This window comes from Podarcis melisellensis (assembly GCF_964234715.1).
Source record: "Podarcis melisellensis genome assembly, chromosome: 10".
Taxonomy (NCBI): domain Eukaryota; kingdom Metazoa; phylum Chordata; class Lepidosauria; order Squamata; family Lacertidae; genus Podarcis; species Podarcis melisellensis.
Genome location: NC_138542.1, coordinates 43,005,847 through 43,287,110, shown reverse-complemented (window position 1 = coordinate 43,287,110; position 281,264 = coordinate 43,005,847). Strand labels below are relative to the sequence as shown.

At 42.7% G+C, this 281,264-nt stretch overlaps 11 protein-coding genes and 1 long non-coding RNA gene across 45 annotated transcripts; 6 read left to right on the top strand and 6 right to left on the bottom strand.

The window, feature by feature from the left end:
• The first annotated feature begins 727 nt into the window (after positions 1-727).
• Positions 728-5,638, top strand: LOC309379450. The gene is made up of 2 exons (XR_014172496.1): positions 728-860; positions 5,294-5,638. It is a non-coding gene; the product is annotated as an uncharacterized lncRNA (long non-coding RNA).
• Positions 4,168-24,033, bottom strand: ERP27 (endoplasmic reticulum protein 27). Of its 4 annotated transcripts, XM_081928606.1 has the most exons (7): positions 23,695-24,030; positions 23,331-23,431; positions 19,851-19,988; positions 12,629-12,745; positions 9,472-9,597; positions 6,623-6,820; positions 4,168-4,804 (listed from the first exon to the last, which is right to left on the bottom strand). In XM_081928606.1, exons 1-7 carry the CDS (start codon positions 23,837-23,839, stop codon positions 4,757-4,759), a joined length of 873 nt encoding a protein of 290 aa, XP_081784732.1. In that variant the 5' UTR covers positions 23,840-24,030; the 3' UTR covers positions 4,168-4,756. The 4 variants fall into 4 exon arrangements, with proteins under 4 accessions (XP_081784732.1, XP_081784731.1, XP_081784733.1 ...); XM_081928605.1 differs by lacking the exon at positions 4,168-4,804 and having other exon boundaries at positions 5,782-6,820; positions 23,695-24,033; XM_081928607.1 differs by lacking the exons at positions 4,168-4,804; positions 19,851-19,988 and having other exon boundaries at positions 5,782-6,820; positions 23,695-24,033.
• Positions 24,034-25,031: 998 nt separating this feature from the next.
• ARHGDIB (Rho GDP dissociation inhibitor beta) lies at positions 25,032-43,574 on the bottom strand. 2 transcript variants are annotated; one of them, XM_081928612.1, is made up of 6 exons: positions 43,410-43,574; positions 31,748-32,008; positions 29,584-29,667; positions 27,848-27,924; positions 26,235-26,298; positions 25,032-25,755 (listed from the first exon to the last, which is right to left on the bottom strand). In XM_081928612.1, exons 2-6 carry the CDS (start codon positions 31,923-31,925, stop codon positions 25,556-25,558), a joined length of 603 nt encoding a protein of 200 aa, XP_081784738.1. In that variant the 5' UTR covers positions 31,926-32,008; positions 43,410-43,574; the 3' UTR covers positions 25,032-25,555. The 2 variants fall into 2 exon arrangements, with proteins under 2 accessions (XP_081784738.1, XP_081784737.1); XM_081928611.1 differs by having other exon boundaries at positions 31,748-32,011; positions 43,410-43,573.
• A 330-nt stretch (positions 43,575-43,904) lies between these two features.
• PDE6H (phosphodiesterase 6H) lies at positions 43,905-66,519 on the top strand. 9 transcript variants are annotated; one of them, XM_081928628.1, is made up of 6 exons: positions 43,905-44,180; positions 45,982-46,109; positions 56,911-56,933; positions 64,271-64,451; positions 65,977-66,017; positions 66,143-66,519. In XM_081928628.1, exons 4-6 carry the CDS (start codon positions 64,309-64,311, stop codon positions 66,217-66,219), a joined length of 261 nt encoding a protein of 86 aa, XP_081784754.1. In that variant the 5' UTR covers positions 43,905-44,180; positions 45,982-46,109; positions 56,911-56,933; positions 64,271-64,308; the 3' UTR covers positions 66,220-66,519. The 9 variants fall into 9 exon arrangements, with proteins under 9 accessions (XP_081784754.1, XP_081784752.1, XP_081784756.1 ...); XM_081928626.1 differs by lacking the exon at positions 43,905-44,180 and having other exon boundaries at positions 45,186-46,109; XM_081928630.1 differs by lacking the exons at positions 43,905-44,180; positions 45,982-46,109; positions 56,911-56,933 and adding exons at positions 54,808-55,044; positions 56,352-56,519.
• A 9,349-nt stretch (positions 66,520-75,868) lies between these two features.
• On the top strand, positions 75,869-108,431 carry AGBL3 (AGBL carboxypeptidase 3). 4 transcript variants are annotated; one of them, XM_081928572.1, is made up of 24 exons: positions 75,869-76,071; positions 78,941-79,045; positions 79,861-79,921; positions 80,954-81,139; positions 84,835-84,942; positions 86,419-86,566; positions 87,301-88,083; positions 90,595-90,760; positions 91,207-91,333; positions 92,607-92,707; positions 92,850-92,929; positions 93,096-93,144; positions 95,062-95,160; positions 95,526-95,594; positions 96,241-96,354; positions 97,736-97,861; positions 99,527-99,620; positions 102,543-102,614; positions 102,957-103,133; positions 103,750-103,780; positions 104,780-104,991; positions 105,464-105,719; positions 107,911-108,086; positions 108,184-108,431. In XM_081928572.1, the coding sequence occupies exons 2-24, from the start codon at positions 78,980-78,982 to the stop codon at positions 108,189-108,191; spliced, it is 3,309 nt and encodes a 1,102-aa protein (XP_081784698.1). In that variant the 5' UTR covers positions 75,869-76,071; positions 78,941-78,979; the 3' UTR covers positions 108,192-108,431. The 4 variants fall into 4 exon arrangements, with proteins under 4 accessions (XP_081784698.1, XP_081784697.1, XP_081784699.1 ...); XM_081928571.1 differs by having other exon boundaries at positions 107,911-108,431; XM_081928573.1 differs by lacking the exons at positions 75,869-76,071; positions 78,941-79,045; positions 79,861-79,921 and having other exon boundaries at positions 81,067-81,087; positions 107,911-108,431.
• A 2,637-nt stretch (positions 108,432-111,068) lies between these two features.
• Positions 111,069-118,991, top strand: TMEM140 (transmembrane protein 140). 2 transcript variants are annotated; one of them, XM_081928613.1, is made up of 3 exons: positions 111,069-111,114; positions 114,315-114,405; positions 117,066-118,991. In XM_081928613.1, exon 3 carries the CDS (start codon positions 117,075-117,077, stop codon positions 117,675-117,677), a length of 603 nt encoding a protein of 200 aa, XP_081784739.1. In that variant the 5' UTR covers positions 111,069-111,114; positions 114,315-114,405; positions 117,066-117,074; the 3' UTR covers positions 117,678-118,991. The 2 variants fall into 2 exon arrangements, with proteins under 2 accessions (XP_081784739.1, XP_081784740.1); XM_081928614.1 differs by lacking the exon at positions 111,069-111,114 and adding an exon at positions 112,268-112,318 and having other exon boundaries at positions 114,315-114,403; positions 117,065-118,991.
• Positions 118,992-119,023: 32 nt separating this feature from the next.
• Positions 119,024-123,539, bottom strand: CYREN (cell cycle regulator of NHEJ). The gene is made up of 4 exons (XM_081928622.1): positions 123,380-123,539; positions 121,369-121,493; positions 120,297-120,363; positions 119,024-119,454 (listed from the first exon to the last, which is right to left on the bottom strand). Exons 2-4 carry the CDS (start codon positions 121,485-121,487, stop codon positions 119,215-119,217), a joined length of 426 nt encoding a protein of 141 aa, XP_081784748.1. The 5' UTR covers positions 121,488-121,493; positions 123,380-123,539; the 3' UTR covers positions 119,024-119,214.
• Positions 123,540-124,479: 940 nt separating this feature from the next.
• Positions 124,480-141,126, bottom strand: WDR91 (WD repeat domain 91). Of its 2 annotated transcripts, none has more exons than XM_081928577.1 (15): positions 140,968-141,126; positions 137,950-138,129; positions 137,506-137,712; positions 136,321-136,404; positions 135,755-135,891; positions 134,867-135,035; positions 133,877-134,035; positions 131,849-132,048; positions 131,379-131,529; positions 130,578-130,672; positions 129,527-129,695; positions 128,316-128,424; positions 127,396-127,508; positions 126,768-126,965; positions 124,480-125,090 (listed from the first exon to the last, which is right to left on the bottom strand). In XM_081928577.1, the coding sequence occupies exons 1-15, from the start codon at positions 141,088-141,090 to the stop codon at positions 124,926-124,928; spliced, it is 2,259 nt and encodes a 752-aa protein (XP_081784703.1). In that variant the 5' UTR covers positions 141,091-141,126; the 3' UTR covers positions 124,480-124,925. The 2 variants fall into 2 exon arrangements, with proteins under 2 accessions (XP_081784703.1, XP_081784704.1); XM_081928578.1 differs by having other exon boundaries at positions 137,950-138,125; positions 140,968-141,096.
• Positions 141,127-141,315: 189 nt separating this feature from the next.
• On the top strand, positions 141,316-160,804 carry STRA8 (stimulated by retinoic acid 8). Of its 6 annotated transcripts, XM_081928592.1 has the most exons (10): positions 142,974-142,990; positions 143,843-143,923; positions 145,570-145,767; positions 146,276-146,351; positions 147,650-147,734; positions 148,220-148,378; positions 150,492-150,774; positions 154,164-154,240; positions 155,810-155,921; positions 160,511-160,804. In XM_081928592.1, the coding sequence occupies exons 3-10, from the start codon at positions 145,576-145,578 to the stop codon at positions 160,583-160,585; spliced, it is 1,059 nt and encodes a 352-aa protein (XP_081784718.1). In that variant the 5' UTR covers positions 142,974-142,990; positions 143,843-143,923; positions 145,570-145,575; the 3' UTR covers positions 160,586-160,804. The 6 variants fall into 6 exon arrangements, with proteins under 6 accessions (XP_081784721.1, XP_081784716.1, XP_081784717.1 ...); XM_081928595.1 differs by lacking the exons at positions 142,974-142,990; positions 143,843-143,923 and adding an exon at positions 141,316-141,413; XM_081928590.1 differs by lacking the exons at positions 142,974-142,990; positions 143,843-143,923 and adding an exon at positions 142,436-142,539.
• A 1,141-nt stretch (positions 160,805-161,945) lies between these two features.
• On the bottom strand, positions 161,946-204,835 carry LOC309379430 (solute carrier family 23 member 1-like). 3 transcript variants are annotated; one of them, XM_081928579.1, is made up of 13 exons: positions 204,717-204,835; positions 193,071-193,149; positions 189,963-190,115; positions 187,529-187,686; positions 178,023-178,182; positions 176,699-176,880; positions 175,469-175,589; positions 174,961-175,117; positions 173,493-173,746; positions 171,831-171,995; positions 169,499-169,607; positions 168,012-168,107; positions 161,946-165,081 (listed from the first exon to the last, which is right to left on the bottom strand). In XM_081928579.1, the coding sequence occupies exons 2-13, from the start codon at positions 193,125-193,127 to the stop codon at positions 164,816-164,818; spliced, it is 1,878 nt and encodes a 625-aa protein (XP_081784705.1). In that variant the 5' UTR covers positions 193,128-193,149; positions 204,717-204,835; the 3' UTR covers positions 161,946-164,815. The 3 variants fall into 3 exon arrangements, with proteins under 3 accessions (XP_081784705.1, XP_081784706.1, XP_081784707.1); XM_081928580.1 differs by having other exon boundaries at positions 193,071-193,146; XM_081928581.1 differs by lacking the exon at positions 204,717-204,835 and adding an exon at positions 204,604-204,621.
• Positions 204,836-210,296: 5,461 nt separating this feature from the next.
• Positions 210,297-221,332, top strand: LOC309379437 (uncharacterized protein). Of its 2 annotated transcripts, XM_081928603.1 has the most exons (5): positions 210,297-210,669; positions 213,088-213,276; positions 213,508-213,664; positions 218,467-218,649; positions 220,706-221,332. In XM_081928603.1, the coding sequence occupies exons 1-5, from the start codon at positions 210,492-210,494 to the stop codon at positions 220,959-220,961; spliced, it is 963 nt and encodes a 320-aa protein (XP_081784729.1). In that variant the 5' UTR covers positions 210,297-210,491; the 3' UTR covers positions 220,962-221,332. The 2 variants fall into 2 exon arrangements, with proteins under 2 accessions (XP_081784729.1, XP_081784730.1); XM_081928604.1 differs by lacking the exon at positions 218,467-218,649.
• A 4,287-nt stretch (positions 221,333-225,619) lies between these two features.
• CNOT4 (CCR4-NOT transcription complex subunit 4) lies at positions 225,620-280,143 on the bottom strand. Of its 9 annotated transcripts, none has more exons than XM_081929105.1 (13): positions 279,892-280,143; positions 262,798-263,056; positions 260,220-260,417; positions 258,408-258,494; positions 257,008-257,109; positions 256,629-256,754; positions 255,049-255,182; positions 252,019-252,174; positions 247,428-247,485; positions 246,915-247,164; positions 245,416-245,913; positions 227,690-227,902; positions 225,620-225,870 (listed from the first exon to the last, which is right to left on the bottom strand). In XM_081929105.1, the coding sequence occupies exons 2-13, from the start codon at positions 262,969-262,971 to the stop codon at positions 225,857-225,859; spliced, it is 2,010 nt and encodes a 669-aa protein (XP_081785231.1). In that variant the 5' UTR covers positions 262,972-263,056; positions 279,892-280,143; the 3' UTR covers positions 225,620-225,856. The 9 variants fall into 9 exon arrangements, with proteins under 9 accessions (XP_081785231.1, XP_081785226.1, XP_081785227.1 ...); XM_081929100.1 differs by having other exon boundaries at positions 225,620-226,983; positions 279,892-280,142; XM_081929101.1 differs by having other exon boundaries at positions 225,620-226,983; positions 255,058-255,182; positions 279,892-280,142.
• Between the last annotated feature and the right edge of the window lie 1,121 nt (positions 280,144-281,264).

Below are 281,264 nucleotides of genomic sequence, written 5' to 3'. Positions count from 1 at the left end.
CACTACTGCTTACCAGGAGTCGCTACTGCTTACTGCCTACCAGGAGGAGGGTGAGGATCAAGGTGGTTTGGTGCAAGAGCACCAGCAGAGTCACTGCAAGACTCCTATTAGCTCGTATGACCTGCGCCACTCCCCTGACACTTGCCCTTCCCTTTAAGCAGCAGTCATTCACCTGCCAGAAAGTACCTCTACCCCACTCCGCTGTCCACTACTGGATGTCATGAGACCCATGGAGACATTGCAGAAAGGGTAGTCAGATGAGGATGAGGAATGGGAAGAACACAGGGAATTGGAGGAGGCCGACCCAAGGGAAGATCCTAGCAAGTTGAGGGATGAGCACTTAGGACTGCATAGGAGATTGACCCAGGGGTGGTCCTAGTAGATTGGGAGGTGGTGATCTGGATTCAGGGGGTCTAGTGGCCTAGCAGAAGAACAGCCTGCCTCTATGGTACTGGACACCCTATGCACCTCATCCCTCAAGGAAGACACCCAGGAATACGTCTGACAGGGAGCCAGCTATGTCACCTCCACTTTTGTCTCCAAAGAAGGAAGGGAACAGAGCTGGTTCAAGCAAAGCTTGCATGTCGTGCCTGTGTGAATAGCTGTGCACACCCCACTCTCAGAGGGAGCATGTCAAGTGTTGGACCAATAGCTTAGTTGCACCTAGTCATGTATCATAGTACTCTGTCATGCCTTACCTGTGTGTAACCTGTATACCCATGGTGGAATGTTGTACTGAATTCATCAATAGAACTTTCAAAACCTCCAGACGTGACAACAGTTCAAGTTCCGAGTTCAAGGGCAAGAGACAGGACACTGGCTGGGACCAATGGGATTTGGATCCAAACAACATTTGAAAAGTAAAAGATTTCCTAGCCTTGGTATAAAAGAATTACAAGTGTGTGACAATTAAGTATTTAAGGCAAGGCCCTCCTACAAAGTTAATATGTTCTGAAGCCTAATTTCCCAAAAAGAGATTTGCCTATGAAACCATTACATTTGACCATATGCTGAGATCGTAGGAAATGTCTTGTGACACTTGGTCATATGATATGAACATCCTCTTGCTCTGAGGATCTTTGGACACCCAGCAGTCAGTGGAAACAGTACAGGACAAACAGAAATGTATGGATTTTGCCAATAGGACTGATAAAGGTAGGGCACTGGTTTTGATAATTTTTCTCTTTGCAGGTGGAATGATGGAAAGGTTCCTTTCAATTGGGGAATATTCACAATGTCTGGATAATTATAAGTTCAGATAAATAGGAGTGGTGATGATGACATGAAGTTCTATGGATGTGAAGGTCAAACTGAAATGATGAGATCAGAAGAAAGGATTGAAGAAGATTGGAAGAAATTCAAGACTTACTTACAGAAATATTGTGATTTAGTGGAATGTTAAGAAGGATGCTTGGTTATAAATAATTGGCCATCACTAAAATAGATCAGGAATTGATGATAAGAGAGATTAAGACAAACAAATTTGCAGGAGAATTATTTTATTGTATTTAAGTAAGTGGCTACAGATTTGGAAATAAGATGATAATTTGCTTGACAAAAACTTATTAATGATGTAAGTGGGAGCGGGAGACGTGAGGAAGTTCAAGGATATCATGAAATTTTGTTAAAACAAAGTAATAATGTTTACTATCACTGTATTCTTTTTTCTAAAAACTCTAATAAATATTTATTTAAAAAAATGAAATGATGAGATCAGATTCATTAGGCAATACAGATCAGGAAGGTTGAGTTGAGAGTTTGTGTTTACCATGTTCAGTGGAGGCAGGACCAATGGAGAACTTAACCCAAGAAGAGCCCAGATAGATCATCCCAAAGGCCCATCTGGTCCAGCATCCTATTCTCACAGTGGCCAACCAGATCCTTGAGAAGCCTGCATTCAGGGCATGAACGCAACAGCACTCCCCCCACCCCCCAATGAGTCCCAGCAACTGTCATTGACATTGGAGAAGGTGCATATCTTATCTGCCATGAACTTTTCTTATTCCTTCTTAAAGAAATCCAAGTTGGCTGCCTTTGCTACTTGCTGTACTAGCAAATTCCAGTTCAACTACTGTATGTGCTCTGTGAAGAAGTGATTCCTAACCAGTCACTTCTGTGCAGCAATGATCCCTCTATCCATTCTAGGCAGTAGGAGAGCAGATGTAGGGTTTTGTGTCTGTAGGCGTGCCTGCAATACGTTCCTGGGTGTTGTTGTTGTTTACAAGTTGGCGATTTGCGTGTGTGTGTTTTTGCACTGCCAGTTCCCAGCACAGTAGAACCCAGAGCTTTAACCGTGTGCCAATTCCACTCATGCCGTTGTGCCAAGATCCCATAGTAGGGCTGTTCAGCTTTGCAGCTCTGGTGTTGACTCAGTGCAATTCAGAGTGGAAAATGAAATCCTGAGATGAGAAGAATTAGCAAGGGACAAAGAGAGGCACCCAAGAACTTGCAAGTGGCCTTATAAGTTGCAACAAGAGGCTGTTTTAGAGGATAGAGATCCTTTGACTCAGCACTGTGGGCCATGCAAGTCCACCTCATTCCCTTGGCTGTTGTGTCCTGCTGCTGCTGCCACCACCACACATTGCTGCTAGTAACTCCACTTTCAGAGATGGAGGCGGCTGAGCAGGGATTAGGATAACAAGAGTGGCCTTTTACTCCTAGCTTTGCCCTTGGGGACAGGGGGTGTTCTGTGGTTTCTCTGCTCTGCAGTACTTAGCAGTTCCCCTCAAGTCAAATGCCTTCCTGAGAGACAACGTGGCAACTGTTCACATGGCAGCAGCAATCTGTCAGGGTTAGAAAGGGTATGCCAAGAGCGAAGCGAGAGAGCTCTCTGCCACATCTTGGATGCAGCAATACTCTTCATCTGTAGCAGCCTTCCTCCTCCCCACTCTTCAGCAGTCTGACTCAGCAAGCACTTCAGTTAAAGCCAGTCAGCTATAACCTGCCCCCACACTACATTTTTACAATTCTGTTGTAAAGTGAGCCCCTTGCAGATTACCTTTTCGCTGGAGACTCTGACAGGATGCATTTTATATACCCTTGCTGAAGAAAAACAGAATCTTAAGTACTGAATTGGACCAAGCAGCTCTTTTTGTTCCCTATAATACTGTTGTGAGGTTTGGACAGGAGGCGGTCAGCCTGCATGATGCCAGAATCCCTTGTAATCCTGGAATCCTAGGTCCAGCAAGGGCTAAAATCTAATGTAGGATTCCATTGTTGAATTAGCCAAGGATTCTCATTACTATTTACGTGAGTACTGTATAGTCCTTAGTATGACAAGCGAAGTTTCTCCGTGTCAGAGGGCAAATGGATGGGCCCTTCTTCCTCACCTTGCTGGTAGTGAGAAAGACAAAAACCTCTTGTGTGAGAGAGAGCTGGAAGGAGGTTGCTGGCAGAAACCAGAGATTGATTTCTGCTTGATTTCTGCTTGAATCCAGGGCTGTGACTATGGGAGAAGCAAGAGCCCCTTGGAGTGTTAATGCTGTGATACCCTGCATCGTAGGCTCAGGTTATATATATGTGTAAATAAACCATATATCATAAAGACACTACAGTCTCCGCTGTCCCTCTTTCCAAGGAAACCAAGCCCTGAACCCCCTAGATTTCCACACTGCTTGGAGATTGGGGTGGCAGACAAGACTTAATGCAACTCTCACCTAACAGCTGCCATCCCACCTGGCTTCCTGAACTGTTTCTATGCCAGCTGGTTGTTATAAGAACCGTAACTTTCAAGACCTGGAGGCTGAGCTTGCTTTTTTCCCATCCTGTTTTCTTTGGGGATCTTTATAAAGCTGCTCCAGGAGGCACTTCAGCTAAAGAGTGCTTTAAAGAAACAACCAAATAATTAAATACATCCAGGTTCAGGCCTCAAAGCTGTACTGCTGTAAGATTTACCTTCAAGTGGCTATTAAAAGATCCTGGAGAGGAGCTGTCTCATGCCTTAATCATGGGTCTTTCTTGACACACACACCCCAGTTTTGATGCAACATTTTCCCAGGTGGGACTCTTCAGACACCCTTTTATTGCACTTTCATGATCATATGTGCTCATGATGCTAATGGGAAGCTCACACATGAGCTATGACTACTGTTTGCGCCTGCAAAAGTTTGGTCACGTTGCTTATTCCCAGTCTGTGCATATCCTGTAACCTCCTGTTGGAATCCCATATTTATTATACCACAAACGTTTTTTTTATTTTTGTTCCACTTTTGTTGCACTATAACCCCTCCAGACAGCAATAATGTGGCAGCGTAGGGAAAGCATTGCAGAAGAAACTAAAATAGAATAAACCCACCACTAACGTGGCATTGCAATGTCAAGAGCCAACTACCTGGCAGCCTGTCCAAAGCTAGCAGATCCCAGCAGCCCTTAATCTCATTGTTTGCAAAACAGGGCAGAGCTTGAATTACCAAAGAACAAAAGTGAAAAGATGGAGCTGGTAAAGTAGGAAAGGCAATGGGCAGACCCAGACTATACCTTTAAAGCATATTCAATGCACATGTAAAGCACATGACTTCGCCCAAATAACCCTACAGTTCCCATATATCTCTGGTGAAAGCCAGAGGTATAGTGTGGGTCTGGCCAATGTGAGCATTATGGGAGAATCGAGGAAGTATTGAACTCGGCTGACATGGTCTGGCACATTTCTGTTGTGTGACTGTTGGTTGCTGCTGATTATCCCCCAACTCCCCAGGACAAGAGTATGCGCAGAACTACAGCAGGAATTAGGTTGTGGCTAGAGGCTGTTGGAACAGAGTCAGAGTTCCTCTTTGAAGATCTTATCCTCTGGCTTAGAGTTTTCTTTCTGAAATAAAGCAGAACAAAAGGAACCACGTCAACATAATAATTTTTAGTGGAAAGATGAACTGGGAGTGGAGACACTCGAGATCCTGAAAGAGCACTTGGTGTCTCTCGCTGTGCATAGAACCATAGAATTATAGAGTTACCCAGAGAGCCATCTAATCCAAGCCCCTGCAATGCAGGAATCATTTGCCCAACATGGGGCTCCAACCCACAAGCCTGAGATCAAGAGTGTCATCCTCTACCAACTGAGCCACATTAATATGGGGGCTAATCTCTTATACCATTTTAGTTTTCCTACCATCACTCATACAAGACCTCTGAAGGCAGGAAATCTCTGTTGCATATATATATTCTGCTGTAATTGTATAATTTTTTATTGTATCGCTGTATTTACCTGTTATCTGCTGGTTACTGTAGGAAATCTGGAATGCATATGCCTATAATAGTATACATATAATGAATATTTAATGTGATTTTTTTCATTTTTTAGCCGAACAAGGAGGTAGGGGACTCGCTTCGCATCAAGATTAAAGAGCAAGACAGGAATTAGGAGGGGGGAAATCTGTGCAGATAAACTTGGCACCGAGATATTCTGAAGATCCATTCCCTAGTGGATCTCTTCTGTCTCCACAACAGCAGCAGGCCCCATAATTCCTAAGGTTTCCTTTTTAAGGAAATGAGGCAGAGTTGCTTTTGCCAGTTCCCAAACTTTCCCCCATCATCTGGAGTCCCTGACTCTTGCATGTATATTCCACCACAATTCCCCAGTTTTCCATGAGTCCAAAACCTCCTTACCCAAATCCTGGAAAAACAAAAATAAAGCAATGGAACTAAACATTTCCATTGCGGGGGGCGGGGGGGAGAGGAGAGAAATCAAGCTGTGTAGCCAGAGGAGAAAACGTACAAACTGAATGTAATTGTTCACATTTGTTCTATTTGCATAATTTATTCGAATCCTATAATTTCAGATTTAAGAAATTATTTTTAGCACAGATCTCTAAATCTTTTGAGACTGCACAGCTTTTCAGAAGGAGAAATTATTCTACTTCCATTATAGACTGAGCTACACAGAGATAGTTACTACATGGACACTTTTTCTTAGGGAAGTGATAGAGAAGATTTCACAAGCACCCAAGGGGACGTGTATTGTGACTCTGAACTGGCTCAGGGGAAGCTATGGATGGTTATGCTTGATCACTGTTGCAATAGCACCCACTAATAATTCAGAACTATGTTGATAGATGGGGATGCACATGGTACCTGTTATGCCAGAAATGATCTACATTATTTAGGATGAGTTAAATGCATCTTTGCATTTAGACTGCATTATTTTAAAAACAGGCACTGGGAGGGCTGACAGTTATCAGAATCTCACCTGGTAGGGATGAGTGGGTTTAACCCTTTCCTCTCCTGGTGTAGCCCTGATGAAAATAGTCCCTTAGTAGCTGTTATTTACATTGGAAGGAAATCCTCCATAGACACCAATAAGAGACCTTAGCATTCCAGCAAAGTGTTAAACACCTCCATCACCACCAGTGGCTGCCTTGATAATCATCAATCCTCTCTGTCCCCCATTGACTGATATTTGCTTTTTTAAAAAAAAAAAGTGTAAAGATACACTTAATATCACATCTAATTTGGTCCTCTGTTTATTATTTAGGTGCAAAAGCATTGCTCTGAAGCACTACCAACTGTGTCAGGTATAAAACTAGACATTAGATTGAAGTGGAAAAGTGAGTACAACATTTCCAGGGTGTGGGGTTGATAATGGAGCAGAAAGCTGTGATTGGTCAGCCCAGTTGTCATCCTGTGCACTCACCAATTCATTTCTCTGTAAGAAACCATTGCAAAAACCCCTGACAGTCTCCAGGGAGATTTCATCCACGGACAGCACCTCCTGCTCCTCATCTGGAGTGTGGAATGCAGCCAGTGCAGGCAGCTGAGACTTCTTCAGGTGAAAATAAGACATAACCCTGTCATTGCCCTTTGCACGGACGTCCACTGAGATAAAAAGAATCTTCAAGGAGGCAATAGAAAAGGCGTAGAGATATTTTAGAATGCTCACACAGTCAAATGAATGTCATCACACAGATTATGAGAGCTCAGAGGAGCTCCAGTAACCTAGATATTTGCAAAATGTTGGCCTACGGGCCAGATCTCACCCCCAAACCATGTTTTGTGGCCCATCAGACACACAGCAGTAACATCATGGAGCTGGGCTAGACATGGGGATTCAAACCTCACCAGTCAACCCAGTGGCAGGAAGTGGAGGAAATCACATCCTCTCTGCTTTTCAGATCTGAAGAGCAGAGAGGGCAGGTAACACTGGGGGTTCCGGTCTGGCCAGAGGGGTTTAGACCTTTCTGTGAAGCACCACAGTGAAGGGAATACCATTGTGTGAATCTGTAGTCAGAATCAGCTTTGGGTACTATGCACCTTGACTTGAGGAATGGAATGTGTGTATGTGTGTGTTGATGTTTTGCCTTGAGCAGCAAAATGGGCCAGCCTTGCAGTCTCTTCTAACTGAAAATAGCAAACCTGAATTAGCAGAGGGGACAGAGGAATGGGAGGCAAGGCCAATTGACAAGGGAGGTCTGGGCAATCAAAAGTGGGGAATGACCATCCTTAGGGGTTCCTCCAGACATCCTTTTTATGCGGCATTTCTTATGATCTGTGCTCATGATAGTATCATCTGCAAAAAGAAAAAGTATAGAGTGGCCCTCTATCACTTCCCATCCCAAAGTCATGCGTTTCCATCTACCTTTACTCACATAGAAAAGATAAATGCTTCTGTGTCACCCTATTCTGTTCTTCATTTAAATCTCCATCAGGAATTTCCCCCACCTCTACCTGGAGAAGCCAGAGACTGAATCTGAGACCCTGTGCATGCAAAGCATTTGCTCAATCTCTGAGCTTCCCCACATTTGTATTTTGTATGCAAATAATAATAATAGACGGGAAAGCATGGCTTGGGGGGAGGGTATGGGATGGGGAGAGTGACTCAGAGCTGTGTGTTCCCCATGTTGGATTCTAGCTAGACTATGTGGACCAGACAGTTATGAAGCTCTGTCTTTAATATGGGTTCCGCATAATAGCGCCATGGACTTTAGGCAAAGATTGTTGGACCTGCTCCTGCCCAAACACCAGCCTTTGATCCTGCATGTCTCAGAAGTCTTTTCACCTATTAAAACAACATTTGTGTAGAAGATGTTTGGAACTGAAAAGCTGGGGGAAAGAATTCACATGAGATCACCTACAGGTTTCTGAAGCCCCTGGTGTTTAGGTCAGTAATATAAACAGAAGCAACAAAGAAACCTCTACGACATTATAAGCTCTGAAATTCTGACTCAGTGTCCTCAGCGCAGTTCACCTGGCAAGTCCGAGGGAGGGCTGTGCTGCCATTTGAAGAAACCTCTTCAGGCATATGGAATATTCAGAGACATCAGGAGGTGGCCAATGGAACAGCAGCAGCAGTGCCATTGGCCACTCCAAGTTCTTTTCCAGAGTTGAACTGTGACTCAGATATATAATAAAAATGGAAGCTGGCCATCAGCGAAGGAAATGGATCCCAAAAGTCTTTTAAAATGCATAGCATCTCTACTTTAGCAAGTGACTACTAGTATTAAACCAGAAGTTCCCCAATGAGTTTTCATGTATTCTACAAAGTTATTTTCTAATCTCATATCTCCATGACTGTTCTCCTGGGCTACATCCACACCAGACATTAAAAGCACTCTTATACCACTTGGCTTCCTCCAAAGCACCCTGGGAACTGCAATTTGTTAAGGTTACTGAGAATTGTAAAGAAACAGGTTCCTATTCCCTCCACAGAGCTGCATTTCCCAGCGTTCCCTGGGAAGAGGGACTGATTGTTAAACCACTCTGGGAATTGTAATTCTGTGTGGGGAATATGGGTTTCCTAACAACTCTTGGCACACTTAAGAAATTACAATCCCCAGGATGCTTTGGGAGAAGCCAAGACTGTTAAAGTGGTATAATAGTGCTTTAAAGGTATAGATGTGGCCCTGATCTCCTGTTGCCACTGTCCATTCCCTTGCTGCCACCTCTGGGCTCAGTTGGCATAATTTCCTGCGCTGGGGGCCGGGGAGAACAAAGTGTGTGAAGTTATTTCCTTCTCCTTCTCCTTTTCATTGCTCACCTGCTGCTACTGGGGAGTGAGTCCTAGCAAGTGCCTGTTGATGCCAACAACTGATGTCAACCCCAGCAGCATAGCTAGCTGCTCGAGTGCCTGGTGCGGGGGGGGGGGGTGTCCTGTAGCCAGGGGTGGGGCAAGCTGCCCATGGGGCCAGACGTGCCTCTCCGATGCTTGGAGCCTCTCTGCCGCTTCCCCCTCAGCTGTAGGATGGCTGAGGGAGAAGCAGTAGGCAGAGGTAAGTCCCATGCTGCCATTTCAGGCAGCATGGAACCTGCAGGTGCCTAAGCCACCACATCACTCCTAAAAAGTTTTGTGAGCCCAATTTTTTATTTTTAAACTCATTTTGTCACCCACCTGGTGATGACACACAGTGTGGACCGCACCCCTCGCACCCCTTCCTCCGCCACTGGTCAACCCCGCTTTAGACTGTGGTGTGCCCAAGTATAAATTACTGCTTCTGTCTGGAAGGATAAAAAAACAACAACCTTGCACCCAAGTCACATCAGACTTACCTTCCCTTGGAAGAGAACTGCTGCTTCACGATACTTGTCCATCATCTCCGCATGCTTTGGGGATGACTTGTCAGTGAACAAGAGAAGGTGGGTCTGAATGGTACTATTAAAGATACCTACTGCAGTCTGTCAATATATCAGAGATGGAGAAATAGGTTGATTAGGGAATGTGAGATCTGAGGCACTCTTGGAGCACCAAGCCCTAAAACCTAGAACACTGAAAACGTAAGGCTAGCCCTCAGAATCATGACAATGCTCCCTCGAGTTCGTATCCAAATAACAGAGGAGAATGCAATGGATCCAAAGCAGAGAGGCAAAGAGCAGAGGTGATTTAGATTTCAGGATAAAGTAGAGCTGGACTGAGGTGGTGCAGTTGAATCTGCGCAAAGTTCAGGCAAGGCCAGCTAAGATGGTTAGTAAGCTAGGTGTTACTTGATTTGTCAGAACATTGATCAATTTTGCTCTGATTAATCTATTTATCAACCCTCAACTGTTTTCCTCTTTGTGTCTGCACATTGTATTTGTTAAACTGACAAAAAAAACAAAAACCCACAAATTAGAAGAATTCAAAGGTGTGCTCTTTTTAGAAATGCTGGATTTAGAAATAGGCCAATAGATGCCTGAATTCAAGCAAAAGAAGAGGCCTCTCAACACCTTCTTCGAACAGCAAACAGGTGGATAAGTCAGTACAGGACTGTGCTATTGGCTGCAGCCCACCCCCAGCCCTCAATGGCTGCATACTGAGCTTGACATCCGCAAAAGGGAAACATAGGCAATTGGTAAGCATTTGTTATACCATGAACAATTTCTAAGGTCAAGCCACATTAACCAACATCCTCCTTTCCTATTTTTGACTTCTCCTATTTATGTTTTGTTTGTATGTTATTATAATCATTGAAAACAGTAATAAAACTTCTCTCTCTCTCTCTCTCTCTCTCTGTGTGTGTGTGTGTGTGTGTGTGTTTTAAGAGTTGCTTGTAAGAGAATATGTTTCAGGTGAGGATTTGGAAACTCAATATTTTCTCAAAAACACAAATCCAGGACCCAAATTGATGGTGGAATTAAAGATTTAGTTCCTAAGGGGTGTGTGTGCCTTTTGTTGCATTTGTGTTGTTGTTTAACCTGTAAGAATAAATCAATTAAACATTATTTTTTAAGAAAGTCAATATTTTTAAAAAAGACAAAAGCTTGATATTTTAAATCAAGGTCCTCTCCAGATGGAGGATGGTGATGGTTGCTGTGTATCCTGCAACAGGATATTGACCTTGACACAATAACAGTGGTGGATTTATCCTCATTTTGTTTGTTTTGAGATGCATCCCCTATGCTACCACATTATTGCTGTCCAAGTGGTCATATCACAAGAGAAGCCAGACAAAAATACACCGGAACATTTGTGGTATTAAAAATTATGAGATTTTGGCAGGAAATTAAGGGGTGTGGAAGTGAAGCAAGGTTACCACCCTAAAACTTTTGCAAGCACAAACAGTATTGAAAGTAGGGACAGCCCTGTTATTAGCCTCATGAGCATAGAACAAGAATATATCGAGGGCGGGGACTTGTTTGCTTGCTTGCTCGTTTGCATTTGACAAAGTTGATTCTCTACAGTTCACATTTGAGATTGCAGATCCCAGTTGTCCTTTTAATGTTCATCAGTCTTATGTCTTTGTGTTTGCCCAAAAGGTTGCTGGCTACCCTGCCCAACACAGCTTTTAAGATCTTCAGCTCAGTCCATTACCTCTTTAACGGAGAGGATGCCCAACTAAGTTCAGCGGGACTTACTCCCAGCATGCGAGAATGCAGCCTTCATTGCTCCATTTCCATGTATTTTCTTTACCACTCTGCATGTACACTTTTTAATCACCATGAAATTCTATATTTCCTATTTTAAAAAAACCATATGTGAGTCTTTATTCTGAACGTGATATATACCACCATTTGGCTTAAGCTGCTTCTCTGAGTCAGACTGCAAACCTTAAGAAGTGAAGGATGGAAAATCCTGTGGAAGTGTTACCACTGCAATGGTAACCAAGAACACACACACACACACACACACACACAAGTATACCTTTCTGATGCTATCATTCCCATTTAGAAAAACATAGCAGAAGCCTGGAAAACATTTCAGCACCGATCTGAACTGTGTTTGAAAGCCACAAGTCCAAGCAGACTGGATGCTAACAACATGGAAAGTAGACCTGGAACTCTCCATATATCACTGGGAATGACTGAGCTGCACACACTAGCCCTCTGTGAAGAGCCTCAAGTCACCTGGCACTGCCAATGGGCTCTTCGCATAGTTTCCCGTCGGCGGATAATTTGTCATCTGACTTTTTCCTTCCCCTTGCACTTTCCCCCCACCCTTCTCCCACAAGCCAAACAAGGGCCTTGGACACCCTACAGCTGACCTGCCGCCTCCCTGTGCGCTACACCCACCCACAGGGAGATTGGCAGGATGGGGGGTGGGGGGTGAGAGAGGCTCTGTGTCAATAAAAAGAAGGAAAGTGTGTGTGTGTGTGTGTGTGTGTGTGTGTGTGTGTGTGTTCCAGAATTCTGACCAGAAAAGGTCAGAGAGTGCATTTCTCGAAGAGCCTTCCAGCTCAAGAGCAGTGGGATTTGGAGCATTGTGGGAGGTCCAGCGTACTAGGCCCTGCGTCAAGCTCCCCGCTCGGTTTCTCAGTTCGCAGAAGACGGGAAGGTTGAAGGAGCAGCAGGTAGGAAATGCAAGGAAAGCTTAGGGAGAGAAACATCAGAACGTAAGGAAAGCCTGCTGGGTCAAGCCAATGGCCCACCCAGTCCAGCATCCTCTTCTCACACTAGACAGCCAGATGCCTGTAGGAAACCTGCAAGCAGGACCCAAGCAAAAGAGCCCTCTTCCCTCCTGTGGTTTCCAGCAACTGGTATTCTGAACCATTGCTGCCTCTAACTGTGGAGTCAGAGCATAGCAACCATGGCTAGTAGCCATCGATAGCCATGGATTTGTCCATTCGTCTTTTAAAGCCACCCAAGTTGGTGGCCATCCCTGCCACTATTCAATTAACTCATTCTGGGGTCAAGAAAGGGGCAGTAATTTCATGGGTTTGTTCTCTCCAAAGTGAACTCGGTATTCGAATGCCTAGGTATAACTCCAGCACGATCTAGAGACGTCCTTTCTTACCATAGGGTTGTACTCGGTTACCCAGCGGAGTTCATTGATCCGAACAAAGCGACTCAGCTTGGTGGCATCAATTCCGCTGCTGTCTTTGATTTCCAGGTCTTGCCGCTTGTTATCCACCTGAAGCGAAGCAAATAGCCTCACCGTTGTCACTCTGCCTCAGACACTGCCCCTTAAAACACTTGCAAAATCAACGTCCTGTGTCCTGGGAGGCAGGAAAGCCAACAGGGTCTCTGGCATAGCTGTCAACTTTTCCCTTTTCTTGCAAGGAATCCTATTCAGAATAAGGGAATTTCCCTTTTTTTAAAAAAAGGGAAATGTTGACAGCTATGGTCTCTGGGCCCAGTAAATTATTTGTATGATGCACCCAAACCTGCCCAGGATGCGGTCCTTAGCCAGATTATGGAAGTTCTATGACGTCAGCCCCCCCCCCCAAGTATTCATCTGTATGGTTAATCTCCATGCAACCCAGCTGTGAGGCAGCAATACATTATCTTTCCACTCCCACAAACACTCAGTATGCCTTCCTGTGTATGGTTCACTTTTGGCTTAAGATTTTCATGAGGACTATCCTACTGATTTATCCCAGAGCCTCGAATAAACTTTTTAATTTGCTCTTTCGCCATAAGCTGAAGGGTATGATAGAAACATTTTAAAAATAAAATCAGATGTGGCTGTTATCAGTTGCATTAAATTGCCCTAGACATTAGCGATACGGGGATTAGCAAGCAAACATTTGTGGGACCTTTGGAAAAGGGATCTTAAACCAACCTAAATCTCTTCCTTTTTTGAAAATATTTGCCTGCTCACTTCATTACTTCTAAACCTAATAAACACTGGCACAGGCATGTATGGATTTCCTGGAAACATTGTGCAAGCAAGAATCCTCTCCAATAAATAGAGGAATTTTTCCAGCAGATCAAGAAAAGAAAATATTCAGGCTCCACAAATACCGTTTTTTTGGAAAAGATTCTTTGACATCTTCCTGGATCTATCTTCCTGATGGACCTCTTAATAGGCCGGCAGGCAGGAAACAAAAACTCAACAAGAAATCCCAGAGGGGTAATAAGGTGTTCAATTAATGTATGGGCCCAGCAAGGCAAAGCTGAATCCTTGTGATTATTTTTTAAAAGAATATTATGGATGAGATATATGGAAAGATATATGGATAGAAATCGTATACTGTCATACGCCATAAATGGAGTTGTCCTTTCCAGAAACAGGTCTACCAACATAGTCCTCTTTTGCTTTTCCCTAAGCTAGTTCTTGACTCTAGTGCATTACACCACAGCTGAGAGGACTGAGGGCTGAGTCTTCTCTCACAAGCTTGGAAGGAAAACAAGAGCAGCTCCATGGAAAGTAAAGAGTGTTAGACTGGCACTAAACTAAAGTGAGCCAGAGTACATAAACCTTTGGGATGGTTCCAAGGACCACCAGAGTCAGTGGAAAGCGTCTTCATTGGGGGTTGGAATAGACTGCAGACTACTGCAAGAACATTGATCAAGTCTAATGCTTTACATTTCTCCCCTGGTCTAGAAAAAAATTGTGTGTCTGTGTTTGTGTGTGTGTTTTCTGTTGACATACCTACAAACATATATACACCCACATACACTGGGTGGTGTGACCCATCCAATCCCACTGGATTGGGCCAGGGCTCAAGAGTCATGTTATTTTTATTGCAAAAATGATGGTATCTCAAGCTGAAGTTCTTGGAAGACAGGCAAAGTGCATAAAGGTTGGGGGGGTTAAAACAGGCTCTAACACAGGTACATGCATAGAAACAGTTATTTATGAAGGGAACCAGGGATGTGTGTCTGTGGTGGTTGTTTTTTAATGGCACAGTGTTTTTGAGCAAGTGCAGAGTACCTTTCCCTTTGAAAGTAGAAGCTGTTGGGATGTTTTTAAAAAGTCAATGGAAAGATGAATTTGTCATTCACAGAACCATAGGGACTGTCAAAGTGGCACCAAATTCACCCCATGCCAAAGAGAACCCTGGAAAAAACAGGGGAGGAAATGCAAATAGGTTGCACAGGCAGAAAAAGTAAACCTATCGAAATAACTCCAGTGCAGGGCAGATTTTACCTATGTTTCCTGGGAAATTAAGTCTGTTCTTCCATTAAGGGTGTGAAATGTGACAGAAGTTTGACAATCCCTGTTCTACTCTTATCACAATGCATGAGGCTTGTCTCACTGAAAGCAATAGGCCTTTGAATCAGGGCCAGAGCCATAAACTGCTTGTATGAGTTTGATTGGAGTACAGTAGCCATGTCTACCCAGAATTAGGTCCTTCTGCACTGAATGACATTTACTCCCAGGCAAGCGAGGAGGGATTGCAACTTAAGGCCGCAGTGCTATCCAACCTTTTCTGGGAATAAGTCCCATTGAACACAGCTGGACTTGTTTTAATGAAGCAATAATTGTTTGATTAATTACAGTCATATTCATTTTCTTATGCATTTTTTCACAATTCTACAGATATTTTGTTCCGGACTCCTGCCTCAGTTCCCCACACCTCTTTTCACTTCTTCCAAATTTATTCAAGGGAAGGCAGGCTGAGAGGGAACTATATAAATTCTTCAACTTTTTTGCAAGATGATTGGCAAAGCTGTATATCTACCCTGTCAACCTAGTTTAATTTTAGCTGCATCTATTTGTTTATCTCATGTTAAGGACAAACATGAATCTAGAAGGGTGTATTTAGGTTGTCGGTCTTCCATAATCAAATGATGATGTTTATTTCCCTCACAGTACAGATCTTTGAAGAGTCTTTGGAAGAGGAACATTATGACCAATGGAAACAGGCCAGTGAAATCTGGTTTGCATTTGTAACACCTGTTGAAATTACATACAAAGTTAATGGTGAGTCATCCTAACAAACTTGCCACATTTCATTGTACTTCATAAATTTGGGAGTGAAGGTGAGAGTATTCCATTCCAAATAGGTTACCAGCTGCCTCTAACTTGCACAACATTTTAAAATCCCAGATGAAGGCATAACCAAGTTACCTTGCCCAGCTGTGAGGAATAAGGCCACCATTATACAGTGGTACCTCGGGTTAAGAACTTAATTCGTTCTGGAGGTCTGTTCTTAACCTGAAACTGTTCTTAACCTGAGGTACCACTTTAGCTAATGGGGCCTCCCGCTGCTGCTGTGCAATTTCTATTCTTATCCTGAAGCAAAGTTCTTCACCCAAGGTACTATTTCTGGGTTAGCGGAGTCTGTAACCTGAAGAGTCTGTAACCTGAAGCGTCTGTAACCCGAGGTACCACTGTAATTGGGGTAAAGGGCTTTTTAGAGACTTGCTGCTGTTTATAGAGACTTGCCTCCCTAATAAAGAAAAAGATTGGAGTGACCCATAGTCAACTTCCAATACTAAATTGGAAGCTACAACTAACCCATCGCTCTACTCCTACCTCTAGATATGGCAAGCATCTATGCCTGCAGCAACCAAGTTCTCTTCAGCACTGGAAGCGCTAACCTGCTCTGCCCCAGGATTCGGACCCCACCCCACACAGCACACACAGCCCAGCAAGCCGCCTCCTTCCCTGATGGCTTCTGGGCTGACAAAAGACCACAACAAACCAGGATGCTACCTAGCCAAGGAAGCTGCTCCCAATATGCCTACGCAAAGTAAGCTGAAGGATTTCCTGTGCACTGCTATGAACTGCAATGTCAGGTTACCAACGGGGGCTGTGTTTGTACACCCCCTCCTGTTCCTTCTCTGGCTTCTGCCAGTAAGTAAATGAGAGCATTGTTAGCTTTGCCACCTCTCCCACAGAGAGGGGAGTGGCGGGGGATACCTTCCTGACCACAGCTCATTTACTAGTGTGATTTGAATTTTGCTGTCTAGCCCTTTTGAAAGTCCCTACTGGTAAAGACTGAAGAGAGTTAGAAATCAGCAGCAAAGCTCTGCCAGGCTGGCCTAGTGGCAGGAAGGGCAAGTAGCAGAGGGAGGATGAAGAGAGCATAGGCAGCCAGGTGAGAGAGAGAGAGAGAGCCAGCCTAGAAGGTAACACTACTTGATCTGTCCCTGCCTTGGGCATTTGTTCAGGGGGGAAATGGACTTGCCATGAAGGGCCAACATAAAGCAAAAGTAAGAGTGTGCTAACTGATGGGAGTCAAGCAGTAACACTTGCAATATTTTACCAGAACTGGGCTGCAGCAGCAATAGACAGAAAGGCAAGCTATTCTTCATTCGCGGATTCCTCCTTAAGTAACTGCTTAGACTCATGGACCCCCAAGGGTCATCTAGTCCCAACCTCCTGAAATGCAGGAATCTCAGCTGAAGCATCCATGGCGGATGACCATCCAACCTCTGCTTAAAAACCTTCAAGGAAGGAGAGTCCGCAACCTCCCGAGGGAGACCATCCTTTCTGTAGCATGTTTACCAAACCTCAACAGCAGCAGCCTTCTTGAATAATGCTACTTCAGCTTGCAGGAAGGAGAATACTTGTTTGAATGCAACACCAACAGCACAAGAACCTAAGACGAACCTTCTGGATCAGGCCAGTGGCCCATCTAGTCCCTCAGCTTGCTCTCACAGTGGCCGCATTGTTAAGTTGCCTGTGGGAAACCAGCAAGCAGGATTCGAGCGCAAGAGTACTCTTCTGTCCTGTGCATCTCCAGCAACTAGTACAGTATTCAGAAGCATTGCTGCCTCCAGTCATGGCTTGTAGCCTTCGACAGCCATCTCCTCCATGAATTTGTCTAATCCTCATTAAAAGAAGCCATCCAATTGGGAGCTAGTTCCATAGTTTAACCATCAATAGAAAGCTACCATATCAGAGAAAGGGATGCATGTCCATTTTCTATGTGCAGGGTTTAAAAAAAGATATTCAGACATAATTTTATTTCACTTCACCACCACCCATAGACTTAATGGCTTACTCCAGGAAGTCCTGTACATTTTAATTAGTCTGATCCAGCTGATTCCCCTAATGGACATCATGCCCAGGAGTCACTTCCTGCTGCTCTTTTATTTGTCCCGCAGGTTCAAGTTAAACATACGTTCGATAGCGGTGGGACAGTAGCACACGATGGACTGTAGCCTGTCCCATGAGAGATGGAAGGGAGGTGAGCGCACCAGCTAATCATGGGTAGGCAAACCAAAGCCCGGAGGCCGGATCCGGCCCACTCGCCTTCTGAATCCGGCCCACGGATGGTCTGGGAATCAGCGTGTTTTTACATAAGCAGAATGTGTCCTTTTATTTAAAATGCATCTCTGGGTTATTTGTGGGGCATAGGAATTCGTTCATTCCCCCCCAAAAAAAAAATATATATATAGTCTGGGCCCCCACAAGGTTTGAGGGACAGTGGACCAGCCCCCTGCTGAAAAAGTTTGCTGATCCCTAAGCTAACTTATTCCCTCTGAGGGTCTTCATCATTATGGCTACCTCTCATGCATAGCCCCAATCTGGTGTCAGTCGGGGGGTTCTCAGAGGACAAATCAGACACACCACTGGCCAAGGGTCTGGAGGAGCAAGAAGGGTCCTTTGAAATGAACAATGGGCTGAAGAACCATTGTAACTGTCATAGGAGGAGCCACCACCATCTAGTCCTCAAGAACACTTGGGGTTTTCAAGGTCCAGGGCTTAGGGGGCTGAATGGCAGCAACGTAGCCTGTATCTACAGATCCAGATCCGCCATGTGGCTAGTAAGGGGTCTCCTTCTAAGTAAGCAATGTCTGGAACACCTTCACTATTAGCAGCTGTGCTTAGGATGTGGTCTAGCAGGTCAGGTTTCCCTTTGGGGCTTTCCAGATGCTGGAAACAACACAGGACTTTGGCTCTTTGTTATTTCCTTTGCGGTGTTGTATCTCGCCTGAACTCTCTGTGATATTGATCTTGGACTGTTGTCTTGCCTTGGGATCATGTTTTGGTTCCGAGACTGATTTTCTGGGGTTTGTTTGGACTGCTCTGCATCTGCAGCCCTGCCCTTGCTGGTGAGGGTTTTTTTTGCTAACATACCTGCTGAGATTGGGACCCTAGCCCTAGACCCAGAGGGCATCCATAGGAGCACGACTTAAAAATAAATACGGTAAATCCTGGATGCTTTTACTCTAAAACAGCCATTTAATCTATTATTTATTTACCTATGGTTTTGCATGGCAATAATTGAAACAGTTATTGCAATGATATTTTCGGGGTAGGGGAGAATTCTAGTAGTTGACTGAAGGAGCAATTAGGATAGGAAAACAGGGGGAAATGTATCCATCAAAAAACCTAGCCTAGACTGATTGGCTGTGTCCAGACAGGGGTGTTATCTTGCACAACATGTTGCTTAGATCTGATTTTTCCATGTAAGGGTGTCCATAGACAAGCTGTTTACATTTTCTGCCTCTGATTCCTAAACCAATCACCCATATCCACACTATGCGGCTCCACTGATCTCTTGATCCAAAGAAATCAAACTCCGCTTAAGTTCTGCACCCCTGGACCTTCTCACTGCACAGGAAAGTAAGATGCATGTGACCGTTCAATCTTAGAACAGCAAGGCAGTGGTCAAGTGTTATGTAGAGGTTCTAGTAATTGCCACAGGGCAGCTGACATGAATTTGTTTTTAATGAGACAGTCATACGTGTCTTGCCAAAGTCTACAAGTCTATGGTTACTGGGCATATGTTAATCAGGATTGCAAGCCTTTGATCTTCATTTTAGCAAAGTTGTAGCTGAACTAAAGTCCTTCCAAAATATTCCATTGGCCTTTAAAAGCAAAAGAGGAGGGGGTTGTTCTCTTCATGCTTTGTATGTAGAGCATACAGATTTCATGGGCCAGCATTCCTACCTAGCGCATTCCAGGTCTTTTTTGTTGCTCTTGGAAAGACGTAGCCTCTCCTTCTGAGAGACTGTCGTAGGAAGAGAACCCAGTTAACACACCAAGTTACAGCAGCACCTGAATCAGCGAAGGCTTCTTCATTGCGGTGAATAGAGCCCTGTTCACCAACGTTAGTATGACTTAGCCACCCTCCACCTGCCTGCCTTCTTACTTATAAGCAGGGGGTTAGAATTGCTTATCAGCTTCCTCCTCCTTGCCTCAGTGTTGCTTGTTGTAGAACCCAGTAAAGAGGTTAAAGACTGGAATCAGTTGGCTTGGCCTGTCCTTTGTTATGGCGCCACCTGCTGTTGGCCTCCCTGCCTTCTACCCTACCAGTTCCAATGGACATCAGCCACCACTGACCTGTTTTCTGGAAGCAGCAGAACTACAAGCAAAAAAAAAAAAAACCTACCATACGGAAGAGGGAGATGGTGTTTGTTGTGACATTATAATGGGAAAGAACATTAGAGGAGGTGCAGAGCCCAAACGGTACATCTTGCATATCTTGTGCCATTTTAAGGAATGCTGAAAGTTCTGGTCGCTCTGGATCCTGAAAAGGAGAGGGGAAGAAAGAGAATGAAAAAAATAATGGGGGGGCCCACAATCCTACGCCACAAATTTATATCGCTTATAAACCCAGTTTTAAGTGGAAAGGTTTCCCCAAAGAGTCCTGGAAACTGGGGAAGGTGGTGGAAATTATCCACGAGGAGGCACTCTGCACATCTCATTGAACCTTTGGGGTGGGTAGGGAATAAATATTTTTTGCATTCACCCCAATTTCTGAGTGGTGAGAGTCAAGGGGTTCTGGCACATAACCTGAGATTGGCTTCCATGGAGGCCTCAAGCCGCAGCTTTGAGTTCAGCACAGAACAAGACAAGCCTCTGTGTCTCCAACTCCCAGCATCAGCCAAAAACTCACACCCAGTCCTCCTCCTTTGGCTTATTGTTCTCCTTCCTATGATGATGGCATCCGTGTAAGATGGGAAGTCTTGCCTATTAGTCTGTGTGGCAACAGAGCTCACTCTTTGGACATGCAAATGGAAGTACTTAACTGGCCAGCTGAAGCCATTACCTTAACAAAGGAACTTCTTTGGCTGATTCAACAGGTTTCTTCTTATAGATTCTAAGCTAATAAATACAGGATCACAAGTTGGAGGGGGCCCATGAGTAGTCATCCAGACCACCCTATAAAACTATCAAAGTCATTTCAGTCTATAGTGTAGCTGTATCCTTAAAGAGGTAGAATGAGAGGAAAAGAGAAAGGTGGAGGATATGGGGGTGTGTGGAGAAAAATAGAGCAGGAAAATGTACTAAATAAAGACTAAGAAAGCAGCTCTGTAGGCAGAAATCTCTGCCTCTGATTTTATTCAGGGCTTTGGCTTTCCACTGCGATTTAAGTGAAGGATGATGACATCTAGCGGCTGCTTGTAGTTGTGCAGGTTAATAATAATAATAATAATAATAATTTTATTATATATACCCCACCCATCTGGCTGGCTTTCCCCAGTCACTCTGGGTGGCTCCCAACAGAACACTAAAAAGAGACTAAAACTTCAAACATTAAAAACTTTCCTAAACAGGTTTCTCTAGCGGCCGTTATACTGCATGAGTCAGTATTCCATGACAAGGATTACTGGACATCCCTCAATAAATGAATATTCTGGATGACCTTCCAGACTGGTCACCTGTTGCATTTAAAAGAGAATGAGCAATACATTCCTGCTACCATGGCTGCAATTATAAACCAGATGCAACTAAAGCCACGAGGCTCCTTAAATAGAGCAGGGTGCTTGACTTTCCTTTGTGCTCTGTTGAACCTTAGGCCCCGAAACTGTAGACAGCACTTCCTCACTGGGAGATACCACCTGTTTTTCTGTCCTTTGGAGCCAATACAGCAATCTTTATCTACTCATTGAGATTCTAACACTGTTTCATGGGTACTTAAAGAGTAGGCATTAAAACACATTAAATCTCTCTCTGCCACCATCAAAAAAGGATGTCAAGGTGTTAGTGAACCACACATAGCTGTTTTTTTTCTGACCCATTCCGTCCCAACCCTCCTTGCATCTTTAGACAGACTCTCAATATAAAACGAGGTAGCGCTCAGAGACTGGAAATGCACAACTTAACAAATATTTTAAGATAATTTTGCTCTGCATCCTTTCTACATCTCACATAACAGTGACAGTTGGCCCTTTAAAACGTCTATTTCCTGAAACTGTCTTCAATCAAGTTAAAATTCTCAGAGATCGAAACTGAGATTGAAGCAAAGTTTACAGCTAATGTGGTTCAATTGGGGAAAAGAAGTTGGGTTGAAAATAACAGGGGTGGAAGAGAGAGACCTCATATTAAACAAAGGCCTCTTCATCATTTTATTATTATTGTTGAGCAGCTGGTTCTAGAGCGGAAGCAGAAGCCTGGACTGAAAACACATCAGTAAGTTCAAACTGAGGAAGAAAGTGCTTTCGAGTATTCAGTGATTAATCAACTGGGCTTTAGCTGGACGAACCAAATTCCAAGCCTTTGAAAACTTGGCTTCACATTTGTACAGTGTGTTTATAGAGCCAGTGATATTTTTAACAATAGCAGTGCAATGTTCTGTTGAAGTACAGCACAATGTTTAGTAAGTCCATTGAACTATTGCTAGGATTGTTGTTTGTCCTACTTTAGAGAGAACAGTCCTCCATTTGAAGGAGACTTCTATTTGTACACATTTTATTTGAGTCTTGGCAGTGGTTTGTTTTGCGGGGACTCTTCTGGCACTGAAGCAGCACCAGCATCAATGCTGATTTCCGGTGCAATCGCGCCAATTTCCGGTGAGATCATGCAATGCTTGGAGAGTAAGCTCACACTGGAAATTGGCACAATCCCACCAGAAATCAGTGGCAAAAGCAGCAGGACAATTGGTGCAGGGCAAGTGGCAGCACTTCTTGCTGTGGCAAAACAGGAAACGCCACCCCTGTTTGGCAGTGACATTCCTCCCATTAGCACTGGACAACTGCCATTTTTAATTTCCCACAATGCTCCAGTGTCAATATATCAGGTGTTCTATAGCATGCGGGGGGGGGATATAGTAGTAGTAGCTTGTAGCTGCCTGGTGAGGAGGAGCCATGACAAACATTGATCCTTACTGGGTCATTTGGGCCCTGGAAGCTGCCAGAGGATTTCAAGTACTGATGCTGGCCATAAATGTGAGAAATGGCCTTCAGAAAACACACCGAGAACTGAGAAGGGAGAAAACTATGTACTCAAGATTATTTTGCGATCAATATGCTGTGGTCTAAACCACAGAGCCTAGGGCTTGCAGATTAGAAGGTTAGCAGTTCGAATCCCCGTGACGGGGTGAGCTCCCATTGCTCGGTCCCAGCTCCTGCCCACCTAGCAGTTCAAAAGCACGTCAAGTGCAAGTAAATAAATAAATAGGTACCACTCCGGCAGGAAGGTAAACGGCGTTTCCGTGCGCTGCTCTGGTTCGCCAGAAGTGGCTTAGTCATGCTGGCCACATGACCCGGAAGCTGTCTGCAGACAAATGCCAGCTCCCTCGGCCTATAGAGCGAGTGCGCAACCCCAGGGTTGTCCGTGACTGGACCTAACGGTCAGGGGTACCTTTACCTTTATGCTTTTGGAACTTGGATTGTGTGCTCACATAACAGCCACAATCTCCTTCTTGAACCAGGCAGCATTAAGGTGTTATATTGTCCTCCTATAACACTATCACTGCTCACAAAAGTCCAATTACTTATGCTGACAAAATTTTAACAACCAGAGATGGGAGCAACTATTTTTTACATGGTCCTCCACATAATACAGGGTTGTAAGGAGGTTGTGCTAGAGTGCCCAGCATGAAAGGCCTGTCTAGTTTGTTTACAGCCACAGAGTCATCTCAACAAACCTGGAAGAATCCAACGACAACCACCTCTGCTGCACTGACAAATGCGGCCGCAGCTGCAACATCCTCCAACTGTACTGGTTTTCTCGCTTCTTCAGGGGTACCTAAGAAGTGGAGGAAGATATAGCCAGCCTCTTTTCACAGCCACGTGAATGCACACACTGTACCCAACCCCTCCTTGAATGTTTTTATCAGATTTCACAGACAGAAGCGATGAGCCTTCATGGCTGCCTTCAGAACGCTTCCCACATTCTCACTTGGGAGTAGTAGTTCCTCAGCTAGAATGGCTGCTTCAATCCCTCCTACTCTATGTGCCAATCCCCACAGCCTCACCACCTCTTTGGAATTCAAGCCATTCCTCCCTTACCTTTGGGTGCTGGCTCCTTTTCAGCACATCCCAACACGAAGACACAACTGAGAAGGGACGTAAGGAACCACTGCTGCAAGAGAGAGGTTTTCATTGCCTTGCCTCGTTTCTCTCCTTGCCACGAGCCCTGCTTCGAGCCAGACATCGGAAAGGGGACTTGCCATCTGTCCCCGAATCTGATGTGGCAACACCTAAAGCTGTGGGAGTGAAACACCTGGGAATGTTCAGGTCTGTTATTTCCCAAGATAAGAGACTTCAGGGACAGGAGGCTCCCGGAGGATTCCTTTTGCAAGTGTTCTGTTCCTCATTTTGTTGGCAATAGGACTCCCTTTTTCATAGTGGTCTAGGCCAGTGTTTTTCAACCTTTTTTTGGCAAAGGCACACTTGTTTCATGAAAAAAATCACGAGGCACACCACCATTAGAAAATGTTAAAAAATTTAACTCTGTGCCTATATTGACTATATATAAAGTAATTCTCTTGAATAGGAATCAAATAATCACAAAGAAAATATTTTATAATTACTTTATTATGAAATAGTAAGTAAACAGAAATATGAAAAATTATAAAATACTTTATTTTAAAATCTTTCGAATTTTTCAATTTTTCCCACGGCACACCAGGCAACATCTCGCGGCACACTAGTGTGCCGCGGAACAGTGGTTGAAAAACACTGGTCTAGGCACAGCGAAGATAACAAAGAAAGACCTTATTTATTATAATCAGTGCCTTGTCTCCCACTTATTCTGCAACCAGGGCACTCTAGGGTTGTCAGTGCTTGGCCCCAAACCATTTTTAATTGAGCTTCATTCAGTTAAAGGCATCTCAGTAGTTTAATTTAATGTGTTTACTTGATTAAATCAGCATGAATATTGTATACGAATGGAAACAACAGTTTTGAGGGGAAAGTCATTATTTATGTTATTATTCTATGATTCTATGATTATGTGCTCTTAAATACTGCTTAAATACTGCTTGCCTAATCTCAGAAGAGGTATGCATCCCCTCCATGTGAGGGAGGAGGAATGCCTCTTCTGAGATGATGCAGATAGATGACAGGTGTCCTCCCTTCTTAGAACAGTATCTCATAAACACCATGCCCTCTGGACAAGGATTAGGTCATATCTATGTTCCATGCGGCACCTTGCGGAGTGTAAGCACTCAATAAATATGCTTCAGTAAAAGGGAGGGAGAAACCCTAAGTCAAACAATACCGACTCACGAAAGTATTTGGATCTATTTTAAAAATTCATTGTAGATCTGAATATGTTTGACATTCTGCATGTGCAAAGGACGGAACAAATCCATTTACTATATGAAACACGAGACACTCGGAAGCAAAGGACAAAACTGGCTTTATTTTCAAAGACACAGACATTTTCACAGGCCAGGGCAGGAACTGTGTCTCCTGCTACTCTCAAAGGCAAGTTTTCCACATACAATAAACAAGCTTAAGTTAGATAGAATCCACTCATAGGCAAGTATGTTTCCAGTGAATACAGACTGCAAGGAAACTAGCCTAACTGCCATAGATCTTTAAATGGGGACAACCTAGATAGCAATTGTGTTGGGTTAGTATCTGTGCGTCTTCCTAGCAAAGGCACTTCAAGGACTGATCCTATGCAAGCAGAGAGGATGATTTGTCCCAGTTTTAATTCCTTGTGGTTTATTTTTCAGCGCAGGAGAGACAGAGTCTGTCCCAAGGCCTGTGTTAAAACAGAATTTCTTGTGACAGTAAAAGGGCCAGGTTGGGGGGGGGGGTGTTGGAGGAAGCGTGGCATGCAGGAGCCAGAGACTGGCACACCTGGAGAACAGTGCAAGAGGCAAGAGGAAGCAAAGGGGGAGGAGAAACGAGGTGGAGCTCATTCTGTCCACTCCTTCTTAATGGCCAAGTTCCACTCCCAGGTGAGATGGTCGTGCTTGTCGTCGTCGGTGAAGAAGGACTTGTTGCGGTAGTTTCCTCGAGCCATCATGCCTTTAGGTGCCTCCTCGAGAGGTGTAATGAATTCGTATTCCTCCGGCCGTGGCCCATAGCTGCCCACCATGAATGTCACTTTGTCCACTAGGAGAGAACAGCCCACAAGAAAGTCATCAGAGGCAGGGCACAAACACAGGCTGCTGAGAGACAGCCACACAAGCAGCTCAGCTCTGCAGTTTCTCTGCTGCATCAGCCTATAGTGAGGGAGTCCTGTGTACACTGCTGCTGCTCTGCAACCATGCAGAGAAAATAGCCCAGAAAGGATATTAATGCTCTTTCCATAAACTAGGTTGCCTCCAAACTGGCAGCATTTTGTGGGAGGGATCCAAGGGCATATCCAAACTTTGTTTATGCATTTAGTTTTGATCAAAGCCATCTGTTGCCCTAACACAACAAATTCAGCTTTTTTTAAAAAATGGAATGTTTGCAGTTTGGAAAGTGATGGGGAATACATGGGAAAGTGAGTGGGATTAGGTGAGCTGGAGCAGTAGAGGAGAACAGTATGCAGGGAGGTGGGGAGAAGCTTTGCTAAGGAAGAAGAAAAATAGCTCATTTTTACTTACCTTTCACCCCTGTCCGGTAAGTGTGCTGCACATATTTCAAGCCAGATACAATTTCTCTATTTACCTGCAAGATAAAAGCATCATCATTCAAGATTCTGCTGCCCCTTTTGCCTTGGTAATAAGACTTTTATTCCACGTTTCCCTCCTTGTTTCCTCTTTGCTTGTGCCACGTTTTGCCATCCCTCACCCTTTTTGGCTGTTGGGAGATGGCATGGAGGAATAAAGCTCACCCTACTCAATTTCAGAGGGCCTCCTCATAAGCAGCTGAAAGAGGTGCTTGCCAATAATGAAACTCCTTTACATGAGAAGTTTACTCTAGGCCAGCGCAGGGATCAAGCTGAGAAACTAATAGCTTTTATTACATTTTAGAATGCTAAATTTGGTGTAATTTTTTCAGATAAACTCACTCACATTTAGTAACGGGTTTGCAAATGCAATTTAATTATATGTCATCATATAAATTAACCAATTACTTGTTTTTTCAGATACCACACAAATCTATCCCCCCCCCCCCCGCACACTTGATTTGCTGCTTTTCGATAGGCTGTTTAAGCAGTGCTTTAAAAAAATAAATGTTTAGGGGTACTCTCATTTTCCTACTCATATTGAAATACTGCCCTCAATGAGGCCAAACTTAGATACACAAAATGTTTAGGGGTATGTGTACCCCTGCGTCCCCCCAGAAAAAAGCACTGAGTTTAAGCCTTTCTCCAAGTGCACCTTCAAGTCAGTTTTGCACAAGTGTAAAATTCTCTGTGAAGTACAACAATATCACAGTAATGAGATTTGAAAAAAGGGTGATTTTATGAAAGCGGTAAACATTGTAAAAAACCTTTCTGAAAAGACAACTATTGAAACATTTATATGTTGTACTTCTGGTGGGGAGCACCACTCTGGTTGATCTGCAACATTTACCATTCCAATAAAATACATTAAAGAATAACAATATAAACTAAATAAACTACCATATTTTTCGCTCTATAAGACGCACTTTTTTCCTCCAAAAAAGTAAGGAGAAATGTCTGTGCATCTTATGGAGCGAATGTGTGGTCAATTGCTGGCTCCCTTTCTGGCCCCGCCCCCCTTGCCCAGGCCTCCATTGTTGAATGTTCTGCAGACGGAGGCTGTTTGTTTCCCCAGCGACTGGCTGATCAGATTATCTGTCTGGAAACTGTAGAAACAGCTCCCTTTCCTTTCTTAAAGAAGCTTCAGAACTGTGAGTTGAACCCCATAAAAACAGGATTTTTTTTCCCTTTGCAAAGTAAGCTCAACAACTTTGAGCTGATCCTCAAAAAACCAGGGCTTTCCCCCTTTCCTCCTCTAAAAACTAGGTGTGTCTTATGGTTAGGTGTGTCTTATGGAGCAAAAAATACGGTACCAGTCCCAGCAGTGGGGTTTAGGAATGCAAGAGCCTGCATTGTGGAAAGCCATTTTGGCCTGTACAGCACAATATACCCTTTTAATTTAGCAGTGCCTTTGCTATTTAGACTGTCAGGGTTTGAAACATGTGAACCTACAACCCAATACACAGGTTTGCATTGCACCAGGCATCAGCAGGGGGCAGAACCCAGCACTAGACACCCACAGAAAACACAAGTAGAAGAGTGACTCACTTTGAAGTGGATCTTGGCGCAATATTCAGATCCTTCCTTTATTACAAATGTCTGTTTCTTGAGAGCTTCCAGGTCCCCTGAGAGGGGTCAGGGAGAGAAGAGAGACACCCAGTTAATCTTGTGAAGAAGACAAGACACAAGAGAACACATTTACCCATAAACTGTTCTAACTATAGTATGTTGAAGGACTGTGGTACATGTGGACATTTAAACATCTGCCCTTCAAATATGCATCGATTTCACACAAGGTAAACTGGAGTATGTTTGTTGAAGGCATATACATGTTTTAAACAAATACATTAAAACTAAAAGAGCATTCTCCAAAGAATCCTGGGAGGTGTTTGAAGAGGCACTGCGACATCTTTGATTGAGATCTTGAACATTCCCCTACACAGACAGTTGTTGAGGTTCCCTAAACAAAGCTATTCGAGTTGTTTACGTTGCGTAGATAACAGTCTTAACATGCCTGCGATACCTATACTTTATGGTTGCGAATAGGGTTGTGGATGTATTCCTGAACCATAAAGGTGCCTGTGTACTTGTGTGTTTGTGTATATGAGCACATTTTCTGTCAGTCCCATGAACTGGGGGCGGGGGGGCTAGGCACAACTCCTTGGGAGATTCTCTTGTGCAAAGAGCCACTGACACTGAGGGGGTTTGTGCAAGGGGTGAAGCTGTTGCTAGGTGGGTTTGAGAGGAGCCTAGGCGCTCGCACAAAACAGGCTGTATAATGTTGAGATAATCAAGAAACCGTTTGTGGTATTGCCTCCCCAGAGATTTCAGCTGAAGAGGAAGCATCCTAGCTCTGCCGAGCCCCAACTTCCTCTCTCAGATAAGAAGTCCATATAAGGCGAAGCGTGACTCTCTCACACTGGTGTGAAGCAGACTGCTGATTTAGTCTGCAAAAAGGACTGATGCTCTAGTCTGTGCCAGCAAAAAGGGCTTGGCAAGAACTATTCTGTGTACACTTCATAGCACTCTGGGAAAAGTTTCTATGATCCACTTACAGAGATGTGTCACTTTGTTGTTGTTTTTTTAAGCACCCTCAAATTCTTTTGCTTTAAAAAAAACAACACTTAATGTGTGCAAAAGGAATAAAGCACCTGGGATATCAGAGTGCCCAGTTCAAGTCTCACCTAACCTGAAAACTCACTAAGCAAGGGTGGGGAACCTCTGCCCCGTGGGCCAATCCTGGCCCCCCCAGGGGTTCCAATTTGGCCCATGAAGCCGTTTTCCCCAATCAACACCCACCTGCCAACCAGCTGGTGTCCCTTGTTGTATCAGCCCTCAACCATTTTTTTTCTCTCTCCCTTCCCCACTCAAGACCTGAATTTTCTTTTTGCAATGACAACAGAATGAAAACAAAACTAAGTAAGATACAGAATGGGAGGAAGGGTGCCATGGCTGGTCAGCCCTCCCCAACTATCAGATCAAAAGTTTGAAGGGGGTAAGAGGGCAATAACCGAATAATGCATAATCTGCATAGATCAGCTGAGGAGCAGCATGTCATGTGAGTGTGTCTGCATGAATGTGAAAGTGCAGGGTGGTCACACTAACTACCAGGGTGTGATCCCTGGAGGGTTAGGAAAGGATGAATGTGGCCTAGGGGACAAAAAACAAACAAACCCTAAACATTTTGTGAATCTATGAGCCGGAAAATAAGAGTACCCCTAAACATTTTTTTAAGGAAAAAAAGCACTGGCCTTTTGCAGTGAAAGGAAGAGAATTTCACCTACCAGTGAGGTCCATGGTAATTGGCCCTGGAGCACTGTTACAAACCAGGGTGAGCCGAGTGACGGTCACATTGGCAACTGTAGGGTCTGTGGGAACAGGAAAGGTATGTAAGTCAGCGTTAAGGAAACAAGGTCCTATGCCTTTGTTGCTCAAAGACAGCATCAGTCACTCTGTAGAAAAGAGCCTTGTGAGGCAGCTAGTGCCCCCACCCCCACTCCCCATTCCTTCCTTAATTTTTGACCTAGCACTCCAAACAACATCAGGCAGCTGGATCTAGCTACTCTTCCTTTATCACAACGCCCCTTGGATAGCATTGCTGTGGGGCACTGTGAGACCCAGCTGTCCAGCATGACTTGGCATGACCCCACCATAGCCAGGTAAGACCAGGGGGGCTCACTAGCAGAGGAGGGGCCCCCCACAAAGGACACATTGCCCAGGGTCCACTCGAACATGTGTCCAGCGCTGCCCAAAATTCTCAGACAAAATCACTTTTTAAAAATGCTGGTTTTAATGCATGTGTTTGCTTTAAATGTAAGTTGCTTTGAGTTGCTGCTGGAAAAAAGAACCCCACTAATAAATTTAATGAATACTACTACTACTACTACTAATAATGATGATGATAAAGGCATTCCAGGATTAGAAACATGTGATGCAGCTATACACTTCATGCCACAAAGTGTTATCTGCATGCTGAAATACCCTCCTGCTCTTCTTTTAATGAGAGCGTATTCAATCGCATAACCGCACGATTCCTGTTCCTGCCAGCTTAAAAGTGCTACAGTCACGCTTGAGCACTGCCATTTGATTCTGCCGATTGTACAAACTGTTCCTCTCCTCCCCGCACTAGTAGATATGCTTAGGATTGCAATCTAACAACTGAGCACATACCTGGCTCCCTTCTCTGCTCGACGAGAACAATCCCACATCCCCACATAATTCTTGTGAGTCCCTCCCAATATGTTCAACCACACATTCGTGAAGGCCCCAACTGAGAGCAGCTAAGCATGAATTCACTCAGTTGGGTATTTACTGCGTACATGTTACAGGCAAGTACCGAATGCCTCCTAAAACTGTGGCATTGGAAGCACTGATACACTGTGTAGCAGGTGCTGAGGGGATCCCACCTAGAGCTATTAACCCTGACTGACAGCAGATCTCCAGGATCATGAGCAGAAAGCTGTGTTTACACTATTCATTTAAAGCACATCCCACTCCCCCCAAAGAAGGAATCTTGGGAGCTGTAGTTTAAGGGTGCTGGGAATCATAGCTCTCTACAGGGTAAAACACAGGATTCTTTTTTTTCCCCTGGCTCTGTGCTTTAAATGTATGGTGTGTACACAGCTGGAGTTTCTCTCAGCACCGCTAGGTATGATCCTTTTGGTCGCAAGTGCTCATAACTCTGAGCTTCAAAACTAGGTATCCCTCGTCAAAGATAGAAATGTATTTGAATGCTGAAAATAGAACCCAAATCTTTCTGTAAGCAACCCACACAAAATAATCTTTTTTTTATAGCAAACCAACATAATTTATTTCCCCATATTCAAGACTTATTCACATTCTCTCATCCATAACAATGCTAGTCTTGCTACATAATGCAAAATCAGCTCTTTCCCTATTCTGAAAGGTGTCCTGCTGCATCAGGGTTGGGGAACCTTCAGCCCACAGGCCAGTCTCGGCCTGCCAGGGGAGTCCAATTTGGCCCAGCTGGCCATTTGCCCCAAACCCAAGCCACCTGCCCAGCAGCTGATGTAACTGCTGACATCAAGTGATGAGCGGGAGCACAGGATTTAACCCTGCACCAGCTGCATCATCCTGGAACAGGAAAGTGAAGCCTAGGCAGCAGGCTTTAATCTCCACTCATCAAATAATGAGAAATCAGAACCATTAACAGTGCAAGATTGAGGACTTAAAAGCAAAGCGGGGGGGGGGGGAGGGGTTGAGATCCACAAAGGTTTTTGCAAGCCTCCACCCATTACCCTTTTAAGATCAGAGCAAACCAAATTTGACAATCATGTGACATCATAATGGCATCACATGATTGCCATGTGGGAAGCCCCTCCCACTATCAATTTTGGCCCATGAGGTCAGGCCTGTGGAGCGAAAAAGGTTCCCCACCCCTGTGCCACAGGACCAATCCCGTTCCCACCGAGGTCTCTTGAGCCATACCTGCCACAACAGGTCCATCCCCCAGCAGGGACTTCTTGTACTTTGCAAGGCTCTCGTCGTCCTTGTCCAGCTCCTGCAGTTCCTGAAGCGTCTTCTGAGGTGGGGGCTTATAGTTCAATTTGCTATCTAGCTCATCATCGTCATCTTCCACATGCACCTCGGGGTCTTTCTCAGTCATGGTCGTCTGGCCTCGGAAGAGGAAGCCGCAAGTGAGTGTAAAAGCACAATGCTGGTGGGGCTCCTAAGTCCTTAGCTGGGCTTCTGCTGCAATAAAGAGCAAAGGTAAAGGTAAATGGACCCCTGACCTTTAGGCCCAGTCGTGGCCGACTCTGGGGATGCAGCGCTCATCTCGCTTTATTGGCCAAGGGAGCCGGCATACAGCTTCCGGGTCATGTGGCCAGCATGACTAAGCCACTTCTGGCGAACCAGAGCAGCGAACGGAAACGCCGTTTACCTTCCCGCCAGAGCTGTACCTATTTATCTACTTGCACTTTGATGTGCTTTCAAACTACTAGGTTGGCAAGAAAGGTAGAGCCATCTAAATGCTTTTGTAAGCACAAGTATCACTGACATTTTTTCTGGTATTCAAAATTAAGATTCTGTTGCGTCTAGACATTCAACAGCTGTACTGCAGTCAATTCTATACAAAGAGATGTGAACAACAGCCGGACTGCTGGCGCCTGAACGCTGCTAGTCCTGTCAAACCAACAGGAACCTACCTAGCAAAATATTATTTGTGCAGCATCTCCTAACCCCAGATATTCAGCACAGAAAGTATACAAACACACAAGATGTCACTCCAGTCCCTATCAGTTACCTCCATCAATGTAATGGTTGGGGGCAAGCCCAACAAGCGAGGGCAAGCCGGCCCCCTTAACAACCATTAATATTACTGCCTCCTGTGAACTTATCTAATAGTGTGATTAGCAACTGTAAAATATATGTATTATTTATTTATTTTTAAATAAACCAAACCAAGTCTCACTTGGTTCTTTGGGCACCAAACAATAAAAGTTATAAAAATAAAACCATCTGCTGACAGTCTGCATCTAGGCCAGGTTCTGAGGCAGTGGGCAAAGATTTTTTTTTTTCCTACCTAGAGAGAAATCCACAGCCATCTCAGTAAGATATTCTAATGGGCAGCTCTCTCTCGAATATTATATAGGAGAAAAACGTATCTGGGCACATATAAAGCATATAATACATACACACATGCACATACACACAAACACACTTCCCTCTTCCTCTAGCCAACTGGAATCACAGAAACTAATGCAGAAACAGAACCTGGCACTGATTTTATAGCACTTGGCATATTATGGTTTCTACACATTTCCATTAGTGGAACCTCAAAATACCCATTGCAACTTGTGAACACTGGTCAGTTTTGAGGTGGCGAGATTCCCCTGCACTTTTAGCATATCTTCAATCCAAGAATTTAGTTTCAAGGTGGCTGAAAACCTTATTCCAGTTTTCAGATACACCTGGTTGCTGGGACCATCCACAGGGAATCAATACAATTCTGGGATTCTCTTCTGTGTTGCTCATTGAACTGATTTATAGGGCTGATCATTGAAACTGGATTCAAAACGTTTTTGACCTATATATAGGTCTGGAACTGATTTAAGCAGAAAAATCTGCTAAGCGCACATAGCCTCACCCTCTTCTGAGTAACAAGACACCTCACACAGCTCCAGCGGCGACCTGGCAAACCCCACCAGGAGCCGCCTTTGCAGAACAAATGCCTTCACGGCACATTGACACGGCACCACACACAGCGTCTGAGCAACACAGCAACTGAGATCCACTGCAGCCTTGATCAATTCCGCTACAATCAAAATCAATCAAATATGCCATGCAGCAAATTATAGGGCTTTGCCTCAGTTAAGGACAGGCTAGAGATGGCGTTCAGAAAGAAAAGAAAGGAATGAGGGGGAAATACCTGGATGGAGCTCATAACACAAGCTTTGAAAAAAATAAATGAAGAATGCCGATGAATCCAGCTGCAAATATCGTGTAGTTTCTTGACTGCACAACAGTTAAAATAGCTGTTGTCTGCGCTATGACCAGGTCCCTTTTCCTGTGCAAGAAGGAAGCATGTGGTTTGTTCCTATGACAACACATGCCCTGGCTGCAGACTCCTACTAGCAGCAGCAGCCGTTAAGCACTGAAACTTCTCCAAAAGAGGAGGAAGTAAGAAAGGCTGAAATCAGCACGCTGCATTCTCAGCAGCGGCTGAAACTGGCACTCCCTTTGCAATGCCAGAAGAACACGTCTCCTCTTGTGGTTTGAGGTCAAGAGGCAAAGACAGAGGAACAGCGAGAGGGTTCATGAGTGCCCAAGATGGGCAGATCTGGAACACCTCTGTGATGGACAGCACAAGAGAGGGGAGGGGGCAGAGGAAAGAAGCATGTGGGTGGAGTGGTAAATTTTGAAGTGCAGGAGCTCACCATGACAGCTGCCACAGCCCCACCTCCAAAATGCAGGAAAGATAGATAGATAAATAGGTTACATATTATATACCCACCCTCACACAAATGCAGGGCAATGAGCAGAAGTGCCTAGAATAAAACCCGGTTTCTCGGGATGCAAAATCAGTGCTGCTTACTTATAACTCCGTAGGTTCAACTCGTAAAGCACACTGAGCTTCAACAACGGATCCCCAGCCAGCTGAAATGAACCCAGTGAACTGAATGGATGATTTGAACCAAGGTCTCCCTAATTCTAATCTAATAGCTACATCACACTAGCCATGCCTTCTGAAACTGTATTAACGGCATGTTGGTGAGTAGAATAGGATCTGATCTTGAAAGAGACACAATCCTACACAGTCCTTTGATTGTATAATAAATGCAGGGTTTTTAAACCATTTGCAGCTGACACTCCAGCTGTCTACCCAGATTGCCTATCAATCCCAGAGAGATTACATTTTATGTAGGTAGATGGGAACTGTTCTATACTATAAGATCATTGGTCCACCTAGCTTAGTACTGTCTACACTGACTGGCAGCTGTCTCTTTGTGGCTCAGTTCCACTCCACATGCCCTTTTCAGCGCTCTTTTAATACTGTTTCTGCTTGTAAATTTTGGGGTGGTCATATTGCTTTGTCACGAATCAGTGCATGCCCTGTAACATCTGAAGGAAATTTTGATACCAGAAATGTTCTGGATTTTGGTTTTTTGTCCCATTTTTGTTGCATCACAGTGCAAGAGTGCCCTCCAGGTGGCAAGAATGCTATAATACTGCATGGACAGTCCAGTAGGAATCCAACACTAATACAGTGGTACCTCTGGTTGCGAATGGGATCTGTTCCGGAGGCCCGTTCACAACCTGAAAAGAACACAACCCGTGTCTGTGCATGTGCAGGTTGCAATTCGCTGCTTCTGTGCATGCGTGTGATGTCATTTTGTGTGTCCGCGCATGCGCGAGTGGCAAAACCCAGAAGTAACCCTTTCCGTTACTTCTGGGTCTCCGCGGAACGCAACCTGAAGCAAACTTAACATGAGCAAACATAACATACTTTATTATTGCATCAATGACATGCTGCAAAATATACCTGCAAAAAAAGAACCAGTCTGGAAGGGCCCAAAAATCCCTTCTCCTTTTAAAATTTTATGTCATTTTTCTTCTGTTGCTTTTATCCAAATCATTGGACTGTAATTTTTTTGTTTTTTAGTAATCCATGAAAGGCCTCCATTCTGCCCCATCCAAACCCCTTCTAGTATGGTAGGCTGGGAGCTTAGAATGCTCAGTTACCTCCCATGTGCTGTGTCCAAAAAGATGGGAACTAAGTCTTCCCTAGGGATATGGAACCTGCGCCCCTCCTGATGTTGTTCAACAACAACAGCCACCCCTGACCTTTAGCCATGCTGATTTCTGGAAGGCCACTGGCTCCCCATTCCTGAACTGCACACACTGTGCCTATGTACACACACTATACCTTTAAATTGCATTCAAAGCACATTCTTTTTCTCAAAGAATTCTGGGCACTGTAGTTTGCTAAGGAATGGTGGGAAATGTGCTACCGAGAGGCATAAACTACAATTTCCAGAATTCTCTGAGAGAAAGAATGTGCTTTTAAGGTTTATAGTGTGTATACCTGTGGCTTTTAAAATTACATGTGATAAATACATCATTCCTAACCAGACTTTTTTAATCCAAAAAAGGAGAGGTGCCAAATATACTTAGCCAGCAGCAAAACAAGACTGCATGTGCTACCGGGAAGACAGAGATAAGAGTAGTTTATAAGCTTCATTCAGACAAATAAGCTGCAATGTGGTGGACTACAGAAATTGAAATCTTGCTGAGGCTGTTCTTTGTGGGCAAGACATGTGCCGCCTCTCAGCTTTGCAATGCAAATAATTCCAGCACATCACCACAAGCTTCCAAAAACCCCAGTCTGCTGTGCCATGATGCCCAAGCCCAGTGGCCACACACAGCTTCCCACGTGGACCTCAAGCAGTTCTGGATGTCAAGAGGCAGCTGCTTAAATGCAAATCAAACCTTGAGATATATTTGCATGAATGGGAAAGCAGAACTATCAAACTATAAGACTACAGTAAATTGCACGTAACAAAGGCACATTTCCATCAAATAAAGAACCAGTAACCACACACACAAAAAGAAAAGGCGTACACAATGATGCCATCAGGGCAGGACTTTGGGGCAGAAGTCCAGGGCCCCAATCGTCAGAAGGTGCAGCAGGCCTGCCATACCACACCTTCAAGTAATACACTTTGCCATCTACAAGGGCCACTGACTCCAGAGTCTAAGATTACACAACTGCATCACTTGAGCATTCAAAGATGCACCAAAATATGGGTACTCAAATTACTGTGTAATGCAGAGAATATAGCTATGATGAGTTGAAATGCATTTTATAAATCAGTATAAATCCGCCCTTCCCAGTTCAGAAATGCATGTGCCCAAAAGCACCGAAACAAAAGGCCACACACACACAAAGAGAAATATCTGCTTGAAAGAAGAAGTGAGAGAGAAAGAAGAGAAGGTTAAATGCAGAAGCTCAATAGATAGACTTCAGCAAAGGGGTGCATTAGAGAGATGAAAAGGGAGAAAAGGAGAGTGAAGACACACCAGGCACTCCCTCCGTAAGTGCTCCTTGTACAAGTCGGGTTTGCTTCTCTGTGCCTTTTCCTGGGAAGCAGTTTATCACAGCCCTCTCCAATTCATGGAGACTGGCAATTGCAGCGCCTCTTGTTCAATCTCTCAACCACCTCCGCTCCTATTTTTAAACGTGTAATAATACAGGGATGCAACAAGAAGTGAAATGGGGACCACAACCTCTTACAAAAAAATAAATAAATAGAGGGGGGATTAAGTGCCTCGCCCCAAAGACAGCCCTGCTGTCTGCTCTTGCTACATACAGGAAAAAGCCAGGTGTAATCTACCGTATCTCCACTCAATAACACAAATTTCTACATCTCCATGGTGGGACCTGGACAAAGCATGACTTGAAGGTGGACTCTACATCCGTGACACTCATCCATTTTGCTATACTTTCCCCCACTAACTAGAGCTTGGTCGCAGAGATTGTGCATTGTTATGTCTATGGCAGATCCATCTAGACTAGGATTCCTCTGGACCAAGCCTGGAATAGTCCACCCCAGGACTTAAGAGAGAATTCTGGAAGGATGAACACCAATCTGTATGCAACTGTGAAAAAGGAAAGGACCATAAAATAACCATCTTCTTTTAATAACCCATAGCCTCAGCCCAGCTGCTTATTTCTAAGAGACCCACGCCTCTGAACTCAACATGTGTATCAGTCACTTAGCCTAGCAATGAAACCACCCACAGGAGCCTTCGAAAAATCTTTTAACTGGTTGCATGGTAAAGCCAGCTTGGGGCAGGAGTCCAGCACCAGACGAAACTCATTTCCATTTCTGAATTCTGTAGAAAAATAGATGGCCTGCCATCAAAAAGGTTCCCTGCACCAAACTGCTCTCCAACAAATTTACATATGCATTTAGTATGACAAGTGAGAAATGACAAGTGAGATTCCTTTTCCCACCATTACTGAACTTTAAAGTCGAGGCAGTTTAATTACATAACACTTACTGGTAAGAGGGCAATACAATCATACCTTGGATCCCGAATGCCCTGGAACTCAGAAGTGATTGTTCCAGTTTGTGAACGTTCTTTTGGAACCCAAACGTCCGACGGGACTTCTGCGGCTTCTGATTGGCTGCAGAAAGCTCCTGCAGCCAACCAGAAGCCACGATTTGGTTTTCAAACATTTTGGAAGTCGAACGGACTTCCGTATGAGATTCCGTTTGACTTCCAAGGTACGACTGTACACTGAAAAGCTCTTGTTTTCTCCCTAGCTAGATTTCCTCCTTTGACTATGAGCTCCTTTAAGAGTGTGAGGGTCATATGCTGCCCTTCCCCGTGCACATTGGTTTGCCTGTCTGCAGGGAGATGGGACTGTACATGCGCAACACTGTCATAATCTAATGAATGGAATATTAAACTTGAATCATGGGATATCTGGGGTCAAATCCTTAGTCATGAGTGTAAGATGTGATCCTGGGCAACTTACTCTTGTCATGGTTGCAGTTCCCTTTTTGCAGAGCTGCCAACTGCACCTCTTACCAGAAGATGCTACTGATAAATGTTTTTTCCTAATCTCAGTTCTTGTTGAAGTTCACCAGGAAGTCAATGCCAAGATCAGATTGACTGCATTTATTTATATTTTTAAGGGAAACCGCTGCTTCTGACTGCAGTATTCCGGCAGACTCTGCATGTGTGGCAACCCTACTAGTTCGATACCCTTCTGAGCAAGCACTACAATTGGAAGTATGCCTGTGTGTGAAATACTAACATTGATCTCTCTCAGAGGCTTGATGTACAAGCAGAAAACAAAGCCTGGAAAGCCTTTTTAATGTGCTGCATTGCACACTGTGACAGAGCTTTTGTGAATCAGGTTCTTCACAGGCCATGGCGGAATCATGACTTTTGATTGAATAATGTTAGTTTCAGCCACATTGTGTGGGGAGGGTTACAGACCATGACAACAAACAACAAGAAAGAATTAAAGCATTGCATACTATAAATATATTTAAATCAGTGTTACTCCAATCTAACTAGCTAAATCATCCTAGTGATTGTAGTCTGGCATAGATGCTAATAATTTCTTGTTAGAGCACAAACACCCTGGGCACCTCTACAGAACTACAGCTCCCATGAGTCTAGGGAGAAGGGGATGACTATCAAACCACTTCCGCTGTGAAATAAATGAATACATCAAAAACTGAAAAGCACTAAATACCAAATATCACATCATGAAAACCCAAACAATTCACAGAACAAACCCAGTTTCAAAGAATGAATATGCTTTCATAGCAGTACCATATTTTTCGCCCTATAGGACACACTTTTTTCCCTCCAAAAATGAAGGGGAAATGTGTGTGCGTCCTATGGGGCGAATGCAGGCTTTTGCTGAAGCCTGGAGAGCGAGAGGCATCGGTGCGCACCGACCCCTCTCACTCTCCAGGCTTCAGGAAGCTATCCGCAAACCTTGCAAGCCCGGCAGGAGTTCCCGCGGGCTCGCAAGGCTTGCGGGCAGCAGCCTGCAGCCCGAAGCACGGGGCGCCCTCCAGAGGATGCCCCGTGCTTCGCGCAGGTATCTGCAAGCCTTGCGAGCCCGCGGGAGTTGCCGGCGGGCTCGCAAGGCTTGCGGATAGCAGCCTGTTCTGGGGCTGGGGTCGGGGGAAACTCGGGCTTCCCCCACCTCAGCCCCGCGGCTGGGCGGGGAAATAATTTTTTTTTATTCATTTCGCCCCCAAAAAACAAGGTGCGTCCTATGGGCCAGTGCGCCCTATAGGGCGGAAAATACGGTATATGGTCTGCAAGAATTAATACTGTGTCAGATAATTTGGGTACATATTTGGTTGATTTGTAGCTACCTGAAAGTCCGAATTCAGTTAATTGCTTCCTTCAGGCACCACCAGCTATAGAAGCAGGAAGTATTAGTTCAATATACCAGTATAGGTTCCACCTTGAATTCCAGGTTTCCAGTTGACAAATCATTTCAGGAACAGCAATTTCCAGATTCAGCATACTCAAATTACCCTACTACATTTACTCTGTTCCTTCAGCTCCACCTCAACTAGGAGTTACGATAAGAAGACAAATGGTTCCTTTCCAAACAGCACTGCTGTGGCACATGATGACCATCTACTAACATGAATTTGGACTGCTGACACCTCAATAGAACAGGAAAGACTTTCTAGTGGAAAGAGGAATGAAGGGGAGGATGCACAGCATAGCATAGATTCCAAAGGTCCATTGCACATCAGAGAAGATTAAAAACAGCAACAGTCTAAAGAAAGCAGGTAGAGCCCAGATAGTCTCAGGAGAAGAATAGAAGCCTGGGGCTAACAAACAGTGCTTTTAATGTGGGACGTTACAAAAATATACGTACATGCCACAAACATGGGCTCATGTAGCTTCGAGGGCTTCTGTAGAAAGGATCCATGTAGCTTACTGTCTGCCTTCTCTTTTTCTAACAAAAATGGCCTTTAAAAAAACCAAAGCAAGCAAAAATAAAGATTGCTCTCTCCCTCCCTGTCTGCTTGCCTCACCAGTTATTTCACTCTCAGTATCTACTGCCCATCTCCTATAGCTCTTCTTTGTTGACACCCTAGATTTCAAATTGTTTCCATAGTACCGCAGGACTTCAGCATTTCCAGAGAAGAAACAAAAGCATTAGAATTCCTGGGCTGTTGCTATAAAAAGCAAGCACCAGTTTTAAGAGCAGGAAGAAGGTTTAAGCGATCACTACGAGTAGCAATTTCTCAGAAGGAAGGAAATTTCTGTACTCCCTTAAGTCAGATATCCAGATTAAAGAAGCAGCACTGGGGCACAAGAAAAACTGGTACAAAAAGTCCTCGTTACTCTTTTCTTTGCTGTATAATTGGTTGTTCTATGGGCAAAGAAGTAGGTCCCTGCTGTGCTGCTGCACCCCTTTGCTATTTCATTTGTCAGTTGTAAGTATCCATAAGGCAATTACTGCATTCATCCTAAAAGCATAGCAGCTGAAGTAAGTACAACTACCCACCACATCCCATTTTACAGGTGGAGTAAGTATATCAGAAAGGGAAGGTGCAAACACAGCATGAAGAGTTTTCTCAGTCTCTAATAACTTCCATCCCCTTGTTCTACATACTCACAGTTGCTAACATAGAGACTTAAATTTCCAATTTATCCAAACCCATATGTTAAATAGGATTGCCAAGGCTATTTGTTTGCTTCCTGGTGGGGATCTGGGGCCTTTTAACAGCTGCAATTCGGGAGGTAAAGCCTTCCTTTACATGCAGATAGAGAGGGATAGAGGAGGCTTCACTTGCTGGATTTCTGCCTGTCGTGCAGTTGTTAAAGGCAAAGCAGAGAAAAGACCCATCATGGTGGAAATACACTTTTGCTGCTTTCACCACCCTGACTGTGACCACACAAGATGGCGGAAAGGAAGAGGTAATCTTGAAAATGCAAGGTATTCACATAAGACAGTTGCCTGAAGGTGGTTTCCAGTTATCCTAGCATAAACCGCTGTTCTGTGAATGGGGGAAGAGCCAGGCTGTAGGTCCAGCAAATCAACAGATTATATGTAAGGTGGGATAGGACAGGGAGCATCCTATGCAAACCAACTTTAGCAGAAAGTACAGCATAAAGTAACTTAATCTTCCAATCCAGAGGCTCTGAGGTTACCCCAGCTCACTAAACGGCAGGAGGAAGAGCCTTCTTGGATCAGCAGTAGCTTTGCTAATTTTAAAGGGGAAGGGGTATTACCATAAGGAAAGGGGTATTACCATAAGGAAAGCAAACAGGGTTTAGGAGCTCAGTCTTTCCGCGACTCAGGAAGTGATTTCTCTGTGGAAGTTCGTACCTTCTGCAGGCCAAGTATTAAGCAAGAAGGGGGTCCTGTGCAGAAACTAGCAATGCACTGGGGACAGGATGAGCCAAATTAATTATCTGAAACCATCTAATGGTTCTGAACTACGACAATTCAGGCCCAATAAGGGTATCAAGAGGGAAAATTTCGGACTCATCTGGAGCTAAGACACTGGCTGGTGGGCACATGTTTTCCATGCTGGGTTTGGAGAACACCCTTGACTTGATTATTTGAAAAGGGTTGCACATCTTAGGAGTTTCAGAGCTCCTTGAAGGTGATTGAAGGCAACAAGAGCATATTTCTCTGTTGTTCAATGTGCACTGGTTGCCAATTTCATTTCTGTAAACAATTCAAAATGCTACTTGTTATCTATAAAGCCCTAAATGGGCATTAGGACCAGGTTTTTTGGCACATTGTGGTTGCCACTGGAGGCCTTGCTCTATGTTCTATTGCCTTTAGGGGCTCATCCAGATAAGAAGTAAGACAGGGCCTTTTCAGCTGAGGCACCCCATGATGAAACTCATTCACTCCTCTCCCAAGATCTTGTTGGCCTTTGGGCGAGGTTTTTTTTTTAATTAAAAAAACTTGTTTAGTCTTTAGTTTGAACTACTTCCATACTCTCATTGGGGGCCCAATCTAGCTAGAGGAAAGATTAATGATTTTTTAATCTAAGTACATGTATTTCTAATCAAAGAATAAAGCTATATGCTGTCTTTCCTGCCTATGCAATGGTAACCTCTGTGTTTTAGTAATGGAGTAAGGAACACAGAAAGAACCCTAGGAAAGATTTTCTCAGTGAGCGTAGAACCTATACACCTGTTCTTGTGTAACTGAGCAGGCTCAAAACTTCCCTTGTTGCTTCCAGATGACCTGTTTATTGATAAGGCATCCTGATCGGTTTGAAGAAGACAACATTGGCTACCTAATGAGCAATCTTTCCAACCTGTTTCCAGGGAGGTTAGGTCAAAGCAAAAAGTTACCCGACTTTCCCACCCTTTTCCTTTCTGGCCTTTTGCGGAAGTAGGTTTTGTTGTGCAAGATCTTCCAAGCCACTATCAATGTGCAACCTCAATTTGCCAGTAACTGAATCCCACCCCCCCAAAAAAATGCCTTTCTGGAAGCCCCAACCTGACTAAAACTCAACGCCATTAAAAAAAAAAAAAAGACAGACACCCTTATTCTTTACAGCAGCAACTGTCTGAATTCACACAGGAAGCCCGTGGAGGAAGAAGCAAGTCAAGCAGCGACTCTCGCCTTTCCTTAAGGAGTCCCTGAGCCGCTGGGCCCCGCGCTCCTTAAAATATGCAGCGACCCAAATCTAAAAATAATGAAATGTGCATCCAGGCCTCCAGAGTTCATGTGAATGACGGGCGAGCTCTGGCACAGGAAGTGGGGTGGAATTTTCCACGGAGAAATGCACCAAGGCGACAAACGTCCCTCAGCCTCGCCTGCCCGAACTCGGCCACCCCCGGGCAGGTTTCCCGAGGGGCAGAATCCGGAGGGGCGCTTCTCGCCACGTTTCCCAAGCGGACCCCTTCCTCCGCCCCCGGGACACGGCCTGCGCGCCCTGCTGCATTGCAGAGCAAGGCGCGCTTCTTCCCCTTTGGGCGCGGGAGCCGAGCTCCGCTCTCCCGGCCGCCTTTTCCCGGTTGTGGATTAAGTCTCCCGGAGGAGGCTGGGAGCGCGGGCAAAGCAAGCGGGTGGGTGGGTGTCCCTCCGCCCGCCCCCCTGCGAGAAGGCGGACTCACGTACCGGCGGCGGCGAGGGGCGTCTCTGTCCGGAGCTCTGCGCTCAGCTTCGAGCTTGGGCAGTTTAAAAAAGCAGGAAGGAAGTCGGTGAAAAAATAAGAATTTTTTTTTTTTTTTTAAACCCGACTCTTAGAGGAAGCCCCGGGCTGCGGTGTCGCTGCTTTTCCTGCCGTGCACGAAGCCTGTCTCTCTCTCTCTCCCTCTCTTTAGGGCGAAAAAAGCATCCTCGCCCACAGAGGAGATGCGTGTGAATTCCTGAAGTGCCCCTGCAGACAGAATGGATTCATTCAGGCATTGCTGGGCTGCGGTGCGGGGCGCATACCTGGGTTTCTGTAGGAAACATGCAGCTCTGTTCGGACGAGGCTTTCTGAAAGTGATATCTCTTGGCTGGGATGTTACTTGACTTTTAGTGCTCGGGCGCGGCTGGTTTTTAGGGAGAGGGTCCACAAAAATATAGGTTTTCCTTTTTGCACTTAAAAACATAGGTTTTCCTTTTTGCACTTAAAAAAATAAGTATGCATGTTTCATTTTGTGCACGTTGCCCGGTAAATTCCTCTGTTAGGTATTGTAACTCACATCAAGAAGATTATTGGGGGCGGGAGAGGGAGAGAAATAGAGATACCTAGATATATAGATATACACACACTGGATTTTCTGTTTGATCTTCACACTCCAGAAGCTTGTCTTGCAAAAGGGGTGGGCAGCCTTCAGCATTGTTGGATCTGCTCCCCCCCCCCGCCCCACAAGAATCCCAAAAGCTGCACACTGAAGCCAGGTGTGAAAGACATACCTTGCCTATTTACCCGAAGACGGTACAATTGGAATGGGTAGCCTCTGAGCACGTTTTGCCCCATATAACTTGCTTCCAGTAGCGGAATACAGGATGTAACACTGGCCAACAATTTGAGTGGTTTTGAAAGAGGATTGGACAGATTCGTGGAGGCTGCGTATACTTAAAGCACATTAAAAGCATTTACCCTTTACAGCGCTACAATTCCCAGCACCCTTAACAAACTACAGTTCCCAAGAGGTGGAGGGGATATGCTTTAAATGTAAGGGGTGCATGCAGCCAAAGGCTACCAATGGCTACTTGATATGTTTTGTGTTCTTCCTTTGCTGTCCGGCAGTGTGCCTCTGAATAGCAGAGTGGGGACAGTGTTGTTCTGCTCAGGTCCTGCTTTCAGGCTTCCCATAGGCATCTGGTTGGCAACTATGAGACCAGAATGCTAAACGTGATGGGCCTGCAATCCAGCCAGACTCCTCTTTTGCTTTTTCACACAGTTCCATTCCTGATGATGATTACAACAGCCTAATACACAGTGCTTTTTTCTGGGGGTACGCATACCCCTAAACATTTTGCGAATCTTTGTACTTTTGTCCATTCTACTGTATTTATTTCTCCCAAGCTGAACTATAAAATGGTGATTTTCTTGAGTCAAAAAAGCACTGCTAATACAGATGGGAACGGTAATATTGTAGTTTCTGTTGTTGAACAATTGGGAACCAAACACCCTTGCTGATCTACTGCAAAGTAAATCTGCAAGTTGAACCTGATCTACTTCTGCCTACCCCTGAGCTAGATGATTTTTACTACTTCCTGGTTCGTATTTCATCAGAGTACCACTTAGCTCCTGGTTCCTGCACAGAAGCACTGCATGCACGCAATTTTTTTGTTATGAAGAAATGTTGATTTCAGTATCACAGGAGAAGAGGGAAAGAATTAATGAAAGAAACCCCTGAGAAATGCATCCTAACTATGGGCATGACCCAGCCACATATAACGTTAAGCACTATTAAGTTTCACTTGGACATATGTGAGCATGTGCTTAACTCTGCCAGTGAGATCAGTGAACCTTATAAATGCTTAATTTTGGCTGATCAAATCTTGAAAAAGCATTCAGACACTGGAAGAAGCTGCCTAGGCTAGGGAATGATGAAGCAGGCATCTGTGGGGGTTGGTGTGCAGTCTGATCCTATTTATTTCAGTAGGTCTTACTCACAAGTAAACTTGCAGGGGATTACATCCAGCTTGTTTTGTTTCTATTTGTTCTCTCACCACTACAACATCTAGTCATTGGTCATTAAGGCTCCGTAAGGAAAACATTCTAAAACTATTAATACTTCTTTTACACAAATCCACTGACAGGCTTTATGCCTTAATTCAAAGTGCATTACAGATAACTGAGCAGCTCTAAAATACATTGAATGTTGTTCATTTCTGTAGCTGTCATCAGCTGAGCTAAAATATTACACTGTACCATAAGTACTGCTCTGGGTAAAGAGAGAGAAAATGAGATGAAAATCAGTAGCCAGAAAATGAACATGAGCTGGAAGAAATGGGTGCATGTTAGCTGGTTGCCAGAAGATAAACATATCACATGTGTGCATAGTGCATTACAAACAAAATGTATGATAGGTCTCTGCCCCAAAGGGCTTGCAATCTAAAACAGACACAGAAAACAACAGTGGAAGGGGTGGCAATGGAGGCATGGGCGTGCAAAGAAAGAAATATGTGGTACTGTGTGCTTAATAGGATTTATCCGACATTATGTTTGCATGTCATTCCATCCCCAAAGAATAAGGTGATTTAAGTGAAAAACCTCTATACTGTACGTACACAGGGGAAAGAACCCATTCTGTTTGTGACAGAAAATTTCTTCAGGCACGCAAGTACCACCCTTCAAAGTCCTGCAATATTTTACAGGTAAGACATTTCTTTTCTTGATTCCAAATAAAAATTTCATAGTTGGAAACCATTTTTTAAAGGATGACTTTTAATGGGCATTTGAGAAGGTTCAAATAGCGACTTAGTAATAAATAAGGATTTGCTCATTCCCAATGGAATTGGCTTATTTTTTCCTTTCAACAACTCTCCTTCTCTCTTGGCCATATTCCTTGGTGTTTTGAAATTCTTGTAAGTTTCAAAATGTTTGCCATGCAGCACTGCAGGTGGGGAGCAGCTATTAATGAAATTGTACTTGTGTCCTGCATCTGGTTGGCCACTGTGAACAGAATGCTAGATTAAATGGACATTGAACTGATCCAGTTGGGCTCTTACTAGGTTCCTATGTTTTTTAAAAACATGTCTAACAGTTCCTTGGATTACAGAACTAGTTGTGCAGTTATTTGGATTGCATCCACTATATAGAAAACCAAAACACCATTCATGGGATTCAGAACATTCACACTTCCCTAATGTTTGAAAGTTAAAGAGTTACTCTTGGCTACATTTGAAACCATTTAAGTTTTCATGTGCTATATTTAGAAATCTTGCTTTGATTTTAATTGCAATTTGTTACTGTATAACAAATAAACTCTCGGTCATTAAGGCTCAAATTGTTTCCAGGGAGGAACTTGGTGGAATGTAGTAACAACACTTCCTCTATAACCTTCTTCCTGTTTGCCAACTGTAAGAGTAAGAATGTCTATTAGGCAATTTCTTCTATGAGCTAGCTTCTAGATTAGAACATGGGTAGGCAAACTAAGGGGGCCAGATCCAGCCCAATCGCCTTCTAAATCCGGCCCACCGGCGGTCCAGGAATCAGCATGTTTTTACATGAGTAGAATGTGTCCTTTTATTTAAAATGCATCTCTGGGTTATTAGTGGGGCCTGCCTGGTGTTTTTACATGAGTAGAATGTGTGCTTTTATTTAAAATGCATCTCTGAGTTATTTGTGGGGCATAGGAATCCGTTCATTTCCCCCCAAAAAATATAGTCCGCCCCCCCCACAAGGTCTGAGGAACAGTGGACTGGCCCCCTGCTGACCCCTGTGTTAGAAACTGCAGATTCAGTTCTCTAATCCATACATTTCAGAACTTGCTGTTATATTCTGAGATTTAGCAAATGCTGTAACAGCCATGTTTTGTTTGTAAACCGAGAGGATCACCTTTCCTCAAGATGTATCCAAGTTGTAAGAGAAAATCCACTGAAATCAATAGACTTGACTAATTTAAGCCCATTGATTTCATTGGGTCTACTCCAAGTATGACTTAGCCTGCAGTCCTTGCCAGATCTACTCAGAAGTCAGTTCCTTTGAATTCAGTGTGACTTACTCCCAAGTAGGTGGGGTAAAGATTGCAGTCTCAGTTGGAATCAATCCAGCAAGCCTTGTTTACCTAGCAGTTTAGCTGTTATTGTATAAGAATTCTTGGAAGGCAGCTTGAACCTTGCTCCCCTGCAGATTCCTAAAGTGAAGCTGGTGTTACAAAGTATGAACGGTAGACACACCCTTCCATAATTGTGTAAAACACCGTAAGGACCCGATTTCCATGCATTACGTGATTTTTTTTATGGGAGCAGGAACAATTGCCATCTAAAATATGGAGCCTCTCCTTTTCAATTACACACAGATTCCAACTATAGTTGTGTTTAAATTACTGCATGATGAAAGGAGAGGCCACATTCCAAATGTGAGGAAAATTACTAAAATAAGATGTACAGCCTGTCAATATGGTCAGAATGTCTACATTCTCCGTAATGTGGCAGGTTACAGGTATATCGGCTGGATAGGGTATGTGGTTGATGTGTGCATAAAGAGAATATGTGTGCCAAATTATAGGACAGGGTGCTGGTATGGTGCAGTCAGTAGCATGCTCGACTGAAACAGAGAGTTATGAGTTTAAAATTCCCTCTACTAGCTATGAAGCTCATTGGATGGCCTTATGTCAGTAATAGGATACAGGAAGTTTCCAAATACCATTTGCCCATATAGCTCAGTGTTCTTCAACCATGGGTCTCCAGATGTTGGACTGCAACTCCCCTCATCCCCCAACCATCATAGCCAATCGGATGGTGGGAGTCAGACAGCATCTGGGGACCCAAGGCTGAAGAATGCTGATATAGTTCCATATTTTCTACACTGACTGGCAGCGGCTCTCCAGGATTTTTGAAAGGAATCTTTTCCAGCTCTACCCCAAGATCTGTTGCCTGCAAAGCAGGAGATCTGTTGTTGAGCTATGGCCTTTAATCCTAAACCTAAACAATCTCACAGATTTGTTGTGAGGTTAAGAGAGTGGTGGGGATCAGGAGAGAACCACTCTTACCATTATTTTAAAAATGTATATCCCACTGCATCTTGTGAAGATGCAACCCATGGTGGCTAACAATGTACGTGAATGGTGCCTGGAGCTAATTGGAGTAATAGTGGGAAAAGAAAGTAATAAACCAGAATAAGCCCTGGAGGGTAGGACTTGAACCAATGGATTCAAGTTACAAAAAAGGAGATTCTGACTAAACATCAGAAAGACCTTTTCGACCATAAGAGCTGCTTGAGAGTGGGAAGTTGTGGACTCTCCTTCCTTGGAGGTTTCTAAGCAGAGGTTGGATGGCCATCTGTCATGGATGCTTTAGCTGAGATTCCTGCATTTCAGTGAGTTAGATTAGATGGCCCTCATGGTTCCTTCCAGTGCTATAGTTACATGATTAAATTGCATTATAGGCCCACTGTATCAGGTGTCTGGCAAAGTGGGGACAGCCATCCACAATACTACAAAGGAAAAGGTATGTATTATGGGTATTGAGTGTTGCTGCTGATTGCAACTAGTACCTGAATGACATGTAAAGCTCTCAGGAGGCTTTGCACAGGTAGGAAGCGGGGCTTGTCTTGTTAACATACATGACAGTCCATCACTCCTCCACCATTTAGAAGATGGGGAGGTTTAATGCCTTATTAATCCGCTTACAGGCCAGCTAATCGCCTAGCTCCTGTCCCTAGCTTAAAGGTGAGAAAAGTAAGACACGTGGGCAAGTGCTGCTCCTGCTCCTTGCTGACTGATTGTGGCGCTGAGGCAATGATGCTTCAAGAAACATATGTGTTCAGGTTGGGGAGTGGAAAGGACTATGATGGAGGGAGACAAGGAGACTCATTCTCTCCTTCAATCCTTCTGTCTGCAATATTCCCCTCTCTTCCTACTGCCGTGTGAAAACCCTGTCAGTTCTCCATATTAGACCAAAGATTTGAAAAGAGATGTTTAAAAATGATGCATCATGAAATCTTTTAGATTTATAATTGCAGTAAGGAATACATATTTTCTTCAATGTTTGTGGGAAATAATACAACACATCTTGGTGCTGGTGTCTTTTAAAAAAGCAGCTAGGACCCAGATGAGGAATTCCAACTCCCATCAGCCTGTAAAGTTTGGAAAGCTCTCTTTGTTTCATGATTCTGAAAAAGCCACTGCAGCAAGCAGGATATTTAATTAAAGATGTTAGTGCGCCTCACTAATCCCCTTGGCTCCCTAAGGAAAGTATTGCTTCTAGAAAGGCTGAAATTTCAAGTTTAGAAATACATATTCTATAATTATAATTATAATAATATTCTATGTGCTATATCCAGGTTTTAGAATCACAACTGGATGTGAAAAGTGCATAAGTAAATTATACAGAAGTGCAGAACCTCTTTGTAGATAATAGATGTTAAGAGGCCTTGTGTCCATATACACATTTATATATTTTATGTAAAGTTAAATATTACAGATTTCAAAATTCAGTTCAACTTCTTGACTTTAATTTTTGGACTTAAAAATGTATTCATTTTATTTATTTAAAAGATTCATTAACAACCCTTCATAAAAAGATTCCAGGATGGTATACAAAAAATGTAAATAAACACGAAAGTGCACAATGCATATAAATAATATTTGAAACCGCTACATTAACATGAAACAAAAACAAGTTAAAATCTGAACGACTAAAGAGCATTGTAGAACAATCTGAAATCACTTAAAATACCCAGACAAATAGCAAAGTCTTCAATGGGTGCATAGCTAGGATCTGAGTATAATGCTAGTTATATGTACCTGGAAGTAAATCCCCATTGACATAAGCAGTGATTACTTCTGAGTAAACAAAAAAAGCCTCATTCTTCAGCAACTGAAGTACTATAGTGCCAAAGTACTAAAACAATTTGAAATATGGTGCATGTTTCCCTGAGAAATTTGCCTCTAGAGCCAGTGGACTAACACGCAGTTTTCTGCTGCTCCAGAGAAGCGGACACGGAGCAATGGATCCAAACTACAAGAAAGAAGATTCCACCTAAACATTAGGAAGAACTTCCTGACAGTAAGAGCTGTTTGACAGTGGAATTTGCTGCCAAGGAGTGTGGTGGAGTCTCCTTCTTTGGAGGTCTTTAAGCAGAGGCTTGACAACCATATGTCAGGAGTGCTCTGATGGTGTTTCCTGCTTGGCAGAGGGTTGGACTCGATGGCCCTTGTCGTCTCTTCCAACTCTATGATTCTGTTCTATGATTCTATGCAGTACAGGTGTTTCAAATGTAATTCCATAGTTGTAACTGGTCAGCTGATCAGCTGGAAAGATCCTCCAAAAGAAGCAAGGTGTGAGACTGCTCCAGCTGCAATCCTCTGCACATTTTAGCCCATTGAACATAGAGAATCATAGAACTGGAAAGGACACCAAGGGTCATCTAGTCCAACCCTCAATGATGCAGGAATAAGGAATACCTAAATAGCATAGCAGGAATTCTGAGAAAACATGCACAGGATTTTGCTGCATGAGAGTAAAAGCAAGCTAAGATTAGGGCTCTGTTGTGCTGCAGAAAATCTGCCTGAATGTCCTCTGGAAGGTCAGGATGTCACACAATACATACTTTTTAATAATTACTCTTTCCAGGGAAATGGCAAAATTCCTGTAAGTGAGCACAGAGTAAAGAACAAGTGCACTTTGAAACTGAACATCCGGTCCCAGTCCTGCAGCTAATTATATACACAGCAAAACACTGGCACTCTTATAATCTCATAAATCTCTTTGAACACTGTGTTAATAACTAGTTGCCTGCCCCATAGGGCCTTATTGATTTTTCAGCTCCTTTTATTAGATTGCAAATCTCTGGGCAGGAGCATGCTATATAATTTTACCCTTCCTACACGAGTTGCAGCAAAGCCAGTTATACACCTCGGCACTAAATTGTCCAGGGTCGTCGAAACAAAAGCAGATTGTGGAGACCTCTCCAAGTTGAGTGAACAGATGGCAAAATGTAGGAGCACCGGCTTCTATTATATGGCCGAGATGTAGGCACCTGCACAATGGTAAGAGTAGTCGCATCCCATGTTCCACCTCCTTTTTCCTTTACCCTGTTCACCCCCAGGTGGATGCCTGAAATGGAATATGACCCTGGAGGTGAAAAGTGTTCATCACTCCTGCTTTGCTCCAGCATAATTCAAAAAGTTCAAAACTTGTTACAGTGGTACCTCAGGTTACATACGCTTCAGGTTACAGACTCCACTAACCCAGAAATAGTACCTCTGGTTAAGAACTTTGCTTCAGGATGAGAACAGAAATTGTGCTCCGGTGGCGCATCAGCAGCAGGAGGCCCCATTAGCTAAAGTGGTGCTTCAGGTTAAGAACAGTTTCAGGTTAAGAACGGACCTCTGGAACGAATTAAGTACTTAACCCGAGGTACCACTGTATTAACTACAGTTGGCGGCCATTTTGCACAGGGATTGCGAATGTCGGCGGAGCAGACATAACCCCGCCCTGCCCGTTTACACCCCTGTTCTGAGCCCTTCCAGGTCCAAAATGACCTGTGCATTGGTGGTTGCACATCAATTGGACACACGGAAAATGATTACCTCCTCTAGTGTGTCACCAACTCAGGTGCTTTTTGCTGCCGGGGGGGGGGTGAGTTTCTGGAGTGGGAAAGGGATAAAGGACACTGCTCCAAACATGGGTATTTTATACTTATATACAAGGGCATCAAATTTTGCTGGTATCACACTGGAAAACGTAAGAATGGGAGATATGTAAATGTTGCCATATGGGTTTTCTTAGAGGTAGGAAAGTATATATTTTGTAGTTAAGGTTACTAAAAAAATTCTAGTGGGACACGCCAGGCAAAGTACACAAGTATACAGCTACACACAAGCCATGGACTCTGTGTTGGATCCCTCTGGTTTCCATATGGAAAACAAGCTTAAGTTATCATTTTGGAAGACTGAATTAAAGTGAAAACAAGGTTTAAATGGAGTACTCATTTTGAAAGGGTATGGTGTTTCTCAGCAGAACTGAGGTGAAAGCTGTCTGTTTTCAACAATAAAATTGGCAAGGCAGTCTTAACTGCATGCTCTGACTCAGGACCAAACAAGCTGAGATGTAGGAGAAGATCCATAATCCAATTTCCCAGCAGTGTATCTGAAGTTTAAAAGCAGCTGCAGCACTTGTTCCCACATTTAGGGGAGAGATAATAAGAGTTCATGAATCATCAGTAATGCTGAGAAAGAGTAGTTGGAAAGATTTTTTTTTCTTCCTCTCTCACAATATTGGTACCTTTGGTCACAGCCACCCAGCAAAAGTTATCTGCGATAGGGTCAGGAAAGAAAAGGGAATTGTCCCCCATCCCCTTTAGAATTCACTATCTGAAGAGGTAATGACGGCCAAAGTTTAAACGGATCTCAAACCTGATTAAGCAAATCAATGGACAATCATTCTGTCAACGGCCGTTCACCATGACAGCTAAATGGAATCTTTATGTAATTATCAGGTGCTGGAAGTAAACAATACGAGACATTTGTAATCTTCATATCCTGCTTAAGAGCTTCCAAATGTGTGTGGCTTGTTGATTTTGGAACAGAATGGTGGACTGGAGCAAGGTTGGGAAACTGTGGTCCTCCCATATGTTGTTGGGCTGCAACTCCCATTATCCCTGAGCATTGGCCATCCTGGATGGAACTGATGGGAATTTTTAATGGAAGTTGATGGAAGCACCACACTGGTGAAGGCTGTGTTACAGTAGTTTTATTTACCATTCTCCTTCATTTCTGGTGTTGTTTATTATTATAGATAACGAAGCGTTTTAATTAAAGATTGGAAGAAGCAAAAATGCTATAACAGATGGCTATGGCAAAACCAACAATTAGCAGAGGGAACATCTAGTTCTTCCAGCCTTTCCATGACATATAGTACAGCTTACCCCATGATGTGATGTCACAACGTACCAAGTTTCCCCATCCCCTCCCAGCAGTCATCAGTTATTCAGAGCAGGGATGGGGGAACCAATCATATCACAATACAAGCCAACAGGGCCGACTCAATACATTTTGGCACCTGAAGTGAACCACAAGATGTTGCCCCCGCCACCAGGGAAGAAGGATTGAGTGAAGAGCTACATCAGGCGCAAAGGGGCAATCAAATCAACTTTCCCGAAAGGTTGGAATGGGAATCAAAGGCCATTGTGAGAGGGAAAGGGAGCCACTCTGAATCATGCTGGGTGCAGAGCCTAGGTAAATGGTAAAGGTAAATGACCCCTGGATGGTTAAGTCCTGTCAAAGGCGACTATAGGGTTGCGGCGCTCATCTCTCTTTCAGGCCAAGGGAAAGTTTGTCTACAGACAACTTTCCAGGTTATGTGGCCAGCATGACTAAACCACTTCTGGCTCAACGAAACACTGTGACTGAAGGCAGAGCTCACGGAAACGCCATTTACCTTCCCACCTATTTATCTACTTGCACTGGTGTGCTTTCAAACTGCTAGGTTGGCAGGAGCTGGGACAGAGCAATGGGAGCTTGCTCCATCATGGGGATTCGAACCGTCGACCTTCTGATTAGCAAGCCCAAGAGGGTTATATGCAACTGCAAAAGTTGCGAGGTGTGGGCATACCGCATCATTTCCAATTGGTTCATGTCCTGTAGCTTCTTGCTGAAATCTTGTAACTTTTTATGCCACAAATGCTCCTGGATTCATGTTGTCCGACTTTTGTTACGCTATAGTGCAAGTGTGCCCCCCACCTGATGCCAATAATTCAGTTACCGTATTTTTCGCCCCATAGGACGCACTGCCCTATAGGACGCACCTAGGTTTTGGAGAGAAAAATAAAGAAAAATAATTTATTTCCCCCCCAGGCACGGGGCTGGCGTGGAGGAAGCCCGAGCTTCCCCCGACCCCAGTCCCCAGAACAGCCTGCTATCCGCAAGCCTAGGGAGGCTTGGCGCCGGGCTCCGGAGGGTTGCGCAGAGCTTCCTGAAGCCTGTATTCGCCCCATAGGACACACCCACATTTCCCCTTCATTTTTGGAGGGGGAAAAGTGCGTCCTATAGGGCGAAAAATACGGTACATTGGGGAAGCATTGCAGAACAACTAATAAAGCAGAATAGTGTGTGGGCTATCCAGTATTAATTTACCAATAATGCACAATTATTGTATCAATTACCGTATATGTTGTAGAATACACTCGCCAAAACACAACACCCACCGGGGTGCCAAGTTGAATAAAATATTGGGGGGGGCAGGTAAGCCCCGCTTTGCATAATCGATTAGAAGACGTCAGGGGTGGGGAGAAAAACAAATGAAAATCCATCTCTTTGCTCTGCCCTTTGGCAGTTAAGACAGGATGTTTTGTGGGACTTGCCTCTATTGCTCAATTTGTTCTGTTCCGGCTGGAGCAGTTTAAACTTGTTTTTAAAACCGTGACTGTTCTGTCTGTCTTTGTGTTTGTGTGTTCTGTTGTTGTAGCCAGCCTTGCGGTGAAAAGGTGGGTAAGGAATCTCATAAAGAAATAAGGAAATGGTAAAAGAGGCCCTAAGCCGTGAGGCATGTTAAAAAGAGAGGAGAGAGCAAGTACCGCATAAAAAGGGGACAGTGGGAAGAAGCAACCCTTTGCGTGGCTGCCGAGACAGATGGAAACTCAGAGGTGAGCAGACATGTGGGTGGAGTAGCGGCGGCAGATGCAACAAGCCAGCTGCTGAATCTGTGCATGGTTCCTCCAGCTGGCTGCAGCCAACACTTATCATGTCATGTGCAACATGAATAATCTCAAGGTCCCAGGCACTGTGCGGAAGAGATTTCATCCCTGAGGGATGTGTGTGTGTATATGTATTGGCATTCACACACAAAAGGAAGGCACATGGCCTCACAAACTACAGTCTCTTTTCTCTAGAATTGTCTTTTAAAAAAATTAATGTGTCCTGCTCATGTGCCTTTAATAGCAACCTAACACAAGGGTGGGGGCAGACTGCTGTTTTATCACGGGTGCATTCTGCAACCTGTTATTGACTGTCTACACTTCCACTTGTCTTATGCCTAGAAAGCTTTCTATGCACAGGTTTGAGTGATTTTCTGTTTGCCCCCCTGCTTTCCATACTCTTTAGCGCTGAATTGGAGCAAGCATCAATCCGCAGAAAACCCTATTGATGTTTGCTGCTATTCGGCAGTAAAGATTTTCATGGGGGGAAGTGGTGGGACAAGCAGAAGTCTGGATGAGCCCACAATTACCGTATAGTGCATTAGTGGTGGGTTTCTTCTGCATCATTAGTTGTTCTGTGGTGATTCCACAACACTACCACGGTAATGCTGTCTAGTGGGGCTACAGCGCAACAAAAGGAGGATAAAAGAAACCCAAAACGTTTGTGTTATAAAAAGTTACAGGACTTCAGCAGGAAGTTACAGGATATGCACTGATTGGGAATGAAGCAGTGTGACTGCCCCCAAACGTTTTCAGGTGCAAGCAGTATTGAAAGTGGGATTGTATGTGACCACCCCAATAGCATCATGAGCAGAAATAATCATGAATGTGCAATAAAAAGGACATGGGGGGGACACACACAGAAATGTAGCTGTTGGAGCCCCTTCAGACATCCTTATCGTTGTGCACTCATCATGATTTGTACTCGTGATGCTGTCAAGGTGGTCATAGGCAATCCTACTTCATACACCTCTGTGGGGAATTCCACAAATCAAGGCCTGCCACTACAGACTGCGTCCATTGGGCCATAGAACACCCTGCTGGCGTTCTGGTGGGATCGCCCCATTTGATCTACGTCAAGGGGAGATCCCTGCACCCAGGATCAACCCTGAAGGAATAATCAATCAGCAAGCAGTCAGGTTGATTTAGGATGTATACCCAGTGCCTATGCCAAAATCTACTACATCTGTAATCAATGAAGTTGTGGCCAATTTTAATCCCAGATTATTGTTTTGTCATCATTTTTGCTTTTGCAGAACCTCCACCCGGGTTACCGGACCAGTGTGCTTGGACATAGAAAAGCCCTCTCCTAAAATGTCATAATCTGCACTTCTGAGGGTGGTGAAGCACCTCTCGTGACCTTAACACCTGAGAGCATCTGTAGTGATGGATGAGGTCTTTCAGATATTCAGGACCTAAGTTGTGTAAGGCTTTAAAGACCAATACGAGCACCTTGAACTGGGCCCATAAAACAAACTGAAAACTAATTATTGTAGTTACTGCTACCAAGTACACAGGCACACTTCTCAGACTTGGAGCCACATGTTATTATGTAACTGGAAGATATTAGACAGAAAATGTACAGTGAATACTATCAAACAGGAGAAGTGTGAGTCTCTCTAAAGGATCTTAACAATCTGGTGTTGAATTGAAAAGTACCCCTTTTGTTGTTTTGTTCCTAATCATTTGGCCCAGGGCTTCCCCTATTCTGGCACTGTTGAAAAAGCTTTAATTTCATACAATAGCTTCTGCATCTATGTGAGAGCCTCCCCCTATGTATCTGACTCCCCCTTGTATTTTCTTTACTTTTTTCAGATAAAGTGAGAATTTCAGGGCAGGTGAGAAATGTCCAGTCGGTGCCAGACAATCTCATCCCCTTCCTCTGAGGAATGTTTTCTCGTGCTTGTAGTATTTTAATACAGCTCCCCCAAAATGCACTCTAAAGTAAATCTGGGATCAACACTCTCAGAAACATGTCCACTCCTCCTCCTCTGAGGCATGACACATTGTCATTGGTGCCATTTGACAGTGAAGTCACCTGGTGGATTAGGACACCCTGGAGTATTTCTGGAGGGTGCTTTGCCTTTCAGAGAGATTTTTCTCATCAAGCGGGTGGGAAATAACTTCATGGTTTCCAAGAGGAGCTCACAACACTGTAAGTTTTCATTTATTAAAAAAAAATCTGCATCTTGTAGACAGGAAAGCAGGGAAGAAAGAAAGGAGTTCTTGTGGACTGTGCTTTGAAATTAGAAAAAAGCATGGATTGAAACCCAGGAGGACTTGTTTAAACTTCCATTTTCTTTTATCTTTTTTTAATCTGGAGGACTCTTAACACCAGCAGTAAAGGTTATATAATTTGCCTTATGATTATGTGACTTTTTCAAGATGAATGCAATAAATCTTTCATTGGACTCAGTGTAAATAGGTAGTCAGTTGACATCCAGGCAAGTTTTATTTTGCTAGTCACTTTTACCATAGTATTTTTCTTGGTAGCGTTTTGGCTTACCCGTTGGCAGTTGCAAACTTCATGGGACTCTAGTCTTAGCTGAGTTGACTTACAGAATTGTCTGAAGTGGTTGGGGAAATGTAATTAAAGAGCTGATTTATCAAGGGTGCATGGTGGGTGTCCGATGTGGTCTCTGAAGGACTTTAAAGTGTTGATGCCTTGAGATTATATCAGGAAGATGGAAGGGTCGTAAAGGCTGAAGTTGGAGCAGGGTTTCACCTGATTCATAAAATATTCAACCAATTACAAGGAGCCGCCAACATTTCTTCCTCCACAATATGATGTCTGCTGCCTGTACATTCTTATTATCAGCAAGCTAGTGGCTGGGAAAAGATGTGTAGTGAAAATGTATGGTGATTGCATTTAGACATTGAGAGAGAGAGAGAGAGAGAGAGAGAGAGAGAGAGAGAGAGAGAGAGAGAGAGAGAGAGAGAGATTCCCCCTTTTAAAGCATTTCTCCTTTGGCTTCAGAAGAATAAAATATCTGGTCATCAGCAGATGTTGGAAATAACTGATTTTGGGCAATCAGTCTCCCACAAAAACCAAACTGGAATAGCATGATTTCTCAATACAACCATAATTATGTCTGAATCTCGATTAAGAAGATTCTAGGTAGCAAATGGCTAGAGTGATATCACAGGTGCAATACTTATGAATGGCTTCTTTTGGAGCTCCTGCCTACTAGTGTGTACATGCTTCCTATTTACTCTGCATCCATTGCACCCCCACTGCTAGCTTAGGAAGCTGTGTTCACCCGACATTAGCCACAATCTATATTTATCTCGTATTGATCCTGTCATTTCTTGTGGAACGCTGCATTTTTATGTGCTTATCCCCAAACCAGCTTCAATATAAATTGAGAAAAAGAATGGCTTAGCTGTGTTCTAATGCAGTGATGGATCCACAGCCTACCATTCTGAGGACAACCACGGGACACACAAAGGGCTCAGTGTATGGTGAATTTTGGATTGCACTTAAAAGTACACCAGCTTTGAGTAGTTAGTGATACTTGGTCTTCCCATGGCCCAGCGTGTGATATTCTTGCCAGACATGGAGCTGGGATATGAGATGTTTCCAGGGTGATAAATCAAAAGGGATCAGAACAGCCCACGCAGAGTTTTGTATCTGGCCCTGCTGTAAAGAACATCAGCCAGAGAATCTATTTTGCCTTTCCTAAAGGATCAGAGATAAATGCCGTGAAAGGGAGGGATTAGGAAGAAGCAATTTGCCATTTGTGCACAAGCCCTCCTACAAGACGTTCACAAAGGGAGGAGGGGGAAGATTAACCTGGATACCAACCCGGAGGTGGGTTGCCATCTGACAGCATCAGGATAAGAGCATTACCGTGGACAAGATTGCATTAGGTAAAATTAACCATCTGACGACGTACGCAATGTCTTTACACAATGGATTAACTCCTTGACTGAAATAGGGACCTGCCAGAGCCAATTAGAAAGCGCCGAGTTTGAAGTGAAGGTTGGAGGAAAAAAGGACACGCAATTGCACAGCACTTTTCAAGGCATATTTCACTGCTGACACCTGCACTGGTTCGCTCATCCCAGGACTGTTTTTCCAATAACAACAGGCAATATTAGTGGCGGAATTGCTGTCTTACATTAACTGAGAGGTAAGTTCCCAAGGGATCTAAAGGAGTCCTTGAAAGGCATCAATCCAAAAGTTGAAGCGTGAATCGAGGGGTTCAGTCGCGGGCACTTGATACAGGACAGTGATGGTGGAAACCCAGGATCAATGGCTTGGGATGAAGAAATCGGCTGTAACGTTGTGTGCTACCCAACTTGATGAATTCTACAGAGAAACTTACTCAGTAGCTCTGAAGGGCATTGGTGGAGAATGGAGTGGGGCATTTCTGTCATTGGTGGGAAAGGATTGCTAGCCCCTTTTCCCCGCTGGTCTGTTATTGACAGCAGGTAAAAGAAGTGGACCGTTGTATTTTTTTTCCTGACTAGATGAGATGCATGCATTGGTGACAGGGTGGTGGTGAAGAAATAGGAAGGATCGTTTGTGGCCACTGCTAGATCCCCTTTCTCTCTATTCCTTTTAATATTGAGCCGGGTGAGAACTCAGTTTACAGTAACTCCCCTTGACTACAGGCAGCACATCTCTTTGCCAGTTACAGTACCCTTGTTCTGAAATGGAAGCAACATTTTATGAATCCTTGAGGTGGTACCGTCCTTCCCCTTTGCTTTCTAAAAGGAGAAGCAGAGAAACTGGGGACAATCTGTTTGGAAATAGCATTAGGAACCTAGGAAGCTCCCTCCTAACAAGTCAGACCATTGGTCCAGCTAGCACAGAGCCATCTACTTACGGAATGGCAGGGAGGCTCTTGCATCCCAGACACAGCTCTCTCTGAGCCCTATAGATGCCGGGGATTGAATCTGGGACCTTCTGCATGCAGAGCAGGTTCCCTGCCACTAGGCTCCAGCCCTTCCCCATTGCTTTATGATTCCTTTCTATACCTCACAAGACTACAATCCCCAGCTCCCTTAACAAGCTACATCTTCCAGGGTTCTTTGGGGATCTTATATGCTGTATATGCACAGTGTGTACATGCATACATGGACATGGTCTTGCTGTGTGCATCTTAATGCCTTTCTAAATTTGTGCGTTCAAGTCTCTTTCCCTGAAAATTTCCTGATGTTTCGTTCACTCAGGGATACATCCCACATTTTCAATGAAACCCAGTCCAAGCTTCTCAAGAGCATCCTGTGAGCTGTTTATTTAAATAGGTTTTCCAGCCAAATGTTCCTCTTGCTGGAATTGTTTACCACAATGACTGTTAAAGTATGTAATTTGTAACCATGGATGTAGTTTGGGCATATGCAATCTCTGAAAGCAGCAGGATCAGTATACAGCATGAAAACCCTAAGAACAGAGTGGTTTCCCTCCCCCCAGCACTTTGTCACTTCTTTAAAGAACACACACACACACACACACACACACACTTGTCCTTAAGATGCTACAGGTCTGTTCGTGCTAATGCAAACTGGCAGAGGTCCATTGGCTTCAGCAAAGAATCTGATCCCAGAATGGGATTTGGCTGTGCCCCAAATTTCCTTGATCAAATTGTTTAGACTTTCCTCTTGAACTTCCTAGCTCTCAAAAAATGGAAATAAAACATTTTTCCTAACTCAACACAACATAAAGAAAGTCTAGGAGCTTACTGGAAAACATGCCAGTTGGTTTAATGTACTACACCTAGCACAGCAATCCCACGCAGAAAACCACCATCAGTTCTGAGAAGCTTACTCCAGAGTAAGAGTGAGTCCCATTGAACTGAATTGGACTTACTCCCAAGTAAACATACTTAGGAATGAGCAGCTAGTCATTAGCTATGTCCAAATTCATAATGTAACTCCTAATATGGCTTGCAGGTCTATGGTGATAGAAGACATGAACTGAAATTATTTGCAGATTTGTCACTTTGGTCTGATCACAGCATTTGGCTGAACCACGAGCAACTACAAATCTTCCAATGTTAAATATTTATCGACTATACAACATACATTAAAGTGGCATGAAAAGAAGCAGATAGTTCGTTTGTGAAGTTATTACAAGTTGCTCCTCTTGAGCAATGCGATTGCTGAAGCGTCTTTGGAATCTCATAAACAAGCTGCGTATAATTATTAGCAACAACGAACCATAATACATTTGTTAAGCAATTCTGTCTCATTCTTCATTTCAAGAGCAGATCCCAGCCTTTTACATACAGTACATTGTTGGAATAAAAAGTCTTAGCCACCATTTCAGAAATGTTTTTGAGGGCAAGCTGTACCCTGCTCTTTGTTCTTCAGGTAATAGTTGTTTTCTTTGTGAAAATTCTACCTGCATGTTTTTATAGGCTAGAGACATAAAAATATCCCACTGCTGTGGAGAGAGATATGAGGAGATATTAGCAGGCTGCGCCAAGGAGATGCAGTATGGTGCTCTGACATAAAGAGATTAAGCACCAGCTCTTATGTCTGGGCTAATTTTGTCCTCTGACATCAGGGATCAGCCTGAGAACAAGCCATGAGAAAAGTCGAGAATGGGAGTTGCATAATGCTTATGCGGAGGAGAAGGGACAAACATGTGACTTCACATGTGTGTGTGAGGGACAAAGAAGAAAGGACGAAACCTTTTCCTTTGGCACTTAGGCATAGAGGCCATTTTGACTGGGAAGGTGGCTTTGGCCTAATGGACAATGAAAGCATTCAAATAACTGGTTTTTGGTTTTGGCAGTGTGTGAGCTACGGTGGACAAAATTTCTCCGGTTTTTTAGCCCCAAGCTTCCCAATTTTCCTAACTTAAGTTCTGTTTTCCATATTTCTCCATCCGTTTACAGCAGGCATCCCCAAACTCAGCCCTCAGTCCCATGTTTTTGGGACTACAACTCCCATCATCCCTAGCTAACAGGAGCAGTGGTCAGGGATGATGGGAATTGTAGTCCCAAAACATCTGGAGGGCCGAGTTTGGGGATGCCTGGTTTACAGTGTATGCAGTTATTTATTTATTTTGCCTCATGAATTTCAGTGTGCCTTTCTCACAAAATAAGACATTTTGGTATGCAGTTTTGTCTGTGGTGCATATTTTTTTGCAAACCATTTCCCAAAGATATGCAGCTTTGTACATGTTATTTGGTTGGAGAAACTTCACTGAGAAATTAGGAGAAGCGAGAATGTCGAAGGACAGCTGCATTTTAGTTTGCATATTGTTTCAGGAAGTGTTGATTCAAACTGAATTCCTTCTGCCTCCATTGTGTTGAGACAAACCCCACAGATGTCAAAGCAGTGGACCTGCTACTTCAGCCAACAGAAAGTCCTTTTTGTCAAAATTGGTACATTGGTTCACAACCAACGGGTAGGAAGTCATAAGCGGACATCACCTTAGCCATTTTTTGTCTTGTTTAGGGTTTTAAAAGAAAATATGAAAGATTGGATGAAGGGACCAGATGTGAAGCACTCCTTCTCCCTTAGGAGATGTATAGAAGATGAAATGTCAGCAGTGGAATCTTAATCCACCCTTGCATGAAAAGCTGCCCATTGCAAAATACCGCTTTCTTTCAGCTGCTAAAATTCAGAAGCCCTGCCCTTTTTTGCCCCATTTTTGGTCACTCTAGTTCTCAGAAAGGAGCAGGCAGAAGAAGGGGCTAAGGGGGTTCTGGGATGAAAAAGTTGAAGACTTTAGCTTCAGTCTAGCATATGGAGGTCCAAATCCTATTTCAGCAGTATGTTCACCAGGCTGCCTTGCATGAGCTGAGAACAGTGGCAGACCTACATTTTTTGGGTCCTGGAGGTGAACTGTCATGGGGGCCCCTTCGCAACCAGCAACGAGTTCTGGCTAACCAATGCTATCTTCTTCAAATGGGTTGTTTCATGACAGATCACCACACTTTTACAACATCTGTGGTACTGACTCTAAAACTTCGGGATTGTTGAAATATATACTATACAACAAAAAAATTAATCTGAGTCGTGCGACTCAAATTGGGTGTATTAGACCCCAAAATTTTAATCAATGTGGACTAAAGCTGCTTCTGGGGCCCCTCTGTGTTCAGGGGCCCTGAAGTCTAATCTTTATTAGTTTCATAGTAGATCTGCCCTGGCTTAAAGATTGGATATACACAGGCAAACACACACACACACACACACACACACACACACACACATACATACATACATACAACTTCCATCGTTGCTGACCTTTGACTATCCCGGCTGGTGCTGATGGAAGTTAGAGTCCTAACAACATCAAGGGGCTGAACGGTTCCCCTTTCCCGCTATGTAGGAACACTAGAGCACACTTCTAGCAATCAGTATGGCAAAAAGCATCAAGCGTTTGGGCTGCTGTAACTGCAAGTGCTAGGCACAGAAGTAAATAAGGGAGGAACATAAGCAATTGCCTTCTATCAAGTCAGATTATTTGCCCATCTACCCCTATATTGTTTTCTCTGTGTGGCAACAGGTCTCCAGGATCTCAAGTAGGGGTTTTCACATCACTTATTATCAGCTGCTGCTTCTTTTACTGGATATTAAACATGGGATCTTCTGCATGCAAACCGTATGTTTTATCACTGAGCCATGTTTCCCCCCCACAAATGATGGCTCCTAATCTTTCAGCTGGCCACTTAATGCAGCTGAATGGGCAGGTGTAAGGTTTTTCTCTGTGCTATGAAAATCTCCTGCACATCACACTGACATTCCCGCCCACCCTCCAGCCAACCAGTCCCTGATCAGTTAACAACAATGGTCTTAATGCCAAACTTCAATATCAGCTCAAATCTCATAACAATTTACTGAACACGGAGTCATGGGGGGGGCAATTTGTGTAGTATGCAAACATACCTCCATTGTTGCCTGATGAGCAAAAATGGAAGGGCCAGATCCCACTGTATAAATGGCTCCATTATTATTATTTTTAAAGTAGCAGTTTGTGCTTAAATCCCAGTCACTTTACATGAGCTCAGATGCATAGGTTTTGCTGTGATTTTGAAAAACACTGTAGCGCCGGAAAGAGTTATATGGTTGTAGACAGCATAACCAGACTGAACTGAGGGCAGGGCTCCTACCGCTTTAAAGTAGGGGTCTAGGTTTTCCAACTCTAATGACAACAAGGGTTGTAAATTGTAAGTACCCCTCTTTTTTTCATTAACTGTGTTTATTTGTGTTCCAGAGATCTGAAGCAGGAGAGTGCCTCACAGGAGGTGAAGAATGACTGAGAACGCAGCAGCACCTGCCACCCTCAATGCTACAGAGACAACTGGACCTACCACGCCTCGCAAGGGGCCTCCCAAGTTCAAGCAACGGCAGACACGGCAGTTCAAGAGCAAGCCCCCCAAAAAAGGAGTAAAAGGGTAAGAGTAGGAATTCAGAAGCCAAAGCCTTCATTCACTCACAAATGGGCTTTTAAGATTCTGCATTACCAAACTGCAACTATTAGGGCATCACCCCTACTGTAACTACATACGTGTAACTGGGCAGGGGGCAGGCCTTATTTATTCCTCTTTTACCACTGCCTCCATTTCCCTCTTCCTTCCTTGGTTGTTTCCCTTGCGTCAATATCTAGATTGTAAGCCCCTTGTGATAGCGGCCTCTTTTCTCATTCTGAATAACGCATCATGTGCATAAAGGCTGAGGAACCTTTGTCCTTCCTGAACTACAACTCCCATCAGCCCTTACCCAATGATCAAGAGTGATGGGAGTTGTAGTACAACAGCTTACTGGAGGGCCACACTTTCCCCATTCCCGATGTTAATGAATGATGGTACAGTATGTTGTGCTTCAGGCCATAGACTGAGGTGTGGCAGGTATCTTGACTTAACCTGCATAATGCTATAGTCCTAAACATAAATATTGGGGAATAAGCCCCATTGAACACAGTGGTACTTACCCATGAATAAACGTATGTAGGACTGCATTATAAATGGAGCTGGGCTCTGTAGTTGTTTGTAATGGTCTTGTCTTGGTTAGATCATGCAAGGAGACAGAGGACAGAGGAAAGGCCTTATGGGGATAGCTTGATATGGTTTATACTATAGGACCTTTGCTAATGGGTCCTATCAGGGTATTTTACAATGGAAAATACATGAGTGATGGACTGGGGTGATATTGATGTTAAGGTGCTGGAGCAATGGGGAGGAGTCCTGGGCATACAGCAACATTACAGTTGATTCCATTATATGGCCTTAGGTTTCACACTGATATACTTTTCATATGTTGTGGCCGTCTAGTTTCGGAATCTATCTTGCTAGTTAAATACAGTCTATTTTATGGTGGGATGGCAAATCCGTTGCCCTCCAGATGTATCTAAGCCAGGGTACACTTCCTGTTCTTGGCTTTCTTATGAGACAGCATGATGAGATGGTTTAGCATAGATTTGATGGCCTGCTGATGAGCAGAAGCTCTGTGACTATATGCTTAGGGAGCAACGGTACAAGCATGTTATCACCCATATTTCCTAGGATATTGTTTCTCTATTTTGGTTTGACTTGGTTCTCTTCTGTGTGAATAGATGCCCCTGCGTGGCAAGCCAACATTGGAATCAGCATGAGTGACATGAGTGAGAGGCTCAAAACTCTCTGAAAATTGCAGGGTTTTTTGTGCCTCTTTGTAAGGAACAAATTGATCATATTTAAAGATATTTGTCCCATCTGTTTGTACATAGTAATGCTTAGAAGCCAAACAAGACCAAGCCAAATGCAGGAGCTTGCTAATGGTGGAGAGAATATCCAGGCAGTACAACTTGATCTTGCAGCAGAAAGCAAACACAAAATCAGCTGTTCCTTTGCATGTTCTCTTTGATTAGGAAATATATATATATTAATAAATACACAAACATATGGTTGCAACTCAAACTTTCTTCTGTTGCTTTTTCCATAGTTTTGGAGATGATATCCCAGGAATGGAGGGCCTTGGAACAGGTAATTAATAGGCAATATTGCTCTATTATTCCCTGTGCTATTTTCCTCCACCACAAGCCATCTTAAATGAGCTTTTCCATCTTGATCTATGTAGGCATAATAAGCTTTCTCTCTCTTTCTTGCAGATATTACAGTGATTTGCCCTTGGGAAGCTTTCAGCCATCTGGAGCTTCACGAGTTGGCACAGTTTGGAATCATCTAATCTACCAGAATCCCTGCTTTTGACCGGAGCTCTGAAACAGTCTATCACCTGTGATACTTATTTCCACTCCTTCTTCAAAAATTCTGACATTTAACAAAACAGATGGCTTTGTGGGGTCAGTTTTGAGCAACTTTCTTCTTAGATTTACTTTGCAAGAAAGGGTGTTAAAAATATATCCAACTGGCTCATCAGCTAAGAAGTTGGAAAGGTTCTAAATGTTTTCTTGTAAAATATATTGTGTTCTTTTTCTCCCTAAACTTCTCTTTCTATGTACCATCTAGGATTTATCTGTATATATACCTTACCTATATGTTTTCATCTCATCTTGGATAAGTTATGAGTCTGTGTGCTTGCATATGCAATCCTAGAAGTCTTTGAAGTTTCACTCATTGTTCAAATCTGCTCCCACGGCTCTCCTGCGCATCCATGAAAATGATCACAAGCTTTGAATTGCATTCCCACATAATGAATATCCAAAACGATGTGTAGGGATGTTTCCAAACATTCCATAACCATAAGCAGGATACCCAGAGAGTTGCAAAAATAATTTCCCATTGTGCCAGGAAAAGACTTTGGAGCCTGCTAAGTTGCATAGGCAGTAACACCACAGAAGCCATAAAAAGCAAGGGCTTGATAACACTGTAGACATTTTCTTAATTACAGGTTTATCAATGTAGATGTTAGATTCCTGTTGCTCTAATAAAAGTTCCCGTTGCTCTAAGAAAAGTACATTAAAAACATGGTATTTATATCCTATCACACTTTTTCATTCTTCTTGAGTAAAGTCTTAGTGACATCAGTTGCAGAGATTTCCTTTTCTTGCTCTGTCCAAGCTGAAAAGCACTCTCGTTTATTATTGTCACATGGTTGAGGTATGGCAAAGTCTCCCAAGCAGAGGTGGCTGGTGCCCAATTGGACTCTTAGGGTAGAAGGCAGGGAAGCCAATGATAGGCAAGAACAAGAGCCAATGACAGGCGAAGTCAACTAATTCTAGTTTTGTCACCACCCTCCTCTGTGCTGACTTCTACAAGGTCAAAACTGAGACTATGGAGGAGGAAGCTTATAGCCAGGAATAACTCCTGGACTAGTTTTAACTAAGAAGGCAGGAAGATGGGAGGCTGCCTGAGAGCAGACTAAGGTTGAGGGGGCAATGCCCTATTTGCCCTAATGGACCAGCCACCGCGGCTCCCAAGTGAAGATTGAGCTTCTAATAAAGCTGTACCTGGCTCCAGAAATTTCATTTACACATGGCTGTATACCTCATGGGTCGATTTAGATGGCAAGTTTTAGTTAGGAAAAGTAACAGCCTTCTTTGTAATATCCAGCCCAGTTGTCTTTTGTGGTGTCTGACTGCAGGATAAGATGAATTTTCATTTGAAACCAAGGTTGTGTATACACTCCCATTTGCCCTTCACCCAGGGTCCTCCCACCACTGCTTTAGGAAGTGGTGTCCATATGGTGTTGGCAACAATCCATATCTATCCTGAATCTGTCTTGTTGCTGCTTACAAAATTCTGCATTTTGATGCATTTCCCCCCAAAACCATCTTCAATCCAAACTGAGAGAAAAAAATGACTTAGCTGTGTTTTAAGCTGGCAATATATACACAGCCTGACTTATCATCGAAATCTAGGCACCAAATCACATAACTTACCTCTAAAAGCTGCTTCATAAATTAGATACTATCTGCATGAGTGTACTTTATTTTAGAGGAGAACTCTATATACACCCCATGATTTGCAAGTGCTGCTCAAGAATCTGTTTTACCACATGCATACAGCATAACATAGAAGCTTGCATGATTCTCAAAATAAATGTCAATGGTGTCTCCCTACCCAGCCTTACACCTATGTATACCCAAATCAGGAATACACCCTATATGAAGCCGCTATGCTGCCACAACTTAATGGAGATCCTGATAGACTCATGTGACTATAGGACATGCATTTGTAGGTAGCAGAATGATTCATTTTTGTAGCTTTCCACACCACTCCTGCCTTGCGGTCTTACAGCCCCAGGTGATGGTGGCAATGATTATTTACTATCCTGTCTGTATTCATTCAGCCCATTTGGAATGGCTGTAGAAAACTCTAGGCTGAAGTTTTACCCCTATTTAATCCAAGTTAATAGTGAGGTCAATGGATTAAGTGATTTATACTGTTTGATATTCAGAATGGAGGATGTTACTTCATAAACATTATTCATCTGAGCTCCACTCACCATCTCCTACTATTGGGAAACTTATTTTTCCCCATATGCTGCTGCTTTTGACTTGTACTGCTTAGATTTGTGTAGTATGATCTCTATGAGCCCGCATTTTTACTTGAAAGCATCAGTTTGTGTGTATAGTGTGATGAACTCAGAACAACACACTCACTGGCCACAGTGGCGTGATGATAGTGTTGCACGCCAGCCCAATTTCTGAGCGGTGCAAGATTCCAGGGGTTCCAGGCGCTTACCCAGGGTTTGTGTTTCCTTTTGGAAATGAGGCACACTGGAGATTGTGGTGTCTTTATGATATATGGTTTATATTCAGATCTATACAGACTGAGTCTACAATGGAGGGGTTCACAGCATCAACACCCCAAAAGGGTCTTGTTTCTCCCATAACCGCTGCCTTGGAGTCAAACAGAAATCAAACATCATGATCTCTGACCAGTTTGATGCTTTTCTTCTAGGTTACATCACACACACACTCTACTCTAAACTCTGACTCTGTCTGTTGAGGCAGGGGGCACTAGCCATTAGCTGTCTCGCACCAAGCCCCTTAATCCCTCTTAATGGCTCATCACCCAGGCTGTCACCTCATGAGAAGGTAACTGGCTTGATCCAGGGATCCAGGGATTAATGGGGGGGGGGGTCTGGCACCCACAAACCTATAACACCATCAAAGCTTTGAAGCTCAAATGTAAGCCTCACCTCTTCTGCCTAAAGGGAAAATTATTAGGAAGCTAGCAACAGTGCTGATTCTAGAAGGTAGAGGTTAGCTATATAAATAGGAAAGGTATTATGCAGCATGCACTTCTGAGAAAGAATAGGATTTGTTCAATTATCACCGATTCTAATGAAGGACATAGTAATAACAATTTCATGCAGAGTTGCAGCTTGTCGCAACCTGGTGCACTCCGGATGTTGCTGGACCTGCTGACTGGGCCTGATGGGAGTTGCAGTCCAAGCAGCATCTTTGAGCACCAGAAGTTGGGGAAAGCTTTTAACAACATCTTGATTCTGCATATGCTTGAGATCTTCACAGTAATTTTATTTAGGTTTTAAAAAGTGACTTCTTATTTTGTCTTCAGCTGTATTCTGCCTGATCTAGTTTCCTTCTCTCTCTCTCTCAAACATATTACATTTGCAGGTTTAGGATTACTGTCAAAAATTCCTTTTCCTAATTTAGCACTCAGACAATAATCTGATTCGGGCATCTAGCACAGCTCAGAGCACATTTCCCCTGGGACCATACTACTTCCGATTCCAGGTAGGAGGGGTCACATTCTTTAGTGTTCTTCAGTGTTAAAAAATACTCTTGTGTACGAGGAATCTAGTATCTACTGTACATTTGATTTTGCTTTAGGGTTAACAAGTGGGATTTGTGCAGCACACTGTTGCAGTGTGGAAGTACCCCTGTTTAGATTTCTGCTTACTCCATTCCATACCCTCTGAGCATGTTCAGTTCTCCTTGGACTGTTCTGGAGACCCCTCCCACCAGCTTCCACCCCCCCCCAAAAAAAGTTCTGTTAATCTTGGAACTGGCATCTATTTCTTGTGCATGAAAGATACTGTTTTGACTGCATGACAACTGGCAGCCAGAGAAATGAGTTTGCTGTTGGTATGTATGACTAATAAATATTAATGCAGTGCCAGTTAAAACATGTTTCATAATTCCAGATTATTACATTCGCTTGCATTGGCCTAAATTGGGGTATTCTGCCTACCAATGTTTCCTGACTGAAACATTTATTTATTGGTTGGGATTGTTGGAACTGTATCTTTGTCCATTGCTTTTTTGTACAACAAAGAAAACCCATGTATTTTGAAAAATCACCACTACGTTTTATTATACATCGCAACCATACAGGAACATATATATATTTATGTGTGTGTTTATATACATAAGATTATAAACACAGGGAAACATATGCTTCCTAGGAGCTTTTCTTGAGATTCCTGCCTTCTGCAATGCTAATCATCAAAACTGAAAGGTAACATTTTACATATAAAAATATTAATAAATGTCCAACTGTCATAGTACATATTTCCCAACATATGTATGTCCTCGTTCTTTTACTATAAAATATGAAAATGCAATAAAAATTGTTTTAAACATACGTGGGTATTGCTTGGATTTGATTATTCTTAAAGCTTACTCTAATTGCATGTTCCTCTGCTTTAACTTCCTCCTTTGGGATGGCAGGGGTGGAGTGGGGAGGGGCTAAATATAGGCTTACATATTGTTGTGGTTTCAGTATGTACCTTCAATCCTGTCATTTGCCCCTTCTGCCCTTGCTTCCAATGAGGGTTGGATCTAGACAAATCAATAAAGCATTTCAGGAAAATGCGTTGTGAACTTCAAAGTGGGGAGAACTCCACAGTGCCATCTGGTGTCACAGTGTTATCATGCATATAAAACACTTTTTTCTTTACTAATGTATCTGAGGTCTCCTGGGTTGTGTGCACATTAGGGTGGGTCACTGTTTCAGTGTGTGCATTTCTGTACTTTTGTCCATGCATGAACACATGCAATGTTATGCCTCCCAAATCAACCTGCATCCACACTGTGTGTTGTTGTTCCCTTCCCTCAGTTAGTACTTTCCTGCTCTCTGGAAATTGAAGATCCATAATGAGCATGCATGCACATATTTATGTGTGTGTACACACCTCTTTCTAAAAAAAATGTGGAAGTATTTTTGCAATTAAACATTTTCAATTAACCAGATTCACGCAAAACAGCAGCCTTTTTTAAAAAAAATAGATTGCTGTTTCCATTTCCAAGAGAGTGGAGGAGAGGCCTTCTTTGTCTCAGGATCTCAGATCAAGTACTGTAACTGAAAATTGGTCACTTCTCTATAAGCTGTATAATCAACAGGATGGATCATTCCCCCCCCCCCTGCCACTCCACGCCTTTGCTAAGCGGGTGTCTGCAGCTGCTCTCACTTGCTTTTAGAAAGCTATGCTGGCTGGATCACTTGAGCTGCTGGAGCTAAATCTAGCTGAAAAGTGAACACACACATTTCCTTTAATACAATATTTTGAATATACCAGATTTGCATAAAAGGCCAGCAACAAATTTAAAGAATATGTATGTTTGGAGTTATTTCCTTGCTTGAAAGGGTGTTTCTTTTCCTCTCTATTCCTTGCCTCTTGTATCTGCTAGGGCAATTTTTATTTTTAATACAGCTGTTTTTTGTGGAAGAGCAAATCTGCACAAAACAGCTGTTTCAAAGTTAGGCTTTTTTAAAACTGCAAACACGGCCTCAGCAACAACTGGTAGAAAAAGGTAGGTTGTATGGAACCTTTCCTTTGGGCTGATGGAAAAAGAATGGAAGTAGGAGGGCTGGGATTTTCAGTGGGATGACACTGGTTGGGGAGGAGGGTTTAACTCTCCCTCCTCACATTGTGTAGTTCTGATGCCACAGATGCTGTTCAGACAACAAAGTGCACATCAGTTGGGCCTTTAGGAATGTTTCTCTGCTATGGAATTCCTGAAGTTTGATGCAATCCAATTACTTTCAACAAGGTAAAATTTACAAGGAGCTTGGATGCAAACTCTGAAAATACAAAGGTTTGCAGGCTCATTTTAACACTGAGTGGGGAAGGGTAGGTTACCGGGGGGAGGACCCTCTAGATACTCCTTCCTCCACCAACAAAAACAACAATACTGCAAGTGATCCATTGTATGGCAACTATTACATTGCTAAATATGTAGCCTTGGGACTCAGCTACATTAGTAAAGAAAAAGCGTTTTATATGCGTTGTAACTGTGACACCAGATGGCAATGAGGAGTCCCATCTTTCGCCAACATGATTTCCCATAATAAAGTTTACAACACATTTTCTTGAAACACTTCTTTGATGTGTCTAGATCCAGCCTTGTACAGCTGTGGTCACATGCAACCCTGGCCCTACTCTTTGGCTATTATCTGGAAAGACCCCTTGACTTCAAAACTTGCTAGAAACAATGATCTATTGGTTCTAAAAGGAAGGCGCACTGTGTCATTACCCCAGGCTCTCCATACAGACAAATGATCACAAATGGTGATCATTTGTCATAGCTTTTACAGTAATTTCCTCTCTGTCTGTTACCATCCTATGTCTAGCCCGCTTCATTATCTTCATAATCACAGCTTTGCCACATATGCATGAAATCAGCTTCTGGTTTCCCACATTCCCAACAATGAAGCTAGATCTTAGCTAGATGGTGGATGATTAAAAAGGTAAAGGGATCCCTGACCATTAGGTCCAGTCGTGACCGACTCTGGGGTTGCGGCGCTCATCTCGCTTTATTGGCTGAGGGAGCCGGTGTACAGCTTCCAGGTCATGTGGCCAGCATGACTAAGCCGCTTCTGGCGAACCAGAGCAGCGCACAGAAATGCTGTTTACCTTCCCGCCGGAGCGGTACCTATTTATCTACTTGCACTTTGACGTGCTTTCGAACTGCTAGGTTGGCAGGAGCAGGGACCGAGCAACGAGAGCTCACCCCATCGCGGGGATGATCGGCAAGTCCTAGGCTCTGTGGTGATTTGATACCCACAAAAATAACTATACATTTAAACATTTAAATGGTCTACCTCCAGCCTCTACATCACTAACAGCTTACCCACCCTACCCCCATGGATATTTACTCAAGAATTAAGTCTCAGTTTAATCAGGATTAGTCCCATGTAAGCGTGTTTAGGATTGCAGGCCTTGAGTCCCAAAGAGTGAGTGGCCAAGTTGTCTTATCCACCAACAAACATGCCCATTTTCTTTTGTGAATGGGTGGCAGATTGCAAGTTCAGTAGAAGCAAAGTACAAGTGTTCCAGGCAGGAAAGAGGGTAATGTTGCAATACAGTAGCAAGTTCTCTGGAGTGCATTATGTCATTACCATAACTGTATCACTATGGGCACCACAAGTGCTAAGATAAATGATTTATGAGACACCCTCCCACGATTTGTCTATTTTACACGATCCATCTTTGGATACATGCTGAAGTGCTCTAACAGTGCATGCAAAAAAGTAACAGTATGAACTGGCCTTTTCTGAGGCATCAGTGGAAACAGCAATATCTGACACAGAGTCTAAAACTGCCAATCCAAATCTTGAATTATATAAAGCTCCAGAGGAGGAATGACTCAGAGCTTCTGGGCAGTCACAGGAGAAATAATTATGTTTACATGATGAACCAAACTGGGACTTGGAATGTTATTCTTTGTATGTCATATTATCTGTGCTGACCTGGGTGCTCCATGGGAAATGGATGCGTTTTAACAGCACAACATAAACTGAATGCTAAGCCCGGGTTCACTAAAATATCCATTGAGCACCTCAGCTCAGCTCCATATCACTGACCCTAAAGAATGGCTGCTGCACTATACTGTTTCACATCTCCCATATGTCACAAGGCTAGACCCATGGGAGGGAAGCTAGGTGGATTTCTTTCCTTCTGAATTTCATAGTCTGGATCATTTTGTGCTTGTTGCTGGCTTGCACAAGGACGTATTGTGAGCTCCCCATGAGACAAAGTCTTTGAAAATAAGAACATCCAGGAAGAAGCATTCATATGATTATTAGTAATAGTAGCATTCACTCATAGATTTATACCGCAGAAAAGGTAAGTTTATCATTTAAGTAATGTTTTTTCCTCATATGATTCAGACATCCCGTTTACTTTTTAAAACTCATAAGCACTAAATCCTTCATTGCTTTTTTCCATAACGTTTTCACTAATACCAGGTTTTAAACAACACAATCCCCAAAGAGTGGCAGCTTATTAAGAGAATTTTAAATTGCATTTTGAATTTCCTTACTTTGGAGATACATTTATTAGAAGGGCTACTTCTGTCTCTTACCATGTTAACAGCTATGAAAAATGCTAGATCTGTAAAAGTTTTAGATGTAAAATGATCCAGCAAGGAACAACAGACTTCCTAAACATCTTTACACATAGATGCTTCAATGATCAATCAAAATGACTTTTAGCTTTTGTGCATTATTTCAAATCCTTTTTAAATGAGAATTTCCCATCTGGACATGGAAGATGGAATATTAGCCTTGCTTCACAGTAGACGCACCTATTCCTACACTTTCCCACTTCTCATTATTTTAAAAAACAGGTGGCTAGATGTTTGCTCCTGCACATGACGGGTCCAAAACAAAGCTTCCGAAATAAACAAAATATATACAGTAATCCTGTCACTTGTTTCCTTTTATCTATTCTTTGTTGTTACTGCCCTTTCTTAATCTTGCTTTCTCATTCTTTCTTAACTGTTAGTGCTTTGTTATTGTTCCAGTTCACAAAGGACTTTGTTTAATCATGTTGTCCCCACTTTGGCAGCACCAATGAGTCACAGAACAAAATGAGTGGTCTTTAAAAATATTTCCGTTCCTACATCTCCAGTGCCTTGTGCCTGCGTTTCCTTGACTCAGAAGAAATATCAATGCACCTCAAATATCTACGCAAAGTGGTTGCCTTGTTTTCAGGCAAGACCTTGAGCACCTAGAATAATTAGGTGATTTCCACCACCACCATCCCTGCTGTGATGGTGTAATACTGAGGGGAAACCTCCTCTGTTGAATATATATACCCAGCTGAATTTATTATGTTGATTTTGCTTGGCAATTATTTAAATATCCTTAGTAAATATCTTTATTAGCCTGTTGCTTTTTCCTAGGTGGGCACAGTAAGTTGGGAAAATTTCCTCTCTTGGAATGCATCCCTTTGTGTTGGGATTTTAGAATAAAGAAACTTGGCAACACTCCCAGATGGCAAGTATACTTGCTTCCCTGATTTTTTAAAAAATCTTTTTTTATTGGTTTTACAAATACAAAATACAAATAAACAAAGAATAAAAAAGTATATAAAGAGATTATCCGAATCTCCAGACTTCCGCCCCATTGCCTCCATGGGGTCTCATTTTAAACATCTACTACTGCATATTCATCCATACTCCAATTTTTATATCGAACCGTATTATCCATCGTAATTTTTACACTACAAGTGAAATCAAAATCCTGCCTTTGTTTCCATCTGCTTACAGTGACCTCCTAAATAACTTATAATTTTTTCCCATTCTTTTATTTTAAAAATTGTCCTCTGGGTTTCTGAGTTTTCCAGTCAGCTTTGCCATCTCGGCATAGTCCATAGTGCTTGACATTTCATCCATTCCCTTGTGAGGTTCCTGCACCTTGAACGAAAGGGGGAGAAATCCAACAGGTGGGGCTTTTCCGCAGAGCTGGCGGAACCTCACCTGTTGAGTTTCTTCCACTCACACGACCGTGATAGGAACGGGGAGGCTGTCAGATAGCAGATCTAAATAGAGGGAGGGGATGGTGGGACCAGCAGCCACGGAGGAGCTGCTCTCGGCGGCGGGGAGAACGGGGGACCGGCCACAGTTCCACCCAGGAACGGAGCGGTTCGCGGTTGCCGTGGCAACGTCTTTTCTCGGCCTCCTCCGCTCGGAGCAGCAGCCCCGCCGCCATCACTGGCCCGAAGAGGCTGCCGAGGCCACGCCCTCGCTGCGCTTTGACTTGGCGGCTGGGCTTTTCCGCCAAGGGCGGGGTTGAGGTTTAGCCATGCGGGGTTAGGGACTTCCCGGCTCCTCCCCACCCCACCCCCGAACCCGGGAATCAGCATTCACACGTTCATTCAAAGGTGAGGGAGGAGCGGGCATGAATGGTGTGCGGGCAACGGAAGGGCGCCTGTGGCACTGAAAGGCGGGTAGGCAGAAATGGGGGGGACCAGGTGCAGCTCTCCAGGAACGTGGGAATAGGTGCCTCTTGGCTCCTGACACGTATGTTTGTGACCTTTACCGAGCCTTGTTGCTCTGGCGGGGGCTGGTGTTTATAATGGGATAGGTGCTCCTCATACCCACCGTTTGTTTGTTTTTTTTTTTTATTCTCTTTTGCAGCGACCACATGACGTCGTTGGCATCAAAATGCTAGCCTGTGATTCTTTCCCATTTAATCCAGGCCTCCTTTTTTTCCCCGGAGGAAAATCCTGCACGTCCTTTGTTTTTAAACAACTGGTTGCCAACCTATTTGCCATACCTCAATGACCCATTTTCAGTGTTAAGCCCTCTGGAAGTGCCCAAGCTTGGTAGTTCAGGGTAAACTCAGTGGTGCAGTGAAATAATTTTAGTTTCTGGCTATAATGGTGGGGGGGGGGGCGGAGTTGATAAAGTGTATTATTACTTTACTAACTTCAAAATATGCTTATCCAGTACAGTACTGCTGTATTTGGGGGCGCTTCTCATTCTGTTAAATAGTGCCCTGGAATTAACTCCCCGGATGATACCACTGGGCAAACCTTTGCACTGGGGCTGGAGGTGGGGAAAACATTCCAGGGGCCACAGTCACTTTCCAAGGGCCATATGCAAGTGATTGGTGGGGCCAGAGGCCTTTTCTGTCATCCATCCAGACAGGCAAAAATGCTGAGGTTGTAAAGCGGGGCCTGGGGAGAGTTTATAGACCTGGAGGGCAGTATTGGCCCCTGGGTCTATAGTTCCCAAACACGGCTTTGTGTATGTGTTCGTGTGCACATTGTTGCATTTGGGGTATTGGAGATGCTTACATAGTGCATTTGAGGCAAGGTCCAGCTTTCTACCATGCACGGGACTTGTAGTATGCCAGTTTGCCTCCATGCATTCCTCCTTAACTGAAAACAACTGTTGAACCTTGATAAATGTCTGGAATAGCATTTTAATGGAAATGCTGACCGTGTCTTACAGCCTGAGGGCTGAGAAAAACTGTGATTGCTTAGGTTCTTCCTAGAATATGCCTTTCATTCCAGAATATTTCTTTTCTACAGTACAGTACTCTGAAATAAAGGCCAAAACTCTAGAAGTGTCCCTCACTTTGAAATTTTGAGTGGTACCTGGTTGTAGCTGAATAATTTAAGTGGTACCTGGTTGTAGCTGAATACATAATAAGTGCACAGAATGAGTGTGGGCTGAAACTGTCATCCTTGTCAAATGTGACCTTTATTGGCAACACTATTGATTTACTTTTGCCTAGCAAAACAAGAAAGTGTTTGTGGTGCTACTTGACTGCTTATTGGCAGATTAAGAGCAACATAGGTTCTTGCTGTCTGTTAATGTTTCTTTTCTTTCTTCCCATCCTTTGTTTTTACAGTTGTTATGATTTCCTCAAGTGGGTTCTGGGGATCGGAAATTGTTTCCCATTTTTTAATAGCCCTGTCTTACACAGACAGGGTACAAGGAGAGGCAAGCTTTATTGCCCCTTTTCATTCTGGCAGGGAGGCTGTGAAGATGATACATCTCAGCAAAATGTTTGATTTTCAAAGTGATACATTTCCTACATTACTGAGGAAAATAAATCTTAACACACAGCAAAACCACATACTGTGTTGTCCATAATCTGCCAGAAACAGAGAAGGTAGCATCAGACAGATACTATTGTTTTGCAGAAATAGATCAATAGGTATTGTCAATAATCAGCTCAAGAGTAGAATCAGTTAACAACTAGAATTCAAAACTTATGGAGGAGTAATTCACTGTATCTTCATAGCATGTTACAATGCTTTTGGCACACGCTGACAAAAAATTATGTTGCTTCATCAGTAATGGCCCAATGCTGGCCACATGACCTGGAAGCTGTACGCCGGCCACATGACCCAGAAGCTGTATGCCGGCTCCCTCAGCCAATAAAGCGAGATGAGCGCCGCAACGCCAGAGTCGGTCACGACTGGACCTAATGGTCAGGGGTCCCTTTACCTTTACCTTTAAACTATTGGTTGGCTTTGGTGGAAGAGACTTAACACATTTATCCCTCTGGGAATTAGAAGCTGTTTATCTGTATCAATGGCTACCCACAGTTATTTTTTGGGAATCTGCAGAAAAGATTAAATGGGAGAATGAAGATTTCAGAATCAAAGTCCCGATTATAATAATTCCAAAGCAATCAGCAGCATCTTCTATGTGGAACATTGCTCTTGAGTCTGCTTATTTTTGGCTGCCTGCAGCAACATTATGACTGACAATGGAGACAACTACCTCACTATATGGGTTGATCAAGGATAAACTTCGCCAGGAAGATGTATAGTAGCGATGTTTTCATCAACTTCTCATAATCTGTGTAGTTGGTGGGCAGCCATGCTCAGGGGCTCTTGTGCCATCCAAGAAGGCCCGAGACTGTTGTTTTTGATACACATCCTACATAGCATCAAAAAGCAAGGGCAAATTATAATTGTAACTGTGCATAGCGAAATTATAATAAACAGATAATCTGGAGATTTATGCTTTGTTCAGTTATAAACCTATTAGGTGATACATAGGGCAGTAATAGAACTCACACATCCTATGCTTAAAATGGAAAAATGCCTCTGAGCTGGAAAAGTATTATTTCATTATATAATAAATACTAGTTAGTCAAAATGATTGGTGCTATGAAACACCTAAAAAACCCACAGGATTCTGGGGTCCTAATGCCTCCTTTTTGTTTGTGTCAAGAGCTGTAGTCAAAGTTGCCATAGAGTTCACAGTTGATTTTTATGTGTTTTACAGTCTGTGGAGGAAAAATAAAAGGCCTGGTTTCAGGAGATTATGTCCGAAGACTCAGATAAGGACAAGCAGCACATAGAACAAATAACCAGTGATGATTACAATTCGGTATGCTCAGTCTTCAGTTTTATACATTATTCTAGAATATAATGTAAAAGAAAATTTAGTTTGCCATCCCTGAATGGGAATATCCATGCCAGAGGAAACATGGTCTAGCTGGTGTGCTGTGGTGGTTAGAGTGTTGGACCAAGGAGCCTAGGGTTCGAATTCCGATGTAGCCATGGGTGGCCTTGGGCCAGTCATTGTTTCTCAACCTAATGTACCTCACAGTGTTGTTGTGAAAATAAAATAGAGAGAAGGGAAACCATGTACTTCATTCCAAGTATTGATTTTCACCACTGACTACTTTGGAGCATTTATAATCATTCTGGCCCTATTAATCCTCTCACATGTTTCCAAATTCACAGCAGGATATTATGCAATGAGCAGTTAACATAATTCATTGGACTCATGCACAACAGATTCAGCAGAAGTTTAGAAGTCTATACAGTCTTTGGGGGTGGGGGGAAACCAACTCATTTATCTGACTTACAAGGGAGGTATTACTTACATCTTTGCTCACAATCCAACAATTCTTGCTATACTGTTTATTAAACTGTTTATTTAAGGTCTCTAATGGTGTGTCTATTTTTCATATTTTAAAGCCTGCAATCTGTTCTCTTTCATGATGATACCCCCTTGGTTTTATTTGCACTGTAGTACAAAGTTAGCAAAAATAAATTCAATTATTTCTTTATTTAGAATCATAATGGTCACTGTTATTGAGTGCACAGTGTCCCATTTCAGATATTTTTGTCCACTTTCCGTGTGCAAGAAACACGTGACCTTACTTTCTGTTGTATTTTTCTGTGTTTTTTTTTTAGGACGAAGATCCCTTTAACCCATTTTTAACAGAAGATCTTGAGCGGTGTGCCTTTTATGCAGGTCTGAATATCGTTGTTCATTGTCAAACTAGTGAATTTAAATGCATTTGGGTAGAGAAGAATTAGTGGCTAGGTGGAACACAGCAAAGTTCTAGCATGCAGTGTTGCAAAAAAAAAGTCTAAATAAATCATGTTTAGTGTCAGACATGAGGATAACTCGCTGTCAAAATCTAGTAGTGGTATAATATTAATATTCATATGTGGTAATAATCTTTTTGTGATCTGTACAGGCGACTCCCCACTTATGCAGTGAAATGTGCATAAGTGGAAGCCCCCTGGAGAGTCTTCATGGCTTGCGATGAGACCCTCCCCAGAGCCTGAAGAGGGCGTCATCTTTGGGCTCTGGGGAAGGTCTCCTCATGAGCCAGGAAGTCTTTCCAGTTCTTTCCACACTGCTATGTTGCTGGCGCTGCGTGTGTGCAAGTAGATCACATACAAGTGGGGAATTGTCTGTGATGTGATGATGGCATGAGAAGAGTTCCTTGAAACTGGAGGCATAAAGTAGCCACCCTAAAAAGGGTATGTGCTAATAGAAATGAAGAAATAATAGCACTTGCAAAACAGAACAAAACCACACACCCAAGTATTTTGAAAGCAAATTCTGCATTTTCTTCCTTAAAGAAATTTGATAAGGGAGCCCTGGACCTGTTTATAAATTACTATAAAAACACAGTTGCTACTTTTGCAATGTTGTGTTCTTATACAGATTGATATTTTGTTGTTTTTAATGCCCAGCAGCTGCAAATGAACTTTGTGTTTTAATGATCTTGTTATTTTATAGCTTATTTGTGGTTATTTGTTTATGCTTGCTTTATTGTAGCTTCTTCATGTTCTATAAGATAGAAGCCCTGGGCTCCTTTTGGAGGAAAAGCAATTCATATATACAGTAAAAAAATAAATACAGTACAGGAATGATGTCAGATAGGCAGATGAGATTATTCTTTTCAATTGTATCAGACAACTTGGCTGTCTAATTTAAGTTATCCAAGGCAAAACGAGTCAATGCCTTCTCCCCCCCCCCCCAATCTTATAGATTCTTTTTATGATCAACTTTTGCCACGGACCACACAGATTTTATTGGAATATAACTCGGGGAAATGGGTGCCACGGCTTCGTGAACCACGAGATTTATATGGCCTGTCTCCTGCAGCTGGACACCTGAATCTAGTACGCTGGCCCCATGAGTATGAAGTTATCAGAGAGAAAATTAAGCATATTGGTAAATGATATTAAAAGTGTGTTATGATGTGATAGTGTTTAAAACAACTAGTTATTAAAACAATATTTTCCTAAATTATAATTTCTATAGCAAAGCATTTTATAATCATTGCTGCAGTCAGTTAAAATTTTGAAAACCTTATATTGAAGAAAGTGTGGAATACATACAGTATTACTTTGAATGTTAAAAATAAAGGACGACTGAACCTAAATAGCCTCATAAATAAATGTGCCCTTAACTTTCATATAAATACTGTAAAGCCACCACCCCCTTAATTAACAGTATCATTCCACCCTTTAGTTTCATTAGTTGAATGAGAATAGGATTGAGACTACATGCATAGGATCCAACTGTAATGTTTAATAATAGAAGAGCCCTGATGGTTCAGACCAAAGATATATCTAGTTCAGCATCCTGTTTCCACTGGATAGTTGCCAATAAAGTCTGCAGTGCAATAACATTTGACTTCAAAACTTATTTACGATTTCCCTTTTTTATATAAATTGCCTACTTTTTAAAGAAAAGTCAACAGGGTCAACCCTCTTCAGAACACTTGTGGGTTATTTAATACGTCAACAAAATAAGCTAAGCTAGAAGGTCTACTGTTATTCAGAAGTTACTGAAATGCAAGTGTGGGATGTATAACAAATGCAAAAGGAGATGTAGAACCGGAGGAGCACATGGCTAAAAACATGAAGAGCAAAAATTAAATACATTGGAAGCAAGAAATCAGATAGGAGTCAGTATGTTGAATGACAGGAGAGTTTAAAGGTAGGAGAATACATAGATTTCACAGCAGCAGAATGAAGCCGGTGCATCCGACTTCGAATGAAATATGTAGGGCACAGATCAGTGTTTCTGAGCTTTTTCAGGAAAATGTCTGAGGAACTGAGGCAGATAGTGATCATAAGATATTAAGTTATAGGCCTTATTTGCACATTAAAAAAAAATTATCAAATCCCCAGTTCTGCATGGTACCCCTCCATGAGTTTCTCAAGAACTCAAACGTGAAAATGCTGAGCTTTTAACAAAAGTAAGTTACTCAACCCTAAATTGACCTCAATACCAGCCCAGCCTTTATTCTTGTTTTAAAGATAAGTAACAAAAGCTGGGGAATTGTTATGACAATAACTTAATCTGATATTATGTTTTCAATTCCACTTGGTTTTCCAATTGGAAAGTAGTGGTTATTTTTATAAGTGCATTATGATACAACTGGATTATTTGTGTAATAGGAATTATGCTTTGAGTTGAACCTTACTCTGTCATAGAAATAATCCGTGGAGATCAGTTGTCTTCAAAATCATGTACTTATGTAGCTGATAACAGAGGGCCCTTCAAAATCTTAATTAAGTCACTATTTGTAATCATGGATGGATACCATGTTGTTGTTCGTTGCCCCTTTCAGCTCAATTTCTAAATAACTTTAGCGCCTATACTTTATTATCACAAGGTTGCATTAGCCAAAGGATTCTGTCATTTACCAGATAAGTTAAAATGTGTATAAATATGCCAGCAACTAATATAAAGCTGAGGCTCCCAAAACTATAAATATTATTTTGTACTCAGATCAAATTTTAGCTCTTTGGCACCATATTTTCCAACTGTAAAGTAGAAACCAAATGTAATTTTAATATAAGCTGACATCTGTTAACTCTCAGCAACAGGATCAGATTCCTGTTTGTTTATAATCCAACATGTGAAGTTTTTTTAACTTAAGGCATAAGTATTAACTTAAAGCATTGGTATTTCCACAATAAGACAATTTTGAATGACTGCTACAAAATGAAAATGAAATGTTATCATAAAGATACAGAGATAGTCTTAAGAAATTAAGGTCTATCACATATGAAAAGATAATGGTGAGGCTTCATACATTTCAGTGGGGATTTCAAGTTGAATCATTTTTGTGCAAGTTTTTTTCTTGTTCCAAAGTTTGTGGTCTGATACTGACACCTTCTGGAAAAAGCATCCTTCTGCTCTTGAAAAATAATTTCATGAGGAAATGCTTGAAAAACCTTGGAGGTATTCATAGAACATAATGAATCTGTGAACTAGATCAGAGTAATCTGTACTTGTGACATGAAGAGTGTATAGTTCTTATTCTTGAATTATGTTTCCTTTAATGTGAACAAAATGATCCTTTCTTAGTTCAGGGCCTCCTAAAGGTACATTCTACTAAAGCAAAGTATAATATCTATACAGCACACACACACACCCAACTACAGTATATAACGATAGTATCTGGGATTTAAAGAAATGCACTTGACCAGCCAGTCACGTACACCAGTGGTTGTTTTAAGTGGTTGTTTTCATTAAAGAATGAGGTCAATTCTTTGTAAAGCATCCTGAAGATGAATGGTGATTTTATTATTAATAATAAGCATGTATACATATTAATATACAACAATGTGTTTACACAATAATGTGTCTGTGAGAGGGGAATTATTGGTTTGTAAATGTTTTTGTTTTATTATGTATTTTGTGTTCTCATTTTGTATTTTTATGTTATGAACTACCCTATGATAGGGACACGGGTGGCGCTGTGGGTTAAACCACAGAGCCTAGGGCTTGCCGATCAGAAGGTTAGTGGTTCGAATCCCCGCGACAGGGTGAGCTCCCATTGCTCGGTCCCTGCTCCTGCCAACCTAGCAGTTCGAAAGCACGTCAAGTGCAAGTAGATAAATAGGTACCGCTCCGGCGGGAAGGTAAATGGCGTTTCCGTGCGCTGCTCTGGTTCGCCAGAAGCTGCTTAGTCATGCTGGCCACATGACCCGGAAGCTGTATGCCTGCTCCCTTGGCCAATAAAGCGAGATGAGCGCCGCAACCCCAGACCAGAGTCGGCCACGACTGGATCTAATGGTCAGGGGTTCCTTTACCTTTACCTTTACCTTACCCTATGATCTTCGGATGAAGGGCAGTATAATAAACAACAACAAGAAGAAGTATGCATGCACAGGAAAGCTCATACCAATAACAAACTTGTCTCTAAGATGCTACTGGAAGATTTTTTTTTTATTCTGTTTTGACTATGGCAGACCAACACGGCTACCTACGTATAACCAGAAATATAGCAGATGTTTTGTTTCACATTTTCATCACAAGAGTGCCCATTGCCAAAGGGAGATGCTAATGTTCAGTTTTTAAGTTGTCTTGTGAGCTATCTCTTTGGCAGTGAGGAACTCTTGTAGTAACAACAGCAAATGTAAACTTGTACGCATTGCTTCTTTGGATCACAGCCACTATGTTGACAACATACATGCATCTGCTATACAAATTATGTATAAGATGTAATAGAGAACAAGGAGCTGTCCAGATTTCAGTGGTGCAGGGTAATGATTTGGTTGTAGATATGGCTGAAGGTTCTTCTCATAGGCTACAAATGAATCTTGTTAACTTCTGGGGTGTCCATCTCTTTTGTTTTATCAAGAGTCTACTATATTGTCCATGGCATTTACATCTTGATCATGAAAGAGGAGATGACAGACTATCAGCATTTCCATTTAAAAAATAGATTAAATGTATCTTATCAATAGTAGCCAGCCACAAAAGGGATTTTTCCTTACTGTTTCCTTACTGTTTAACAATGCATAAATATAAAGCTAATTTCATGATTTTTAGTTGCATGACACGCAATGATTGTTTTGAATTAACAGCTATAATTAAATATTAATTTATTTGTTTTGTTTTTCCAGAGTGGGTTCCCCCTCAGCCGGAGCCACTATACAGTCCAACATGTCTGGAGACTGAGCCTCTTTGCACAGACCCCGGAGAGGGTGCTGTGGTGTATCTAGCAGATGGAGGTCTGAGCACATTTCATTACTGAGTGCATAATACTTGAAGCATAACCATGTTTGTGATATTAAATGGTTTTCAATAGAAAAAGATACATAGTACTATCTTAGAAGTAACTGAAAAAGAGAAACTGGAGAGCAAAAGACCTAGATCTACATTTTTTAAAAAAGTTGCAAGTATTTATTTAGAATACAAACACCACTCAAAATGCACATGTGTTGAAATATAATGGCAGACAGTGGTTGTTACTGAACAATTAACAGGCTGTTATCCTAAAGATAATGTCATGGGCAACTAGTTGCATATACTTTCTGGAGGCCCTTGATGACAGAAGGCTCATTCTGTATGTATAAGAAACTTAGTTTTCCATCTGGTGCTACACTGAGCATCAAAATGAAGATTCAAATACACAGTTAAGTGTGAATGTTCATTTGTTTTAAGCTACACACATGTATAGTCTGCAGCTGCATGCAGATCTGGTTTTTTGAATGGGGGAGATTAACATGGGAGCAAGTCCTACTGAATTCAGCAGAATTCATGTTCATTGACGTAATGAGTGTAACTGTCCTCGCTCCGGCCCTCAATTCTGGATTCCAGAAATCCCGAAAGCTTTATTAAATTGTTCCATACACAATCTCTGCATCAGCTCAAGATACAGGTTACAAGGTTAAAAGGCACATCAGCAGAGTCTAGGATACATGGCTAGATATAAGTGAAGACATTGTTCCAACACATGTTGTGCACCTTCCACTCCGGAGCTCATAATGCATATAGTTTCCCTCCCAAGGAAGAAGACTGAGCTTGCAGGTATGTGGTCCTGTGGGGATGGATCTGTTTGCACTTGTACTGTCAGTGGCATGCTCTTGACAATGGAACTTGAGTCCAGGCCTGCAATCTGGTTGGCTCCATTCATTGACTGGCCAGCTCCTCTATTACTGTGGGAACCTTAACTCTCAGAAAGCAGGTTAGGGTTCCCTATCCCCTTCTGGAACATCTGATAGCCCCAGGTCAGCGTCGCCCTCCACATCATTGCTTGAGCTTTTCCCAACCCCTTTCTCAGCCTTTTCATCTGACCGATTACCACCCCATCCCACTTGGTGGCATGGGGCCCGTGACAGTAGCTGATATTTTGAGGCAAAAATGTTACGCATATGCAAGTTAATGTAAGCATTAAGAAAGCACTGCAGGATTGAACAAAGGCAGTGACACTTGCTTAAAGGGATGCTATATACGGAGGCTGTATTCAGATGCTGGATATATAAACCCAATAGCTACCATTTTAAACAGCTGTCTATATGATGCTGAATGCTTCTTGACCAAGTTTTAGTTTTGAAATTCCTAAGGGAAATCAGGCAATTCTGCAGTGGCACTAGGACACCACCAAGTGGGTAGTCTCTGAGTGTTCTCTCCCTTCTTGCACAGAATATTTTTCTAATCGTAATTCACAACTGAATAATAATTGTATATTTTGCTTCTCTCACTAGCTGATAAAGAGTCCAGCTTTATGTATTCTCGATTAGGGGGGAGCTTCCCCTCAAAGCAGGTGCTTCCTCAATCATGGGATGACTGGGACAATACTTTGATCTTTGAAGCACGATTTGAAAGTGGCAATCTGCAAAAGGTGGTCAAAATGTAGGTTGCTCACCATTTCCCTTTGATTTGCAGGAGTAGTTGCTGGTTTCTGTCTGCATTTGTTCTGGCATTAAAGGGTGATATCCAACTAAGTAATTACTTGAGGTAGTCGCATTGAAATCAGTAGGTTGACGACTTAGACTGAGTATGGCTATCACCTGTACTCTTGTTTTGGCAGACCTGGATTAATAGCTTAGAAAACTTGAAATGCAGATATCCATATACACTTGCAGGAATGTTTGTATTGGCTTATTAGAATCCCAGAATCACACAAAGAGGACTAATTTCTGACCACTCAGCACTTGTACAAAATATAGACAGGACCACAAAAACACTCCAAATGTGTGAATTGGTATGTAATCATATGTGAATCAAAATAAAGCAGTAAGATAAAACAGCTAATGAACATAATTGTAAAATACAATATATACTGAAAAGACATAAGAGAATATAACTTAACTGCTCATTCAAGACATCTGAGAATTTGATCTAAGCCCACCATAAAGATCATGTGGACTATTGTTAAAATACAAATATGTGCATGAACAAGTTCCTTACAAGTTTATTATAGGCAACAAAATCTACAAACAATTTTTTGTGAAAGAAATTTGGGTTTAAAAAGATACATTTGAAATAAGAGAGATAAAGGAGCATGATATATCATGTTTCATAACTGCCTGAATGCCCAACAGTATATTATATACTAAAATACTTTTCTCCTTTTCCCATGCCAGTAGTGATTTTGAGTACCAGCTGACACTACGCACTGATCTCTACACAAATAAGCACACCCAGTGGTACTACTTCCAGGTCACCAACACCCAAGCAGGAATGCCCTACCGTTTCACCATTGTCAACTTCACCAAGCCAACAAGTTTGTATAATCGTGGTATGCGTCCGTTGCTGTATTCAGAAGCAGAAGCAAAGATCCACAAGGTGGGGTGGCAAAGGACAGGAGATGAAATCAAGTATTATAAAAACAATCTTGGCCAAGGTGGGCGCCAGTATTTTTCCCTGACATGGACGTTCCAGTTCCCGCATGATAGAGACACCTGCTATTTTGCCCACTGCTATCCTTACACTTACAGTAACCTGCAAGACTACCTAGCAACCGTTGCTAGCGACCCAAGGCGGTCCAAGTTCTGCAAGATCCGCATCTTGTGCCATTCCCTGGCTAGGAACATAGTCTATGTTCTAACCATCACTAACCCCTTGCAAGATTTTCAGGAGGAAAAACGCAAGGCAGCGGTGATTTTGACTGCCAGGGTGCACCCAGGTGAAACAAATAGTTCCTGGGTGATGAAGGGCTTTCTGGATTACATTCTGGGGGATTCAAAGAATGCCCAGTGGCTTCGGGACACTTTTGTTTTTAAGGTGGTACCAATGCTGAATCCAGATGGTGTGATTGTAGGCAATTACCGCTGCTCTTTAGCAGGCAGGGACTTAAACCGCAACTATAAATCGGATCTCAAGGAATCATTCCCTCCCATCTGGTGTACCCGCAGCATGATCAAAAGGTAAAAAGGTAACACCATCCCTCTTCTGTGTACAGTATCACCACTCTTTGTTCATTATTATACCAAAATTAATTAATACATAATGTGTATTCATCTTGTTGCATGGAACTTATTTTTTGTTCAAATTTTGTTGAAATTTTAGGTACCGTATTTTTCGCCCTATAGGACACACTTTTCCCCCCTCCAAAAATGAAGTGGAAATCTGTGCGGGTCCTATGGAGCGAATACAGGCTTTCGCTGAAGCTTGGAGAGCGACCCCTCTCGCTCTCCAGGCTTCAGGAAGCTATCTGCAAGCCTGGGGAGCCCGCGGGAGTTCCCGCAGGGCTCCCTAGGCTGCGGATAGCAGCCTGCTGCCCGGTGCACGGGGAACGCTGAAGCAGAGTGCCCTGCACTTCGGGCAGACATCGGGCAGCCCCACAAGCTCGGGGACAGCGGGGAGGCAGAGCGCCGTCATACCGCTGTTCCCCGACCTGGTTTGGATTCCCCGACCTGGTTTTGGGGGGGAGATAAAGGGAAAATTTTTTCCCTTTATTTCCCCCCCAAAAAACTAGGTGCGTCCTATGGGCCGGTGCGTCCTATAGGACAAAAAATACGGTACATCTAAATGTTGTTTTAATACTTTCCCTTATTGGCATGTAGAAGGCCTCCAGGAAAATCATGAGTTGGCACTCCCTGCTGCTGAGGACAGGCAAGGACATATGATAAAGTTATAATTATAAAACCAGCTGCAGCTTCTCAAGCCCTCTTCCTTTCCCTGCCTAGCCTAGGATAGAGTATTCCTTCAGCTTCTGCTAGTTCTATTGAAGACATTTTATCTTGTAATTATTAGTTTTTTCTCCATTTGCTCATCTTTAGCTCATTCCTTTTTTGTTTTCACCTGTTTCCCACTGTGTGTTTTAAAAAAGAAAAGACTAATTTAGTTGCTCTCTTTCCTGGTTTGGCTGTCTGTCTTTCATGCCTTCATCAGGAAAAGCCACTTCTGCTCCCTGGTTTCCCATAGGCATCTGATGTGAAAACAAGATGCCGGACTAAATGGGCCATTGGCCTGATCTAGCAGGCTATTCTTATGCTCTTATATGTATAGAAATGCTCTGAGGGGATAGGGGAAACAAGCCCTGTGTGTTTCAAATATTTAATGTGTACATAGAGCTATCAGTGATCTTACAACTCCTGACCTCTCTTGCTGCATGGGATCTGGCATCAGTCCAGAACATGAGAGCCCATCAGGAAGTCTGGTTTTCTTTTTCTTATGTTTGTTTTCACTCTACCTACTTCCCTGGAAAAAAACCAAACTGCAGTCAAGGTGGTTTTTGAGTTGAGGGTTTAACGGCAGGTTTGTCTGGGTCTTAATTTGGACCATCTGTTTTGGGCTCAGATCTGGAAGTTAGCTTTGGGAAGTCGCATTTTCCTGAAGGCCTCCTACACACTGACCAGGAAATGAAACTTGTTAGTCATTGTGAGTGTGGGTTCTGGTGGGCATGCAGGAGGCCTCCTTCTCCACCCTGGCTTAGTATAGATGGCACTAGTCATCACTGGTTTTTGAATGTTTAAAATTACCTGTTTTTAACGGTCTTTTACTGATAATTTTTATTTAATGTAACCTTCTTTGAGGTTTTATTATGATAAAGCAGAACAAACATTTTATTAAATGTAAAATGAAATAAAAATAAATCATCTTAGTCTTTGGGGGTTTGGTCCTTCCAGTTTAAACCATGCCTTTTTTGCGGTGTTTTTCTTTCCTTTCTGTATGTATGTGTTTGTTTGTTTGTTTGTTTGTTCCTTCAGTCATACACTCTCTCTTTTTCTCTGTCTTTCAACAATGGTTGGAACTTGAGAGGGGCTGAGGAATTGGCTGTATAATTCTAACTTATTCATATGCTCCTTCCTTCCTTCCTCCTTCCTTCCTTCCTTCCTTCCTTCCTTCCTTCCTTCCTTCCTTCCTTCCTGGTGATGGGTTTAACACATTGTTTCCATGGAAGACTCCTGCAAAGCCACTGGAAGGGAATATTCACAGTGAAGTAACCAGTGTTCCATTCTAACGAACATAGACTGGAAAGACCAACCTCTGGAGAAGGAAGGGAATTCCTCTATACCAATAAAGGGGACTATTTTCCTCAACAAAGCTCTTTAATCTTCTGTTAACTGTGTTTTTCACATAATGACAGCAACTTATGTGATGGTTCTGTTTTTTAAACATTTGTCACGTGTTGGCTGCAATGGAAAAAGCATTTTAATATTGTGCATTTATTATCTGTCATTGGAAAGGCAGTGATGGCCTAATAGGTGCAACTCAGCTCTTATTGGACTCAAGGGAAAAGCTCCCCTGACACTAATGCAGCTAACCAATGCCCTAGTGCAGGTTGTTCCAGTAGAAAAACAATCCGTCAAGCAATGATCATTTTTAATACCTTTAAGAGATTTCCTACAATTGCTATCATAACCCAAAAAATCAAGAGTGTCTGATTTGCAGAAACCAAAGCTGCTCTTATTTAACTTTCTACCTTGTTACAGAATGATGGGAGAGCGCAAGGTTCTCCTATATTGTGACCTTCATGGTCATAGCAGAAAAGAGAATGTCTTCATGTATGGCTGTGAAAAACGAGATCATCAAGAAGAAGGGGCAGGCTTACACCAGCGCATTTTTCCTCTCATTATGAGCAAACGTTGTCCCGATAAAGTAAGCTGACATTTAACATTAATATGTAAGAAATCATCTCTTTCAGTACATTAAAAATTTGCTAAATCACTCGACAGTTTTCTAAGTTGTTTCAATGATCTAAACATTGTAAGAAGTTTGTGCTTTAAAAATAAGGGATTATATTGCGATAGTTGTTAAACATACAAGGAGCTTCCTTAGTGAGTCCCTTTAGGAGCGTGTACCATGACATGAAGTTATTATATCATGCACTTCCTTCTGCCCCTGCCCTCTACCCCACATCTGTAACAGCCTATAATGCACAGTGGGCAAGAGGACATGAATGACTTGACAACATGACATCACCAGTAAACCAAACCATGTGTTGAGGAAGACTGTGGCACGGGGAGGTCATTTCTGGGCACAGCTGTATAGTTTTGGCCTTGTTGCAAAAGCACAGTAGTAATTCCACTTCTCTCTTTGTTAAGTTCTCGTTCCAAGATTGCAATTTCAAGATACAAAAAGCTAGAGAAGGGACAGGTCGAATAGTAATGTGGAAGATGGGCATCAGCAACAGCTATACCTTAGAAGTTACTTTCTGTGGGTCTAAACTGGGTAAGGCAAATATAGTTTTTCTCTAGAATCTATATTTAAAGCATTCAAAGAAGTCTCATGTCTTGTAGCTGCAGATTCTTTACGAGATAATGTGAGATTACTTTGTTTGACAGATAAATACTACATAGGAAGACATGTTGAAATGTTAATGTTATAGGTGTATATTAAAATTGCATTTGGCCCAAGAAATAGTGGTTGTGGGTACCAAATGTAACAATTACAGGGAGTAAATGACTACAGAAGGGTGAGATTTTGGCTAATGAGTTTAAAACTGAGTTTATGCTTACCTGAAAGTCAGTTAAGCTGTATTTACACAGCAGACTAGTTTAACAGTGATTCCCTCTTTGGGTATTGTAGTTCTTTGAAGTTGGGTAGGTAGGAATCTCTAACACAGAATTCTCACACTTTCACAACTTTGAAACTGTGGTTGTTGAACTGATATCAAATATTTATCTACCTTATACTGAAGATGTGTCCTTGTGAAGGAATTAGACTAAGACTATTTAACAAGAAATAGCAATCTTTTATATAGTTTTGTGTGGAAATTATTGGTGTTAATTTGCATCCTACTGTACCTTAGATGGTAGAAAATAATGAGGGAAAGTGTGAATGTGAGGCAGACTAATCTGCAATGGAGCTAAGGCAGAAGTGTACTTGTTTGGTTTATCTGTGGATTGGGTTATTTTAAAAAAGGTAGCTGAATGTTATAATTGGAAAGCAAAGGGTATCATTGGAAAGGCAAAGGAATGGAGGTTCTCAAAAGGAACTATGGGAAGGAGTTTGGGAATATGGAATGTGAAAAGCCATTTGATGAACTTTTGAAAGTAACAGATAGGTAGCCATGTTGGTCTGCCATAATCAAAACAAAAAAAATTCCTTCCAGTAGCACCTTAAAGACCAACTAAGTTAGTTCTTGGTATGAGCTTTCGTGTGCATGCACACTTCTTCAGATACACTTCTTCAGATACACACTTCTTCAGATACACTTCTTCAGATACACTTCAGTGTATCTGAAGAAGTGTGCATGCACACGAAAGCTCATACCAAGAACTAACTTAGTTGGTCTTTAAGGTGCTACTGGAAGGATTTTTTTTTGTTTTGAAAGTAAAAGATTTAAAATAAAGATAAAATGTTTTGCTAACAAAGAAGTGTTATTGGGTTGGTAGCAGTCCAAATTAAATGTGGAATTCCATCAGTGGAATTAAAATCATTGCTGATATTGAATAGGACAATTATTTCTTCACTGGTGACTGGTCCCCCCCCCCTTTTTCAGGCAGTAGACATGGTACCCACTTTAGTACCAAGGATCTAGAATCCATAGGACACCATTTCTGTGGCTCACTGTTGGACTTCTGTAATAAAAAGAAGAGTAAGGTAATGCAAATAAACATTATTTCTTGCAGCAGTAATATCTGCAGCAATTATGTACTTAAAGGAATACAGTCAAAGTATTTATTATTATTTGGAAGTAGTGAGGCAGTAAATTTTATGGTTAACAGTGTGTGTTTTTCCTTAGTATAACGAGTGCCTGAATGAATTGGAGGTAATGCTGAAAAAGGGTGATCTATCTGCCTCTGTCAATGACAGAGATTCCAGGTAAAAGGACCTCTTCTAACAATTGTTTTATTTCTAGCTTGTTATTGAGGAAATCGGTGCCATGCTTTCCAGATGTGTTTGCGGAGCAGATAATTGATTTGTAGACGAATTCTAAAAATCCATACTCTTGTAAATGAAAATAAACATAATTATTTTTCTTTTACAGTTCTGACAGTTCAGACTCCAATGAGGTTACCGTTAAACTAGAAGCCCAGGTACAATATACATTATCATCAAAAATTCAGCTTTAGTAAGATTGTACTTGAAATTAATTTCCTTGAAATGTAATATAATGATATACAGAACAGCATACTGATGTTTAGTTGCAATGTGTCAAAATAATATAGACACACCAGTTTTTTTTATTCATAAGAAATATACTGGAAAATAAAAAAAACTAGCAGTGCTTGATATATAATGTAGAACACAACTACTTTATAATATCAGCTTGAATGGCAGATTTAGAATTCTTCATACTATCGGAAACACGCTTCTCAATATTAACTGACATACCAACTATTCTGTAAATTGTATCTTCAGACAAAGGAATTTTCACAATCAAGGCTCAGGCAGGCTTAATTGATTTTTCCTGCTGTTGTATGTGGTTTTGTCTGTTGAGCAATCCATTCTGTCACTTGGTAAGATATAATTTGCATCTTATCTGAGACTTTTACTCATTTTTTGGAATATGTTCGCTGGTATTTCTGCTGTTCCAAAAGCCTTTCAAAATATTGAACCTTCTTGTTCGCCAGATTTCCGTGTTTTGACAGCAGATGTCTTGTCATCTTGTTTAGGGCCATGTTGGAATTGGAAAGCTTCTGGCCACAGATCAAACACATAGGCTGAGGGACGTTTTCATCTCCAGCTCATGGGAAACTGAGACTCAGATAGATATCCACATATTGCTGACAAACATGGATCACTAGGATTGTTTTCAGTAGCACTTGATGCACTTATGCTCATTTTGAAAAGATGGCTATCCATATTCTGCAAATAAAAAAATATATTTTGATACTGTACTACACTACACTGAAATGTTTAACTATTTCTTGAATTGTCCTTGAAACTTTCCACCACACTTGCCATCCTTTCCTGCCAGAACCTCTGCTTTAAAGAGTCTTCTTGAACCAGACACAGCAGACCACAATATTGTTATTGTGAGTAGCAAGTGGTGGCACCTAGTTTTGCTCTACTTGTCTTCCTGCATAGCAAGATCAGTTCTGTCTTCTGAGAGGCCCAGCTCCCATCATCACTGAGGGAGGTGGGATGAGGCAAGAAGCAGCTGGCTGGGCACAGGCCTTGCCTCCCTCTCCCAAGACTTATAGCATGCACTTCTTGTTAGTTGGGGACATATGAAAGGTGCAGAATAGGTGAGGCTGGACAAGACATACACACATACTGTGAGTGATAAATCAGAAATCAAACGTGGAGCACATATGCTCAAAGAGGGAAAGATGTCATGCTAAAAAGTCATTTCATTTAGGGGGAAACTAAGCATTTCAAGAAATATTACTTTGGTGCTACTGACAAAAATAGATACCTCAAAATAATAGTATTCATCTCTATCAATAACATCTGATACAATTTACCCCATCCCTTGGATGACATTGTTACACAGTGTTTCCACCCCAGTCCAGTCATTGGGGTGCATTGGGGTGTTGTGGGATATTTTTGTTCAATGAAAAGATGTTCAAACCATATTAAACTAATCCATAGAGGGTTTAACAGGTACGCATAGTGGGTTGACAGAGCAAGTTCTCTTAGTTTCTTTTCCTTCACGATCCCTGATATTTTCTGGTTTTATCTGAAAATGGTGGGTGATTCAGATAAAACTCCTCCACTGATGTGGAGGAGGGTGAGGAGATGCACATTATATTTTCAGGAAATCAGGATGAATTGTGTTAGATTTTATTGAGGAGGATTTGGGATGTGAAATGGGGGCATGTCTGCCATTTAGTTGTTCAACATCTAGTTGACACAACATCTAGTTGTTCCCTTAAATCCTTTTGAGTTACTAAGATATAAGAATAAAATGTAAAGGTTAAATAAAGAAAAAATATATAATGTAGATAACTGTAATCCTATTAAACCCAGATATACATTTTAATTTGTTTGTTTGTTTTGCTTGTTAGGCAAAACCAAGAAAGAAGTATCTGAAAACCAAGAAAGAAAGGAGTGCCTTTCTGGTGTCATCAGGAAGAAGATTTTCCAAGCAACCCCATGAATCAATTGTAAAGCATTATTATTATTATTATTATTATTATTATTATTATTATTATTATCACTAGGTATTAATGAGATTAGTAGGGTTGACCTTCAGGATTCTATCCATCATAAGACCAGGAACAGACCTTATTCTTCGCCTCTTAGATCCATCACAATAAAGTTATAGACTGAACTAGAGAGATCCAGTACTTATTTGAGCAGACTGGTGCAGTTCAGAAAAGGTGTCTTCAGTACTTTCTTTTGTGGAAATAGAAGGAAAGTGCATCTTGAAAATTCCTGAAATATTATGAGAGTATTTTGTTTACTTTTGCATCCTTTTAAGTATAATAGTGTCTCTTATAAATACAGCAATCCCTTTATTCCTGTTTAGAGTGAAACCAAAAAATCAGAAGAATCTTCCCACAGAATTTCCAAGAGCCATGAACAAATTATAAAAAGTGTAAGGATTTCTATGTATTGTGAAAGATCTGTTGTCCTTTTGTGATCAGAATAGGATTATACAGCATACAGCACAATAGTTAACTGACAGCAAACATTAGTCAGTCAAATCTCCTGCTTATATGATTTCTAAGGTATACCCATAGGAATATATTTAAAATGTTTGATATTTTTAGTAGCTGTTTATAATTGCTCTTTTCCTCAAGTATTCAGACAAGTGAAAGTTTATACTTTGGGATAAGTATAAACTTCTTTTTTTTTCTTTTTTTAAAGGCTTTTTGCAGTACTGTTACAGTTACTACTAATAACTGTGAAATTACTGTGAAAAACTGTGATTCACCGAATCAGCAAGGGAGATACTAATGTGTATTAGTATCATTAAGGATGTAATTGTACATCTCTTTCATGTTTCTGAGCTGGGCCATTGAACAGCTTTTTTTGAAGAGATCGTCCCCTAAAATTGTTGAGCTTTAGGGGGGGCAGGCTTCTGCTGGGGGAAGGCAGAACCTCAGTTAATTGAGTACTTTCAATGCTTTCCAATAATTTTGTGCCCCACCCCCATTGGCTATGCCCATGCCATGGTATTATTTTAGTTCTTCCCATGTAAGTGAAGTGGGTAAGTAGTACATGTTTCTCTTTCTCCACAGACCCAGGTTTTTCAGAAACTGAAACCAATGGAGCTGCAAAACATACGAAAGGAAAAATCTGAAATTACCAAGCAGACTGTAGAACCTTTGTCCAGAACACCCAATGCTAAAAAGGTTTGGCTGGCCCATTAATAGAATAATTTTCCAGATAATCAGAAAATGCATATAGCTTTATGTTAGTGACAACCAAAAGCAGAGTTTGACTTTGACATTAGGAAAAGCTAAAAGGATGCTGTGTCCTGTTGTTAAAGGGATATCTGACAATGTAACATTACCGCTTAAAATAATATGTGTGCTTTGCAATTTATTTATTTAATTAATTCCTGAAATAGAACAGCATTGTGGAACCCGCTCTAGTTAAAAGAATTATAGTTCCTTTAACTTTGTACAACAGTGCTTGGACAGCAGACTGTAAGGTCACCTGCTGTTTCTTCTATCTCCTAGAAGTTGTTAACACCAAAGGTCCTTTACCTTTGTTTTAAGACTTTCAGTAAAAGTGATTTAAAAAAGCTTTGTAGCTTTATTCAGAACAATCAATGAAATACATTGAGTAATTATTTCTTTAACTTTTAGCAGGCAGGTATTCTGTTTTACAGAAATGCATTTTAAAGTATGGTCCAGTTTAAAAGAAAGGGATATAATTATATCTCAGTTCCCTGAAGAGCCTTTAGTTTCAGCGCAACAGGCAGTTTGAGCATGCTTTTCTTCCTTTGTGATTATCATAACATGTTCTGTGGCCCTTAGCTTCCCATATGCAGAAAGAGAAAGGATGATGTGTCTTTAAACAAGCAATTCTTATGAGATTATGCCTGCAGATTCAGAGGATTCTAATTTGGAAGAATCTGCTCATTCCAGGGGTTAGTGGCTCAAAATTAAGAGCTATGGTAGACATTACATACAGGAAAAAATAAAGACAATACTCATAAATCCCAGATTGGAATCCACTAGTAATTCATTTCAAATTGGTTACACGGACCATCTGAAAGAAACCCAAAGCAAAATGGTGGGTGATTCAGATAAAACCAGAAAATATCAGGGATCGTGAAGAAAAGAAACTAAGAGAACTTGCTCTGTCAACCCACTATGCGTACCTATTAAGCCCTCTATGGATTAGTTTAATGTGGTTTGAACATCTTTTCATTGAACAAAAATATTCCACAACAACCCAAATCTACAACTTGCTACAGGGACAAAAGCTCCATAAAACAGCAAATGTTTAAGAACAAGTGAACAAAGCTGTTAATTTACTGCTGAGAGACTTGGAAGGTCCTTTCCTGTGACCCCTGTTTCAGGGGGTGAGAGAACTTATGCAGAGTACCCGATTGCTGCAATCCACACACAGCACAACATTAATATCAGCCAACATTAATATCTCATGCATCCAGATGACTGATGAGACTATTACGTGACTAGCACAAATAACACAGGTTTTTGTTATAAGCTTGCCTGCATCACTGCAGGAATGTCCCCAGACAAAATGTTTCTGCCTTCCTAGGAATGCTCTGAGCACTTTTGGGAATGCGCTAAGGAGGAAAATGGGAAGCTGCCATACAGAGGTTGGGTCGGCACCAACACCTCCTTCCACTCCAGTCTGAAAGGAAGACGGAGGAGACATTTTGAGGTAAGCAGAAATGGTGTTGCATGGAATGACCCATTACTGACTCTGCAGTTGCAAATGGCGGCTAGCAAGTTATCATGCAGAGTCCTTCTAATGCTTGCATGCTCTCTCAACCTTATTTCCATATTTGCATTACAGCAATATTTGCTTTGCTCAGTTTATATTTTGAAGAGCTGTTCCCAGTTGTGTGCTTAATATTAGGAGCCTTGATAGATCATTAGCCTGATGCTGCAAAGCAACTCCTTGTATCTATAGAGCAGTGATCTAGAAAGGGCTGGAGCTATTTTATTAGGAAACCTCTACTTTAGGAAAGTGATGGCTAGCCTGTGGCTCTCAGTATATTGTTGGACTCCACCTTCATTCATCCTAGTCAGTGCGGCCAGTAGTGAGGGATGGTGGGAGTTGTAGTCCAGCAACATCTGGAGGCCAAAGGTTAGCAATCCTGGTTTAGTCAAAACAGATGCATGAGTAAATTTTGCTCTCAGGCTAGGGTATTATTCAGTAAGATTGTATGGTATAATGTTACGATTTTAACTTGTTAATGGTGGCTGCCTAAAAATAAAAACAAATGCATTCAACAGGGTTTTCACATCATTATCTGACCACACATACTATGTGGATATTGCTTAGAAACATTGACTGTGCCAGGGAATGTTGGCTATACGGGGAATGTCTTTTCTGTAAGCTCCAGCCATTCAGTAAGCCAGAGTTGACCACATTCCTGCCAGTGTCACATTGTATACATCTTAAAGGTGGATTATACAAATACTCTGAACTCTTTCCTCTCCCCCTTCTGTTTCTTAAAAGGGTGCTGCTTTCCTTTTTGATATTACAATTGCAATACTGCATGGGTTGTCAGCATGTCACAACACAAGCAGGACAGCTAGCAGGTATCTGTGGCATTTGAACAGAGGCAGGAAGGCACACATTTCAGGTTAGGACATAGTCTCAGGTGTTTCCGCTTGCCTCCCTTTCCTATGCTGTGCTGCTGTTTGCATCCCAGACCAAAGCCAAACTACATCAGAGACACTAAGGAGAGGTTACACTAGAATGGTACTATCCCATACTTCACTGCTATGATGTTTATGTGGCGTCCATTTTGAACATTTCCTCGTGTGCTTTGAAACTCCAGCTAACAGTTTGCCAAGAAAATGGTTAGCAATCAAATATTATACAGTTTTTTTAGCTGGAGTGATAGTTTCTAAAGAAGAGGAAAGCTTTCTTAGTAAGCAAAAAGGCAGGGTACATAAAAAAAAAAGTAATTACATCCAAGGGATGATAAAATAAGCCTTAAAGGCTGAAGAATCACTTTAGACATTGCATACACCAAAATCTCACAAGCACACAGATCCTAAACTTTTGGGATATAAAGGCTAATTTGTTCATTTGGTGCAAGGATATGCTTGCATAACAAAACTTCCCCACTCACCCTATCTTGTGTGTCCTGCATCATCCTCAATTCTGCTCCAGAGGATTGGGGGAAACCTCAGCACAGGGGGAGGAGAGGGACGGAAGCGCAACAGCACAAGCTTATGCTGACAGAACAAGTTAATTAGCGCTGCATTGGATATAACTCTACAGTTCAGTGCTTCTTTACAACAAACTAATTTCAGACTTTGGTGGGAAGTTTAATAATAATAGTGCATTTCCCTCCTTTTACTCTTGCAGTCAAAAGCCTTAGCAGGGCTTCATAAACTCCTCAGAGAAACTAACTCAGTTGTAGAAGGTAAACTTCATGAAATGTCGTTTGATTCCCAAGCAGGTAAGAGATAACATGGGCAAAACAGTTCTATGAACGTGTGAACCTTTTCATTTGAAAAATTAATATAGGTATTTACAAAGTTGTGGTTCGAGGGCCCGACCCCCGGAAAGTGAAATGAAGACACAAGGACACATGATATAAGGTTAATGGGCTAGAAAAGGCCACAACTTTATTGATTACAGCAATGAAAAGGTATTGGCTTAGGCATTGGATCGAAACAAGTGGGTTTATTCACCAGGGGTTCATCACCTGTTGATGCTAATTCAACTATAGGCTCACCCCTGCTGTCACCGCGGGTCGTGCCATGGCCTCCCGCCAAGCAGGCATCGGACAGAATACACGACCGCCAGATTCCTTTAACGGAATACCCCTAAAAATTGAAGGCATAGGCGATGGCCACACCTAGCACTTCGACACACCACAACACATTATTCCAATGCCTAACCTACCCACCAATACCACAAAAGTTGTGACGATTGCTACGAGGTAGGCGAAAAAACCAAAAAGCCTAGTGCCAAATGGAAAAACTCCTACCAGGCCCCCCGGGCAACCAGGGCGACCAACCTAAGGTCCATAGCAAGGCCAATGACCTAAGCCCTAACTAAAAGGGAGTGGAGGGTGGGTGACTCGTGATGGGACGACGACGAGGAATGAGGAATGAGGCCAGGGAAAGGCTGACGCTGCAGCAAAAGGCTGCTGAACACGCCCCCACCGCGGCACCTGGTTGGGTAGCCACCGGGGGGGCGTGAGCACCAGCCAGGTGAGCTGGAGGCAGGGGGCAACGCCCCCTGCTGGGCGGTGCTCGGGCTCCCGCCCACAACCACTCCCCTCTCTTTCAGGGAGGAGAGTCTTTGTGGTTCGAGGGCCCGACCCCCGGAAAGTGAAATGAAGACACAAGGACACATGATATAAGGTTAATGGGCTAGAAAAGGCCACAACTTTATTGATTACAGCAATGAAAAGGTATTGGCTTAGGCATTGGATCGAAACAAGTGGGTTTATTCACCAGGGGTTCATCACCTGTTGATGCTAATTCAACTATAGGCTCACCCCTGCTGTCACCGCGGGTCGTGCCATGGCCTCCCGCCAAGCAGGCATCGGACAGAATACACGACCGCCAGATTCCTTTAACGGAATACCCCTAAAAATTGAAGGCATAGGCGATGGCCACACCTAGCACTTCGACACACCACAACACATTATTCCAATGCCTAACCGCCACCCGAGCCAAAGGCTCGCCGCCAATACCTTCAAAGCTGCAACCGAGGAATGAGGAATGAGGCCAGGGAAAGGCTGACGCTGCAGCAAAAGGCTGCTGAACACGCCCCCACCGCGGCACCTGGTTGGGTAGCCACCGGGGGGGCGTGAGCACCAGCCAGGTGAGCTGGAGGCAGGGGGCAACGCCCCCTGCTGGGCGGTGCTCGGGCTCCCGCCCACAACCACTCCCCTCTCTTTCAGGGAGGAGAGTCTTTGTAAGAAAAGAATTAATTTGTTTTAGCCATAGTCGTCATCAGTGCAGATACAGCATCATGCCGTTAAAGCAATCCATGAAAAGGAAAGAGGAATTCATGCACTGAGTATCTGTGAGGCCATGGCATGCTTCTAGAACATTGCATCTACACTGGACAATAGAATGGTGGCATGCAGATAGCAGCCTCTGCTTTTTGTTCCCTATTCAGTCCAATGTACAGAACAATTACAAAGGACGATTACAGCAAAAGAACTGGGATTTAATAGCAACTAATATTGCATTTCTCATATCTTTTATGGGAAGCTCTTCTCACACTATATGAAAAGCATTTTCTCCCATTTGATAAAGTTTTCTAGAAATTGGAGCGTGCTTTATATTCCCTAAATATTTAGAATACTCTAACTGGATACTTTCTAAACTTCCAATTCTATGCGTTAGCATGAAATTAGAAACACAGAAAGCATTTGGGGGTAGGGGAAGGTACCATGTTGCAGAAGATTTGCATATCCTTGGATTGTGCTGTTCCTTCACCTCCCCTCCTTCTCTTTAATTCCTCCAGTCTTCCAAATGGTCTGCTGGGAAATAAGCACATACTGCACATAGGTGTATGGGAGATACTGGATGCTCTGAATCAGTATATGAGTGATCTCAGAAACTCTAGGTTGCCATGCCCTAAGCTTTATAGCTTGGTTTATCCTGTTATCTGATACATGTTTATATGTACGTATCACCTTCTCAATCTACTTGATGCATTTGATAGTAGACTGATATGAAAAGTCAGCCAACAAGAAAACAGAAGGATCACAGTCTTTCTCAGACAATCATTGGAGGAGGTTGTCTGTAGCATAGGATATTTCCAGATCATGTAGTACCACACCATTCACAGTTTCATTCAATACGGCAGCAGGACAAAGACTTAGGCTCATATGATTTCATGAAACAATGTTTTTCTTAAATGTTTATTGGTTGTTAAATTTTAGTGAATATTACCAAATTGTATAATTCTTTATAACAACATATAATGCTCTGGGAAAGCAACTAATATTTTTCATGTGTTTCCATATTTTCTAATCCTTTCTTGATAACCTATACATTTCCTAGGACTTGTATACAGTGCTGATACAGTACTGAATATGTAACAATATTTTCATTTGGCTGTTTGGTTCTTTGCCTCCCACCATTCCCCAGAGAATAGATTTCCTAGACATTCCTTAGAATGCCTTGTTTTGGTACTTTGCCCGTAAATAGGCATGCATGCATGCATCTAAGGACATCTAAAGACATGTATCCAATTAAGTTGACTCTAGTCCACAAAAGCTCTTTCGGTAATATTTTGTTCAGCCTTTTAAGTTGTCACAAAACTCTTTCTCCATTTTCTATAAAAGTTAAATGTGTATTCTTTCTGAGATTCATTTTATGATCAATTCATGACAGTTGTGGCCATCTTTCAGATTCTATGCCAGATGAACGAAATAAATATACAGTTCAGTACGTCAGTCATTACTTTCCTGAACAAGGATTAAGTAAGTTACTCATATCTTTAATTCATATAATCTTGTGTCTAGACACAGGTTCTACTGTATGTGCAATTATAAGCAATACAATGAAAGCCATGTATTGCGTAAAATAGAGATTTTACAGCCTGATCCTATGCATGTTCACTCACAGTTTCCACTAAGTTCAATAGGGCTTGCTTTCAGGGTAGAGTGCATTGGAAGACAGTTTTAGAGCATAGAGAATGAGTAATGGAGATGTACACCAGAAGCATAAATTCATGCAAGCAAGAAGAAACTCAAAATTTTTCTATTTTGTCCTGCCCTTTAAAATAATACTCTGTGTCTGGTTCCGGCCTTTGTTTTCTACAGATATTGGCTGGGACCTAGCCCAACCTTTGAAGCACATCATCTCACAGAGACTTTTTCTGCCTCCTGCCATCCTTGACCAGATGTGCAACACACCAAGAAGACACCGAGGTGCACTCTCGGGTTGCAAACTTCCTAGGGTGGAAAATATGAGAAAAGAAGCAAAGATTCCACGAAGAAGTAAGTCAACTGAATACTTGGGGATATACTGTGGTCTAAACCACTGAGCCTTTTGGGCTTGCCGTTCAGAAGGTTGGCAGTTCAAATCCTAAACGGGGTGAGCTCCCGTTCCTCGGTCCCTGCTCCTGCCAACCTAGCAGTTCGAAATCACATCAGTGCAAGTAGATAAATTGGCAGGAAGGTAAATGGCGTTTCCGTGTGCTCTGGCTTCCGTCACAGTGTTCCGTTGTGCCAGAAGTGGTTTAGTCATACTGGCCATATGACCCGGAAAGCTGTCTGTGGACAAACGTTGGCTCCCTCAGCCTGAAAGCGAGATGAGCGCCGCAACCCCATAGTCACCTCTGACTGGACTTAACCGTCCAGGGGTCCTTTACCTTTTTTTACTGCATGTAGTAACACCACAGTTCTTTCTATGAAAGCCCATGGCACATTTTGGGGGGAGGTGCTGCGCATTTGGCTCCTCACACCACCCTGTTGGCCCTGTGCCACTGGGATCTGATCTGAATGATTTGCTGGGCGTAAGGAAACTTTACAGAGGGGGAAAGGTTATTTCATGTAAAGGAAGCATTTCCTGAAACATTTTCAGTAGCATATTATTTTTCTTTTCTACTTACAGCCTCTCTCATACATGTGGAGAGTCATCCTAGGTAGGAAAACTTATTATTTGTTATCAGCAATCTTCCATGTGGATTTCTCAGTCACATTCTTTATATCTTTATGATTTGGGTTTGGAAAGAGTGTAACACCCTTCTTGTTTTTAGATTTCTAAAAAACTGTATTATTCAGACAGGCCAACCAGCTCTTATTGGTGTGCTTAATGCTTTTATTGGATGATGATGATGATGATGATGATGAAGAAGAAGAAGAAAAATTATATACAGTGGTACCTTGGTTTTCTAACATCTCTGTTGAGGAACATTTCAGTTTTCGAATGCCATAAACCTGGAAGTAAATGCTTCAGTTTTCGAACATGCCTCGGAAGTCGAACATGCCACGCGGCTTCCGCTGAGTGTAAGATCCTGAGGCCTAGCTGTCGGCTGTTGAGTATTCGAACGTTTCAGAACTCGAACCATCTTCTGGAACGGGTTACATTCAAAAACCAAGGTACCACTGTACCACCCTTTATCAAAATATCCCAGTGTGATGTACAACATTTTAAAAAGATTACAGAACATCAGTGATAAAAACATAATAAAAAGCATAATAAAAAGCATTCTGACAGACAGCCTAATAATAAAATTGTCAATTTAAATGCTAACTTTTTGTGCACTCTTTCAAAAAAAATTTGCACAAAACAGGGTGGAATGGATTTAAGATGACTGAGTTCCAAAAGAACAGGTTTAGGTTAATCTGTCTATCCCTAATTAGAAGAGGACTGAACTCTTATGTTGAACGCAATGGCATTTTGAGATGCTTAACTTGGGATGGACAGTGCCCTGAGTCATGTCACCAGTGCGCTATGTCTTAAAATGACAAACTAAAGCTTAAACTAAGACACTGTATTTTATTTTTATTTGTGAATGCTAAATTGTATAGCAATTCTTTATTAAACAAGCATTTATATATCATCTTGGATTTTATACTGCAATTGCTACTTCATTTGATGTATTTATTTTATTTTATTCTGTGGCCTTAATCTGTTTCAGCTCTCTGGTTCTGTCTCAGGCAACTGGAGAAAATAACACTGAAAGGGGTTGTGTCACATTGGAGTTAGGAGAAAAAGAAGTACAAAACATGGCCCTGGCTCAGGAAACACATTTTAATTCTTTACACAACAAAGCTACAACTTGGCGATTAGAGAAGTGTCGACCTGGAAGAGCCACTAGTTGCAGAGAGAAGACATCTTTACAAGCGAAAGGTTTCTTTCTCCCCTTCATCATTGAAATTATTAGCAAAAGACTCAAGCACAGTGGTACCTCGCGTTAAGAACTTAGTTCATTCTGGAGGTCCATACTTAACCTGAAACTGTTCTTAACCTGAGGTACCACTTTAGCTAATGGGGCCTCCCGCTGCCATCATGCCGCCAGAGCACAATTTCTGTTCTCATCCTGAAGCAAAGTTCTTAACCCGAGATACTATTTCTGGGTTAGCGGAGTCTGTAACCTGAAGCATCTGTAACCCGAGATACCACTGTACACTAGTATGGATGGTGCAGTGTGTCATCAAAATTCCCATAATGGTCCTCTGTTCTACTCCTCTGCTGTGTTTATTTCTATATCTCCTCTAATCTATTAATGAATGTTGGGGCTAAGCCCTGAGAGTTGTAACTCAAATTGATCTCTGGAACAAGTAATAATTTACAGGAGTTTTTTGTTTGTTTTTGATCCCAGATCTTCTTGACAACCCGAAACACAATTTAGATGACAAAGAAAGGAAAATAAAGGAGAAATCACCAGCAAGCAATGTTAAACTGGACAGAAACAATGGAGGAAACCATGAAGGAAGTTTTAGACTCAGTGAGCCCTCTCATACACAAGATTTTCTACAACTCTCCTTACCTTTGGTGTCAGAAGGAAAGTATAGGCAAGTCACTGAAAAATACCAGAGGAATGAACAGCAACCTAAGTTGTCCTTAGGTCGGCCCCGGTAAGTGAACAAGACTGCCTGTTTCATGCAACATTCAGTGTGTCTGCTCTGACAAGATGCTTTAGCATTAAACTGTATTGTAGCTTGTACTCCCTGAAGACAGAATGCTATGCGAAGGAAGAATCTGATGCCAATATTGCACCTGAAACAGTGTAACCTGCACTGCCCATGCTGCTTCCACAATTGCTACTCTTCGTCATTCACAGGCATCTTCTACACACTGGGGGAAACCAATGTACCAAGAGAGCATAAACTCCTCCATGCCAATATGCCCCTAGAATTCATGTTGGCACTCAGTGGGATCCCATACTCTCTGGGTGGAGTTATTTCAGTCTCCCAATAGCATACATGACTATTCTATGAAATCAAGTCTGTGCAAATAAGAGTTTGAATTTTCTGTTCCAATGCATAAGAAGCCCCTTGATACAGATTGTCAGTGGGCTGGTTCATACATCACACTTAGACAGAGTTGGTTTTAAACCATGGCTTAATCATGAATGTGCCTTCTATGCCTCCCTGCAAATGTAGCTTTTCTCACCCTGAGGGTGCTGTTCATGGCACAAACAAACCATAGTATGGGTTGCAGTACTGTGCAAACCTAGATCATAATTTTTTTTCTTTTATTTTTTTAAAAAACCATACAAGTTTTCTTCAAACTAACTCTGAGTGGTTGTTGTTGTTGTTGTCACATATATTAGTCACATTTCTTTGCCATGGCAACTCAGTGACTTACAAAATGACAAAAAAAACCCAAAGACAACAACCCACATATATACATTAAAACCGAAAAGAAAGAATACATTAAAATATCCCACCCACTCTAAAAAGCAATAGATAGTTAAGAGCCAAATGCCTGGTTAAAAAGGAATGTTTCTACATGGCATCTGAAGGTATGTAATGACAGTGCCAGACGAGCCCCCATTTCTCAAATGGGGAGCCACCATCAAAAAGGGCTGTTCTTGTATTGCCCGTCTCCTGATCCTCCACGGAGGGGCACACAAAGAAAGACCTCAGATGGTGACCAGTCTCTGGGAGACTCATACAGGGAGAGACATTCCTTGAGGTATTGGGAGTCCTGTGTTACATAAGGCATTAAAGGTCAAAACCAGAAATTTAAATTGGGACCATAAATCAATTGATAGCCAGTGCAGTCAGGCCAGAATTGGTGTTATGTGCTCAGACCACCTTGCCCCAGTGAGCAGCCTGGCTGCTGAATTCTGCACTAGCTGAAGTTTCTGAATCATCTTCAAAGGCACTCCCACTTATAATACATTGCAGTAATCTCACTCCTAGAGGTTACCAGTGGTTAGACAACAGAAGTTAGATTATTCCTATCCAGATATGGGCATAGCCGGGCCACCAGCTGATAGCAGGTGCTCTGCACTACAGAGGACATCTGAGCTTCAAGTGATGGCAATGAATCCAGAAGTTTCCCCAGGTTACATGCCAGCTCCTTCTAGGGTAATGTAACCCCATCAAAAGCAGGTCACTTCCCATCTATCCAGTACATAACTAAGGCAAGACATTGGTCCAGGACATCCACTCCACACCTGCAGAAGTAAAGGAGTAGCAGAGCTGTGTGTCCTCCGCATATTGCTGACAATGTATTCCAAAACTCCAGAAATTGGGCCTAGTACAGGTGTTCCCCTTTTACCCCACCATTTGGCAATACTGGGGCTTTATAAATGAGTATATAAATATAGGCAGTGGTGGGTTACCTTACAAGAAGGCACAGAAAAGGCAAGGCAGTGGTGGTTCAAGAAACACTTTGGTGATGGTACATTTAGATTAGGTTTTTATAAAGATTATATTAGCCCAGTAGGACCCCACATTCTGGATTGACTAAAGCAAGGTAGGAATAACAGGAGACCATGCTAGGAAGATGAAGGTTCATATTAGTCTTTATATGTGACTTTAGAGTGTTCAAAGCACGTCACATACCTTTTCTCTCGAGATTACAGTAGTCCAGGCAACAAGTAACCACAGGTCTTAGCAGCAACATCCTGAGGAGTTCCATTCTGATTTACTGGTGCTTGGAAACCGGGTGCCTTCTAAATAGTTCTTTGGGAAGAAGTTGGTTTATGAAGTAAAATGTAAACAATAAAGAGGCTGCCTGGTTGGGATGACAATTTAGTGGATTTGTCCTTATGAGAGGGACACTGAGACCAATTTCCTTTGTTTATCTGTGCAGACCTCGCTTGGCTACACTAATGAATACAAAAGGGACCCACAAGACACTTTTACTGAAACGCTGTGAGGATGATGAAGCATCCACTTCTACATCTCTACTGCACACTGGGCCAAAAATGGCAGTGAAAAAGTTACTGTGCCAAAGTGAGAGCAAGTTTTTTTCAAAGAGACGCAAAAGTGAGTGCCTAAATCACAGGCCTTCAATGCAAGACCTTTCAGCAACAACTGAGAGAATTTCCTTTCACGCTTAGAATCAGGTGCCATTTCTTTTCAGGCAGCTAACAAGCCAATGCATACCACTGCAAAGGCTCCATCCAGATGGACAACCTGCAATGATATCTTCAGAAATTATTGCGTCAGTTCCTTGGATGTGGTGCTGGGAAAATGAAAAGAAAAAAAAAAAAGTATCTTCATCGTACAGCACTTGTGCCATGCGCAGGCTTGGAATACAGGATACAAAAATATGCTGGAACATCACCCATGAGGCTTCTGTGACAGATAAAAATGAAACCAAAATATGAACTCGTTTATGTTTATTGCTGACAAATTTTACATTGAAGCAAGTCTAGTCATTTTACTTTTGAATTTCACTTGCTTTAAAAACTGATGCTGTTTTTTAAAAAATGATTAACTGAAAAAGGAGGGATTGGGGTAGTGCTTCTCAGTACTAAAACCTATTAGACAAATTAAAAAATCATAGTGAGGATCATCATCCAATCTTGTCTTAAATCTAAAAAGAGAAATAACAAATGATCCGCAGGAAGGAATTGCTTTTCTACAGTTAGTCAAAATGATATTAAATTGGAAGTTCCAGTCAAGCACTGTATTTTCCAACAATGCTCTTCCTAATGGCCAAGATCTGCCTATAGTGTCTACTCACAAGTCCCTTTTAGCAAAGATTCCATAAATGTTAATTAAAAGTTTCCTTCTTGTAGTTTCAGCCATTTTATTGGTTCCTGTAGGGCAACGTTCCCATTAGTTGCTTGAAATGCAGCAAGCTGTATTCACCCAAAATTGTTCACATCAGAGCGGGGAGATGTCATCACCTGACACGCAGGACCTTTTTTGGTTTCCCCACCCCTGGAACTCCTGTTCATTAAGCCATCTGTGTCTGTGTGTTCATCTGCACCTGCACTAAGGCAGCTAGGGTAGGTTCACATTACTGTTTACTCCGCACTCCGTTTTCTAATCAGTTTGAAGCTGGTTTGAAGGAGGAAAACACATCAAACAGCAGTTTCTTGACAGTATTTGTTAAGCCACAATGCAAATTGATCCTGTAATTTCTTAAATTGTGAATGCAGTTTCAAAAATTAGTGGGAGAGCACTGAATAAGTAAGCGGTAATACCTTTACTTTCTGTTCCAGAGGGAAAGGGGAGATAAAACTTTAATTATTTCCCTCTCATTTTTTGTTTTATAGTTGTATTTTGCTGCTCTTAAAAATGGGGGAGGGTGGATAATGCAAGACTTATATTGAATCCCACCCCCAGCTGTGGTATAGACTGGGGAAATGACATGGGTAAAGGATGAAAACTCCCTTCCCCCAGTGCCATGGTTCCAATCTGAATCCACAGGCCACATTTAGTCTTTACAAAACTGAAGGAAGATCTCCCACTTATTGGTATCCATCTGTCTTGAGTCACAATGGAGCGAGTGCCTGGGGATAAAGTCAAACCTCTTTTCAGCAATGACGTGACCTCCCCAGGGTGTGCATGGAGGTCCTCGGCTACCTGGATGACAAGAGTCCACTCAGCATTGCTGATGTGGTCCAAAGGAAAGCAGTTTGGCACCAGCTTGGCTGCAGGAGTTGCAAGAAGGAGGTGTACAGGTGCCATCCAGCCATCTTAAGAGAATTCATCACAACCCCCAGACTAACAGGCTAAAGCTGCACAATTCTAAGAAGCTTTGAAAAACCGTTTACCTGTGCACATTGGACAGGCTGGTGCTGCACTGTGAGGGGCTTCATATTCAGTTGTGCATCATAGTGCTACAGGGCACGGCAATGCTGTGGTTAGCTGTGCTGGTCCAGTCTTCTTACAGGATATGCCCCCACTCCCTGCATTTTAGCACCTTGCTGCAGTCCTCTTACTGCAGATCTCAGCAAATAAACCTGGGTACACCTTTGGATTGTTCTTTTTAGATTGCTACAATAAACTTTTTGAAATTTGCATTGATGAAACCAATGAATTCAAAAGAGCCAACTCATGATACCATCATGAGATCCCACACCCAGGAGTGTGCAACATGAAATGACAAGAAGGTGCAATGTGATGAGTATTTGTGGGGGGTTTTAAGCACATATAAATCCATATTGATTATAAATTAGTTACCACCCAAAGAGTCTGGAATTACTGGGATAAATTTCAGAGCACCAGCATAATGTTTCCATGTGAAAGTGGCCAAATTATTACTCTAGAAACAACCCACATCACCAGGCCATATTATGGTTGAGCAATACTCAGCTGCTAAGTAACTTTATGCCCGCCTTGCAGAGGCAGTTTCAAGTGCCCTACAACAAGCAGCCCGGGGATAAAAGCCCTGGGACGACGTCAGAGTTTGCACTTGCATACTATTTCTGCGCATGCACTTGGACGCACTACTACTGTACTCTTGTGAAGCGTGCATCCCTTTTCTATCACAGTGCATATGAGGTTCTGCCCCCGCTAACAAAAGCCTTCCCTCCCAACAAAAACCCTGGCTACGCCCATGTCATGGTGTATCTCTACAGAAAGTTTTCCGTTTTGTTTCCTGGAAAGGCTCTTGTTGCATTTAAGAAACCGCATGATAAACACACCCATTTCCAGGGGAAAAAAATCACCCCTTATCGCCGCCTGTTGTGCAGCTGCGTTAAAAAGAAAAGAAGCCTTACCCCCCCCTGCGGGGAGTTTTGTTTTGCATCCCTGATCAACTTAAAATGAAGCTCATTGGTCACACCTGATTAGATGAGCTGGGAGGTAGAGAAGCAAGCACTGGGTAAAACGTCAAGTCAACTTTCACAAAAAAATAGATCATGAAGCTTGGAGGGCGACAGTAAACACTCGCCATCCGCGATAAGGCCAATTAGACCGAAAACGAAAGAGAAATCTGCTGAGAGTGCGGCACGTGACGGATGGCTCTGCTTTCTCAAACAAGCAAGTAAACAAGCGCTTAGATCGACTTCTGCGCTGGAGGGCAGCGCATCTCGCCATCGCCGAGCTCCGCAAGCAAGTAAATATTCTTCCTATTTGCTCCTCGCTTGCTTGCGCTTTTCTTTTTATAACGCATAGAGAACTTTTAAGGGAATAATTTGGGGTTAGGGACGCGGAGATTCACTCCAGTATTTCACGGCAACCAGTTTGCTCGTCGTTCCGACTTTGGGCAACTCGGTGCTAAATCACTTTGCGCAGGTTTCGCCGCAACTCTGGAGGAAGAGAAGCAACGAGCGCATTTGCTGTCGATTTTCGCTTAGTGATGGTCTCGCTTTTCTCCAACGCGGGTGGGCAGGTTTTTCCAAGCATTGGAAATAATATAAAGACGACAAAGACAGTTTTCGGGGGGGGGGGCTGGCTTTCAGCATGTCCAGCTATTTTCTGGAAACGCGTGACAACGCTACTTCTGAAACACGCTTGGCGTGTTAAACCCAACCCGCTTTAGGCTTACTCCCATGGCACGTCTGGAAGGCCTGAAGAGCGACGAGGGTTGGGAGGGGCATGGCGCACCCATTCCCATACACTTGGGGGTCGGGGCAAAGGGGGTCCGGCCATATCCGGCACGAATTGCTCCCCCTGATGTGAAAAGGAGGGGTGAAGGCCGAGTTTGGGGGAGGCATTTGGCCGCTCCGTGATGGGGCGCCTCATTATTGAGGTGGGGAGAGAGGCGGGTCAGAGAGCAGCGCCTCCCGGAGGTCAGTTTGGAAATCCTATTTCTGCACCTGGCCTTGGCTCACCCCCCCCCCCGAAAAAGACCTCTCAGGCTGACTTGAACCTCCTTTCCGCGAGTCTCGTTTTTCCTGTTCTCTTCCCGAACAGACCCTGGAAGTTATTTTTCAAAGGGCGTTTGTGTGCCTGTGCTCTGCCTGTGTCTGTCTTAGGGCCGCTCCCGTTGCTGCAGGTATCCTGCTTCTGCCTCTTCCCATTCCCCCCTCTAGACCACTTGCCTCCCGCCCCGCCTCCCGTCCACTTGTTGTTTTGTCTTTGACAAAACTTCCTTCTTCCCCGCCCCGGGCGCACTATTGTTCTCCTTCCTGCTTATCTCTCTTGCTTTCTCTCCTGTTAAGTTTCCCTGCCCCCCCCCCCCAGCAAACTTTTCTTTCTACGTTTTTTCCTCGCACCTCCCCTTGGTGCAACCCAGCCCCTTCTTCTTATTTTGCTTTCGCTTTTGCTGAACATTCCGCCTCTCTCGAAGCGCGTCGGTGAATCTGAAAGCTTGCGAAGTGAGTAAACATTAACAATTTTGGGTGATGATTGCTCCTGCAGGCGGCTCTCGTCTTCAAAGCCCCTTGGCCGCGCGATCTCCTCGTTATTTCTGTTTATTTCTCCTCCCGCTCTCCGCCTTTGGGAAAAATGCACGCAGTCTCCCTAGGGGCTTGGTCTCGTCCAGCCCACTGGCGTCCGCAAGGGGGGGGGATCAGTCCTCCCACCCCTAATGGCAGAACGCCGAGATTTCAATGCTTTAAAATGGTTTATTGTAGCCTTTGTAGAGCTGAAGATACCTATTGGGCGAAGTCTGGTTTGTTTGGTTCCTATCTTTCCTGTTTTTAGCCAATAAGAGAAGTGGTAGTAATGATTGACATTTAGGTGGGAAAGCAATCTAGCCAATTGGACAAAAACGGAGGCTACAGTACAGTACAGTACAGACGTTGGAAATTACTGCTTCCGTCTTATTTTAAGACTGACTGTGCTCCCTGAAGGATGATTGCTGTTGCCCTGTAGAAAACAGTTCAGATACAGTATTCAGAATTTCAACACTTGCTTTCACCTGCCTCCTGCCTGGAGGGGTATTGTTCTTGCCATTTGGATGTTTTGTATTTTATTGTTAGGTATTGTTTCTGTGTTTGTTAACATGAGATGTTTGTTTGATATTAGTGTTTAAATCATGTTCTGTTTTGTAACTTAATGAATCACCTTAACTTAATGAATCACCTTAAAATAATTAACTCTGTTAGTGCTTCTCTATCTGCTGTCCTTTCTGATGTCAGGGTATCCTAGGGAATTGAAAATTTTAAATACTATAGTGTAAATCAAAGGTTCTCTTGCCTACAGAGACTTCTGCAGATCTTGCTTTTAAAATCATGTATAATTTAGTTGAGATTCCTGCATTGCAGGGGATTGGACTAGAGGACCCTTGGGATCCCTTCAAGCTCTACAACTCTGCTGTCAATTTTTTTAAACCTTATAGTTCAGCAATTACAAAGAAACTAGCGAGTTGGGGACAAAAACACACATTCCAGCTTTAAGCACAGAATCCAAAGGAAAAGTGAGCAGCATAATGTCACAATCTTAAGCACCAGCCAAAATAAAAACATATTTTTGTATACATCCAGGCTTAACTGGCATCAGTTTGGCTTCTGCAAAGGAAAGGGAAGCAAATATTGCTCACTCATTTTTCTTGCTGATAAGGAAGAAAGCAAGTTAACTTGTGGGAAAGGAGTTGAAAATGGAAATGAGTAACTTCTAAGTAGTAATGACGCATTTTGCGAAAATTTCCTAATTTCCTCTGCAACAAGGTGGTGGCATTAAAGGGCATTTGGATGATAGCCAAAAATCAAATAATTCTTTGGCAGGAATCATACAGACAAATAAAAAGCTACTAGTTAGTATATAGCACAAGTTTATGTTTGTATTGGCTAAGACTGTTGAGTTTGTTCCCTCCCCCCAAAAGAAAACAAAAAAGGGTATATGCACAAGAGCCTTGCTGAATCAGATTAAATGTTTGGTTTAATTAAGTACGGTATCCTGTTTCCAACATTGGCCAGCCTACATTGGGCATCTTATCCTCCCAGAATCTGAACATCAAAGATTTACTGCCTCTGAACATGGAGTTTTCCCTTAGGTATTAGGAGGAACTTGGGAGGGTGCATCCATCCTTCTAGCTCAGCTCCAATCATGCAATCCAGCCAACTGGGACTCTCTTAAGTCCCATTTATTTAAATGGGAATGTGAAGCACATTAAACATCGCCCATGGAAATCAGTGAAACCTCATATTGCTTTGTATTGCCTGGATCCTTCCCTTATTTTACTGTGTCAATTAAAATATGCTTCTTTCCTGTCACACTACTATATGCCTACAGGAGGGGTGTTATTTGGAATTTACCTTGCCATAGTGGCATCATTCTGGCTGCCAGCGCAGCAGTAGTAGCATCATTAAATGTTGTGGCCAACTCACACTTTGAGCAGATGATGACATGGTGAAATCTCGTTTTCCATAGGTGGCACAATGATTCATTCCGGGCATTGAGGAGGCCTTGATCTGCTGGTTGCTGTGTACTGGTTAGAACTAGTTGCGTCTTTTATAAAAAAGTGAGTATTAGTCATCCTCTTGTTTCCTCCTCCACTTCAATCTTTATCTAGTGATTCCTCCAGCCTTGCATGGTCTTGCACAGTTCGATGTTGTAATGTATAGATTAGATGGTCTGTGTAAAGTACTCTCCAGTTTAGTAGGGGGAGGGAGGCAAGCATCTGGTAGCATCACATTGACAACTAGTATGAGTAAAACTTTACTAGAATATAGCTGCCAGAACTTAGTATCCTGTCAATTGTGTAGAAGTTGCAACCAGTGCTGCCTCTATCAGTAAGCAGAAGACAGAGACCTGAAGGGTATCAAATTTCCAGATATATAATGTATATTTTACCACAGCATAGCATAAAATGATACTGATACCACAGGATAGGGTATCATTTAAAATCCACATTTTAGCTTTTGTATTTGGGGTACCAAATTGGCTTGTACAACAGACACAGACAAAGGTGCCTTATCAAGTGATAAAGACAATTTACTAAAAAACTGAATCATGTTCTTCAAAAGCTTTGTCAATTTTATCCTGTTGAGTTGGCCCAAAGAGAAAATTTGTACTCTGTGACAGTTCTAAGTAATAGAGATGATGACTTCTTCACTCAGCATAAATGAGTACCTGAGGAAAAATAACTGGAACAACAGGACAATAGTTACTCCTGATTTTCTTCCACAGTGAAGCCTGATGTGTGTCGGTTTTCAAAATTTCAGCCAGATAATGTTAGCCTGGAGTGAAACCTTAGAAAGGATGTTGCAAAAGAAGCATAGGTAGTAAGAGACAAGTACACATTAGCCTGATTTGTATAATGCTAAGCCATGGTTTGTTAAACTATGGTGTATTAAACATTAGCTGTGACTCGGCGTTGCGTGAGAAGCCAGCACCTTGCTTTAACCATGGGTTGTTTGGCTACCCTATACCAGGTGTGCACCAAGCTTTAAAGGCACAAGGCAAAGGCAGCTAAAAATAAGCCAACCTTTGACAAGCCATGGTTTGTTCAGTCATCTGCAGGGCAACTCAGTTAAACAAACCATTGCTTCACAGATGGGTCATCAGCATTGCATTCGCAGGCACCAGTATCTCCAGCAGTTCCTCTTTAAACGTGGCCCCATTTTCACTGGATGATAGGACTGGACACCTACCACCCCTTCTGTTCTGAACAGAGGAGATACAAATACAGTGGTACCTCTGGTTAAGAACTTAATTCGTTCTGGAGGGGTCCATTCTTAACCTGAAACTGTTCTGAGGCACCACTTTAGCTAATGGGGCCTCCCTCTGCCGCCGTACGATTTCTGTTCTCATCCTGAAGCAAAGTTCTTAACCCGAGGTACTACTTCTGGGTTAGCGGTGTCTGTAACCTGAGGTACCACTGTAAGCTTTTCACTGTGGTGGCTGATATAGATGTCTGTTTCCCATTGATAGATGGGACATACCTTTACCATTTTCTGGTCCTGTCTTTTTACATTCTTTTAGATGTAATGGCCAGTTTGGAGTAAGTCATGCTCCCACAACAGGCGTTTTGTGATGTGTCATGCCCCCACAGCAGCTGCCCTGTTACTGATATCCATGACACGTTCTCAAAATTCCAAGAGTGCCTTGCATACAAACGAGGCCAATGAGTTCGATTTCGTAATCCTTTTCTTAGTCACAGCACTCCTAAATTACTCCGGTACCTTACATACCAAATGTCACTTATATGTGTTGCAACTGAAAGTAAAAGCATCCTTTTGCATCAATCCCCATGAATAACTTTGCAGTTAAGAGTTGTTCCCACGTTCTTTACCATTTGGTTGTGTAGGAGCCACACATAGCTCAAAGTGGTGGTACTTCTTGCAGGATTTTGCACCCACGCTGCTCACCTCGCCCTTCCCATTTAAACCACATTAATCTTAGTGCTGGGAAAAGGCTGTTTGATGGTGCATCCATCACTGTAGTCCACAAGCAGTGGAATATGGCTGCAATTTTTTTTGCATTCCTATTCAATGATGCCCATGTCATTAGTGGCAACAGGAACAACATTTGAATGTTGCACATCTCTCCCCACCACTCCCAGTGTTAATGACAGAGAACTCCTTGCAGTAGTAACCTTTTTGTAGCTGTTTTGTAGCTAAATCACCAGCTGATGTTCCCATCATACAACAACCACCACCCCTCCACCACGAGTTGCTGCTGAGCACTTTAAAGATAACCTGTGCACAGAACCTCTCTTGATGTTGCATCCTGAGTTATCAAATACAGATGATTGTAGGGATAGCATGCAAAGCCAAAATTCCGTATACTTAAAAACACATTTGGGTCAGTGGTGGATGGGATTGCCAAAATTTTCCGGGACACCCACCCCCTTGTTGGGGGGTGACTGGCTGGGAAGATGTGACTATAAAGCTGCTCCCTGTTTTTCCTACTTCTATGGTTTTTACAGGGTCTAGCCAACTAGCCCAACCTTCATACACCTGTCAATCCAGACTGTGCCTATACATATCTATTAACCAGCCACACATTTTATCTTCTAAAAATCTCTGGGTGGCATACATGGTCTCTTTCAACCTTTCCCTACTGTTCATCCTCTCGGGCTGAGAGTATGACTGGCCCAATATCACCCAATGGGCTTTGGGGCTAGGCTAAGCAAGGATTTGACCCCTTGAAACTGAAATGTGATTTTTCTCCTACCAGGTGGCCAAGATGAAAATACAACCAAAATGCTCGAAAGACAATGCTAAGCCCAGCACTGGTCTGCAGAGGCAAAGGTTCAGCCCATGCCTTTTCTACCTGAATAATCTCCTCTTGGCAGTTGGCTATGTAGCTCTGCTGCTTTATGCCCTCATCTGGAAAGCTGGGAATATTGTGGACTCTTCCACCAAAAAAATTGGCTTCTACAACTTCTGCTGGTGGGACCAAGAAGCAGAAAAACTTGAATGCTTCAAGAACTTGGAGAAGGTGGGCATCAACAGTGTTGCGCTGGTGTTGTCAAGGATCTGTGTGTATTCTACGCCAGTCTTGTGTCTCTTTGTTGCCACTACAGTTTTGCAAGCCCTGTGCTTGAAAGACAGAGATGGATTCAAACTGGCCTGCATCCTTTTGACCATTGGCAGCTTGATGTTGCCCGTTGGCCTCGCTTTGTTCATCTTCCACACTGAGCCATGGATAAGGGTCTCTGAATTTGGAGAGGTTTTCGTAGCCCTGGCTGGGGCTCACATTTTGATGCTACTCCACTTGATCTTTCTTGTCCTGTTCCTTGCACATTGCAAGGATGCTCTACCCAAAGGACAAATCTTTCCTGTGTAAATATGTGAAGTTCCTACCTGGGATACCAAATACTGTAGTGGATTTAAAAGATAAGTGGATCCAGTGGCCCCGATGCCTTTCCAAGCCCTCACATGAATGATGAGCGTGTTGGGGGAAGAGTTGGCACTCCTAGCACACAGATATTTCTCTCTCTATCTTAAGTGCCGGGGGAGGGAGGGAGAGATTGCATGATTGCTGCCTTCTTCAATCATGCACTTATTTAGGTGTGATCAGTACATGGCTCTTTAAAAGTCAGCAGTAGCTAACTGCTGCTTGGCAGTATTGGAATTTTGCTGGGCATCCAAACTGTTTAGAACAAATTATTGATAGAAGATAAGCTAGTATCTCACAAGTCATGGTTTGACTTACAAGCCTAGTCATCATTTGTGGTCATCAATTGCCCCATCCTCTGGCACATGCAGAGGGGCAGTTTTCTCATCTGTGTTGAGGTTTAGAGAAAGTAAAGTACAGCATGAGTCACTCACTGCTTTGAAGAGACCTATCCTGCTGCTGCTTTTCTCCAAACTTGTAATGCAAGCAAAAACTAGATGATGGAGTGATCCTCATGCTGTTCTACCAGTACCATGCTTATGTTGCACGAATTTGGGGTTTTGTTTTTTCAAAAAAAAGAAGTGATATACAGTGTTCTTTTACAACTTTTGTATTGATCAAAGGCGTTTAAAGTTGGACGTGGTTGTGTATTTTCTAGCTTTCAACCAAAGACGGGTTCAATGAACAGCAGCCAGGATTACTTCACTTCCCTGTGTAGAGATGGCTGCTAATATTCCATTTATTCATGCCATCAATCAAACGCAACGGTGCAGGAGGCTGCTGCTTCTTTTATGATTGGGGTGGGGACCCTGCAGCCCTCCTGGTGCTGTTGGGACTGCCAGCGCACAGCATGGTTAATAGGAGGGACTATAGGAATCTTACTCCAGGGTCACAGCCTCCCATCTCTGCCATGTGCAAGATTCCTGGTTTCCTTTGTATTTAGTCGTTTGCAAAATAATTCATTTAAGTATGGTTGAACACACATTGCAGACACCTAGCTGCTGCTGCTATCATGAGAATACTGATAGTGACTGATAAAAGTGGGAGCGTTCTCTAATTATATAGGCTGATGCGTAGCCATATTGCTATGGGATGCTGGGAGGTTTTTCTTTTCCTTCAGTTCCAAGTGTAAACAAAGCATTTTGGGAAGCTTAACATTGTACAATTGTAGCCAAAGAATATTTTTTCAAGTGTCTTGTGGCCAAACCCAAGTCTTTGTTACTTATACAAGAGATACTGAAATTAAAGGTTTGTTAAACACTACTCGGTGTGACTGATTAAAAACAGAACAAATATCCATTGGAAACATTTTATCTTATCTACCAGTTCTGTGCCCCTTTGAAAAAAACACACCTTTTTTAAGTGCTTCACCAACATTAAGCTTAGCAATCCTTTACACAACAGGGATGGACAACAGATCGTCTGACCTTCATGTGTCCAAATTGCCAGTGCCTCAAATAAGGCATTATCTGCTCATGGTTTAAAGTTAAGTGAAGAAGATCTCCCGGACATATTTTAAGGCATCCTCCTCCTCTTCCTCAGATTTGGTCTTCTCAATGCAGCCTAAAGCCTCCAACTCCTTTGGGGGTTTGGATCCAACACTGGAGGTTCTTCTGCCTTGGTGGCTGCCACTAACTGAACTGCAGAGAGGATTTTCCAGCACTTGCTGAGGCCCTTGGGACTCATCTTCTGACGAAGTCATCTCGGCTTCCTTGGCCTTGCAATTCTAGCAAATAAAAGAATAATGTTATGTACACATTTCTGCTTGTTAGGTAGCAATCTCTTAAGAGAGAACTTCCATCCAGTGTGTGGGCCAAATTTGGACCATCAGACCATTCCCCCTAAACCACATCTGATGTCCTTTGTGGGGGAGTTGGAGTCGCAGCTACATCAGCCGCTTTTGCAGCTGAAACCAGGATTGACCTCCCTGCACAACAGTTGATACATGTGGGTGTTCAGGTGTGCAAAAGTGTTACCTGCAGGGAACTATTGCATACCTAAACTCTACAGAAAGCAAAACTGTCCTTCCCTGAGCATCAACTGATGCATGGGGAGTGCCAATCTGTGTTGGTCAATATCTCACCCCACTTATGTGGGCAATATGTTGTCATTACAAATATTTTAAAAAATAATGGTGACAGGTGGATGGCCACACTCTCCTGTCAAAGTTGGCCTGCAAAAGGGCAGGGAGCTAAAAATGGAGGTCAAAAAAGTTTATTCACTCCTGTCTTCATGATACATAGTTGCCAAGAATGGAATATTATGTCCAGCCCAGGGAAGTAGGAATACATGCTCATTGTGAATGATGAGAGTCCATTCAAAATCCTGGTCCCTCTTCTCAAAATTGCAAGTGATTCTCCATGGCCAAAGAAACACGCTGGAGTCTGCTGTGTTTCTCAGAGAAGGGGACACAGCAAATACAAACTATGTTTCAGTCACAATGTACTTCTCTGTCCTCAGCCAGTTCTACTGAGAGAGGGATTAACAGAAGAGGGTCAACCAAAAATCACCAGATGTGGTTATTTGCACCTTCACTCCAACTGGGATAACATGCCCCTAAGTGCTCACCTCAGCCATAATGCAAAGCGCCGCATCTACTAGCTCAGCTTCATTCATACAATAGATAGTCTCAAACCTGCAACAACAGCCAAAAAAAAGTTTCATGAAATCTAAAATCAACCAGACAGAAGATAGTTTGGAAAGTACATGCTCATACACACCAAAAGTTTATTTTCTGCAACCAGACTGTGTTTGCCATTTAGAGATTATAAGGCTGAAATCAACCATAGATGCACAGTAGCGCTATTGTTTGGTAACAGATTTTAGAAAGGAAATGTGTGTGCGTTGGGTGGTGAGGGGAGCTTACAAACTTAACGAACGAAAACATAGAATGGAGCAAGTGAGATGGGACTGGGCCAGACTGCTTCTGCACCGAAACATTTATGAGCAACTGGAACACAAGCAGCACAGCCGACACCCACAAATTCACACAAGACTGCAGGCAAGCTTCTAGCTGAATCTGCATGATCAGTGCTATTGGCATAGCAACACTGGCACCAAAATCTGCAATAGGAATCTGCAATAGGTTCTATTCTGTGGTGCACTCCCTCCCCTCCCTGCCACCTCTATTTAATGCTACTATCACTGGGCACACAACAACTTGCACGTGTTCAAAGTGTATAAGGCAATGCTTTCTAAACCCATTAATGATGGAGGGAACAAAGACAAGACTGCCAATGTGCCAGTTATTCTGCCTTTCTTGGGAGCCACCAACATAAAAGATAGTCCATGTTTTATAGAGGAAACTGCCTTAAACTACGTCAGACCATCTAGCGTAGTATCATCTACATTAGCTAGCAGCAAAATCTCCATGGTTTCGGGGTTCTCCTAGCCCTAACTCAACATGCCAGGGAGCAAACCTAGGACCTTCTGCCATACCACGGAGCTACAGCCTTTAGCATCGACATGCAGACAAAGTCAAACATATAGATGGGGGGCTGGGATAGCTCAGTAGGTAGAGCACAAGGCTCTTAACCTCAGGGTCATGGGTTTGAGCCCTACAGAAACTTCTAAGTAGAGGCCAAAGTGAAACCCAACCTTCCTTCCTTGGGTTAAAAACAACAACACAAAAGCAACTTACTTTGCCAAAGCTGCCTTCTTCCTTCTCTTTGGCTTCATCCCTGCTTGCTGTGCTGGCTCAGTCACCCTCTTTGTCATCCACGCTGGGAGGATTCTCTTAGTTACTTCAGGAGACCCCATTTCCTTCTGTTCCAGAAGACAGGGAACAGCTTTCACAACATGGGAACTGAGAATCCCTTTGCAGCAGAGTTAATATTATTTATTAGGGAATAGTGATTGATCCATGTACAAGAAAGGAGAGTGAGCTTTCTGATTCTCACAGAATAAGTTATATAATGGCTCATTTCAGTAGTCTACTCATACTAATTTCATGACATCAACAGGATGAGAGACACGCAAACCTAGGAGACATGGAAGAGCCTGGATTATGAAAGTCCAGCAGCCATTGCTCAGGACAGGGCACAAAGAGGAGCACTAGTTTTATGTAAAAAGAGAGAGAAGCAAGACACAGCTATTCATGGTTTGCTAAAATTTATAACCCTATAACAAGCTCTCGACAGTTTACAATACACTCACTGTTACATTTTTTGTTAACATCCCTGATCCAACCAACTGTACAATAGAGTGCAGGCAACTATTAAAAACAACCCAATCAATAGCAACAGCCATCTCCAGCCTGAGAATGTCCAGCTAGGGAAGCTTGCCTGCAAAGCAGGACTGACAACATACATGTCTATGCAGAAGTCCACACCACAGGGTTGAATAGTGCTTACTCCCAAGAAAGAGGGTAGAGGATTGTTGCAGTGGGAGGCAGGATAATGAGAAAGTAAAGCACTGAACATGTTTAGCAAGCTTCAGGCCTGTCAAATCCCGTCAGGGACTGTGCCACTAGTCCATTTGCTCAAGGAGCACATGGAAAGTTTGCCTGGAGTGGCATTCAATCAACTCCTGCAAGTTCTCTGGGAAAGGGGAAGAGCTGATCTCTCACCTCCTCTGAACTTCCTGCATAGATCGTTGTCCTGGCAAGAGATACCTCTGGACCAGGGGGTGAGGAAACTCAAGCCTGGGGGCTGAAGCTGGCCCTCCAGGCCTGTATGGCGCTTGGATATCTTCCCAGGCAACACCTGTTTCTCCTAAGTCAAACCCATCCCTTCACACACCTTTCAGGGCTGGCTGGAAGGCGTCCTTGAACTCCGATAATGCCTCTTGCTTGTATGAATTGGGGACAAAGAGGTGTGTGAATAAGTGTAGAATCTAGCCTACGGCAAATGTGACATCCCTTGCTCTGCCCACTTTTGCCTCCATCCCTGCCCACAGCTGGCCTGCGGCCCCTGGAAAGATGTCCAAAAGGGAATGTGGCCCTTGGGCTGAAAGGGGTTCTCCATCCCTGGTGTGGACTCTTGCCACCAGAGCGCCAATTCCCATGGAAGGTAATCTAGCAGCAGATAAATTTTAGTTATAAATATGAAGTACATGCAATGGCACCATGTTGCAGGCCTGAAAAGAGAGCGGTGGAGATGCTGCTACCTATACAGGCCTGCTGTTTCTAATTGTGCTTCAGGGCAGGTGCCACAGGATAGAAACACAAAAGCAAAAGAATTAAGCAATGTGGCCCCTCCCCAATGTAAAGCACCCAATGCAGACATCATTTCAGGGCAAATAAACTGTCTTTTCATTCACCCCTTATTTGCTTAGATGTCCAAGCGCTCAGTTACTATCAAAGAGAAATCAGTCTACAGTCACAGTTCCTATATTCAGGCCTCAGAGACGGTTCTCAGGTTGCTTAGGTTGGAGGAAAAGGGGATGGCAAATACTGTGCTACCACGCTGTGGCCTCTACAACGTAGAGCTTTCCAGAGGTATTTGGCCGGCAACTTTTTACTAAGGATGTTGACTTGCATGTTTAACAATGCTTACTCCCAGCTAAGCAACGCTGCGCGGGCTGCACCCTCAACCTGCTTCACCACAATTCCCAGGGGCGCGCGTAAGCCGCTCTTTTTAGCTTTTGCAAACAACAAACACTCCTCTAGGAAGAAGCCTCAACATTCAAGCCGGGCCCCGGGGGTTGCTCACCTCCTCCGTAGATCACGCTTCTTCCTCTTGCTCGCTCATCCTTGCACCCGACGCCAAGAACTGCAGCCGGGAAGGACTCCCGCCTTCGAGAGCTAGACAAGCGGCTTCCCCCACCGCGCGCGCGCAAACTTCGCGACTCCCCGCCGGGAACTGCAGCTTCCCAGGAGCGGAGGCTGGAGAGGCGCGCGCCGCCCGGGAGCAAGCGCCTCTTCCGCTGCACGTGACCCACCGGCTCCACCTCCCTCTCCTTCCATTGGCTGACAACTCCCTCCCTGCAGCCGCCCTCCCCGACTCCGCCTCCAGCCCGAAGCTACGTTTCCAAAAGACAGCAAAAGCGGGTTGCGCATCCGCTGAGCTACCGCAGCTTAACTTCAACCGTGGTAAATATATATATAGTCTCTGCAGTGCCAACAACAAGCCACTCCTGTTTATCTTATGGCATCTACTTAAGTGAAATACTTTAACCGCTAGAGTAAACTGCTCTTTGAGAGAAGGGATAAGGTAAAGGTAAAGGGGCCCCTGACCATTAGGTCCAGTCCTGGACGACTCTGGGGTTGCAGCGCTCATCTCGCTTTACTGGCCGATGGAGCTGGCGTACAGCTTCTGGGTAATGTGGCCAGCATGACTAAGCTGCTTCTGGCGAACCAGAGCAGCACACAGAAACGCTGTTTACCTTCCCGCTGGAGCAGTATCTATTTATCTACTTGCACTGTGACATGCTTTTGAACTGCTAGCTGGATAGGAGCTGGGACCGAGCAACAGGAACTCACCCCACTGCGGGGCTTTGAACCGCCAACCTTCTGATCGGCAAGCCCTAGGCTCTGTGGTTTAACCCACAGCGCCACCCGCGTCCCTAGGAGAAGGGGTACAGTTCTTCAAATTTATTAATTCTTTATTCCACCCCTTCACCCTAAGATCTTCACCCAAAGGCTTCTTCAGTGTAAAATGCTTTGCAGAAACTTAAGAGTTTCCCCTCCACATCACCCTGTGATAAAGACCTGTGTTACTCTTCCCATGCACTGCAAAGGGGTTAGGCTAAATGATTCTCGTGGTCCCTGAAGTCTCTTTTAAAGCCTCAGAAGCAACACACACTGGAAAAATGCAATGAAAACATTTGCTTTTAATAAGAAACACAGGAGCAGACACAGAATACTGTTAAGGTTTCACACAGGCCCCGTTTTCCGCTGGGATGTTTACAGGTCTGTATCGCATACCTTGGCACAATCCTGGAGGTTTATGGCCATGTGCTGTTGAGGACCCAGGAGGGGGGAACGGGGCTGGTCGTCACTGGAAAGAGCCTGTAGATCAGTGCATGCCTGCTAAGAGCATCGTTTAATTTAGGGGAACGGCTGTAACTGAAACTCCTATCTGGCAGTGGTTTGGCATCAGCTTTAAAAAAGTTTCCAACCTTAGAGGAGAAAGCAACATTAAGACGAGTGGTTTAAACAGCCTCTCCTGCCCAAAGTAGTCTGAATCTAGATGGCTAATACTGATTTCTCCCCCAGAAAAGTCAACAGTTTGTGCTTTCCTATCAGCACAGTTTCCTCTATGACTTCTGTGCAAGTAAAGTGGTTAGTTTGATCTTTCCATCCATGGAGGCAGTGAGGCAGGTCCCACAATCCATCGCTGTGCACCAGTCCACAGTGACCACCGGGGCCCTGTGTCCTCCCAGAGAGAGGCAGCTCTCCAGGACCTTGTCGTTACTGTTCAGCTGAAAGAGAAGAAAGGCAGGCAAACATGAAGAAGAAGAAGAAGAAGAAGAAGAAGAAGAAGAAGAAGAAGAAGAAGAAGAAGAAGAAGAAGAAGGGGAGTTTGGATCTGGTATCCCGCTTTATCATTACCCTAAGGAGTCTTAAAGCAGCTAACAATCTCCTTTCCCTTCCTCCCTCACAACAAACACTCTGTGAGGTGAGTGAGGCTAAGAGACTTCAGAGAAGTGTGACTGGCCCAAGGTCACCCAGCAGCTGCATGTGGAGGAGCGGGGAAGCAAACCCGGTTCACCAGATTATTAGTCCACCCCTCTTAACCACTACACCACACTTGCTCTCAATCAACACTTAGCAAGCTTCTGTGATAGATTTCAAACTGGGGCCAGAGATTGCTAAGAAGTCTAGCTGCACAAACCACACTCATTTTTACCAGAATAGTGCTCTGTAGTTCTACAAAGGAGGTAGTGAGATTTAGCATAGCCAAATCACTTGAGCTGGACACCTTGAGGGCTGTGATGGATGCCACTAGCATTTTCCCGTCATCTTTTTCACCTACCTGATTAGCAGATTATGATCCAGGCCACAGCCATCTATATTATACACATATTAGGATCTGGGCCCAAATAAAGGACTTTTGCCTAGGCTACCAAGAAGTGGGATTTGAGGTTTCTGAGGTCTCTGTTCAAGTCAAATGTTGGGCTGTGCTGGTTCTCAAAAGGCAGTGGCTAAACTTGAGGGCATAATGGCTAATATGGGAAGGAGCCCTGAAGGGCAGTATAGAAACCTTGAACTAGCCTTGTCAAAGCTTGCAGGGGACATACAGTAGGTAGAACAGGGAAGCCCATAACAACGCAGCTATATTTAAGGTGAGGAAACCAAGAGGTCAGACACTAAAGGCAACCCAAATCCCCTTTGCTGGGACTGGGGAGTTGAATTAGGCAGACATGCCCCTCTGCTCAGCCCTGCCAGCCTCCACTGGCCTGCTGCCTCCTGCTGCCTGCAGCGCGGTACCATACTATTCGTAAAAGTCCCTAACAGCTTGGGATCAGTTTACATTTGAGATCACCTTGCTCCATATGCAAGAGGCAGAATTGGTGCCACATAATACCTGTTCTGAATTTGTAGGAACTCAATCTTTTAGTGCTGCTGCACCTACCCTTTGGAACTCCCTGCCTATTGATATCAGGCAGACACCTTCACTGCACTCTTTCTGATGCCTGCTAAAAGCAATTTTGGTTAGACAAGCCTACTCAGATGTTTAGAAAGTTGTTGCAAGTTGTTCTAACTTTTTGAAAGATTTAAATTACTGTTAATTTTTCTCAGTGGTAATTTTATTGGGTTTGGGTTTTTTTGTAAACTGTTTTGAAGGTGTGTTTTTTTTAAAAAAAATCAAGCGGCATAGAAACGTTGTGAAATAAATAAATAAATAAATAAAAATAAATAACGTTATGAAATAAATAAATAAATATAAGCATCACTCCATTGGTGCAGAACTCCACTTCCCACCCACTAAACATGAAGGCAGAAATGTCAGCAGCAATGTCCAGTCACACGCCTTGGCAAAAACTATAAGCAGGATGTGACCGCAGTAGCACTCTCCAGCTATTGTTCCCCAGGAGGTATAATGCTACATCTGATCCTGGATGTAGCAGATAACTTTCGTGACTAGCAGCCAGTACCTTGTAGATGACACCCCCATTGGAAGAACAGGTCAGCATGTAGTTTCCTTCCGAGTCAAATGCAAAGAGCCTTCCACGTGGGAACTGGACCTGCTTGTATCCGCTGTAGCCAGACAACACAAAGGGGCCGGTGGCATCTCTGGGAAGAGCGTATTCGGACACTTTGGAGCCGCTTTTGTGAATGTTCCACTGAATAAACTAGGATGGGGAACAAGAGACTCTACGTTAGATGCCAGAAGGAAAACACTTGATCTTCTTCATTCTGCTGTGCAGTGGCATCTGCAGCTGTGGAGACAGAAATGACAGCTGGCAAAAAAACCAGGAAAAACACAGCCACTGCAGCTCCTGCCTTCAGGACACCAGCATTTCCCGCCCATGGGGTTTGTGCACCACTTTGCTTGAGAAGGTGCAGCATGCCGCCGGGTCCTTTCTGGGTGGAATTATGCAAATCAGATGTCACTGCCATTAATGAATTCTTAATGCTTTTACCTGAATATGTGGTTATTGACTTTATTTGGCTATTTCCCATTCATGGTAAGCTGCTTTGAGAGCCCCGTGTGCGGTCAAAGAAGCAGTACGCTGATAAACGCAAAAATAGATTGATACAACCCGTCTCCCTAGAACCTACCTTCCCATCTTCTCCAATGCTGTAAACAGCATTCTCGTCATAACTGAATTCAACAGAGTAGACTTCCCCATCATGGGCCTTCCAACTCATAGCACATTCATGCTGCTGCATGTCTGAAAAGGGACATAAAAGGGGTGGGGTGGGGAGTTATTTTTAAGTAAGTGTGCTTTTTTAAAAAAATTAACAACAAATCTTCACAGAATTCTAAAGAAGATGCAGGGAAAAGGCTCCCCAAACTGTAAAAGGACAGTGTTTCTTCCTCATGTCTGTGCAGTTGGGTGATTACAGTGGTAGACTAGGACTTGGGAGACAAGGGGCTCAAATCCCCACTAGGCCCATGAATCTCACTGGGTGATCTTGGGCCAGTCACTGTCTCCCACAGAGAAGAAGGGCTGACCATCTAGTTGGCAAAGGAGCATATTGAAAGCTGCACAGAACATTCTGCGTGTGTGCATTTCTTGCTGCACACAGAGATCTGCAAAGAAGGGTAAAGGAGTGCTAAAGATACAGCAGCAAGAGCACTCTTCTGTCTCACTCTGCCCCACATCTCCCTGAATGAGGGCTCTCTGAAGGTGGTGTGGAGAAGCGGAGGTGTTGAGAATGCTTTGAGCATGGAAAGAATCCCATCTTTCAATATCAGCACTTCTGCCTGAAGCAGGTGTCTTGATACCTCACATTCTTCTTTCACAGTGGGTGCCCCCCCATTTGACATCCTCAGACCAAAAGGGTTTAGGATGAATACACCAAGCTATGACATTACAGGCAGGGATAGGGAACCTCTGGCCCTCCAGATGTTGCACTCTCATGAGCACCAGCCAGCACGGCCAATGGGCAGGGGTGCTGTGAGCCACAGTCCAGCCTCAGGCGCCCTATTCTCTGTGTTACAGGAATCTAAGTTGTATTCCCGGCTGGCAATTTACCAAAGAGACGGATTATGCCATCCGCTGCTCCAGTGACCAGCAGATTCCCATTGTGGTTGAAGGCTGTGCAGTTTATAGCAATGGGCTCAGGTTCAAGAGAAAACTGGAGCTGAGAAAGACAACAAAACAAAATGTTAAAGAGAACTTACTTAGATGTCCTTTGCCCTAGAAACTTTGCTTGTACAGCAGACACACAGGGGAACAATTACTCAGAGCTCTTGGGTTGCTCAACCAAATGGACACTCACTCCATCTGGGTTTCCCCTCTCCTGCTCAGTTCTGCACCAGAGGGAATTGGGGACATTTTGACCAATCCGGTCCATCTTGCCCTTAGAGGCTTTCTTGTACTGTTGCCTCTCACCACAGAAGTCTGAGAACTGTTTCTCACCAGAGAGAAGCTTAAATATAACTCTGGGTAAACAAGGAAGGATATCCTTTCTTATGCTCCTGGGAGAGAGATGCATAACTTTCTTGAGGCATGTCTCCTTTACATGAAAAATAACTTAAAAATTCTGCCGCAAAATCCTGTATGGGCACTGACTCTCCCACTTGTCACTGGCTGCCACAACCCATCATGACTTAGCACACAGGAATGCAAGAAGACTGGATCCATTCTGAGAGTGTCATTAGTTTATTTTGCTTCCACTAGTGAAGCCACGCTCTTGAGAAACTGAGGTCCTCTTTGGTTGTGTTCCAGGATTAAAAAAATTGCCTGAAACATAGGGAATGGGTGAATAAGACCAAACTGGAGAAGGAACTCGGCCTAAACCACAAGGAGATGGAAGGAAGGGCAGATGCGACGGGGGAGGGGGGGCAGAGTAGGGGAAGCAGCAGAGCCCAGAAGAGAAAAACACAACCAAGCCGATGGCAAGTTAGGAAAGGAGGACAGACTGTGGAACTATAGAAATGGGGAGTGGGGTAGGGTGGGGGCACAATTCAGAACACTCCGGACAACTTCAATGAAAAGCCTAAAAATTCAGCAAGAGTTTTATGACATTATAATATAAGGTGCCAACAACAAACATTCACTAGACTGTTCATAACTGGCACAGATCAATATTAAAGCAACTGGGATGCAACATTAATCAGACCCAGCCAGCATTCCCAGGGCTCAGGGAGTTGTAGACCAACAAAAAGCTGGAGGGCCACAAATTCCCCATCTGTGAACGCTCCCCTTTGCTCTTTGGGCTCAAGGAAACAACACAACCATACCTGCTGCTTCATGGTTTTAGTGTCCCATAGAAGCAGTTTCCCTGGAACTTGATTCATGCCTTTCCCTCCAGAATCTTGAGCTCCATGATCGAGCTGGTTGCCAAGGCCAGACGCAGCAGCTGAACACACAAAAGAAGCACCACTTGGGCTGCACGCAAGAGAGAGGATCCTGAAACAGAGACAGACACGGTCAGCCCTGGCGCTCTGCACAGGAAGTCCATGAGCTGCCAGGCTGGAAAGCAGCCGTTTCTGGCTTTGATCCGACTTTTCTTCAGCCCCTACTCCAACACCGTAAAAACCATGCATCCAAACAAGCCTCTCACTGCATTGGGGCTATGGGCGGTTCCCTTTCTTTTATTCTCTATTCCTTTGGCCTCTGGATGTTAAGAGGCAGAGAGGTGTTTCTAAGTGAGGAGTGCAAACAAAGAAGAGTAGCTTTTGATAGTCATGGCCAAACATGAGCAGAAGGGAAGGATTAATCAAGAACTAGCAATCCCTCTGCCTGGCCTGTTCTTCCATCAGGGTGGTGCTGTACATGGAGGGGTCCAAGCCAAAAATTGTGGATGGATACACTTGATCTTCTGTTTGTCTCCAATCTCATGCTCTGCCTTCACAAAAAGTCAGGGGTGACCCAAGTTTGGAGCAGGAAAAGATGTGGGCACTTTCGGGAGCCTTGTAGTGGCCAAATCACTTTGGCCTTCTCTCTTACCATGAAGGAGGGGAAAGGGTGGGGATTTCTAGGCACAACCAAGCACCACACCCTCCGTCACATCTCTGCAGCTACAAGTTTGGATGAAGGGGGGGGGGCGCTCTGCACACTTGCCTATGGAATTCTGTTGGTATGGCTCTTTTGTTCATGGAAACTGATTCTGTGTTGGAAAATCACGGCATACAAGACTGCTCTCAATCCAGCATGAATGGTGTTGGTGAGCTCTGGACAGGTGAACACTGCCTCTGAAGCACAAGCTGGGCATCGCCACGCAAAACAGGGACACCAAATGACTAGTTTTACAACAGGTGAAGCAAGAGGGACTCAGCTCAAGAGGGTTACCTGGGCATGTCTTCATCAATGCTGATTTCACAAAGATTCTTCTTGGCTTCAGTGTCGTAAAGACGAACGGTCCCAACTCCGCTACCCAGCAGCAACTGGAACACAGCACCAAGGAGAACGTTAATCAAGGGCTGGGTGGCGGCGACTTCCTGTTCTAGCCACCTTACCCAAAACCTTTGCAGCCATTTCTGTTTAGTCTTTCGCTGCCCCCACCTCCACCCTGTCACTGCTACCCTTCCATCATCCATTGCACCTACAACCCCATGGGCATAAATGAGGGATATGCTTCAAGGGAGACGGCAATGACCAAAGTCTAAACGTCTCGCATCTCTCTCCACCCAGGACTTGGTCTGCTCCATTTTTCTCCAGGGGGAAAGAAAGGGCAGCCAACAAAAAGACCAAAAAGGAAAAAAGACAGAGCATCAAATTAGAAGGAACAGATTACAAGGATGCAGTGTGTGGAAATGGCTGAGGCCCTGGTGACCAGATTAGGAAATTAGTAAAGATGGTTGCTCTCCTTTGTACAATCTCTCATCCTGTGGTCAATCAGGCTATGAAGTCTTTGCATCAAACAGAATCTGGAAAGAGCCATGGGAAACCTACTTTGTTCATAGAAGAATGATCAACTGTGCTGAGCATTCATGGGAAGGGATATATTGCCCTCAGGAAGTACCATGCAATACAGTTTAGGCCTTGGGACATCTAAGACTAGTCAGAGGTTGAATCTAGGATACAGTAGTTACAGATGCTTCACAGCAGCAGTTCCAGATGTTCCCAGTTGCACCAAGCCCAGCTACTCACCAGCCTGTCCCGTTTGGTCGCCCATTCTAGGGAAAGCAGGGGAGACTTGGAAATGGAAGATGCTTTCGTTTGCATGATGGGGTTGAAAGACCACACCTTGATGACTCCGTCCACGTCCAAACTGGCCACTCTTCGACCAGAGCAGTCAACCCTAAGCACAGAAGCAAGTTATGCAATGGTCCTTTCCAACCCCCACGATTACAGCTTCCTCAAGATTTTCTTCTGCCACGTTTCATACAAACTATGCCAGCACTATCATTAAAATAGTACTTTAAACATGCAGAGCCCTTTGCAATCCTTACAAAAAGTCAAAGTCACAGTTTACATATTGCAGATAAGGAACAGAAGCTGAGGGGCTGGGGAATGCCAAGGCCATAGCCAAGCTCAGACCCCACAACTGCAAGTCCACTGAACCGCGGTGGCTCCCTGACAGCCATCCTCTCCTTCCCCCAAGGGGGAGTACCCCTTACCGGCAATGCATGATGGATGAGTGGTGTTCTCCATATTCCTCCTGGCTCAGGACAATGAATGGTTGCTCTTGCCTGATGCCTCCAGCATCTATGCTGGACCCGAAAGCTTTGGTCAGGGTTTCTGCTTGCTCAGCATGCAGCTCAGGGGGAGGGTCTGTTTCAGTGGCAATAGCCTCCATCTTCCTGTCAACATTCTGCCCCTAAACCAAGAGAAGGACCCTGCATATAGTACAGCAAGCCAGGAAAATCAGTTAAGCTACTCTTGTCCATCTCAGTGAGTACAGAGTTTTAGGCAGAGCTTTGCATCATACCAGCAGCTAAAATGCACCCAGGCATGTTGCAAGTAGCAGTAACCACCTTCCATAGACGGGCATCGTTGTTCACTTTCTGCATGTTCCACCCGCTTGCAGAGAAACCAGCCTTGGGGGAAAGGCCAGGCCTATGAAATGCAGGGGAGGGCAGCATCTATCACCAACAGCCTGGAGCTTTCAATCTAGTATCCTTCTCCACACTATCGTGGAAAGCAGAGGGACATAAGTACATGGAGTTCACACTAATACACCTGGATAATTTGCCATACCTGAAAAAGCTCTCCATGTATCCCTGCCATTAGCTGGGGCGTTAAGAGAGGCAGGCAAACACAAAATGCAACACAAAGGCTGCATCTTTTAACTTTTGGTTGGTGCCCAGAGGCTCCTCAGCAATATTAATACACATACAAAGCAACACACAGAAAGTGGAAAATGCCAAGCAGAAGCAGACATTTTCCCTTTTCAGCAAAGTTAGCACACAAAGAAATCCAAACAGGAAATGAAGAAGGCTGGGCCTGTTTACAGAGCAGCAACCGATGAAGGAAACAGAAGGCAGGACTGATCAGATGGTTTCCAATATGGGAGGAAGCATGCAGTGAGAACTGTGCTGGGGCCAGTGTTCTTTAACCTTATCAAATAATCTGCAGTCGAGATAGTTTGCAACACAAAATTATTCAGGATCGTGAGAGCAGACCAAGGAACTCCAAAACCCTCCAAACAAGTCTCTTCAAATGTGGTTTCTTTGCAAGAGAATGGGCAATTAGATTCAGTCATTCATGTCCATTGAAACAAAAAGTATATGCCCTGCATTCGGCTACAAAAAAGTGGGGTCTAAAGTAACTCTTAACGACACAGGAAATAAATCTTAGGGTCCCAGCGGAAAGCTTCCTGAAAATGGCAGCTAAGGATTCTTAAAAGGTTTTCAGTTTGAAGGGTATTTCATTTCTGTGCTGCTGGCACAGTGGGACCTCTCTCCTAGACACAAGACACCTACATGCCTCTTGCTTATGCACACCCACTGCCATTAGAGGTCAATGCTCTGAATGAAAATGCCTTCAAATCAGTACCCGCTCCATTCAGACAGCCAAGAGGTTCGGAGGTAAGATGTATGATTGCAAGCAACCTCCCTCCTGCTTCTATAGGCAACTGAAGGACTGGGGCCCATTCCAGCCCACAGGAGCTTTCATTTGGACAAGAGCCAGGGATACATCTCTGTGCACATTGTGTCATTTCTCCCTAGCAAACAGGTAGAGAGAACGGACAAAGTTCTTTCTAGCCTCATGCTTCCTAGCGTCAACGGCAAGAAAGGTTGTGCCCAAGATTCACTCCCACGTGCAAGAGCCACAAACCAGAGAACAGCAGCTGACATGCCGAAGGGAAGAACTCCATTCAAGACAGTGTTGAAGTTTACTCAGGAGGAGGGGATGGGGGTTAAGGAGAACCCTTTGTCCCCGACTTAGTTCACACGTGAGGATGTCACTAAGTAAAGCAAACAATTCTGATTCTTCATTCCCTACTTGATCCAAACATGAGACTCTCATTTTAAAAAATCAGAACAGTAAGTAATTATCGGCTCAGGCACACATGGATCTGCATTGCTTAGACAAATCATCAGCCTGACTATTACTAGACTGCCTGCATCTGATTTGCTGCACACGGAAATACAGAGAAGACTTTATCCCATTCTCTAACCCATCAGAGACACACCAGTCTATACCTGGGAAGCTGTTTTAGTTAAAAGTTCTTTCCTTTCCTTCCCATGATCCTGAAGACGCCTCTGACGCTGCTGTAGGAAGTTGGACTCTGCTGCCACTGGGCTACTGAAGTGACTTTTTAATTCCTTGCAGGCAGTGGCTGCCTCCTTTCCTTTGGTGCTCTGGAAGGCAAAGAGAAGACTTCTCAAGTTTTGGCTCTCCCAGATACTGTGCCTAAGCTGAAATTTCTGGTACGTAACACATCTAGGAACATCATTTGTGAGAATCCTTTCATGCGATTGGTTCTGTGTCCCTTGCACATTACCCCACCACCCAACTTGGAAATAGCAGAAGAATTCAGTGATTTGAGAAGGGGAACACCCCCATGCCACCTAGAAGCACCAGCTGTGACTTATTTTAGTTGATCTAGGAGCCTGTGCACCTCTTAGGGTTGCTGTATTTAACTTCAGCTTTCAATAAAGGTTATTGAGAACTGGCTATTGGATGTAGGTCCTCAGTATATCGCAGTCACCATCCTTGGGCAAGGTGCAAAATACAAGAACCTGCCAGGAGCAGGTTACCATCAACATGCGGATTAATTTGGAGGACAATTGGCAAGTGGGCACTTGTGCCATTCCTTCCCCCTAGAGCTGCAGCCACCACCTTCACTGCTGGGTTTTCAGAGGTATTATTCTTTTTGCCCAGGTCTTTGGGGAAAACTGATGTTCTCAAGGCCCACTGTAACTGCGATGCCCACTGCCATACTTATTTAAACCTTTAGCATTTGTTAATGGTTGTATTGATGACATAGTAAATGTTATTGCTTCAAACAGCTATTTAATCAACTACCCTGGGATCTTCCTTGATGAAAGGTGTTAAAAAATTAAATAAGCACATTACCTTCATGTAAATGCAAAAGAGCAACCTGTAAATCATTCCTAAGATCAACACAGCAGACATCCAGGTTGACTCTAAACACAGGTGTTAGCCTGGCTGCTCTTAAGGTACCTCACCTGGTGGTTTGATTGCTCTTTCTTGCCCACCGACGCCACACCAGTCTGTGCCGAGCTGGATCCTGTTGTTCTAGAGGAGCCCTTTTTGCTCTGAGACAGCAGAGATGACAGGAATCCCCCTCGGGGCTGCAGAGAGTGAGCAGGGCTTCTTTGGTTGCATGTCATGTCACTAGAAAAAAGGCAGAAAACCCAAAAACCTCAGCATCAGGTCCATTAGACAGAGGCATGTTGAAATAAGTCCCGCTATCATCATCATCATCATCATCATCATCATCATCATCATCATCATCATCATCATCCCCAGCTCAGGACTGGGGCCATAAGGGAACTTCTATTTGCTAGAGTTAAACAAGAAGTCACCTCTGATCTAATTGCAGCTCCTGGACTATACAGCTATGTTAGGAATGGCTGCAAGGGAATAGAGCCTGCAGCAAACCTTAGTGGACAGTCTCAGATGTGGGTGGAAGGTCCCACTAAGGCAAATAAACTAAATAAAGCCATTAAGGGAGCTCCAAAGATTCAGGAAGGTGCATGATGCTTAACCGCAGGATGAGATTTCCCACATTTCAAACAAAAGGACATTTAAAAGTAACTTAAAGTTATGAAGCTCTGATAGAAAACTCCTATAAAGAGACTGTTTCGTTAAGTGTGGTTGTTTTTTTTTAAAGGGAGAGGCCAGCCAATTGGTTCTGCAAGACCAGGGAGCAGGGGAGAGAGAAAACACCCAGCCGTTCTCAAATCTTTGTGGATCTTTCTGAATGAACATGCACTTCTCCAAAGCTGCTTGTCCAAGTTTGCCAGCATGTGAACAATGGCAAAAGGGCCAAGATCTGCCTCTACCATCCAATCATGCAGCCGTTTGTCCTGGCCTCTCACATACAGACTCACAGCTCTGAGTCCCCCAGATGGTCCATGTTGGTCACATAGGAAGGAAGCTTGTGGTGGAGAATCAGCTCTTCCTCCTCTTCCTGCTGCTGCTGCTCCTCTTTCTTTATTCGGAAGTACTCTGCTTGCAAGGCAAACAGCTGAAAAAAGTGGGGTTACAGGGAGAACAGAGAGATGAATTGCAGGTTCCATACAAAGTTTATATCAGAAGTCGGCAACCTAAGGCCCATAAGCCACAAGCGGACCATGGGGGTCGCTTAACTGGCCCACGAGCCGCCCACTCGGCAAGTCCCTGTGTGCAGCGTGGCATGGGGACTCGCTTCTGCGGTGCCAGAAATCGTGTCTGCACAGATGCTGGAAATTGTGGGCATGCACGATCCGGCCCACAAAGGGATCTCCGCTGGAGTGAACCAACCCAGGCGAGGTAAACCTTGCCAACCCCTGGTTTATATCATGCAAGTTTATATCATACACTATTTATTGGCTCTGAGTCAATAGCTCAGTTTGAAGTTTAAACGTGTGTTCTCCAGTTTTTGTACATAAGAGAATTCGAGAACGGACATTCTCACCTTTTGACGCAGAATTTCATTTTCTTCTTGCAGAAAACAACTTCTCTGACATTCTGTCTCAAAGTTCAAGATTACTGGTACAGGTAAGAAAGGTTAAGGGTGAAAAACTTAAAGGAAGAATGGAAGTCCTTCCTCTAAAGCAGACTTTGCCTGCCGAATGTTCTCTAGAAGTTTTGAAGGGTACCAGCTTGTTTTGTGGCACCTTGAAGAGTAACACACCTTTTATGGGATAACATGATGACAAACCTATCTAGATATGTAGAATGTTGGCATGTCTTTTACTTTGTAGCTTATCATTGATTTTAACTATTTTTTAATGTTTAAAGTAGCTATTTTTACTGGGGGTTTTTGTTCCAAGTGGTATATAAATTTAATAACATAAATAAATAATTCCACTGCAACAGACTAACAGAGCTAGCCATCTGGAGATTGATGCCACTTTTACAGCTGTTTTGATTTTCAACAATAGAAAAGGCAATTTAAATCAATCCATTTATTAACACCTTGACCACCAAAGGCAGCACCAAACAAGCCTTAAGAGTGTCCCTAGAAACATGGTAGTTTGTGAGATTCAGTGAGTTGCATTCTCTTGCCCATTGATGCTACTTTTTATTATTATCTATTTTTTCTTAAATCATATTTATCTCACTCCTCACTTGGCATCCCCACTACTCAGGGATTTATATTTATTATATATCTGGGGTGAAAGGAGATGGAGGAATATATATTATCCAAAACAGAAAAAAACCACAACTGGCTGCTACCATCACCTGCCTGTGGCTTGAAACATTATCGAGAAAATGCTTGAGCTGCAAAGAAGTAACATAATGCTGACAAATGACTGCAGGTCTCTTGCCCAGTTGGTCTAGTTGTGACATGCCAGTTTTGTGGGCTACAGTCCAGAATAAAATACTCTAGCATTACGTTTGGCCTTGGTTTCCTTAGTATGCAGTTTTGATAAAGTGGGGATGAGGACGGTGATCTGCCGAAAGAACAAAAGATATAAATCCATAAGTTGTTGATGATATAGATGGACTAGACTAACAAGCCACACAGTTGCTCTGTAACACACATGGCAGAAAGCTGATTACCACTCTCTAACCTGACAACAAGAGAAAGGAGAGAGAACAAAGGATGGACCTGTTTCATAATTAAAACTAATTTTTCACATCTAGAAAGGATATGCATACACTGAAATAAGACACTGAGGAAGTTGTGCAGAGAAACGATGAAAGTGTCTGCCCACTGGCGGGAAAAATATGTTGCAAAAGTAGGATTTGCATCTGGATTGGTGATGAAAGGTAGAACAAACCAGTCCTTCCACTCAGCTTGGTTCTGAAGTTCAGAGGCTTGTTTGAGAAAGAATTCCTGTGTCTTGTCGTTCCTGTTTGTCTAAAACACAGAAAACAGAAAAGGGGTTCAGATTACAAATTTTAATGCTGCTCCGGCAGCTGCAAATATTGGTTTCTGTTCTGGACCCAGCAGGGTGATAGGAGTACTTTTCCCCACCTAACTGCACACCTTCTAGAGAAGAAGGATGCGTACAACATTTTGTTAGATAAGGCAACATATTCACTCTTAAAACAAACCAATTGTATTTTGGAGAAAAGCTATCTGCTTGACACAAACCTGCACAGTATGAACGAGGTAGTAGCGGTATAAACTAATTTTCAGCTTGTTCACGGTAGGTCGGTACATATCTTCCAATCGACTGAAAAGGCGTCTGTCGAGGTAGCTCCAATAATCCCGAAGGGCAGCCAGATCATAGCTATGAACAAACTGCAGAAACTGGTCCACTATCTTATCTACCTGAAGAGACAGCACAGAACCCCAAAAACCCAGTTAGTTCTTGCCCACGTTAACTGTCAGCTTCTGTCACCAAAAGCCATAACAAAAACCACACATAAACGCTGGAGACAAGGTCAGGTTACACAACCTGCATCAGTTATGAGCCTCAAATAGGGAATTCCAAGAGCCACTAGCAATACTTTTCAGTTTTCCTTTTGGGGCTGAGGCAACTTAGTGCCTCTGAGTCACTGGCAGTGCTGAAGGACCTAGTAACATCATTCCAAAGCAGTAAGTCTGTCAACCCGCTTGTAGAACAGCCTCTTAGACAGCCCTCACCAACTCAATGCCCTCCAATTATTTCAGACAACAACATCAGCCCTAGCCAGATGGAATCCAACAATATCTGGAGGGCCACATGCCCCCCACCTCTGATATAAACAAAGCATAGCTTCTATGATATTGTGTACTGACATGCGGACGGGCGGGTGCAAGGAAAGAAGAAAGAATCAAAGTCTTGCTTTCTTTGCCAAGATTTTCCAGGCAGATGTTCCCTTCTGTTACAGCAGCTAGGCTTCAAAAGAGGCTATAAATGTTATGTTTGACTGATATTTCCAGTTCTGTCACATCCAAATGGAACTTTTATCACTCAGTTTTGGGAGACTCACTGAAAACAAGGAAGCTGGTTTCAACAAAACATGGCTAACTTATTTCAAAACCAGGCTAAAGTTATCCTTGGCACTGTAATTTCTCAGCAGGCCCAGTAAGAATTATTGTGCTGCATCCCATTGTCTATTTAACACAGCCTCCCTCAACCTGCTGCTCTGCAGGTATCACTGGACTACACCTCCCATAATCCCTAACCCCCAGTGATGCTGGCTGGGGGCGATGGGAATTGAAGTCCAAGAATGCCTAGAGGGCACCAGGTTGGAGAGGCTAATCTGGGTCAATGTTCTATCTTCCCAGTTTATTGCTTCCACAAGGCAAAACTCTAAATGAGATTGGCTAGTTACTCAGGTTGCTTGAATCAGGGGAAACAGAATGAAGAAGACAGAAAGATGAAGAAAACTGCCAAAAACCAAATGTAGAGATGGCACTTTCCAACAAGCTTAACTGGAAGTATACCAATGTGACAGGCAGTTCTAACATCAAAACAAAAGCATTATATGAATAGGTGAGGTGATGAGATTTCATGTTCTGGAGGAATTGGCAAAAGACCCCCTCACCAAAAAAATGGAAGGAAGGACTTGGCAATAAAATCTGGCAGTTCTTAATATACCCTCACAGAAGGGTCATAATGCAACGTAATGATTCATATACAGTATATGCATAATTTTAATCACATATGAAATTATGGTTTCAAACACTGCATTGGAATGGAAAACAATCTGTGTTGATACTAGGCCTTCACATTTACATTCCCAATCCTGTAAGGCAGGGGACTATTATTCCCATTATATAGAGTTGCAGCTGGAAAAAAATGAAGTGTGGGGTGTGGGGCTTGCTCCAATCAGTTTGGGACTGATTTCAGACAGGACTGTTTTCTATTTTCGGGATGAGCAACCACTAGCCCCTAGGCAAATTTTGAGCACAAGTCCATTTCCTTCACACCAAACTCACATGCCTATACCTGAAGTCATATGTGAGATAGACACACAGCAGGCTCAGAAGTGAATCTGAGTTCCCTTTGGGGAACTCAGCACCCAGCCAAGCCCTGCGGAAAGCATCGCCCATCAGCTGAATCACATGCGTCCTTTTCAGTGTGAAAAACTTCAAGTGTGCTCATTATCACATGCCAACATCCCTTAGCCTGCAGCTATACTGAATATAGACAGTGCAAGTCAGCAGCAAAATTTAAATTAGCCCAGGTTGGTCAGAAGACTCAGACAAGAGGAGGGGAGAAAAAGAAGAGTTCTAATGGGATACTACAGTGGTACCTCGGGTTAAGTACTTAATTCGTTCTGGAGGTCTGTTCTTAACCTGAAACTGTTCTTAACCTGAAGCACCACTTTAGCTAATGGGGCCTCTCGCTACCGCCACACAATTTCTGTTTTCATCCTGAAGCAAAGTTCTTAACCCGAGGTACTATTTCTGGGTTAGCGGAGTCTGTAACCTGAAGCGTACGAAACCTGAAGCGTATGTAACCCGAGGTACCACTGTATTAGAAGAGGGGAGAGAAAGACCAGTTAGAACTCTCCTCTGTGGAATTCAAGAGAATATTATTCAAATTATCTAGGTTCTGTTTAACAAGTGCAATGTGTTGGGTACTGCTTTATACACATCTGAATTTACTGAAACCCCATTGAAGAGCTTTGTGTAAAGGGAAACACACTGTGTATTACTTCTAATGCCAAATATATTTTCGTTGATGCCCTTGTTCCTAATTCCAGATGCATAAGGACTACAGTACTGCAGTTACTCAGCTGAGGAAAAGGGAAGTACTCTGACCCTACTCAGGCTCTCTCCTCTTCCTTGCTAGCCTGCACTTGCTCCGGTGGGGAGGCCTGCTTAAATTTAGGAACAGTGCCGCTACAAGGGGCTGCATGAGGCAGCCATTAGGGGGACGCTGGACTAGCTGCTAAGGAACCCAAAGGCCATCTAAACCAACCCGCCTGCAACACCAGGCCCATCTAGCCCGCGGCAGCAAGTGTCAACGCAGCACTGGCAAGGGCGCTCAAAATCCCAGGCGCGGAGCATTTCACACGTAATGCAATGCTGCTCCTTGCAGGTTCGTGAGCTAAATTGGAAAAGGAAAGAGGAGGGGCGGGCGGGACCTGCTCACCCCAATTTCTCCTCCCCCAGCCCTTCCTTTCCTCCAGCCACCCGCGGGTCCTGCCGGCTTCCCTCCCGGGCAACCCTCACCCGGAAGCCCTTCTCTTTGTCCGCCTTGATCTCCGCGTCGAACTGCTTCAAGGTGGCCGTGAAGCCGCGGAAGAGCAGATATTCCCGCACCAGCTCATCGGTGCGCTCCGCCGCAGCCGCCATCGCGCCGCCGGGTCACGGGGAACAGGGAGGGACGCTCCGAGCTCCGCGCACCGCCCTCGCCGCCACGCTCCGCCCCTCGCCCAGGCGCCCGTCCGTCGCCGCCCTCGGTTCCCCCAGCACCGCTTTTTGCTAGAATCGGCATTTGGCGGACGGCGGCATCCCGTTGGCTTTTGTTTCGCTTTGAAAGAGAGGAGACTGCGTGGTTTTGTTGGGTTGAAGGCTCGGGCCTGAGCATCAAGGCGGGCGCTTCTCTGCAACCGCGAGTTGGAACCTTCCTTACTGTTAAGGGGAAATGCATCGTTTTAAGCACACTTTTCGAGATTGTAAGGATCCCAGATGCCGCAACAAACTTGCCGACCATCCAGCCAAGGGTTTACCTGCCATTAGCACACATGGTGTTAATAGTTCATCCAGACCTGTCAGCAAGCACTCTATGGACTCTAATCATAGTTACTTTATTATTACTGTATTATTATTATTATTATTATTATTATTAGCCAGTTTGCTCTCTCTCTGGAAGAATTTACTTTCCTGCCTTGTTGCACGATCCTCTCTCTTCACGCCCACCGATACTGTATATTCCATTGTTATATGAGTATAGCATTCCCCACCCGCCCTCAAGGCCAGAAAAAAAACAACAGTCGCACAGGTGCAAGGGGTTTCTAAGTCAGCATCCATGTGTGTCTGAAAACCCAAGTTCACTCCTGGAATTTTAAACTGAAATGACAGCAAAGCAACATCTTAAGACGTCTGCGAAACAGCACGACAGCAGCTGTCATTGCCTTCCTTGTAAAATTGCTACACATTTTTTTGTATGCGTGCATCCTATTGAACGTTAGCGAGGCGTGCTTCGTGGTCCCCCATAAATCATATTCATTATTTTTACATTTTAAATTCTATTTGTTTCCTATAGTAAAGCAGCAAGGGAGAATTGTTCATTGTCAGCATTTATTTCTTTGCTGCCAGGGACGTGCTACGTGTAAGTGTAGTAACTGCTCAAGATGGCCAAAGCAGTTCTAAAGCAGCTCGGTCTTGGGGGGAAAGGTAGTAGCTTGTATATCCCCAAAATATTACTTCGGGGAGCTGGTCAGACCAGGTTGCCCCACTGCAAGCTGGTAATTTGAAAGTCTTCACTCAAGAGGCGCCTTACAAACTCTCTCCGGCATAGTAATCTGTTTACCACTCGCCTTTTCCCTCCCAAATGCAACTTAAGCCCTATCTTGGGTGGACTGGGCGCGAGCTACACGTGTCAGGTGTTTCATCCGCTAGGCACGTGCAGAGGAAGTGACCCGGTTTAAAGGAGACACCCAGCGCGTACAAACGCTTTCTTCCAGCACACACAACATCCGGTCTAAATTGGGTTGCGTTTACACGGAGATACTCAAGAGACGACCACCTGCCTCATGCCCGTGTGAACACAGCGCTGCACCAGAAACACAAATGCAGGCGGTACTTAACTATGGGTGTAAACAACTTCCGTTCTATGTACAGCACTATATTCTAACCTATACCTAAATTAAGCGACACACGAGTAAATGCTGTTTGCTGCCCGGTACTTTAAAACCCCCTCACTCAGCTTCACCCACTTTCCCAAATCTCCGTCCCCGCTTCGCCTCTTTCTCCTTTTCTGCCGCTCCCCCGTTTTTCTTTCCCGCGTTTTTGTTGCGCTTTTCCAGCCCCGCTACCAGAACGGCCGGCTCGACAGCGGAGCTTTCCTATTGGCTGCTGGAGATGCCTCCTGCGCTCTGATTGGCTATGCGCCTCTCGGCTAGCGCTAGGGCGAGGGGATAGAGCGGGAAGGCGCGCGGAGGGGCGCGTGCTGCGAAAGCTGCGCTGCTGGCTGCTAGCTCGGCGCAAGGTGAGCTGGAAGAGCAGGCGCCGCCTGAAAAGCATCCTTCGCGTGAGGCATCTTCTTCTGCAAAGAGGCGTGCAGCGTCTTCCTCTCGCATCCCAGGGCCGAGTTTGCAAAGGGGCAGAGGGAGGCTGGGGGCATAAAGTGGGGAAGGAGTTGGCTCCCATAAAGCAGAGCAATGTCTGGGGGGAAAGGCGGTGAAATGTAGTGGAGAAACGGGCGGGGCAGGTAGGGGGATTGTAGATATATTTCAGCAGCAGCGCCGTGGTTGGAGAGACAGCAAATTCCTCCCCCCCCCCCTTGAAGTCAGTTGGGAAAGTGGGTTTTTTTAAATACTGTAATGGAAAGGCTAGTTTGAGACAGCAACGAACTACGGTAGTTGAAATTTGCTGTCAGTATTCTGCCTATATCTACTGCTGCTCTCCAGGGTTTCAGACAAATTCCCAGATGCCAGGAATCCTGCGAGCTTTTGAAGTAAGGCAGGTGGTCTGCTACCACTGAGCTACGGCCTTCCCCAAATCTTAAAAACAATTTTCTTCTAAATACCAGTTTACTCAGATGTAAGTCTCTATTTGAAAAATGTCACAGTGGGTTTAAATGGGCTCTTGAAAATACCAAGTGGGAGGGATCAATCCTGTGGTCACTCAGTGTCAACTGAGTTAACTATATATTGCTGTGGAGGAGAATAAGAAATCCACTGACACATAATTAACAGGTGATACCAGAATGTTATGTAAATATCAAGAGCCTTTCCACTCAAGATTTGCAGAACTTGGCAGGAGTCTGCAGCACTGTTTGTTTAATTCAAAATATCAAAAATGAATTATATGCTTCTGTTGTATAAAATCTCTAAGTGCTGTTTGGAGCGCAGTCCTTATTCCTTTCTATATATATTTCCAGAACTAAATATTTTTGGTGGCAAAGGAAGGAATAAGCCATGAGTCACACCTCAGTTACAGCTGGTTTTATCCTAGGATCTCAGTAGAATTGGAGGGATGTAATATATGCTCTGTGTTGCAAAAAGGGTCTGTGCAAGCCTCTTGCACTGTTCTTGAATGCAAAATAAATGTGCACCCCAATCCCAAGCATATTTATTTGGAACTAAGTAAGTCCCACTGAATTCAATCAGATGTCCAGTCAGACATAAGCATGCAGAATTTCAGCCTTAAAGGATCTGGTAGAGATTTGTCAAGAGGATGTCTGGCTAAAACAGTGGACCTATTACTTGTGGGTAATAGGGTAACTATTTTCTTCCTGGCCACAATTCTGTTTCTTCAACAGCAGCTTGACATACATTGTGAAAGCACACAACAGTTTTCTTATCAGTTTACCTCTGGCCCGGCCCTAGTGTTTCCTGAACCAATTTGATGTAGTGGTTAAGAATGCCAGACTAATTACAAATCCCTGTGCAGGCATGTTGCTAAGTGTAATTTACTTCTCTGAAACAGCAGCTAGGTTGCTAAAGCTGTGCTGGCTGAATTTCGTCAGGTAGAGTTTTGTGTGACTGAATGCTCTGCAAAAATATTAAAAATTCATGAACATAAAAAATTAGGTATTTCCTCTTCTACTCCCAGACTTGCTGGTTTTCAGTATATGTACAGTGGTACCTCAGGTTACAGACGCTTCAGGTTACAGACTCCACTAACCCAGAAATAGTACCTCGAGTTAAGAACTTTGCTTCAGGATAACAGAAATCGTGCTCTGGCAGCGGGAGGCCCCATTAGCTAAAGTGGTACCTCAGATTAAGAACAGTTTCAGGTTAAGAACGGACCTCCAGAACGAATTAAGTTCTTAACCCAAGGTACCACTGTAAAAGATTGTTTTGTTGTTTTCCCCATAGGTGAACTCCACCTGCAGGCTGACATGGTGAAATGCAGACATACAAGTTTTCTGCTGTTTTTAATAACGGCTTTTGTGGTGGGAAAAGTGTCATCTGCTAAATTTTGTTGTGTGAGGGGTTTTTCAGAGGACATGAACAGGGCCTAGGAACGCTAATGGATAACAAGGACTCAGAGCTGTCTTTAAGGCTTAACAGAGGCTACAAGAGACCATTGGTTTGGTCAACCCAAGTTAAAATGACAGCCTGACCTAGGTCACTTCCAGATTGAGCATTAATCTTGATTTGTTTTTACAGGTTTGCAGGGGGCTATTTATCAAGCATTTGTTCTGATTTGTTGTGGGGAGGTTATACAACATCCCACACTTTCCAGTGCGTTTACAATTTCCTTATCACAAAAGTACAGTTGTGGGAGGAAAACAGGTTTGTTGAACAAGAGCTCGAAATCATATTTAATTACACAACCTGAATTTGCTGGTTTGAAAATGCTTTGAAATGGGCTGCTTTTCAAATAAAACATTTTGTCTTGAGATGCATTCCTATTTTGGGCTTTACTTTGGATACTCTTTGCACTTCCTATTGTATTTTATTTTTCTGGCTGGGTCTTCTTTTCTTTATTACATGGATATAGATTACCTACAGTGACTTTCTGATCATTTTAGCACTTAGCAGGCATCAACAAGGTAAGGGGTGCTGGGGCTCATGTTGCTTAAAATCAGTTTGCTTTGTTGCACTCGCCACTGCTGATATTAAGCTGTTTTTTAAGCAGTGGAATGACATTGTCTTACAGCTTTTGATGGAGACATCTGGAAATTGTAGCACCCCATATGCTAGAGTGACTTCTAAGTATCGTACACATCTGCAGGATCCAAAGTCACAAGGGGGCAAAAGACGGTTGTCTCAGGCACGCAACAGAGCTACCTTGGCAGGACTTTTCAACAACCTACGAGAAACAGTATATTCTCAGCAAGATAACTCCACATCAAAGGTATAGATATAACTCGGAATCAGCACCTATGGGCCCATCTGCATTATTTTTAAAACACTGTTGTTCCTCTTTAAACAGTCATGGCTTTCCTCAAGGACTCTTGGGAACTAATTTGTTTCCAGGAGTGCTGTGAATTGTTAGGAGACTCCAGTTCTCCTCATAGAACTACAGTTTCTGGGAAGAGAGGTTGGCTGTTAAGCCACTCTGAGAATTATAGCTCTTGGAGGAGAATGTTGGCTTCTGAATCCATCTTTTGTTTATGTGTTTTGAGGAATACAACGAAGGGTCGAAACAATCTGCATGAAAGGCTATGCATTTCCTGACTTGGTGGGTATTTATTTACTGTGCTGTCTTCCTTTGCTTTTCATAATCCATTGTACAGTATTTGAAGTCTTCAAATGGATGCTTGGCCAGCAACAAGAAGATGATCAGAAAAATCTAAGGCATATTAAAATGTTAATCTGCTCAGAACACAGCTAGATTGGGCCTGTTCTCTGTTTTTGTTTAGTGTCAGGTTTTATGCAAGGCTAAGAATTATATCCAGGAGCTGGAGAAAACCTTGGAAAACTTGCTGAAAATGAAAGGTATCGTACCAGCACCATGACACCTCATTTAAATATGAAAAACCTTTTCCCTGACTTTTTCAGTAGGAAAATGTACTAGGCAGACATGACTAAAGAGGTAAACTGTCCCTGCAGATGGCTGAGGTTCTTGTTCCTTCTGACATACCATCCTAAGGCTGGCTCTTCTTACTAATAGTAGGTGAGGTGGTAAACCTATGTCTTCAACTAGGGATGTTAGAGGATTCTAATGGAAACAGAAACAGAAATTGCCACTGTTTGTGCTTTTGTCCCAAAGTGCAGAACAGAAATCAATCCAGCAATTACAATTGGTATTCACTTCTTAGTCTGCAACTGATACCTAATTAATGACCTAATTTTAAACATTGTTCTGACTTTTCCTTTACATTGAAATGAATGGCCTAAGAAGGATTACATCATTAATTATTCCATGCCAGGGTCTCATTCTAGCTCACACCTCCTGCCCCCTGCAATTTATTATGGGGGAGGAGCTTGCACTCAAAGATGAACTATGTGATTAAGTCATATGTATTTTGTCCCTCAGTGTGTTCTAGTAAATGCAGAAGGCGTGCTAGATTTGGATTGGAGAGGCCTCAGTTTTAATCTTTGCTCAGGCTTGAAGATTACAAATGATCCTTTGGTGATGTCAGTTCCCCCCCCCCCCAGGCTATCTTGCCTCTTCCTTTCCCCCATCTGACCCACTGTTGTCTACTCCTGTGTTTCCCAACCTTGGGTCTCCAGCTGCTTTTGGACTACAACTCCCATCATCCCTAGCTAGCAGTACCAGTGGTCAGGGATGGTGGGAAATGTAGTCCGAAAACAGCTAGAGACCAAAGGTTGGGAAACACTGGTACTCTGACTGGCAGTGGCTCTCCGGAGGCTTGGGCAGAGTTCCCTTTTCATCCCCTGTGCTACCTGCTCCTTTCATGCTGGGGACTGAGCCTTCTGCATGGCCCCTTCCAAAATAATGTTGCGGGATTTTTCTGTGATCCCTCCTAGGCCTTGTCTTCTCTGGCTTGCTAACTTGATTGTATTTCCTTCTGGAATTTACAGTTCTAGTGCTTATTTCGTTTTACTCTGCTTTTCCCTTGGTTTTTACATTGTGATATATAGTGTTTTTTTATTGTAAGGTGTTTTGAGCATAAAAAAAAAATAGGATGAGGACTTAAAATATATATACCAGTATCTTGTTGGTAACTTATGAAGCCATTTACCCACATCATTTCCTTGAAATGGGCCTGGTGTGAGAGAGCTTCAAAATGTGCCACTTGGTTGATGGGTGCTCATTCTTCTGGCAACAGAGGTTTTAAATCTGGAGGATGGCCATCCATCGAGCTTGGAGGAAGTAAAGGAAGAATATGTCAAAATGTACTTCAACAATCACAGGTAAGTCACCGAAAAATCTAGATGTCCTGAATTTGTCCCCTTTAAGCAACTCAGAAAACTTTTTTGCAAGCTTCAGGAGGATAAACTGCTTCTGCCTTTTGAGTTGTGTATGTTCAGGCTATAGAAACAAACAAGAAGCAAAATTACTGCAGAGCAGGCTGAGCCAACCCTTAAAAGCAACTCATTTTGTAGCATCGTATCAGTCCCAGACCCAAACTTCTCTTACATTCGCTTTTCTCTGCCAATGTAGTCCTTTTCTTAACATGATTTGGGTAGCCTGGCAAGTTATTTGGGGGAAAAGTAGCTGCTCATAATAAAAGCTTGTGTCCAATTAAGTTTTACTCAGAGCAGACCTGTTGAAGTTAACAAACTAAAATTAGCTAGGGTGATTCATTTCAGTGGGTCTGCTGTGACTGGATAAAATCGACAGCCAATCAATCTCTCACCCCCTAAATATTTTCTAGCTTTCCTTTTCTTTCTTCTAGTGCTGCTGCATCCCCTCCTTCAAATTCTGCAAGTCAGAGTGGCGCTACCGTCTGGTACGTGATTCAGGAACACGAAAAGACCTCGGGAGGGGAGGATGTAACTCTGAGGCTGACACAGTCGCCAGCTGCCTCTTCTCCTGACCTCATGGAGTTTGAGCGGTATGTGAAGCTTTTCCATTGTTTCTCTCTTTGGAACAACCCACCAGCTAACGTTACAGAGGACGGAATTTTCTGAGTCCTTGCCTGATACAAGAAAGACACCAATAGCTGCAGGATAGGGTAATTTCTGTGGGTCTGACGTCTCCCTTCATAGGACTCCCTAATGAGAGAAACTGTACCCTGTGGAAATTCTGCTGGAGTGATTGGTTACCTTTGTATAGGGTAAATTATTGGGTTCTCTTTGTTTTTATTCTGTATTTTGCATTTTTTATATTGTCATTGTTATATTTTATGTTGTTAGCCACCCTGAGATCTATAGGTATAGGGCGGTATACAAATTTAATTAATAATAATGGTAATAATATAGTCCCTGACACTTTTATACTGGCATACGTAACATAGGAAGGCCACAGGAAAGCAGCTCCATTTGTCACAGAGCTTTGCAGCTTTCAGAAAATTCTTTTCCCCTTTGAATAAAGGAAATGTTTGCTCACATCTGTCATAGTCAACAGAATAGCTTAAATGGCTTGAGCACTGTAGAACACACCCACCCACCCATATATATATATGGGATGTGGGTGGCACTGTGGGTTAAACCACAGAGCCTAGGACTTGCCGATCAGAAGGTTGGCAGTTCGAATCCCCGCGACGGGGTGAGCTCCCGTTGCTCGGTCCCTGCTCCTGCCAACCTAGCAGTTCAAAAGCACTTCAAAGTGGAAGTAGATAAATAGATCCGGCGGGAAGGTAAACAGTGTTTCCGTGCGCTTCTCTGGTTTGCCAGAAGCGGCTTAGTCATGCTGGCCGCATGACCCGGAAGCTGTACTCCCGGCTCCGGCTCCCTCGGCCAATAAAGCGAGATGAGCACTGCAACCCCAAAGTCTGCCATGTTTTGTTGATACAAATGACAAGCTAAGACCTAGCTTGATGCACGTTTGTGATGACTTATCATCTATTGCTGTTTTTCTTAAGTATTATATGCCCACCACATAACATAATGTTATAATTCTGCACTATAATTCCGCAATTCTCTTTTTAGGGTCAGGCTGAAACAGAGGTATCAATCCAGCTTGGCCAGCAGGTGGCGCAAGCCTGCTTCTCTCATACAATTTATTGTGGCCTTTTCTAATTAATAGATACTGAGTTCTTTGACTGTCCGCAAAAGTTTTAGCCAGCAAAATAAGTGCTTTACTCCTCACAAAACCTATACTACTCCTTTTGTGGTTTCTGCTCCCTCCCTTCCCACCTTCAGTGATACTCCTTAGAGCAAGTCTGACCAGGTCTGTCACGACAACAGCGAGTAACTGGCTGTTGCTGTGCAATAATAGGGCAAGCACATGTGTCCTCTTTACATTACTGATTCTCCTCCTTGGTTCTGTAATCAGATGTGACACATTTGTGACCTTCCCTTTTAGTGGTTGGTTAGCTCAGCTGGTAGAGCATGAGAAACTTAATCTCTGGGTCATGAGTTCGAACGTTGTGCGAAAGATTCCTACATTCCTGGGGGTTGGACTAGATGACCCTCAGGGTCCCTTCCAACTATGGTTCTATGTACTATGGCTGTATCGTTGGGCAACACAATAAATCAACTCATTCTCTTCTCCCTCCCCCCTCCATGCACCCACCTACCCTATATCATAATTTAGGGAAACCTCCAGTGAGTTAACAGGCATAATAGACTACTGAATAGGGCGACATGTTTAACACAGCTGAAAACAAGACCATATATGTTCAGTCACCAGGAGAAATGCAGGGCAAGGCAATGATAGAGTGACTCCCTGCTTGATACTTTGGTGTACAAAGGGCCCATTGCTCTGTTGGTGGTTCATTTGTGCATGCAGAATGTCTGTCCCAGGTCCAGACCTTGGTTAACTCCATTTAAAAGAAGAAGAAAAGGGTTCGGGTAGCAGGAAAGAGCACTCTCTTCTTGATCCTCCTGGAAATCTATTAACCATTAGCACAGACCTGGGACGAGGCAGCTTCCTAAATTGTGCCACCTTCTCATGGCTACTACCAAATATATGAGTCACAAAAGGGACTACCTGGTTGGTCTCTGCGCTATCGGATGCTATCCAGACCACATTCTAAAAGCCGTCTCCTTTCCTCTCTTATCTAGATACTTACATTTTTACAAACAGACAGTAGACCTGCTGGTAGATAATGGGGTTGTGAGCCCCGAAGACGTTACTCTTCCTGTGGTGTCCACAGCCGTTTCCCACCTGTGGCAGGGCCTCCCTGAAGAGAGGAGGGACGGTGTCCTGCAGTACTGTAATCAGAGGCAGAATTTCATCACTGAGGTCAAGATGGCTTCCCAAGAGCCTCCTTGTACTGAGGGCAGTGTGAGGGACAGCGGAGCTAGTCAGGAAGCCAGCGGTTCGCTAGTATCCACACCAGAGGAGGTGAGAAAGAATCACTCTTAAGGTAGGATTCAAGCTTCAGAGTTCTAACCAGGACTGGCTCTAAGGTTGAAGCGGCCCCGGGCAAAGCACCTTTTGGTAGGCCCCATCCTCCACCTGTAGCCTTTGCAAGGAGCAGGGCCTCCCTCTGACAGCAGCTAGTAGTGCCTTAATCAGTGTGCTCTAAAAAGGGCAGGCAGCTGATCCAACTGACTGTTTTATTTCTCTGCATGGGATTTATAGCCAGTCTTACACCATAATGTCCCAGGGCATTGCTTATCAATGAAACAACAATCACACCAGGCCCATCTTATCCATTTTAGGCTAGTGGTGCAGGGCGCCAATTTCTGGAGGGCGCCAGGCGAGAGTCCAGGGAATACCGAACGAGTGCGCTGAGTGAGCGAGGGTGCATGCACTGCTCCTGCCAAGCATCAGCTCGTTTTTTTTCCCTTTTAGCCTGCAGGCGCCAAATTCTGCGGGGCGCCAGAAGGCTAAAAGGGAAAAAACAGAGCCAATGCTTGGTGGGAGCGGCGCAACACGCCCTCGCTCGGCACAGGCTCGCTCGCTTGGTGTGCTGCCTATTCTGGCCACCGTGGCATGAAGCTGCCAGCTGAGCCGGGAGGCGCTGCATCCAGCCTCCGCAGGAGGAGCCGCCCTCCAGGTCAACAGCTCTGGGAAAGGGGGGGGGGCGGAGGGATCTTTGCACCATGGTGCCGGATATGCTTAAGATGGCCCTGAATCACACAATACATAAGTAAATAGTCATTAAAATAAACAGTGTCAAAACAATACCAAAGCAGGCAATAAACAATTTCAGGCGAATGGCTTGTTAAAATCCTCAGCCCACTCCCAAATGCTGGAGCACAGCGCCTCCAAAGTAGGATCAGTCTAGCAAATCACTTTCGGTGTTTTACTGACACCGTTTTTATTGTTCTCTTTTGTTGCTTTTTTCATTCTATGTATCGCCCTGCTATGACAGGCAGTTTTACAAATAATAAATAAATGAATACATTGTGGTAAATTAAAATTACGGCTTGACTGAGCTGCTCAATGCTTCGAGGAGCATTTGACTTGGATTAATAAATAAATAAATCTGATGAAACAGAAATCCGGAAGGACAGGCATCAGCAGTGGGCCCTGATGGGGTGTTAAAGGTTCTGACACTTGCCCTGGCTCCTAATCTTCAAGAATGCTGGCACACACCCCAAAAGTGTAGGGGAGGTGTAATGACCTATTTTAAAATCACTAGGATAAATTATAAACTCAGAAGGCAGGGCAGGTCCTGGGAATAAATGGCAGGAGTCATTAGACGGGTGAGGAAAAATTACAGGTAAGGCAGCACCTGTTTCCAGCAAAAGCTGTAAACCAGAGGTTCTCAGCTGAAGTGACCATCTTGAAATGAAGGAAGAAATGAAGCAAGCAAAACTCACTCATGGAGAAGGGTAAAGAGGTCAGCAATCAAAGCAAACAGTAGCATCAGCCTCATGTAATTTGAATGGGTGGGTGGGTTTACGTATATAAATTTTATGAAATAAATGAATAAAATAACAATGTGTAACAAGCAACAAGAGACGCATGTATTAGCAAAAATACAAAAGATTGCAGAATTAAATCTTGACAAGGTTGAGCTGTCAATATGAATAATTAAGGTTAATATTTATATCGGGTTGGCAATGTGCAGCCCACGGGCTGGATGCGGCCCACAAAGACTGTTTTACTGGCCCACAAGCTGCCCCCGAACCGAACGGCACCCAGAATCATAGTTGCACATGCGCAGATACCAGAAATCGCATCTGCACATGTCCAGAAACCCAAAATCACTTCTGCTCAGGCGCAATTTTTGGCGTCTGGGCATGCACAGAAGCGATTTCCGGTGTCACGCTGCGCCAGTCCGGCCCACGGAAGATCTCCGTGAGAGTGACCCGGCCCATGGCTGGTAAACCTTGCCAACCCCTGATTTATATGAATGAAATGAATACCGTGTGTGTGTGTGTATCTCTATGCTTCCATAGAATAAATGTACAAATTCCGTGCAAAGGTACAGTTCATGAGACTTTGTGATGTTACTAGCCAATCTACCAATCATATTCCTCATATTTTATCTATTGACTTGATTTCAGCCATCACGGCTAACCGACTAGTCAGTCTAATCAAGCAGCAAAACTTCGTGCTCCGCCACTTAATCAGTTCTGCTGAGGCAATATCATTGCTTTGCAAAGTCTCCCTTCAAATAAAGAGAATAACTGTACCCTGTGGGAGTTCTCCATGCAGTGTTGCTACTGAAAGTGTAAAAGCACATCTCATGTTGAGACAGTGGCTTGGTTGATCCGTTATACTAAGCCAAACCATGGCTTATTAGAAACAGGAATGTGCAGCCTCCCAAGGAAGAGATTAGCTATTTTGCTCTTCCCCCAATGTTTTGCTGTGCTATGCTTAGCTAAGGTAAAAGGTTAGTTTAGTGTGCCATCCAAACCTGGGATTGTGACTGAGGAAAGGTGGAATATAAATGTTTTAAATAAATAAATGAGTAGCAGAGAGAGACCTATGTTATGTTAGTGTCTGAGACATTAGTTGTGATTAACTCAAGATTCCTTGAGCCATGAAGAAGGCTGGGGATGAGGAACATGCGGCCCTTCAGATGTTCCTGGACTCCCACTTCTCATTACCCCTAGTCAGTATTCAGGAATGATGGGAGTTGGAGTCCGTCAACATCTGGAGGGCCACAGGTTCCCCATCCCTCCTCGCCTTCACACTTGAGGAATCTTGGTTACAACTAGGCTAAAACAGAAACATAAAACACAGATACGATTCACAAGCTGCAAATACATTCACTGTGTTATAGAAAGGTGGTTTAAACCCAGTTACGTGCACACAGCCGAGTTGGTTCTGGAATCCAGATGATGCAGTTTAGCACAATGCTAGAAAAGGATGGAGCTCCCAGCACGATCCCTACCTTTCACTGAAGCTGTTGTGAATAACTGACCCAGATTCAAGGGTTACAGAGAATTAAAAAGTGACGCTCACAGTGAAACTAGCTGGCTTCTGTCCCACACTTTTTCTTAATTATGGCCAACTCTTATAAAACCAGGAAACAAAACACGACCTACCCTAATAATAGCCTGTGTTTTTTTAAGAGATAAAAACTAGATTTTAAAAAAGATAATTGACACTAAAAGCTTTATTGCTCATGAGTTCCAAGTTCCTTCCTTCCATGTTTGTCCATCTGCATTCCTTTGTCATGAAGAATTGTGAGGTGTGTGTTTTTGTTAGATATAGTGCTTCGCAGAATACCTTCCCGTGTTGTTGTGAGTGGCATAGTGTTCAAACAAGACACTAACACCATATCTAGCTGGGAGCTAGTATCCAAAATGCCATCTCTCTCTTTTTTTTAGATCCTCTTTGAAGATGCATTTGATGTGGCAACTAGCTTCCTGGATAGAAATGAAACCCAAGAAATGTCCAGCCAAAGGTAATAGGCTCAGTTCTGTGAACTGCCAAGATCATGGGTCAACAAACTAAGGCCCGGGGGCCGGATCTGGCCCAGTTGCCTTCTGGATTTGGCCCAGGAATCGCTGTGTGGATTGGTGTGGGGATTCTGATTGTTCGGGCTGCGCCATCCCCCCCCCACACACACACACACCGCGGCGGCACCTCCTCCCTCCCTCCCTCCTCCTGGCTTATCCCTGCCCTGCCTAGAGGAGGAAAGGGGCTGGGCTTTGTTGAACCGTGGTTGGCTGAGCACCATTTTTAGCAGCACCTCTGCGGAGCCAGCCCTTTCACGCCGCTCATCATCCCACCTCCACCAGCCCCTGCCACTTGCAAGGCACAGGTAAGCAGCCACAGGGGCTTGTCTGGTGCTGTGGAGAAGGGAGGGGAGAGTCGGGGGGTTCCCAAAATATAGTCCGGCCCCCCACAAAGTCTGAGGGACAGTGGACCGGCCCCCTGCGAAAAAGGTTTGCTGACCCCTGACCAAGATCATAGCATAAATCACTATTTCACTCCACGACCACCACTTCTCCTTAACAATGCTTTGTAGGTTGGTGGAAAACCTTCCTTTTTAAAGGTGGCTCTGGATTATAAATGGTTGTTTTATTGAAATGGTAATTAGCTGTTTCTGTTTTTTATATCATCTTATTGCTGCTGTATTCTGGCATGTCTTTTCTTTTTGGCTGCTGCTTTAGTGTTATTTTTAAGTGATGTTTTAAAAATGCCAGTTCATGGCTTTATTTCTGTTGTTAGCTGCCGACCTCTTGTAGGGAAGGGCACAATACAAATGTTTTAAATGAATGAATGAATGGTTGGGCAAGAGAGAGAGAGAACCCTATTTTGTTAGCGCCTGAAGCATTAGTTGGTGTGACTGGCCAATTTATTCATTAGTTAGAAACTGAAACATTTCCTGATCATCCATTGTGTAAATATATAGTTATCTCTGCTGCTAATGATTATGTACGGATGTGGATTGTGTTAGTAAGGTAGACTCCCTTTAATTGGCATGACAGCGGAAACACAAGGTTCTTTTCTGTAGGTTATGCTTCCCACTATCACACCTATGGGACGCGGGTGGTGCTGTGGGTTAAACCACTGAGCCTAGGACCTGCCGATCAGAAGGTCGGCGGTTCGAATCCCGGTGACGGGGTGAGCTCCCATTGCTCGGTCCCTGCTCCTGCCAACCTAGCAGTTCGAAAGCACATCAAAATGCAAGTAGATAAATAGGTAGCGCTCCAGCGGGAAGGTAAACGGCGTTTCCGTTCGCTGCTCTGGTTCGCCAGAAGCGGCTTAGTCATGCTGGCCACATGACCCGGAAGCTGTATGCCAGCTTCCTCGGCCAATAAAGCGAGATTAGCGCCGCAACCCCAGAGTTGGCCACAACTGGACCTAATGGTCAGGGGTCCCTTTACCTTTACTTATGACACCTAACAGTTGGTGACCATCAAATTTAGTGTCCATATTGAAAGGAAACAATTTATTTTTCTTAATTTTCCTTTTCCTTTTCCAGGGTAGATGAAAGTCTCACTATAATCTCTTCTTCTGTTTGTAGCTCAGCATTCACAGGCTGTACTTCAGAAAGCCAAGAGGATTACCATCACCTCTACCTGCAGATCATCAGCTTCTTGAAGAGCCTGTTTTTTGCTAACACACAACCATCCCAGGTAGGACTTTGCAAACTGCTTGTTATAAGGCAGCCCACCCCACCTCCCCACCCCAAATATAAACTTGCAGGTAATGTTAGGACCACCTGTTGTGTTGTTGAAGATATAAGAACTACCACATCACTGCAAGTAGGTTAAATTAATGCACCATTTGAAGGCCTTTTTCAGAATGTCTTTCATATACAGTGGTGCCCCGCAAGACGAATGCCTCGCAAGACGAAAAACCCGCAAGACGAAAGGGTTTTTCGGTTTTTGCGACGCTTCGCTAGACGATTTTCCCTATGGGCTTGCATCGCAAGACGAAAGCCCATAGGGAAATCTCGGGGACCTTTTTTTAAATGCTGGCGGTGGGGAGCAAAGCCTTTTCCCCCCCTCCGGACTTCAGAAGAGGTTCAGGAAGGCCGGCGGGGGCGAAAGGCTTTGCTCCCCACCGCCAGCATTTTAAAAGCGGTCCGGGATAGCAGGGAAGCGCTTCCCGCTATCCCGGACGGCTTTTGAAGGCCGGCAGGGGGGAGCAAGGCAGGGGGGAGCAAAGACTTTTGCCCCCCGCCCGCCTTCGGAAGAGGTCCAGGACCTCTTCCCAAGGCGGGCGGGGGGCAAAAGTCTTTGCCCCCCCTGCCTGCCTAACCGGGGGCTTTTAAATCGCCCCGGGACTGTCCGGGGCGATTTAAAAGCCCCCGGACGGCTTTTGAAGCCTCCCCCCACCGCCCGGCATCGGAACCATGTCCCGAAGCCGGGCGGCGGGGCGGCAAAGCCTCCCCCCGGGCCCCGAAGCCGGGCGGCGGGGCGAGAAAGCCGCCGCCCGGCATCGGAACCATGTCCCGAAGCCCGGCGGCGGGGCGGGAAAGCCTGGGCGCGCTGGCAACTCTCCGCAAGGAGCGCTCCCGCTGCTTGCAGAGAGGTCCGCGAAGCCTGTCCTGGACCTCTTCTGAAGGCAGGCAGGGGGCAAAAGCCTTTGTCCCCCCTGCCTGCCTTCCCAGGGGCTTTTAAATCGCCCCGGACAGCGGAGAAGTCCTCCGCTGTCCCGGGCGATTTTAAAATGCCGCCCGCCAGAAGAGGTCGGGGGAAGGCGGTTTCCATAGGAACGCATTAATTGATTTTCAATGCATTCCTATGGAAAACTGTGCATCGCAAGACGAAAAACTCGCAAGACGAAGAGACTTGCGGAACGAATTAATTTCGTCTTGCGAGGCACCACTGTATTTCAAAGATAATTAGGTGCAACGGCCATTTTCACTTCACATTTGCCTGTTTTGTCTCTCAGACAGTCTTTCAATTGACACATGAGGGTATACCTAACTGCTCTTGGCGATTCAGGTCGTGGGTGAACAGGGCTTTCACAGGGGCAGGTGCCCTATTACAGAACTATCCCAAGGGTGCAGCATTTGCCTGTAGTGTGCTTGTTGTTGTGAAAGTCCAAACTGTCTGTGTAGCAGACTCATATAATCTGGATGTAGATCTTCTGTACAGTATAGCCCAAACAGCAGCATATATGCACAAGAGAGTTCATTTAAGACTGAGCCTGCTGATGAAGGAAAACAGAAAAGGGGAAGGGGGAATAGAGCAGAGAATCCTGAAGAGGAGCACCGCTGGCTGGTACTCTGAACAGCTGCACTGTATACACTATAACATTTTGTGTCCTTGCTGTGAATCCTTCTTTTCTATCTGGCTTAATGCAGCAGGAACCAAAGAGGAGGCAGAAGCCAGAAGCCAGCACCAGTTTTGCAAGGATTCTTCCAAGTGCCCCAGGGAGAAGCAGCAGCTTGGGGGTGCAGGAAGTAGTGGGACAGACTATTCATAAGGCTGAGAAGGAAAGAGAAAAGAAGCTGTGAGCAGCAAATGCCCTGTGCAGTGAGATTAATGATTATGGGTCTCTAGATGTTTTTGGACTACAACTCCCATCACCAGTAGCTAGCAGGACCAGTGGTTGGGGATGATGGGATTTATAGTCCAAATACAGCTGGAGTCCCAAGTTTGAAAAGCCTTGGATTAGAGCATAGGAGCAGTACAGGTGGATGATAAAAGCCATGTCCTCTGGACAGGAGATCCTGGGAGCTGTAGTTATGTAAAGAGGGGCTAGGTATCCTGAGTAAATCTCAGCACCCTCACCAGACTAAAATTATGTGACTCACCTGCAGGCTGATGATGACTAAGACTGTCCATCCCAGTCCAACTCATTCATAACAGCAAAAGAGAGATAACTGCAAAGTTTAATTGGGCAGGAATAGCAGGTTTCTAGTTGAGAGATGATGGGCTGAACAGGAAGAAGTAGGAGGACTTGTTTACTTTTTTTTTTTAAGAAGCAGTGGCGCCCAGTTTCTTTTTTACATAACTGCAGGAGAATACACATCAATGAAGAGAAATGTGCAGCTAGGATAACTGGTTTCAGCCACAGCTTTTGTCCTTGCTTAACGCCATATCCATTAAATGCTTCACATTATCCCTAGAGACCAGGATGAGGTGTCAACACAAAGTTCTTCAGGGCTGGGCACATGCATTAAAGTCTGTGACACTATTATCTCTGAACAATATAAGAAAGGCTGCTTGTAATAATACTGCATGTATCCTATACTTACAACAGCAACAAATCACACACTTTTCCATCAGTGTGGAGCAGGTAGAGAAGGCCCAGCTGCAATGATCAAAAGACTTAGAACCACTTTTTGTTTTTAAGAAAGAGGCTGGAACTCTAGAATGTTGAAAGGTGGCTGTCATGATGTGGCACACCGTGATGAAACTTTACAGAACTATGAATCGTCAAGGGAGAGCAAACAGAGTAAAAAAACTACCCATTCTCAAAATACTAGAACTTGGGGCCATTCACCAAAATTGCTTTAGCACCCATTGCCTAGGCATTCCATGTCTAGTGTTAGTATGGTTCAGATTAACAAGGTTTGGCCATTTCTGTTGTACTTTGCTGGGTTAAATGGACATTTGCTCTTATCCTTCCAGGCAGTTTGAACTGCATCCTTTTTCTTTCTGCTTTTGTGGCACCCTTTCCACTTTTGAAGGAAAAGGTATTGTTCCGTTTAAAGCAAGAAATGGCTAGCAGAGCTCTTGTTCTTTCTCCTTGAAAGCCCAGCTAACAACTCTGCTAACATTTACTTCACCTCCACAAAGCTGCCATGTGTGGGTTGGGTAGAAGTGAATTAATGACAGGTGTGCCCATCAAAATCAACAATTATAAACATTTTGCTGAATGCCAGACTTTGAGCTGCTCCATCCAATGAATCAGTTTGTCCCAGAGCTCTCTTTTTTTAAATCAAATAACGGGAACATTTAAACTCCATTGGTATGTGGGAAGGGGGAACCCCGTCGAAATTGAGTGACTAGATTTTGCTAGGATAGGGATGGGAGATCTGCAGACCTTCCAATGTTATTGGACACCCAGCTTCCATCAGCTGGTCCGGGCCGGATGAGGATTGGAGCCTGACCCCATCTGGAGGGCCCAAGCCAGCTACCCCTGTTCTAGAGAAAGAATATTCATTTACCGTATTTTTCCCTCTATAACACACAGATTTTTTTCTCCTAAAAAGGAAGGGGAAATGTCTGTGCGTGTTATTGAGCGAATGTGTGGTCCCTGGAGCCAAAAAATCAGGCAAAAATCAAATCGCGCTTCACGGAGAAGGGAAACCTGAAAAGAGGAAGCGGCTGCTTTCCTGCATTCTGCCTCAGGGTCTTACTGCCCACCCTCCTCTGTTTCGTTGCTGTGTTTGCTCAAACGGAACAAAGAGCAGGGAAAGCCCCTCCCCTCCAGGCAAGCAGAGGGGAAAGCAGAGTGTCGTTCCTTCCTCTCTGTGCTCTGGTGCTGCTGAAAACATGCAGGTGGGGGAGGGAGAGAGAGAGAGAGCTGGCTGGCTTGGGTGGGGGGAAAATTTTGCCTTTCTTTCCTCCCTCCCATTAGATCCCTCTCCTGCATTCTTAGCCAGCTGCTTCTCTGCACTGCTTCTCTCATGCTCCTTTTCCCTTCTTTGTTTTTCCTTCCCTCCACACTTAAAATGTGGTTACAAAGCATGGATCCACATGGATCCTCAGGATCTTTGCATTGGGTCACCCCAAATTTACCATCAGATCACATAGCATGTCCATGGCTACAGCCTCCCCCCAAAAATCACGCACCCACTGTTGCCTGGGGCTGCAATGGTGCAAAAACGTGGTTAAAAAGCATGGATCCACATGAATCCTCAGGATCTTTGCATTGGGTCACCCCAAATTCACCATCAGATCACATAGCATGTCCATGGCTACAGCCTGCACCAAGAAAACCACGCACCCACTGTTGCCTGGGGCTGCAATGGTGCAAAAATGTGGTTAAAAAGCATGGATCCACAGGAATTCTCAGGATTTTTGCATTGGGTCACCCCAAATTCACCATCAGATCACATGTCTGTGGCTACAGCATGAAGCACAAAAATGATACATCCACTGTTTCATTCAGAATGTTTTTTCCCTTGTTTTCCTCCTCTAAAAACGATGTGCGTGTTATGGTCAGGTGCGTGTTATAGAGCGAAAAATACGGTACCTGTTTTGCCAATGCCATTCACTGCTAATAAGAGCTTTATCTCTGTCCCCCTGCATATGTTTGACAGGAAGAGGTTCTCCAGCTGGATTATGAGACTGTGATGCTGAGATGCACAGAGACATTTGATGACGAAGATTTGTAAATTAAGATGGTTCTATTAAGCATTTGCGGGGCGGGGTCCTAATTGTTACTTAATGACACCCCTCAGCCTATGCCACCATGAGAAGAGATGCTGCTTCAATTCCTTGGTGTTTATCATGTTTAAACGAGTTCTGTTTGTTTCTAATACATAATTCTTCATCAGTTAAATTATTTGTAATTTTTACATGTATTGCAGTTTGATATTTATAAAGTTGAATTTTTAAAAAAAGAAGTACATCTGAAATTTGGTGCTGAGAAGTGCAAAACAAGACACGTTGGGAAGAAATAGCCACTCATAGCATATAACATGAAGGAAAAATTCCCCTCTGGAGAAAGGTTGCAGCATTTGGGACTTTTTAGTTTAGAGAAAAGGTGAGTAACAGGTCGCATGACAGAAGCTGGTAAGATTGTGGGTGGCGTGGAGAAAATGGCTAGAGAAAAGTTTTTCTCCTTGAAACACTGGAACTTGGGGACAGATGAAGCACTTCTTCACACAGTGCATAGCAAAACTATGGAACTCATTCCCACAGCAGGCAGGAGTGGCCGCCAACTCAGATGACTTTAATTTGTGGAGGATCTGCTATGGATGGCTACCAGTGTACAGTGTTACAGAGAGAGCCAGTGTGGTGTAGTGGTTAGGAGCAGTAGACTTGTAATCTGGTGAACTGGGTTCGATTCCTCGCTCCTCCACATGCAGCTGCTGGGTGACCTTGGGCCAGTCACACTTCTCTGAAGTCTCAGCCCCACTCACCTCACAGAGTGTTTGCTTTGGGGGAGGAAGGGAAAGGAGAATGTTAGCCGCTTTGAGACTCCTTCGGGTAGTGATAAAGTGGGGTATCAAATCCAAACTCTTCTTCTACTACTAGCCATGATGGCTGTGCCCCCACAGAGGCAGTAATACTAGTTGCTGGAAACCACAGGAGGGCAGAGTGCTCTTAGCTCTCACATCAATGCGACTTCAGTTTATTTGTGCTAGTGCACACAGCAGGGGTGTTGACGGCTGGGGATGTCTACCCAAAGGTGTCCACACGTTGAGTATAGACAAAATAGGTGACGCATTAAACTGCAGCATCTTACAGCCGAGTACAGGATACATATGCAGTAAACAGGAGTGTGAACACAGCCTCAAGGAGGCAGCAAATTTCCTACACATGTATGCACACTGCAGCGAATATGCTTCCTGATTTCAGCAGATGGAATATTTGAAAACCAGCTGCTATCAATATCTGCAAATGTCAGGGATGGTGGTAGTTCAGTGACATCCAAAGGGCACTAGTCTGGGGAATGCTGGATCTTCTCCATTAGGAAGACAGCAAAATATGGGGTGGTTTTCTGCCAAGTAAAAACACTTTAACAAAAAATAATAATCATGATTTATTTATTTTTCAGTTACAGAGTTTGCTTGTGTACAGAGCATTTTTTTCATACAAGATTGTCAAATCCACACTATAGGATAATCCGTTTTAATGGCACATTGAGAAGGTGAAATTAAAAGCACACAAATTGGGTGGGGTAGAGCTTGTTAATACAGGGTTAACACTTCACCCACAGTGCTGTATACAAAAAGTGGTTTGAAGTGGTAGAAAGTGTCACCCAACTAAGTTTTAATCTCTTAATTACACGGTTGGTTAAATCTGCACAACTAGCATGAGGATAAAATAATCACTTTTTTTAAAAAAATGCTTGTTTTCTAAATTTAGGTAATGTGCACAGCAGATGCCATCTTAGGAGAGATGATAGCTTGTGTCCTAGCTTCCCAAGAATAGAACAGAGTTCATGTCCACAGAACAAGGCTTTCCTGCATGGGCATAGCCAGAATTTTTGTGGGGGAGGCTGGCTTTTGTTGAGGGGGCAGTACCTCCGATTTGTATTGATTTAAATTATGGGGGGCAGCTGCCCTCCTGCACCCCCATACTTTCCTGCATCTGCCCCCACCCCAAGATCTGCTCCTTAGGATTGATAGACCCTTGAAAATGGCCTGGACTTTGGTGCAGAGGGCTGTCGACGGAGGCAGCTTTGACAGAAACCACCCTCTCCCACCCCCTTAAAAGAAAGGAGGAGCAACTTGGGAGCCAAGGATTTGTCTTGTGTGCGAGAGAGGATGAGTGCTGTACCCAAGATGCTTTTATGTGCCACCCAAGGTGTTTTGCAAATACTTCTATTAAAAAATAAAATCAACCCAGCAGCACATTTTGAACTTTTAAGAGTTACAGTAATTTAAAAATACCAGCATGTAACCAACTGGCTTACTGTGTAGAATGGGAGCTTCTGATCCACATGTGACTGGTGGCCCTCATTCAAAAGTGCCACATGCAACAGCTAGCCTTGTAAGCAGTAGGGACTTCATGTATCTGTTCTGCATGTGGTAGAACAGAATCCTTTCTTCCATCCTCCAGCTGAGCTGACAGATTGCATCTGCTGTTCCTGGAGCAGACCAGAAAATCCACACCTGCAGTCTCCCATCAGCCAATGGTTTATAGGCGTCGTGGTTCAATAACAATTGGAGGGCCACAAATTCAGCCACCCCTGAACTAAGCATATGTAAGCAAAATCCCATGGCAGAGTCAGGACAACTGAACACATGGAGCAAGCGTATATCATTACAAATACAATCTTATGCAAGACCTTGTGTAGGGCATCTTAAGTGGCTGATACCGAGAAACCACATAAAAACACCCATGTAAGAGCAAAGGATAGAAAGGTAGGCAGGAAACATACTCAGTCACAGCCCATGGTGATGTTATCGCTTATCAGACACCACCACACAGTGGGAGAAGAATGGGGCACGCACAGTGCAGCCTTGTGACTAACACAAACAAACTCTTGTCAAAAGAGCAATTAAAATACTTTTGTCTGCGGCTCAGGTGTAGTAGGATAATTTGTGTACAGCTCTTGCTCAGTAAAATGCACAAGTGTTTTCAGGTAAATACCAAGTGAGTGTAGGTGGGATCGTGAAAGCCGGGACATGGGGAGAAATTGAGGAAGGATCAGCAAAGTGGAAACGGAGAGCTGTGCACAGATAGGAGGCAACGGCTCTGTAGTATGAACAGATAGGCAGAAATGGAAAGAAACAACACACAAGTGTAAAGGAAATTCATCCTGTCTGGCCTAAAAATACCCGATATGTATTTGGGGCATATTTTGAGCAAGGAGAATTTCTACAAAAACAGAAATAGAGAACGGCCCTAAGAATTTGGCAGAGGCACACAGTTTTATTTGTGCATCAGCACTGTATAGGAGAGTCATCCCAGCAGTCACCAGAATGAAACTTGGCTTTCCAAAAGTTTTTTTTCAAAAAAGGTGAATGTGAATGCCCTAGTCTTAGTCTACCACAATTAAAGCTTTGTTTATCTTAGACAGAAGGCCCTTTGGGATAATGCCAACAGTTAAACCTAAGAGGTCTCTTGTTATATACACACAGGAAGATGATCAAGAGTCCATCCCTGAGGAAAGTTTATTGAATCCTTCCTTTAGGATAGATTTAAAATACAAAGTACAACATTTTATGAATATAATCAAGATCAAGCATATCTTGTTCTGTGTGGCTTCTCACATGGAAGTCACTGACTTCCATGAAAGCCTAAAAGCAGCTTAGAACTATTTTATAGACTTTGGAAGCCCCAGTTTAACTCAGGAGCCTGTTGTAGCAAACAACACAGGTGTTGTTGAGCTACAACTCCCGATGTTACTGACCACTGGCCATGTTGAGCCCAGTCTAATGGAGTCCAACAACATTTGACGGCCCACAGGTTCCCCATACTTATGGACTCAACAAAGCCGAAGACGAAAAGGTGTGGGAGCAACAAAGTATTGTGACACACACATTAAGCAGTCTGGCCAACTGCACATGATCAGAGACAAAAGCTGAGGCTGGATTTAAGGAGGCCTAGGAGAGCAGCTTTTCTCCTTGGAACTAGCTTGTCTAGTTACTCAGAAACTCAAGAACCACGGATTCAATTTTCAGGAAAAGAGTTTCCCACAGTAGAAAGGAGAACAAATTCTTGTCTTGGGTGCTGCTGGGCTCCCTAGCCAGGCTGTCCCTCAAACTGGCACTGTATTCTCGCAGCAGAGAAATTGGCACACATGGCCAATTTGCATTGATGGCAAATTATGGAGTTGTTTGCCAGAACTTAGTCTCTTGCTACAGCCACAGTCTCGTTGATAAGAAACCAGAAAAAGGAAGATGTTGCTTCAGTGGCTTAGCAAGTCAAGTTTGTTTACTGATGCAGTCTTATATTCTCGTGTCGATGTTTATTTCTGTGTCTTTTTCTGAATTAAATTTGCTTTTATTCTCCTGTGCATAATTATTGCGCTCCTTTGCATTGTTTCTGGCTGGCCGCTTTGGGCACATTGGGAGGTACTGAAACCAGTCAGCAGCACAGAACTTAGAACCTATTCCGAAGGGTAGATCATAGACGTCCGAGGTGTTCACACTATCGTCAGATTCCTCCTTATAACCCTCTTTCCATGCCAGGAGTCCCCGCTCTTCCAAGCTCCCTACCAAAGGAAAACAGAATAGTTAGCAGAGACTAGTAGAAAAAGGCATCCTATAGAATAACAAAGCGATTTCGTGTCATCGGTAAGCATCAGCCTCTCGTGCCACAAAAAGTATGAATCTCACATAAACACAAACATGACAGTCATTTTAGAGTATAAGAAAAAAATAGAAGCCGTTCACAATAAGCATCAGTTCTTGCAAGACAACTTCCCAGTTGTAACAAAAATATGAAAAGCGTCAGGAATGTAACTCTCAGACTCTTTTTGTATATGGGCAAAATGCAATGCACGGTGTAATGACTGAAGTACACTGAATACGTTATGAACACAGCTCTGTCATGCTAATTGCCACTATAAACCTGTAAAGTGGTTTTGACTGTGACTTTCTGCTACAAAAAGCAAAACTTGGGTGCAGTTTTGCCCTCAGAACCCACAAGGCTTGCTCTAAAAAGAAACCTCCCTGATCCCAATCTGTGTAGCGGCCACACCCTCGGCCTCCTCAAATCAAAACGCTGAGGACAATTGTACTGCATCAGCAGAGTGCTTTCAGGGACAGCACAGCACCTGCCACAGGTGCAGCTACACAGCTGCAAAAGCCTGGCAAGGCCTGCCAATGTTTCCCGCCATGGGCCCCCTGTAACATTTTCTCCCCAGACTAGTGATCTGAGAGGCACCAGGTGGCTGAGTATAGCTGCCATTTTAATTTCCCACAATGCCCCTGTCATAGCATTGCTCTAGGATACTCCCAACCCTCGCGGCTACTGTTGACATTCATGATCCACTACAGAAAGTTATCTGGGTGGGGTGGCAGTGGCCAAATAAGACGCTGAAAGCAGGTTAAAAGGTAAAGGTACCCCTGCCCGTACGGGCCAGTCGTGTCCGACTCTAGGGTTGTGCGCTCATCTCACTTAAGAGGCCAGGAGCCAGCGCTGTCCAAAGACACTTCTGGGTCACGTGGCCAGCGTGATGAAGCTACTCTGGCGAGCCAACACCAGCGCAGCACACGGAAACGCCGTTCCCGCTATAAAGCGGTACCTATTTATCTACTTGCACTTGCACTTAGGGGTGCTTTCGAACTGCTAGGTGGGCAGGAGCTGGGACCGAAAGATGGGAGCTCACCCCACCGCAGGGATTCGAACCGCCGACCATACGATCGGCAAGTCCTAGGCACTGAGGTTTTACACACAGCGCCACCCGCGTCCCGAAAGCAGGTTAGTTGGTCACAAAAATACCTTCCCATTTTGCCTCCTCTCTCATGTTCTACAAATGTCAGAAACTTACTCTTAAAAATATATATGGAAGCTTGAAATCTTAGAAACTTACTCTTAAAAATATATATGAAAGCTTGAAATCTGCGGAATATTGTTCACCCAGGGGCCAGAGGACAGGGATTGACTGCCCTAACGATGGACGCCCCTGGTTGCATTATTTCCAAGTAAATGAAATGTTCAAAAAGGATATAAAGGAAAGTGGATTTGCAGAAAAAGGTTCAAAGCTCCAAACAGAGATAATAAATAATGAATACAAAACTCTGTCAAAAATGTATAAGATATTGTTAGAATGGTATACGAAAGATGAAGAGGTGAAATCGGTAATGATACAGTGGGCCAAAGATTTTGGATATAATATTCAATTTGAAGATTGGGAAAAACTGTGGAAAGAAAATCTAAAATTTACTGCGTGTGTGGGGTTGAAGGAAAATGTAATGAAAATGTTTTATAGATGGTACATCACACCGGTAAAATTGGCAAAAATGTATAAAACATGTAATAAGTGCTGGAAATGTAAAGAAAAGGAGGGCACATTCTACCATATGTGGTGGGACTGTAAAAAAGTAAAGAGCTTCTGGGAGGAAATATATAACGAATTGAAAAAGATGTTAAGATATACCTTTGTTAAGAAACCAGAAGCTTTTCTTTTAGGGATTACAGGAAAAGAAACAAGAAGAAAAGACTGTAAACTTTTCCAGTATGCAGTTACAGCAGCAAGAATTTTAATGGCCCAAAAATGGAAACAAGAGGAAGTACCGACAATTCAAGAATGGAGAATGAAACTAACGGACTACTCGGAACTTGATAAACTGACCGGGAAAATAAGATATACTTGAAACCAAAAGTTCATCGAAGATTGGAGGAAATTTGTAGAATATCTGAAAAATATATGTGAGGTGCAAACAATGCTAGTGGGGTGTCAAGAAGCACTGTAAAACTCTAAGAGGTATTGTTTAAAGGAAAAAGAAAAAAGGAGGGAAGATAAATGACAATACAATTAAAGAAATGTATATCGAATGGTAAAAATGGATGATTACCAGAAAAACTGAAGGAAGTCAAAAATTTGAATTTTGTTAAAATTAGGTAAAATTTGGATAACACTGTATGACTGTACTGAAAATTAATAAAAATTATTAAAATAAAAAAAAGATGGACGCCCCATGACCACACAAAAGTCCCTCCCCCTCAAACCTGGAGTTGACTCCTTTAAATTTTACTCCAGCTGTGTTGAGAGCTGCCCTCTTGTAGGATAACTTTTAAATGACCCAACCAAGCATTGGGAAGCCAACTGCATGATTAGTTTCCCCCAAGGAATTAGCACTCTGCTCCCAATATGTTGTTGACTCAGTGGTCAGGGCCTATGCCTGCATGTGGTTTAAACATGACCTAGCCACGCCAGAGCCTCTCATGGAAAAACAGATTCTCCTCTGTTAAGCTAATGTTTTAAGAGCTCCAGCATTGCTGATTCAGAGGCAGTGGCTAGAAAGCTAAAGATCTCTGTGTTTTTAAGGCCATCAGGACTGGATCTCAGATTTATTCCGAAAATGACCTGGGGCCCCAAAACTCTGGCAACCAAAGGCAGCCATACCTGTGAAACGCGCATTAGCAACGAACACTAGAATATAGTCAAGGAAGCTGGGATATTATTGTAATTCCTACCTGGAATAGTGTTATCGAGGATAAAGCCCAGGAATCCCCCAACAAACATGCCTGTGGTGAGCAGCACATTGATTACTTGGTCCAGTTGTTGAATTCCTAGAAACAAAATCCACTTGTCAAACAAACAAGCCAAACAAATTAGAAACCCCAACAAGTCCCTACAGCTCATGTTAGAAGTCTTTTTTTAAAAGTGTTGTTTTCGTTCTGCGTTAAAGTGTATATTTACCTCAATATTCTGTCCAACAAACAATATTCTGTTTAACAGACAGATGCCCTGGAACTGGGCACAACAGGGAAGCTATCACATAATTGCAAACATCACCCTGCACTCAATCCACATTCTCAACTCTGCAACTCAAGCATAAAGGTAAAGGGACCCCTGACCATTAGGTCCAGTCATGGCCAACTCTGGGGTTGCAGCGCTCATCTCGCTTTATTGGCAATGACTAAGCTGCTTCTGGTGAAACCAGAGCAGCACACGGAAATGCCGTTTACCTTCCCGCCAGAGCGGTACCACTTTGACATGCTTTTGAACTGTTAGGTTGGCAGGAGCTGGGACCAAACAATGGGAGCTCACCCCATCACAGGGATTCGAACTGCGACCTTTCAATCAGCAAGCCCAAGCGGCACAGTGGTTTAACCCACGGTGCCACCCACGTCCCTCTTCTTTTAGATACCTGATATCTATTAGATACCTGATATCTATTGTTCTGATATCTATTGTAAGTTGTTTGGGCATGGTACACTGTGGGAAAGGAATGTATAAATTAAATTAAAATAAGCTAAAACAACAGTCTTCATATTTTAACCCATTTGACCCAATCTACAGATTCCATACACGTTAACTGGCTGCACAAACATGGATTTGCCTGCATGTCTCCACCCTAAAAAGGTGGCTTGCATAGTCAGCTTTGATAATGCTGTTAAGTGATTTTGGAGTATGACAGCTACAAACATGTGACTGGAACAGTTATCATCTGGCATCTTAAGGCTGAAACCACTTGCAGCAGATGAGAAACCACCTACGGCAGCTTCTTAGCATGAGCACTGTATCTGTCAAACTCCAGTCATTCAAATACATGAAATCTAAGGTAAGGTAAGGTAAGGTAAGGGACCCCTGTACAGTTAAGGCAAATATGGGGTGCGTCACTCATCTTGCTTCAGGCTGAGGGAGCTGGTGTTTGACCACAGACAGCTTTCCAGGTCATGTGGCCAGGATGGCTAAACAGCTTCTGGTGCATCAGAACACCGTGACAGAAACCAGAGCATATGGAAATGCTGTTTACCTTCCCGTCACAGCAGTACCCATTTATCTACTTGCACTGGTGTGCTTTCGAACTCCTGGGTTGGCAGAAGCAATGTAACTGAAACCACAGTGTGGGCAGAAGTTAATTATGGGAACCACATCCCAATTTTTGTGGGTTACATTTCTAATTCATTTTCTGTTGACATCAGGCAAAAAATATATATAATAAAACAACATTCACCTGTTTCCACCAATTCTGAATTTTTCTGCACCCAGAATGGAACCGTCAGACCCGCAAATATAGAAAATCCAAAAATGAAAAGGTTTCTTGAAGAGTTCATATCTGTATACTGAATAAAGAGGAGATGGTCTTTAGAGGGAAAACAAATGGATACCACAATATCCATTAATTTCACCAGCTATTTTTGGCATGTAGACAATGCAGCATTGTTGATTCTTTACTATTCCATCTGTGTGCATAGTGCTTTACTGGGTATAAGAGGGCAAGTCCATGCACCAAAGGGCTTATACTCTAAAATTCAACACAAGGGAAACAGAATAAGGAGAGCCCAGGGGAAAAGGGTAAGCAATATGTGGTGGTTTCAGTTGCACATGCTTAGGCTTAGCTACACGCTGAGTTACAGTAGGGCAGGAATTGCCAACCGGGTGACCACAGGCACCATGGTGCCCTTGAAGGTTTTCATCAGTGTCCCTGAGCAGGTGTCGCAGACTCTGAGCTCAGACAGAGAAAGAGCCATGAGACAGTGACAGACGCAGGCAGAAGAAAATGGCTGGAATAGATCTGCAGCTTCTGTTTCTGCTTACATCTGTCTCTGGAAGTGGCAGGACATGGGAGCTGGGTTGCTACTCTGTACTCTCTCCTCCTCACCAGAACCCTCAGGTTTTTTTAAAAAAAAACATTAGGATGTGTCCAGCACATCCCGTGCATGCCTATTTGTATAACATAGTAATAATAAATATTTCAGGGCAATATAGTCTTGAATATATTCCACAACTCGAAAGTTGATGGTATGAAAGAACTGAAATATGGTACACTTATGCTTTTATGGTACCCAAGACAATGATAAGTGAAGTAGTTGGATATTGCTTCAGTGCTGTTCTAAGAAGAATGCTTTAATTTGTTCTAGACTTATTTTAATCTGATAATAGACAAGTTTGGGCAAGCAGTCAAGCTGCTCTCTTTGGGTTTCTATAAAGCAATTAATGCCACACTAGGGTGTTTACTTTTCCATATAGGATATGTAAGTATCCTTGATGAAAAAGAAAATGAATAATTTTCAAACAAAGATAAAGCCTTTGATAACGCTTTTTTATGATAGCAATTTTATCTAACAACAAAATCTTCACCTTTTATCAGCTCGGAAAATCTCTTGTAATCTTTTCTATCAGATAATGATGTCGATAAAGGCAATCTATTCTGTTAGAAAGATGTCACCTTGGTTTTAGGACACATTTCAATGTGCTGATTTATCCCATTTTTTAAAAGCAGCGTTAATGTTTAAACTTAATAGTTTTGTTTTATTTCTATTAAACCTGTACTTTTTAAAAGAAGTTAACTCATAGTTCATTGACACTTTTGGATTTGTTAATGATCTCAAATCATCTTCATCTTAAGGTCATGTTACCAGGTTCCTTCAACTTTCTGAAATGCTTACAAGAAAGAAGATTCCACCTAAACATTAGGAAGAACTTCCTGACAGTAAGAGCTGTTTGACAGTGGAATTTGCTGCCAAGGAGTGTGGTGGAGTCTCCTTCTTTGGAGGTCTTTAAGCAGAGGCTTGACAACCATATGTCAGGAGTGCTCTGATGGTGTTTCCTGCTTGGTAGGGGGTTGGACTCGATGGCCCTTGTGGTCTCTTCCAACTCTATGATTCTATGATTCTCTACTTACAGTGAAAAACCATCCTTGGCATATATCTCACCAAAAATTGAAATTTTGTGAATTCCCATCCCCTCAATAACAACCCAATTCATTGTCTTTCATAAATTGTAACTATCTCATCAGTGCAACTAGCAGTCTTAACAATTTGTAATCCTTGCCTATCATCTCAGCTGTAGACACACCAACCATGCAAAATAGGAAGAACTACTTATTACATCTTGTTACCCATCTGCAATGGTCCTTGATAACTTTCTTACCTGAAACACATTTACCGGTAATATGAAATTTGTGCTATTCAATTATTTCTTAGCTGTCACAGATTATGCTTTTCTTTAATGTAAGATGCCTTGATGGACTATATTTAGGCTAAGAGGCAGAATACAATAACTTACCCACACCATACATTTAAAGCACATACCCCACAAAGAATTGTGGGAACTGTAGTTTCCCCCTCACAGAGCTACAGTCCTAAGCAGCCTTAACAAACTACAGTACAGTTCCCAGGGTTTGTAGGTGGGGTGGGGGGGTGATCCATGTGTTTTAAAATGTTTGCTGTGGGTGTCAGGTTGGCATTTGAGTTCTGAGGATATCCAGAGAAACTGAAACTGTGCACAAATGGCTCCTCCTCACCTATGCAGAATTAAATTGATTTTTGAAGCAAAACTCTCACCTGTAAATTGGAAACTCCCACAGCCGTGATGATGCCAAACATCACAAAAAACATTCCTCCAATGATGGGAGTTGGAATGCTGGCAAATATAGCTCCAACCTTGCCAAACATGCCAGTCAAAAGCATAACGCAGCCCCCAGCCACAATGACCATTCTGCTCCCGACCTGTGTTGAGAAGAACAGAAGATTAAAAGCCCCCACAAAAGGACAAAGAAAATGATATGGATATGTTTCAGAGCTCTGTCAGTTCTGACAGTAGGGCTTTGGTTAATTAGCTCATGTTGCCTCCTACAGCGGTGCTCATCTTTTAGGGTGGAAGGTAGGACCTTGTCCTTATTAATATGTTGCTGAATAAGCATACTATTAAGTATTGTTCACTGTTTTATTTTTTCCGGGTCTTAAATGGCTTTTACATGTTGTATTTTACCATGTCAAGCCGCTTTGAGACTTTTTACTGAGTAAATGTTCTGAGTAAATAATAATAGCCATATTATGTTCTGAGTTCTGAGTAAATAATAATAGCCATATTATAAGATAAAATTACAGTAAGACTCAATAGCCAAGCCAGGTGTTTTTTATACCAATGGAAATACAGGCTTTCTGGTTGTTCCATGGATTTTCCTGTTAAAGATGCTTTGTTTTTATAGTGTTCCATGTTCTATTAATAAATACTTATAAGAGGTGTTAACAATATTCCCTTTAAATGCTCTAAATGACAATAGCAGATATTAAACATAGCATCAGGTGGGCATGGTTTGTGGGAAACAGACCTGCATGGCAGAGGTTCCCCTCACCCTTGTTCTTTCTGTAACCTATAGAACATTAATAAACTTTCTGAAGGTAATCATATTACTGCACAACTTGATTCCTGATAATATACTGCCACGGAAAGGACTAAAATGTTGTGGCTCATTAGATAGAAAAGCAAACCCTCTGAATGAGGTAAGTCTACATGGAGCAACAGGCTGCTTGGAAGGACTCCTCAGCACAGCAATCCAGCAAACGTGCTCATTTAGAAGCTTAGCAGAGCTTGTGCTAGTGCCTCAAGCATAGGGCAGCAAGATGGCGCCTAACCCCATTAACTTTTTCTTCCATTTCCCTTTGCTACACTTTTTACGAAGACCACAATGTGAGCGCTGAGCCTGCCCACCGCTGCTGATCTCCTCCTGCAGTGTGCAGATCCAGGGGAGTATTGGGGGATTCTCAGGCTATGCTCTCAGTTCGGATATGCCAATGGTGTGTGTGGTCTGGCCAATGCCCTACACACAAACTCTAGAACTCTAGAAAATTCCCCAGAATCCTCTGCAAAGCACAGGATTTCCACAGCAGATGCCCTCATTGTTGCTCAGCAGAAAACCTAATGTGGAAAGGGTTCCCTGGCGTTAGAACAGTTGGGAAAATACTATCCATGCATAGCCCACGTTTGTTTTAAGACAGGCACCCCCAACCTGCAGCCCTCCAGATGTTTTGGCCTACAACTCCCATGAATCCTAGCTAACAGGACCAGGGGTCAGGGATGATGGGAATTGTAGTCCAAAACTTCTGGAGGGCCGAAGGTTGGGGGTGCCTGTTTTCAGAGCATATGTGTGGCTGCCTCTTCTGCAAAAATGCTGGCACTTTGCTGCAGTGGAATTCAATTTATCATACTGAAATCAGACTTACCCGAGTGATCCCCAAAGCACCCACGTTTTCACTGTATGAAGTGGTGCCATTTCCTGTCCCCCAGGCTCCCGCCAGAAGGCAGCCAATTCCCTCCACTCCAATTCCACGGTTGATTGCATGCTTGGGAGGAGGAGGAGCACCAGATAAACGAGCACAGGCATAGTAATCTCCTACCGACTCCACCATGGAGGAGATCACTCCAGCTATGATGCCAAAAATCCCGGCCAAGCTAATGGTTGGAACTCCCCATTGACCTGTGTGTTGCAAACACAAAAACAAAGTGTCCATGTTGAGACTGTGGATCTGAGGCTGGTGAAGCTCACCAGCATAAGTAGCTAAAACCTCTCGAGATGTTGTCAAATGTTGGAGCCAAAGGAACTGTTATTTTGTCGATTACAATTATTAACAGGACAACAATTAGGACTGTTTTGCAGGCGATAACCACCACATGGGAAGCTACTTTAACTTGCTTGACATATCAGTCATTACATGGTGAATCATTCAAGTACGAACTTGAACATGTTGTCCCTCACATTTTCCCAAGTGGAAGCTGTCGCCAAGGATGGACTATTTGTGTGCAATGTCTCACTATGGAAGAGTGGCTGTTGCCTAAATCAGAAGTGCCTGGAATGAGGATCAGTCCTGTCAGTTGTGTTCTTGCATATCCACCTCTACCTGCTTCCAAGTCAACTCCTAGACAATCTTGCTGCTCCAAAATTTTACCCCCAAAAAAGGTTGCATCCCTGTATAGGATGGGCAGCTATGCCACTGTAACATGGGTGTAGCCAGGATTTATGTTGGGGCGGGAGCAAGACACCCACCTGTCATCATCCTCTCTCTGGCTCTGTCTAGCAGATTCAGAACGAAATGTCTCCACAACTGTTGTTTTAAATTACTTTATTGTGACCTCAAGTGCTCAGAAAAATCTGTCAAATCTTTCTACAATTTCTACTTTTAGTTAAGTATTTTTATTTATTTATTAACTTGATTGGGGGAGGGGGACAGCTGATTCCTCCTGGCTATGCCCACACACTGTAATAAATACCCAATTATTGTTTGAAACATAGTCTTAAACACATTGGCAGAATCAACAGATATATATAGACTGTTACCAGTACTTAATTCGTTCTGGAGGTCCGTACTTAACCTGAAACTGTTCTTAACCTGAAACACCACTTTAGCTAATGGAGCCTCCTGCTGCCGCCGCACCGCTGGAGCACGATTTCTGTTCTCACCCTGAAGCAAAGTTCTTAACCTGAGGTACTATTTCTGGGTTAGCAGAGTCTGTAACCTGAAGTGTATGTAACCTGAGGTACCACTGTACTGTTAACAATGAAGCCCTTTTGTCTGAAGAAGACCATATTAACATTAATCTGAAATCAACTAATAAAGAGAACCAAGAAGTTGATTAATGTTTTCACTCCCAATGGGGAGGCAAAAAATCAGCAACATTACGGCATGACAATACCTGGGTAAGGAAACCGAAACCAGGGAGCTTGTGAAAGAACATCCCCTTTGCTGTCAGTCCGAGCTTTGTAGCCATAAGCAAGTGGGTCCGAAGGGAACACATTGGTGATGGTAAGTATAAAACAGAGAAGCCAAGTAAGTGTGAGGCCAAACAGCACCTAATGTGTTACAGAAGACAATGGATCTCTGTTAGTGGCAGGACTCCCTCCTACAGACTAGAAGTTGTATAGTTCAACAGTATTTCCCATTACATTTGCAAAGAGCATCAAAGAAATGTAGTTGTGGTATAGCTACTCAATCATAACAAAAACCACCAAATCCGCACTTAAATAAAGGCAAGTTGGTAAGAAACAGCACGAAACATTTGGCAAACTTCCTCTACAGCTGACTTATTTCATTGCCAACGAACAAGTGGAAGTCAATGCAATTCATTAGATGACTGAAATGAAGCATGCTTTAGTTTTATTGTGGTCTATCTGGTCACCAAAAGTTCAAAGGGTTTAACTCACAGGGAAAATCTGGAAGAGGTAGATCTTGGAGAAATGGCATCTCTTGCTTGTGCTGTAAGATGGCACCGGAACAGGGACGTTTTTCAGGTACTGAGAGAACAGAACTATGAAGAATATGGTTCTGAGGTGGAAAAGAAAGTTAAGAAAAAGTTGTTTATGTTTTATGTTGACTTGGAGGTCCTGATTCAGAACTTAAGGGAGTATTTATACAGGAACAAATACAAACATTTGTGCCACTTGTATGCTTGCGTTGGACTTATTCAGATATTGGGGCACCATGTTCCTACTACACTGACTTTTCACAACCATGTTTATTACACTGTTATTTCTACACTATTGTATGGGATCGTCTTCATTTACTGAGATACCAACTGTCCTGAATCATCTTACAAAATTCCACAAACATCAGTGCAAGTTACAAACAGAGACAAGCATCTGATATCAAAGTTCTCATGACTGGATTTTTGTGTTTTCCAAAATACCTATTTTAGGCTGGGATCCTAATATTTACATGCAAGCAGACCTTACTTAATTCACTGGAATTTACTTCGTTCTGAGCTGATATGCAAAGCAGTGGATTGCACTGTTAATCTGCTGTTGTGTATGTCGAGCATTTGTATTTTCTGATTATTGTGCATTGTTGTGTTTCATTAGTTTGATTGTGTTTGTAAATCTTGTAAGCCACTTTGTGTCCTGTGACAGAAAAGCAGGGTAAAAAAACAAAACAACACAACAACAGTTGATTCAAGCAGCTTTGTTCCAAGCAGTGTGCACTTATTAGTATTCCACACTTAGAAACAGATGAAAAGCTCATTGTAAAAATCAGAGGATCAAGCCTATTCAATGCCTTTGAAGAATATATCTACATGTGAGCATAAAGCAAATGCCATGATAGGAGTGTGACTGAAACGAGGCATGGAACTAACAACAGAAATTGGGAATTTCATTATTTTGCCCAGTAAAGATGCATTGTTTCCAAGTGACTGTGACTTTGTCCCAGATATGGATTATTTTACATTTGCTGGTTGATACAGATAGGGTGGAATCTAACTGATGGCATAATAATAATAATAATAATAATAATAATAATAATAATAATAGACAAAAGTACAAAGATTCACAAAATGTTTGGGGATATGCATACCCCTGCATACCCCCAGAAAAAACACTGGGTGTATGTTCTCTGTTTGCATCACATTCATCTTGGTATTAAAGGGAGGTAAAACTTACACTGCTGCTATACCCCAGTGTTGTCCTGCCTCTTCTCCTGCAGAGACAAAGAGAGGCAGCGCCACCAAGGAAATGGTTGGGGCAATTGTCAAAGGGCCAATGAACCTTAACAGAAATCCAATGAGACCAGAAAAACCAATAAAGATTTGGAAGCAGGAAGCTACCATGATTGCTCCCTGCAACTGAAACAGAGAAAGAAAAAATAAACATTTCAAGATAAACTTCTGCAAGCTTTGTCCTTCAATATGCTTGGTTATTGCATCTTTAATAATACTTCCAACCAGTTTTCCCAGGACAGGTGTTAAGCTAACTGACTTGTAATTTCCAGGACTGCTCCCTTTCCAATCTTTTTTTTTTAAAATTGATGTTGCATTGCTACTTTCCAGTCCTCAAGTACAGAGACTGATCTGAGACACAAGTTACATATATTAGAGGATCAGCAATTGCACATTTGTGTTCTTTGATAGTTCTCAGGTGGTTGTTATCTGAACCCAGCAATTTGTCAGCTGTTACTCAGTCTATGAGGCCTATAACTTCATCTCTCACCACCACTATCTGCCTCAGTTCCTCAAATTCCCCTCCTGCAAAAGTTAGTTTTAGATTATCTTCCTCCTGCCTTCATGGTTGGAGGCACTAATGCTTCTAAATACCAGTTGCTGGAGGATTCTGTGGGCATCCTGAGAAGCCACTGTGAGAAGAGGATGCTGGAATAGATGAACCATTGGCCTGATCCAGCAGGCTCTTCTTATGTTCTTACTTTCCATTGATTTGATTTTAATGTAGATTCTTTCCCTGCACATCAGCTTTTAATAGTGACATTGAAATTTCTACCATAACAAAATGTTTAAGTATTTAAGCTGCCATCTTGGTTAGTTTTAGATATGTGAGACATAATCATGTCCTCAACATCTCCCATGGTGCTGTAGACTTTAATTATTACTGGAGAACAGGGAAATCTCCAGGTTTTGGGGCCCTTGGGCAAGATACCCTTCAATTAATCTACCTCCTCACTGCAGCAAGTCCTGCTAGGATGTGGACCACTGGCAGATGCCCAACCATGCTGACCTTTGGCACTGGCCCTCTTGGAAGACCATGGAAAGGAACTATGGGGAATAGAAACCACGCTGGTCCTCTAACATATGGACCCAGTCAAAGAGCAAGTAAAGTATAATCTCCCTGTGGCTGATCAAGAGAATTGAAAGCAAAAGTGAAATCACCCTCTCCATAGCTATTGGAGAAGCTACATAAACTTGTAGGATATCCTACTATTCAGAACCAAACTTCAAGATATTCCCCCACATATATGGAATGCCCAGTGGGTTACCTCTCGCATTCGTTTTTGCCAGGTCTCAACAAAGTCTGGAGAAGAAGTATCCAGTGAGCTGGAATTTTGGGTCCACTCTGGGCACTTCCATCGGGGGAGAGAGAGCATGGCCAGCGTTGGAGTTAAGAAGGCAAAAGTCCCTCCTTGCAGGATAGGTAGCCTGTGTTCGGGATTGGAGGTAAGAATGGCACTGATGAGTGGGTTGCACTTTGTAGGTTTTTTGTACATAAAACAGACTAAACAATAATGCAAATACAAATACACAGAAAAAAACATTTGAAGAGCTTTATCTAACTCTGCTGTCATAGAAATGGAAGAGGCTTGTCAATATGGTCTTTGCAGGTGTGCCTGCCTGTATTGCCAGTGGCGCCTTGTAAATGATTCAGTATAAATATTCATAATGGACCAAAGACGGTTTCATCTTCTTGTTCAGCTAATGCCTGTCCTAGCTCAGCCTGTTGTATATTGAACAGGCCTACATTTCTTTGGGCACCCACTCTTTCTTCCTTTCTGAGCAGAGGGGAGGTGCAAAGAAAGAGTGCAGCAATGGTGGTATAGGAACCTTTTATCCATTGATTGAGGGGAGGGCTGATGGGGTGGCACGCATGTGCCATTTTGTAGCCCTTTCTATTTTTATATGTGGCAGGCATTTTGTATTGTGCCATGTCCCCTATGGGTGCCATTTTGTGTTATGCCACACATCCCTCAGCAGCCATTTTGTGACTGGAATCCGCTGCACTCTCTCAAAATTCCTGCTGTGCCCACAGATCCAAAGCAGTTCTCAAATAGATCATTGGCTCTCAACCAGTGTGTTGACCTTACCTAAGGAAGATCACACCAGCAAACACCACAGTTGTCTACTAGAGTGAAACTGAGAAAGGGAAGGAGAAAGAGAAGAGACGAATGAATGAATGAGGAGCAGGAAAAGAAGGCCAGATTTCCATAGTAGTCAAGAAAAACATAGAAAGGCTGTACTGTAAAGAAAAATATGATGCAAGGTGGAAGAAAGTGGGGTCCATAAGGACTCCAGCATAGATGACAACAACAAGAAATATGCAATCCATGAGCTCTTCAGAAGAGGGTGCTCCCGTACTACCTGCTCCTCAGGACATTCCTTTGCTGATCAGTTCCTACGTATTGTATTGAAACCAATAGGATCATATTTGTATTGAAACAGGATCAATGCCCTAACAAAAAACACCAATGCAGCAGAAAAGTGGGGTGGGAGGGAATATACATTATCACATGAAATTTTTTTGCAATACAAACAGGTGCCACCAAGTACTCCTGCAGATAGCAATGGCTGCAATTATACCTGCAGGCTCCCCTTATGCCCCGCCCTATAGATGGCCTTGGAGTTTTCAGGCAGGCAGCAGGTACTTACACTTGCTTATGTCAGGGTAAACTCCGGTATGAGGGGCAGATTACATGTTACTCAACAACAGCCATGTGCAGTGAAGCCTTGGCAGTCAGTTCTGCCATTTAAAGCACCCTTAGGGGGAAGGCCATTTGCACCGTGCTTAAGCCATGGGTAGGCAAACTAAGGCCCAGGGGCTGGATCCAGCCCAATCACCTTCTAAACTGGGCCCATGAACGGTTCTGGAATCAGCATGTTTTTACATGAGTAGAATGTGTCCTTTTATTTAAAATGCATCTCTGGGTTATTTGTGGGGCATAGGAATTTGTTCATTTTTTCTTCAAAATATAGTCCGGCCCCCCACAAGGTCTGAGGGACAATGGACCGGCCCCCTGCTGAAAAAGTTTGCTGACCCCTGGCTTAAGCTTTCACTTACCAGTGGCTTTCCCCTAAAAAAATTCCCCTTTCACCCGTATCACCCTTCATCTCAAACACAAACATATAGTGTGTCCAGGGCTGCGAAAGCAGCTGAGGAATGAAGTTTGAGAAGAAAAAGTGATGATTAGCAAACAAAGGACCAAGCATTCCCTTCCTTCTTCTATGCAAATGCCAATTCCTTGGAAACCAAGGTAGAAAACTGGTTCCATGCTTTTCTCTTTCTTCCGGATCTTTAGTATGGCAAGAACAGGAGTCTTCCTGTACTAGCCACTTACAGCATGGTAACTTGTACAGCTGATTGCTGTTGCACTTTATCCACTGGTCTCCCTTCAAGACAGTGTCATGGGAATTGTAGATATCATAAAATTAAACATTGGATATGTGTGTGAGGAGGGCTGGGCAAGTGAAGGTTGGAATGTGACGGCCGTGACTGCAAGGAAATCATGTGAGAAGGCTGGAACGACATGTACCACAGGAGCTATTGCTCCTATTTACCGTTAAGAGCAAAGGAAGAAGGGAAAGATAAGAAGGTTGATATGCCGTGTGATTAAACAAGTAGAAGGAAGTACTGTCATATATGGCCATCACTGCTGCTTTGCCTCCCTCTGCTTAGAAGTGTATAAATGATTGTGCTTTTTTCATGTTGGTGCATAGCTGTCAAATAGCTGTCAACTTACAGATTTGAAAATAAGGGACCAGCAGCCAAAATAAGGGATTTTAGTCAACCAGCTCCTGAGCCAAAGGCAGAATGCCCAGCAGCCAAACGAAGCCTCATGTGGTGGTTCCCACAGCACAGCAAACCAGCAAAGGGGGTGCAGCAAGGAAACCACATCACCTCTCCACTGAGAAGCGCTGCGCAAAGGCGAGTTCCCAGGCAACGCGGACGATTTGATCGGCACAAGCCATGCAAGCTCCACCCCCAGTTATTCTTAGACTCCTTATTGGGTGAGCAACGCAGCTAAGCAACACAATTGGAGCCTCCCTCCTCCTTGGCCGGCAGAGGAGCTGCTTCCTTTGAAACCCGGGAAATTTAAGGGACATCATCAATAAGGGACAGCAGCGGGACACGGCGCTGGGATAAGGACTTTCCTGCCAAATAAGGGACGGTTGACAGCTATGTGTTGGTGGTGCCACCCATCAACTACTTGCTGGTTGAGGTTTTGCTGTGCTGTCTTTGCGACACTTAAATAAAACGTCTTGTTAACTGACACAATTGGAGCCTGGATTTTACTGGCCTACATGGTATTGAACTCCAATATTTCCCCAACAGCAGCACTTTCGATAGGGAGTTATCACATTTTCCCACTGCTAGTCACAAGCCAATATATTTTGTTTTGGGGGAACAATGATTCGTTTCCCCAAGTATAGCATGAAACAGGGCTACACAGGTGTCATAAGCTGCTGCCTCTCACACCTTCCTCTATTTTGGTTTCTCAATCGTTGCAGTGGTTCGCTGGCTATGCTTTTAACCTAGGAACAGTTCAAGAATGGAGGCAGAGATCTGTGGCATCCAAAGTTTTGGCGATCTCTTGCCTTTCCTTAGACCCAGCAATAACCTCACTAGTAAATTTGAATTATAAGACTATAAAGTATTTTGGCCCCCGTGTTTGCATAGGTGTGCAGGGACAGTAATAACTCGTCCCCAGTGCAGCCAGTATTTGGGATGTTGCAAAGAAATCCCATCCAAAAAGTACATCCTCCACTTTGTAGGAGAAGCTAAGACCAAGGCAAACATGGTGACTCTAAGCATGACCAGATTTTTCAAGACAATCCTTTATCATCACCTTCCATATTTACATTGTCTTTTCCTGCACATCCAGCAATGCAGAAACGCATTAACTAAATAGACATGCCTGCTTCTCCTTCATCTTAATTGTCATTTACCGCTGTTTCACTGCTCTATGAGGTAAGTTATTTAATATTTGCCATCCTGGGAGTGCCTGTGGGCCTTTCTACAACGACAGCACAACTGAAATAAGCCTCGGCAAAGTATATAAAGGAGTGTTACTGCACTGTATGTACCCAAGACTTCAAAGGCGTTTTAATATTTTATTTTATGAGCCACAGCTCACTAATTTCTTCTGGAAATAGTAACAGGCATATTGCTACCTGAGGCATTCATTACATCCATTATGCCCCTGAGCTCACTGTATCAGAGAGTTACTTGCACAGATCAGAGGTTACATCAGAGGCATTCCTAGAGGTGATCTGGGTGTGGAGGAAACAGATTCCTTAAAAGCTCCTGTTTCATTGGTAACCTTCCATTATATTGAAAGATATCATTATTATGTCTAAAAAATGTCAGTGGGCTAAGACAACTGAAGCCAACAGGAAGGCGCCTTGCTTTGTGTGTTTTAGAGCTGTAAATCATGGCTTCAGAACCTTCTGGAACTGGGAGTTCTTTCTTCTTTAATTACAACAAATGCCAATATGTGGCGTAATTTAGCTTAGCCATCAAGTTCACTGGCTGACCATTTCCTAGCTTAACCTACCTTACAAGTTTAAAATGAGTAACCACTGTGTGGAACTACCAATCTCAGCTCCTTGGAGAAAGGCCAGGATATAAATACAATTTTTTTTAAAAAAAATAAACAATAAAATCCCTATTGAAATGAAGAGCTTTAGACCAGGTCGAAGTGACTTAAGTTGCAGCTGACCTTGCAGTATTGGCGATATTTACTGTGCCTAAATCAGAGACGGTGAACTTGTGGTCCTCCAGACATTGTCAGATTACAACTCCTATCATCCCTGATGGAACCCAACATCATCTGGAGGGCAACAGGTCCCCCATCCCTGACCTTAATTCTAATTTAAAAGGTTTCTACTTGGCTGCTGGTGAACAGTCTAGTTTTCCAATGAAGTGAGCCATCAGTGTTAGGCCTACCAAAGAAAGAGCTCATAAATCTAGAGAGGATAATCTCCCTACCCTACCTACTATATCAGTGCTGACAGCAGCAGCAGCAGCCTCTGCTTGAGGGTGGGTGGAACCATCTTGACTGAGCTGACTTCATCCCTGAATAATCTTCATCCCCGACTGATCCACAAGTCTTCAAGGGCTATGATGCCACAGTGTCTGGAGAGTAGTATTCTCCAACTTGGTGGCCTCCAGATATTTTGGACCCCCATCAGCCCCAGCCATCATCTAGAAAGCACCAGGTTGGGAAACGATGTCAAGTGATTTGTTAGAAGGCAGGAAGGGACAGATCTATTTGCCTCCAGATCTTATCAGTACTCACAGTGCAGCTCCTGCTGGAACTGAAGGCAGCTGCTTTATACAGAGTCAGACCAATTAATCATCTAGGTCTGTATTGTCTACACGCTGACATGCGGCTCTCTGGGGTTTCAGACAGGGCTTTCTCCAGCCCTACCTGGAAATGTCCAGGATTGAAACGGTGGCCTTACCAATCCAAAGCATGAGCTACCCAATGAACTGTGGCCCTTCATCCAGTTACTCCTTTGTCCCAGTGATATGACAACACAGTGATATGGCAACACAGCTTTTAGGGCAGTACTGCTCTATTATTATTATTATTTAAAAGTAGGAGCCACCTGTAAACTTACCTCAACCTTTTGGGACCAACTCATATAGCGGGAGTAACCAATGTGGTGCAGATGTTACACTACAACTCCCATAATTCCTGACAATTGGTCATGTTTGCTGAGACTGATGGGAATTTGAGTCCAACAACACTACGTGGGGCTACCCTTGGGTCTGGTTCAGAGGCTCAAGCAATATGCTGCAGATGGAGAGTTGACGAGGCTAAATTTTTTTTACTGGCTGCCCATACACTACTGGACTGGGTTCGTAGTTCTTTATTAATTTACAAGGCTCTTAACAGCTTGGGTGCAGGATACCTCAGGGACCATCTGATGAGTTAAACACATTTTGAACCCCAAAATGTTCTGTGGACCCTAACATGCAAAGACTTGCAAAGGCTGTAAGAGAGCACTCTGAGCCTCCTGAAGGTAGAGGCTGCTTCAAAGACTGCTTCTGAACAGTGCTCTTTGAAGCAGCCCCTCCCTCCCATTCAGTGGCGTAGCGTGGTTGGTCAGCACCCGGGGCAAGGCAAGTAATTTGTGCTCCCTAACCCGTGGATTTGCGCCCCCTAACCCTAACCCCCAGATGTTGCGCCCGGTGCGGCCGGCACCCCTGCACCCCCCACGCTACACCACTGCTCCCATTTGTGCCTCTGGAGGCTCAAACAGAACTGAAAGAGCATCTCTTAAAGCCTTTGCACATGGGGTTCACATTTTTTAAAAAATTGGGGTTAAAAGGGGGTCCTCATCCTCAAAAAAGTTGGGGAATGCTGTCTTAGGAGATTCAACTCAGCAGCTCTCAAAGCTATTTGCCAAACCTCTGCCGAATCAAAAGAGCAATTGTGAAGTTGTAGGAGTGCAGGGCGGCGGTGTGGTGAACTCTGAAGTAGACTCTGAACAAAGATTATCTGTGCCCTGTGCTGAGAGTTTGTTTTTGAGAAAAGAAACACCGTGTCTTTGAATAATGGTTTGTTTTGCTTCCTCTCCTGCTGGCTGGCTTAGAAGAACAAAGGCACATACAAAACGGCGCATGGCCATTCTTTCAAGAGAGTCTCATGATAGTCTGGAAAGGCTGCTCATATGAACCCTTGTCAAAGCTGGACCCTGGAACTGCTTCATTTCACGAAGCTGATCTGCACTATAGAGCTCCCTGTCAAATTTTGTTTCTTTTCATGACTCAGCAGTAATCCCTGCAAACTTCCTATGCAACACAAGCTTCCTTCTCCCAGGACTGTAGGATCGGGGTCATTATCCGCCACCACCTCCTGCAAAAAATAGTGTTGAATTTGCACAGCTGCAACCCAACATCCCAATAAGGATTAATGTACACATCACATGACAGCAGCATCTGCCAGAGGCACACTGGTCCTTCTCAGAACAAATTCATAACAAGAGAATATAGATAGATACACTTCTTTAGAAGTTTGTAACCATCTTGGTTTTCAGGGAGCCACAGCTGAGTGAAATCTACACTTTGCTTGAGCTACACAGCTGTTTTAAGGATATGTATATTTGTACTTGTTGCAAGAAACAGTGGTGCATGTACAGCAAATATGATTCCTGCATAAAGGGTATGAATTGGCACTTGTCTCCCCCGCCCCTAGTCAGTGTCAGGGGAGGAAAACGACTCATAATGAAGGAAGAGGGGTACAACAATAATGTGGAAGAGACATTGAAAAAACTTTTGTCTGTTCTAACTGTGGGAAAGTTCATGTGTCAGTTCTATTTAAATACATACTGCCTGTGTTAACTTGTTCAGGGTTTAACTCAGGGGTCGGCAACCTAAGGCCCATGGGCCACAAGCAGCCTATGGGGGTTGTTTAACCGGACCACAACCCCCCCCCTGAACCGAGCCGCCTGCTCGGCAAGTCCCCACGCACTGCGCTAAACCGGTGCAGCGCGGCGTGGGGACTCACTTCTGTGGCACCAGAAATCGTGTCTGCACAGACGTCGGAAATTGCATCTGCACAGACGCCAGAAACTGCGGGCATGCGTGCTCGCGATCTGGCCCATGGAGGGATCTCCACTGGAGTGAATCAGCCCAGGTGAGGTAAATCTTGCCAACCCCTTGTTTAACTTCTCCCGCATAATGAAAGAAAAAGAAGAAAATGTAGCATACAGGGGTACCAACTATAGGGGGCTCTGAGTGCCTGAGCACCCAGAATTTTTTTGTTGTGGGTGCTCAGCACCCACACCACAGGGCCCCCATGCAACTTCTGAGGTATCACAAGGCCTTTCTGATGTCTTGTGAGGTTTCAGAACCTGATTTTTGGTACCACCAGAAGTCAGGTTTCAAGACTGGGGGCCCTGCATAACGTCATGACGTCATGTACACTGGTCACCCATAACCTGGGGCCCTGGTAGCGTATAAAGCCAGCCACCATTGTCAGGGTGTTAATAGTGGCACAGAAGCTAGAACATATTATGCCACACACTAGTCTTGCTGCACATGTAAGAGGCAAAATTGTTTCCCTAACTATACAACCAAGCTTTTTCTTTTCAATCCTAACCCATTTTAGAATTTGCATCAGGAGCAAGCAATGTTCCAAAATTCCATAGCATCTGTCCAAACTGGGTTTAGAGAGAGAAGTACTTCCCGGAAAAATTCTCACCTGTGTATTCCACCCAATACATTTATTTCTTTAGCAAAATAATTCATATCCTGCCTTCCTACTTTGCAGCAGAGTAGTGCCCAAGGCAGCTAACGGTCAAAGAATAAAATAATCACCAACAATTAAAGAGCTAAAAACAGAAATAGCATGGCAGATAATTAAACATCACAGTCAGCTTAAAACATCAAGGCAAATAAAACATTTCACAGACATTAGGCAATCCTTTATGGGATCAGAGATCTAATTTTGTCTACTTATGAGGAGAATACAAGTACCAGAAATGGAAGGTGACTAAAGAACCTACACACCATCAATACCATCCAGCTTGCTTACAAGATCATCTGCAAATGATTCCAATGTTCCTTAAGGTTGGTGATACAGCTCTTAATGATTGCTAGAAAGATGAAAGCACGCTGCTTCCACAATGCAACACTCAGCAGCACTGCATTAATTAAGAACAAGATTCCACGCATTCTCAAAGATGTCAGGTAGTGAGCAATTTCCTGGTTTCTTTATATCAATGCCCACACACACAAAAATGGAACACAGTCTCTGAAGATTTTGGAAATAGATAACATTCCACAAAATCTGACTCCAGAATTTTATAGTTGACTGTGGAGAAGAAAACTTGGTAAGGAGGATAGAGAAAGCTACAAATTATATGAAAATCATAACAGGAAATATCTAGAAAATATACCTTTTTATTTTTGTACAAAACCAACTTACAATTTACTATCTGTATTAAATACAGGGGCAGGGAACCAAATCTGATGAGTGGACTGGTTCAAGGCCTCGCCCACCCCTTCAGGCCACTTTGACAAGTGGAAGAGAACCCCCAGCGTCAGCATCAGACAGCTGATTGACATCAACAGTGAACTTCACTTGGTCTGTTTGCAGACAAAGTGTGGATTTAAACCACGACTGCGTATGAACATTTTTCTTCTAAAATGTCCATTTGCAGGTGTGGTTTGAATCTAAACTGTGCCTGCAAACAGACAACATTAAAGGGACTTGCTGTCAGTTAGTGAGCTCTATGTACCAAATAGCAATTGAGAACACATTCTGAGCCCCCATTTGTTCCTTTGCAGCTGCATTTTTGCATGCCCCATACCTGATGTTTCATATACCATCAGCATGGTTTGGGGGAAAACAACCTCACAGGCCAAATTAATAGGTCTGTCAGCTGGAGGCTCCCCACTGCGGCTTTTAAAAAAAGATTCCTGGTTCCTAAATCATTTTGCTTCACTTATTTCAAAAGGAAGTCGCTAAAACCAGTTTGTAAGACTATATTGTTCCATTGCGCAAACATGAAAGGAGGGACACGCAATATTTGCACACTAATATGCATTCTCCACTTTTATCTTATCCTCTGCTTCCTGGGATCCTGATCCAGCTCACTGAAATTAGAAGATGCTGCTGAGTTTATTATGCTTTAAGTGAGAACTGTTAAAAAACTTCTCTTTCTTAGTGAGCTGTTAGTAGTTTAACCAATAATACACTGCATTCATCTCAGCCACATGCAAATGTAATGTAATGTTGCACTCCCAGAGGTACATGCCTACCTGACTCCAAAGATGACTTGAAGAAGGGTGCAGATTCCCGAGACAAAGAAGATGGTGCTGATCAGGTGACTCTGTGTCAGGGTATCGTGCTCCAAGCAAAGAGATTTGGACAGGATGAGAGGGATAGCAACAAGACCTCCAAGAGCAGTGAGGTAGTGCTAAGAACCAAAGAGAGAGAGAGAGAGAGAGAAAGAGTTAAGAGAAAGAGCTTTGTGTATAATAGCGGAGAAGACAGGGCCTTTTTGTGGTGGTACCCAGAATACAGAACTCCCTCCCTCCCAAGAGAGGTGAAGTTGGCTCCCACTCTTTGAAGCTTCTGCTCCCACTACTTTAATGTAGCTGGACGTCTATACTTTCCAGCTTTAAGAATGTGTGGGGTAGGTAAGGGTGGGGCTTCAAAAGAACAATTGGATACTCAAAGTGAGCTCCCAATTGTTTGGGAGCAAGGCATTCCCAAGACTCCATGCTATGCTTCAAAGTCCCAACAATCAAGGCTTCAAACCACAGCATCAGCTGACGTCAAAGTGACATCAGGTGACTGACAGGTCAACCCTCTGTCAAATTTGGACAACAGGAGTAGAGAGATAAGGATCTGGCCTGTTGGCCAGAAAAGGTTCCTTTTCTCCAATGTAAGCAATACTGTATTGCTTCAGACTGCAGGTAGGGGCTCAGATTGACTGAATGTTCTTTCACACACAAGAATCCACCCAAAATTGATCTATTGGAGAATGGGTAAATTGGACTCATTTTCCATATATATTAGTTTTCTACATAGTGTTCTTTTCAAGTCTGGTTCTGAGAATTTAGGCTATAAACTGCTTTGCGGGAATAACAAAATATTCTGGCTCTGCAGCAGCAGAGTAAGGATTTTTTAAATCTTTCCTCTCCCCCTCCCCTTACCATGCTCTGTCCCCAAAACCACTAATGAACACAGAGGAGAGGAACACAGGTTCTTGCTTTGTACCTGTCTTCCCCTCACTCCTTGCCCCAAGCTAGTGACAACTTTTGAGGATTAAATTGGGGAAAATCTTTAAAACACCTTCCCTCACCAAAATAGCTCCTGTACAAATAGCCTCCCTCCTCCAACAAACAAAAGAATGGTTGATATTCCTGTTGCTCATCTCACATGTAATAGCTTATACCTTAGCCCTGAGTTTCATTGACATAATGCCCCTATCACTAAATCAATATCTGAGCATTACCTCAAGGCTGCCCGCTACAGACTTTTAAAAAACTCCACTAATAGGATTATACATATTTATTACAAAATGATTTTTGAACTGATGAGAATGAGGAAGCTGCTTCATGTATCAAACTGCCTGAGAAAGTTCTGTCAGTACACCTGTTGACCTCTTGTTTTAAAGAGCAGGCAAGTCTGCACCTCAGACAGCTGAGGGAATTACAGAAGCCTCACAAAGCTAAAGCTGTGTGAAAAAGGAAAGGCTGAACTAGGGTTGTCAGAACCACTGTGGGGTGTTGTGCAATAGAGCCCTGGGCAGACTTGGGTGACTGAAATCCCCATTCAGTCATAAAGCTGGACCTGTAGTGCTGGCTCCATGTTTTATGGGGCGCTTGAGCAAGATACCTGTCATGGGCATCTCTCTTCCCTTCAGTCATTCCCTTGGCCTGCCTCTGGGCCCATTCCAACCAGTAGCCAACACTGATTCCTAGCACTCTCCCTCTGGGCCAGAGGGTAAAGAAAAAGGATGAATAGATCACCTAGGCAAGTGGAGCAACAACAGGACCAGGGGCTGTGCTGAGATAGGTTTCTGGTAGGTTGGAGCTTTCTCTGAGGGAAATTAGAAAAATGGCACTGCCTGCTATACATCTGGATTTTGCCAGACATTTAGCCAATTTCTGCCCAGACACTGCTTGCGGTTGCAGTATTCCGGATAGGTCCAGTAAATTCCGGACGTGTGGCAACCCTGTGATATGAGCCTTGGCAAACACAACATTATAATAATTTATAATAATAATAATTTATTATTTATACCCCGCCCATCTGGCTGGGCTTCCCCGGCCACCATTACCAACCTCTGATACCAATTCTAGTGATCTGAGTAGCCCCCAGTCTCTCTCTCTCTCTCTCTCTCTCTCTCTCTCTCTCTCTCTCTCTCTCTCTCTCTCTCTCTCTCTCTCAGACTCACTTGCCTCACAGGGTTGTTGTAAGAATAAATGGAATTACCCCCAAATAAGTAATCCTGAATTCTTTGGAGGGATATAATTCTCCCTTGAGAGACATAATCTCCCCCATATATGCACCACCCAGAGCATTTTTGCTACAATATAATCAAGCACACGTTGTGTCTCCTTTGCCTATTTATCACATACTGGCTGACTTTAAATCTGTTATAATTTATTATTAACCTCAGCCATAGATTTGTTCAACTGGTCACACAAGACCCTCCACCTAACTTTTCCTTCCAATCCTCACCTGAATTCCCAAGAAGATGCAGAGGTACCAAGGGGGGATATCTGTGACGGTGTAAGCGAGACGGCTGGAGTCTTTGCCTTTCTGCCTTTCTTCGCACTCTGGAACCGTGGCACCAGCTTCAGGGAAGTTGCAGTAATGCCCTCCATCATCAGTCTGCAGGAACCAAGGGAGAACATTTCAGTTAGGGCTTGAACCCGAGGGCACCAGCATTTGCTTCTCTGAAATGTGTTTTACAAAGTTACTGGCCCCTCTTTGGGGCCTCTGGGTGCCTGTCTTGCTACCTGTCTCAATATGGATGGATTGGAATGGAATGGACTTGGACTGGCAGGAGAAAATGCCAGAATACGCAGTTAGCAAAAATGACAGGGAGAATTAGAGATGATACAGAACAAAGATTTAATAGAGAATGGGACACTTACAGAGGATACCTAAAAGAGCATTGTAAACATCTAAATTCTTTGGCAGGTCTTGATTAATCCTTGCATGACAGTAGGAAACTTTACACAACCAAGACAATTGAGACAATTTATGAGAGACAATGGAAAGTGTGCAGTCGGAAAAAAGCAACTCAGGTACCATGTTGGGGTGATCGGAAGTCATAATGGAATCTGTTATGTATGAATCTATTTTTTTCTTTTTGTAATATGTATTGACCTTGGATTGTTTGTGTCGATTGTTGTTGTTTTTGCAAAATTAATAAAGTATTTAAAAATGTGGATGGGTTGGGAAGGGGAAAAAGAAAGTTATCTGTGAATCTATTTCAATTGTAAATCTTCAGAGCTGGCCCCTGTATTTTCTAATCTGTTCCTTCTTAAACAAGCTCACTCCAGTTTCATTCAGAAAAGTTACTGGCTTTACTTTAAAAAAAAGACAATAATACACTACAAATGTTTCATTTACCCTGCTCTTTCTCTGCAGCATGGTTTGTCACATGTATCACATGCATCGTAAATAGGAAATACATAATGAGGTTGAGCTGATTTCACTCTAGCTAAAGAGGACAACTTTTTATTTCTCATGTAACTATGTCAGTCATGGGGGAGAGAGGGGGGAGGAGATTTGAAAGCAGCAATGACACACAACGTAAAGAGAATAAGAGGCAGGTAATAAAATCTGCAGCAGATTTGAAAGCTAGAACGAGCTTGGACATTGGCCTAGTTTTCCCTCTCAAGTTTGTTATCATCAGGCTCCCTTTTTGAGGAAGAGAGAAGCTTAGCGATCTGTTCCACTTAGTTGTTATGAGGGGAAAAAGAAAGACCATTGAGAATTCCATTTGCTGAAGGTGGTCCAGAAACACACCATCTAATAGGAAACTCAGGTGCTGAGTGCAGGTAGCTATGTAACCAAAATTGGGTCACTGAGAAAATAAGGCAGTAGAAATTCCAAGATTTGCAGAAGTACAAGAAATGCTCCTGGGCAGAAGGGATGACTAAGGTGGCAAAAAGAGAGAGGACCCAACAGACATGTGGAGACTGGTCATTTTAAGTGGCCAATAAAATGCTGAGTATCAGTCATTAGAGTGGGGAGGGAAAGAAGAAAAACAGGAGGAAATATTACAAGCATCTGAGAAGGGGGCATTGCTGTCTGGAACCCCACACAGGAGCACTTAATTTTGTTGCAGTCCCTACTTGCTGATACTAATAGTAAAAATTAATAGTTGTTTTAAATAACCCTATGTACGGATCATCCAAAGAGCCTTAGTAGGGTGTAACAACAACAACAACATTGCTGGTACTATTCATTTATACAACACAAGCTGCGCATTTTCATTCAAACTTCTGCTATGGAGTTATTTGCATGTGGCTTGGACTCTTTCCAAACAGCACGAGGACTTGATTTACCAGACTTGCTGATGGCAAAGCAATTTAGCCCTGGAAGTCTAAACAGCAAAGGTATCCTCAAGCACAGAGAACAAAAGAAGAATACTGAATTTCCAGTGGTCCAGCTAGCATGTTGTCTAACCAGTAGTGGCTCTCTAGGGTCTCTGGAACAGATCTTTCTTAGCAGCTGTGATCCTTTAACTAGAGATGGATCCTGGACCCTTTTGCAAGCTCTGCCTGCTGATCCCCTCTTTGAGGCTATCTGAAAGCATAACATTTTTCACTGCTGTGCTGCTAGATATTATCTACATTGTTTACAAAGGTAGTCAGGCAGGTGTATTCCTCCTTTAGCCACGTATTTATGCATGTACACACATTTGTGCTCTTTTTTTCCTCCTAGACGTGCAGTCTAATTCTATGAAAGTTTACTCAGTTGTAAGCTCCGGAGAATATAATGGAATTACTTCTAAGCATAGGCATAGCTGGGAGGGGGGGGGAGGCAGCTGCCCCCCCCAGATCAAGTAAAACTATAGAAATACTTAACTAACTGACCAACCACATTGGTTCTGGCCCCCCTAACAAAAGTCATACCCCTCTAACAAAGTACCCCCCCACGAAAATCCTGGCTGCGCCCATGCTTCTAAGCAAGCGTTAACAAAATTGCAGTCTCAGAACCCACCTAAGGCATACCATGATGCAGGATAGGAGTGCGTAAACTTTAGGAACGTTCACTATCCTAAAGTTTTTAAAATGCTAACAATATTTCTTTGTTCTGGCCTGTCTTAATCTAGAGTAGCAGCAGAAAAGCAAGAGATTATCTTTTTTTTAAGCAGAGAAGGAAATGATAGGGAGTGAACTGTCATGTAATAAAAAAATAATCCATTCTTCCTCTCTTTTATTTGTCAAATTTAAAGGACTATACAAGTAGCGAATTGTTACAATTTACTCAGAAACAGAAGTGTATTCAACATAGTTCCACCACGCATAAGGGGGGGGAAAGAGTTTTACAAGAAATAAATAAGTTTTGGCAATTATAAACACAGCCTAACATTGCTAAGTCCAGGGGTGTTAACCCATGCCCACCCCCACCCCAGATTCCACTTCCCAGGAGACCTAGCCAGCATGCCCAATGGTCAAGGATGTTGGGTGCTGAAGCCCCAAGTTCCTAACCTGGCTTACTCTATCCATTTCTCTCTTTCCCCACTTTTTATTTTTATTTTCTTGTTGTTTGGTTTTATTCAAGCTCACTATGCAGGCATCTGATTTAAAATACAAATATAGAACTTACTATAAATATGGGGTTGTCTAGTCCATTTGGGTCCTTGTTTGAGGGAGTCATCTCCATTTCAAGGTTTCTTCAGCACCTTCTTCGAAAAAACAAGACAGAAGAGAAGATGAGATTTCCCATAAAACCTTCATGCTTCAAGCTCTGAACAAGCAGCAACAGAGAAGATGAATGAGCCTGACTTGTAGGAGTCCAAATTCTTTTCCAGGCATTCATGTGAGAATTACTGCAAAGGAATTTCCCTTTTCACTGGCTTGCTGAAATAACTCTCCCTCTCTTTCCACTCAATTACACAGGATGGTTAAGTTTCTAGATCTTTGAGATTGCCCTGCCTGACACACAGGGCAGTGTGTCAGTTTTCATGGGCATCACAGATAATTCATTAAAATTTACTGAGTGCCCTTCCTAAGTTAGTGCATATTTTCGTGTTGAGTAACAGATTTGTTTTTTCAGACTGAGCAATATTTAAAAAAAACATCCGCAGTTGTTTACCGTGAAATAGAGAAATGAAACTCAAAAACCATACAGATATACCTGTCACCTGAAGAATATAACTGTTTGGTAACTTTACATATTATATATATACGTGTGTGTGTGTGTGTGTGTGTTACACATCACCCCAATCTCCAAGAGGTGATAGACTCCACACTTACCCAGGATTTGGCTTCTTTGGAATGAAGGTCAGTGAAGATATATGGTTTTATTTACACATAAATATAACCTTAGCATAGGATGAGGAAAGAGGGTCTTGCAAAACTGACACCCCAACAGATCTTGCTCCTTTAGTTCTAGCCTGGACCAAGGCTATTCTTCTCCTATGTAACGGCTAGGTGAGTGGGGTGGAGAAGAGCCCACCCATCTGAGTCTGTGGCACAGAGCAATTTCTTTGCATAGGCTAAATCAGTGTTTCCCAACCTTTTTTGGGCAAAGGCACACTTGTTTGATGAAAAAAATATCGAGGCACACCACCATTACAGCCCCGTGACGTCAGCGCGCAGTGTCACGCCGGGAGGGACGCACGAAAGTGTAACTTTCAATTTTTTTTCCTCCCCCTTGCCGGGGAACCTCCAAGCTTTGGGGGGTGGGGGGGGGAGGAGGCAGCAAAGCGAGGGACTGAGGGACCCTAACCCTAACCCTAACCCTCACCGATCACCCGGGAAAGCATGCGAACGAGGAGCCCCCGTGTCCTGCTCCCGGCAGCGGACGGCACAAAGCGAGGAGGCCTGGACAAGGCAGCACGCTCCCCGCTCTCGCTGCATCGGGGCTTTTCTCCTCCAGGCCGCTTTCGAAGTCCCCTTCTCCGCTCCCAAGAGCCGGAGCCGCTGCTTCCAGGCCCTGTCCGAGCCCCGACTTGTGGCCTCACTTCGAGGAGCGCCTGTTGCTGGGGACGGGGCTGCATCCCCCTCAGCCGCCGCCTCGCTTCCTTCCAGGAGACCCGACGGCTCCCCCTCTCCCACTCGCCCTCCTGCGCCCGCAGCAGACCGAGACCTCCCCGCCCCCGCCCGGCTCGGCCCTACCTGGGCGCCTCCAAGCCCGGCCGGCTCCGCGTCGCGCTCCACGCCGGGCAGCTGCAGCAGGGGCTGCGCGGGGGCGCACGGCGGCCCGGCTGAGCGCGCCCCGGAGCCGCCGCGCCGTCGCTCGCGAGTCCCTCCGAGAGCCCGCGGGACTGACTCCGGAGTCGCGAGGCGGCGCGTCGCCCAGGGAAGGGGCGGCTTCCCACAAGCACGACGACCGAAAAGAGCCCAGCAGAGCGCACGCCCCGGAGGACTTGGGGGGGGGTCTGTAGGGCATCAGTGGCCCCCAGAATTCTGCCCGCCCCTCGCCTCGCCCCATTTGATCCAGATTTACCCTCTGGGGAGAGCGAGCCCCGGCCCAGCAGGGGGCGCCCTTGCTCCGTCCTCCGGGAAGCAAACGCCCTCGCCCGCCTCCCTCCAGGCAACATCTCGCGGCACACCAGGCAACATCTCGTGGCACACTAGTGTGCCGCGGAACACCGGTTGGGAAACACTGGGCTAAATCATGGTACTTGACTAGCTAGCGAAAGCCATTACCTTGACAAAGGAACCAGTTCAGGCAAGTCTGCTCTCATACGTTCTATCCCCACAGATACAGGATCCCAAGATACTACCCACAACAAGAAATATACATACATATATACATGCATGTACACACACACACACACACACACATATACATCCATATAGTTTTTAATCGTCTAATGATAATGAGCCTACCTTGAAGGCTTGATAGTGGGAAGCCAATATACATGTTTTAAATGTTAGATTACGGATCAGTTTTAGAATGCAGTTGGGTTCTGATGGCAAGGAAGTAAAAGGTGTAGCAAAAGAGGAGATTAGGGATGGGTGTTTGGTCTGTTCCAGCAGGGCTCTCCTCTTATGTTGCTTGGTAATAAAAGGCTCTACCACCCCCACCACCCCCGCCATAACATCCATCTGTTATTAGGAATGTGGGAAGTGTAGCCAATTAGGCAATTAAAAACAACATAGAATTCCACAATGCGATTTTTTGTTAGAACAGTTTGCTTGAGAACATTCCCATCACGATTGGTCACCAATTATTCTTTCAGTAATCCAAACCGGGGAAAGGTGAGCTGTCTGACTTATTGCAATAGTTACTCAGAAAACCCTGGCACGCTATCTCAGACTCCGGTTGAGCATGCAGAAGAGGTAACCAGCTTAAGAGAGATGCGACTCCTCACACTCACTGTGCTTCATGCTGAAACTTAGCCTTCAGTGACAAATTTTAGTGGTAAGGTAACCATTTTCTTGGTGCATCAAAACAACAAGAAGCAAGGCACTGGAACAATGTGCCCTACTTCCTAAGATACCACATGCTGTTTTCAAGATGGACTGAAAATCTTACTCAGCTATCTCTTTCATACTTCTGAGATTTCAGTCAGGATTATCCAAACACTTTCAATTGTCTCTCTGCAGCTCTGAGGATTGGAAGCTAATCTTCTCCAAGAAAACAAAAGATTCTCAAAGATTCATAGGAAACAGAGTTCCGTACTCAGTAACACAACTTGCTTCATTTTCCTGTGGCCTTGTAGAACCATGGCACACACTCGGTACCACAGATTCCTTGAGCATTAGGGTCAAAATATTAGGTCTGAATGAAGTTTCAATATTTAACTAACAATCCAATAGCCAAAGACTGCCAAATAAAATCACACGGCTATGGTATGCTTGGCCAGCTATACTGCCACAGGACTGGGGAGAGGAGAGGAGGGGGCCAATATGCAAGGTGGTGGGTGTGGGGCTGCCTTGCTCCTTTCATTATAAACAGGGGTGAGAAACCTCCAACCCATGGGCCAAATTTGGCCTGGCATGGGTTCGATTTAGCCCAGGTAATTTTTGAAAGCCACACCCACCTGCCCCATGCCTGAAAGCATATATGAGACACGACTATGTTGGCTATGCAACCAATTTCCCCATGGATAATTCGATCACAAAGTCAATCCTTGCAGAAAACAGCTTTGCTGCCATAGCTAATCTGCCAGTGCTTGATAAGCGCCAAACACAGGGATGGCAAAGCCCCTTGTGCTACAATTCCCAAGCAGCCAGCAACCTACTGACAGTTGGGCACTTGGAAAGCACGATGCAAGGACTTTGACAGGTGGGGAGGACAACCACCTGTCAAAGTTGGCCCACGGAGGTGGGGACAAAAGGAAGGATCGGGCCTGCAAAGCCAGGAAAAAATTCCCCACCCTGGTGATCAATCATGGTTTATTGTAACATCCAATAACAATGTGAAAGACATAGATGATGAGAACTGAATGAAGCAATGGGTATTGCCTAGGGGCAGAAACCCAACAAGAACTGCAATAACTTTGCACCAGCACTTTTAACCAACTACTGTAATTGATAGTAGAACCAGCCAGACGGGTTGCAAACTCCACCAATGGCTACCTCAGAACATATGCTCCAACCTTTGTTGCTGATATTATTTTCTGCCCTGTTTGCGTAAATGAACAGTGTGACAGCTTCTGAAAACCACACAAGCTCATTATCCAGTCTACCAACAGTCTGGACATGCATTAAGATATCATTTCTACCCTTTCCAGGTTTTTAAAAACTGCATTTTATTGATTTTCAAATATAACAAGCCTAAAAAGAACTACAACAGTGTAGATGCTGCTATCTTAATAAAGCAGCTTGCAAACCTCCTTGGTGTTGACCATTGACAAAACGACTCAAATTAATATTCAAGTAACAAGAGTTCGCCTGGCAAGTCTGATCGAGAAGTTGTCCAGTTTGTGTGTATGCTAACTAGGTTCTAGGGGAAGCAGGACCTTGCCTGCTACTAGATGGATGGAGAATATGGGTGTCATAGACATGCCTTTGCTAACAATGGACTTTGCTGGGGCAACAGATTACACAAAACAAACTATAGAACAGATGATTACATAATTTCTATAGAAGTGGTTCAAGCCTGAAGAAACCACATGGATGCAGGTGGCAGAAATAATTGTAGAAACATTTTGCTGCTGCCTAGCATTGCAAACATTAACACACAACAAGTGTACAGCAGTTTTAGAACCAGTGTCACTGTGTGTCAGGGCAGCGGTAGTACCTCTGGTGGGGAACATGTTGTGCTCCTTCTGGGGTAGTTTGTAAACTTTTGGTCCCCACCTTACATTCAGCCCTTACCCGTGGCTCCTAGAAGCTGTCTGCATGCAACAGCGGCCATACCCTGGAAAATGGCTTCAGCTGGTTGGCTAAACCAGGTGAGTGTAGCCGCTGAGCCTGAAACTCTCTCTGAGTTAGGGATTTCCCCTGCATGTGAAGACAGGCTCTGGTGGATTGAGCTGATGAGACCAAGAGTGGGTTCAATAGTCAAGAAGCTGGTTTCTTCACATGCCATAGAAGGAAGTGTGGGGCAGATGGGGCTCATCAACCTGGGAAGGTAGGCCATCTAGGAGAAGGAAAACTCTGATCTTAAATCTCTGCTGCCTTGCAGGATATCTTTGGCAGAAGAAAAGGCTAAGGAGTAAACCCTACAAAAATCTGGAGTACAGTTCCATAAGACAGTTGGATGGTGCCCTGTATGCCTCCTTATAGCAATTCCTGCAGCCAAGCTGGTGCCAAACATATCACTCTGCTTTCTTTGGGCTAAGCGGAGGGGTGTTGTCAACTGGGCAGCCCAGGACCCCCAGGCTTGTGCCCCGAGGAGGTCACTTCAGTGCTGCTAACACAGCAGTTTACTTCACCCCAGAGGCGCACTCTATTGTTGAGAGAGAGAGAGATATTCCAACAACATGGTCACAAATGAATTTCAGTTAGATGTGAGGCTTCAGGCCTCTGACAGCTTCCCTGTTTTCCTGGCTTATATGTGTGTCTCTAAACACTCAGTCAATCTAGTTTCCCAATAGGTCACAAAAAAAGTTAAAGTTTAATGATGTTTACAGACAATGTTGTAGCATAATGATCACAATTACGACAAAAAGCAGATCATTACTAATGATAACAAAGATAACATTTCTTGTGCAAACAGTGAACAGGACAAATCATTATGATTATTCCAGTAAGGTGAATAAACTTAATGACCAAGACAAGATGATAATGACAACCTGAATAACAATCAGATAAGAACATGAAGAAGAACCAGAAGTTCATTTTAGAATTTAAAAGATTCTCCTCTGTAGTTTGCCAGGCCAAGACTGGTGTTAATTGCAGATTCTATTCCAGACAGATGAATCAGGAAGTCAGAGTGCTACCGAAAACAGCCTCACCTATGCAACATGCTCCTCACCCTTTGGTCAAACAAATATAGTAAAGCCATCAGAGGTTGATATTTAAAAGATATTTTATTTGGATTTTCAATTTTAAAAATAACAAAACCAAGCAATAACTGGTATAGAGTTTTTTTCCATTTCCATTTGTCTATATAACATACAGAGAGCAAGTTCAGATACTCAGTGCCACCTGGACCAGGCTATTAACTAATTTCTAGACCTCTCAAAATAGCTTATTATTCAATTTTTGATAGATGCACTCCCCACCTCTATTTACCAGTGCAAGAAATGAAAACCAAATCCATATGACATTATGCGATCTTATTATCTCTCTTACCCATCTGCTATGGCTAATGAACTTCTTTGAGAGGCATCTATCAATTCTCCCACATCACCCTTTCCTTTCCAGCTTCACTGCTACCGAAAACACCCTCACCTATGCAACATGCTCCTCACCCTTTGGTCAAACAAATATAGTAAAGCCATCAGAGGTTGAATTAATCTCTCATATTTCGCTCATGATTTCTTAAGTGCCTTGCAAACATGTTTGAACCTGAAAGCACATTAATCAGTATCACATTAAAGTATCACATTAACCTTTGTGTCCTTCTGGAGGCATGAAGTCGAACTTCTGTAATGGGATGACCCCTCCCAAACCAGTTACACAACCTATAGAATCCCCTTCCTTTCCATCGACTAATGGCCAGTATTTATCCCTTCCCACACAGACAGAAAATCAAGTTAAGGATGAAAGAGGAAATACTAGGGGAAGAAATGCCCAATGACTACAATAAAATATTGCCACCTACAAAAGAAAAAAAGGAATGTTAACATTGCTGCCTTTGCTCTTTTCATCAACAGAATTTCGTTTCTATAGATGCCTGGAGGACATTGAATTTGGGCTGTGGCATAGTCATCTGAAACTGGGAAGTTAATTCTGCCTCAACTTGATAACGTCCACAGCAGTGACTCCATGTTTTACACTCCTATCTCCACTGCCTCTTCAGAGTGGTCTTTAGTGCCTTTATCCTGTTTTCTTATTCCTCTCACCATGATGGCTCACCAGAGTCAGACTTACCTGATGAGTTGTCTGTCACCAGGAGGAAAATGTCTCCAAATCCTTGCCAATTCCACAGAAACAGTCTCCAGTGAATTGCCCCTTATTTGGTTGCCTTTTGATGCCAGGTCATTTGTATTTTCCCACTATTTGAACCCTTTTCCATTAGGAGCTTCTCAACTATAAAGCCATCTCAACAGAGTTAGCTATGCCCTTCCACTCTCGCCCCTAATATTGGTCGGCTAAAACTATGAATGTTCTAGGAAAATTACCCAGCTCAGATAGAAAAGACATGACATAATTTGCAGCACCTGAAGGAGAAATAGACCTTAGCTTGGTGACATCATTATACGTGGGCATTATTTGGATCAGCCTGCAACAATTAAGTTTTTAGCTTTAACCTATTTTAGATTATTACATCAGTCACAGGTGTGAGCACTGGCCAAGTTAATACCATACTTTGTTTTGTATGTGTGGATGACATTTCCAACCAACTCTCTCTCTCTGCCTAAAAATAATGCTCTGGTGCTCATCTAATAACTATATTGGATTTTCACAAGGCTTGCCCAGCTTCAAATATGTGCTAAGTATTAGGTTGAACTTTAACATGGCCTTCCTAGTCTCTCTGGTCCAAAGTGTTTCCATGTGTTCTGAAATCAGTGCCATGTCATTCAAATGGCACCATTCACACACAAGAGGAAGATGTCAGCAGCCTTGGGGGTCGCAAGATTTACAGAAATACTATTATTATTATTATTATTATTATTATTATTATTATTATTATTATTATTATTATTATTATAAAATTTAACAGGGGAAGGATCCCTAAAACAGCCCCATGAGGAGTGAGCATGCTCAGCTTGCATGGAATGCAGAATGACTATTAGAGAGGAAGAAACAGCAGTGGGGGGTGGCAGGGAATAGAATGAAGTAGCTAGAAACCTGAAGAAGAGCACTCCACACAAATAACATTTTGTTACAAGTCCAACTCATCTGTCCAATCTGATATATATTATTATATATTTATTTATACCCTGCCTTTTTCCCTGTTGGAACTTAAGGCAGCTTACAGCTAAAAACAAAGACTGGCTATAAACATTTTGAAAAATTTAGTACAGTTAAACTTTAACAGAATTAAAACTATACCTATATAAAATCTGTTTATATATCTGTTTATAAAATTTGTATGCTTTAATTACAATAAATCTTCAGCCTACACCTTCTGTTGTTGACCCTCTACTGTTCTTGCTTGACTCTTCCAGCCCTTTCACAGCCACCCCACCTGCCTCTGGCCCATCAGATTCAGACTTCATGGCTGGCTGTCATAAACTAGATTTGAGTTTTGCAGCTTCTCTAGATTAATTCTCTTGCAGAGGAATAAAAGGTAATTCACTTGAGAGACACAAACATGGCAGACTGCCTTTTCCTTCCAAGAAAATGTTGTTTATTTGTGTGCACCCAACATTAGATTCAAAATCAACTGTTACATGCAAACAAAGAGTTCTTAAGTCACTCTGGAATTGATTTGATTTTAAATCAGTCTGATGCACTGTAGCTCTAAAAAGAAACAGGATCTTCAGTACTAGGAAGAAGAGATGGACAAATACACACACAGAAAGTTCCTTGCATTTTTATCTTCCACTTCATTTACATTATATCTGAACAAACACCTTGTGAGGTAGGTTAGTTATTGCCAGCAACAAGGCCAAAGTTAAATATTATTGCATAAATCAATCATGCACTGATAACTTTGCACCTGTGTGAAGTTGTGGTCACCCCACATAGAGAGATGAGTGAGTAATCCAGGGAATAGAACAGATTCTTTAGTCATATGGAATTTAACTCTAGAGAAAATTAAAGGTCACAAAAGGAATAGGAAAATGAATGAAAGAGCTAAGCATCACAATAGATGATCAAGTAGGTAAAAAAACCTATTGGAACTGTTATAGGATATTTATAAAAAGAATAGATTAAAAATAGCATGATATAAAATATAAAATATATAAAATAGTTGCTGCAGTTTCCTTAAATTTCTGGCTACCTGAATGGTGCATTTGTAGACGTTTGCCCAGGGTCTTTTTATACTATATTTTCTTTAATAAAGTAGTAGCAGTGCATTCACTGCTTTTGGTAGCACCAAAGGGTGCTCATCAATGGTTCCTCTTCATCCTGGAGAAGAGTGACTAGTGGGGTGCCACAGGGTTCTGTCTTGGGCCCAGTCTTATTCAACATCTTTATCAACGACTTGGATGATGGACTCAAGGGCATCCTGATCAAATTTGCAGATGACACCAAACTGGGAGGGGTGGCTAACACCCCAGAGGACAGGATCACACTTCAAAACGACCTTGACAGATTAGAGAACTGGGCCAAAACAAACAAGATGAATTTTAAATGTATTGCACTTGGGCAAAAAAAAATGAGAGGCACAAATACAAGATGGGTGACACCTGGCTTGAGAGCAGTACGTGTGAAAAGGATCTAGGAGTCTTGGTTGACCACAAACTTGACATGAGCCAAGTGTGACGCGGCAGCTAAAAAAGCCAATGCAATTCTGGGCTGCATCAATAGGAGTATAGCATCTAGATCAAGGGAAGTAATAGTGCCACTGTATTCTGCTCTGGTCAGACCTCACCTGGAGTACTGTGTCCAGTTCTGGGCACCACAGTTCAAGAAGGACACTGACAAACTGGAACGTGTCCAGAGGAGGGCAACCAAAATGGTCAAAGGCCTGGAAACAATGCCTTATGAGGAACGGCTAAGGGAGCTGGGCATGTTTAGCCTGGAGAAGAGGAGGTTAAGGGGTGATATGATAGCCATGTTCAAATATATAAAAGGATGTCACATAGAGGAGGGAGAAAGGTTGTTTTCTGCTGCTCCAGAGAAGCGGACACGGAGCAATGGATCCAAACTACAAGAAAGAAGATTCCACCTAAACATTAGGAAGAACTTCCTGACAGTAAGAGCTGTTCGACAGTGGAATTTGCTGCCAAGGAGTGTGGTGGAGTCTCCTTCTTTGGAGGTCTTTAAGCAGAGGCTTGACAACCATATGTCAGGAGTGCTCTGATGGTGTTTCCTGCTTGGCAGGGGGTTGGACTCGATGGCCCTTGTGGTCTCTTCCAACTCTATGATTCTATGGTATTTACACCACTTCATATGCTATTATCTTATGCTCTTCCTCATTACCGCTTGCTCAGCCTCATTATTTTATTGTTCTTCCCATTTTATAGATGGGAAACAGAGTATATTGTGGTTTCTCCAGGATCATCTAATGTGTCATTAATACTAGACCAAAATTGTGAAACCAGGTCTACTGAATAGAAGGCAAAAACTTTATCCTCTAAGATACTGCGTCCTATCTCAGAATAAAATGGACGTCTTAGACAAAAGCCACTAGGTTTAATTTTCTCATACTCAATTTGCAGCTTTGACTCAAAATGATGGAACTGTATTAGAAAGTTGCCAATACTCTCTCATCCAAAAGAAAGTAAATGATGTAGTGCTCCCTGCCTTCCCACTGCACTTAATAGGAAGCACTAAATATTTCAAAGCACTCTTGCATCTGAAATTCCAAAACAAGAAGGTATACTTTTTTTAAAAGGATCGCTAAAGTCTTAAGGGCATTATTTAACCAGTGCGACGTGCAAAACTTTTTGGTGTTTCTCTGTGGACTGAGTCATGAAAGCACAACCCTGCCAGCATCTGCTTGTGAAGAAAGCTTAATTAGCTGGAGTTCCTTTTTACTTTGGTGTTGTTTGACCATGTAAAGTGCATGGCACTTAGGAAGAACATCAGCAGACCATCTCATGTCAACATTGCATGTAATTCGGCAGGCTATACCATTAATCAAATGAGGGCAGGGTGAAGGCCTTTTTTTTAAAATAAAAGAACCCCAAACAAACAAACCAGCAATTCATTACTTTTAATGCTTTCCCCCTAATATACCTATCAGCAGACCAACTGTTCCTAGAAAACAAAAATGCAGACTTGTGTAATGCTATACGCTGAATTAGCCAGGGATAAGGAAATCTGAAATCCTGCTTATGCTAATTCAAGTTGGTCCATAAGGAGATTTTACCTTGTTGCTGAGTTACCCCCACTTCCACCACTAATTCGTGAGTTAGCAGTCTAAAGGGGGGCTGCCACAGTGTGCTTCAAAGGTATCATGATGCTAATGCAGATATATAAATAGTTCTTTTCTGGTTTGACTGTGTGTGCGCGCGCACACACACACACACACACACACACATTCTGAAGTCCAGTCAAAGAAGTTCACTTCATAGCATCTGAAAAGCTAGTTATGTGCTACACTTGATCATGTTAACTTTGTGCTACTTTTGTGTTTATCTGCTATGGGGTACATTCATTACACTCCATTCCTAGTTTTAAGTAAAACTGCCTTGGATTCCTATTTTCCCACCTGCCTATTTCCATAGCTAGCTCTCAAAATCCTTTTGATCAAACTCAGGGAATGTAGCAAACCCACAAAAGCAAGCAGAAGGCAACTCTAACTTAGTACCTGCAACGCCAATCCTTTTATTCTCCTACTGAGCTTTGTTGCTAACTTGTCCCTCTGTCTGTTAGGCCAGACCCCAGAAGGTGCTATCAATCATCCTGGGTTTGTCATAATAGCTTAGCAGCTTGACCTGCACCTCTACAGCAACAGGAGCCAGATTCCTCAAAGGGCTCTTTTGTCCTGTCTTAGTGCTACCTGTTCCCACTACCTGTCAGTTCACGACAGCCAAGCAGGCAGAAAAGCTTCGGAGCAGGGACTGAAGGATTGTGCATTTCCTCTTGGGATGATCTATCTATCCGTCTATGAAGAGTTAAAGGGTACCTGAGCTTTTCAGACAGTTCTCTGCCCAGCTGTTCTTTGGTCCGCTGAGATGCGAGTCACAGAGGTAGCTGCTCTCCTCCAGGGCTTATGCTTTTTGGCGTCATTGAAACTGCTCTGGGCTGGAGCACAAGAATAAATTGAAGAGCTGCCAGGATGTCAACACCAGGCGATTTGTACGTGGGTGTAGGTGGCACCGATACAACAAAGGAGGGGACAAAAGGAAGAGGGGAGGTGGGAAAACACTATGGAAGATTAAAGAAGATTCTGGCTTGTTTACACATGGGATGGGCTGAGGAAGATATATCTATACTACTTAACCTGCAATAAAAGAGGGAAGCAGCTTGCTCCACATTTTTCTGTGGCTTGCCCATGTCACACATTCCATGCAAGTTAGGAGGCAGGCGCTCAGCTAAAGCAGGACGGACCAGCAAAGTGAAATGGTCAAATGGAAGCAGCAGCACATATGAAACTGTTTCACACCAATGTAAGTAGGTGTGAATGTACACTTCCCCTAATAATCCAGCTAGGGGAAGGACCCATTTTCACAGAGAGCACAGGCAGGAAAGGGTTAAAAAATCCTCCAATTATTCTTAAAAACATAGGAAGCCTTGTACCAAGTCATCCCATTGGTCCATCTTGTTCAGTTTTGTCTACACTCCAGGCTTTCTGGTGAGGGTCTCTCACAGTCCTACCTGGAGATGTTCTTGTTTAGTCGTTTAGTGGTGTCCGACTCTTTGTGACCCCATGGACCAGAGCACGCCAGGCACTCCTGTCTTCCACTGCCTCCCGCAGTTTGGTCAAACTCATGCTGGTAGCTTTGAGAACACTGTCCAACCATCTCGTCCTCTGTCGTCCGCTTCTCCTTGTGCCCTCCATCTTTCCCAACATGAGGGTCTTTTCCAGGGAGTCTTCTCTTCTCATGAGGTGGCCAAAGTATGGGAGCCTCAGCTTCAGGATCTGTCCTTCCAGGGCTGATTTCCTTAAGAATGGATAGGTTTGATCTTCTTGCAGTCTATGGGACTCTCAAGAGTCTCCTCCAGCACCAGGGGATTGAACTTGGGACCTTCTACATGCAAGGCAAATGCTCTACCACCGGGCTACAGCTCTTCCATTAATGCATCTTCACCTTCACTGCCTCTTCCCTCTCTCATCTACCGTCTTGTCTAGTTTGGCTTCCAGTCTGTACTGGTTCAAGATGGTGTGTTCTGCCAAAGGCTCCCACGACACTCTCTAGCAGGGTTCTTCCTCAAGTCCAGGCATTGCCCAAAATCACTTGGGTCTCACTTGGCTCCACCACAAAGCTATGCTCCTTTCCCCCCTCTCTTTCCAGAAACAAAAGAGCACAAGTGAGCATTATAGGAAGGAACAGGTCTCTTACTGTGCGTGCTCCATGCTTGTCACCAAACAGCTGCAGAGCTTGCAGAAAGAGTGTTGAAGAGCAAAGGGCACCCGGCCTCACTAGGGGAAAAGAGCTGCTGGGTTGGATCTAATGTGAATTCTACTCAGGGTAGACCTCTTGAAATTAAAGGCCAGTACTAACTTCAGTCCATTCAGTTAAATATAACCCACTGGGGGAGAATCAGGAAAAAGTCTGTTAATGAAGCATAGCATTGTAACCAATAAGCGAAGACACCGCACAATGGAAGAAGAGCAGCAATGACCAAATAAGCTTTTAGGAAAGGATGAGTGGGACCTGCAACAAAAATTTGCCAGGTGGAATGCTTCTGTTCAGCATTCCACTCATGACCTATTTATTCCCTTTTCTATGATACTCCAACTCTCTTCTCTCCACCTGCCTCACCCTGCAAATAGACATGGGAGCATTCCACAACCATGGGAGCATTCCACAACCATGGGAGCATTCCACAACCATGGGAGCATTCCACAACCATGGGAGCATTCCACAACCACTGAGCATGCTCAGTCATGACTGGGTTGTTTGAAGGGGTCTCACCTCCTTATACTTTCCCCCTAAAGTTTCTACTTCTTCTTCTGATCTTGGGACTGCTTCTCTCTTGGGCATTGAGGGCTACACAAGCAACGGCTCTCACACCTGAGCACAGGGAATATAGGCTTTCAAGAAAAAGATATGTGATGTCAAATGTGGAAATAGGGAGGGAAGCATTAGCTAGCAGGAAAGGGAAGGTATACTGGGGAAAGTTATGTAAGAGGCCAGGTTTGCTTCATTAGATACATCCATTTCGTTTTCTTTATTCTGTGACGAGGCCATCTAATAAATATACATGGATTAAAATAGTTTTAAAATATCTGTGGTTAAAACTAATCCAAATGTGATTGTTCAACTCGCTAGTTCACTTTCCTAATCCAGCCATACACATATTTTTTGCACTGTCATTCAGTTAAATTACATAAGATAGGTGGGAGGACTCTATAAAAGCTCCACTGCCACTGCCATTCCAAGATTTGTATACAAGGCCAGATCGCCCCGACTGAACCCACATCTCTGAGCCACATTTTGCTAGGCTCAGAGCTGATAAAACAGGAATCTAAAAGCAGATTGCCAGGCATGAGCCTTTTGAGTCTTAATTCCAAAATAACAAGCCTTTGTATTCTCTTGGCTGCTTTAAAATATTTCTAAAAGGGTGGAAATGCACGCTGATTATCCAATCAGCATTTTCAGCCTAAAATACTACAACTTCACAGCCTAAAACAGTAACTGGAGTCACTCAATGTTAGCTGGGCTGATACTCTCTGAACATGTGATGCAACTCAGCCATGGCTTTGCAGCACAGACCTTAATTGAAACATGTGCTCTGTTTTCTGGCAACTTTAATGCCAGGGGACTTTTTCTCCCATAGCCTAGCAGGCAGTGAGATGCCATCAGCTGGTGAAACGATTTGGTGACATTTCACTGCCAGTATTTACTTGCCTCGCCTAGTACAGTGAGGTGCCAAACAGCAACTTCCTCGTGTGCCATTGCTTCACATCTCTGACTGCTTCTCCCTTGGTCCTTGTTGTGTTCACATTTGACTAATCCTCAGAAAGCAAGGTATCAGCAAGCTCAACAAGCACACGTGACGGGCAGGTTGAAGCCATAGCTTCTGTATAGATTGGGCAACAGAAGGGAGTGAAACTCCCAAATTCTGATTACAGCCAGGGGCATCATCTGGCGGGGAGCAACACCCAGCAGACACGGGGGAGGGATTTTTAAAACCACATTTACACAGGGGTCACAAGTGCTGACTCATCTTGCTCAGATAGTTTGTGTCTCTGGCACTATAAATTAAGAAATAAGTGGGCTGTCCAAGGTTGCTGTTGTTGTTTTTGTTTAAAGTGGGATTATTATGGGTATAAAATGGCTTCACTCTGTGGCTCAGTTCAGACATGACCTAAATATTCAATATACTGTGGTATCTCTGGTTATGAACTTAATTCATTCTGGAGGTCCGTTCTTAACCTGAAACTGTTCTTAACCTGAGGTACCACTTTAGCTAATGGGGCCTCCCACTGCCGATGTGCAGTCACCGTGCGATTTCTGTTCTCATCCTGAGGTAAAGTTCTTAACCCAAGGTACTACTTCTGGGTTAGCGGAGTCTGTAACCCGAAGTGTTTGTAACCCAAGGTACCACTGTACTTTGAAGTGCCTCCTGAGCTTTCTCTTTCCACCTGCAGGGACTTTGAAGTAGCCCATCAACAGTTGGCACTTAGCAGTGGACTGAACTTCCCCACCATTGGATTTCTATGTGAATTACTAATTGTTTCTAATCTTGCATGTGTATATACTTATTGGAATGTATAATTTTCATGCAATTTGGGTCCACTTTTATCTTCTTTGTAGGTGGTGCATTTCCTCTTTTTTTTAGCAAATTCTAAGTGTCCAGCCTATTTTCTCCTCCTCCCCATGGCCAAAAGTGAAAACCCAGTGGGAGCACCAAAGCAAGGCTTGGCAGAGAAACCGTCAGATCCACGGGGCTTAGAAAACAGCAATGCTTCATCTCAAAAATTAGAAAAACCGGTCGTCAATCCTGCCTGAAAGTTGCACTCTCCAACAAGCAAGGCCTCCTTACCAAACTACACACTCAGAGACACACTTCCGTGCCGTGTCTCAGTCCTAGAAGAAAACAGATCCCAGTGCTAAACCCTTGATTCACTCTAAGCAAAAACTTTCTGGAATTGCTACTGTCTGCTTGTCATCCTTCCCATTAGCTTCAGGGCAGGGAGAATCCAACATTAGACTTTGCCCTGCTATGTGGAGGAAGAAGCAGCTTTTATAGTGCCCTTCATTTCCTTCTCCTTCTGCTGCCCCACCTCTGTGAATCATGGGGGAGCAAAGTCATCAGAACGCTCATTGTGGCAGCCAGCTACAGCTTAGAACAGGCCAGGAGGCTCCACTCCATCACAGCCAGATGTTATGCATGTAAGGAAGCGCCCTAGAAAAAGAAGATAATAGAATTGTAGAATCGGAAGGGACCTCGAGAGTAACCTAGTCCAACCCCCGCCCCTGTGGCTGATGAAGGATACTCATTGCTACTGCACCCCTGAAATGTCAGGGGGCCCATCCAGTCTTCACTTTAAAACCTCTAACAAAAATAGAGTCCAATGCATCCTGAGGCCGTCTGTCCCACTGTCAAACAGGCTTGAGCTGCCAGGAAGTTCTTCCTAATGCTAAGCTGAAATCCACTTGCAATTTGAACCCACTGATTCAGGCCCTACCCTGTGGAGCAACAGAATGCAATAGCAATGGCTTCTTCACCTGGCTGGTTTCTAACACACCCAAACATGCTTAGCATGGCAACCTGGCTATTTGTCAGAAGAGCATCCCTCTCTCTCTCTCTGTCTCTCTCACACATGCATTTATGCTCATTGAAATTTTTGAGAATGAACAAAAACACAAGAGAACAAACAAACAAATGGCCGTGCATGATACACTGACAGAGAAAGGAAAGAAGCAAAGTGAATACTTGCAGAAAGGCCATCCATTTGCCTCCCTGCAATCCACAGTGAAGTAATTATAGTTATGGCATTAACACTCCTTATATGCAGAGAAGTCATTACAGATGATTTATCTTGAATAAGAGCACCAGCACTATTTAGCATGTATAAGAGGCCTCCCAAATGTTTTGCATGCACACTGTATTCATCTTTACTTTTATTAGCCCTGGTTTCCCCATAGGAGAAACTGGTCACTGAGCCAACACTGGAACAGGACATCATTGTATTTTATCTTTGGGGGGGGGGGAGCATGCAAGAAAAAATGAATGTACATGCATGGTGAGGGCAGAGGAAGACAATTCAAAGAGATATTTGTGTGTGTGTGTGTGTGTGTGTGTGAGAGAGAGAGAGAGAGAGAGAGAGAGAGAGAGAGGGGGGGGGAGGTACCTCAGGTTACATATGCTTCAGGTTACATACACTTCAGGTTACAGACTCCGCTAACCCAGAAATATTACCTCGGGTTAAGAACTTTGCTTCAGGATGAGAACAAAAATCGTGTTCCGGCAGCACGGTGGCAACAGGAGGCCCTATTAGCTAAAGTGGTGCTTCAGGTTAAGAACGGTTTCAGGTTAAGAACGGACCTCCGGAACGAATTAAGTACTTAACCCAAGGTACCATTGTAGGTTCCTTCAGTCTTGTAAGATTTGGTGAAATGGCAGCTGGTCTCTGGGGAACAAACAGGCTTTCCTCCTCAAGGCTTAAAGACCTCAAATCCAGCTTACTGCTGCCAGGTCAGATTTTGAGTGAAGAAGGGGAAAACATGCACACATACATTCAATATTCTTGGGAGAACTCCAGGATGCCACAGCAAAGCCTCAAGATATGAAGAAGCAACCATCCCAGGAACATGCAGCCCTCTGCCTACTAGCCTGGAGTTGCCTAGAGTTTACCTTGAGTGAAGCTCTGGAATCCTTGACCACCATCCCTGCAGAGGAAGCTGGTGTAAAGAAATTTCTTAGAGATGCTGGAAATGGGACCATTGTTCAAGGCAACCTTTCAGGTACTCTGAAACGTCTTGTGTTTAAGTGTGTGTTTGTGTCCTCAGATCTTCAGCCAAAAGTCACATCTTGTGTGTCTAATACACACAACTTGCTATCAAAAGGGTATTCTTCCTACCATCGCTCAAGGGGCTCATTACTAGGTCACTCATTACTTGCCCCTTAGCATCCCGGTTTAACCACTCGGTCATATTAACTGCTACAAAAACCACAACGTTAACTCTTAAGCGTCACTGAGGATCAAAGCTATGGATTTTTTTCTCTCAGACTCAATGCACACATATAAGTGGTATGAAGAATTTAACCTACTTTAGTGCATATAAATGTTGAGGGATGTGGTGGCAATTATTCTGTGCTAGTAAATGTCAAGTACAAGTGTGTTGTTTTGTAAGCATGGTGCAAATTCACTAGGAAGCACACTATGGCATCTTCAACTAAGATCTTGATCCACATATGTTCTAGATGTTCTTTGAATTTCCTTCTCTTTTTTGAGCAAAAATATTTCTTTTATACTGTGCATCATTACATCTTCTCCCCTCCTGGGGGGTGGGGATATTGGTAGTTTGACAAACATTTTGGGAGGAGCAGAGCTGGTACCAAGGGGATAACATTATCTTAGGAGGAAAACTTAGGATTCGTGATTTTAGTTGTTTTCTCTGTAAGGCAATTGCAGGGAAAGGGGGCACTTAGTGGGGAATTGGTGAACAGGTCCCTCTCTCTCCCTTGCACTATACATAGTATGTTTATTTATTTAAAAACTGTTTATTGAAGTGTTTTTAGAGGATTTTTAAAGATCAGCAAAGTATAATAGAATGGCATAAAAACTATAAAGGAGTAGGCACGAATATGTTGTCCACATTAGAATGAAATCAATGCACAATGTAGAAACATGTCCAGTCCAAAAATGATGAGAGGTGTATATTTATATTGATGAATTGTTGTTAATGAATGCAATGAATGGAAACCATTACATGTTAAAGATACCTGATTTAGAGAAGCCATTGATCACACGGTCCTGGTACTTCACTTATGCCACTGGAGAACCGCCCTAAACCCTATTGAATCCTGCTGCCTCCAGTGTTGCTGTTACTGTTATGAGGTATGTCTGGTTGAAAAGGCTTGTGATTGGGAGACAAATTATCTGTATTATTTTGTTAATATTGTATGCCTGAGTCCATCAGACTGCTCTACAACAAGCTGTAGTGTAAACTTTGAGGTCCAAGTTTTCTCCAACTCCAAAGTGAAGGAAGTTTATGCTGTGAGCCTCCCTGGGATCTATGAGAATGGGGCAGTAAACAAATTTAATAAACAAACAAACAAGCCTTAGAAGTGGCAGGTGCTTCTGGTGCACTAATTTTAATGTGGACTGAGATGAACTCTAGGCAAATTTACCTTCATGGCATAGCTTTGCCAAATTTTCTTCTGGTCCTCTGCAGAGATCTGGCTGTCTATGCCTTTTTCCCAAACTAACCATGGCCTCTCAGTAGAGACAAACAAGTAGCCTAGCAAAAGGATGCCAGTTTGAGAAACTAAGCATTTAGCCTTAGGTGAGCTGTTTACCACTACATTTTCAAAGCCAGCCAGTTCCGTTGTTTTAGACTGCAATTCTACACACACTTACCTAGGAGCAAATTCTATTGAACTTAGTGAGACTTACTTCTGAGTAGACACAGGAACTGTGTTGTCCCAGTTACACTGGATGCCAAATCCGTACTTACTGCTTAGTTTCCAGCCTGAAGGAATTTGCTAACCCTCTTATGAGCACTGAACCATACTTACCCTCAAGAGGCAGCAAGTACAATAATGAAAAACCAGCATTTTCCTGGGAACACTTCAGACCTTACCATCTGCCCTGATTTCCATCCCTTGCTTTAAAATGTGGTGTATGGAGAGAAGAGATTGAATGCACAAATTCAACACATCTGGCTTTGCTTATTATAGGATGGACAGTTTGCACAGCTGAACAATACAAAACACCCACTTTTTTAATGGAGTACCCTTCTTTCATACATACAATTCAACATGAGAAGCACCAAGTTATAAGAGCCACTTTCCTGAGTCTGATTCAAAAACCTATCTAACCCAGCATAAAGTTTACCAGAGCAGCCAATCAGATACACAAGAGGACAACAGCCCTCTCCCCCTGTTGTTCTCCAGCAACCAGCATTCAAGGCACGCTGCATCTGATCCTGGTGCTGGCATGTAGCCATCATGACTAGTAGTCACTGATAGCCTTATCCTCCATCAATTCACCCTCTTGTGATGCCATCACATTACAGCAGCTCCCATGCAGACAAAAGCTGCTGCTGCACAAGTCACTTTGCAGAACCTCATTTGCAGACCTGAGCTGCCAATGCCATTGATTCATACAGATGTGTTCTTCAGATAACCCATATTTAGTTTCCCTGTGTCTGTTGCAGCTCAGTGCACAGCTCTCCTCCCTCCAAGCTATGGGTTTTATTATACCGAAGAAGGCTCTGGCAGCTCCCTGGGTTCAGTGGTCACATACTGGTGCAAAGAAGGCTATCAGCTTGTGGGCAAACGAAAACTGACCTGTTTGCTAGAAGGAAGCATCTTTTACTGGAGTCACCCCCCACCTCACTGTGAAGGTAAGCTACTGGTTAAACTTATTTCTGAATTGCTGGGCTTTGTATGAACAGAATATTGCGCTGTTCAAATGTGGATCAAGAAAGTATGCATCTTTTCAGATCAATCTCTCCTCAAAAATAAAGATTCTAAATGGAAAAACTAAGGAGTGAACTGGCAATATTCCAGGTGCCCTTCAGTTAATGCCATTTACAGTGACTCATAACAAGCATGCTTTGTTTTTGTCACCTTAGTGATCCCAAAGCCCCTGGACAAAGGTTTCCGGGTGGCAGTAATCGCCTCTCTCATCAGTGGAGTGATCATTGTTACCATGTCAATCTCCTTCGCTGTTTGTTGTCTGCAAGACAGGATGTTGAGGGCAAAAGAACAAAGCAGTGACACCGGAGGAGGGTAAGTATTGACTAGATTCCGCCTGTAACCTCAGTCAGGCCCATTCACCACCATGATTAGGCCCTCACGTGAGAAATGACTCCACCACTAAGGCTGTTCGATGAGGAATGGCCAGATATCCAAGACTGAGCCAAACAAATTAAAGAAAGGAGTGCAGCTTAGCCCTCAGTCTGCTTTCCATTCAGATTGGCAATGTTTTTATTAGAGCCCACTGAAAAATCTCTAGGCAGGTAATAGGTACAACTCTCTTATTAGACTTTATCAACCTATAGAGAGCAGGAATTGTCCGTGTAGTTCCTGCCATCCTCTCCCTGACAACTGGTTGGGAAGTTGGGGTGCAACAACATATTGAGGGCACCACATTGACTATTAGTGAGAGGGAGACATGTTTGTTTCTTAAGCATCTGACTGCGCTGGGAAGATTATGTTTTCAGTGTGAAGTCTTTTAGCTCTGGAAACTGTGGCTATGGAAGTTGCATGCTGTCAGTAACTTTCCCCACGTGCATGCCAAGATCCTGTGAGAATATCGTACAGTGGTACCTCAGGTTAAGAACTTAATTCGTTCTGGAGGTCCTTATGAAACCTTAACCTGAGGTACCAATTTAGCTAATGGGGCCTCCAGCCGCTGCGCAATTTCTGTTCTCATCCTGAAGCAAAGTTCTTAACCTGAGGTACTATATCTGAGTTAGCGGAGTCTGTAACCTGAAGCGTCTGTAACCCGAGGTACCACTGTACTTTGCCCCAAAGCAGCAAAGTAGCTATTCTTACACCACCCATTTTCCCCTCATCTGTGCCCTGCAGTATCTCTAAGTAGGAAAACACAAATTTGTCAGGGGCAGGTGTGCGCATATATATATATATATATATATATATATATATATATATATATATTCTGATTGCTAACTTGGATATCTCTGGTTAGGTTCATTCATCCAACTCCTGATCCTCAATAGCTTATTAAAATTAACTCCCTTCCTCTCTCAAATGAGCAAAATTTGGCACAGATGGTTCTCTCCTTTCCCAATGACTGGGGCCCCTCTTCCATATCTCCCCCATTAATTGTGCCCTTGCACCCTTTGATTGTTGCTTCTGAGGGAATCCACTGCTAACCCGTTCCGTTGGCATGTGCCCATAAGAAAGCGCTCCATACTTAAATTGGGTAAGCATTATGTACATGCGATGGCATGGCATGGCAGGAATGCATGGGAACATTAGGAAAGATGGTGGCTGAAACTTGGTTGAGTAATCATTGGCAGCTACAGGAGCTCAGGAAAGGGAGCAAGTCTGGGGATCAGATTGGCTTGTTCAAAAAACAGTCCATTCGGCAAAAATAATATTTGTGGCAGGTAGTCCCAAGGGTGGTGGCTGATGAATTCAGCAGCCAACTAGCAGGTGTTTCCAGAGCCAAGCCCTCACTTACATTTTGAGGTCCAGCTTCATGAGCTATTTTACCACTCCAGCAGGGGCGCCGACTTATAAAAAATATTGGGGGGGCGGGGGCCCATACCAACTTATAAAAAATATTGGGGGGGCCCAAGACCGCCAAACCGCTGCTGCTGGGGGAACGAAAGGGGCGAGCCCCCGGGCTGCCCCGACCTTAAGTGAACCTGTGAGCGCCCGCCCTTTGCGGCAGCCGATTGGCTGCCGCCGTGGGCGGTGAATATTAATGAGCTAGAGGGAATCCCCGCGAGATTGTTGATGGGTCGAGAGCCCACAACCCCACCCCCTCTCTAGATCGGGAGTGGCTTTGTTTTAACTCATTACTGAATGTATTTTAAAAGGTAACTATCGTCAAACAAGGAAAATAAAAAATACCAACATAATTTTGTGATTTTACAAAGCATAATATAACTAATAATTTTCTTAAATTATTGGGGGGGCGGAGCCCCCCCTAACGAATTTTTGAGGGGGCTCGGGCCCCCTCAGGCCCCATGGAGTCGGCGCCTATGCACTCCAGTGATTCAAAGCAGTTTGATCAGTTGCAAGGGCCCCACATCCCTTCCTACACTTTTTCCAGACTTGGGGAGAGGAAGGGGCAGGGCTGGGCCCTCATCCAAGAACACGTATCTTTGGGTTTTGGGTAGACTGTGAAAAGCAAGTTCCCTTTCTGCAACCAACGAGGCTGGATCCAGTGCAATAGGCTTTTGGCAGGACATTTATTTAAGCATTTGTCCAGCGTATTATGGTGTGTATAGAATGAAGCTCCCTCTGCTGGTTAAGAAATGGAGCCCAGTTTTAAAATGAGTCTCTACAATCTACATGTTTGCTCTTCTCAATCCCTTGCAAGATTTGCCATATGGATTAGGAGTATTAGAGCAGCACCACACTGCTCTTGGCTTCCTATCCCACCTTTATGGGCATAATAAATCCCACTAAGTACAGTAGGACTTCCTTCTGAGAAAATATACATAGTCCTTGATGGTTATATGTTCCCTATGAGACAGCTATATAAATGTACAACCATCAAAATATATCATTCAAGTGCTTACCCTTTTCCTGAATACTATGCATGTATGCTCTAATAGACTCAGTCACTGTGCCAATATAACACCTCTGGTTCCTCCCTGTAGTTTGTTTGTAGTACTCACAGAGAAGGGTCTCATATTAACCAAACCCATCACATCTCTGGTAGAATGAGGTATTTGCAAAGGATATATATACAGAGAGAGAGTGTGTGTCATGGCAAGAATGTTGTGCTCTATTTTCTGTCATGGATGCTTTAGCTGAGAATCCTGTATTCCAGGGGGTTGTACTAAATGACCCTTGAGGTCCCTTCCAACTCCACAATTCTATGATTCTATGATTTCAGCAGCCTTAAAACACTAAGGGCAGTAGTCAAATATATTTTTTTCTGCACTAGCACAAGATTCCCCGATCTCTTTCCTCTGCACACACCCTGGACTCAGTGGTGGAGCTTCATATTCTGGCGCGGGGGGGGGGGGCATGGAGAGCAGGCGGGGGCATGGAGAGCAGACGGGGCCATGGCTGGCGCGCATCCCAGGGGCGTGGTGCACATCCTGGGGGTGTGGTGTCCCGTCTGTGGGGGTGTGGTGCCCAGTGGGAGGGGAGCAGCAATGGCACCCCACCGGGATTGCACTACCGGGGGTGTGACGCTCCCCCCGCATCCCTCTTCCTCCACCAGTGTATGCACTGGGGGAATGTTCACTTTAGTGCTGTATTGAATATGACCATAAGCCTGGGAAAATTCTAGATTCTGTTGTAGTTCCATTGCTACTCTCAATCACTTTTTCTCTTGCATTGCAAAGTGTTACACCGTGAGAGGGGTGCATTTTATCGTATATTTCTCCTGCATCAAACTTCTTCTGAGTTACTGAGCAAATTACTAAGCTAGTGCTGCCATCTGCAGGCCAAGGGGTCAAATCTAAAACCTTCTCTAATTTGAAGATGGGTTAGCAGGAGCTGATGGGAAATGTGGTCCAAAACAGCAGGTAGGCCCTAGGCAGGTGAAGGCAGGGCCAGGTGGTAGACAAATCGGCTTTATGTTGTTGTTTCCTGTACCACAAGAGGAGTAAACCAAAAGCCACACACTCCAAACTATAATCCCCACATTGAGAGTATGAAAGTCATCCCCCCCACACACATACGTGAATGCAGAATGACTAAACATCAGGAAGAACTTTCTGGCAGTAAGAGCTGTTTAACAGTGAAACAGACTCCCTCAGAATACGGTGGACTCACTTTCATTGGAGGTTTTAAGCAGAGGTTGGATGGCCATCTGTCAGGGATGCATTAGTTGAGATTCCTGCATTGCAGAGGGTTGGGTTTGATGACTCTTGAAATCCCTTCCAACTCTACGATTCTATGACAGAAACGGTGTAAAAGTGAAGGACTGGAATATGCTGTTGCCTAAGCACACAGCGTCAACTACTTGCTGTCAGACATGGTATAGATTTAAAGACTGCTTTTGTGTTTTTACTACATTTCATAATTTGGGGGTCTCCAAATACTTTCTCATTCACTGACAGAACTCATAACAAGGCCTGATGGAAGCCATTTCCCACCTAAAGGGAAAACGTGGGGGTGTTTGTTTGTTTGTTTGTTTGTTTAACAACTCTGTTGTTTACACCCACCAATCTGTCACTTCTTTCTAATTAATTGTAATTTTTTTGGCATCTGCATTGTAGTTTTGCATTTGCCTGTGTGTGTTCAAATTCTACGGGGCAGAAAAATCTTACTAGTCATTTTGTGAAAGCAAACGCTAAAGTAGTATTGAAAAAGGGCACCCAGGGACCTTCTTCTGCAGCACACATTGCCATATTGTTAAAACAGCCCAAGCCTCCTCTGGTTTAGTAGAAGCGATAAAGATATACCTCATAACCCACATAGACTTTTCTCTTTTAGGTGTACTACTGAGGGAAGGCATCCATTTTTTTGGGGGGGGGGGAACCGGACTAGCAGGATTTTCCAAACGAAACTCCACTTTGAAAGAACCAATTAAATGTCCCACCACAAAAACCCCTCTTAGGAGCTTAATGCTGTTAAATAGACTCTGAAGCTTGATTACATCATAGCAAAGGGAAGGAAACCTTTTGTTTTCATTTATTCACTCTTCTGGAAAGGACATTTTAACAAGAAGAACATTTCAGTGATGGTATTGATATCCAACTGAAGGAAAGGGCTAGAATCTGCAGGACAGGCACCCGAAAGACAGGATGCTGGACTAAACAGGCCACTGGCCTGATCCAGTAACCTCTCCTGTCCTGAAATATATGTTGCCATTGTAAACGTAGTGAATACCTTGATAAACTAGGACAAATGTAGCACATTTTCTCATATTCCAGGCAACGACCGAGAAGGAAATTCAAAGTTGGGAGAGGAAACTCAGCTAAACAGGAGATGGGGAAAAGCAGGACTCGCTTTGGGAAAATGAAGCAGAATCGCAGGCTTCAATATCGCACCTCTGCCCTCTACAGTTGCGCATACCCTGGGGCTCTGGCAGGATGCAGTAACCAAGGATTCCAAAGGTATTCCATGCCTCTACCCTGCAGTCAATTCTTCCCCTTAGGATGGCCGTGGGCTCCACTTACAGAGCACAGCAGGCTATTTGGAGGGCTGGCAGTGAACCATCTGATGGGCTGTCTGGTCTCAACCTGGTTTAAGAATGAAGAACCATAAGAAGGGAGAACAGGATCCAGCCCCTACACAGCAGGGCGCAAACAGGTCGCCTAGCCAGTCTTTCCTAGTATGGTGAGCTGGAGTGTGCGTGTGCGTGCACACATGGACATTTCGTGCAAACATTGGCTGACTTTTGTGGGAGTGCATTTCATTTTAGTGGGGGGTGGGATGTAATATACAAGTGTTTACCCTATCTTGCCTAGAAGCTTACACTGCATTGGTGAAACTGCTCTGCATGTTGAAAGCTACTATCACCAATTAATGCTGTACTCACTCCCCTTCCTTTATCCACTACAAAGCATTACAATCCTAATAAGAGTCCCTCTTGGATCTACTAAGGACTCCTTCACTCAGCCCAGGCCTGTCTCTACTGTATTTTCTCAAGTAGACAAGTTTAATCTATCTGACCTGCTGAAGTTTTTCAAACCTTGTCTTGTATTACCATATTGATGTAGAAAAGAAGTGCCAATTAAAATTTCAGAAAACAATCTTCGGCAGTTGTTCATTCTAGAGACTGACCATGAAGGAATCAAGTGATGGGATTATCAGGAGGTTGGACTCGATGGCCCTTGTGGTCTCTTCCAACTCTATGATTCTATCTTGAAAGTAGGTGTTCTTCCTAGTCTTTGTCCAATATTTAAGATCCTTCCATGGGAGATATCAATGAGAATATTATTACTTTAATTCTATTCCAAATTATCAGAAGCAAGTAATGCCTTTGACTTTCTTTTCTCCAGACCATGGTTGGTATAACTCAAAGAAAATTCTTCTTCCATCTAAATCCAAGTGACTGTTCTTGCCTTATCCAAGAAATCATTGCTTAAAAGGATGGGTTGTTTGGTAACTAGTCCACAGCTGGAGCACTGCTAGCTGAAACAACTCTTTAATGTTTGACATAATTCAGTGCATGCTAAACTGTAACCAGATTTGTTAAACATTTCAGGGTTGTTTAAAAAAAAGAGAGAGAAATATTTCCTTGCATATAGACACAGAAAGACAGATAGACAAGTTCTGTCTCAGTCTTGCCCAGAAGATGAAGAGGAGCATATTGGCTTAAACCTTCTATGACTGCTGAGGGCTCTTCAGTTATCATAACCCTCAGAATAATATTGTAGAAGGCTACTTTTCTTGTAATTTCACCTATTCACTGTTCAGCTGTATTGCGAGGGACCTATTATACAGAAGGGTGCTCTCAGGAGGTTTTGAGAGTGCCTGGCACAATAGCCAGGAAATCTTATGGGAACAGTGTTGATCCCTGTTTACCCACAGCACACAGACCAACAATATCAACAAATGGGGCACAGCTAAAATTATATAAAATCAGTTAAATCATGCCAAGCTCCCAATACTAAAAGCACTTCTTCTTTTGAGCTACATAGCTGGAAAAGCAGCTATCTAGGATATGGCATGGCTTGATCCTCTTCTCTGTGTCTTAACCAAGGTTTTGAATATGTAGGAGGGATTCGCCAGATGAGAGTAAGGGGATCCTTCCAGATGTTGTAGGACTCCAACTCCCACCAGCCGCAGCTGGTACAGCCAAGGGCGAGGGATGATGAAAGGTGAAGTCCAACATCTGGAGGACTAAAGCACAGTGCTGAGAACACCAAGCTGGCAGGTTCGATTCTCATATGAGACAGATGCATATTCCTGCATCGCAGGACTAGATGATCCGCAGGGTCCCTTCCAACTATACAATTCTGTGATCCACACAGCAGGTGATTCAAATGTCCTTCTAAGCAGCAAATGACACTTTCACAGACTGGAGAGAGTGAAATTCATAATGTCACAAAAGCATGATCACTATGTTCCAGTGGCCCTTTAGTCTTAGAACATTTTGTTCAGAGTGATTTTGATTACTGCCCAACACCTCTCACCATCTCTTTTACTGTGTTCCATTTCTAATAGGAGCCAGGAGAATCTGCAGAAATGGGCACCGCAAAGCTTATGCTCCGAAATCCACATCTTCCCGCAGGTTGTTCTGAAGCCAGGAACTGCCCCATCTGCCTCGATGTTTGTTCATTTGCTTCAGAAACCAGGAGACGCCCCCTTGAATGTGAAACCTTGCCATCACAATCTCCCCCAAGCCTTGCCTTCTGTTTATTACAGAAGATCTGAAGGACTGAACCCTTTGAATAAGACAGCACTTTGGAATCCGAGATAAATCGCTTTGTAATGAACCAACAGCAATGCACTCATGGAAGTTTGTGGGAACTGACTTCTTGCTCTTTTATGGCATACATAGCCCATTTATGAAACCTGTCATTATAGGTCAGTTTATGTAAAACACAATAGAGAAAACATGTATAATCTGAAGCATGCAACCCTATGATATAGGCTGCTTGTTCAAAATTGAAACATACTACTGAAAATGTACCATCTATTCGCGTAACAGTGGGAGCTCTAAAAAGGAAAATGAGTTTTAACATTTATTTTATTTCAAGGCATAGGTTCATAGTACTATTATTTAGTAAAGTGTTTCTTTTGTAGCCAGGTGGACAACTTGACAGAATAAAGCCACAACCTTTTATGTCATCTCTAGTCTTATTCACTGAGGAAGTAGGAAACAGATCGAATGTTATTTCTCCACAGAATACATGACTAGATCTACAGAATTCCTATACAAAGTGATTTATTGAGAAGTAATACCATGGGGCAGTATGCAACTAAATACTTCTCCTAGTCCAAGCACGTCTGACTGGGCAATGGAAGTTCATCTTCTTCTCCTTCCCCTGTGTACCCCCTAAATGTACAGCGGTACCTTGGAAGTCAAATGGAATCTGTTCCGGAACTCCGTTTGGAAAACATTGGCTCCTGCAGCCAATTGGAAGCTGCGTCGGACGTTCGGGTTCCAAAGAACGTTCACAAACTGGAAGACTCACTTCCAGGTTTGTGGCATTCGGGAGCCCAAACAGTGAACTCGCAAGGCATTTGGGATCCAAGGTACAACTGTACTGGAGACCGGATTTATGTGGTCTATAGCAGCCCTGTTTAGCTTGATACCACTCCATGGTTTAGTAAAACAGGTGACTGCAAGCCATATGACAAATACAAGATGTGTCTAAGTTCAGATTTGTGACCGGCAACAGGTTAAGTGGTATTATTACGCCTCAGTTGCTAGTTTCTCTTGATATCTGGCTTCTCATAGTCACTTACATTATGCTGTGATTATGTTGTCTCACCTGGCACATACAAGTGAGGCCACTCCTAGGGATCCTGACAACATTGCTGCAGATATGCATCAGCATCTGGGCTGCCCCACAGAATTGTCACCACCAAGGGACCTCTGAGACTGATTAGTACTTTATCTTCTGCCTTCCTCCTCCCAAAAATGAATGTAAAAACTGGGGCTCAAGGGTGCTACAAGGGAACTGCACATACCAAAATGCTGCCAAACCTTGTAATTCCATACTCCCATAAAATGGGGCATGTCATTGATTTCCTCTCCCCACCCTCAGCAAAACAACCTAACTAGCCAAGTAAATCATAAAAAGAAACCAGGGAGGAGTGTCTACAAATTTGCACAAAACCAGATAGCTGTGTTGGTCTATTGGAGGCAAAACCAAAAGACACTGAAGCTACCTTATTTAGGATCAACCAAAATATCAAACTCACAAGCAGTATTTCAAGTTCTCCAGATCTCTTATTCAGGCGGGAATTTTAAATAAAAGGTGACAGGGTGGGGAGGAGAAAATGTAGGGCAAATTGTTATGGCCCAAAGTCATAAGATGGGGACAGGAAAAGACGTACAGACAGATTAGTTTCTGCTATGTATTGATTCAGGCTGCACCAAGGACAACTGGGAGAAAGTGGTAGTAATGACTGTTGCCCAGTGACATTTCACTAAAAGCAGAAACGTAACTGGTATAAGAATTAGCGTGGTGCCTTGCTACATCCTCAAGGAAAGTCCCTATTGAGATCATCTGCTAAAGAAGGGGTGGGGACATTATCACCCTCTAGATGTTGGTGAACAACAACTCCCATCATCCCCGAGGCTTTATATACTGCTTAATCATTAGCATTCCTAAGCAGTGCACATGAAAATGAACCATACACAAAACAAAACAAACTCACCCCCAAACCAGCAAAAACCTGAACACTTATGATGCCTGCTGTAAAAAGAAAGTCTTTGTTACATGCCTGAAGTTCAGTAAGGAGCGTGTCTTTCTAATCTCAGTAGGGAGAGGCTGCCAAAGGCTTGCACTGACAACGCTCAATGTTTGCTGCGTTGTGCTTACTGGGGCTAAATGGAGTTTTAGTTCAGGGCCAAAATCATCCCACTCCTGAACTAGAGATCACTTAAAACCAGAGATGGTAATAATGGTAACGTATTTATATTCAAGATGATGGATCTGACAGGGTACATTTGCTACAGTTAGAAAAATTGCATTTGAGACACACAGTCCAAGACATCCCTATTGCTGGAGAATACAGCACCTCACTAGCGGCAAGCTCAGAGCAAGTTTAAACACAGAGAGAATCCAGGCGTGTGGAGAGCCTTCCTTTCACACACTTCAACTGGCAGGGGAGAAGGCGATTTTCAACAGCAACTTGGAACTTATCTACATTTGCAGAATGCAAGCTATATACAACACATGAAGCAACCTTTTGTGAGGAGTCACATCTACACAAAGTGACTAAGCATTTGCCTTAGGGAGCAAAAATTATCTAGGATGCAGCTGAATAGGTCCCTGCATGTCAACCCTTTCAGACACAGAACTTGAAATTCGGAAATTCACATTATATTAATGCAATAGAATGTTTATCATTTATGTTAACGCATTTTACTTGGTTACTTTTTAATCCCTGGACCCAGAAAACAACTCGTACCAAACCATGCATTGCGAGCAACAAGTGGAATTGTAGGACTTGGTTAAATACCTATATTTTCCAGAGTGATGTAGAATCCATTCATCATCTACTGAATGTACCACCATCTTTCTATAATTGTTAGGAAGAGAATGTAAACTGAACAGGAGAACTAAAACGGGTGTCATCCATTCCTTTCAAATCTATATATATAGATATGCATCAAAGTCGGAGGACAAGATGTACATCCTAAATTTATGCATAAAGCAATAAACAAAAGCAGGGGCCAAAAAATAATAATTCTGGTAATACCAAGCAAGTCAATTGGTGTGTAAATCAACTGCAGCTAAACAAACATGGAAGTTGTTATACACAGTATGTATCAAATGCTTATGCATTCATTATGCAAGGATTATTTTATATAAACTCGGTTTTCTATTAAATTCTGTTGTCAGTGCTAGTTCATTAGTAAGCTAAGATTACATGGCTTTTTCTAAGCATCTTCAATGGCTCTATGGCTGCAAGCACAAGTGACCATACTGGATAAAATGTTTTGGAATTCATGTAAAGAAAACTTGCTTTGAATATCCAGTATATTTGCTAATTTTATAGATATAGATCAAAGCTTGAATAGGAAACACTGTATGTGCACATTCACACACACACAAATTTTAAGTGCCCAAATGCTTCACACATTCTCAGTAGTCTTTACAACAGGCTGAGAACTTTGAGAATTGTCCCCATTATAGAAGATGGAATCAGATGCTAATGCCTAACAGCTTGTTTTAAGTCCACACAAAGTGTTTTGTGGCTGAAAATCTGATTTGAACCAGACTTTCGTCAACTTGCGGCCTGTACATGCACAGAGATAAAATACTGTATTCAAGAAAAATGTTCATAAAAATGAATGTCATTACAAAAGTTAGACCTCCTGTATATAAATTGTGTATTAAAATTAAAAATGTAAACAACAGAAATGCCTGGGTTTTAAATGTTAACTTTTCCCAATCTTATTTGCACACGGTGAGTACATACCAACTTTAAACTTTGCCATAACTAGAGGTAGCCTATAGAGCTCTAACTATGCACTATGGGGCATGCCATCCTGATATAAAACAATATATTCCTCATAACAGAAAGGCTGGGCTGACTCCAAGGTAAGATTTCAGTCTTTAGTGAGAATTAAGTGGGTGCCTAAATGCAAGATGTATATTTTTATGTAGGATTATCAGACACATATGCAATCTCACTTTAGAATCTATGGATTAAAACAATACATAAAACTGCTTCACTCTTGCTTTCTCCTGGGGTGAAACTGGAAGCATAAAACATGGTTTATTTGGGCTTGAAACAAGCTATATAGATTCCCTGTGCTGCCTTCAAGTCCTTCCCCTTCCATCCTGCTTTCTGGGTTTGGAGAGAACCCTTTAAACAGAATTTCCTGGTTTGGAAGTTGTGGTTTAAGCAGCCTACATTATCAGACCAGGATTATGTCTGAACCAGGCTGCTGTGGTGAAAGGCATTATTTTATTGTTTACAGCACAAAGGGCACACTGATTTTCTGAGCTCAAATAACCAGAAATTGAACTGTCTCCTGGATATATTAACCCTATTTCTCAGTGTATTTTAAATGCATATGTGCAGTTCCATGTAATAATCAACAGTCAGCAGTGTGCGAAAAGTGGGAATATACAGAACATAGTCTATCTAGTAAGTATTTTTGGTCTATGTAAGCCCCCATATGCAATATACACTAAACAATTTTGTAATCCGCTTTGGAAATTCCCCTAAATTTAAAAACTCTGGAGACAGCATTGCCAAAAAGCAGGGTGTTAACTGAGGGAAATACAGTAAAGCTGGGCAAGATATGGCACAGAAAAGCTAACGTTGGCACTAGGGCAGAAAGGGCAACAGTCCAATGGGGCATGCACAGAGAGCATGTTTTCTGCCAAACCCATCACATGAACTGACAAAAATGAGCACAAAATCAAAGAAGGAGAACTCACAAAAAGCTGTCATCAAGTTTTCTGTTTTATTTAAGATTTTAGTTTTAATTCTGAAGAAAGAGGTACATTTCCTTGTTTTTAGTTTTAGAGTCAGGTTATAACCATGTTTAATTTTATCTGTTTCTCTTTTCCTGTCTTTCAATACTGCACAAACGTCCAGAAACTACAAGGTTAAGTAAAAGCTGCAGGCAGAGGTCGTCAAAGGTTGCGCTCCTGATGGTGATCATGTGGCCCCAATGCAGTGCTATCCCAGAGTGCCTTAATCAGGTGATTTTTTAAAAAAAAAGGAAAGAAAAAAAAGAAAGAGAGACTGACAAGGAGACAGAAAGACTGAAGTAAATATCACTCGTGTTTCAGCTGCTTATAATTATATCATGTATATGCTAGGTATTAAATCTGTGAATATTTTTAAAACATTACGTTTACTTGAAATCTAAAGCCAAAATTTTAAAATATCCCTCTGTTAAACCACTTCTTAGGAACAAGGCAACATGTCAGTTTATTTCAACAGGCAGACTGTCCTTCAACCCACTTCATGACAAATCTTACTGACAATACTGTCCCACCCTCCCAAACAGAGGGTGGGGGGCTATCTCCCTGCATACTGACACACAGAATGCAAAATAAATGCCAGGCCACTGGTTTTTTCCCTATACCTTGAATCTCTCATTTATATTAAACTGCTTTTACATCGCTGCATTTGATTCTGAATTTTATATTATTTCCCCCTACTTGACATTTTCTGCTAGGCTAAAGTAATTCCGTGCAAAAGATTTATGAAAATAATATTTTCCTTTTTATGCACTTTTGATTTCTCTCTCTCTTTTTTCTTTGTGTGTTTAAAGAAATTTCATCAGTGTATTTCAAACACTGGCTTAGCAGAATCTTAAAATAAAATAAAGAGATATGGTTATGACCCTGTGATTGCATTGCATTTGGAGGCTGGTGGGGAAGAGTTTTGATCAGGAACTGGATTCTTCAGAAAGAAAGATGTGGAGGAGGGACCATGAGTGGGTGTAGGAAGTCTGGGTGGGGCAATTCCTGCATTTCTAATGTTTTTGAACTTTTCCTAATGACGATCCAGCGCTGAGCTCTGTAGTAGATCTGTGGGGGTTTTACTGGGGGGTCTGAAAGCTGTCTGGAAGCCTGGGGGAGGAGAGTGAAAACTGGCGGGGTTTGAAGGTGGGGAGTAAGGATTCCAACTGGCTCTGTGCAGAGGAATCTGTGTGCTGAAGGGGTTACTGTGGGGGGTCTGTGTCGGGGCAGCACTGGGGCCATCCATCTCTGTGAGAGCCTGAAGAGATTTTAGCCAGTGAGGTGGATTGTCGTCTTGAAGGGTGTCTAAACTGTTTCCAGCGGAGGCTGGGATACCTAGGAAGAAGAGAAAACATAGGAGGAGAAAGAGGTTAAGTCAGAGCAAGCAAGAACTTCAAATGTGAAGTAGGTCAGCTTAAACCTAACCAATGGCAATGGTAAGAAAACATTATTAGTTGGTACAAAGGACTGTTATAACAGTGTTCCAGACAAAACAGTAGTTGAGCTTTCACAAGAAACATTTGCCCCTTGGAGAACTTTTCACACTTTCTACAACATTCGTCCAGAGATTTATTCACAATCTAGCTCTACCAGATACCATATGCTCCTCTACCTTTTTCCAAATCATGCTTTAGCCTTTAAAAGGGAAACACAAATAGCCTTATAAGAGAGCTTTATAAACAAGTGGAGTATGTTCCTTTTTAATGAAAAAGAGTCCAGTTAATGTATCAGTGCCTAAGGAATTTCATTGCACAGAACTGGCAAGCCATTAGATCACAGGGCAACCTACTAAAGTCTAAAGATGTATTGGGAAGACGCTGAACATGCAACGGATATTGGGATGGAGGGGGCTAATGCCTGGTTTCCCCCCAAAAAAAGATGCTTGAACCTCTAGAAAGTTTGGTGGATGGAAGCTGGAAGAGACCACCGCATAGAGTTGCTTTTTCTTTCTTTCTTTCTTTCGAAAAAAGGCATTGATTAATTTGTGCAAAATATGCACTTGGTAATTCTCAGTGGAGCTGAAGGAGCGAGAAATTGTTACCTGTGATGATTGCGGGGTCCATCCAGCTGCCAGGGCTGTCCCAATTCAGGCTGTCGGTGGTGGCAGTGTTGGATGTTGGTACACTGTGGTTGGCGTTGGAGGGGGAAGTAGCATTGGGCAGTCCACCAAAGTTGATGTTAATGTTCGGTAGAAGTGCCCTTAGCCCGTCCTGCCATTCCTTCATATTTAAACTCTCTACAGAACTGTTGTTGTCTGGGAGATTTATCAACAAAAAAGAAAAAAGAAAATGAAAGATAGAAAATAAAAAGCTGAAGTTAGAAACAGATGCTGTTTTTAGTGAAAGATGGTGGTTCTCTAAGCATTTAACACTGATTCCCTATCAAGAGAATGGGGCAATGATGATAAATCAAGATGAAGCTTGAATGTTGGGCTGCCACAGTACGCACTATTACTTAAGCATGTGATGGAGAAAAACCTTAGTCCTTCCCCATGAAAATCAGGGTTGAAACCACAATGGTTAAAACACACTGATTTTCATTACTAGCAAGAAAAAACACAACATCTTCAGATGAAAGCTCCCATTGTCCAATGACAAGATCTCTTTAGATTTACCAAAGAAGTTCTAACAGCTTCCTACTGAAGAAGATGCAAGACAATGCTACAGAATCTGAACAGGGTTAGAGAATTGTGCAAACTTTATACATCACTTGTATTTTGTCAGAGGTAGGGAGAACCTGTTTTAGCACAGAGACTCTGAAGAAAAAGGAAATCCCTAAGTCTTTTCAGATGAATTCCAACCTGCTCTGAAGTTATGAATGACACACTAAAGAACCACACTCATATACATGACTACTGGCTTCAGTCTCTCTAAGGGAAGAGAAATGACCAGTACTAAATCGTTCCTCTACTAATATTAGAAATATTAGGAATATTTGTATGGCATTCTTTGAACTCCAGTCAAACACACAACTAAGACTTCAAGTCTTAGAGAATTCATAACCGGAAGATATGACTAGTTCACATTTACAAAGGACCAGGCAAAGTTTATGGAGAATAGGCCTATCAACAGTTGCTAGTTGTGATAACTAAATGGCACTTTGATGTCCGGTGGCAGTACCCTCTGAGTATTAGATCCCGGAAGCATTAGATTCAGAGGTAACTAGGTAGACACTGTTAACAAAAGAATGCTTGACTACATGAATCCTAGGACACAGCAGCTTATTCCCATTATAAAATTATGTTTTTAAAAAATGTTGATTACACATCCAAATTCTATAAAAGGTTTAATCAACAAAAAAGTTAAGCTGGACATGACACGTGTATTTAGAAAAACAGAATGTTGAAAATTTTTTGCAAGGAGAAATATGATCCTTTGATCTGTGAATTTCCATACAGAGCCTAAGATGGTCATCTATTGTTCAACTACCATTAATTCCCAATTTATTTGAGCTTTCTTGTTCTGCTGATCTCTGTAGGTATGTTATTTCAGTTCTATGTTTAAAAACCTACAAGTGACTGAGATGGGTTTCATCTGCTGGTGATTCCCCTTTGGCCTGAAGGCTCCAGCACCCCCCCCATGCTGTTCTGGAGGGTTCTCCAACCACATGGAGCAGGTGGGGTTTTTTTTGTTTTTTGGAGGACACAAGCAGCTGAAGGGGAAGCAGGCAACTGAAAAGTCATCTCCCCCTCTTCCACTAGAGGAAATGTCTCATGAGTGGGACTCTGCTTAGGTAGTGGGTCTTGCAGGCATTAGCCAAGTCTGGATCCAAACCAGAATTTGAAAATAAAATAAATGCTGCAACTGTTTTTAAGTTGTCATATTTGTTTGGATACTTAAAGTGACAAATCCTCATCTTTGGTAAGACAGATTTTTTGGGGGGGGAATACAAAGTAAGGATTAATTACTTGACAATACTTTCTAGAACTAGTAATCCAGAGTCACCTTTCTTCTCTTGTGAACAGCATTTGGACAGAGTATACAGCCTTTCTATAACTGATTGAAAATCCTCAAGAATCATTAGACTGATTTCAATCTATATCTGTAAAAAGGCCCACTATTAAGAGCATTTACCCAAGCTATGTCTGACAAGAAAACTGTCTATATTCCTTTTTAGGGGGGTCTAACTATGTACCGATGAGCACATGCTCATGAAGGCCTTTCCAGATATACAGTTAAGAGCTGATCTGAAATGGGAGTCAAGAGAGAAATGGGGAAAAGAGCAAACAAGCAAGAGGAGCAATGTTTATCACTCACCACCCATTGAAGTTACAACTATTGCAGCCTTCAAATCACAAACCAAGGGTATATAACTGCCCTTCCTCAAGAAGCAAACTTTAAAAGCAAAACCCGAAGGGTGACGTGGGGTAGATGGATACCCTTTGTGAAAATGACCACAGTTTGGAGTCAAATCAATTGCAAAATAAGTGAAAATGGTCTGCCATAGGCGGAGGAGCAAATTACTGCATGGACAGTAATTTATTTAAACGGGGACAATATTTAACCAAGAAGTTACCCTGGAGGCTGTTCAAGTCATGGGAAAGAAGAAGTGGACTACCAAGCACTGAAAGGCAAACAGCACCCATCTCAGAGAGTGAAATAATTTGGGTTGCTCCATATTTGTTGTTAGTAAACCAATGAAAGCTATTTTAGCTTAGTATCAGTGTGTAAGAGTAAGCACAAAAATTGTGACCTCTCAGCTACCACTGCACAGGAACTGTTGCGTGAAACAGGTGGTCTACACTACTTATCACTTCAGGGCTAAACAAAAGCAGTAAGGTTGTCCTCAACTACTGACAAATACTTCTCAAATACTGACAAGTGCTCAAAGAAGCAGTCTCTAGGCTTTGAGAGGTGCACTGTGCACTCAACTAGGTATCTGGTGTAGATATAATACTCCCAGTTTGCTATCTACCATTAACTAAATAAGGAGTGGGCAGGCAGGTTCTGTCTCCCCGCTTCATCCTTTCCTTCTGGAGCATGAATTTCCTTTGTCCTTCCCCTGCTAACCTTAACCACATTAATTCAGCAGAAACATTAATTGCTACACGGGAATATGGTTTCAGGCTCAGAATTTAGCTTACTGAGAACCTTGGCTTCTTTGTTTTTACCGCAAGGGTTGAAGCATATGTGATAAATGACTTGTGAAAGCTCAGAAGCCAAATATAGTATTATGTTTAATTTCTTTTTTTCTACACCTCTTCACAAAGGAGCCCAGGGTGACAATATGGCTGCATAATATTTCTAGTGAGGTAGAATGGGGGCTTGAGGGCTCCTCGCTGGTCCTGGCCTCTCCTCCATGGTTAGGAGTAGATAAATGATAGAAACGAAACAAGGTGATAGGAAAATGCATAATAGAGGTTGTAGAATTCAGAAAGGGTTACTCTAGTTCAGCAACTTTTTTCTTCTTAAGTATTTAAGACAGGCCTCCCCAAACCCCCTGACCACTGGTCCTGTTACTGTAGCTAGGGATGATGGGAGTTGTAGTCCCAAAACAGCTGGAGGGCTGAGTTTGGGAATGCCTGATTTAAGAGTACATATAGCCCTGCGCTCAAGTACTTGACTCTGGGATTGGCTAACTCAGGCACAGTCCTCCTTGAAATCTCAACTACACAAGAGATAGTGTTATCATGGCTTCCTTCCCACAAAGACCTACATGCAGTTGGAATACAGGTGTCAGTAGGATATTAAGGTGAGGGACTTCCACATATTGTTGGACTCAAACCGGCCAAGCAGTCAGGGATGGTGGGACTGTCTTCTGTTAACCTGTTCTGTGTAATACTAAGAAACTGTCATAAGGAAAGGCCATACTGCCTATATGGAATAGCTTTTGTTTATCAGCCAAGTTCAATATTGCAAAAGGCAAAAAATACATAGTGAGGCTTTGGTATGATTCAAATATATTTTATTAACCTGCATTCTAAGTACTGAACTAAAAAAAAATATTTAACTGGATTATCTTTGACTTTAAGCAATATTGTCCTTAAATATTAACTCTGCCCCCCAGTGTTTGTTCTTCCCCTTCTCCGGAGGTAAGTAAAGAGAAAGAGGGTATTCAAATTTTAGTAAGAGGGGAGTTATATTCCTTTATAAACCAGAATGGAATCTGAGCCACAATACATAATAGGTGCTATTTAGGGCAGCTCAACTTTTAAACAGGACAAAGTACTGTCAATTTTGTATTTACTCTTATGAAATGGGTGTGATGTGAGAAATGTGTAATCCACAAATGCATGGTGTGATACTACTTTGTCACTTTTGCAAATGCTAAGCAAAAATGTTTTTTCTAGCAGCATCTCTGTAATTTGTCATTTGTTCAGAAGTCATCTATGCTACAGGAATACCGCATGAATTTCAGGCAGAGGCGCACCACCAACTTTCAAAAAATGTATCTGCTATAAAGTGATGAATATAAGAAAAGGCAATGGGCTGGATTAAGGAATCCTTGCTAATATGATCGCAGAACAAGTTTACTAATAGAAAGTAGCTGTTGACACACAAAATGGTGGTGTTCTAACATCACAACAACATGGTTTATTGTGACATGAATGAGCCAGAAAAGTCTTGGAAAACATTTACCTTTAACTAGTCACAAATTCCTAATTCATCTGAACCCAGGAATACCGGTTTAACACAAACTATGGTCAGTTGCAAAACCACCCAATTTCAAACCATGGGTTATGATGCTAGCTTATTTAAATTATAGTTACTTTAAATAGAAGAGACAGAGGATAAATACTTTAATGAATGAAATCCATTTTTGCATCAATGAAAACACAAAGAAATGAAAGACGGCAAATGTTTTGTTTCCTTGTAAATTAGGCTTAAGGAAGAAATGTACAATCTTGAAAATGAATATGAGTACCTGAACTACAATAAGTGAAATCAAATCTTATTATTGAAATATTTTAAAACTACGTAAATGCTTCCCGTGTTTTAACAAACTGTTATTGATCAAGTAGTTAAGAGATTAAGCTGATGCATTTAATTAAATGAAGATTAGCAACAGTGTTTTTTATATTGTTATAAAATTGACATTCTTCAACTGAAGTGTATGGGCCATATTTAACCAAGTCATTCTCAGAGTAGACTGACATGGATATGACTAACTTAAGTCCACTGATTTCAGTGGGTCTGAGTAGGGCTTAATCTGATACCATCCTATTTATAGAATCCTTAAATTTCCTTTGACTAATTCTATCTTTAATAAACATCATTCAAACATAATCTGCACCAATATATTTATATTTCAATATTAACTACCATGTAGCCTCACCTTGTTCATGTTTTCTCATTAGTCTATGTTCAATAAGGCTTACTCCAAGTGAGCAGAAGAATCATTACTGAAAGTTAATTATTTTCTGAGTGGCCACCCCCTAAACTTGCACATTAAATGGAAATTCTGCTCTTTACCCCCAAGAAATAAATAAATAAGACAAACAACCCACTTTTTATTTGAATATAGTAGAAGATGCTAAGCGATATGGCAACATGCAAGTCAAGCAATTTTACTTGGAAAGCTTCCCTGTTCGTTCCTCAGCTGTGGTGAATAAAAGGAGAAATAAGAACTATGGCAGAAATTTATAGGGGAAAGCTAAATATTGCAAAAGAGCATTTTCAACTATAGTCTCACTTTTCACATGATCAAAATATTAGTCAAAGCATCTTTTAAAGAAATGTATGCTCCTTGTGAGGCTGTCAGCAGCTTGGAACTGGCACAGAATCCCAATCCTGAAGCATTAATCCAAATACACTGATCTTCAACTGGTGTGTTGGGAGACACCAGTAAGTTGTGGACTGATCCGAGGTAGGTTGCAACAGAAGCACAACCATCATGCAAATATATGGTAAAAAATGAAGTAATGGATCCCAAAATGCATGTTTGAATTAAAAGTAGATCCTGGGTTTGAAAGGGTTGAAGATAGCTGATCTAAGATACTAGACTCATATTTATCTCACAGGTAGCAATTCTGCTTTTCCACCACTAGATGGAGATGAAAACCCAGACATGAGGTGATACATTATGACATACCGAAATCCAGCAGACTGGAGCAGTCTAGTTCAAATAAATTCAAACACAGATTCATAGGAGAATGGACTTTAGTAAACCCTTCTCTAGCACACATTCAGGACTTTTGAATACACGACAAACTATCAAACTCTCGCTGATAGTTTCGATAGTTTGAAGCTCTTCACTGTCAGATGCTTTATACCAAAGCCAGATGGTGGGACACAGTAATCCTGCAACACCTAAGACTTAATTCTAAGAAACAGCAAATTAGGTGGCTAATCTGTGTCTCAACTGTACATTTCAGACAGCAGATATAAGCTTGCTGAAACAACTGCTCCTCCATGCAAAAAAAGTCTCTGCACACAAAACTAGGTGCCAGAGAGATGGGCTCTAAGGCAGCCTTCTACCCAAAAGGCATATGAATTTTCCATGGGGGAATCTTACCTCCCCCCCCCCCATCATGCACAATCAGAGGTAATGAAGGACAGACACAGGTTTATCACAATCCATCACCAACATTTATACTCCATCCAAAGCCAGCTAAATGTATAAAGGGGACCTAGGGGAAGTGGCTATAGTGTCCCCTGCAATGGCCATACCCTTGATGGACTTATTGACAGGGATGTCCAGAGTTGCAGCAGAGGCATCAACAGCAGTGGTGGCTCAGAGAGGAGCACCATGTATGCAGTGTGAAGCTGTTATTGTGCATTTCTCTACGACCCCAATGTGGTATTGCTCCAGAGAGCTGCTATATGGGACACAAAACAGACAGCTCATTTGTTCTTCTAGACTGCTAGGCACTCCACCAGAGCAAGCAAATCTTTAAAGGGTCCCTATACAGGCCAGGTGGGCCATTTAAGCATTCCTCTCCCTCCATTCCACTCTGTGGTGAGAAGAGTTATGAACAACTGCAGTTAAGTCAGGAAGCTGTCTGTTTAATCCCTTCCCAAAGTCCCTGACATAGCATCACTGGGAATCAACACAGTATCAGGGGCACGGGAAAGCAATTAAACTGGCTCCTTTGCTGCAACTGCTCAGAGCTCCTTAGCACTGAAAAGCAAAGGATGAGGGGAATTATGAGCCTGCTTAGTTAAGAACTTTTCCTTGCTGCTTGGTGCAGATAGAAGTAGAGTGACTACAGAGAGCGCTGAAGTCTATTTTAATTCCTCACCCATTTTCCTGTTATGGCATTATTCTGAAGCAATACTACTTTGAGAGCGCTGACAGTATATAGCCATTGCTCCAGCTCCTCAGCAGTGCAGAATGGCAAAACGGAATAACTTTGCCCAGCCGAGAGCAGCAGTGGACTCAGCTGGGGCCCTTTGGGCTCCAGCATCTGACTGACCACATCATGTGCTGATGCCAGGCCCAACTTTTTATAAAATATTCAAGGCACTTAACCATCTCATCTGCTATCTGAAGCCTATAATTCACCTGTGCAGTGTAATGCCAGAGGGAATATAGAAGTCTTTTTCAAAAATAAAATGAAAAAAATATATGCTAAAAGGGCTGTGATCTCATGGTCTACCTGCAGTAAGTTAGAATGTGTACACCGCTCAATAAGCCTTAGCTTATTTTAAGATTCAGCTGTAAAGTATTCCTCCAAGTTAAAATGATTATCGTCATCTCTTAAAGCATCTATTTTTATCTTGTGAATCACACTGAGGTCCTTTGATGAAAGACGGTATATAAATCTAATAAATAATAATAAAATATAATAAAATAAAAATAACCCAAGAGCTTTGGAAAGGAGGCATCACAACAGAAGCTGTTACTACTGGTGGAAGTTAACACTAGTTAGCAATGCCTTATTCAAACTGACTTCTGTAAAAATGAGAAATATAGGGGTACACCAGTCTGGCACACAGTGAAAAGATCGAAAGGGTTCTGGTTCATTCACACTCCCTATGCATACTACCTCTGATGGCTCTAGATTCACCACGTAAACTGGCCAGCTGCCAATTTCTGCAGAGGCTAAAATTTTCATTTCACACTCATGGCCAGCGTTATGCTTCGTTCCACACTTCTTGACAATGCACATGTAACTTTTCCAGTTGTTTAACCATAGTCAATTGGTATGAAGAGATCATGCTCTCCTTTGTCTCCTACCTTCTGGAGGATGACTGAGCCCCACCTTTTATTGCTGCTGAGTAAGTATTCCTGCAAAGAGGGGAATGCAGCTCATGATAAGTGATTCTAGGAACAGTTCTTTTGTTTAGCCATGGTTAAACCATCAGGAACATCATGTGTCCATAGGCTCCTACTCTCGACTAGTTTTCTCCTCTAGAGCTTAAGTTCTACTGAATTTTACAATGCTTGCTCTGTGCACTGAGTAGTTTCAGTTAAAAACATTCCAGAAACAATTACATTTCAAACACTCTTCCACCCAATGATCCTGGGGTTAGATGGTGTTTAACACCTGATGTCTTCACCCAGGGCTGACTATTCCGCCAAGAATATACCATTATTAAACATACCAAGAACACATCATACCATTAAATTTGGTACATACCATACTGTACATGGAAACTCCTTTGATAATAAGCAGGTTTTGCATGGCCAGTTATTTTGTAGGACTAAGACTATGAACCAATGAACGGGAAGTGACTGGTCCAAAGGAAAGGAAAGGAAAATCTAGTATTAAGGCCTTGTATTCTGTCATGCCCAGGGAGAGCCAGGGGCCGTAGTATAGGACTTGCTTTGCATGCAGAAGGTTCAATCCCCAACATCTCAAGGAACTCAGACTGCAGAGCTGAGAAAACACTGCCCTGGAGAGATGCTGCTGCTAATACTGAATGAGATAAACCAGCAGTATAGAGCAAAGTGGTATGCTCACACAGAGAAAAGGGTTTAATAGGTTCTGGTTTTTGCATCTGGGAGAGCTTTAAAGTTGTTTTTTTTTTCTGGAATAACTGAATAATTTAAAAATATTTCCCTTCAATATTACTATTTCAATGACAACTAATGTACTGAAAAAGCTTCATAGGGGTTTTCAAATACATCAACATAGGAAAAAAGGACAAGGCACTGGAAGTCCAGCACTGGCAGTTTGTGCAATCTTTTCAAACAAAACAATCTTTACAAACGAAACAAAAAATGTATCTTAGCAATATAAACCCCCTCAGCAGTTATGCAGACAAAGGAGACTTTTAATGTAAAGTACATTCGTACTAAATTCTGAAAGCTGCTCCACAAGTTACATTGTAGAAAACACAACACCTGTTTTCTACTGCTATGTACGTGTAGCAAGCAGCCATCACCATTTTTGGATAGCTATTCTGCATTTCATGGCTCTCTTTTTGAAGTGTTTTGCCCTTCACTTCTCGTGGTAAATGTAGACATTTAATTCTGGGACCTGTTCCCAGGTAGTCTTTGAGCTTTATATTTGGTAAGAACTTCATTAGATAACAAAAGCATTTTGACACCTAAAATGATAAAAAAGACAATTCAATTCTGTAAGTTACTCTACAGTGTAACATAGCTAAACAGTCCAATACTGCTTACCTGTGTCACCTTTCACTTTAAACTAGGATGAATAAAACACAACATGATGCTGGGTTACAGGAAACTATCCCAATAGGTAAGAGCATCACAATAAAAGCTTACATGGCTCTGGAACCAAACTCCTCCATGGTATTATAGCAACCTGAATGTACTGACATGAACAGACCTTTGAAATGGGGTTTGAGTTTAGTTTCGCAAAAGTGTAAAGTACATGCTGTAGAAAGCCCCAAATCTGATATTCTAGCTCTCTACTTCAGAATTTGTCAGGCAGCTGGATAGTGGGACACTTCTCCAGCACCCAACAGAGCAGATCTACAACCTAGGTGCCCCTTAGAACTAACCTGACCAAAGCTGAATTCAGATGTACACTTCTCTTTCAGTGAGTGATGCACAAAATACTGTTAATTCTCTTAGACTCACATTTCAGCATCATTTTGGGTAAGATTATCAAATAAGGAAATCCTCCTTACTATATATTTCTCTATGAAACCGAGTCACACAACTGAAACCCAGGAAAATCCCCTAAAAGCCCATAAGCATCATCAAGACAAAATAAAGATGCCATTTCATATTCATATAGAAAGTGTCTTCACTTTTGAGCTTGAGCAAGCAATCATGCCATTGTAATTTTCCTTTGTTAGACTATCTCCTTATAAATCTTAATATCAGCAATGTTGACATCTAATAATATTGAAGTAGCTATGAACTGTCAACTCATATGGAATTTGGTATTTATACAGCATAAGCAGCAGCAATTAACAAGGTCTGAAAAGATATGCCGGGGAAAGTGCAAAGGCCTTGAATGCAGATATCTTTATATACACATACTTTCCTGGGATTGGGCAGTCTGTCCAAAACGCAACTGTGGCCCATCGACTGCCCATCTCTAGTTTAGGATTTAGTTATACTGAAGTTCAAATGAGTAATCTGAGATACTGCTGTATCTTGGAAGACTTGGAAATGATACAGGTTGCTTAATATAAAAAAGCAGCTTAGAGAACAGGAAAAGCCAAGCATCTCACTTAAAAAACCAAAATGCACTGGAGCAGAAATAAATATTTTCTCATGCCACAGTTTAGTTGCATCATCACAATTACTCTGTAAACCAATGAACATACCCTTAAATATGTCATTCTGTTTTTATGTTGTGTTTTACATTTATTACGATTCAAACTGAAGAGTTTCAAAAAAAGGGATGAGTTTCGGGGGGTGGAATTACATTCCCTGCAAATTCTAAATTAAGGTTGTGATCCAAGTCAAATATGGACAGGATATATATATATACACACACACACCCCAACCACATATGTTGTGTGCTACAAATGCTGTTAGAGCATTTAAACTTTAAGTGTGTTTAGAAACAAGTTACGTGCTTTGGCATGACAGCAACTGAAATGGGACCTTGGAGAAATGCTGGAGAGATCTTACAAATACCGGTACATCCAAACTTTGCAGAAATGGTTTTTAAGTAAAGCAAGGGGGGTACTTGAAAGGGAAACTTAGAAAGTCAGTCAATTGTGCATGCAGCTCTGGATCATGACCGAAGCCTTCAGGGACGTGTCAATAAAGTGGCCCAAACACTACTGTGTGCTTAGTAACAATTATTAAGCCATTATGTAGAGCAGCGGAGCACTGCGCTCTGTAAGCAAAGATTGGAATCCAGATTCCGCTTTTCATAAGGTCAGATAAACAGAACATGGACTATAAAGAATAGAACACAGAATTTAGCTTTTGCTTTTTTCACTATTGGGAGGTAATCAATTCCCATTTTTATACCTTACATTTGATAGAAATATAGCAGAGTAAAATGAGTGATCTCTCCATTAACATCTCTATGTGCTGGTAACTAGATTTACTAGCTAGTTCTATTCTAAAGCTCTGCTGTAATATCTTAATTTTTAAGCATTGCTCTTGATCTACAATGCCCCCAAAGTGACAGGACTTTCTTGACAGGTACTGCCACATTCATAAGATAAGGACACATATATACCAGCAAATAAATCAACATTCTGTGGGAGGAAACAGGAAAGTCGTGAGAATAAAAGATCCTCACTGATTGCCCTCTTGTGGGCTAGCTATCTGTTTGAGCACAGTAATTTCCATAACAGCAATAATTAAATTAAATGTTTGCTAAGTATACTGGCAATGGAGAAATGGTAGAAACAGACAAGAGCGAGCATGACAAGGTATCAACACAAAAGGTCATAAAATGAACAGGTATGACGGTGATGATCCTCATGAACTATCATACTAAAGATAAAACTATGTGCCTAGGGAAGCCCTCTTCTTGTTCAGCTCAGAATTTTAATGCTTTAATTTTACTTAGACTCTTTGAACACAATAATCAGATTTTCACTTTTATTTTAATTTGACAGAAATGATGACAGAAGATAAGAAAAAAAGGGAAATAAAATATATTTCTGTAAGAACTTGGGCCTCATCTTCACCAGAGTTCTTTCTTTCTCCCTACCTACTTGGTCCCTCAATGGAAATGAAATCAAGAAAGCCTGCTGGAGTATCTAATATTTGCAATAAATTCAGATCCTAAGAATATGTTAAAGGTGCAAATGCAAAGCATGGCAATGTGAATCATCTTAAAGTCTTTGAATAGAATAATCTTGTGTTAACTTGACAGGAAATGAACTAATTAACAGAGATTAATAGTCTAATGTAAAATGAATGCAAGGTCCAGCGCATATACTTTACTGGACAATACATGACAGACCCAGCTCACCTTTGGAGGTCCAAACGATATGCCAGCATCCCCTCTATTACCAGAGGTCATGACTTACAATGGCACTGTGGCTATAACCTGCTGCAATGTTTTCTGCAAACATCCAACCCTGCACATATGTAGCTTACACTGAGGTTGGAACATGACCACCAGGCTATTAACAGATGTTAACTAGGAAGGCTTCCAGTCAAGTGTCAGAACTCAGAAAAGAAGCTTGAAAAATATGAACCAGAAAAACAAAATGACTCTAGTGGACATTGCTGAGTTTCAGTCACTGGAAACCAAGTTCATTTCTAATCTGTTAATAGGCAAGCTATTCCATTGAAGGTCCCTGAAGTGTAGTAAAGCAAGCTCACAATAACATAAGAGTTACACATTGAGACCAAATACATGGGCCAGCTGCTTTGACATCTAAAAAGTGCTCAACACATTCCCTCTTTCTCCTTTTGTGTTGTATCATTCGGATTGTAAGCCTGTGGGCAGCAAATGCCTTGCTTGTTACTCTGGGAGCTTTTACGGCTGAAGAGCGGGGTACAAATGTGTTATACATATGAATATTTTTTTAAAAACATATAGAACTATAAAACACTATGTTTTATATATATACATAATACAAACTGACAAAACAAAACACCCAATACTTCCTTTAGTCATTCCTTTGGAAGAAAAGCTGCACTCAAGAACAAGAAGGAAGTCGCATCATATTCTACATGAGGAGCTCCATAGGGTTGAGTTGCAAGACTGATGACATTTAATTATCTTCTGAAGCAGTCCACACATTTCATAAAAGTCAATGATGATATAACACTGGAAGAGCCTAGAAGCATAATGGGCTAATTTTCTGGGAAGGTGGTGCCAAAGGTTGTGGCAGAGCAACTCCCAAGTATTCCTGAATGATACTGATTATCTGGATTCACTTCAATGTGTCCCCTGCTTCTAAGACTGAATTGTCCTGATTTATGGTCTTTATCAAGAGAAGGACAGAGAAGTGTGACCCTTATTACTCTTACTAGATCTCTCCATGGCTTTGACACCATTGAGCAGGATGAGTATCAAAAGGCATTATATCACAATGGTTTCGTTCCTACCTGCATGGTCAAATCCAGAAATGAACTGGGGAGTGGGGGGAGAGCGACTTTGGCCTCCTAGCACTTATGCAATAGGATTCCACCAGGCACTGCTTTGTCCCTGGAGGGCAGGGTTTGCATTCAGAGCCAGCGTGGTGTAGTGGTTAAGAGCGGTAGACTCGTAATCTGGGGAACCGGGTCCGTGTCTCCGCTCCTCCACATGCAGCTGCTGGGTGACCTTGGGCCAGTCACACTTCTCTGAAGTCTCTCAGCCCCACTCACCTCACAGAGTGTTTGTTGTGGGGGAGGAAGGGAAAGGAGAATGTTAGCCGCTTTGAGACTCCTGAAGGGGAGTGAAAGGCGGGATATCAAATCCAAACTCCTCTTATTCTTCTTCCCTTTGATGGAGCAGGCACATAGATTGGAGGGACAGCTGAATACATCTTTGTCAACCAAAGTCTAGGTTTCCTTTTTGCTTGGAGGGCTTTTTACCAGCTTCACCCGGTCAGCTACAGTCCTATCTGGATGGGGATAACCTGGCCATAATAGACCATGCACTCAAGACTAGATTACTGAAATGCATTCTATGTGGGGCCACCCTTGGGATTGATCCAGAAGCTCCAGCTGGGGCAGAATACAGCACCTAAGATAGTTGATGTGAAGAGATGATGGGCAACATCTAATACTGCTGCTAAAATATCTGCTCTGGCTGCCCATGTTACAGGGCAAGGCTCAAGCCTCATATTAATATAGAAGGCCCTGAACAACTTGGATTCTGAGTACTTTAAGGGCTGCCTGAGTTCTTATATGCCAGTTTGATCATTGAGATCTGGAGGAATGATGTTAGTTGTCCCCCATGTTTCAATAGTCCGACTGCTTTTCATGAGACGTTGGGTATCTAGTGCTGTTGGTCCCCCACTGGAGAATTCTCTTCCAGCAGATGTGGCAGGCATCCTCACTTCTAAGATTCAGACATCTCTTGAAGATTTTTATGTGTTGCCAGTCCTATTCAATGGTTTACACTTTTAAGATGAGGCAGTCATTTTTACAAATATTCTGTATTGCTGTTAATTGTATTTTATCTCTTTTGTAGATCCTCTTGTACACCGCACTGAAATTTTGCATGTGAGTGGTATATAAATATTTTAAATAAATAAAATGAATATGTAATGTAACAACATTGAGAGTCCACTAGCACATACTATGCAACTTGCCAATATAAAATTCAACAGCAAATTCAAAAAAATTCCTTCTTTCTGCATATTGACCCTGAATTAGCAGGTAAAATCCCCACACTAATATAAAAACCCTTGCAACTCTTAATTATATTATGACTTAATTTAGATAACATATTCAGTGTATTTGGCCTTGTAATCAGGTTTAGCACTGCTGAAAACAGTATTTTCACTGGGAAATACTGTTCCTATGATTTAAAAAGAAGTCAATGATTACTAAAATATTTGTTAAACTATCTGAAGATAGCTTTCTCACATTGATGGCTAAGTCAGTGAAGCCTGATGTCCACCATTTGTAAATAAAAGATATAGTTTAGTTTTTAAAGTAAGTACCTCAAAGACCAAACTAAAAGCCAAGAAAGATTTTTCATCCAATAAGAAAGGTGCAAAATTTAGGAGAAGGGCAAAGCAAAAAATATTTCATGCATATTATGCCTCAGAAAGGTAGAAGCTCTGTCAGAGATGACATAATTATTTAAGGACATCTGTCTTCTCCTAAAATGGGGCGCATAAATGGAAAACTAATAGACACATGCATTATAAAGCCAAGACATTTCTTCAAGAGAGTCAAGGGGAAGGTTAATACAATACGCAGAAAGTTAAGATATTGAAAGCTGCTAGAATGCTCATTAGAGACAATGTTTTCAACATCAAAATATCCATAACCTAACCCAACTTCCAAGTTGTGTTAGCAATTACTACACTTAATTGGAAATCCCAGGCTTTTCATTTTTTGATAAAAGGCTTTTCATTTTTCATTTTTTGAGAAAGAGATTAATGCTTTTCAGCACAAGGTTTTATGCCATACAACCAACTTGCCTGTCTCTGGTACAACTTACTTCAGAAGCTTTATATTTCATAATATTAGTTGAATTGTTTTAGTCTTCTAGCATCCTTAAAGCAGCTATGACCACTACTACAATAAAGAGCTTCAAAGATCTATTTTTGAATCAAGCCTCTGAATAGCACAGGCTAAGAATCTAAGTAAGTAAATTAGCAAACACTTTTCTGTAGGTTGTGTTCAGAGTTCCTAAAGAGTTTGTGTAGTGTAGTCAAAGCATTGCAGTAGGTTCAAATCCTTACTCATCTGTGAAGCTCACTTAACCAGTCTTCCTCAGCCCACAGAGTTGTTGCAAGGAAAAACATGGGAGTGAAAGAAACAAATTTTACAAGTAGCATAATATTTACTAAATCAAAGGGGTGGGAAACATTCAGCTACACTACAACACTCTACTTCAGAATATACCACGTATTAAGAAGGTGGTTTTGAGTCATTGCTCTCAAACTTTTTTCTCAGGACCACAACTTTCAAAATAAAAATTTGCTCTTGCCACACTGATTTTTTTTATTGATAAGAAATAAATTGGAGAACAAAAAGAAGCAACTCCTGGCAGTGCTTGATTTTGAAAAGGTATCTATCCATAGTCTGCAAATAAATAAATAAATGAATGAATGAATGAATGAATGATACTAAACCGCGATACTACACTGAAATGGTTAGGTGTTTCTTTGATTGCCCTTGAATCTTCCTGCAACCCTTGACATCTTCTCTGGCCACACCAGTGTGATGTGCCACACCCTTTGAGAACCACTGCTCTAGAGTTCTCTTCTACTGAAGAGCAGGAAATAGATTTTTCAGGCTAGGCCAGAGTTCAGAGACTTCACACATTCAAACATCACTTCCACACTAACACAGCTGATTGTTAAGTTCAGTGATGGCCCCTTGTATCTAATGGAATATGAATGGGAGGGTCCTTAGCGGACATCTTTTCTGGGTCACATGGAGAATCTAAAATGCGTCTCTGCATGTTTTTATATCCTGACATAATTACTAGCTTTTTCCATGTTCAAACTATATATCTAAGCCAGAGTCAAAGCTAAGACTAAAGTGCCGAAGAAATGCTTTTGTAACCAGAATGAAGAGACAGGTGTTGTGACCATGTTACAGATTTTATGATAAGCTGCAAATCCTCTGGATTCCCAAAATACTAACATAAGCAGTCACTATCAGTAAGAAATGGATGGTATATAAATGTTTTAAGTGAATCATAATGAGAATAGAAAAAAAACAATAACTGTAACAGTAGCCAAGAAAAATAAAGCACAGGAAAACTAGTTTACAGAAATAAAAAGGTGCTATTACTGAACAATACTATCCACACTGTTTAAAGATGTAAACCCAAAACATCCCAAGGAGAAGACCACTGCAAGTTATGATGGAAGGAACAGGTTACTTGAAGTTTGCTCTAAAATTCCAAAAGGTATTATCATGAAGTGATGCTTGCTATGCCACAAAGGCTTGTGTGTGTCAGCTACGAAGTACACTCTTCCAGTGGGAAACAATAATGCCAGCAGGAGTGAAATGTTACAAAAATGAAGGGCAAGGGATTAAAGTGAATGGTATAGGTGTCAGATGGCTTCGTATACGGGATCATAAAGAATATTTTTCGCACAATTTTAAATTTACTGGCTCATCAATGTAAGATTTCAGATACAATTGAAGATGATAGAGTTCAAATGGCAATGGAGAGAAAAGATATAGCTATTGCATTGGCAGCACACTGGTTGATAAATTCCCTCCCCAGTGAAGTTCATCTGGTGCCTACATTGTTGTTTTTCAGACATCCGGTTGGGGCATTTTTATTCTCTCAGGCATTTTAAATTATTTTTAAAAAAGAGATTTGAGTGAAAAGGAAACTGAATTTTAATCACTGTAACCGAGTTATACATTCTGCTGACTCTGGAAAGTGCAAGGACCCCAGGATATATATTGTATGAAAGCAGTATACAAAAACTTCAAAAAATAAATTAAAAATAGCTTTTTCCTGCCATACATGCCAAGCATCATGAACCGGGACTGAAGAATTCATTTTTTAAAAAAAGTTAAAATGTAATCTACTTATGCAATTAAGTAAACTATATATTTAAAATAAAGATCAACTCCACAGCATGATCAAGACTGTCAATGTAAATCATAAAATCACTTTTGAAATAAGGGTGATTGGACATACGATACTCCACTTTCCTTATAAAGCTCGTTATAAGGCTAAATTCCAAGCTAAACATTTCATTTCCAAAATGCATAAAAACACATTTCCATCATGATAGTTACATTATCAATTCCAGTACCAAATACCATCAACCCCTTCTCGCTACTCTGGTTTAGAGAAGCTGAAGGCATGAAGAAGGCTCACTGATGCTTTCTCAGCGCACTTACCTGCTATAGGGATCCCTCCTAGACCTGTGCTGTGTTGTGGTGGGAGGTTTAAGTCCAAGAAATTACTATTTGAAGGGGGATTTGCTGTGTGGTTCAAGTGCATGATGTTATTGCGTGGGAAGGCCATCCAAGGATAGCGAGCGGCTTGGCCTGGAAAACTGAAGGAGTTGTAAACTGCTCGATGCTGTTGAAATTGCGGGAACCTCTGTGGCAAGACTGAAAATGTGCTATTGAGAGAGTTGGCATTTGCGGGCGCAGCAGGATGCAGAAATCCAGAGCCTGACCCTTTGGCGCTTGTAGTGTGTGGGGAAGGGTTCTGGAGAGACGTGGGCGAGAGGGAGGGTTGGTCTTGGACCGACAGTTCCTTCTCGATCAGGTCTGCTAAGGCTTTGCGGGTGATATCAAAGGGATCAAACCCCAAGTCATCTTCTTGCTGTTTGGAAGAACCAAATCCAAACGCCGCTTGCCAGTCTGTAGACGAGGATACTGGGATGGTTTCTGTGGGATTTAAAACAGGCTATTAAAGACAAAGCTGCATTTTCCCAGCTTAAGATGAGTTAAAATACTGACCGATTTCCCTTTCCAATAATTGGTTATTCTCATTCCTATGGCAGTTTTCCCTAGCCTGGTACTCTCCAGATGTTTTGGATTATAATTCCCATTGGTCCTTGGAGTTGTAGTCCAAAATATCTGGAGAGTAACAGGTTGGGAAATCCTCTTCTAGGGGCAACTCGTTTTTAGATTAAAGCTCACAATATCCTTTATGTTCTAGTGGTGTACAGTTACCAAGAAAGCAACTTTCTTTATCTTTGCATTTTTCTTCCCTATAGTTCTAAACTGATCCTCTACTTGGGATTTTCACATTTCTGTCTCACCTGAAAAGCTCCTCCCGAAGGAAACAAGCTCCTTTAGAAAATTGAGGTGGAGGCTGTGTGGGCCTACTAGGGAAGTTGCTGAAAAATCTGGCAGAAGCACCTCATGGTTTTCAAGATCCAACCCTATGAATTTCCCATCCACCTTCTGCAACACATTACAGTAGCACTTCTTCATCTTTTAAATGTAAGAAGCCACTCTTTCCACTGCATATATTTCTTGCTAGAGGCTAGATAATACAAAAGATATCCTACATGACGAAACTTGATTGAGAAGCACTGTTCAGTTACTAATGAAAATGTCTCACTGCTTGTAATTTTAAGCAAAATGTTCTTATTGGTCTCATTGCTCATTAGCATCAATGACCATATGCATACAAAGCACAAAGTATGATTTATGTAAGGTTTTCTTTATTTTGAATCTTTGTTTTGAATCTACATTTCCACCAGCTATGAAAAAAGTAAAGCACTTCACAAAATAATAATTGTAACATATTCACAAGTTCTTTAAACTGGAGTAGTACTGAGCAGCACAGTCAAGTTCATGCTAAACTATAAGTAAATGTAAGAGCCTGAAGATATTATTTCAAGCTACTGCGTGCATGGGTTGTCTAACTAATACTATACCTGATGTGAAGAGGCTCTGTGGCTCTGGTGCCATTGGCCAGTCATTTGAAGTCTGTGGGGAGCTGGGAAATGGAGGGAGTCCACTTGGAATAGGGTTGGGGTGCCGGAAGTTGTCCGAGAAGAGAGACTGTGACTCTGTTATAGCCCCTTCAAAGGGAGACCGTGCACTGTGATTGGATGAACTGATGGGGATAACTGAATTGGATTTTGATAAGCCGGGTGGGGGTGAAGGTGTGTCACTATTTGATATCTAAAAAGAAAAAGAAAACAGTTTTACAATTGTATAGTAAAAACAGTTTCTTCTTTTAACAACCATTTGGTCATTTCCAAATAACATGTGTTTTTACAGCTAGTATAAAGTTTTAATCAAGCAACCCTCTTATGCAGCTGATAGGCAGGAAGGTATATTTAAGATTATGGCAAATAAATATTTCAACAGACAATATAGTACTTTTGCAAATATAAGGGTATGCAGTTAACAAGAGTTAAAAAGTGTTGGTTCTCAAATCTTACCTGCTGCGAGTTATCACAGTTTCCTATACTGAGAGAATCTGAAGGTTTGTCGATAGTGCTAGAGAGAAAGAAAAACTATTAGGCAAATGTATAAGACACAGCCTGATGGCCTGAAACTGTAGGAATTAATTTTAAAAGTTATTTTAGAAAACCTAGTTCATGGAGATAACTGACAACAAGCTGATTAGCTCCATCTTGCACATTCTGCTTGTTCGTTGTTACTCAGTGTAACCTCACAGCAATCAAAGTTTGTCTATTGCCCCTACTATCAGCCCCCGACATTAAACTGGTGTCCATGAAGCAGGCACCATATCTATTTATAAGAGCTTTGTGCTCAACTTGAGATTGATGGAGCGCAGAGGACTCCCCAATTTAGATTTCAGTACAATGAGTTGTAAAGAGAGGAGAGACATTAAAGAAAGAGAAGAGGCAAAAGGAATAAAAGTAAAAGAGAAAGTGAATGAACCAATAATATTATTCACCACAGCAGAAAAGCTCACTTCTCCTTTGTGCTGCTTCAGTTTCAAGACAATCGGAATGCTGTCACAACCTCTCACTTAAACACAACAGGAGACAAAACTGAAGCTCCAGCCGCTCAGGCATCCACTCACCCAAAATCAGAACAGCAGAGCAACAGGAAGAGCCAGGAAAGGACAAGACAAAACTTGGAATAAGATCAGCAATTACAAAAACCATGAAAAGAATGAGTTGAGGAAGGAATGGTGACAGCAGGACAAGGAGAGATACCAGATCAGGTGCTGTCAAAAGCTAAGTGAGCGAAGGGGATCAGGCCAGGCATGCATGATGGAAGGTGCACTGGCTGGGTTCAGGCTGCAAATGTATGCTAGCACAACCTGCAGTATTAAGTAAGGCTAACATTTGAGACACTAGAAGAAACCAAGATGCTGGAAAATAAATTGGTTGATATGGCAGTTCAACTGGAAAATAATATACTGTCACTATCTTGTTGACAAATCCAGCAGGTGTTGCAGTAAGCCACTGGACATCAACTGATGGACAAATGCAAATATTCAGAAAATATCTGCCTGCTATGTGACTTTAAGACTGAAAGCGTCTCACAGCCAATGACCAAAGCATCTGGGTTACACAAGGGAGCTTCCTCAGTGGTTCAAATGTGAAATTGCTGATCTAATATAAATACGTAATTTGTCCCTAAAATCAGCCTCCATACTAGAGGACTGGAAACTGCTCAATGTAGCTAGCACCTATTGTTTAAAAAGAATCCAGCTAAGACTTGGAACTTTATAGGCAGCTTAACTTAACATCTAGTCTAGTAAAACTGGTGGGCAGAATTATTAAAAATTGAATTACCAAACATGCAGAAGAGCAAGTCAGGCCGAAGCAAAAGCAGCATGGCTTCCACAAGGGTATGTCCTGTCTCACCAACCCATTAAAGTTCTTTGAGGGTGTCAACAAGCATACTTGAGACTCTCAAAAAGCTTTTGATAAATTCTCTCACCAAAAGAACCTAGAACAAGTTTAGCAGTCATGGGAAAAGAAGACAGGTCCTCTTATGGATGAGCAACTGGTTAAGTAACAGAAAGCAGGAATAAATAAGACGGTTGTTCCTCTATAGGGAATGCAAAAATCAGTACTGTAACCAGTGCTTTTTAACTTGTTCATAAATGACCTGGAGTTAGTACAGAAGTAACCTGGTTTGCTGATGACACTAAGTTGTTCAGAGTATTAAAAACATAAAGAAATTGCAAGGAGATCCAAAAGGGTATATTGAAACTAGGTGAATGGGCATTAAAATGGGAAATGTAGATTGATGTGAGCAAGTGTAAAGTGATGCATAGTGGAGCAAAAACCCCTAACTTTACATATACACTCATGGGGTCCAAACTGGTTGTGACTGATCAGGAAGGAGATCTTGGGGTCAAACTGGATAGCTCAATTAAGATGTCAACCAAGTGAGCATCTATTAAAATAGTCATATATAAAACAATATATATATTTTCTTTTTCTGCACTAGTTAAACATAAAAAATTCAAACACCCTAAAACATAAGATTGATAAGCAAAGACATTCGAATTAATTACAATATTTGACAAAACAAGACCAATTTCCTCTCCTTTTTTCTCAAACTTGTTAGTTTTGCCCCAAGTGCATATTCCCACACTTGCTCTATCCAATCTCCTGCATATGGTATACTTTGCAGCCTCCAGTACTTTGTGTAAAGTGCTCTGGCTGCAGACACCATAATCCCTTATGCAACTGAATGACAACATAATCCTAACCTTTTAAAAGGTAACAAAGAAAAAAGAGGGAGCGTCAAGCAGGCAAGTAAATCATTTGCTGATTTTATCTCAGCCATTGAGTGTAAATGAGCAGAATCACTTCCTGCTTTTAAGATTGATACTTGTGAGGTGTGACCCTGAATTTAGTGATCTAGTCAAAGCTATACTGGTCATTCCCAAACTCTTCCTACAATAAAGTCTAATTCTAAGCACATAGACATAGGTCTGTTTTCACGTGTCTGTGGATGATATTGGACTGGATAACCAAGACTATATACAGTCTCATCTGAATCAATTACAGAAACAGGAAGTCAACACAAGAAAGTATTCTAAAATGAATTTATGTTTGTTAAGTCATACAAACTCAAAAATCAAACAACCACTATACTCCAGCTATAGCCTACATTTTAGAGGTTTTGGCAGAACACTACTCTTTCAATATCTGTTGAATTATCTTAAGTCCACAGGCAAAGAGGGAAACATATAAATGTATATATTACATTGTTTCAGCCTACTTAACACTATATATATTTTTAAGCAAAGCATGGAGTAAAACTAGGTGAAACGGATTGTTTTTTCTTTGTGTAAAACTATTTAACACTCATAATGAACTGAAACTTTTAAATTAATTATTCAAACACAAAACTTAATTATTTCTTAATTATTTTCTCATTATTAGAAATATTGCAGTCTTTCAGTCCTGCGGCCAGAAACACAGCTGTCTCATAGAAGTTTCCAGATGTTCAAAACCCCTTTACTAATAAATAGGCTTGAGTTCCTGTTAAGTCTGTGATAGCATGCCTCTGAAAATCTTGATATCTGGATTAGACCTATGATCCACTTAGAGGAAGCACTGAATATGGTTTCAAAAGTACCAAATCAGCCCATTTTAGGCATAAGACTAGCCACAGGCGAAGGCTGGAACCAAAAGATTCTTAAGGTAAGAGTAAAAAGCTCTTCCACTCACGGAGGAAAGGTTGCCAATTTTTTATTTCAACTGTAGTCCTTTTGTACCATGTTAAATCTTGCTCTGAAATGTTTTCTAACCTTCAGGAGTGGTTGTGGGATGGTGGTGGAGGAAGATGAGACAGTAGTGGGGAAAGATGAGAAAGTCCTATTCATTGTGTGGACTTTTAGATCCTGATCAGCTGAACCAGTACTACAGATGTGTAGAACATTTTCAGATCATTTTTTCAGGCTCATAACTAAACAAGAGCCTAAGAGATGCTTAGCTTCATATAAAGCATTACTACAACATTTCAATAGTGCTATGGTAATCCACAATGGAATACCTAAAGCAGATCACTTTCTTCTCAGCAGGACAGCTTCAAAAGTAGGTAATGGGATGTTTTTCTAAATAGAAAAGCTCTTCTATTGACATTCTACTTCCAAAAGTGCTGATGTCTGCAATGATTTCTAGTGATGAAGTCTGAAATATTAGGTCAATGTTAGAACAAGAATACAAGGTATTCAGTGAGTTACTCTATTTCCTAATAAGCTTCTTAGACCCAGCTCATACATTACTGGTGCATAATGGAAGTAACCTCCTGTGTTCTGGTGCCTCATTAACACTAGAACAAGAAACAATGGAGTCAGGCAACTTATATGGCCACTTTCCCGCACCTCAACCTATTACAGGTGGGAAACTAGAGCCTAAGAAAGCAGTTTCCACACTGCAACAGTACACATCAGTATTCCCAATTCAAAAGCATAATATGCTGTGCTATGCAACTTGCATTTTTAATCCAACTTGTTAAAAGCCCCACAATGATGCTTATGATGCAAGGGACATATTGCAGTATTAAACACAAATTCAAGTAGTCTTAGTAGTCTAAAGGGAGGGGAAAGCTGATGGATCTCAATCCAGTGCCATACTTGCTTAACAAAATGCCTGGGTGAAGAGTATAATGTGCTTCGATCTGCCAACTGAGATCAGAGTATTCAAGACAATTAATTAAATGACTCTTACCTAAAAGATGAGAGTTCCTACTATGCAACTTTTTCTCTTAAAGAACATTAAAAAATGTTTGCTGAAGTGAGGTACGTGGTTTGCTAGAACACAGACGCAGAAGGAAACTTGTTTCAAAATGCCTTGCCTTTTCCACAACCCTTACCTTTAAAAATCATCTTCTGGCCTAGACACAGACTTCTCCTGAACAAACTGCCCATTGCAAAATAATGTGCAGTCCCCCCACCTAGGCATCACCTAGTGGTTCAGGCCAACCATTTTAACTTGAAACCAGCTCTCTTGACAGAGGCTGGAGAATCATCCCTCCACATCAGTGAGAGAGAAAGAAAGCTAACTAAAGTATAAAAGGCAGCACAATTACCCGAAATCTGAATCTGGACCATCTGGAGTCATGTGTTCTGAGTCTGTGCCATTTTCTAAAATAGGAGGCGTTTTCCTGTGTTCCATAGTTAAGCCGTTGACTGATTTACTTGAACTCTGTAATGATGGCCAGGCATCTTTGTTATTACTGTTGGGTCTGGAAAGAGGTGAAAGTAAAAGAGAGTTCAAGTTATGTAGAAAATCTTAATAGTGAAACACTGGGAAAATTATTCCTCATGCCATATACTGTGCAGAGGAATATGGAGGTCTTCAACAGAAAACTTAATGTCTGCTATTAAGACTGTAGAAAGAAACTGTTTTCTTGCACCAGGCAGGCAGTTTACACTTATAGTTGTTTTTTAATTAGGTGAATCCCACCAAGACATGTGGTCCTTAAACTGTTCTTTCATCCCAACATTCTCCAGTTTTATGAGTAATGTTACCCCTACCCTTCATATGCTATATCCAAGCTTTGTCCTTGAGGATTTCCCCCATGTGACCGGCATTATACACTTCTGAAATATCACTGTACCGGTGCTGGTAAGTTCTAAATTACCCAATTTGTCTCGTTTCAAATATTGATTCCCAAAGTTTCAAAACTCAGGCTAATATAAGCATAGATCACTAAATAAGGTTCTTTTGGTGTGTAAAATTATTTGAGAGGATGAATAAAGGTAAACTGAAGCAGGGAATCGCATCTTTAAACAGACATTCCCTGCTGGGTTTTGTATGTATATGCAAATAAATATTAATATTTATCATCAACATAATTATAAATGTTTCTTTCTCCTAATTAGTCCTTCAGTTTCACCCTATTTTTAAAATCATCATCCCAGAAAAGAATGAAGAATATTTAGAACTGTAACTTATAATGATTATGTTTAGAGACCTGTGCTCTTTTCAAAATGTTTATCTTGTCGTGCCATTCATTCCTTGAAATGCAATAAATTTATGAGTTCTCAAAATGAATGTGGAACAGACACACCCTGCTTTTTAAAACCAAGCGTCACAGATCTAACTAACAAAAATTGATTGCATTTTCAATTTTTATATTGATTCCTCATCTTTCCATGCATTTCAGGATTGGTTCCATAAAGCAGACACTACAAGAAGGTAAATATGGCACTGTCAGTTCCATTTATCAAGTTGAAAATCAGTCTGCCATGTAATTCTTATCTGCTTGCCTACCGTGTTCTAAAGCTTACACCCACATAAAAGTTGCTTGTCTACGTCTCTTCCAGATCTGAATGCTGGTAACTGATGAGTGAACTCACAAACTGGCTATTTCTGTCAGCATTTCAAGTTACTGCCCACAAGAACTGTATGAAATCAGAAAGCAGTGGGAATCACGGCCTTTTCTCTGGACCAATGGAAGTTTAGTTTGAACAGAAAAAATAGTAATAAAGAAATCATGACAGAAAATCTTCATGAAGTATACAGCAGATGCATTTTCTGTTTTGAATGCAGAACCAACTTATTTGCCACTTAGATGACACTTGTTTCAGGAACAAAGCTGAACTCTATGCTTAAGAACTTAGATTCACAGCAAAGAGTGGCAAAAAACATCAAAACAGATGACAAGAGGATAGCAAGAACCTAACATTTATTCAGTTTCTTCAGCTTACTGGGATCTTATAAAATAAATCACTGGAGATGTAAGACTGCTGAGACAGCACAGACAATTCAGAATGAACCAGTAGGAAGTAAGCTTATTTCTACTTTGTCATGCATACCCAATCTACCTTGGGCTTTTTTGTAAGAATGGTAATTAAGTTCTTGAAAAATTCCTACTGCAGAGACTGGACAGAGCCAAATTTGTAGCCATTTCTAAATACATTGTCTTCTTGCTGTTTCTTCTTGCCTTATGATGTGACTCCATCAGGTCTCAGAACACACTGTGAGAAAACATGACTTGACTCTTGCATGTTTGGTTTATTTCTTTTGATGCTCTTGAAGAAACAGTATTTCTCTCGCAAAGCTCACACTAATACAACAGCCAAGAGAGTAAGAAGGTATCATTATCCATATGAGAGGCTGGCAAATGACAAAACTGATCTGATGTTCTGCCCAGAGTCAAAGTATCAACTTTCCTTAATACAAGATTTGTCTTTTCCTTTAAGAGGCAATGCTGATCCGCTAAGATTTGACACTGGAAAAATTGCTTAGGATCCTGAGCAAGGCTGCTCTTGAAATCTTATTGGAAAAGGATCCCCATTAAGAAGGATCTAAAGAGTGCAAATTCTTGTTCACCAATCATTTGCCATGGTCACAAAGTTCAGGTGTTCAGTCACAAATAGATTTTCCCATTCATTTAGGTTTCCCTTATTAATAGTTCAAGAGGTTAAACCAGAGGTAATAGTAGTCTGACTACCATTCAAACTAAAGAAGTATCTTGCAAGCACAAACCTTATGTCATATTCTAAATATTAATGGCGTTTCTGTTATTAAGTAATGTAAGCTTTTCCAGAAATAGACAACCACTTAAAATTGTTACTTGGAATAGATAGGTGCTAAATCAAAAAACCCTCAGCAACCTTTCATTAAACAGACATATAAATCTATGTTACTCTGTCAAAGTCTGCACCCTACATATTAGCAGCCAACGTATTGAAACAAAAATCTCAACTAAGTTGCAATGAGTCAGAACATTTTACACTAACTTTGTCTTTCAGATGAGTCCTTTGTGGCATTCTCACCTTCTAAAGGCAAGGTGGACTCACACATTCATAGTAATGTTGTGTTGTACTTAAAATGAGTAAATCTTGTATTTTGTATTTCCAGTTTAATGACATGCCCTGCTATTTCACACCAAACCATACTATTTTACAATTGTAAATGATGCATTAATGGGAACATCTGCTGAAACAGTTGTTTGAAAATGCTGCATACATCTGTATAATGATGCAAAGGAAGTAAGATGTCAAGTGTGCTGGCTTAAGCAGTAAGGCAGTGAAGCAGAGTGCTTAGAAAGAGGGGTAAAGGGGGAGGTTTGATGAAAACTAAAGAGCACACACAGAGAACCTTTACTTACACATCATACCTCTGTAGTGAAGTCACTTTGTTCTTGTTCTTGTCAACTGCATTTGAAGACAGCTGGAGGAAGTTGGGGTTTAACTTGTATAATTCCTGGAGTAACTTCTGTTCATATTCTTGATGCTTACCAGCCTGGGGTAGAAAAAAAAGTTATAAAATAATGCAACTGTCAACCTGGCAATTTGCAGTGAAATCTTTACATCAAAATTTCATTTCTCATGTTCAAATAAGAGAAGCTTGGTTATTTTAAGCTAGCCTAGTCCATGTCCCACCAAATCACAAGACTATGACAACCATTTTGGGCTCTTTTGAAAGAATGTAAATTCAATGCTGCCTAAGGGAGTTTACTGTAAGCTGGTTAAGACCTTTCTAATTTCACTGAAAGGTAACCTCAGAACAAATCATAGTAATGATCACATTTCATAGGTGTACCCCACAATGCCCATTTCAGTTTCTTAGGTAACCTGCTCAGAAGGTGCAGAGTGATAAGTTAAAGGAAGGAGAGGTAACGTGGGGGGGCACATTTCCCATCATCCCTGACCACTGCCCATACTTACTGGGGTTGATCTGAGTTCGGAGTTCTGGCCCTTGTTCTGCAGAATAGCATTCCTGTTGAGGTACAACAAGCACCCACTACCTGCACTTTTGATAACTATTGCAGACATTTTTGTGCATTTATCCAGATGGATAAATGAATCTCTGTCATGAGTTTCTAATTTTTACTGCTTTCAGTTTTCTTTTAAATGTAGGGTTTTTTGAGTTTTTAATTTGCTGTTTTTATTGTGCATCGCCTTTAGATGATAATGTAGGAGATTTACTATTATATTATATTTATATAATACATAACTGCTACCTTTTATTCTCAGATCAGTTTATAGAACTTCAAATCTGCAGCAAGAATGCTTCAAAGTCTTTATATTTCCTCTCAATCCAGCCCTGGGCATTATCTCCATTTCAAAAAGAAGGAGCACAGAAGACAGTCAAGCCAGTTTGGACATAAATATCCTGGCTGAACAACTGTCAGGCTGCCATGGTCAACAGGGACCATCTTGGCTGTGAGACCTGGAAGACCTGCTTCCTGCACTGTAGGCCTTTTCCACTTGGCCTGGGAAGTTGGGGCCCTGGCTGACGCCAGTTACAAAAGCTGAAGCTGCTGAACAGACCCTTAGGTTGGAGAATAGTGTGTGTGTGTTGGTATTGTTGCTCTTGCTGATGTTAATTTTTGTATCTTTATTTTTAGATCTTATTATGATTTAAGGTTGAAATTGTTTTACTTGATTGTGCACTTCCTGGTATGTTTTATTTACTGTTTATGACTACTTTTGTTATGTTTGTAACTATGTAATTGTTTTCACGTTGGAAGCCCCCTGGAGCATTGTTTGAACTATGGAAAGGTGGCATACAGATAAAATGATGCATGTATGCATGCTTCCCACTCTCCTCAGGTGTTGCCTTAAATACTTCAATCGTGCATTCTCTAAACCGCATTCTGAAATCGAAACTGTAGTTTACTGGCTCAGATCAGAAATATGAGGCATTTAGAGTAATATTTCATGCTATAGGTTGCAACACACATACCTGCATCTCTTCTTTTGTAAAACTGGCTGCTTCATCCCCTAATTCATGTAGATACATACAGTCTGGTTTAGGACACTGCATATTCTTCAAAAAGTAACTGCAATATTTTGTGGTACCTAAAGACGCCTGGGGGGGAAACGAGACATTAACGAGACATAAAGGACAACAAACTATATACTTTAGAAGTAAGCCTGTTTTAGAATCCATCTTCTGGTATCATGGTGCTCAGTTACATGTACTCATAGACATTTGCCATTACGTGTCTCTCTCTCTCTCTCTCTCTCTCTCTCTCTCTCTCTCTCTCTCACACACACACACACACACACACACACACACAACCTTATTCTTATATAGTTACAAACACATACATTCATATTACCTTAAGTGTTCTTCCATCTACTACCACATTATTGACACACTGTATGGCTCTGAGTGCATCTTCTGACCGGATGTAAGTTACATATGCACTTGCACTTGGACCCTAGATAATTAAAAAAAAGTGTATGCGCATAGGTCAGTTTATTAGTCATCCTATAATGCAGCACTGAACTTCACCAAATTCTGAAGTACTTAATTCATAAGAAGCCCTCGGCAAAGGATTCATTTGCAAAAGTGCAGTAGTAATTATGACTGCAATATTTGAATAATCAGTTTAAACAGATTACAGAAGTGCCTGTGACTAATCGGACAGCAAATTTAAAACACATTTTGTCATAGAAGTACTTCTAAATACTCCACCTGGCAAGCACCATTTTAAGAGGCACTCCTATCCATAAAACAAACACAAAGGAATACTTCTAAGGCAATGTCTGCTACAACAGGAATGCAAAACCTAAATTTTTTTTAAAAAACTATGTTCCTTGCTTCAGAGTGAGGAAACTATGTTCGTTTCTTCAGAACATATGAGTAAAATCAGTAGAATGAAGCAACTATATACCATACAAGGTTGGGCTTGCTGAAGTTAGGTTTGAATTGATGGTTTCCCAACTCTGTACACTGATATTCATAGCAACAAGGCTACAACAGCTTTACTCCAAAATCCTTACCATGCATTTGGATTCCCTTCTTTCTTTACAATTATGTTAACTTTTTGCCTGCTCTTTCCTCCTCTACCCATTTTGAAGCCAACTTCTAAAAACTTAAGCATTCCAAGTAACATATTCCTTTCCTACTTACAAACTTGAATGAAAAAGTAACATATACTTTGAAATAGGAATTAATTTTTTCATTAGTATGACAATAGCGTATCAACCAGATTAGGGTATAATTAAAAATCTTCACCAAGGTATAATGCACACCCAGAAGTCAATACAATCTTTCTATTTAGTGAAAAACTATAACATATTTCGAGTATATCAGCTTCTGCACCAGCAAAACAGATATAGTAAATCATGGGGTGCTCCAAGTTAGAATGCAACTACATTGCTGAACAGGGGTGTACAAAGCAGCAATAATAAGGAAGGTACATTCCAGACAGAACAAATGAAAAGATCTGGACACATGTTTGCAGGGGAATACATTCATAGGCTACACTTAACTGAAATTACATTCTAATTCAGGGGCAGTTTACACCTTACTGCTGGGTAGTCTACGTTGTAGAATTAATCTGACTCTGGTTTTAGTACATGCAAACAAAAACAGAGCTGCCGAAATGTTCCTGTATGGAATGTTTTTGACCCAAGGATGTCAAAAATGAGTTGTCCATATGCAACTGAAACTGTTGGAACTCCAGCTAAACACCCACCTTTTACCTAGGTCAAGGGGAAATCAGTATCTTACCTGTGAGCCTGCATATGATGTGCTGTTGTTGATTACAACTTTGTGTATTTTACCAAATTTCCCAAAATATTCTGGCCTTTTCAAAACCTGTTTGGAAGATATAAAAACAATATTAAGAAGCAGCTCAGACAAAACTCAGACTACTAATGGATGCCTAACTATTTTTGCTCCCTTTAAAAAATCTTTTAACCAAAGAAAGCAATGGAAAATTGCTAAGCAGTTACAAATGAACTATACAAAACATTGGTCTCGGGCTGTCAACTGGAGCGGCGCAGGGGTCTCCACCCAGGCACGCAACTGGTACTGAGCACATACCATATTTCCTATAATTAGTGGCAGATAACTTCAATTCTCTCTCCTGAAGTCTAACAACACTATATTATAATGAGTTATTCTAACAGCCTGCAGTCCATAAATCACATAAAATTCCAAGTGAAGATTGAAAGGCATGCCAAGTGGGTACCAATTTAACAGGCCCACTGCCAGCAGGGACCCCAGACTATGAGCTTTCATTTAAAAAATCTAGCCCTCCTAGAAATAAACTTATAAAGCAAGATGTTCAGGTAACCTACTTAGCAATGTGCTAGGCTGTCTGCTCCTGTGTTTAAGTGTTTTTTAGCCAATGAATAAAGACAGAACTGTGATTGAAGAGTGCGCTTTGTGAGCCTCAAGAGAAAGAAATTCATGGGATCCTAAAGAGCTTCTGTTTTCCCCTCCCCTTTGGTGCACTTTTCCTGATTCCATCTCATTTTGTAGCACTTGGAACCTCTGTAGTATACGCTTTTTCCTTATCAACCAGAATGCATCTTCCCTATGGTGGGTTTGTCTGAGATCAGGCAGTCCCCAGAAGTTATTTTCTGAAATACTACTACACAGTAAGCATAGGTGAATGTTAAAGAAAAGCATGGCGAATTCAAAATTTGGAGGAATTGGGCGTGTCTCCTGCTGCGCAGGATCTATGGTGCAAGCATTAATTAACAATTCATTGCATAGCTATCAGCAAAAGGGCACAAAAAATTGAATATGAAAATGTCCTCTTTTGTGAGTAGATCAGAGGTCCCAATACAGTGGACCAGGCCCAGAAAATCCTGATAGCACTCCTGCAGATTGAGCACCAACATAGTAATATGTCTCACTGACCAGTTTAAGATAGTCTGGTCATAGTGTCACCAACCAAAACTTCTGAAAGCTTTTAAGAGCAGCCCCATGTAAAGTCATACTACCGAAGTTGATGCTTTAGCAGGCTTCAGAATGAATTTACCATGGCCAGAATTGTCGTCTGCAAGTAAGTGCAGCTTAGTATATCAGCAAAAGCGGTCCCAGCCCAGCAACCAGAAGCTGTTCCAGATCAAAAATTATGCTCAAAGCTGAAAGCCTCCATTTTTAGAGCAAATGCAACCCCATCCAAGGCAGGCTATACAACGAACTCCAGATTCATTGGTTCTCACAATCAACAATATTTCTATCTTATTAGGATTGTTATTGCATATTCAATGACACACTGCTCCCTCAAGTTCAGTGTCCACTGTCTCCCTAGGGTCTGATGAAAAAGAGTGTGTGTGCCGAGTATCATCAGCGTATGGATGACTTTTCAACCAGGATTCCCAGACTAATGACCATGGGATATAACAGAATTCAACTGGCATCATTTTATGGGTCCACAGCCCTGGGTTGGTGGTATTGAACACCACTGAAAAGCCCAGAAGAATCAACTAATTTGAGTAGGAATTTATTTGGCAACTATAATAACTGCAGCAGAAGTTCAGGATACACTTATTCTATAGGAAGTTCATATTTCTGGCAGCTGCTTACCTCTGGATCTGCTAGGCGTTGGGATAACCCTACTACGAATACAAGATTCTTCTGTACAACCCGTACACTGGCCAAATGTTTACGATTCTCTGATATCTTCTGTTTTCTTTCATTTTGCTTCTGTTTCTTTTCATTTTTTATCCTTTGCAGCTCTTCTTGGGAGAGTGGTTTATACACTGCTGGATCTTCTGGATATGGCTAATAAAAAGAAAAGTGGGTAAGCCTTGATTAATAATTTCCACATCATTGTTTCCTGCAAACCTCAAGCCCACTGCAATAGATGCTATATGAATGATATAGAAACAAGCAATGGCTTCAAATAAATCTGAGCCCACCAAGGAATAGGTGTGCACTTTCTGCCAGTGAGGCTTCTTAAACTTTGATATCATCCTTTGCAAAGATGGCTGACATTTCCTCCCTTGAATTGTGCAGCAGCAGATAAAGGTAATGGTAGATAGGCTGCCATTACCTGTCTTCTCATTGTGAGAAGCCTGGTGCATTTCTATAGAATACAGAAAACAGAGTATAGTGATTAGACGTAAACTTGTTTCAAAGCAGGCATCTGAAAACATAATGGTTGATATTATACGAGTATGAGTGTCATGATAAAACACTAACAGTAACTTGTCACAAAAACACAATAAATGACAATACCATTAAAGGAATGCATGGCAACATTCAGTTTTTTACACATGCCTCTCTTTAACCACCACTGGCACATGAAATGTGACCCACTTTAGCAGGTCAATGAGTTCAAACAGCTGGGTCATCAGAAACATTCAAAACAAATATCCTAGTGAAGTACTTAATGAGCATCTACAGATTTCAAACACCTCACCACATTGCAGAAAAGGTCCAAATTTAGAAAAAAGATAGAGATGATGCAATAACCCAAACACATCTGTTCATTTAAAGAAGTTAAACTGAAAACAGTTTTAGGGTGGCACCTGGCTAAGTCTTACTTAGACCCACTGAAATAAATGAACTTTAGTTTATTTCAATGGATGTACACTTAGCATCACTTAACTGGATACCACAAGTATACTAGCGCAAGTAGTGTGGGAATTGCTTTTTCATGAGCAAACAACATTTAAAGTGCCCCAGCTATGCCCTAAAAGAGAACTCAATGAAGATGGTGTATAGATGGTACCTGACGCCAGTAAGATTAGCTAGAATGTATAAAATTAGTAATAAATGTTGGAGGTGCGGAGAGAAGGAGGGTACATTCATGCACATGTGGTGGGAGTGCAGCAAAATAAGGGAATTTTGGGGGACTATACACAGTGAACTGAAGAAAATATTAGGATATAATTTTGTTAAAAAACCGGAAATTTTTCTATTAGGAATAACAAGAAGGGATATAATAAGGAAAGACTGTAAATTTTTTCAATATGCTATCACGGCGGCAAGGATGCTGGTGGCCCAGAATTGGAAAGGAAAAGAGGTCCCGACTCTGGAAGACTGGAGGGCTAAACTTATGGATTACGCAGAACTGGACAAATTAACAGGCAAAATAAGATATCAAAAAGATCAGAAATTTTTGGAAAACTGGGGGAAATTTACGGATTATTTGGAAATCGTATGTGAGGAACAGACAACGTTAGTGTGTCTCAAAGAAGCTTTGTGAAAGAGTGAGGAACATTACGCAAAGAGAAACATAGAAAGAATTGTAACGTTTAATGGTAATGTTGAAGCTAAGAAATGTGTAGATAGGATAGAGGGTGCGAAAGATTGTCGGGAAAGTTGAGGGAGGTCTAAACAGAGAAGAGAGATGAGATGTAATGGGATACAAATAAGTTTTTCTTTTTTGTGTTGCTAAAATTCAATAAAAATATATGAAAAAAAAAAAAATAAAGTGCCCCAGCTATGTTGCCAGATGCCCATCTCATGTGCTCCATCGAAGGATAAAAGTCCCTGATCCCTTGACCATATCAAGAAAACCATAGGTGGGAAGCCTCAGGCCCAGAGGCCAAGTGCTGCCTTCCAGGCTTCTCTAATCTGGTCATCATCAGGACTCAGACACCCTTCACTGGCCCGACTCCATATTCTCCTCCAGCTCTTTTGCTTGGCTAGAATGTGTCCTTGAACAGTGGCAATGTATCTTACTTATCTGGGTATCTTACACAGAAACCTGCTTCACTTTTTGCCTGTTGCTCTGATAACAGTTCCTATGACGAGAGGAAAGTCTTTCCATCTGTCTGACCACCCTATTCCCACTTGCCCTGCCAACCAAGACACTTGCTGCAGATTTCAGAGGAGATGACTGGAAACAGCTGTGGCTGGAAGAAGTGGAGGATACTGTATTGCCCTATGATATATGTACCACTAAACTGATGTTTACAGTGGTACTTGGCTTCTGACAATTCATGAGTTCAGGAGAATACTTTGCGGAAAGTATAGAACTCAAAAGTCGAACGAAGATCAATATTTCACTTAAAGGGACTCCATATTCCTCCCTGGTTTGACAGTGAACCCCAAGATAAAGTCTTAGGGGACAAGATACATCATGTTTAAAGCAACATTTCATATTGGTGAACCTTATTACATAACCAAACTTATTCTAATGAACTTAATATACCTTTCTGCAAGCAGGGCAAAGCCCATTCTCATCAGTGCGAATACGATGCCAACAGAAGCGACAGATCTGGTAACCACAGGTGCAAGGGAAGAAGTTTATGTCATCAATTTCAAGAGGCTCCATACAAAGGGGGCATTCCACAGGGTCTTCCTTCGCATCTGGGCTGCGAGACATCTCTGTTTCCGCACAGCAGCAAAAAAGTATATAATAACTTAAGGGAGGAATAGCACAGAAAACTAAAATGAAGATACTTGAAGATCTGGAAAAGAAAAAAAGATGAATGAATTACTATTTAAGTCTACATTGGAGCATAACCAATTAATTCTCTCTGAATCAAAAAGCAGTTTATAAGCTTCTTTTTTTTCTTCATTGCTTTTGCTTAAAATATTTCCCAGCCTCCAACTTAGTTTTCAAGGGGTATTAACCCACAAAGTTTTCCACTCTCAATGAACTGTGAAAAAGAGTGGCATCTAACCCTTTAGTTTCCCACTGTCATTTAAGCAAACATCTCAAATTATTTTACAACCCTTTGTTGTATAACAGCGCAATGAAGTCCTCCAAGTAAACAGCCAAAGTGAAAATTTCTTCAAATCTTTGTTCTTACATGATTCACAGAAAGCATTCTTATACGCTTTGGGGTTTGTAGCCCTCCCCCCAATCCTCAATATGCGGTGAAGACATTTACCACACTTAAAAATGAACCAATAGCCAAGCAGTATTCAATTGAGGGGAATGAAATTCCACAGCCGAGGGCTGGCATCAAGAAAAACCTCAACATGTCCTTGGATTTATAACACATGAGTATATTCTATATCTTAGAAATCACAATGGTATGTGGAGGTTGTATGCAAGCTCTCCAGTATAATTACTGTGATAGAAACTGGCCTGCAGCAGTCTATTCAGTGATCAACTAAATCAATAGCAGTCAAATCTGCAGCCTTTGGTTTAATATAATATAGATGGAAAGGAAAGGAAAAACATGAGAAAAATGGTGTGACAGAAAGGAAGAAAAGGGGTAGCCTGTCTCTTGCCCCACCCACTACCAGCATGCACCCCGTGTACCAACATTATCTTGGAGGCAATCTGGCCTTCAGAAAGAAGGTTCCCTGCATTTGATTCTTTGACAAACATTGCTCAGGCAGAGTTAGAGAAGTTTTACATTTTATTCACTGAAGTGCCAGGGGTCCCTCAAACACATAAAGTCAGCTCAGAACCACCATAAATGCCAGCCCATGTAAATAGTCTTCATCTAAGTGTGCACCATTTGCAGTACTGAAGCAAACAATTCTTGAATTGATTCGAAAAGCACTGATATTATCAGTATGATTATCCCAAATGACCTCAATGTTTTTTCCTCTAACACTTGCTCAATCTCCAGTGGATTCCATCAATCTGACAAGATGAAAAACTAAATCAAAAACTTTTTACAAACATCAGCAAGCTGCCACTACTGGTTGCAGAAAAAAATGGAACACAAGGAATAGTGACTTCTACAACAATAGGTAGCACTAGGCCACGAATACAAACACAAGCATCTGGGAACTACAAAATAATAGCACCATTATCTTGGTGCCCAGAAGCAGATAATATTTAGAATTTAACATGACCTGGTGTGCTAAAAGTAACCTTAGGTACTAGGTTGAGAAACTATAGCTGGGATTCTCTATACATGTAAAAGACCGATTTGTCCAAGTGTTTAACAAAGTTCATGGTTTGTTTGGAACAAATTGAGAGAAATAGATTTGCTTATCATACTGCACTTCAAGATTTGTAACTAACAACATAAATGATATCTGAACATCCTGTCTTCTAATTTGCCCTGCTTGTCCCTCAGTGGGCAAATACAACCAGATTCTAATCTAGCGAATGGGGTATAGGTGTCAGCAAACACACTTAGAAATTCTTACTGAATTTCAGTGGAGTTACACTGACAGCAGAAGACAGAGGTTTTCAACCTTTTCGAGTCCATGGCTCCCTTGACCAACTAAATTCTTTCTGCAGCACCACTATGGAGCTCAGGAGCCTAGTTATGTCACCCCTTGCCTGCAGAGCCGGCAGCCTCTCATCCTTTTTCAAATACCCTCTCTTGTGGAGTGTTCCCTCAGCCTTCCCTCCCCTCTCCTTGGGAGTCCTCCGGGCAGCTGCTGTCAGCGCCCCTGGTCTCTGAGCTGTCCCCCACCCACCCCAAAGAGAGGTGCCTCCCCACACTGCCCCACAGGGGCCTGGGAAAAGGATGCTCCCAGCCTTAGTGCCCCAATGGAGACTCGCCAAAGGTGAATATGAAGCCAGCACCTTACCTTGAGAGTAAGACTCGCCTTCAGTGGTGGGAACTCAGCTCCCAGGCAGGCCTTGCACACAGCAAGCACAAGAAAGGCCAGTGCAGCACCTGCCTGCTTGCCTGCCTACCTGGCCTCCCACTTGTCCGTCCATTCCAACAGCAAGGGCTGGCGGGCTGGCTGGCTGGGCCCCTTGATCAGAGGCCAGATCAGCTCCTGGCAGCCAGCACTCCCTGGCCAGCCCCAGAGGCACCATTCACCTACGGAACTTGTAGCCAGGGCTGCTGCAATGAAAACCTGTACAAGCCTTTGGGAGGCAGAGATGTGAGAGAGCATCAGAGGAGGGAGGGAAAGAAAGAAAGGGGGGCAGAGACCAATGTTGCCCACAGCACCCCGACCATCATTCAAGGCACCCCAGGGTGCCACGGAACACTGATTGAAAACCACTGGCATAAGAGTTAGGAGTGCCCTGCATAAAATATATCTGTCTGAAAGTGCTTTAGAATGAATTAACCAATTGCTGAGCTTCTCGCCACCACATGTAAGTATATGAACTAGATCCAAAACAGAAAATTTGGAAATACTTTATTGTACTTTTCTTTTTGAATTTGTATCCTCTTCTTCCCAGAGAATCTCCAAGCAGCTAAATGGGAGCTATCTCATGCACGGTAAGTGGATGAAACAATATTAGTCTGGGCCATCCAGTGAGCATTACAGATCAACACAAATGTGAACTCAGGTCTCCTTGGTCTATGCCCTAAACTCTTGTTATCACCTAGAAATTCTGCAGATGTTTAGGGCTCCAATCTGCAGAAGTCAACCACAGCTTATACCTATTCATTACTACAGCTTGCATCCTTTTAACATCCATGGACATAGAATGCAGGCCCATATATTAGTCCTGGTGAGCCTATAAGTCTCTTCTAAATGAAACTGGACACTTTAGCAAGACTTTCCTCAGTTTACTCCCCAGATACTATTTTTGGCACCCTGTTAAGTAACTGCTTTTTATACAGCAAACATCTTCTATTACAAACTACATTAACTCAGCAGTCACAGCATGAACACATTTGCATGAAGTGTAACTATGCAAAATATATGTGCCTTCATTAAATACACAGCTCCCCAGAATTTAAGGTGGGAACTCTCTCAACTCTACTTAGAGATGCAGGGGCTGGACCTAGGACCTTTTGCATGCAAAGCAGATACTCTACAGCTGAGCTATAGCCCTTCTCCACAGAAGATTGACTCCAATCTAAAAAACTTACCACCCAGATGGACAGTTCTATTTTGTAACTCTGAAGCATCATATTGTTGTATCTATACCACAGAGAATGGACATGGGGTCCACACACTGTCTATGAGTACTTCTGTGCTGCCCAGGAGTCTAGAAAATATCAAGTACTGTAGTTTTACTGATACATGAACCACACAAGGCTAGAAACCATTTAAAATATTGCATCCTGAGTGACTAGGGATTTATTTCTTGAAACTAGCAAGTCCACAGCCCCAGCTGATGAGTGCTGCTTGCAAGTGTACTTCTCTATAAATATGTTCATCACCCTGTTGCAAGTTCTACATTTATGTGCAGCCAGAGACAAATATGTAATCATATGACAGTCTATGTGGATTTCATACTTCCTATGCAGAGGTGTTTTTTGTGTAGTCTCTCCTGCTTCCCCCTGCCCCCATCCCAAAGTTTTGGATTTTGTGGTTGGAAAAATAAGCTTGAGAACATGAGGGAAGAGTGCCCTAGAAGGTTCAGATATGAAATAAAGAAAACTGCACGCTTCCTAAGTTAATCCAATGAAGTTAAGACTTTGTCAAGAGTTAATACTGAGAAGGAAATTAAGCACTCCAACATGAAGAAAGGATCAGTTCAAAAAAAGCTTGTCAGGCTTCACTGTTTCCAACCACTTTTTCTAAAATTGTAGCATCATTAACAAAAGAGTACATAAATGTACATAGAATTATGATCACACAGTGTTACTGTAGGTCAGAGCTTTCCAAACTGTGTCGCGACACATTAGTGTGTTGAGGGCAGTGTGTAGGTGTGTCACACAAACACTCCCCACGTCCCTTCCGGGGCTGGAAAGTGGTTAGTTTAACCTCCGGTTTGATAGTAAAACTGAATTACTGTGTCGCAAAATGATGCATGCCTAAAAGTGTGTCACCAACATGAAAAGTCTGGAAAGCTCTGCTGTAGCTGTATAAAATCATATGCTATAGTCAGACTTGAACATTGGTTTCAGGAATGGACAGTTCACAAATAAGATAAAACTAAGTTGAACAAGAGAAACAGGAGAGCTAGAACAAAAAAAAATTCCTTCCAGTAGCACCTTAAAGACCAACTAAGTTAGTTCTTGGTATGAGCTTTCGTGTGCATGCACACTTCTTCAGATAAGTGTGCATGCACACGAAAGCTCATACCAAGAACTAACTTCTTCAGATAAGTGTGCATGCACACGAAAGCTCATACCAAGAACTAACTTAGTTGGTCTTTAAGGTGCTACTGGAAGGAATTTTTTTTGTTTTGACTATGGCAGACCAACACGGCTACCTATTTGTAACAGGAGAGCTAGAAGTTAGCATGGGTTAGATACAGAAAAAGACGCAGGTGAAAGCCTCTATATGGAATGCACTACTATATACACACCCCACACATAGGTTGTCATGTAACCATCACACAGGTGTACATTTTGCTGCATGCTTGCATCCAACATATTCATAGGAGAGAACTATCATGGGCACTGCTCAACAGTTAAGGAAAGGGTTGCAGCTGAGTGGTGCAGCAAATGCTTTTGGTACAAAAAGTCCCAGTTCAATCCTTGGTAAGTCGAAGGAGGGCTGAGAAATATTTCTGTCTGAAACTCTCATTCAGTGTTGACAATACTGAACTAGATGAACCACTGGTCTAACTCTACATAAGGAAAGCCTTCAGTTCGCCTCTGTTACTAGATCCAAGAAGTAAATACCTAGTCACTCAGGATGAAGCAATTTAACAGTTTCAAAGGTGTCTGGCCAAAAAATCAGTGAGCCCAGAGCTTGAAAGCAATGAGGCAAAACCTGCTGAAAATAAAAATATGCTAGTTTTACTGACTAATAACTTTTTATTTAGAAAAGTTACTGAATTTTATTCTTCAAATAGGTAAACTTTGGCAGGTTTGTCAGCTCAGCTCCACACTTATGCAGAAAAAGCCAAATCCTATCACATGAGACTGCGCACAGCAATTGACATAATGCTATTAGCATAAGGTTATTATATCAGTCTGTAAATTGGCCACATTTAGAATTCTGTGTATAGATATAATCAATGCACCTCAAAAGAATATTATGAAAGTTAAGGAGGTACAGAAAAAGACAACTAAGATTCTTAGAAGGCTGAGAATTTATTGGACCACTTTAACAATGTCAAAAGGCTTTGAGGTTATGGTTTTTCAATTTAGAGGGAAAGGATAGATTAATGTGGAATCACAGTTAAGAAGCACAAAACACAATTTCTAAAATGTAGTCTCTTATAGCTATTACAACCACTGTGCCTTCACACAGAGTTTCTTATTTCTAACAGAGAAAGCCCTGTACTGTATGGCAGAAAAGTTCATCTATGCTTGCTAATTACATATATGCTACTCCAATAAGATTTATCATCTTACCTATTTTTCCAAGTTAACTAGAGAGATTGTCAACAGCCAAGAACCAAATTGCAGTACAGTTTTATACTGGTAACTATTTTTGAGATAAGCCACTATCTATGCAGCAGTCCTTAGTTCAAGAGTTAGTTATGGCAATATAGCCAGATTTCAAATATCTAGAGCAGGCTTCCTCAACCTCGGCCCTGAGACTACAATTCCCATCATCCCTGACCACTGGTCCTGCTAGCTAGGGATCATGGGAGTTGTAGGCCAAAAACATCTGGAGGGCCGAGGTTGAGGAAGCCTAATCTAGAGCAGCAGTCAGAATACTTACAAGCTACATTTACTACCATGTACTCAATGTTCTAAGTTTGGTCTTAATTCAAACATGGTGTAGTACTTAAAAATGATATTCAGGTGTTGTAATCTAATTCATAAATTTCATCAAAACCCTTCAAAAGGTAATCACAATCAGTGTTACAATCATACATTTCATTTAAGATTTTTGATGGTTGCACTAAAATCATTTTTATTGTTCTCACAAATGTAATGTTACTATACACACACTGTTATGGGCATGACCAAAACTGAAATAATTACAGGAAAAGGACATATATTAATAATGAAATGATATGGTCCTTGGGAAGGCATCTAAGGAGCCACAGAGTGTTTTGGATCTCCCCCTCTGAGGGTGGAGAGAGACCTCATACGCCATACAACATCTAAACCTCTGTGGCCCCTGCCTTACTGACACTGGAGTTCTGACTTCTGTAGAAGAAAGAAGGGATGTGTCAAATCTGGAGTTATGAAGAATCCAAAGCCTTCTCCTTGCCCTGACCTGCACCCAAAAGAGGGGAAATATACACTAGGAGGAAAACTGCTTTAAAGAAAAAGTAGGGGGGACCTTGGGCACGGGAAAAGGTAAAAACACTCTCCCTCTCTTTCACTGCATGCCTTAAGATTCTGATCAGGCAACATGTTCACCTTTAGTTATCCCTCTGCCCCACTTTGGACTGCTCTGCCCAGAAGTTAAAATCAGATGTGCAAGTGAGCTTACATCAGTTCTGCAGATTCTCAGAAAGGTAGACAAAGTCCTACTTATGTGCTCACATTCTTAAGAAAAATGCCATTTCAGGCCAATACTCCATAGAGAAATATGCTGGGGAGAATTAAAGGCTTGTCCACACATCTGCTTGCCCTGCCACATTTCTCTGAAGAAAAAGAAAAATGCTCTTTACTGCTGAATCGGAGCAAACGCCAATTGGGTTTTCAGCAGATTAAAATTTGCTCCAATTCAGTGGTATAAGAGCCGGTTTTGCCAGGTAAAGATGTGGAACAAATGTAAAACCACTCAGACCCATGCCTAGAAAGCACAGGACAAGCAAAAAACCTTTCGGACCACTGCTTTCAAGGAATGGGACAAGCGGACATGTGAACGAGCCCCTAGGTTGAACTGACCAAGTCAATTGCCTTTTGGAACTTATGAATCATGAAATATATGCTTTAGTAAAAGTATATTTTTGGGAGGGAGAATTATTACTATTTTTATTGTTCTTATTATTATTAAAATTAGTATAGCACCCTATACCTGCAGGTCTCAGGGCAGTTCACAACATAAATCACAATATCAAAATACGTAATAAAAATAAGAGCAACCTAATAATCCCCCCTCCCCAAATTAATACGCAAGTTTAATACCCTTTAAAATGAAGAGAAGCAAAGCAGTTCAAAGTTCAGAAGCCTTATCCTTTGCCATAAACCAGTGAGAGAGATAGAGAGCTCAATGGTTGATTTATACATGCAACAAGGTCTTTACCTAACCTCAATGAAACCCTGATTGCTTACCCCAGGGTTGTCATATTTCAAAAAGTGAAAATAAAATTGTTGAGCTTTTTTTCTTCTTGCCAAAGTTGTTGAACTTTTTATGAGGGTCAAATCAGGTTATGTCTGGGAAATTCTGGACATACGGCAGCCCTAGCTTACTCTGTAATTACCACTTGGGGATACACCTAACACAAGAACGTTTTTTGAAGATGTTTCTCATGCCAACAGGTTACTTCTCCTTACGTGAAACCAAAACATACAACTGCTGGGCATGTGTTCTAATTTAATCACAAGTGCTATGGAAGAACAATATCATGAGCGGCACAGCATTGGAATAGTAAATATATATATATATGTATTTCTTTCATCAAGTTTCCTAGACACAGTTTCTCATCAGGATACCTTCAAGTAGCAGTAGCTATCTACCAAATCTTTTCTTTTACAGGTGACTTGCAGCCATCTGTGTATATGCAGCTACTGAATGACATATTGGTGTGAACAGCTTTATACATGTGTGCAGACAAACCAGTAAACCCAGACAAGTTTTCTATCAGGAGTTTTAAAATCCAGTCTAGATTAGTCCAACACATCACCAAAATAGAAGCTGGTATTACTGTTTCTGAAAATGCTACAAGGATAATAAGTAAGATTATATAAACTTGAAACATATCTTTAAAGTTTAAGTTCTGGAAAAGTTCTGGAAAAGAATCAGAGCTTGTACAATTACTTTTCTTTGCATTCAGCAGTTATATCTTGATCTGAAATAAGTTTACAAGCAGCTTCTCTTTCTTGATAAAGTTAGCGGAAGGGCTTTCTTGATATAGAATATTATGAAGGAACTTCTTTTTATTAGTTACTCAGATGTTAGCTTTTCTGGGGAATGAAAAGAATGCTTCATAAAGTTTTCATATTGCTTGCCATAAAATCAGTGGACAACAGACAATTCAAGAACAGCCTATGCAAACATGTGATTCATGGAATCATAAAATCGTAGAGTTGGAAGGGACCCTGAGGGTCATGTAATCCAACCCACTGCAATGCAGGAATCTCAATTAAATCATACATGACAGATGGCCATCCAAGCTCTGCTTAAAACTGCCTCTTGCGGGAATCTGTTCCACTTCACAACAGAAGAGTCCTACCATTTAACTCTTAGCCCAAACAGTGAATAGACTCCATCAGGAGATATGAGTTAGTTCACAACATTTCCTTAAAATAAAGCCCATTTTCACACATTAGGTAAAGCATTTGTAGTGACATTAGTACCCTTTCTTTTCACAAGTTCATTATTCTAGCATATGATACATATCATGTACTTGTAGAAGGCAGAGAAAAAACCATTATCATTGATTCTTAAGAGGAACAAAGAACTAAATTATTATTATAAGATCACAATGAGCCAGTGTAATATAACTGCAAAGATAGCTAATCAGTACTGGAGGGTTATCCTCATGATTCACCAAAGAGAAAACCTTGATCACATTCTCTCCACTGGTACAATGATAGACCCATGCACATGAACAGAAAGCAAGATCTCTCATTAGAAACTGGAATTACTTCTGTTTTAGAATGATAATGTTTTATGTGTAAATACTGTTCTAAGATTCCATAAAACAGTTTAGCACAATGTTGATTCTTTACTTTCTTTACCATTTACCAACTTACAAAAAGATATGCTTAAGCACCTTATAGTACAGTACATTTTAAATTAGCCAAGACTTCAGGGAACAAGACAGCCTATGAACACAAGAGACAGAGGGGGGAAAGAAGCAAGAAACTAGAGTTGGGAACTGAAGACTAATGAAATAGTATGATTTCCCACCAATTACCCTGTCCTCACAGCCACCTTATGATACAGTTGCTTGAGAGTTTCTCCCATCAAAGTCAAACCTGACAGTAAATCACACTGGGTATATCAAATTTGAAAAGAGTAGAAATTTGGACTTTTCCATGTGTAGCCTTTAGTCCCTAACCCATAGCTCAGAGTTTTACACTGTCATTGTTCCTCCATATGCACATTATCTTGCTGTCTGAAGCCTAACGGCGGGCGGGAAGAAAAATGTAATGAAACTGATAAACTCTTCGTTTGTGCAAGCTAAGCATCTGCATAGCAGATAAAAAGCAAATTTCAGGGGGACAAGTTGGTATATAATACTGATTTATTTCAAACCTATCCTAAATTTCCTACCTTAAGCATATGAAAGGTATACGGGTAACCCCGTTTTAGGTGTGACCAACATGTGTGCAATTGCACACACACGCTGAACCTGCAAATGTCATTAAAGATGTCACTAAAAGGGTGGAACAGGGGCAAGTGTACAATGACCAGGAATGCAACCCCTGCGCAAATCGGGGGTTGCCTGCATGTATATCTTAACAGAACATTATATAATGCACTCTTGTATGTTGCTTGGAAATGCACAGCTGACAGGAGGTAAATTGACCTCTATCACTAGTCAGGTGACAATGTGTCACCGGGAGGGTGAACCACCTGACTTTCAGGAAAAATAACATGACATAGGGGAGGCCAACCAGGCCCAATTCATCAAGATGGCATGGCTGCTCCAATGCCTGAACTGCAGCTAAAATATTACATCCATTTTTCACATGGACTAGTCCTTCCCCTGCCCATCTCCCTAATAGTCTTAAGAGGGTCTCTTCTCCAGTCTTCGAAGAGTAGCTGGAGGCACGGAGGCAGAAAAAGGTACTCCTTTCCTTCCACTCTGCAGTTTTAATCTGAAATCTTAGATGCAATACTGTGCCCAGAACTCAGAAACAGCTCACACTAGTACAAATACCTGTCACAAAAAGCGCCTAGAACAATGGGAGTTTCGAACACTGCCTGAGACAATTTTGCTGTTTTACCGTTTTGTCTTTTGTATATCTCTGATTACTGTTTAAGTATGTATCTTACATTGTTAAGTATCTGAAGTGCACTGGAATAAATGTGGTTTATAAACACAGTACTATTAAACATACATTCTGGTACAAGCTAAATCTACAGCTTCAAAAAAGTTAATGTCAAATCAGAAATTAATACACCACCATACAATGGCAGGTGTGTGGCATTCAAAGTACACCGAGGTTGTCAACTGGACATTTTTCTAGATGACTCTTGCAGAGCACAAATAACTAGCAAGTTTTCTCAAGAACTCACTGAAAGGTTAACACAACTACACACTTGCAATCTAGGTAAAGGTACCCCTGACCGTTAAGTCCAGTCGCAGATGACTCTGGGGTTGCGCGCTCATCTCGCTCTATAGGCCAAGGAGCCAGCGTTTGTCCACAGACAACTAAGCTGCTTCTGGCGAACCAGAGCATAACTAAGATGCTTCTGGCGAACCAGTTATGGCCAGCATAACTAAGCTGCTTCTGGCGAACCAGAGCAGCGCACAGAAGCACCGTTTACCTTCCAGCCGGAACGAGACCTATTTATCTACTTGCACTGTGTACTTTCAAACTGCTAGGTGGGCAAGAGCTGGGACCGAACAACGTGAGCTCACCCAGTCATAGGGATTCGAACCGTCGACCTTCTGATTGGCAAGCCCTAGGCTCTGTGGTTTAGACCACAGCACCACCCGCGTCCCTGCAATCTACACATACAATAAATTATTTGAAAGCTAACTGCCATGGCTTAACAAGCCAACTGTTTAACAAGAATCATGTAGGTAATGTTCTCATTGAAATTACATCATCCTTCATGAAGGCTTCTTAATTTACTTATTACAATCCATCACTCACAGGTATACTCCAAAGAGCATAATAAATATTGGTTCAATAGTTGTTGATCCAATAATTCAACAAACAAAATGGAGACCACATTGGTTTGGAACACCTGCTCACTAATATAGAAAGTCACCTTCACTGCAGCACCATGGACAGGGTATAACAAAACCACAATTTTCCTCCAAGAAACTCAAAAGATTTGAAGTTTAGGCTTGATGTTTAAGAATACTGCTGGGATAAACTAAACTGGTGTCTTAAACACAGTTCAGATTGTTTTACTACAATGAAACCAGAGCTGGAAGGAAGCTCTACTGAGTACTTGCTGTCTGATCAGCCATTTGCACAGGTGGGTTTCTTGTTCCCTCACTGTGAATATATATAAAAATTAAATAAGATTGGCCTGTTGAAAATTCAAATACAATTCATGCTCATAACAATATGTCTAAGTTATACACCTGCATCTTTTTTTTAATAGTCAAGCTTCACTACAACAGGAGCAAATTTACAATTTACAGCTTCCACCTTGCATAAGAAATGCTATTCCTATGATTAAAATGCATTAGCCTCACGTTCCTCAAAACATTTCTTTTAAAAATGATCTTAAATACAGTGGTACCTCGTGTTACAGACACTTCAGGTTACAGACTCTGCTAACCCAGAAATAGTACCTCGGGTTAAGAACTTTGCTTCAGGATGAGAACAGAAATCGTGCTCCAGTGGCGCAGCGGCCGCATTAGCTAAAATGGTGCTTCAGATTAAGAACAGTTTCAGGTTAAGAACGGACCTCTGGAGCGAATTAAGTACTTAACCCGAGGTACCACTGTACTGTATTTGCAATTCTGTTGGTTTCCCTGTAACTCTCTCCAAACTTCAGGAAGGAGACTTCCATCTTGGCCAAAAATATAATATAAATATATTTAAGCCTACATGTAAACATAGCTGCTTGTACTTAAGATGTTAATAAGATCACTGCTGAATTGTACCAAAGGTCTATCTAGTCTAGCATTCTGTTCCCACGGCGGCCAACCAGGTATCTATGGGAATCCCATAAGCAGGACATAAGCACAATAGCACTTTCCCACTCAGTCCCCAAGTATTCAGGTGCATACTGCATCTGACACTGGAATATACAGTCATCACAGATAGCCATTGCTACCCTTTTCTGCACCTGTACATGCCACCCTATATGCTTGGACAGCAGCAAATACTGAACATCTTGAAATATTGTATCGATAAAATGCACATCATTCTTCCTTACTATGGCTTATCAAAGCTTGTAATTAAACCAGGATGGTATCATGAATTAAAGAGGTCAATGAGTCAGATGAAGACACGGCTGCCTTATACCAAGTCAGACCACTGGCCTATGTAGCCCCAGTATTGTCCATCTTAACTGGCAGTACCTCTCCCAAAGGCTCAAGCAGAGGTCGTTCCGAACCCTAAATTTAAAAGCCTTCTAACTGGAGATGTTAGGATTAAACCTGGGGTGTTCTGTAGGTAAACCATGTGCTCTACCACAGAATAATAACCCTTCAAGAATGAGAAAAATCCCTTGTAGAAGCCAAACAATTACTTCCAACAGGGCAGAAATAAAGTTTAAATTAAATGTACAATGATTCTTGTGACAACTTTGCTTTATCAGATTAACACCACAGTATTTCAAGGATGGAATATTCTCAACCTGCTAATTTAAAAGTCACATTGGCAACTAATGATTGAGAGGGGCTATGTTTTGAGTCATGAAAGGACTAAAGGGCCAGCAATATTGGCTCTGTTCATAGCTCACTATAATTGAAGCTAAGAAAAAGGCAAAAGGTTTATTAAGGCAAACATGCAGAATGTGGACACCACCATATTTTGGCATCCTGCTGCTATCTCAATCCCTCACTCCCACTAATATGCCATGAATAGGCAAATAACAATAAGCAGCTGAATACTGTCAAAATCTCTGCTCAAAACCCAGTTGCTTTTCATATTGAGTGTGTTACAAACTGTGTCATACAAACTGGAGAGAAGAGGGTTAACAGAGTTATTTGCCCATGTATAGAATAATCCACATAGGTGAGCTAGTAGCTGGCCTGATAGCAGGCCTACACTACTGCCTCTTATCAGAAGCTTCTGGTGCCTAGACTAAGCACCTGGAGAACAACTGCCTACTGCTAACATTTTTGAGCTGTTAGATGCAGTATCTTCTTCTTCTCATTATTATTATTATCTTTTCAAAACTAATTACTTTTAGTACTTCAAAGCTGCAACCACATTCTGAAGAAACTACCATTAATGAACACTACAAATAGTCTGAAGCAAAGCTTATGAACTAGGGCTCTAGCTAAGTTGTTCAGCAACTGAATGTATCAAGTACTGTAGCACATTATAGCATCAACCTCTCATGTACATGAGAGATTTTAGCAAAATTGGTTTTTCTAAGCAAGCAGCTGGGCAGTTCCTCCTAATTAATTATATTAAACCATTTCAATCATGTTAGTCAACAATTCAAGATATGTACTTGAGTCATAGTTTTATGTCTATGTATTTTACTGCAAATTAGTTCAGATTACCTAGAGAAGTACTGCTTTTCCTTTTCGCAGAATGAGGCACCTACATTATTCCTATACCTGCAAATGAATGAATAACCCATACACCTTATGCACTAATTCTATGGCAAATAGGTTTCATGGTGACATCACTCTTCAAAATGCCCTTCTCTTGGCAGGAAAGCATTCACTTTCCCTATAGCACCTTCTTTTTCCCATACCATCCTAAAAGAGAAATATTTGATGACTTCTCCAAATCCCAACTTTATGCCTCAATCTTCCCATCAATCAAAAGGGATAAATTCCACATATTATTTATATAAGTGCTCAGGTCTACAGCCCACGTAGAATTCAAGTATCCCCCCCCCCGTGGTGTACTGGAAAAAAGGGGGGTAGCTCAGCCAGAAGAGCACGAGACTCTTAATCTCAGGATTATGGATTTGAATGCCACGTTGAGCAACAGATTCCTGCATTGCGAGGGGTTGGACTAGATGATCCTCATGGTCCCTTCCAACTCTACAAAACCCAGAAAAAGTAATAGGGCTGGCCATTTGCCTTTTCTACCTGAAGAAACATTCAAGTGTGAGTTTATGGGAAAGACACATGAGTTGAGAGCATGTATACATTCTGAAAAGATTTAATAATTAAGATATTCTATTATTTTTCCATATAAACAATTGCTTCATTCCAGCAGGAAATTACATATTTGCAAATGGAATGAAAACGGTCAATAAGACCATCACCCTACAACTGAATTTGATTACCTTCTGCAGTAACTATGGGTAGTAACTCAGACTTGTTCACACTGTGCAGTTCTACTGTTTATACATTACAGCACCTGCGTCAGAATTCTGGATGGGGGCATACAAAATCTTTATGTAGTATATTTTGGATGTAACTTGTATTGTGATGCTCTGCATACATTCTTCGAATTACATTTTTAGGAGGCATATGCTTCAAGAGAAGTCTCACGTTATGCAACTTTTTAAGAAGTCAGTGACGAGCTAAAGGATACATTGGTTATTTCACAATTATGACTGATGAGAAATGCAGAAGTTGTGTGTATTTATTCTTCTAACAAATTAGTCCAGTATGAATTGATTAGGCTCTCCCAAGACATATGGCTCAAAGATGCCAACTTAAACAACATGATCCGATACCTTTTAGTGTGCAATACTTTCTCTTAAAGAAGCCAGGAATAATAATGAAAATACGGAGTTATAAATGCCTTGTTCCAGTCGTTGTGGCCCTGTAGCATACAGTGACAATTCTCTCTTAGAAGAAACTTTTTTTTTTTTTGGCAAGTCAAGAAAGTTGGTATACAAATAAAGATAGTTACATATGCCTAACTGTCAAACATATCTAAATGGATGAATGTGTTACTTCTGTTTGGGGGATTAGAAACTAAGAACTTCAGAATGATTTAAACCTGGTATAATGTGTTTGACTATCAAACCATATACAGTGGTACTTCGGGTTAAGTACTTAATTCGTTCCGGAGGTCTGTTCTTAACCTGAAACTGTTCTTAACCTGAAGCACCACTTTAGCTAATGGGGCCTCCTGCTGCTACCACGCCACCAGAGCACGATTTCTGTTCTCACCCTGAAGCAAAGTTCTTAACCTGAAGCACGATTTCTGGGTTAGCGGAGTCTGTAACCTGAAGCGTATGTAACCTGAGGTACCACTGTATGAAGTTACTTGAACAAACGATTTCCTAAAACTACATGTTTTATGGGGACTGTATGAATTTGTTGAACCACAAGGAACAAGTACACCAGACATATTTAATAATTTGTTCCGTAGTTATAATTTCAAGAAATAAAAAAGTAACGTCAATAATCATTTGCTCTTATTATTACTATCACCAAGCTAACATGCCTATGGCCACAAAGGCAGTAGCTAATATGATCTGGATTTTTTTCTTTTTTTAAAAAAAGGTAAACACAGACAGTATTACAGCATGCACATCACCACCACTTCAATCTAAACCAATTTATTAGAAGTCACAAGCAGAACTCTTAAGCCCTTAAGTAGTGAAAGGTATAGGAAGCCAATTACATGCCAATTTCTAGAGCCCAGCTCCTGACCGCATTACTTCCTAGGCTTACATTACATACAATATATGTCCTACACTAGCATAGATTTTCCTCCTGAGAAACATGTTTACCTTTAGTACACAGGGTATAGAAATCTGTCAGGAATTACTACCCTAATAAAAAAGTATGTGTGGAGTGGCAGGAGGAGGCGGGGAGAGATACATGAAGGAACCATAACCTCCCTTTGAAGGAAGAAAGGAAATGCAGACCATGGAAGAGAAAGCGGTGAAAGGCCTTCAACCTTACTTAATCGGAGCATCCCACAAAACTTAAGGCATGAGGAACTGACTTCTGTATAACGGGAAAGCCGTACGGGAACGTAAGAGGAAATTTTAAAAATCTAGGGAAATTCGAAATGCCCATCACAATAGGGCAAGAGGGGACACTTAACTGCCACCCACTACCAAACACACGTGCTGCTGCTGGAGAGGCTGGATACTCCCCTCCCCACCAACCACCACCTCTTTCAATACTGTGGATGGAAGGAAGGAAGGAAGGAGGAGAAACCTCCTCCTGCTCAGCACCTTATCAGACCCAAAGCCTATGAGCGATAGGTTCCTCCTGAACATGCACACGCGAGAAGCGGCGGAGGGGTGGGGATGGGGATGCGAAGGAGGCGCTGCCCGAGAGCCCTCCGCCTCTCTGGACTCCCCAGCCCCCGCCCTGAGCAGCCACAGCGTGGCCTCCGCCTCGCTCGGAGCCCCCTCTCCATCCAGCTGGTCCCCGGCGCGAGCGGCCAGGCGCCGGCAACCCCTCGGACCACCCTTGCGCTCCTGAGGGAGGCGAGCCGGCCCTCGCCGCCGCCGCCGCAGGGGCAGGAGCCGCCCTGGCTGGCCCCAGCCCGCCTTCCCGCCCCTCCGGCCACAGGGAGCCCCGGCGCCGGCCCAGGGTCTGGAGCAGGCGCATGAGGGATGGCCGAGGCCTGCAGGCTCCCCGCGAAGCCTCCGCTCTCTCGTAGCTAGGCAGCCCCGGCTAGCGCTCCCCGAGCCCCGGCTGCTCACTCACCCGCCGCCTCGTCGTCCCTGCTCCACGGCGACCGGCTGTCTGGCGGCGGGGGCGGCGATACCCTCTCGCGCTCCCTTCCTCCCGCTCGCTCGCTCGGCTTCTGTAGCAGCGGGGAAGGGGTCCGGGCGGCTCCTCCGACGACCTTTATGTGAGAGACGGGTAATCTCCAGGCTCTGCGCGCTCCGCTGCCAGACCGGCCACCATCTTACATTAGGGAGAGACTGCTTGCCTGCCCCGGACGCTGCTCCCAAGGCGCATGCGCACGAGCCGCCGGAGAGGCGGGTGCGGGGGAAAGGAAAAAGGTAGTAGGCGACGCGACGGGAGAGAGAGCATGACGGGAGTTGTAGTCTTTACGGGCGGGGGAGGGAACTGGGGCAGCCGGCGAGCGTGTCCTTCCCTGGGTTCAAAAGGGGATGGGTTGGGCTGCTGACGAGGCGGTCACACTGTCGCCCAGGAAACAGTGATAGCTGTGCTATTTAAACCGGTTTATTCGACATCAGTCAGAGGGACTGAGCTGGTTTAACGTCAGCTAGTGGTTCGTTTGAAATGCTCCCGGTTCGCTTATCCACCCCAGCCGGCTTCCTCTGGCACACATTCCTAGAGAGCGGGAGCCTGCATTTAAGAATCCCTCCCCTTTTCAAAAGGATGCAACAGATTCCGATCATCTTAAGCACGGCCAGAGAGCGGGTCATGGAGGGATGGGGTAGGCAGGGCCATGAAGATTCATGATTCGTCGACTCTGGTCGGCAAAAGCTTATATCACAACAAAACCTGGCACGGTGGCAAACATTATTCTTCCTTGTTCTGCTGTAACACTAATTCAGTTAACCCTCTGGGGACTTCCTAGCGGTAGTAATTCCTGTATGACACACAGATTCACCATTGAGACTTGTTCTCTTATGCACTAATTACAGTGGTACCTCAGGTTAAGTGTACTTAATTCGCTCCGGAGGCCTGTACTTAACCTGAAACTGTTCTTAACCTTAAGCACCACTTTAGCTAATGGGGCCTCCTCCTGCCACTGCGCTGCCAGCGTGCAATTTCTGTTCTCATCCTGAAGCAAAGTTCTTAACCTGAAGCACTATTTCTGGGTTAGCGGAGTCTGTAACCTGAAGCATATGTAACCTGAGGTACCACTGTACTTAAAAATACACACAGTACATTCAAGAGACGGGCTGTCACCCAGGCAGGGCCGTAGCTATGGGGTGGTGAGGTGGGCCCCCGCCAGGGGTGCAGGCGACTGAGGGGTGCAAAATCGGCTTTAAAATATGTCCATAAATATAAATATTGATTATTGCCTCATAAGAAATGGTTTTAAACAGAGGGTGAATTGAATGGGTGGAGTGGAGGGTTGGGGTTGGAGGAGAGGCGGA

What these genes read in the sequence shown, in the direction of transcription:
- WDR91 (XM_081928577.1), bottom strand. Translation starts at nt 141,090, where the DNA reads ATGGCGGCTGCGGCGGAGCGCACCGATGAGCTGGTGCGGGAATATCTG. An exon ending in TAACTAAAACAGCTTCCCAG is followed by an intron (nt 132,049 to 133,876) that starts GTATAGACTGGT and finishes CTCTTGGTTTAG; the next exon opens with GGGCAGAATGTTGACAGGAA. An exon ending in ATTGATGAAGACATGCCCAG is followed by an intron (nt 129,696 to 130,577) that starts GTAACCCTCTTG and finishes TCTCTGTTTCAG; the next exon opens with GATCCTCTCTCTTGCGTGCA.
- STRA8 (XM_081928590.1), top strand. An exon ending in AAGATAACTCCACATCAAAG is followed by an intron (nt 145,768 to 146,275) that starts GTATAGATATAA and finishes GTTTTTGTTTAG; the next exon opens with TGTCAGGTTTTATGCAAGGC. An exon ending in CAAGAAATGTCCAGCCAAAG is followed by an intron (nt 154,241 to 155,809) that starts GTAATAGGCTCA and finishes TTCTGTTTGTAG; the next exon opens with CTCAGCATTCACAGGCTGTA.
- AGBL3 (XM_081928571.1), top strand. Translation starts at nt 78,980, where the DNA reads ATGTCCGAAGACTCAGATAAGGACAAGCAGCACATAGAACAAATAACC. An exon ending in AGAGAAAATTAAGCATATTG is followed by an intron (nt 81,140 to 84,834) that starts GTAAATGATATT and finishes TTGTTTTTCCAG; the next exon opens with AGTGGGTTCCCCCTCAGCCG. An exon ending in AGCAAAGATTCCACGAAGAA is followed by an intron (nt 103,134 to 103,749) that starts GTAAGTCAACTG and finishes TTCTACTTACAG; the next exon opens with CCTCTCTCATACATGTGGAG.
- ERP27 (XM_081928605.1), bottom strand. Translation starts at nt 23,839, where the DNA reads ATGTCTGGCTCGAAGCAGGGCTCGTGGCAAGGAGAGAAACGAGGCAAG. An exon ending in AAAGGAGCCAGCACCCAAAG is followed by an intron (nt 23,432 to 23,694) that starts GTAAGGGAGGAA and finishes TCCACTTCTTAG; the next exon opens with GTACCCCTGAAGAAGCGAGA. An exon ending in CAGTTCTCTTCCAAGGGAAG is followed by an intron (nt 6,821 to 9,471) that starts GTAAGTCTGATG and finishes GCCTCCTTGAAG; the next exon opens with ATTCTTTTTATCTCAGTGGA.
- CNOT4 (XM_081929100.1), bottom strand. Translation starts at nt 262,971, where the DNA reads ATGTCTCGCAGCCCAGATGCGAAGGAAGACCCTGTGGAATGCCCCCTT. An exon ending in TCACTACAGAGGTATGATGT is followed by an intron (nt 252,175 to 255,048) that starts GTAAGTAAAGGT and finishes ACCTCTTTCCAG; the next exon opens with ACCCAACAGTAATAACAAAG. An exon ending in ACAGAGCCTCTTCACATCAG is followed by an intron (nt 245,914 to 246,914) that starts GTATAGTATTAG and finishes TAAATCCCACAG; the next exon opens with AAACCATCCCAGTATCCTCG.
- LOC309379437 (XM_081928603.1), top strand. Translation starts at nt 210,492, where the DNA reads ATGAAGAAGCAACCATCCCAGGAACATGCAGCCCTCTGCCTACTAGCC. An exon ending in TGTTCAAGGCAACCTTTCAG is followed by an intron (nt 210,670 to 213,087) that starts GTACTCTGAAAC and finishes TGTCTGTTGCAG; the next exon opens with CTCAGTGCACAGCTCTCCTC. An exon ending in AGTAACCAAGGATTCCAAAG is followed by an intron (nt 218,650 to 220,705) that starts GTATTCCATGCC and finishes CATTTCTAATAG; the next exon opens with GAGCCAGGAGAATCTGCAGA.
- PDE6H (XM_081928628.1), top strand. Translation starts at nt 64,309, where the DNA reads ATGACTGAGAACGCAGCAGCACCTGCCACCCTCAATGCTACAGAGACA. An exon ending in CCCAAAAAAGGAGTAAAAGG is followed by an intron (nt 64,452 to 65,976) that starts GTAAGAGTAGGA and finishes CTTTTTCCATAG; the next exon opens with TTTTGGAGATGATATCCCAG. An exon ending in AATGGAGGGCCTTGGAACAG is followed by an intron (nt 66,018 to 66,142) that starts GTAATTAATAGG and finishes TCTTTCTTGCAG; the next exon opens with ATATTACAGTGATTTGCCCT.
- TMEM140 (XM_081928613.1), top strand. Translation starts at nt 117,075, where the DNA reads ATGAAAATACAACCAAAATGCTCGAAAGACAATGCTAAGCCCAGCACT.
- ARHGDIB (XM_081928612.1), bottom strand. Translation starts at nt 31,925, where the DNA reads ATGACTGAGAAAGACCCCGAGGTGCATGTGGAAGATGACGATGATGAG. An exon ending in GCGCCAAGATCCACTTCAAA is followed by an intron (nt 26,299 to 27,847) that starts GTGAGTCACTCT and finishes TTTATCTTGCAG; the next exon opens with GTAAATAGAGAAATTGTATC. An exon ending in TTACCGGACAGGGGTGAAAG is followed by an intron (nt 25,756 to 26,234) that starts GTAAGTAAAAAT and finishes GTTCTCTCCTAG; the next exon opens with TGGACAAAGTGACATTCATG.
- CYREN (XM_081928622.1), bottom strand. Translation starts at nt 121,487, where the DNA reads ATGGGGTCTCCTGAAGTAACTAAGAGAATCCTCCCAGCGTGGATGACA. An exon ending in AAGAAGGCAGCTTTGGCAAA is followed by an intron (nt 120,364 to 121,368) that starts GTAAGTTGCTTT and finishes CTGTTGTTGCAG; the next exon opens with GTTTGAGACTATCTATTGTA. An exon ending in CGCTTTGCATTATGGCTGAG is followed by an intron (nt 119,455 to 120,296) that starts GTGAGCACTTAG and finishes TTTATTTGCTAG; the next exon opens with AATTGCAAGGCCAAGGAAGC.
- LOC309379430 (XM_081928579.1), bottom strand. Translation starts at nt 193,127, where the DNA reads ATGGAGATGACTCCCTCAAACAAGGACCCAAATGGACTAGACAACCCC. An exon ending in GGCAAAAACGAATGCGAGAG is followed by an intron (nt 176,881 to 178,022) that starts GTAACCCACTGG and finishes TCTCTGTTTCAG; the next exon opens with TTGCAGGGAGCAATCATGGT. An exon ending in GTTTCGGTTTCCTTACCCAG is followed by an intron (nt 173,747 to 174,960) that starts GTATTGTCATGC and finishes TGCAACACACAG; the next exon opens with GTCAATGGGGAGTTCCAACC.